General features: G+C 49.7%; 3 protein-coding genes and 1 pseudogene across 3 annotated transcripts; 3 read left to right on the top strand and 1 right to left on the bottom strand.

Moving 5' to 3' along the window:
- Window positions 1–661: 661 nt before the first annotated feature.
- LOC131096400 (zinc finger protein 239-like) lies at window positions 662–194366 on the top strand (annotated as a pseudogene).
- On the bottom strand, window positions 80228–81160 carry LOC131096472 (olfactory receptor 14J1-like). The gene has a single exon (XM_058044810.1). It carries the CDS (start codon window positions 81158–81160, stop codon window positions 80228–80230), a length of 933 nt encoding a protein of 310 aa, XP_057900793.1.
- LOC131096315 (TOG array regulator of axonemal microtubules protein 2-like) lies at window positions 81367–110027 on the top strand. Its single transcript, XM_058044656.1, has 9 exons — window positions 81367–81393; window positions 98577–98812; window positions 100332–100484; window positions 101652–101769; window positions 102725–102828; window positions 102892–102904; window positions 106248–106464; window positions 107547–107633; window positions 109792–110027. Exons 1-9 carry the CDS (start codon window positions 81367–81369, stop codon window positions 110025–110027), a joined length of 1191 nt encoding a protein of 396 aa, XP_057900639.1.
- On the top strand, window positions 110172–116949 carry LOC131096316 (serine/threonine-protein kinase pim-1-like). The gene is made up of 7 exons (XM_058044658.1): window positions 110172–110241; window positions 110713–110840; window positions 114442–115041; window positions 115162–115212; window positions 115410–115776; window positions 116418–116594; window positions 116843–116949. Exons 1-7 carry the CDS (start codon window positions 110172–110174, stop codon window positions 116947–116949), a joined length of 1500 nt encoding a protein of 499 aa, XP_057900641.1.
- Window positions 194367–275013: the final 80647 nt, after the last annotated feature.

Raw genomic sequence — 275013 nt, forward strand, 5'->3', positions numbered from 1 at the left:
CCAGGCATTCCCTGGGGTGAGAATGATGGAGACCCTCTGGGGAATGGCCTGGGGTGAAAAGGACAAACGCCTGGGGAATGGCCTGGGGTGACAGGGACAGGGACCCTCCCCAGCCCCTTCCAAGCATCCCCCAGGGTGAGAAGCACAGAGCGTCCCCTGGGCACCGGACAAAATAAACTTTGCAGAAATCAAACTTAACTCTGCATAAAATACTTCAATGAATATTTGCTTTTCCCACAAGTCACGTAATGAAAACGCAAACAAATCCCAAAATTTTATAAACTGACAATAGAAGCTGTTTTGTGGCAAATCTAAATTCTATTGGTCCTGCACAGCTCCAGCTCAGCTGCTGGCAGGTTCCAATAAAAGAAAAGTGGAAATTAGGCCCAATACAGAATATGAAAAGGAAGGGGAAGCTCTGTGTAGCTGTCGCAAAGGTGACAGGGACAAAGAGAAAAATTATTCTAACATTTGGCAAAGTCGCCCAGCCTGTGAAAAAGCGTGACAGGGACCGAGACCTCCCCTGGAGGGGGCAAAGTGTGGCATTGTCCCCTGTGTGTGTGGCCTTCCCAGGGTGGGGGTTTTACAGCTGAGCCAGTTTGGGTAAGGGGGGTGGTGTTCACCCACCCAAGCAGGGATTACCCCACTGCTTCAGGTTGCAATGCAAGATGTAACCAAATGCATGTTTTCAATCACCATCTTCATCAACTGCTATAAACAGGTGGGGTAGTGTTCTTTATGGCTTCCATGACTCATCCCTGATCACGCTCTCCAGGTGAGATACGTTCTGCTAATGGGCCATTGAGTGCCACTGCAGGACTGATAAAATTCCATCATACCATTGTGGGATGCTCCGCCCAGGGGGAGGATCCAAGCATTCCTACATGGATGTAGGCTGAGGCTTTCAACATCAGGAGCAGCTTGCCTACTGGATTCCCAGAGGACAAGAGCTCTATAGCCACCATTGGACCTTCAGAGGAGGACCAGACCCTTCTACAGGATCACTCCTTCGACAGAATCACGTTGATCACTCCAACAGGACTGCAGCCACCATTTAATAAGACTGCTTCCACCACCCTGCCCAGCAGGGTGTCAGGTTATATCCTGACTCTGTCAGTTTAAGGCAGTGTTTCTGTATCATTGCCTTGATCCTTATTTTGTTATTGAATTGGAATTCGTGCCCGACCCAAGCGCTGCACTTGTGGCTCCAGCATTGCTTTCCAACAAAAACAGGGGAAGGCAAACCTCGTGCAGCTCATGGTATTTTAGAGTGTCTAAAACTCGCTAAGTCATTGATCTTAGAGGTGAGATGCATTTAGAACTCATGGCATGGAGAAGTAGTGCAAGATGGAAAAGGGGAAAACAGAAATAAACTGAGGAAAACATTTCAGATGATTTCTTTCTATTTTCATTTCACTTCTGGAAAGCTGGTTCAGTTTTCCAGGAATCTTCTCCATAGTCCTGTCTGCCCTTTTCAAAAACATTTCCTGGAGAATGAGGTCGAGCTCCTGTCACAAGATGTGCCACCAACTGCGGCTTCTCTTGGCTTTCCACACTGTGCCTGCAGCAGGACTATTGCAGCAAAGCAGGACAAAGGTTTGGAGAACTTGACAACTTGTCCTTTCTTTTCCTGGTGGACTGGGGAGTTGTGCTATGGGTAAGGTTTTCATTGTTCCTGTTCCAGGCTAAGAAAACAGGAGGTGGTACAAAGAATTGTTAGGGAATACAAGCCTGGCTGAATGCAGAGAAAGAATCTGCAGAGCCTGCAGCCACAAGTGGAGAGTGTTGTGATGATCATTCCAACCTGTCACTGGACATCTTGAAAATTATCTGGAATGTGAAAATGCTCTGCCAGAGGGAGTTTGTTTCTGAATTCACTGTGGATGATTCCACATCTGGTGCCTTGGTGCATAAATCAAGAGCACAATCAGTTCATGATAAGCACCAGAACAAGATGGACCTGTCAGAACAGCCAACTGAAACAATCTGAAAAGGAGAAATGCAGAGAATGACTTGGTGAATTTTGCCTGGAAGAAAGGGGAATTTTTTCTAATAATTATTAATACATTTTGGCTTTTGGTTTTCTTAGCAAGGCCATTTGCATCCCAGATTCGCCATGAAGTGAGAAGCCTGAGCTTGTGGAAGTGGCTGAAAGATGCCCTGTTCCTCTGCAGGGACATTCAGGCTTGAACAGGAGCCGGAACCCTCTCTGGGGCAGCCTCCTCCGAGCTGGAAATTGTGCCATGCTGGGAGAGGAGGAGGAGGGGGAGAAGGCTGGCGCTGTGTGGCAGGAGCAGGAGGTTTGGCCGCAGGACATTCCGTCTGCGCCGCTGCCCCGCAATGGGCGGCCGTGCCCGGGGCTCTGCGCCTGGCCCCGTGTGCGCTGAGCTCCCTGGGCTGGGCTCAGGTTCCCGCTGGGACTGGGCAGAGCCTGGGCTCAAACTGGGGGGAGCAGCAGTGCAAAACACCTCTGGGCATCTGCGTTTCCGGCTGCTGGGAAGGAGAAATGAAGCGAGTTGAGAAGTTCTGATTTCTGTTTCTCCTGATGGATTTTTAAATTTAATTCCACATTATGGAGGCAAATTCTGTGACAGCCTCTGTCAGTTTATTCTATTTCAACAACGCCAGCAACCGGGCTGTGTTTGAGTTCTGCAAATGTGGCCTGTGTGGCTTTAATTCCCCTCATCTTAGTGTTCAGGGGCTGGTGGGCATTCCAGTATCTGATGATCTTTATGCCTGTGACAAAAATACTGACTTCACTTTCATGAAAGCACTGTGGGTAGAACCAACTGAAAGAGGCACTTGCATTTTTATGGATAAAGTTCAAGTGGCAAGCAGAAGAGCGCCAAGAGCAGCCATGATCTGCAATTCCCAAGGCAAAGGCACCAGCAGCCTCCTGCTGTCACCTCAGGGTGAGTAAAAGAGTGTTGAAAACAGCGCTGGAACCCGATCCTTACTTCCTTTGAGGGCTTACTCGGGGCAACACAGGCAGGCCCTGAGCAGTCAGGGCTGTGTGTGGGTGCTGGCTGCTCTGCTCCAGAATTGAGCTGGAAAAAGCCCTCGGGAGCCGAGGCAGGAGCAGGCGGGAAGGGGCCGGCGCTGCTGCTGCTCCTGGCCGGGAGCCCCGGCTGGGCCGGGCCGGCGCCCCCTGCGCTGCGGCTGCTGCTGCTGCCAGAGCCGGGCGGGACTCGGGGACAGGGAACGGACACGGGGGAACAGCAAAGGCCTGGCGGCTGCAGGGATGGTGGCACTGGGGCCGGGGCCAGCACAGAGCTTCAGCCCGCAGTTAACCCTGAGGGAAACGCCGGGGAAAGGCTCCCTTTCAGCCTTTCTGCACTTGTGGCTGTGAAGGGACTGAAATGAAAGCAGAACAAGTAGGGCCCAACCTGTTCTCCTGCCTTGGGTGGAGCCCCAAGCCTGAGGCTGAGAGGGTCTGTGAGGGGCTGTGAGGGGCCATCAGTCGCGAGGTGCCATGAAGGGCCTTGAGAGGCCATGAGGGGCAATGGGGAACTCGGAGATGCCTTAAGGCCCTGTGAGGGGCTGTGGGAGCCCAGGCCCTTCATGGAACCAAGGGTCCATCATGTCCCAACAGGGCCTTGTGTAACCAAATGGACCATGGTGACACTATGGAGCCTCATGGTATCACAGGTCCATTGTTACACAGCAGCCACAGCAGGAATGCAGAACCAAGGAGATCATTGTGACACTGCACAACTGTGCAAACCTGTGAGCCTACCAGGGAAAAGCCAGCAGAAATGCCCTGGAGAGACACACTGTAGGCTCTGGGCATTCCTCACAACTCAGGGTGAGGAAAGAGGCTTCCCCATGGTGCTCTGCAGCACTATGTTAATTTGTCCCAGTTCTGTACTCTCCCTTGGCCTTCTCTACCCCTTTAACTCTAATATGTTCATGTTCTGGTGAGTTCTCCCTTCCCTATTTTCCCACTGGTGTGTAACCCTACCCATCCACACTGGCATTTACTATTGGTCCCTTCCATGTGTACCGCCCCTGAACCCTCAGAGCATTGGATCCCCGGTGCTCTACTCTGCACCCTCTTTCCCTGTATTTGTACCCTGGACTCTCCTTTGTTTTTGTCTTTGGCCCCTGGACACTTTCAGCATTTCTCTGTGTGTGTGTGTCTGTGTGTATGTGTGTCTGTGTGTGTGTCTGTCTGTGTCTATGTGCTGGTGCTCTCGTGGTTCCTACCCATTGGCACAAGAAACTCTGGGGGAAGGTTGTGTGCAGACCACCTCAGACTGTAACAAAAACTCCCTTTTTTCATTTACTTTGTGGTGGGAATGAACCATTCTGTCTAATAATGATCAGAAAAAATCAGAGCTGTATTTATATAAATTTATCTGGTATTCAATCTTTAACCCTGGGGGGAAAATTGCATTAAAGTTCAATTCCACGTGTCTAATCTTTAACACCTTTGACAAAGTCTGGAGATGGGATTGGATGCAACTGCTCCCAGTCTCCTCTCTTAGAAGGAATTTTAGAAGTCTAGGGGCCCTGCAGGGGTTTGAGGATCCATGGTGCCTGCAGGATGTAATTTCTCCATCTCATGTCTCAGCAGGAGTTTCTCCAAAAAAGAAATAAAGGTTTTGCCTGAAGCTCCCACTGTGCCCATGACAGGAACCCCTGTGAGTGTCTGGGACATCCTGGCTCTTTGGCAGCCTGGGGACTCCTGGGATGTCACCATGGAGCCCCCGTGAGTGCCTGTGACAGATCGATGCCTTTGCATCACAAGGTCCCCTGGGATGTCACCATGGAATGGCTGTGACTGCCTCTGACCACAAGGCTCTTTACCATCCCAAGAAAGCCCAGGGAGGTCTCCATGGAGCCCCTGTCTGTGCCTGTGACATTCCAGCTCTGGAAGAGCCTGGAGACTCTTGGAAAGTCCCCACGGAACCCCTCTGAGTGCCTGTGACAAATGTGATCCTTAGCAGGCAACCATCACCAGGACCCTGTTGTTATGGTCAGTTTCCATGGCAACCATCCCCACCCCCTGTTGCTATGATCAGTTTCCATGGCAACCATCACCAGCCCCCTGTTGCTGTGATCAGTTTCCGTGGCAACCATCCCCAGCCCCCTGTTGCTATGGTCAGTCCCTTGGCAGCTCCATGGAGACCCCATGCCGGGGTGGTTGCCATGGACACCAGCTCAGGCCTGCAGCCACAGCCCGTTGCCATGGCAACCATTGGCAGCCCCATCCCCAGGCTCATGGGATCCCAGAACCACAGAATTGGCTGAGCTGGGAGGGACCCATCAGGATCCTCCAGTCCAACTGCTGGCCCTGCACAGGACACCCCAACAATGCCAGCCTGGGCCTGGCAGTGCTGTCCAAACGCTGCTGGAGCTCAGAGAGCCCTGGAGCTGGGACCCTTCCCTGGGGAGCCTGGGCAGGGCCCCAGCAGCCTCTGGGCAAAAACCTTTTCCTGACATCCAACCTGAGCCTGCCCCGACTCAGCTGCAGCCGTTCCCTCCACTGCTGTCCCTGGGCACCAGAGGGAAGAGGTTCCCACAGCCCCAGCCAGGGACCCGCTCCCAAGGCTGTTGCCACGGCCACCAGGGCTGGGACCAGCTGGGATGCTCGGTTTCCAGGGGCTGGGGTTCAGGAATGGGATTCCCCAATTTTCTGCTCTTGCTAAAACCGCGCTGTCCTCACTGCCCTCCCACCTCCCATGGAAACCACAAAGGCAAAGATCCCGGTCTGGGATAAGAACAATTTTTTGGGAACAACAATGATATAAGGAACGAATGGAACAGAAACAATATTGATAACAGAGTGTATAAATAAAACTGTTTACAGGGAAAACTAAACCACAACTTGCTGGGTCTGCCTTGCCACGTATTTCCTCCTGCCTGGAAAGCACACTCTTCTCCTCAGGGACAGAGAGAGAGACAGAGAGAGTGTCCCTTTCCTGTGCCTGGCAATGTCCTGAGGTGGGAGTGAATGTAATGACACTGTCATTGCCAGACCCTCATGTTCTTCCATCCCACATCATGTCATTGGCAGAGGCAGGAAAAGGGACAGGTGTCTTCCTAGCATGGATCCGAAGGAAAAATGGATCACCAGGGCTCTTCCCAACATGGATCCTCCAACTATGGATGAAGTTGGGGCAGTGCACAAAAGTCCTCCTGCATTGGGGCATTGGCAGAGCTTCCCTTCCAGGTGCCTCCGTTGGTGTCTGGTTAAGACAGAGATCTGGGTGAAGCTTTTCCCACTCGGGGGACACTCGTAGGGCCTCTCCCTCTCCCCAGTGTGGATGTGCCGGTGCCTGATGAGGTTGGAGTTGTGCTTGAAGCCCTTCCCGCACTCAGGGCAGCGCAAGGGCCTCTCATCCGTGTGAATCCGCTTGTGCCGGAGAAGACTGGAGCTGCTCTGAAACCTCTTCTGACACTGGGGACACTCGTAGGGCCCCTTCCCAGTGTGGATGCATTGATGTATGACAAGGGCAGAGCTGGAGCTGAAGCCCTTCCCACATTCCCCACACTCATAGGGCCATTCCCCAGCGTGGATCCTCTGGCTGATCAGGGTGCTGCTCTGCCTGAAGCTCTTCCCACACTCCAAGCACTTGTGGGGCTTCTGCCCATCATGAAGCTGCCCATGGACTACCAGCTCCAAGTTCTGGCTGAAGCTCTGCCCACCTTCCTGGCTCAGGGTGGGTCTTTCCTCCTCAGAGAACCCTGGGTTGGGTTTGGAGCCCCTCCTCCTCATGGGGGATCTCCAGGGCTTTTCCTCCCCATTGGATTCTTTTCCCATGGAGCCACTCAAACCGGTCTCTTCCATGTGGTTCTGCTGTGGGAATTTGTCGTCCCTGATCTTGATCCTCAGCTCCTTCTCTGGTAGAGTAAGGACAAGCACAGGATGGGATTTCCCTCCGTGAAGAGGGATGGGGAAGGAGATCCCCACAGTGCATTCCCAGCAGGATGGCATTGGCAGCGGGGTTGTCCTACATAGAGGGGATTTTCTGGGCTGGGAGATGGAGCAGGAGAGAGGGGGAAAGGGGCACTGACTTCCTCCTCACCTGCCTGGGTGTCCTGGGGCATCCTCATCTTCCTTGAGGTGTCTTCCCCCATCTGGCCAAGTTTTAGGAATGGGATATTCCTAAAACAAGGGAGGAAAACAAGGGATGAGCACAATGAGCTTTGTACTGGTTTAAAGGCAAACCTGAGGAAGAGTCTAAGCCAGAATTCAAATTCAGTAACAAAATAAGGATCAAGGCAATGATACAGAAACACTGCCTTAAACTGACAGAGTCAGGATATAACCTGACACCCTGTTGTTCAGGGTGGTGGCAGCAGTCCCAGTAAATGGTTGTGCAGTCCTGTTGGAGAGATGAACACGATTCTGTCGAAGCAGTGATCCTGTAGAAGGGTCTGGTCTTCCTATGGAGGTCCAGTGGTGGTTAGGGAGTTCTTGTCCTCTGGGAATCCAGTAGGCAAGCTGCTCCTGGTGTAGCAAAGCGTCAGCTTATATCCAGGTAGGAATGCTTGGATCCTCCCCCTGGGTGGAGCATCCCACAATGGGAGGATGGAATTTTATCAGTCCTGCAGTGACACTCAATGGCCCATTCACAGGAGATATCTCCCCTGGAGGGCGTTATCAGGGCTGAGTCATGGAAGAGATAAAGAACACTGCCCCACCTGTTTATAACAGTTGCTGAAGGTGGGGATTGAAAACATGCATTTGGTTACATCTTGCATGGCAACCTGAAACAGTGGGGTAATCCCTGCTCAGGGGGTGAACACCACCCCCCTTACCCAAACTGGCTCAGCTGTAAAACCCCCACCCTGGGAATGCCTCGCATACAGGGGGCAATGTCACACTTGGCCCCCTCCAGGGGAAGTCTGTTTCACAGGCTGGGGAACTTTTCCAAATGTTAGAATAATTTTTCTCTTTGTCCCTGTCACCTTTGCGACAGCTACGCATAGCTTCCCCTTCCTTTTCATAATCCGTATTGGGCCTATTTTCCACTTTTCTTTTTTTAGAATGTGCCAGCAACTGAGCTGGAGCTGTACAAGACCAAAGGAATTTGGATTTGCCACAAAATAGCTTCAGTTATAAGCTTATAAAATTTTGGGATTTATTTGCCTTTCCATCACAAGTGACTTGTGGGAAAAATAAATTCAAGGCATTTTATCTACGGTCAATTTTGATTTCTGACAAGAAAAAACATTACTTTGTCTGGTGCCCAGGGGATGCTAGTGAAGCCTCTGTTCCTCTTGCCCTGGGAGATGCTTGGGGGGGTTTTTCCCTGTCCCTGTCACCCCAGGCCATTCCCCAGGGGGTCTCCATCATTCTCACCCCAGAGAATGCCTGGGGGTTCTCCCTCCCTCTCACCCCTGTGCCAGGGGGTGCTCGGGGCAGTCTCTGTCCCTCTCAGCCCAGGGGATGCTCAGGGGTCTCTGTCCCCTCACCCTGGGGGATGCTCGGGGGGTCTCCATCCCTCTGGCCTCAGGCAATGCCTGTGCAGGGCTGGGGACCAGGGGCTCTGTGTCCCTCTCACCGCTGAGGGTGCTCGGGGCTGGGGGGGCTCTCCGACCTTCTCACACCTGGGGAGGCCGGGGGGGTCTCTGTCCCTCTCAGCCCTGCTGTGACCCCACCCAAACATCATCGGGCTCAGAGGGACAGAGACACCCCCAAACCCCCAGAAGGGCTGAACCTGGGATTTGGTTTGGGGCTGAGGATTTAGGAAGGGGCTGGAATTGGGGCTGGGATTGGAGTTGGGGTTGAGATTTGGATTAGTGCTGGGATTGGGGTTAAGGCTAGACATGGGATTGGCTTTAGGGCTGGGGTTGGGGTTGGGTCTTGGGATAGATGAGTCTGAAACTGGGATGAGAATAAATACAGAACTGTGAGTGTGTCTAAATGTGGAGTGAGACTGAGACCAGGATCAGGGTTTGGGATTGAGCTCACCCAGAGCCCAATGATGTTTGGGTGGGTTCACAGCAGGGCTGAGAGGGAGAGAGACCCCCTCAGCCTCCCCAGGTGTGAGAAGGTGGGAGAGCCCCCCCAGCCCCGAGCACTCTCAGCGGTGAGAGGGACACAGAGCCCCTGGTCCCCAGCCCTGCACAGGCATTGCCTGAGGCCAGAGGGATGGAGACCCCCTGAGCATCCCCCAGGGTGAGGGGACAGAGACCCCCGAGCATCCCCTGGGCTGAGAGGGACAGAGACTGCCCCGAGTACCCCCTGGCACAGGGGTGAGAGGGAGGGAGACCCTCCAGGCATTCTCTGGGGTGAGAATGATGGAGACCCCCTGGGGAATGGCCTGGGGTGACAGGGACAGGGACAACCCCCCCAAACCCCTGCCAAATATCCCCCATGGCGAGAGGCACAGGGACCCCTCGAGCATACCCTGGGCACTGGACAAAATAATTTGGCAGAAATCAAACTTGACTCTGCATAAATCACTTTGATGAATATTTGATTTTCCCACAAGTCAGATGTGATGAAAATGCAAACAAATCCCAAACATTAATAAACTGACAGTACAAACCATTTTGTGGGAATTCCAAGTTCCACTGGTTCCTGCACAGCTCCAGCTCAGCTGCTAGCATGTTCTGATAAAAGTGTAAATTCAGCCCAATACAGATATCATTAAAAGGAAAGTAAACTCTGTAACTGTCACAAAGGCGAACAGGGATGAAGAGAAAAATGATTCTCACATTTCGCAAAGCACTCAAGCCTGGGAATTCAGGAGTTATTTGGGAATTTAGCTACTTGAGCTGAGCTTCTTGTAGGACTTTTAGCAGCCTTGTGTTCCTCACCATGGGGTGAATGAACCTTGTCAGTCTCGCTGGTATCATTTGCTCCCTTTCCTCCTGTGATTTTAAAAAAACATTTCAAGGAAGGATGTCACAGACATTTTTTCATAAAATCCTCTCTTTTAGGATTTGTCCTTTCTGTGAAGCTGGGGCCCCAGAAGAAAAATGCAAACAATAATTATCTGCTGATTTGGAATGTAACAGGAGCATCTGTGATTGGTCTTCTGTGAGTGTTTGGATTTGCTGACCACTCACGGGAGAGTTGGTCCTTGCTTTCTGCTGGACACAGAACTTTGTTATTCATTCTCTTCTTTCTATTCTTAGCTTAGCAAGCCTCTGCAACTTTTCTCCTTATTCCTTTTAGTATAGTTATAATGTATTATATATCATATATCAATAAATCCAGCCTTCTGATCATGAACCAAGATTCTCATCCACTTCTCTCACCCTGAAGACCTTCATCAGGTCGCTGTAATAGAAGGACAACAAAATATTTTCTTTACTCTCCAGGCCCACAAAGGCGATTTACCTCATTGGTTCTCCCATAAGTCACTCAGAGAAATCTGCAGCCCAGTTTCAAAGAGTTCCTCCAGAGAGAACCACAACTTCCTCAGAGGAGGGAACCATGCTGTTGTCAAAGGCACTTGGGGTTAGAGAACAGTGCCTAAACTCACTGTGCAAAAATAATTTCACAGTCTGGTGAGTCTGGTTAAGAAAAGTGTTAGAGAGATTCCTCTGCCCCAATTAAGGTGATAATGAGACCAAACCCAAAATGAATTTTATTGAAAAGTAAATGGGATAGAAAAGGGGGGACAGGAAGGGAATGACATGAAAAAGAGCCCTCCCCTCCCAAGTGTGACATTGTCCCCTGTATGCGTGGCATTCCCAGGGTGAGGGTTTTACAGCTGAGCCAGTTTGGGTAAGGGGGGTGGTGTTCACCCCCTGAGCAGGGATTACCCCACTGTTTCAGGTTGCCATGCAAGATGTAACCAAATGCATGTTTTCAATCCCCACCTTCAGCAACTGTTATAAACAGGTGGGGCAGTGTTCTTTATCTCTTCCATGACTCAGCCCTGATAACGCCCTCCAGGGGAGATATCTCCTGTGAATGGGCCATTGAGTGTCACTGCAGGACTGATAAAATTCCATCCTCCCATTGTGGGATGCTCCACCCAGGGGGAGGATCCAAGCATTCCTACCTGGATATAAGCTGACACTTTGCTACACCAGGAGCAGCTTGCCTACTGGATTGCCAGAGGACAAGAACTCCCTAACCACCACTGGGCCTCCAGAGGAAGACCAGACCCTTCTACAGGATCACTGCTTCAACAGAATCGTGTTCATCTCTCCAACAGGACTGCACAACCATTTACTGGGACTGCTGCCACCACCCTGAACAACAGGCTGTCAGGTTATGTCCTGACTCTGTCAGTTTAAGGCAGTGTTTCTGTATCATTGCCTTGATCTTCATTTTCTTTTAAATTGTAATTCTGGTTTAGACCCTCCCCAGGTTTGCCTTCAAACCAGTACAAAAGACAATGTGTGCACCCTTTGTTTTCTTCCCAGAACAGGATTTCCCACTCCCAAACTTTGATTGGATGGAGAAGGAGGCTGTGAGGAAGAGGAAGGATCCCCAGGACACCCAGATAGGTGAGGAGGAAGTCAGTTCCTATATCCTTCTCTCTCCTGCTCTATCTCCCAGCCCAGCACAGCCCCTGGCTGCAGGACAACCCTGCTGCCAACGCCATCCTGCCGAGGATGCACTGTGGGAATCTCCTTCCCCTTCCCTCTGGCATGGAGGCGAATCCCATCCTGTCCTTGTCCTTCCTTCCCCAGGGAAGGAACTGAGGATGGAGACCAGGGAGGAAAAATCTGCAAGGCAGAACCTCGTGAAAGAGGCCGTTTTGAGTGATTCTAGCGCACAGGAATCCAACAGGGAAGAAAAACCTCAGACATCCCCCATGAGGAGGGGCTCCAAACCCAGCCCAGGGTGCTCTGAAGAAGAAAGAGCCACCCTGAGCCAGGAAGGTGGGCAGAGCTACAGCCAGAGTTCAGAGCTGGTGGTCCATGAGCAGCTTCATGATGGGGAGAAGCCCCACAAGTGCTTGGAGTGTGGAAAGAGCTTTAGGCGGAGCTCCCACCTGATCAGGCACCAGAGGATCCACACCGGGGAATGGCCCCACAAGTGTGGGGAGTGTGGGAAGGGCTTCAGGCAGAGCAACCACCTGATCAGGCACCAGAGGATCCACACCGGGGAATGGCCCCACAAGTGTGGGGAGTGTGGGAAGGGCTTCAGGCAGAGCAACCACCTGATCAGCCACCAGAGGATCCACACCGGGGAATGGCCCCACAAGTGTGGGGAGTGTGGGAAGGGCTTCAGCTACAGATCCAACCTTGTGACCCACCAACGCATCCACACTGGGGAGAAGCCCTACGAGTGTCCCCAGTGTCAGAAGAGGTTTCCGAGCAGCTCCAATCTTTTCCAGCACCAGCGGATTCACACAGAGGAGAGGCCCTTCCTCTGCCCTGAGTGCGGGAAGGGCTTCAAGCACAACTTTGACCTCATCAAGCACCGGCGCATCCACACTGGGGAGAGGCCCTACGAGTGTCCCCAGTGTGGGAAGAGCTTCACCACCAGCTCTCACTTGACCAGACACCAATGGAGCCACCAGTAAGGGATCCCTGCAAATGCCACAAATGCAGGAACAGCTTAATCCACCACTCCAGCTTCATCCCCCATGGGAGAACCCACATTGGGAAGAACTCTGGTGATCCATGTTCCCCATGATCCATGCTGGGAAGACACCTGTCCCTTTCCCTGCCCCTACCAGTGTCATGATGTGGCATTGAAAAACATGAGGGTCTTGCCATGGCTGTGTCATTACATTCAATCCCACCTCAGAGAATTTCCAGATGCAGAAAAGGGACACTCTCTCTCTCTCTCCCTGAGAAGAAGGGTGTCATTTCCAAACAGGGGAAATTGTGGCTAGGAAGACCCAGTTAGTTGTGTTTTGGTTTTCCCAGTAAACTGTTTAATTTATCCCTTCTGTTATCAATATTGTTTCAGTTCTGTTTGTCCCTTATCTTGTTTGTGTTCCTAATAAATTGTTCTTATCCTAGCCCGGACCTTTGCCTTTGTGCTTTCCATGGGAGGGCAGCGAGGGCAGCGCGGTTTTAGCAAGAGCAGAAAATTGGGGAATCCCATTCCTGAACCCCGGCCCCTGGAAACCGAGCATCCCAGCTGGTCCCAGCCCTGGTGGCCGTGGCAACAGCCTTGGGAGCGGGTCCCTGGCTGGGGCTGTGGGAACCTCTTCCCTCTGGGACCCAGGGACAGGAGTGGAGGGAACGGCTGCAGCTGAGTCAGGGCAGGCTCCGGTTGGATGTCAGGAAAAGGTTTTTGCCCAGAGGCTGCTGGGGCCCTGCCCAGGCTCCCCAGGGAAGGGTCCCAGCTCCAGGGCTCTCTGAGCTCCAGCAGTGTTTGGACAGCGCTGCCAGGCCCAGGCTGGCATTGTTGGGGTGTCCTGTGCAGGGCCAGCAGTTGGACTGGAGGATCCTGATGGGTCCCTCCCAGCTCAGCCAATTCTGGGGTTCTGGGATCCCGTGAGCCTGGGGATGGGGCTGCCAATGGTTGCCATGGCAACGGGCTGTGGCTGCAGGCCTGAGCTGGTGTCCATGGCAACCACCCCTGGCATGGGGTCTCCATGGAGCTGCCAAGGGACCGACCATAGCAACAGGGGGCTGTGAAGGTCCACCCGAAATAAACGGGTGACGAATTATTTTTGGGTGCAAAAATAACCAACAAGAGGCACAGGGGTTTTGCAGTAACAAATCAACAAGGTGCAATTTATTGATTATAACCACAGCTAAATATGCATTTGGTTAAGGGATCCGGGGAAGAGAAGGGTAAGACAAGGAAAAAAAAAGGGAGGAAAGGAGGTCAGGGAATGGGGTATAGCTACCAAGACGTGATGTCTTCGGGGTCCCGCCGCCGAAACTCGCTGGTACACGTCTTGGGGAGATCTCAAAGGACAGTCGGGCCGAACCCCAATATATATACTGTTCTTGGTTGGGGGAAGGTAACTGAAATTAGGTTTCCATGGAGGGGAGAAGTCCATTGTTTTCATGGCTGAATGCTCACATGTACGTTAAGTTTTCCCCCTCCCTGAGTTGGGAGGGAGTACAGTCCCAGTCTCTGGAAGGAGGTTGCCAGGGGGGTGCCATGGGGGTGTCAATAGGGTGCCAGAGGGGTTCTTGGTTCCTTGATGAGGAGATTCGCATCTCTGTTGGTCTGTCACGGTGGTTGAAGACAGGCAAGAGGGGTCTTCTCATGGAGCGGGGGGAGCCACCCCAGAGCTCAGTCCAGCCAGCTCAGGAGTTTGGAAGAAAGTCCAGTTCAATTGTCCAGAAAAGGGCAGCATGCCCCCTTCGAGTACAGCATGGCGTGTTCTGCAAGCATCACTTGTGAACACACTAGATAAGCAGGAGACTTTCTTTCCCAACCGGCTCAGCACTTTTAACTCTTCGGTAGTCTTTTCTCATGACAATTGTGAGGCAAAAAATGAAGGATTTTCGGATGGACTTCTACACGACCTCGTGACTCATGATTGTCTTGAGGAATCTTCATCAGCAGAGCTCTAGAGTGTCTTCAAAACTCGTTGCACGTTGGTAGCATTACCCGGAAAAGTAGGGATGACAGGAGAGAGGGGATAAAAGGGGAAGAGAAGGAAAAGAAAAAGGGAAAAGGGGAACCAACAAACATAAACATAATTATTATTGATCATCATAACAACTTCACACGTGGTTATTTTTTATAACGATTTCAAGAAATTATGATTAATTTTAACACTTTCAAAAAATATTCATCACTGAAAGCAATATCATTTGTTTAACAATTTCAAAATGATTAAAACAAATCACAAATAATCAAAACAACAAACAAATCATAATATTATCATCGTCTTTTAAAATTATTTTCTAAAAATTAAAGTAACTTTCTGCAAATCATACTTGATATTTAAGAAGTTGTTCTAAGGCACATATGCTTGATTCATAACCGTTTCGTATCAAGTGTTTTGGGGACATCTATTGTATTGAGTACATCAGCTAAGCGGTGTGCATTGACTACAGCTGACAGTCTCTTAAGCTTTTTCATCATTCTCCAATTCAAAATGAATAGGGCTGCTGACAAGATAAAGCCAAGCGTAACTAGGATCAAAAGAACAACAATTGGATGGCACACACTGTTCAGAATGCCTGTGGCAGTAGGTGACCACCCAAAGAGAGTATCCCACTACCTATGCTCAGCATCTTGCTTTACCCTCTCCATAACCCGGTGTATTTGTCTCACGTTGTGATGAACAGTCACCAGGTTCTTCTGTCCGCTCTCCTTGATTTTCTCGAGGATGTCAATCAGGTCTTGATGGAGCAATAGTTGTCTCACGAGGGTGAGGTTCATTCTAATAGGAGTGGGCATCAGCTTCTGGATCAGCGTGTAGTTGGATTGCAGTAGGTGGTGAGAAGTAACTGGAGCTTCATAAGAGAAATCGCATCCTACTATCTTAGTAAAGTTACAAGCACAAAAATTTGAATGATTCTTTGCATCTACTACAACATCTTCTACAAAGACAGAATCACATGTGGTTCTAAAGCATGCACAGCCATTGCCTATGTATATAAGAGCTGTCTGGGTATCCTCATGTGGACGAATTTTGAAATGACAGATATTTTGCTCTACGTCTAAACAAATATTTGATCTATGATTGCATTGCTTTCACACATGAACTCTTGTTGTTCTCGGACAACACAAGTTTCCAGGTTAACAGTTTGCCATTTGTCATCAACCTGACGGGCCCATCCCCTATGTTCAGTAGGATAGAGAACAGCTCCATCATGGTTTAATCCTAATGCAATAACAGGGAAGACCAAATGTACAGAGGCATTGCGTATGGTTAGGACAAAAGCAGTGGCTGTGTTTGAAATGGGATCATAGGTAAAGTTCACCAGGTTCCACCAGGATTGGAATTCTCTTTCAAATTCAGTGGCACTGTCCCAGATTATTTTCCGAATTTCTGTGGGGAAGGTGCCTTCCTCGCCCTCTCTTATAATTGCAGCAGAGACAGATTGCATCCACAATTGTGCCTGGATACAGCTGAGGGCTAAGGAAACATTGTTCTGTGTAGCACTAAGTGCATCAATTACCAATTTGTGATCATCCACATTCACTCTTTCCCAATTTGGTAATATGCTTGATAGCAGTCTCTGGTGTGTTCGCAAAAGCCAATAAGAATGACTGCAGTAGTTGCTGTAATTTGGTCAAATCTCTAATTGTGACAGCCAATTTATTCAAGTTCAATTAATTTACATGTTATGTATAATATCATCACCTGGTGTTACCATAAGGGGAAGGAAAAACATTATTTCTGTTGTTCATCACTAGTGTTATCATGGTTTGTCAGGTCTTCATGTCCCTCGGAGTTCTTCTGAAAAAGTAAACACAACAGACTCTGCCACGAAGAGGCAGAAAAGGTTAGAACAATGGAATTGCCAGAAAGGTTTTGAACAGCAGTGGTACTTCCCCTACAGCAGCAGGGGGTCCACCAAAAACAGGTTGTCCAGGGTAATGCCCTGGGTTCTTGAAATCATCATCTGGTTTCTGCAGTGAAGGAATTGTGCTTGGAGCTGTTGGGCAAAAAGCAGTGATTTTGGAACACTCATTTACCCCCCATCTATAGTAAGAGGTGTGAGAAGTCCATTTAATCTTTTCACCTTCTGCCCTATCCTGCACACTTTTGACAGTAAAGTGAGAAACATTACCAGATTGAATTTCCTGTGGGTTTAGGAAAATCCCAAACCATCCCTGCATTGCTTTAACAGTATTATCTCCTGTAGCTCTTTTAAAAGCATCAGCCTGGAGCAACCCAAATATAAACATAGCATAGGACTTGGTGTTAATACAGACAAGAAAGTAATTCTGTCCCTCACTTTGGAAAATACTCCAAACAGTTAACAGTTCCCCAATCTGGGCATTGTCCTGTTCCTCTCTGTTAGCAGAAGTGGGGGAGAGAGGAGGGGTTGCTTTAGTCACAGAGGCAGGTTTATTTTGGCTGCTACCCAAGCTCCCAGTTTCTTAGATTGCCCAGTTCTCCTTCACCTCCCTGGGAGCCAAGCCAACCACAAACACCCCTTCCCAGGTAGTGTACCTTTTCTCAGCATCTTTGAAACCATAGGAATAAAATCCAACAGGCTTTGTCAGACCCTCGGGACCCTGCTGCCAAATGTTTACTGAAAGTTGTGAGGAGGCAAATCCCCACTCCACCTGAAAGGGGTCTATAGGATTGATAGGGTCCAGTGCTTGGTGTGCTGTCACTTCAAGAATCAGCAATTGCAATTTTTCCTTCTGAGAAGAAGTCCAATCCCATTTTATTCTTTTTCTCAGCAAGTCATAAAGGGGAACAAAAGGGTCATTCTGGTTACTAAGAAGTTTATCTGGTCTTTCTATAGGAGACAGAGCTACTATGGTTTTCTGAAGGAGAATTGCTGTAGGTTTAAGTGTTCCCGGAAGCCTTTGAGTTAAAGAGGTCATAATTTCAGGCTTTACAGGTGATTGGATTGGAGATTCAAAACCAGGAATTAATTTCTTTTCATGAATCAATTGCAGGCAGCCGGATTTGTGAATGTTTTCCAGGAGTTGGTCAAGGGTACCAACCAAAAGGTCTCTCCTTTCCAAGGGGTTAAGCCCCTCAGCCCAATGAGCTGTGTGCTGATTTGGGGACCATGGGATGCATCTGTCTGCTGTTGTTAGGAACACCCCATGTCTCCAGCACCTGCCGGCTTCTTGTTCTGACAAAAGAATCTGATCTCCCCCAGTGAGAGACACTTGACAAATGTGTTCTGTTTCAGATTTTTGGGGGAGAAGCCCGTACTGCTTTGCAAGTTTTGTTAATTCAGTAGCAGTGTACGGGATTTCTTTAGTGGTTTTGTGCGGGCTAAAATCTTCATTATTGATATAGTTGTATTCTGTTTTAATTAGAGGTTTTATGTTGTTACAGCAGTGTTTCCCACAATTTTTCATCAGGGTTAATTCTGTTTGAGAACAATTTTGACTAGTGTGAGGAGTTTCTTTCTCCTCTGTTTCTTTTGAGGAATCAGAGTTCTGTGAATTTTTAACATGTTCCTCTCTCAGGGCAGTCCGTAACAAGTTATTTACATTTCTTTCTTCATCCAATTGTTTTTGCAAAACTTCAACTAAGTTTTGGAGGGAGTCTATGATAGCATTTTCCTCACTTTTTCGCTTAAAGCGAGTTTCTATGGCTGCTGTGAGACAGGCACCCAAGACTGAGCAGAGGATGGTTTTATTTTTGCCCAGTTTAAATTTTGTTTCATGTTGCAAAGAAGATATTCTATCAATAACATTTTCTAAGTTAAACCAATTGCAGTTTGCCCATCCTTCTCCCTCCGGAGAAGGTGTGGCATTGTATTTAGCAAGCAGAGCATAAAATTCAGCCTTACCTTTTGCACTGAAGTTCTTAGTCATTTTGTGAGGGGACCAAAGCTACACCAGGGAGTTAACTTAAGTTACACAAATCACACAGCCTTTCCACTGTCCCCTTGCTTCCCTGGGTAGTTGAAGAGACAGAATCAGTCTGGGAGGCCCTGTGAGGTTGCTTCAAATTTGTCTCTTCCTTCCCAGACAGTACAGATACGCACTCACATGAACACATACACACAGAAATGTTTTCTTTGTGAGGGGACCAGAACCTAGAACAGGGAAAAAGCCACTCAGCCTTCGCTGGGCCACCCCTCGCTCCCTGTGTAGGTGAAGGGACAATATCTGTCTAAAAGGCACTGCTTAATTACTTCAAGTCTGCCCCTTCCCTTTTAGACAGTCCAGGTACAAAAAATACAGCAGTAAAAAACAGTAAGAGGTTCAAATTCACCTCAAAAACAACAGTAACAGGTTCAGATTCAATTCAAATACAACAACAACAACAACAACATTATCAATATCAGTAACAGCATCAATATCAGGACCAGTAGATGTATCAGTGTCAGTGTCCGTGCCGGTAAAATCAGTAACAGAAGTGACAGTGACAATTTCCCCTGCTTTTGCACCGAAAAAATCTTTTGTGTCAATTCTGGAGCCTGTGTGCTCAATCGAGCGTGAGATTTGGCTTTGGCATGTGTAGTCTGCGAGAGGTTACAAACTACACAAAACCTGCAAAATCTCACTGGCTGCTGGAATCCTTGTCCGTGACGCCAATTATGTGAAGGTCCGCCCGAAATGAACGGGTGACGAATGATTTTTGGGTGCAAAAATAACCAACAAGAGGCACAGGGGTTTTGCAGTAACAAATCAACAATGTACAATTTATTGATTATAACCACAGCTAAATATGCGTTTGGTTAAGGGATCCGGGGAAGAGAAGGGTAAGACAAGGAAAAAGGGAGGAAAGGAGGTCAGGGAATGGGGTATAGCTACCAAAACGTGATGTCTTCGGGGTCCCGCCGCCGAAACTTGCTGGTACATGTCTTGGGGAGTACTCAAAGGACAGTCAGACCGAACCCCAATATATATACTGTTCTTGGTTGGGGGAAGGTAACTGAAATTAAGTTTCCATGGAGGGGAGAAGTCCATTGTTTTCATGGCCGAATGCTCACAGGCACGTTAGGTTTTTCCCCCTCCCTGAGTTGGGAGGGAGAACAGTCCCAGTCTCTGGAAGGAGGTTGCCATGGGGGTGCCATGGGGGTGTCAATAGGGTGACACCCAGCCAGAGGGGTTCTTGGTTCCTTGACGAGGGGATTCGCATCTCTGTTGGTCCATCACGGTGGTTGAAGACAGGCAAGAGGGGTCTTGGCTGAAGACAGGCAAGAGGGGTCTTCTCATGGAGCGGGGGGAGCCACCCCAGAGCTCAGTCCAGCCAGCTCAGGAGTTTGGAAGAAAGTCCAGTTCAATTGTCCAGAAAAGGGCAGCATGCCCCCTTCGAGTACAGCATGGCGTGTTCTGCAAGCATCACTTGTGAGCACACTAGATAAGCAGGAGACTTTCTTTCCCAACCGGCTCAGCAGCTTTAACCCTTCGGTAGTCTTTTCTCATGACAATTGTGACGCAAAAAATGAAGGATTTTCGGATGGACTTCTACAACTGGGAACTTCACACTCCATACCGCCCCCAATCAAGCGGCCAGGTGGAGAAAATGAATCATTTGATTAAGCAGCAAATCATAAGACTGGGTCAGGAAGCTAATCTACGCTGGCCCCAAGCTCTTCCACTAGCACTATTGCGAATTCAAACAAAACCTCGAGCTAAAGAAAAGTTGAGCCCTTTTGAAATACTCTATAGAAGACCATATGGAATACAAAAGAGACTGTCCACCCATATTGGAGAGGTAACACTAGCCACCTACATGGTGGCCTTAAACCAACAGCTCAAGAAAATTGAGAAACATGTGGCTGGAACTCGGAGCCGGGGGTTAGATGGGCCAGTACATAACATACAACCTGGAGATTATGTATATCTTAAGTCTCTTACAGAAAAGACCTTGGAACCACAGTGGGAGGGACCGTTCCAAGTGCTCCTCACCACCTTCACTGCAGTCAGAATCAAGGAGCAGAACGCCTGGATTCATCGCTCTCGGGAGAAGAAGGCCCAGAAACCCCTTGAGGAGTGACGCCAGGAGACAATGAACTGAGACTAAAACTTACTTGGGCAAAATGAGTATATTGCGGTCGGGAGTAGCTCATATTTTAGTTTGTAGAATTGTTTTGTGTGTAATCATAGCTGAAGTTTTAGAACTTGAGAGTACCTTTATTCAGAGCAATGCTGAATGGCCTTGGTCCCAGACGTCTAATCAGTATACTGGATCCATGGGAAAACCTTCTGAGATAAAGGATTTAAACCTATCCACTGTGGTAATTCATGGAGATCAGGTATATGAGGAGCAGGAATGGCAGGAACAGAAACTGTGGACACTTCAAGGGATAAGAGGGTAATTAATCAAGGTAGGGTGCCGGATGATAAATGGGACGGCTTATGAGAGACCAAATGAAATTAGTGTCTCAGCCTCTCCTGGTGCATATGAACACCAGGAAATCTGTGATAGCCTAAATGAATCAGACTGCTGGTGTAATTTCACCTTAATACAGCCTGTAGAAATAACTTGCCTTTGGGCACAAGATGATATCGGGCTTTCATTTAAATTCAAAGTAGACACTACACCTTTTACCACAGCAAGACCCTATACAGCCCACAGCAAGACTCAAATAGTTCAGACTCAACCCAAACTTGAACCTGAGGTGTATGGAATAGGCCCCTATGTAGTAAGGAATGTGGGTGAGCAACAACTATTATTCAATCCAGAATGGTCTCTCAAACGTGTGAAGTTGATAATGCAAATTAACATCTCAAAAATCCAACCAGCCTGCTCCTTCTTCCTAAAAACTTCCTTTGAGGGCTGGACAACATGGTTACAAAAACAGGCATATCTCAGGAGCAGAACAAGAAAGGATCTAACTGGCATATTAGGGACAGGATTAGGAGTTTTAAATGGAATTGATTCAGAAATACTGATGAATAAACTGGCTGCTGCAGCAGGTAGCCTAACAAAATTGAAGCAACCCTTGCAGTCATCTCTATTGGCATTAGGAACTAGCCAGTGGCAGATTTCAAAAGTACTGTCAAAGTGGGAAACGGCCGGGGACCAAGACCACAAGCTGATAGTAGAAGCACTTAGTACAGTTCAAGATAATGTGTCTTTAGCTTTCAGTTGTATACAAGCACAGTTATGGGTGCAGGCAACAGCAGCTTTGATCATACGGGAAGGGAGTGAAGGTAATTTTCCAGCTGAAATTCGGAAGGTTGTGTGGGATAATGCAATTGATTTTGAAAGGAAGTTTCAATCTTGGTGGACTATGGTGAATTTCACCTATGATCCTGCTTCTGATGTAGCAACTGCCTTTGTGCTTACCATACGTAATGCCACTGTTTATGTTATCCATCCCACCATTGCCCTAGGATTAAACCATGAAAAAACAATACTCTATCCTTCAGAACATAGAGTGTGGGCACGAAAGATGAATGGAAAGTGGCAGACAGTAAACTTAGAATCCTGCATTACTAGAGAACAGATGGGATTCATTTGCGAAAGCAATACTATTAATGCTCAGGATGTGTGTTTGGACACTGAACAGAGTATTTGTCACTTTGAAGTTCATCCAGTCACTGACCAGAAAACTGTGCTCGTATATACTGGAAAAGGGTGTGTGTCTGAGGACTGCCTGTGCTGCAGTAAAAATTGATAGCAATGATGTTATTCTGTCTAGTAGAAATCATTCTAACTTCTGTATTTGTAATTTTGTTAAGATTATTGGGTGTGGTTTTTCATACTTGGCCCCAGTGACATCCCACCAGCTGATTAAAGCTAATTACACGATGTATCACAGACTACCACCTACCCCTATTAGGATGAACCTTACATTAGGGAAAGAGTTAATTGAGCACCAAGACTTATTGGAAATCTTGAAGGAAATCCAAGAAAATGGAAAGAAAACCTTAATTACTGTCCAACACAATACAAAGGAGATAACCAGGGTTCTACAAAGAATGAAACAAAATACAGATCATCACTGGTGGGATGTGATCTTTGGGCAGTCACCAACTGCGAATGGAATCTTTAATAAGTTATGCCACCCCACTGTAGTTTTACTAATATTAGTTGGGATAAATTTAGGATTATCTATTACATGGTTAATTTGGAACTGTAGAATGCTACAACGAATAGCTGTACTAACCTCTTTGTCAAACGTACATGGTGAAGTGTTAAAAGACACTTATTGTCGTGGAGGTTTTCCTTAAGTAAAAGAACTTACTTATTTCCTAGGAAAGGGGGGAATGAGACAGAGTAGAGATCCATTCTGAATTAGGTGAAATGTCTGGAAAGGGTGAAAAGTCTGTGAGGCCAAAGCTGAAGGAAAAGCCACATTCCAGAGACAACAAGGAGACAGAGAAAGAAAAACAGAAAAGACCACAAGGTCAATTTGAGCCCGACCTAGAAATTCTTTGATAAAGAAGAGCTGGTGCTAAATGTCACACGGAATGAATCTGTATGAACTTATTGTGAAACTGTATGCATATGCATTTGGAAGGGGGATAAAAGAAGACCCGGGGTCTTCAGAGGCACGCATGCCTTGTTGGGGGGCTTGCGTCCGGCGCGCGTCGTAATAAAAGCACACTGAGCTTTACAACTTTTATAAAGTTGCGAAGTTTCTTCTTTTCTCCGCAAAACAGCTCCCTCTGTGGGAGACACGTCCCGAAACCTGGGAGCGGTTGCACGGGGTGCCCATGGTGGGGAAAGGACAGAGGGGGGCAGCTTCTTGGGCAGTTGCTGCTTGGAGGGACACGGGCCAAAGCCATCCCTGAGCAGCCACTGCCAGCCCTGGCCCTCCCTGCCCCGTGACAGCTCCCCCAGCCCCAGGGCACAGAGTCAGGCCCTGGCTGGACCCAGTGCAGCCCCTGCCCAGTCGGGAGCCAAGGCTGGCTCTGGCCCTGGGCTCGCGGCAGGGCTCCCGCGCGGGGCTGCTCCTGTGCCTTGGGCCTCTGGGCACTCAGGGCCAGCTCCGGAGCAGCTGCAGCGGGAGGGACGTTGGTGCATGAGTCCCCTTTCCCTGGGGCTGTGAACGAGCTCCAAAGGCACCTCCAGCTTTGGCTGCTGCTGGGCCGTGCAAGGGCAGGCCCTGGGGGAAGAGCTGCAGCCACACAGCCCTGCCAAGGGCTGAGCCCTGCTGAGCCCGGCACAGCAATTACCTTCTGAGCCTGTGCCCGTGCCTGTGTCTGTGTTTGGCTTGACCTTCCTTCCTGCAGCCGGGGCTGCCAATTGGCCTCTGCTTCGTTGGGAAAACACCTCCTTCTGTCCTGCCTTTTGGCCCATCACTTGAGAAACAAAAAGTACACCTTTAAAGACGGAACTGTTCTCCTTTACTTTGATGGCATTTTCAGGACGTCATGCTTATGCAAAAACGGTTGTAATCAACAAATCATCTGGTCTTTTTCAGCTGGGCCAGGGCCCAGCTGCCTTCAAACAGCTGCCAGTGCTGAGCAGAAGTTGTGAGTGGATCGTGCAGGGCGAGGGCACACACATGCATGGCTCTGTTCTGGCACCTGCCACGATGCCCCCCGGCCGAGCTTTGGGCTCTGAGCTGGCAGCTCTCCCAGGGGAAAGGCCTTGACCTACCCTCACCATCTCCCAGAGGCTCAATCCTGAACGTGGGCTGGGAGGCCAGATCACCTTTAGAAACAGGCTCAGCTGCAAAGAAAGGCAGGACACAACCGCTCCAATGGCACTGCTGAAGATTCTCCTTCAGGCCCGAGTGGCAGTGAGGGCACCTGGGTGATTGGTGCCCTCCAAGGCACTCCCTTGGCTCTGCCTTCCACTCAGGAGCAGGGCCTGGGGGATCTTGTGCCTGCAGTGGCCCCACACTGGGATGGAAGGAGCCCCATGCGGGGCAGTCAGGGCAGAAAGGACTCCCTGGAGCTGCCAGCAGCTCCAAACCCAGCCCCAGGCAGGGCCAGGGCTGGGCAGTGGCAGCAGGAGCAGCTCAGGCTCCCTGGGGGCAGCAAAGGAGCTGAGAAAGGCTCAGCCCCCAGGCACAGCCCTGGGCCCAGCCCCTTCCCTCTCTGCTCTTCTCTGTGGCTGCACAGAGCACACAGGAGGACACAGTCCCATTGCACACGGGAGGAGATTAGACAGCCAAATGCCCTTTTCTCCCACTGACAGCGATCCTGTGGGATCCCTCAGGGCTCCAGAAGGGAGCAGGGCAAGGTTTCCAGAACTGATCAACCTTCAGAGGAACTTAAGGGAACTGGCTCATGAGTAAGCTCTTGCCACACTGACACGGATTAGTCTGTCAGGAAAGGTACATTCAAAACATGCCTACAACATCTGGCAAGGTCTTCAAAGCACCATTCACCAGCAGTTCCAACTAATCCAAGTCATGATCCCAGTCGAGAAGGGAGCACAGATGCTACAGAACCATTGCCATGGTGTGCTGGGATCCCCTTCTGCCTTGGGGAATTGGGCACTGCAGGGGGGTAGGGTAAGGCTGTGGGAGCCTGTGCCTCCTGGTCACTCTCCACGCCCTTTACAGGTGCTGTGCAACATGCCTGGAGGGGCAGCTGGAGTAGCCCAGGGCCCTGGGGCTCTCTCCCTCCCACACAGGAAACCCTCTCTAAATGCTTGGGGAAATCTGCAGGGCCACAGCTCTCACTCCCAACCTCCGTCCCTCCCTCCTGCTTGCCCACCTGCCCATGGAACAGGTCCCACAGCCCACGGGCACATAGCCAGGCCCTCTCAGGACACACTGGAGCCTTGCTCTCCCCCTCTGCCCTTTCCTCACCATGGGCACCCCGTGCAGCTGCTCCCAGGTTTCGGGACGTGTCTCCCACAGAGGGAGCCCAGCAGGACAGCTCAGTACCCGCGTGCCCAAAGCCTGCTCAGGACAATTTCTCTGGGCTGTGCCCATCTTATCCGGGCTGTGCCCGCAGTGCCAAGCAGCGGAGAGGGCAGCTCAAGCCTCAGCAGGGCTCAGGCCCAGAGGCACAGCAATTACCTCCTGTGGCTTTGTCTGGCATCGCCTCCCTTCCTGCAGGAAATGCCACCTTCCATAGAGCCCCTCTGTGCATCCCTTTAGAAAGGAGGAGGCACAGCTGGATCAGATGGAATCATTGCACATCCAGGAAGTGGCCTCTTCAGGAGGCGATGCTTCTCCAAAACATGGATAAGGATCAGGAAAATCCTGATCCCCCCAGGCCTTTGGGGTTGGCTATGGCCCTCCCTCCTCCAAGCAGCCACACCTCAGGATGTGCCTGGGGACTGAGAAAATGCAGGGGATCCTTGGTGAGTTTGGGCTGTGTGGCAGCTGATGCCCAATGCCTTCCTGCAGAGGCTGGGGAGAAGCTGCAGCCAGGCCAGGCTGGGACACAGCCCTGCAGGGCATGGAAGCAGCAGCGGGGCAGCGAGGCTGCCATGGATCCCTTCCCACTGTTCCGGGCACGACCTGTCCAGACCTGCAGCCAGAGCCCTTGGCTGCTGAGTCCCAGGACAAGGCTGAGGGAAATGCACCCACCATTCCCTTTGAGCAGTTCTCTCACAATGTGCTTCAGGATGTTGTTTGGCCCATGGTGGGGAAAGGACAGAGGGAGAGCGAGGCTGCCATGGATCCCTTCCTGCTGTTCCGGGCTCTGCTCTGACATGGGGGACCCTGGCTCGCTCTAGGATCTCTCCCAGGTCTCCTCCCAGAGCTTCATCCCACAGCTCAGCCCCAAGGGCCAGACAGGTATAAGGAATTTCACAGCCTACCATTGGTGACCCATAGTCAGAATGCACAGGAAATCTCTAGCTGTGTTTCAAAACCCCAGATGCTGTGTGGTTTCCTTTACACTGCAGATTTCCCATTGCCCCAGCCTCAGCCCCTGGCAGCCTGCCTGGATGTTCTCCCCGTGCCGCTTCTGCAATCCCACTCGTCCAGGTCCTCCTGGTTCTGTGGGCAGCTCTTCAGGCCACTGAGGCCCTGTTCCTCCTTTGTTTGTGAGCATGTCCGAGTGAGAGATGATTCAGGGGCTCAGCATCAAGGCCTCCAGCAGCAGTGGTCAGTTCCTGAGCGCGCTCGGGGGCCACAGGCAGCTGCCCATGGCTCTGGCAGGGATGTGAAGGGGAGGCCGTGCAGGGGAGCAGCCCCCACGGCCCAGCCCTGCCCATGGGGGCCTGCAGCCCGTGGGGATGGAGCAGCAGTTTCTGGGGTCACAGAGCCAGCAGCTGGGCAGTGCAGCACACACCGCACACATCTACTGCAGGGATATGTTAGCCATATTGTGTATACATACACTCCAAATTGACAAAAATCAGGCTAAGTGTAGCTTAATTTCAGAGGCATTAGGGAAGAATTATTACCACTGCTTTCCTGGCTGAGTTTTGGAACATTGTACTTTTTTTTTAATACTTTATAAAAACAATCTCTGAGTCTGGAAAGGAAGTTTTTCAATCACAAGTGTTCTTGCTTCGCTCCAGGAAAAGTGTAATTCAGTGTACCAGGGAGATTTTCTCTTAACATATTGCTGAGTTCTCATGCTGCCACTCATTAGTAGAGATGAAATAATTTCTCACTGTTTATGTTTGATTTTTGTTTGGAAACAGTAGGGAAAAAATGTACCCACTTTCAAGATTTCATTCATGTGGATCAGTTATTATTTCAGCTGCCTAAGTTGAGGGAGGAATTCACAGAGGTTATCCCAGGCAGAATCTGGTGCTGATGCTTGTGCCATTGGAGTCTGGAGTGGGCTCTTTCCTAGCACAACTCACCACACTGAGCTGCTGGGCATATCTCATTTGTTTTCTGGTTTTTACTACTAAGAACAGCCAGCATCATTTAACAGTACCTAAAACAGATTTGTTGGTTCCTCTGAATCAACTGAAACTGTGAGTTTGAGTTTCTCCAGGTTTCAGCCTGGAGAAAAGGAGGCTCAGTGGGAGCCTCGTGGCTCTCCACGAGTCCCTGACAGGAGAGTGGAGCCAGGTGGGGCTCTGCTCCCATGGGAACAGGGACAGGACAAAAGGAAAAGGTCTCAACTTGCACCAGGAGAGGTTTAGATTGGAAATTAGGGAACATTTCTTCTTGGAAAAGGTTGTAAAGCATTGGAACAGGTTGCCCAGGGCACTGGTAGAATCACCATCCCTGGAAGAGCTCAAAAGACATGTTGATGCGGGACTTGGGATGTGGTTTAGTGGTGAACATAGTGATGGTGGTGCTTGATGGTTGGAATTGATTTTTGTGAAGGTCTTTCCCAACTTTAGGGATTCTCTGATTCCATGATTCTAAACAACCCAGTGATAACATAATCAAATCTCTCTTGGTGTAAATGACTTGGTTCACTCTCTGATGTTTTCTCCACATCCATGTACCAATGCATCTTCCAGCAAATGGAAGGAACAAACCAGGTGTGAAGACTGGAGAAGGAAAAGGAGCCCACATCACTTCCTTGGGAAGAGAATATCCGGCAACTTCCAGAGGGGAGGAGAAATTGAAAAAAAAGGTTTGAAAAGCTGAAGTAGTGGCAGAGATACCAGGGAGAAGAAATAAGAGGTGAGAGAAATGGTGGCTATGAACTGCAGGGCAGGCAGAGTGTCGACGGAAGGGAACCAGGACATCAGTTTGATCATCACAGGCTCAATTTTATTGATCAGTACGGCGGGTTAAATACAGTTAATAATGAGCTTCATACATATTGCAAAAGTTGAGCTCAGGATTGGTCAGTTACATATCAGCACCTACGCCTACTTCTACATTCCTATGGTTCTACTTTTGATACTTTCTACATATTTTTAGGATGTATTCAGGACTAATCTCTACTCCCTATCCTCATGTCACTGCTGACTCTTCCTTTCAGCTTGCTGACTGCTGACTTTTCTCCTTCAGCTTAAACAGCGGCATTATATCAGTGTGGCCTTTCTCAGCTAACCAATTATTAATAATGCTCTCCACATTTCCCCCGTTTTCTTCTTGTGCAAGGAGATTAGTTTGCCATGTTTTTGCTATTGTACGGCTGACCATGTTTTGAATACAGTTAAAGATACAAGGCAAAATAAGCAAAACCAGCAAAATTACACCCAGAAGTCCTACAGCATAGATCACAAGGTTCCTCAGCCACGGTCCGAGTCCCAAGCCTTTAAGCCATTCGTCAATTCCTAAACCGTCTTCTTCCTTAAGTTTGTGAAGTCCCTGTTGTAATTCTTTTATCTTAGTGTGAATGGACACCGAATGATCAGACAGATTCATGCAACACATTCCCTCGAACTCTTCACATCCATGTCCTTGTGCTAAGAGCAAAAAATCTACAGCAGCTCTATTTTGCAAATCAGCATGGTTAACACTTTGCACATCTGCAGTTAACATGTCTAGAATTTGTGATGTCTTGTTCAGCTCATCCCTTGCCCAGCATCCTAATTGTTTTGCTAAATTCATGGCTTTATTGGCAGATCCTCCTGGTAAGATAGTTGAAACCACCACCTGTTTGAATGTGCCCCAAAACCGTGGATCTCCTATCTTGCTGCAGTCTAAGTCATGTATGCTACGTATTTTCCTGTTTGAATTTGGACTCAGCTGCATTAGCAAGGACACATTAGGATGAAACAGTGACAATTTTCCCAAAAAACAGGGTCCACCCTGTGGTTTAGCTGGTATACCATTCCATGCCCTGTCTCCACAAATCAAAAATATTCCTGTGGGTAACTTCATTGGTGCTGTGATATTTGTGCCATTACATTGACTGTAATGCTGTGGAGAGAATTCACTCACATTCAGGGATGAATCTAGGGTGGCCCATGTTTCTTTAGGTTGGTTTAAATTCTGAGCACCCGAAAGTTTGAAGCTAAACCATCCACCAGCTGTAGTGTTAGATATGCTGGCATTTGTACTTCCAAAACGATCCAATTCTTCAGGAGGAGAATGCAAAGAGGTGTTAAGTGATTGGATTAGTAAGCATTGACGATAGCCATCACTGACCTGCGGTATACCCTTGTTGCACCGGCAATGTGATGTTTGACATGTTAGACATACATAAGGTTTGATTGTTTATCAAACTGCAAAATTCTCCCGGAGACCACACCGGAAGTCCCACCAGGCATGTTCGAAATGGGTTAGTGACTCCTCCAAGGCTAAGACAAAGTGATGATTGGTTAGTTTGATTAGCAAGTGTCACCCATAAATTTTCCCTTGGTTGACTAAAGTGTGTTACTCCTACTGCTTCACTTGCTACAGCATTGAGCAGTATAACAAAAACAAACCTCATTTTTCTTTCTGCTTGCTTTGCTTCTCCTTTTCTTCCTTCTGCTTATGTTGTTTTTCCTTTCTTCGCTGTCTTTTCCCTGGTTTGCTAGATTGTCTATTGTAAGGCTGAGTCAATTCTTGAATATACTGATCTAATTCTAAATCAGCATCCTTGCTCGCAAGTATAGCACGAGGTAAGTTTGAAGGCAAATCAGCTTTGCAGCGAGCTGCTATGATGCGTGAGGCTTTAGTAATTTCAAATATTCTAAGGTTTTCCTGTAACTTCCACCTAAGATATGCTATAACCACTTGTTCTGCACTCTCAAAGAGTTGTAATCCTGTCCGTCCCGGCAGGCCAGTACTTTGTTCAAGAGCTCTAACCCAGAAATAATTTCGAATCTACCTTCTAGAACAAGATGTACACCATAAATATCCCAATGACCTCTGTGAATACCAATAAACCTGATTACAATCTGCACAATGCAAAGCTACCCATGCATAGCATTTATCTTTATCCTTTTTGCAAACATAACAAAGAAGGGAATGTAAGTAAGGACCAGTATAAAATTCTGGTTCTTCAATCCAAAGCAACCAATTCAATGGTGGTGATCGCTATGCCTCTTCAGCCTTTTTACTATATGAGGCTAATAATTCAAGGTCTTTCTTTAACACAAGGTGTATCTTATTTCGTAATCGTAGTTCTTGTTCGTTATCCTCCTCAACAACTATATCCTCCTGAGGGTTCCACAACTGTAAAAGTGTTCTAATCATAGAAAATTAATTAGCAATCACTGATATCCTTATTCAAATGAGACCGTTCCCTTTTTGCCTTCTTTTTCTTTTCTGTCTTCAATCTTGCTGCTCCTGATTTTACTGGTCCTGCCACTTGCACACTCAATTTTTGCAACTTGTCAATGCAGCAATCTAATGCTCTATCAGGATCCCCTTTGAAGGGTCCTACAACTGAATGCTGTGTTAAAGGCACTAATTTCCTACACCTTATAGAAACTATACGTGATTTACTTTGAACCTTAATTCTATTTACAATACATTGTATTTCCCATCGATAATAAGCAAGAACTTTCTGTTCAGGAGACTCATAAAGATTTAAAGCTATATATGCCTTTTGCCCCGTTTGTCTCCATTATTCATCTTGCCAGCTTTTACCCCACGTATGCTCGTGTTCACAAGTATGACACCACAAATCCCGTAATAATGATTGTTCTATCCAAAAAGTTCTTTTACAACCCCCACAACGTAGAGCTATCCAGGCAGCACAATGTGGATTGTGACAGTCAAGGCAATGTAGTTTCGCTGGATTTGTTAAGCGAAAAGTTGATAATGAGTCAATGAAACGAATCAACTCCTGGGCCGTCCGATAGTGGCGTGTCAGTGCTCTGTCCACCGCTTCCGAGTATCCCTTCAATTGTAACAGTAGTGGTTGTAGGACTAGAAGCAGTTTCTTCCCCAGTTGCTCCCTGTCCTCCTCCATAAGGCGATCCACAAGAGGCTGCATCAAAAACAGGTTTAGTCCACTTAGCAGGCACCCACAAAGGCCCTGTAGGTGAGGAAACACAAAGATACCCCCTGTGGGATCTCAGCACCTCAGGACTGAGGTGCAGAGAGACCGAGTACACCCTTGGGGGGCTCGGGAGTCCTGGAATGTTGCCAGAAGTGTCTGGTGGCAGGACTTTGATCCTACACAGGAGATGACACCTGTATGAGGACTGGGAGGATTTCACTGGGGTGAATGGTGAAGGGATAAGTTAATTAAGGTGTAGAACACAGGGTTTAGGATTTCTGTACAGGGGGGTCTAGAGAAGTAAGATGGAGGAATTGGGGCGTGTCCTGTCCTTCTTCTTCTTCTTCTTGGCCTCCATCTTCTGTGGTGATGGTGGCACTTTGGGATTGGTCTTTACTAGAAGTGCACCGGTTAATAAGAGTAGAAGGTATTGGAGAAAAATCATAAATATTGTACCCTTAACTTTGGGTATAAAGATAAGTGACCGCCCCAGGGGCTGGGGAGTGTGCCCATGGCCGACATGCTGTGCAGACCTCTGTTGGGCTGAAAGAAAATCTTTTAGATAAACAATTAATAAACACTGAGACCGAAACAAGATCAGAAATCTCTCCTCGTCCTTTGAAGCGCGGGCTGTCCAAGGCCACTCTGGGCCTTTCCAGGTCTTTGAAACAGCTGAGAAACCGAGCAAGTGGCATCCCTGAGCTATCCCCGGACATAAATCAGCCAGCAGGAGAAACAGAAAACCGACAAGCATAAATCAACCTAAGTCAGCTAAGAAAAACACCAGAAAATTCGACACCCCTGACCCCAATTTAATACTTTTGCAGGTTTTTCCCATAATCCTGTACTTGGGTTCTTATACTTAACCCAGACCTCTGCTTCCTTAGTATTTTCCTGACCTGACCTCGGATGATGTTTCATTGCAGGAGGGGTATCATCTTCCCCAAAAATGCATTGATGATTAATCACATACAAAACCTTAGCCAAACATGCTTGTGGATCTGCCAAATCTTGATGTTTTTCAATATACTGCTTAAGGGTACCGTTTGCTCTTACCCGTAAAGCTTTCCTTAACTGTATCGGTAACTCATACAATCGTTTATTATTCACTTCCTTAATTGCTGCTTCCTCTATTCGTTTGACTACTCCTTCAACATACATAGAGTCTGTGACCACATTTAAAGGCTCCTGTAAGTTGGACACCGCCCATACTACTGCTAACAATTCCAAAGTTTGTAAGCTATCTGCAGGGTCTGCTGTGAGGAGTTGATGCTTCCATTGTCCCTTTTCTTGCCAGGTAACAGCAGCACGCCTTGATTTCTTTCCTGCATCTGTAAAAGCTGTAATAGCTCCTTCTATGGGGTTTTCTTCTCTGAAAGGTCGAGTGATCCAGTTCCATTCTGTCATCCATTGCAAAACTCTAGGCACTAATTTACTAGTCTCTACTTTAGCAGGTGACATCAAAAATGCTTCTTGTAAATTCTTTGAATTTATCAAGTACCAGTCCAAGGTTTCTTTTTCCATAGGCAATCTAATAGTAGCAGGTTCTCTACCATCCACTTCAAGAATTCTGAGACGCCCCTTTTTGATTAATGAAGCCAATTGTTCAATTTTTGAAGATATTGTTTTCTTATGCTGTAGTGGTGGTGACAACCATTCCAACACCTGTATCTCCCCCGTTTTCTTTTGCAACTGAGAGAGAGCACCAAGCAAGTGGCAAGGGCTATTCCAAATAGTAAGGTCAATGGGGTGGTCGAGTTGTCGATGAGACACATACCCTTGCTGTACACAGTTACTAATTTGCTGCAAGGCAAGATGATGCTCCTTTGTCAGGTGTACAGGAGTAGTAGGGTCCACACCTTTTAACAAAGGCCGTAGGGCTTCTAATAAGTGATTTGGTATTCCCACAATAGGCTTCAGCCACTGTAAGTCTCCCAGCAACTTCTGTGCATCATGTAGAGTTTTAATGTCCAATTGTAATTCCAATTTTTGTGGTATCACTATTTGATCCGTCAAAGTCCATCCCAAATATTTCCAGGGCTTTGTAGTCTGAATTTTCTCTGCAGCAATAACAAGTGAATATGCAGCAAGAGTATTTATAATGGTGTTAATCTGTAAAGAGGAGAATGGCTGTTGCTGTGCAAACAAAATATCATCCATGTAATGATATATTATAGTTGCTGGCCATTTACGACGTAGTGGCTGTAGTGCTGCATCAACATAAAGCTGACATAAAGTGGGAGAGTTGCGCATGCCCTGTGGAAGAGATGTCCATTCAAATCTTTTATCTGGTTCCCCACGATTTATTGCTGGTAAAGTAAAAGCAAATCTCTTCATGTCATCAGGATGCAGGCCAATAGTGAAAAAACAATCCTTTAAGTCAATAATTAAAAGTGGCCAGTGTTCTGGAATCATAGCTGGATTTGGAAGACCAGGCTGTAAGGCCCCCATTGGTTCCATTTGGTCATTTACAGCCCTCAAATCATGTATCAAACGATATTTCCCTGATTTCTTTTTGATTACAAAAATAGGTGTATTCCAAGCGCTTGTGGACAGTCACAGGTGTCCCTTTGTATATTGTTCCTGTACCAATTCATGGGCATGCATAAGACTCTCCCCTTTTAATGGCCATTGCTTAACCATCACCGGTGTATCCGTTTTCCAGGTGAGTGGAATGGGGAAAGTCCAAGCAATGGCAATTACCCCAAAGGGTGCTGATTAGTTAACACCACTCCCAATTGTGTTAAAATGTCCCTTCCAATTAAACAGGAAACTGTAGGAGGCAGTTGAACAATTGAAAACACAGCAGATATTTGTTGATTCTCAATGCACACAGACAAAGACGGCGATCTGCTTGCCAATGTAAATCCTCCCACTCCTGTGAGCATGTTTGATGAGGGAAATAGAGGCCAATGTTGTGGCCAGGCTTCTAGAGAAATGATGCTAGTATCTGCTCCTGTATCCAATAATCCATAAAGGGTTATGCTTTGATGCCCATAGGTAATTTCAACTTTTTGTTTTGGTCTATTTTGTAAATCCACAGTTAAAAGTGTAACACCAGTAGAGCCAAAACCTTTTTCATCCCGTGCTTGCCCAGTAAATGATTGTATTCCTGATGTCATTTGTGACAGTGGTACCAATTGTGCAATGAGTTGTCCTTTTGTAATTTTAATCGGAGGATAAAGGGTGTAAGCCATAATTTGTATTTCCCCTGTAAAGTCCGCATCAATAACACCAGGCAAAACAAATAATCCCAACATAGTTATAGAGGAACGTCCCAGCAATAATGCTCCACATGTTTGTCCATTTAGTATAAGAGGACCCTTTATTCCAGTGGGTATCCTCTCAGGCCGGTTTGTCATTAGTGTGACGTCTACTGCTGCTGATAAGTCCAGGCCGAGGCTCCCGGTTGTTGCGGGTTGCAGACAGGTGGTGGCAGCGATGTCACGGCAGCTGCTGGTGTCTCCGATGTCACGGCGGCAACTTGTGTCTGGGCGCGGCCCCCATGATTCGCGCTCTGCAAATGGTTTCCCGACCGGCGCCTACAAGCCGTAGTGTTGTGGGAGCTGGATCGGCAGTGTTGGCACCATACGCCAGTTGCTCGGCACGTTCGGCGTGTATGTCCTTCATTGCCGCATCAGTAACACTTGAGGAATGGCTTCGAACCCCCTTGAGTGAATGCCAGAGAGCCATTTCGGAGAGGAGCAAGAGCAGCTAGCACCTGATTTTGAGTGGACTCTGCTTGCTTTTGCAACCCCAATCCTAATTCCTTTAAGGCTTCTGCTATAAATGCCTGTGAAGCTGTTGGCATTAATGCCATTCGCTCTAATGCTTCCTCAATAGTCCAATTTGCCCCTAAAGTAGCTAACACTCTCTGGGTTGCTGGATTGCTATTTTGCAAGGTTCACTGCTTCAATAGCGCCCCCTTCATGTAATCTGCCACACCAGCCCGATCTATAGCAGTAGCTGCTCTATCAATAAAATTTCCAAATGATTCCTCCCTTCCTTGCTTAATACCCATATAAGCCGGTAACCCTCCTGGCTCTTTAACCATGTCTATTGCAGCACGCACCAACCTCATAGACTCTCTAAGTTTATCAGCTCCCGATATCATCTGTGCCTCTGTACGCAAATATGCCCCTAAGCCCATCAGCTCCTCTACTGTCACCCCATGTAATGGGTCTCCCTGGGCTCGTTGTACAGCAACCGATTCATTTACCAACGCGTGCCAATGGGCATTAAATAATAACTGCTGATGCTGAGTGAATATCAACCGAACTATTCCTCTTAAATCATTAGGACATAAAACCTGAGTATTAAAAAGATAATCTAACATTTGCTTAACAGGTTCACTTTTTACTCCAAACTGACTAACCGTAGAACGTAGCTGAGTTAACAGCTTCCAATCTAAGGGAGTATATTCTGCTATATTATGCGTAAGGTTCCCCTGTGCATCATACTGTGGTGTGTATGTAACTGGACATGCAAGACTAGAAGCTATTTCCACCGCTTCACCATCCCCCATTTGCATTACTTCTTTCGCCAAAGCAGCCCAAGCTTCCCTCCTCTGTTTAGCCATCTCCCCCCATGGATCACGGTGTGCCCCTGGGATGGGATCTGGCCCTTTAAGGGTGCTATGCTGCTGGCGCTTCGGTGCAGACACCGAGGTTTCGCGCGGGGGGGGCAGTGAAGCAGAGGCTGGCTCGCGCGGGGGAAGCGGGAGCCCCCCCTCCCCCGCCGGAGCTGACAGTGAAACCGGAGCCGGCTCACGCGGAGCCAGCCTGCGGGGGGCAATCCGCCCCCCCGCTGGAGCCGGCTCGGGCGGAGGAGGTGACCCCCCCACCGAAGCTGTAACCTGAGCCGGCTCATTGAGGGGTAGCGGCGGAGGCAAGGCTGGCGGCGGAGGCGAAGCCGGCTTGCCCCCTACCCCCACCATCCGACCTGCCTGAAGCTGGTGGCGGAGGCAAAGCTGGCCTGCTCCTACCCCCACCATCCGACTCGCCCTCCCCCTCTGACAGGAAAGGTGCAGACGGTTCCACTGCACCTATAGAGAAATCCTCCACACCACTTTGCTGGGGACTCTTAGGCATAAGTACCTTAGTTACAGAAGGTGCCAGGGGATCATCTTCACGACCATACCCTATATTCCTCTTATGAGCTTCTGTTGCCCTTTCTGCTGCCTTTCTCTCAGAGACCTGCTGAAGTAACGTGTTATACACCACCCGCCATAACTTCCCGAATTTCTTTGCTGACTTATCATCGTCTAGTACTGTATCCCACAATATTTCCCCAAACTTTCTCCACTCTGATAACTCATGAACTGTATGAGGATTAGAAAAGATACCCTTAGCATGGCCATAAGCTAATAACCCTGGTAACTCCTTTTTTAAATCTCTCCCTTTTATCCCACGCTGCTCTAAATAGGCGGTAAATAAATCATATGCCGCTTGCCTATCCATACCTATTAATCAGCGCGCGCTATTGCAGCTCTCCAGGCTCCGGCGGACACGTATTGGCTTGATTCACAGTTGTGAACCTTAAGGGTGCTTCAAATTCTGGCACCGTCCCGGCTGCTGGGACCCAAACCCAACTTCCGGACCGTGGCTTAATCCCTTTTTCTTTTAATCCGAGAAAAAGGGCAGAGATTCGGTTATGCCCGCATTCTCCACCATTTGTCGACGGAAGGGAACCAGGACATCAGTTTGATCATCACAGGCTCGATTTTATTGATCAGTACGGCGGGTTAAATACAGTTAATAATGAGCTTCATACATATTGCAAAAGTTGAGCTCAGGATTGGTCAGCTTACATATCAGCACCTACGCCTACTTCTACATTCCTATGGTTCTACTTTTGATACTTTCTACATATTCTTAGGATGTATTCAGGACTAATCTCAACTCCCTATCCTCATGTTGCAGCAAGGTCGCTGCTGACTCTTCCTTTCAGCTTGCTGACTGCTGACTTTTCTCCTTCAGTTTAACCAGTGGCATTATATCAGTGTGGCCTTTCTCAGCTAACCAATTATTAATAATGCTCTCCACATTTTTCTTTTCCATGTAAGGAAAGCAGAAATTTTCAGACTGCTGAGAGACAGAGTGGCTCCTTTGTGTCCAAGCAGGCATTTTCATGCCAGTACATTTGTGCATGGATCTTAATGTGTCTGTGTTGAAGATGAGATTCCCAATGTTTGTTTCCTTACCTGAGGAATACCTGGTGCATTTCCTTTCTTTCCTTCCAATTCCCATTGTTTTCAAGAACAAAGCAAAAAGCTTGATTCATTTTGTTTTATGGCAGCTGTGCTTAAGGGACCAAGAAGCACTGCAGAAATACTTTTCATATACTAACCCTTGGATAGAGTAGAGTTAGTATAGCAAAGTCCTTCTTCCAAAAAGCCTCTCAAGTTGGTATGAATCCTCAGGGAAGGAAATGTGATTGTGCTGATGTAGTTCCCACTAACTGGGTCAGTCAACGAAATCAGCTGCCAAGGCAAGATCTGTGGGATGTTGGAGAGTCTGTGGTTGCATCGGGGTTTGTGGTTTTGGTTGGTAAAGAAAAGTCATCTCTGGGTCTCTGCCAGGGCAGAAACTGCCACTGAGGAGTGGAGCTTAATCAGTGGGATCTGGGAGAGCAGTGACAGATGGGAAAGAAGCAGGTGGAGCCTGGTGTCTCCTTTTTCCCCAGCCCCAACTCCTGATAGCCACAGGAGGAAGACAAAAGCTGAAGCAGCCCAACCTATTTTCATCCTGCCTGCGTGACTTCCTGAGCTGCTGCCTGCAGAGAGACGAGGCGCGGCGCTGGTCTGCCAAGGAGCTCCTGCAGGTAAAATGTGAAGGGGCTGCAGGTGAAACAGGCTCTGAGGGATGGGCTCCTCCTCCACTCAAGCCCAAGGCAGCAGATGAGCCTCCTTCCTCCTCACCTCCACTCTTGCTGCTCTTCAAATGAAAATGGTGAGGAATCCTAGACTGGGCTGGGCTGGCAGGGTCCTGTAAAGGTCCTCTGGTGCAAGTGTCCTTCAATGAGCAGGGACATCTTTAAAGAGATCAGGTTGCTCAGAGCCCTTTGCCACCGGAGCTGGAATGGTTGCAGGGATGGGGCTCCTACAAGCTCTTGGGGCAAGCTGTGCCAGGGTCACACCATGCTCGGAGTAAACAAGTTCTGATTAGATCCTATTTGTGTTAAAAAATATTCACTCCCATCCTTTTGTAACTGGCCCTGTTAAAAAAGATGTCGCCCACTTTCTTCAAAGCCACTCTGAAGTCTTGGAAAGTGGCAATAAAGTCTCCCTGGGGCCTGTTCTTCACAAAACAGAATAACCCCACATCTCTCTGCATTTCCTGAGTCAGAGAGGTCCTCTGGCTGTTTCTGTCACCTTCTTTTGTAATTTGATGGGGTGTTCAGTTTTATCTAATGGCAAAAGAATTGAAGTAGAGCAATGCAGGGTACAGAGACATGAAATGGTGGTGGAGGAAACCAAGGAAGCCAGTCCCAGCCTAGGGGTCAGAGATTTGGCTGTGGGCAGGAGGGGCTGTGGGGGGCTCACTGTGAGCCTCTGAGGGGCCCTGGTTTGTGCCCCCCAGCCCACCCTCAGAGGTTTCTGCCATGCAAACAGGGACAGCTGGGAGGGACTTGTCCCAGCCCCATCTGCTGCCTGGCACGCTCAAGCAGACGGGAACTGTACCAGTGTTACTGCCAGGCTGTGTGGCAGAGAGGGAACTGCAGGGCCCAGTGCCACTGGGCTGGCCCTGCTGGGAAGGAAGGTGCCATCCAGCACAGGAGGGGCAGGGCATGGAACGGTAGACACTGCTCTGTCTCCCTGTGGGAATCAGCACAGTGCCTGTCTTTCAAAGACAGGGACCAGTCTGAGGCTTTGGAGTTTCCTGAAAAGTTGAAACTCCATGGACAGAAAGCACCATTTCTAGAGCACTGGCAGAGCTAAAATCTCAGCAAGTTGATGACACCTGGATAAATGGATGAGTGGGATTCTGGGCCAGGTTTTCCTGTGATGGCAAAGTCCTGCACATAAAGTTGGAGGTGTAGATGGTCCCATTGGTCCTCTTCCTGCATCCTTCTAGGAGCCAGAGGAATCCTTTGAAGCACTGAGCTTGGAAAGTCATGGTCCATTGTTTTTTGTTGATTTGTTTTTTTTCCCTTTGGGCAGCATCCATTTGTAACATTTGCTGAGCCTGCGTCCAGCCTGGTGCCGCTGATTGTTTCAGTGAAGAAGAGGAGGGAGACAAGAACGTGACAATCACATCAGGACCATTTATTCCTCAACCAGTTTAGACTAGGATTGTAGGTTAGGATTAGGATTAGGATTAGGATTAGGGTTCAGGTTAGGGTATGGGTTAGGGTTAGGGTTAGAGTTAGAGTAGGATTGTCTAATAGGACTGCAGAGTAGGATTGGAAATGAATAAAGTTTCTAAAACCACACCTCACCTTGAAGATTCCCTTCCTTCTCACTCTGCGAATAAGCTCAAAAATTCCTTCTGAATTGTCTGTTGTTTCTTAAAGGTGGAAAGTGACACGGTGTCTTTGGCATGGTGTGAAAGTGGGGAAGGATGTTCTTCATTCATCGTCTCCAGACCACACTGCCTTTGGAATATGGCCCACTGGTCTGTTTTTGGCCAGCTTTGGTACTTGTAATTTGAGGCAGAAAGGGCAATGGCATTTGAAGGCAAAACCAAAAGAAGAATGAGGCAGCCCAAACACCCTGTGCAGATTCAGGCCTTCAGCTGTGACTGGAGATCATTGAGGTTCCTGCCACTTGGATTTGGATCCCTAAATGCAATAATCTCTTCAGCTGGAGGAGAGCCTTGCTCAAGTGAGAAAGCAGAAAGATCAGAGAGGGTGCTTGGGAAGGTCTCCTGTGGTGCAGAGCTGTCAGCGCCTGTGAGGTGAGAGCGGGCCCGGCCTTGCCCAGGCTGCAGCCCCAGCAGAGCCCCGGCAGAGGCCAGAGCAGCCTGAGCCCCAGCAGAGGCAGGCTGGAAGGAGGCTCTTGGAGCTGCAAGAGGCAGCAGCCGGGCCCTGGGTGCCTCTTCCTGGGAGCGGGCGAATCCTCCGCCCTCAGAGCCCAGGTGGCAGCTGGCTGCTGCTGAGGAGAAGCGCAGCCGTGCTGGGCACAGTCCGGCCTGGAGGCATTGGCCGTCTGGAGTGTGCCCAGGAGCAGAGAAAGGCCAAGGGCAGCCACGGGCCGCTGGGCTGGCTGAGGATTCCTCCTCTTCTGCCGGCTGCCCTGCAACTCCTGGCAAAGGCCAGCAGTGTGTGCAGCACTCTGGGCACCGGGGCAGGGAGCCGGGCTGCTCGGCAGGCTGGAGCACAGGGCAGCTCCTTCAGGCCCGGCACCTGTGCCAGGGAAGCGAGGCCAGCGTGAGGCAGGGACAGCTTGGCAGGGCCCATCTGCAGGAGCCAGCGCCTCACGCAGCTCTGGGAGGAAGCGCCTGCAACCCTGCAGTTCTGCACTGAGCCAGAGCAAAGGTGTGAGATGCAGAGTGTTTGGCAGAAATATTCAGGCCCACCAGGCCAGCCTGCTTTGTGCTCTCTAGTGCACAGCAAGCGCTGTGCAATGCAGCTCAGCTGCTGGGAGAGAGGCAGTTGGGGATGTGCCTGAGGTGAGTCAAGGGGTTAGCTGAAAATAGAATTAGAATAATTGAAAAGTGCAGATGAGTTGAGGGGGCAGCTGGGAATAGAATTGGGATAGTAGAAGATTGCATATTTTAGTTAAGATTTTCAAATGAGGTAAGAAGCTAAGTTAGTAAAACAGCTAGCAGAAATCACATACCTTAGTTAAAGACTACCAAATGTATTAGGAACATAAAACTAGGAGTGACAGGGATAGAAGAAGCAATTGTGAAAAAGCAGAGACCACAGAAATACCTTGCCTTAAGAATAATTGAACAGTTAGGAGAGGCTTGGACCATGAGCAGCAGGTCAAAAGCTCTTGCCAAGTGGCCATGTGAGAAGAGTTCACCATGAGGAAGACAGCTTTCTTCCTCCCATACAACCACTCCCTCATTTCAAAATCCAACCAACCCAGTTACGGGAGTACAATTGCACAACTGTAATAGATATTCAGCTGATAAAAATGCAAAGCAGGCAGGAAATAATTATGTATTATGGGTCCTTAGAAACCTAATGTAAAACCTTTTTCTGTAGAAATAGAGAGCAGGAGTCTGCAACTCCTTGCACGTGTCTTTGGAAACTAGTTCACATGTGTCCAGTGCTGCAATAAATACCCTTCTTTTCTACAGTAATTAGTTGAAGAGTCATCTGTCCATGCTTCAAGGGTTATGCTGGAGTAGTAAACTGATTTGGAAGGGAGCAGAAGAGTTTCAGCGGGCAATTTTTGGAAGAGATGGAAGCCTCTTGTGACTGAAGGGAAAGCCATTTGGAATGGAGTAATGATCCCAAAGTCCATACAATTGTATCTTTGTGTCTGAATTTAAATCAGAATGATTATAGATAGCTTCATGCAATTTTTCTAAGAATTTATCAGAGTCTTCATTCTTCTTTTGTGAATTTGTGTAGAAGACATGGGGTGTAACTTATCTGGAAGTGCAAGGACAGCATTATATGCTAGTTGTCGGCTCATCTATAAGACTTGATCAATGCTCCTAGCCTGGGCAGTGGCAGTAGCCCCGGGCCCTTTGCCAATAACTGTTGTGCTGTTAAACCATACAGAGGATCACCCTGCACTCTAGGTCTTGCTGGTTCTTGAGCACACTTTTCCTCCCAGCTTTAATGAAACATCACCTGCTGATGGGGTGGCATTATAAGTCTTATTAGGGTATGCATATGTCCTGGTTTAGGGCAAATTTGTTAAAGAATCTGCCAAGGAGGGCCCCTCCAGAAAGCAAAACCCACACGGCCCCTCCCCCCAACCGGTTCGGGAAAAAATTCCTTGGAGAGAGGTGGAAAGAACCTGTTTATTTCAGGCACAGCACCCCCCAGCACAGAAAATGAACAATACCAGCTGACACCGCTCTGAGAAAGATGACAAAATCAGAAAGTCTCTTTTGGGGGTGGTTGCTCTGTTCTCAGTCCCTCCGGCGCTGGGGCAGCTGCTGCAGCCAAACGGTGCAAACTCTCGGTGTTCCCAGGTCTCAGTCCAGAGCAGGTTCGAGATGGTCACAGAAACAGGAGAGGAGAAACAGTCCGGGAAGGAATTTGGACCGTTTAGCTAAACTAGTTAATAAGCAGAAGCAAAAGCAAGAGCAGAAGCAAGAGCAGAGAAGAGAGCAAGCAAAGCAGCAAGCTGAAAGCAAGAAGCCAAAACAGCCCTATGTACTGATAGTCTCTGTGTCCCTGATAAGAGAAATCCAAACAAACTTCCACTCTTCAGAGCCAGTCTTAAAGGCACAGAACATATGAATGGGGATACAAGCATCATAACGTCACCGCAGGACAGGATATCATCTGGAATTAATGTGTTAGATGTAAAAATATACTGCAGAAGTGACTGTGCACATTGGGATTTTCAACCAAATTGTGAAATTGCTGCTCTCAATTTTTCTAAAATCTTCCAATTGAAAGGTTCTCAAACTCTACTTGCAACATTAGTTACTACAGGAAAAGCCTCTACGTCATTGGAGAGAAAAGTCCCTTCTACAATAGCTTCTGTAATAACTCCCTTCCACTTTTGTTTCTGAGCTGCATCAATTTCAGGGTCACATTCCAACTCCATTTCCACATTTTTTAGAGCATGACAAGGAGGATTTCGTTTAACCGGCAAGAATGCTGGCTCAGAGACAAACTGAGAGGGTGGTAACCGCTTTCCTGGTTGTCTGTCTGAACCTACTATCATTGACAAATCCATTTTCTCAAAATAATAGTCTCTTTTGGAGACAACTGGATTCTTTTGTTGAATTACCAGTTTTTGCAAATTGTCCACTAAAGATTTTAAATCCTCTTCAATAGAAGCACTATTCATAATAACATCTCCTTCCAGGAAGGGCCTGGGCACAGCAAGGGCTGCAAGTGCCCAAGGCCTGGGGCTTCTCCATGCAGCTTCCAGTGGGCTCAGCTGCTGAAGGGGCGCTGGGTGTGGCCCTTTGTGACACAGGGCCCTTGATGATGTAGGGCATGGTGGTGCCCAGAGACCATTGTGACATCAGAGAGCCCCACCATGACTGAGGGTGTATAGAAGGGGCGCAGAGCCCTGGGGTGCCCAGTCCCGTGAGAGCTACTCTCGTAGAAGGAAGCAGCTCCCAGGATCTGTCTGTGCTACAGGAGCTCAGAGATGGAAGAGAGCAAAACAAAGCTCAACTCCTTCCAGTCACCCAGCCCCCTGCCCAGCTGGGGGCAAGACCAGGCCCTCAGCGGGCACTTGGTGGAGGCAGTGGGTGCCTCAGCCTGGCCACAGTCAGACACTGAGGAGGAGGAGGAGAGACCCTTTATCATCATGGAAGAAGAGAAGAAACCTGACAGAGATGACAAGTGGGGAGATGCTGGGGCCCGAGAGCTTGGCCTGAGGGAAGAGGGGACAAGCTGTGAATTCTCCCAGTCAGTGCCAGCAATGGCAGCCAAGGAAGTGCCCCCACGTAGAGCAAGGAGTGCCCACGAGCTGCAGCAGTGGAAGGCGGCTGTGAGGGTGCTGTGGGGAGAGGAGGCACAGCAACAGCCCCGCCAGTGGCATCAAAGGGCAACAGTCCAGGAGCTGCCCCCAATGGAAAAGGAGGTGACTGAGCCAAAGCTGAGCCAGCGAGGAGAAGGAAGTGTGAACAGCCGGGAAAAGCAAGCACATTCTCCTGCCCCCAGGGAGGAGGTGCCATCTGCTGCTGTATTCATATTGTTGTTATCTTATTTCTAGAGTCCCATACCTTCTGGGTGGTTTTCTCACAAGCAGCTCTTCACAGCAGTGTTGTTCCTGCTTCTTCATCAGAGCTCCTCCAAGGCCCTCCCTGACTGGCTAATCCATCCACTTTTATCCCAGTTATCTTCATTAGTCACAGCTGCCACCCAATTAAGGACATCACAGCTGCAGCCCATTTAGAACAACTAGGATTTGGGCAAGGCCACTTATACAATACATGTATTTTACTAGGACTCCTACTATAATCAGCAGGGACACATAGCCCAGTGCCTGCTTCAGACAGCCCCTGCTGCCCCCCCAGCCCCTCACCCAGCCCACTGGGAGCCCAAACCCCCAGGGAGCAGCTGGAAGAGGCAGAGCAGGGCTCAGTGCTGGCAGAGAAGGAGAGTGAAGAGGGCACCTCACCTGGCAATGATGAAGACTGGGAATCCTACAGCCAGACTGAGCTTTGCCAAGACTGCCAAGGTGAGGCAGAGCCAGAGCTGTCCCAAGGAGAGTTCAGCAGCTCCCAAGACCTCTCCAGCTGGGAAGACTGCAGTGAACCAGAGCTCAGAGAACTCCGAGAGGATTCCACGGAGGAAGACAGCAGCAGCACAGACCTGCCACAGGACTGCTGTAAAGGTAACAGCATCTTCAGCTTCGGGCCCACTCCCTTGCTGTGGGAGGAGGAGGACAGTGACTCGGATGAAGTCAGCATCCACGAGCTGTCCGAAGGAGAAGGCAGGGCCCAAAGGCTGGCAGATCTTGCGGCAGATGGGCTGCCACTGCCTGTCCCTCAGGAGGTCTGGGTTGAGGGGCAGGCAGAGGAGTCCCTGTGTGCCTCACTTCCCTCCCTGAGCAGCGAAGGCTCCAGCAGGGGCCCGAGGCAGGGCCACAGAGCCCAGGGCCTGCCCCGCAGAGCCCTGGTGGCGCCTCAGCTGGCCAGCCGGGAGAGCAGGCCTGCAGGCAGCAGCGGCTGCCCCGAGCAAACGGCCCGGCCGCCTCAGGCGGGCGCTGCGGGCACTGCGGGCGCTGCTCTGTGGGCACTGCGGGCACTGCTCTGCTGGCTCTGCCTGGTGCGGCAGCTGCAGGAGCAGCGCCCATGGCCCTGCCCAGCCCGGGCCGGCCAATGGCAGCTGCTCCCTGCGCGGGGCCCCAGGGAGCCACACAGGGAGCCTCGGCCTGGACACGGCCCCGTAGCCTCAGCTGCCCTGGCCAGCCTGGAGCATCGCCCCAGCACCTACAGTCACTGCTGGGCCAGCCTCAAACAGCACGTGTGGGACATGATTGGAGCCAAAGCGCTCAGCAGGGAATCCCAGAGTCATCGAGGTGGGAAGAGACCCTGACGCTCACCCAGTGCCAACGGCACCCTGGCAGAACCACCATCACCATAAAACCACGTCCCCAAGGGCCACCTGGAAACAAGGGACCGTTGGGACACTGTGGGGCCCCATGGAACCCAGGGAACATGGAACAACTCTGGCTGGCTTGGCCTCCCAGGGACCACCTGACAGCTCTGGCTGATCTTGGGAAGTCAAGGGCTGCCTCTCATCAGCTCCTGGAGCACTGGGGCTCCGTGCTTTCTTTGCTATGGAAAAGAACTGTCTGACTTTTCAGATGCCCACTGCCAAAACTGGTTCTCTCCCTAAAAAATTTCCTCTATGCAAGAGCATCTTGCAAAACAAAACCTGCCAGCTCTGCCTGGCCTTGGCCTCTGGTGGTCACCTCTCATCTGCCCCTGAAACAGAGGGCCTCTGTTCCTTCATTCCTATGGAAAAGAAACAGCCTTCTTATCCAGGGACTATAACTGTGGTGGTTTGACCAGGAAGAAGTGGGAATTCTGGGATGTTGTGGTCAAACCAATGGGTGCTTGGATTTTGATATTGGCACCTGGTGTAGCCAGTGGGATTTTGGACGCACCTCCGAGAACACACAGGGGTTAAAAGCAGAGCTTCGGCCCTGGGAGACTCTCTTGGGACTTCGAGGGACGGAGGTCCGGAGCTCTCCCCCGTCCAGCCGCTGCTGCTGGGCGGGGGAGGGGCAGCCATGCGGTAGGCCTGGGCCTGGACAGAGATGGATGGGGGGTGAGGAGGCCTTGGAAGGGACGGTGAAAGGGTGGAGGAGCCCCAAGAGACATCGGGCAGCCATCCCCCCCCCCCCCCCTTGGAGACAGACAGAGAGAGAGAGTGCAGCCTGTGTCGTTATCTTGAAACTCAGTAAACATGTGCTTGCAGCAGGCAGCCCGGCTGAGGAGATGGGGGGGTGCAGCCAGGAGTCCAGCCGCCTGGAGGAGTTTTTAACCCTTTTTTGGACAATGAAAACCTTACAGAACATTAACCCTTCCTAGACGAATGATAAGAGTGGAGGAGGACGAAGGAAATGAACGAGTGATGGAGGTCTGGACCAGAGAGAGAGAGTGAGAGATGTTGAAAGAATGGAGAAGATGGAGTGGCATTTTATGCTGGACTCTTTTGTGTAGCCATGGACAGAGCCATGTTTCCGTGTGATACAGAGACTGAGTCCAGGGGGAGAAATGTCCCAGAGCCAAAGAAGATTCAGTGTGGGGACCCCTCGGCCCCAGGGGGTATATAAAATATGGGGGGGACAGATGTCCCAAAGGTGGGAAGGTGAGATACTGTGCTTTTCTGGAACTGGACAAAGCATCCTTAAAAAGACAACCCTGGAAGCAGCCCTGATCCCTGTTCGGTGGTGAGAGCACCGGAACAAGGTCGGAAAAGGCTACCATGACACATGGAAGGACTCCCTCTCCTCTTGAGAAACTGAAAGTTTGAGCATTCTAAAGGGTTGTGTTGGACCCAGAACTGGTGATTTTGGAGGATGTATTGTATTGGGAATTTAGGGGGGAGGAGGGGGAGAGTGTTTTTTGTGAGGTTTTCATTTTCCTCGTGTTTTCTTTTTTTTCTTTTGTGTGTAGTTTAGTAATTGTTTGTGTGTAGTTTAGTTAATAAACTTTTCTTTATGTTTAAGCTGGAGCCTGCTTTGCTTATTCCTGGTCACATCTCACAGCAGACACCAGGGAGAAGGTGTATTTTCATGGGGGCTCTGGCTTTGCCAGGCCAAAACCATAACAATAACCAAAATTAGAATTTGGCCTCCCAAATTCCATATATCTAAGGATTGCTCCCACACAAAAGTAACCAGGACAGTCAGGTCAGGCTGGCCCTGTCTTTTGGTGATTTTCTTAGACAATTAGCTGAATGTCTTCATTTGGAATCACCTTGGAGAGGGCCCAAATTTGTCCCAAGGAGGGGTTTGGAGGCCTTGGGCACATGAGCACTGTATAGGGAAAAAAGAGCTCTGTGCTCAGTGAGGTGGAGACTGAAGACAGTGGAGCAGAGCCATGAGAGTGTTTAAAGAGCAACTTCAGGGATGGTGAATCCTTTTGACATAGTGGAAAAAAGCCTGAAAAAGAAAGAATTAATGCCAAGGCCCAGACTGGCACCAGGAGAAAGGAATTTCCCTGACAGGGCAGGGCTGTGGTGCAGCACGTCCCCAGCAGGAGCCTGGAGCAGCCCAAGGCTCTGTGTGGGCATGCAGAGGCAGGCAGGAGGCAGAGCTGTCAGCAAAGGAAGGGCCCAGCCAGGTGGGGCAGCCGTGGGATGCCGACAGCCTGCAGGGACAGAGGCGCAGGGCAGGGACACCGTGGGACAGCCTGGGCTGCACAGGGCACAGGGATGGGCAGCAGCTGCAAGACAGCCCTGACAGAGCCAACTTGGGCAGCACTTTGGCCATGGCTGCTGGCCCTCGGCCTGAGGCCACAAGGAGACTAGTGACCCTTGCAGGCCTGGGGCCTCATTGCCTCCTTGTCCCTGCTCAGCAGCCTGGCAGGGGCCGCCCCATGCTCCTGCCCTTGGCATTGCACATCCCCACATGCCAGTGCCCATCCCGGGAAGAGCCCTGAGCAAGGAAGGAGGGACAGGATCAGCCTGGCCAGGGGCTGGGGCTCAGGTCTGGGCCCTTTGCATTCCTGAAACACATCCCCATAATTTCCCTCATCCAGCCACTGGCACTCAGAGCAGCTGACGAATGGAGTCACATCCAGGGGTGTCCCCAGGGCTCAGAATTGAGGCCAGGTCAGTGAAATCTCTTTATTGCTCATCTGGATGAGGCCATCGAGGACACCCTCAGTCAGTTCCCAGGTGAGCCCAAGCTGGGTGGGAGTGTGGCTGTGCTGGAGGGCAGGAAGTTTTGCAGACGGATTGGGCCAGGCTGGAGCCATCCATGGGCCCAGGACAGCTGGATGAGGTTCACCAAGGCCAAGGGCCAGGTCCTGCCCTGGGCTCACAGCCATCCCAAATCCCTGGCTGTGCCCTGCCCCTGATCCCCACAGCCTGTCTTGGTTCCTTCATCCCTGCATTGCCAGGGACTTACTGGGACAAGGGAGCTCTGCTCTGGGCATGGAGGGAGGTGCAAATGCCACCACTGGAGTGGGAACCAGAACTCATCAGGTTTGTGTCCTTTGGGGGTCAGGAACTGGTGGGACTCAGAGGCATAGAAAGTTTCTCTTCATGGCCAACAGACCACAGTTGAACAAGACACAATTTAATAAAAATCACGCTCTTCCCTGAGCTATGTGCAATGTCCCAGCAGTGTCTGATGAGTCCACCATCCATAGGTGATTTCCATACTAAAGTTAATTTTAGACAAACATGGTTCTGTGATAGATATAAACACAATTAAAGTATTGCATCAAGATTCTCCTCCTGGAGTGGGGACAAAACAGCTCAAACAATTCCTGATTTGCAAAGCTGTCAGTGGTGGGTGGAGAAGGGAGGTCAGGCTACTCTTGGTGTTGAGGAAATGCTGAAGGCAGCCTGACTCATTTCATCTCCTCCTGTCCTGGCTGATCTCCCCTCTTTCCCCTTCCACTCATTGGCTTTTGTCTCCCACCAGCCTCCTGTGAAGAGCCTGGCTCTGTGTTCTCCATTCCCTCCTCACTGGCACTGCCAGGCTGGGATGAGGAGCCCCTCAGCCTTCCCTGCTCCGGGCTGGACAAGCTCAGCTCCCTCAGCCTCTGCTCACAGCCCAAGGGCTCCAGCCCCACCTTGGAGGCCCTTCCCAGACCCTGCTCCAGCTGCCAGACATCTTTCCTGCCTTGGGGAACCCAACCCAGGCCATGGGGAACCCAACCCAGGCAACAGTGACCTGGATAATCCACGTCCTTGCTGTCCTGGTCACACAGCCCAGCCCCCTGTCCCTGTGTCAGGTTTTGGGGTTGATCTTGTAGAACAACCTTGGGGGAGGCTGTGGCTCCAGGTGGACCAGGGGAATACCAGGGGATAGGGGACCCTGCTGGGCATGAACAGCATTGGACTTCTGGGGGGAAACTGTGAGGGGGAGCTGGGGCACAGTGACCAACCCAGTGACCTCCCACAGCCTTGCTGGGATGTCACAGTTTGCTCAGTAATGTCATAGCCTGCTCTGGGAGTCACAGCTGACGTCAGCCTGCTTTGTGATGCCACACAGCTGCACTGTGATGTCACATCCCACTCCCTGATGTCATGGCCCACTCTGTGATTTCACTCTGCCACCCTCTATGATGTCAGAATCTCCCCTGTGATGTCACATACTGCTCTGTAATGTCACAACTTATGCTGTAATGTCACAGCCCACCCTGTGATGTCACACAGCTGTTCTGTGATGTCAAAGCATGAGCTCTGATGTCACAGCTGGCTCTGTGATGTCACACAGTCCCATCTATTATTTCTTACCTGATCAATGACCCCAAAGAACCTACTCTGTAATGTCACTGCCCACTCCGTGACCTCACTTAACCCATTCTGCGATGTCACACAGCCCCTTGCTGGCATCACAGATGCTCTGTGCCTCTCTCATCACAGCCACAGTGGTGCCTTGATCACACAGCACCTCTGTGACACCACAGCCGTTCCCTGAGGTCACTGTGCCCTCTCTGGGACATCCCCCGGTGTCACTTTGGGTCAGGGGGGACAGGTGGCCTCCAGGCACATTTGGGCCCCCGTGCCTGCAGCCCCCAGGGCCGGAGGTGCCCAGCAGCTCCCACAGGCTTCAGAACATCCACACCACCCCCGACAGCCACAAGTGTCCATCCTGGTCCCAGTGGAGCTGGCACCGCTTGGAATCCCGGCCGGAGCGTGGCTGTGGAGTGGCCACCAGGCTCAGCGGGGGGGGGACCCCCGGGAGCCCCCAGACCCGCCTGCCCGCAGGTGCCCACGGCAGCCCCAGGGCTGTGTCCGTGCCCGTGTCACTGTCCCCCGGGTGCCCACGGCAGCCCCAGGGCTGTGCCTGTGGCTGTGTCACCGTCCCCCAGATGCCCGTGGCAGGCCCAGGGCTGTGCCCGTGCCTGTGTCACCGTCCCCCGGGTGCCAGGGCTGCACTTCCCTCTTGGGGACGGAGCCCTGCGCGGTCCTGGCCCCCCAAACCTTCGGGGGTGCTGTGGCGATCTCACCTGGATGCAGACGCTCAGCAGGATCCCCCTGTGCCCACCCCTGTTCCCACTCCTGTGCCCATCCCTCACCACAGCGTCCCCAAGCCCTGCAGGTCCTGCGGTGCCCAGAGGGCGGGATGGGGACCTCCCCCTCCTGGGGGGATTCTGTCCCCTCCCTTCCCCTGTCACCTTCGGTCAGGGCTGCTCAGGGGGTCCCGGCTCTGGTTTGCCACGGCCCCAGGAGCCAGGCAGGGGCCACCTCCCTGCAGAAGGAGCGCTGAGCATCTGCCCTCAGCTGGGGGTGGCCATGGAGGAGAGCCACGGAGGAACGAGCCTCCCGCAGCCGGGGAACTCCCCCTCTTGCGCCGGGCCGGGGGGCAGCCCCACATTCCCCGGAGCCATGCTCAGGCCAGGCTGCTCTGGGCACTGCCCCATGGCCTCAGCCCCTGGCAAGGGCACAGCAGCAGCGGCAGCTGCCACAGGACTCAGCCCCACCATGGGGCCATTGTGGTACTCTGAGCAGTTCCACAAGTCTTGGAGCGTTGGGGAGTAGGACGGTCAGGACAGCAGGACAGATGGAGATGAAAGATTTCTGAAGCCAGGTTGTGGAACTTGTAGTTTATTGCAGAGGGCCTGGGTGCTGGGGCCCTACTTGGAGCTGCCAGGCACAGCTCGGAGCAGGCCCGGGGGAAGAGAGGGGTAGAGAGAATGAGAGGGTAAGAGAGTAAAAGGGTAAGAGAATAAAAGGGTAAGAAAGCAAAAGCATAAGAGAGTGAGGTTTCCGTTACAATACAATAAATCTTCTTCTGTGTTGAATATTCTATTTCTCACTAACCAATCTAGTACAATATACAAATCCTATAGCACTTACATACAGCCTATAAGAATCATTACATTACCACACTGTGTTACATTTTAAACCCTAAGAACTGCTCTTTGGGCCCCTTCTGCCAAGTTGGCAGGGTCTGCTCTTACCCTTGACCTGTCTGCAAGCAGAGGGTATTGTTTCATCAAAAGGCGATTATCTTCAGGCCGGCCACACTATTGTTTCCAGTTTTTTAGTAACTAAGGTATCTCAAAGCCTGCTTTCATTTCGATCTCTCTTATAGTTTCTATATTCGCAAAGTCTTTTGCCAGACAATCATATTTATAAGCCATTCCTGTTTCATCTTCCCCAACACCATGGAACCAAGGAAACCATTTTGACACTGCAAGGCCTCATGGAAGCAAGGGGCCATTGTGCCAATGGGGACCCAGAGAGACCACTGCGATATCACTGGACTTGGAGAAGAAAAGATCTGTTGTGATACTATGGGGTCTCATGGAACCAAGGGGTAATTCTGATGCTGCAGGGCCTCAAGGATCCAAGAACATGGAAAAGTTCTGGTTGGCTTGGCCAAGCTGACCTTGGCATGTTGAGGGTTGCTTCTCATCTGCTTCTGAAACTCAGGAGTTCTGTGCTTTCCGTCCTGTGGGAAAGAACTCTCCTCTTCCTCCAGAGGTTCATGGGTGGAATTGGGATTCTACGTTCAAATTCAATTATATCGAAGGATGACTCCTGTATGAAACCTGCCAGAACAGACAGCTCTGGATGGCCTTGGCATCTTGGGGGCCACATCTTATCAGCCTTCGAAACACTGGGGAGGCAAGCTTTTCTTTCCATGGAAAAATCATTTTTCAAGTTCAGGTGTCGATAGCCAAAATTGGGAATCCGCCTCCAAAATTCTTTATATCCAAGGACAGCTCCCAGACAAAAGCTGCCAGGACTGTCTAGGTTCCCTTGGCTTCCTGAGGGCCAGCTCTCATCTGCCTGTGAAACACTGGGGCTCTGTACTTTCCTTCCTATGGAAAAGAACTGTCCTTCTTTTCCAGGTGCCCATGGAAATAACTGGGATTTAGCCTCCCAAATTCCATTTAAAAAAGGATTGCTCCCAGACAAAAGCTGCCAAGACAAACAGGTCTGGCTGGCCTTGGCCTCCTTGGGGCTGCCTCTAATCAGCCTTTGAAACACTGGGGCTCTGCCATTTCCTTCCTGTGGAGAAGAACTGTCATTGTGGTGCAGGTACACATGGCTGAAATGGAATTCTACCTCCAAAACTCCCCAAATATCCAAGGATTGCTTTCAGACAAAAGCTGCAAGGACAGACAGGTCTGGTTGGCCTTGGCCTCTGGTGAGTGCCTCTGATCTGCCTTCAAAACCCTGGGGCTCTGTGGTTTCCTTCCAGTAGAAAAGAACCGTCCTGCTTCTCCAGGCGCCCATGGCCTCAAACACATGAGCATTGTACAGGGACAGAGGAGTTCTGTGCTCAGTGGGGTGGAGACTGAGGACAGCAGAGGAGAGCCCTGAGAGGGACTGAAGGGCGGTTTCAGTGATAGTAGATCCTTTTGACATAAAAGAAAAAGGTAGAAAAAGAAATTAATAAAAATGGCAGCTGGGGAGGTCCAGACTGGACAGCAGGAGAAAGAAATTTCCCTCCAGGGCAGGGCTCTGGTCCAGCACCAGAAGGAGTCTGAGTCAGCCCAAGGCTTTGTGTGGGCAGACAGAGGCAGGCAGGAGGCAGAGCTGTCAGCAAAGGAAGGGGCCAGCCAGGTGAGGCAGCCAGGGGATGAGTTTTACAACATGGCTTATGAGGTCCAAGACCTGTTCCACATTGCCAAAATATGGCTGCAGCCTTGGGGATATTTAGTTGGCCAACACACCTGTCAATCACTGTTACAAAAGGTGACCAGGAGAGATTTACGTCAGACTCTGTCAGTGGTTTGGTTCCACTGAAGGACAGAAGTTTATTCATTATTGTTTTCATTTTGAAAGAATGAGCAGTGATACTGGAGTCTTCTGTAGCAGGGGACATGGCATACCATATGGAACATATGGCAGGGACACTGTAGCACAGCCTGGGCAGCACTTTGGCCATGGCTGCTGGCCCTTGGCCTGAGGCAGGAGCAGGAGACAAGTGACCCTTGCAGGCCTGGGGCCTCATTGCCTCCTTGTCCCTGCTCAGCAGCCTGGCAGGGGCCGCCCCATGCTCCTGCTCTTGCCATTGCCCATCCCCACATGCCAGTGCCCATCCCGGGAAGAGCCCTGAGCAAGGAGGGAGGGACAGGTTCTGCCTAGCCAGGGGCTGGGGCTCAGGCCTGGGCCCTTTGCATTCCTCAAACACATCCAGGTGTGCTCAGCACCAGAGACACCTTTGCCTTTTTTGTCCCCCAGCTGTCATCACTGCCTCCAGTGTTCTGCTCTAACTGGAACCTGGGGACACTTTCCCAGTCTTGTCCCTCAGTGAGACCCATTAAAACTTAAAGAAACTATGGAGTTTAAATTTAAGTTCTTCAGAAGTTTCTGAACACTCTCTCACTGACAGTCTGATGTAAACAACACCAAATCCCTGAGAGGCTCATTAAAGTCCTTGTGCTGTGTCTGTGCTGCTGAGCTTTAAAGGAACAGTTCTTCCCAGGACCAGCTCCTCTCCCAGCCCAGCAGGGCTGAGGGCTCTGCCTGCAGGCACTGAGGGGACAGGAGCCAGGCAGAGACAGGCTGAAGGCAATCAGGATTGGGAAGATATTGAGCTGAGACTTCACCTGGGGAAACATCTTCACAGCCCTGTGCAGGGTGAGTGTGTGGGTGCAATGCAATGTCCCCTGTGCTCCTGGAGGGATCTCCTGAAGCCAGCACAAGTCACAGCCTGGGGGATGTGTCAGGAGGACTCTTCGAGTTTCTATGTGGCACAGGAGGAGGAGGAGAAGGAGGATGTCCTGCAGAGCAGGGCTGCCCTGGGTACCATCAGAGGGACAGGGCAGGATGGCTTCTGGTGCCAGGGATGGCTGCAGGGGGTGAAGCAGGAGCTGCAGCCAGGGCTGCCCAGAGCTCCAGCTCATGCCCTGCTCATTTCTGAGAGGACTTGTCATGAACTCATTCAGGGCAGGAGTTTCCTACTTGGGTCTCTGCTTTCCTGAATCTGTGCTTCCACTTTTCCCTGGCTCAGCTTGGGGGCAATGGAAATCAGCTGTTCACGGCAGAGCAGGGGCTGGGACTCTTAAATCATCACCCTGAGGATTCCTGGGCACCTCATGAAGTGCCTGCACCAGCCCAGCCTCCAGACCCATCCAGCATCACCTTTCCATGGTGCCCAGGCTGGGGGAGCTGTTCTTAAATCCCTGCAGGGCCCAGCAGCTGCAGGGCAGGGCTGGCCCAGGGGCTTGGCTGGGCTCTGGCAGCTCTGGCAGGGAAGGAGCCCGGGGCCACAGGAGCAGCTGGGGCTGGGACAGCTCCAGCAGCAGAGCCGTGGGCAGGCAGGGAGGGAGGCAGTGCTGAGGGAAGCCCTGCTGCAGGGCAGATGTGGCACCTGCCGGGCCTGCCCTGCAGGGCACACACTGCCCTGAGCAGCACAGCTCTTGTGTCCCCTCGCAGCAAGCACCGCCCTCAGCCCGGGGGCTCGGGGCCCTCAGTCCCTCCTGGGTTGGCAGAGCAGCCCCAGAGATGAAGGGCATCTCTGCGGCCCTGTGCTCATTCCCTGCTGACCAGGGCCTGAGGGCCACTGTCCTGCCCTGCTGCTGCCTGGCAGGGGCTGGGCAAGGCTGGCCAGGGAAAGGCTTTTCCTCAGGCCTGGCTCTCTCTCTCTCCTTGCCTTGCCCAGGTGCTGCTGGCATTGCTGAGGGGCTCTCTGCAATGGCAGTTCCAGCTGCAGGGCCAGGCCCAGCCCTTGGGCTCCTCCTGTGCAGGCTGAGCACAGCAATGGGGTGTCCCAGCTCCCTGTGCTCGGGGAGCTCTAGGCAGGGCAAACTGGGAGGCTGGCAATGAGCCCACTGTCCTGACTCTGGGAAAGGCAGGAGCCACTTTGTGTGCCAGGGATCCCTCTGCTCTCAGCAGTGTCTCCTGGCTGCCCAGGCTAACGCAGGAGTGGATTTCAGAAAGGTGCAAGTGCAGGGCAGCTGGAACAGGAGAGAGGGATAGAGCAGCTCCCCTCAGTCTGCACTAAGCCTCAGACAATCCTCCTGACTCCCTGAACTCTCTGTTCTCCCCCGGTGCAGCAGAATCTCTTGTTCTGCGTTCTGTTATCCCCATCCCTTCACTCATGCAGCTCCTCTGCCTTGACTCAACATTCTTTATACAAATCCCAAAACCAGGACTGGCCCCTGCCCTTAATGTGCCCCTGCACTGACTTGGGATCAGGGCAGACTCCCAGGTCTCCTGCAGGTCAAGGTCCAGCTCCTCACACAACATTGGCCAGCAGCAATCAGGGCTCCAAGCAACAAAGGTGAAGGAAGGTCTCCTAGACACAGACAAGGGGGAGGTGTTTAGAGGCAAAAAAGGGTCTATGAAAAAGGGCTTTGACTCTTCTGGAGAAATCTCCCCCCAGTTTTCACTGTCATTCCTTCTTCAAAAGGTTTCAATGTCCTGAGGCAGCAAATGTCCAACAGCAGCTCCATCAGGCACTTCCTCCTGCTGGCATTGGCAGACACGCGGCAGCTGCAGCTCCTGCACTTCTGCCTCTTGCTGGGCATCTCCCTGGCTGCCCTCCTGGGCAACGGCCTCATCATCAGCGCCGTAGCCTGCGGCCACCACCTGCACACGCCCATGTTCTTCTTCCTGCTCAACCTGGCCCTCAGCGACCTGGGCTCCATCTGCACCACTGTCCCCAAAGCCATGCACAATTCCCTCTGGGACACCAGGAACATCTACTCAGGATGTGCTGCACAGGTATTTTTCCTTCTGTTCTTTATTTCAGCAGAGCTTTCCCTCCTGACCATCATGTGCTACGACCGTTACGTGTCCATCTGCAAACCCCTGCACTACGGGACCCTCCTGGGCAGCAGAGCTTGTGCCCACATGGCAGCAGCTGCCTGGGCTAGTGCCTTCCTCTATTCACTGCTGCACACAGTCAATACATTTTCCCTGCCCATGTGCCATGGCAATACCCTGGGTCAGTTCTTCTGTGAAATCCCGCAGATCCTCAAGCTCTCCTACTACAAATCCTATCTTAGGAAATTTGGGCTCATTGCAGTTAGTGTCTGTTTATGTTTTGGCTGTTTTGTGTTCATTGTTTTCTCCTATGTGCAGATCTTCAGGGCTGTGCTGAGGATCCCCTCTGAGCAGGGACGGCACAAAGCCTTTTCCACCTGCCTCCCTCACCTGGCCGTGGTATCCCTGTTCCTCAGCACTGGCTTTTTGCCTACCTGAAGCCCCCCTCCATCTCCTCCCCATCCCTGGATGTGGCCCTGTCAGCTCTGTACTCGGTGGTGCCTCCAGTCCTGAACCCCCTCATCTACAGCCTCAGGAACCAGGAGCTCAAGGCTGCAGTGTGGAGACTGATCACTGGATGCTTTCAGAAACATTAAACTGCTGGCCAGTTTCTGCCAATCACTTCTACTAAAAGACATCTTTCATACTTCTTGTTGCTTTGGTTTTGGTTTGTTGTTTTTTTCCTTTGTGTTAGTTTTTCATATTGTCCACAAAGGAATGTCATTGTTTTTGCCTTTTCTCATTTTGTTTCTCTCCAACTTCCCTGTGGCCAGAGACTGTGTCAATGAGGGGCCACACTCTTTTGGCTTTAAAGGAACTAAAGGATCTCCCAGCCAAGTTTTTTCCAGAGATGCCCTTGTGTTCCCTTCTCTGGAGCTGCAGCAGCAATGTCTGTGTGCAGAGCTGGGGGCAGATCAGTGCTGGCACAGCAGCTCTGCTCCTGCTAGCCACACCATTCCTGATCTAGCCAGGAGCCATTGGCCTTCTTGGCCACCTGGGCACACTGCTGCCTCATGGCCAGCCTGCTGTCCATCAGTCCCTGCAGGTCCCTTTCTGCCTGGCTGCTGTCCAGCCACTTTGTCCCCAGCCTGTAGTGCTGCAGGGGTTGTTGTGGGCAAAGTGCAGGACCCGGCACTCGGTCTTGTTAAACCTCACCTTGTTGTATTCACCCCCTAGATCCACCTGTCCAGGTCCCTGTGCAGAGCCCTCCTATGCTCCCTAGAATAGGAGCAAGAATCAACACTCACACCCACCTTGGTGTCATCTGCAAAGATGTCCTTGGTTCCATGAGGCCTCTCATTGTCACAATGGCCTCCTTGGTACACCAGGCCCTGCACTGTCACACTGGTCTCCTGGGTCCCATAGGGCCCCAATATTTGATAATGGACTCCTTGGTTCCATGGGGCTTCACAGTGTCACAATGTTCTCGTTGGTGCTGCAGTTCCACAGTGGGCCCTTGGTTCCATGAGGCCCCAGAGTGTCACAATGCCCCTATGGTTACATGAGGTCCCACACTGTCGCCAAGGTCTCTGTGGCTCCACAATTCCCCTCAGTATCACACTGGAGTCTTTGTTTCCATGAGGCCACACAATGTCACAACGTTCTTCCAGATTCCTGGAGGCCCCATCATGTCACCATGGCCCCTTGGTTACACAGCATCCTGCAGTGTCACACTGTCCCCTTCGTTCCATGAGGCCCCACAGTTTCACAATGTCCCCTTCGTTCCATGATGCCCCACAGTGTCAGAATGGCCCCTTGGTTCCACTGGGCCCTGGAGTCTCCCAATGGTATCCTTGGTTTTGCATTGCCAAAATGGTGAAACCCCTTGGTTAGACAAGGCCCTGCAATGTCACAATGGCCTCTGTGGTTCCACGAGGACGCAGAGTGTCACAGTGCACTCCCTGGTTCTATTTGGCTCCAGAGCACCACAATGGACCCCTCGTTCTATGGGGCTGCAGTGTCACCATGGTCCTCTCAGTTCCACGAGGCCCTGCAGTGTCACAATGGCCCCAGAGTGCACAGAATGCCAGAATCAAATAGGCTGGAAAAGACCTATGGGATCATCAAGTCCAACCATTGCCCTAATACTGCCTTATCACCCAGACCATGCCACTAAGTGCCACTGGAGAGGGACGGTGACTCTGCCACCTCCCACCTGGCCAGCCCATTCCAATGCCCACTCACCCTTTCTGTGAAGAACTTCTTCCTATTGTCCAGCCTGAACCTCACCTGGTGCAGCTTAAGGCTGTGTCTTCTTGTCCTGCCCTCCAGCAGATCCACACTCACACCCAGCTTGGTGCCATCTGCAATTTGTGCACGGTGGACTTGATCCCCTGACCCAGATCATCAGTGAAGATATTAAACAGGACTATGCCCAACACAGATCTCTGGGGGACAGCACCAGTGCCTGGACACCAGCTGTGTGCAGCACCATCCCCACCACTCTCTGGGCCCAGCCTCCAGCCAGCTCTTAAATCTCCCAGCAAGGAGGGAACCTGCCCAAGGCGTGGGCTGCAGCTTTTCCAGGGAATGCTGTCACAGAGTGTCAAAGGCTTTGCTGAAATCCAGGCACACAACATCCACAGCCTTTCCTGCATCCACAGGTGGGTCACCTGGTCATAAAAGGAGACCAGGTTGGTCAGGCAGGACCTGCCACCCCTAAATCCATGCTGGCTGGCTCTGACCCCTTGGCCATCCTGTGGGTACCCTGTGATGGCACTCAGGGTGATCTGTTCCATAACCTTGCCTGCCACCCAGGTCAGGCTGACAGGCTGGAGTTCCCCAGCTCCTCCTTCCAGCCCTTCTTGGGGATGGGCTCACACTGGCACCTCCAGCCCTCTGGGACCTCACTGCAGAGCCAGTAGTGATGGGAAATGATGGAGAGCAGCTTGGGGAGCTCATCCACAGCTCCCTCATCCCCCTGGGATGGATCCCATCTGTTCCCAGAGACACCTGTGAGCATCTGAGTGGCTCAGCAGGTCCCCAGCTGCTTCCTCCTGGATTACAGGGGGGGCTGTTCTGGTCCCTGTGCCCATTTACCAGCTCAGGAGAACACTTGTCCTGAGAACAGCCTGTCCTAATATTGAAAATTGAGAGAAACAAGGTGTTAAGTAGCTCAGCTTTTATTTCTCTTTAGTTTCTATATTCTCCACTACATCCAATAAGGAATAGACATTCCCTTATCCCTCCTTTTGCTATACACTTTTTTATACAAAGTTTTTTTTTTTTAATGTGTTTACAGAAGTGGCCAGGTTAAGTTCTGATTGAGCTTCACGTATCTAATTTTCTTTTGGATAACATAATGACATCCTTAAACACTTCCTGAGTTGCTGGTCCTTTTTTACATTGGAGTTACCACAAAATCTGAATGGGCAGGCAAGCCAGTCATTTTCCTCACTAGATCATCTTTTGCCACACTGGCAGAGGCTGCTCCTTCCTCTTAGGGTTACTTTCTTGAAATGTGTCTATCCTTCCTGGACCCCTTTGTTTTTAAGGGCTGTTTCCCTTTAAAGAATCAGGACCTGATTTGGTACTCCCCAAATCAGCATCCTAAACAGGCCAAAGTCTGCCCTTCCTAATTCCAGTGCAGAAGTTTTGTTGCTGCCCCTCCTTCTTTCACAGAAGATCACAGAGTGGGCTATGACATCACAGAATGGGGTATATGAGGTCATAGAGCAGCTATGACATCACAAACTGCCTCTGTGATATCACAGAGCAGGCTGTGACAACACAGGTTAGAGGTATGACATCACAGAGCAGGCTGTGACATCCCAGAGGGGCTGTGTGACATCCCAGCAGGGCGGTGTCAGGTCACTGGGTTGGTCACTCTGCCCCAGCTCCCCCTCACAGTTTCTCCCAACAAGTCCAATCCTGTTCATGCCCAGCAGGGTCCCTGTCCTCCGGGATCCCCCCAGCCCACTTGGGGCCACAGCCTCCACCAAAGGATGTTCTACAGGATCCACCCCAGAGCCTGACAGGGGACAAGGGGCCAGGGCTGTGTGACCAGGACATCAAGGACGTGGGTTCTCCAGTCACTGTGGCCTGGTTTGGGTTGGCCAGGGCAGGAAAGATGTCTGGCAGCTGGAGCAGGGTCTGGGAAGGGCCTCCAAGGTGGGGCTGCAGCCCTTGGGCTGTGAGCAGAGGTTGAGGGAGCTGGGCTGGTCCAGCCTGGAGCAGGAAAGGCTGAGGGGCTCCTCATCCCAGCCTGGCAGTGCCAGCAAGGAGGGGATGGAGAACACAGAGCCAGGCTCTTCACAGGGGGCTGGTGGGAGACAAGAACCAATGGGTGGAAGGCGAAAGAGGGGAGATCAGCCAGGATAGGAGGAGATGAAATGAGTCAGGCTGGTTTCAGCATTTCCTCACCATCAAAAGCAGCCTGAACTCCCTTTCTGCATCCCCCACTGATAGCTTTGCAAATCAGGAATCATTCGAGCTGTTTTACACCCACTCCAGGATGAGCATCCTGATACAAGAACTTAATTGTGTTTACATCGAACATAGAACCGTGTTTGTCTAAATAATTTTAGTATGGAAATCACTCGTGAATGGTGCACTCATCAGACACTGCTGGGACATTGCACATAGCTCAGGGAAGAGCTGTGATTGTTATTAAATTGTGTCCTGTTCAACTATGGTCTGTTGGGCATGAAAAGAAACTTTCTGTGCCTCTGAGTCCCACCAGTTCCTGACCCATAAAGGACACAAACCTGTGTTTGGCCACCACTGGAGTTCTGGTTCCCACTCCAGTGGTGGCACCTGCACCTCCCTCCATGCCCAGAGCAGAGCTCCCTTGTCCCAGAGAGTCCCTGGCAATGCAGGGATGAAGGAAACAGGACAGGCTGTGGGGATCAGGGGCAGGGCACAGCCAGGGATTTGGGGTGGTTGTAAGCCCAGGGCAGGACCCAGCCATTGGCCTTGGTGAACCTCATCCAATTGTCCCGGGCCCATGGATGGCTCCAGCCTGTCCAGATCCCTCTGCTAAGCTTCCTGCCCTCCAGCACAGCCACACTCCCACCCAGCTTGGGCTCACCTGGGAACTGACTGAGGGTGCCCTCAATGGCCTCGTCCAGATCAGCAATAAAGAGATTTCACTGATCTGGCCCCAATCCTGAGCCATGGGGACACTCCTGGATGTGACTCCTTTCCTCAGCTGCTCTGAGTGCCAGGGATTGGATGAGGGAAATGGTGGGGAGGGGGTAGGGACAAAGTGATTGATGGTCGTCCATGAAGGGTCTTGATTTTCATATCTGTTCAGACTGCCTGAGGAGGTGCTGGGGATCAATTATCAGTTGGAGATTGCTGATATCAATCTGTAAACAGGAAAACTAAACAGAACAAAACAATTATCTCTTCATTGTTTTCGATATAGTAGATTCACTTTGAAAACACTTCTGAAATCTGTCTAATTAACCACAGAAGAACTGAAGATTTGAATTATTCCCATTGGCTTGTCTTGTATGGATGTTTTGAACAAATGTGAATGAGCCTTTGTCACTGAATTCCTGAACTGAAGAGCTCAACAAAGAAGAGGCCTCTGAAAACTAAAGTTCATCAGCAACCTCTAAGGTGCTGAGGATCCATCCCCATCAGAGCAGCAATGAACAGAAATGGGCACAGCTTTGTGGCTGCCCCAGCTCTGGCATGGACCCTGGGCCTGGAGCAGGAGCAGCTCCTGAGGGCCGCAAGGCCACTGCTCTTGTGCTGCCCTGGGCAGATGGGATGGCAGCAGGGGCTGCAGAGCCCTCAGCACCTCAGCCCGAGGGGAGCAGGGCAGCCAGGGAGCCTCCTTTGGCCTTGGCCAAGCACCTTCCCCCATGGCTGGGGCTGAGTCCTGTGGCAGCTGCAGCTGCTGCTGTGCCCTTGCCAGGGCGGAGGCCGTGGGGCAGTGCCCAGAGCAGCCTGGCCTGAGCAGAGCTGTGGGGCCAGAGCCGGCTGGGCTGGGCTGGGGAGAGGCCCTTGGTGCTGCCCAGAGCTCAGGGCAGCTGGCAGAGCTTGCAGGGAGCTGGGCTGGGCTCAGAGAGCCCGGCCCAGAAACCATCAGTGTCCATCCCAGCCTGGCTGAGTGTGCAGGGGCCAAGAAGAGCAACCCAGGGTCTGCAAGTTCTCTGGGTGGGAGCTGAGCTTGTGAGCCCTTGAGCTCTGCCAAGTGCTGGGGCTGCACCTCCAGCTCCAGAGGAGATGGGACAGATGGGAGCAGAGACAAATCATTCCTGCTGGATTCCTTCTTGTGTCTGCTTAAACAGGTTACCTGGATCCATATGTAGAGGAGGTGTTTTGTGTCAGATAACACTGGTAGAACTAGAAGATTAATGTTATTTGCCTGAAAATAATATTTCATGCATAATACCAATAAGTAATAAAAGACACATATGATCAGAAGAGCATCTGAGTTTTACAGAGGAGGAGAGACTCATTGATATTTCAGAGGTCAAACCTGTTCCAATACTTTTCTCAGGGCTTCCTTGAGATGAGAGGCGACCAGCAGAGGACAAGGCCAGCCAGAGCTCTCTGTCCTGGCAGCTTTTGTCTAGGAGAACTCTTGCATATAGGGAATTTTTCAGGGGAAGTATCAGTTTTGTCCATGGACACCTGGAAATACGGATGGTTCTTTTCCATAGGAAGAAAAGCACAGAGCCCCAGTGCTCCAGGGGCTGATGAGAGGCAGCCCTCAACATTCCAAGATTGGCTGGACTTGTCAGGTGGCCCCTGGGAGGCCAAACCAGCCAGATCAGTTTCATCTACCCTTGGTTCCAGGAGGCCCTGCAGTATCACAATGTTCTCCTTGCTTCTGCAGTGTCACAATGGCCCAGTGCTTCCATGAGGCCCTGCAGGGTCACAGTGGCCTTTTGATTCTATGGGGCCCCACAGTATCACAATGGTCTCCATGATTCCATGGGGCCTTGCAATTCCACAATGCTCTCCATGGATCCACAGTGCCCTGCAGGATCACAACGGCCCTTTGGTTCCACGAGGCCCTGAAATGCAGCAATGGCCTCTTGGTTCCACAAAGCCCTGCTGCTTCACACTGGGCCTTTGGGACCACGCGGCCCAGCAGAGCCACACTGATGGCCTTGGTGCCATGAGGCCCCTCAGTGTCACAATGGTCTCTTGGATCCATGGTACCTTGCAGTGTCACAACGGATACTTCATTTCTGAAGGCCCAGAAGTGTCACAATGGTCTACATTGTTCCATTAGGCACGTGAGGAAGCTCTCAGGAAGTCAAGGGCAGGCAGGCTTGTTGGGAAAGGCAGCTTTTGTCTGGGAGCAACCCTGGATATTGGAAATTTTGGAGGGGGAAGCCCATTCTGGCCATGGATGCTTGAATGAGAAGGGCAGTTCTTTTCCATTTGAAGGAAAGCCCAGAGCTCCAGGGTTTCAGGGGTATGTGAGAAGAGACCCTCGACATGCCAAGGGCAGTTGGACCAGTCAGGCCAAGCCAACCAGACCTGTTCCCTGTTCCCTAGGATCCATGGGGCCCTGCAGTGTCACAGTGGTGGTGTCATATTGGATCCTTGGTTCCATCAGGCCCAGATGTGTCACACTGGCCTCTTGTGTCCATGGGGCTCCAGAGTGTCACAATGGTCCCTTGCTTCAATGAGGCTTTGCAGTGTCATAGGGGTCTCCTTGGTGCTGCAGTGTCACAATGGATCCTTGGTTCTATAGGGACTCACAATGTCAGAAGGGTCTCCTTCGTTCCATGAGGCCCTGCAGAGCCCCTTGATCCAACGAGGCCTCCAAGTGTCATCATGGCCTCCAGGATTCCATGAGGCCTCACAATGTCACAATGGACCTTTGGTTCCATGGGGTCCTGCATTGTTCCATGAATCCTTAGTTCCATGGGGCCCTGGAGCGTTACAATGGACTCCTTGGTTCCATGGTGCCACACAGTGTGACAACTGCCCCTTGGCTTGCCAAGACTCCGCAGTGTCACAATGGTTCCATGCTTCCATGAGGCTTTGTAGTGTCAGAATGGTCTCCATGATCCCATAAGGCCTTGCAGTGTCACAACGGACCATTGGTTTCATGGAGCCCCACAGTGTCACTGTGGTCCCCTTGGCTCCACAAGACTCTGAAGTGTCACAATGGCCCTTTGGTTCCACAAGGCCTCCAAGTGTAAAAATGGCCTCCATGATTCCATGAGGCCCTGCTGTGTCACAATGGATCTTTGGTTCCATGATGCCCCAGAGTGTCACAATGGCATTGCTGCTTCCACGGTTTTAGAATGGACTCTTCATCCCATGGCCACCAACAGTGTTCACTGTTGTCCCCTTGATTCCACCAGGCCCTGCCATGCTTTAATGGCCCCTTGGTTCCAGTGGGTCCCAAAGTGTCAGAACAGTCTCCATTGTTCCATGAGGCCCCACAATGTCACTGCGCTCCCCTTGGTTCCACAGGTCCCCACAGTGGAACAATGGACTCTTAGTTCCATCAGGTTCCTCAGTCCCAATGGTCTCCTTGGGTCCGCAGTGTCACAGGGGCCCCTTGGTTTCATGTGGCCATGCTGTGTCACAATGGCTCATGGTTCCATGAGGCCACACAGTTTAACAAGGGACCCTTGGTTCCACGAGGCCTAGCTGTCTCACAATGGACTTGTGGTTCCATGAGCTTTCACACTGCCAGTAGCAGTCTCCTTGGTTCTGCAGTGTCACCATGGACCCTTTGTTCCATGAGGTTCTGCAGTAGAACATGGTCACCTTGGTTCCGTGAGGTTCTGCAGTGTCACAATGGACCCATGGTTCCACCAGGCCTTGCTGTGTCACAATGGCCCCTTGGTTCCAAGAGGTTTCTCAGAGTCACAATGGTCTCCTTGGATCCACAGTATAACAACAGGCCATTGGTTCAATGTGGCCCCAATGTGCCAAAATGGATTTTGGTTCCATGGGGTTCTGCTGTGTCACCATGGACCCTTTGTTCCATGAGTTTGCACAGTGTCACAGCTGACTCCTTGGTTCTATGAGGCCCTGCTGTCAGCAAATCTCTTAAATATCAGAATAAGGCTCCTTAACACTCATTTGCTATTTCAGAGGGTATCATTTATTCAGGCCTGAAGTCTAGGAGGCATAACCATCAATCTCACATGGACATGTAGTTCTACCAGTTGGCCCTGCCAGAGCCAACTTGGGCAACACTTTGGCCATGGCTGCTGGCCCTGGGCCTGAGGCAGGAGCAGGAGACAAGTGACCCTTGCAGGCCTGGGGCCTCATTGCCTCCTTGTCCCTGCTCAGCAGCCTGGCAGGGGCCGCCCCATGCTCCTGCCCTTGCCATTGCACATCCCCACATGCCAGTGCCCATCCCGGGAAGAGCCCTGAGCAAGGAGGGAGGGACAGGATCTGCCTGGCCAGGGGCTGGGGCTCAGGCCTTGGCCCTTTGCATTCCTCAAACACATCCAGCTTTGCTCAGCACCAGAGACACCTTTGCCTTGTTTGTCCCCAGCTGTCATCACTGCCTCCAGTGTTCTTCTCTAACTGGAACCTGGGGACCCTTTCTCAGTCGTGTTCCTCAGTGGGAACCATTAAAACTTCAGGAAACTTCAAACTTTCAATTTAAGTTTGAGTTCTTGAGAAGTTTTTTGAAGACACTCTCAGGGACTGAGTCTGATGTAAACAACAGCAAAGCCCTGAGAGGGTCATTAAAATTTTCCAAGTCCTGTTATGGAGAAAGATTTCAAACACCTTGTAAAAAAATACACATTCCTATTTTAAAGGAAGTATTTTATTTTATTTCTCTTTTGAGCAGATCTGGTTGCAGGATTCTGTGATTAATATTGACCCAGAGTCTCCCCTCAGCAGCTCTGGTCTGCTCACAGAAGCCATGCCTGGAGCTCTGACCCAGTGTGGACAACCTTGCTCCACATTGCCCAGCCCCATCCTGTCTGTCCTCACTGCCCTGGGCCCTGCTGTGCTTGCAGAGCTGGATGCACTCAGCCTAAGAGCGGATTTCTCTTTTTGTACTTTTTGCAGCAATCTGAAACTGTTGAGTTTCTCACTGCAAACAGACACACTGCTCAGGTGTGTGCCAGCCCCAGGTGCCACCAAAGGCACTGCAGAGCTGCCCTGGGCCAGCTGTGAGGGTGGATCATCAGCCCAAGCTGCACTGGGCCCCTGCAAGGGGCTGTAGCCATGAGCACTGCACTGACCCCACTGCTGGGTTTGACTGCCACGGCCACCGTGAGAAATGAAACTGTCCTTGGAAACACTGGGGAGGACTGGGACATACTGGGGACACTGGGAACGCTGTGGGAGAGACTGGGACATACTGGGAGTGACACTGGGGAGGACTGGGGCAAACTGGGGACCCAAGGAATGCTGAGGGGGAATCTGGGTGGATTGGGATGGACACTGAGGGTACACTGGGACATACTGGAAGGTACCAGGATATACTGGGAGTGATACTTAGTGATACTGGGGACACTGGGGACATTGCGGGAAAGGCTGGGGACACTGGTGCATCCTGTGCATGACATTGGGGGGAAACTGAAAGGGACAGGGAAGAAACTCAGGTGTATTGGGAGGGACTGGGCTGTACTGGGAGGGACTGGAGGGGTACTGGGTTTGTACTGGGTTCTACTTGGGTTGAAATGGGCTGTACTGGGATGGAGTGGAGGCTGGTGCATGGCCTGTTCCCGCCTCCTCCCCAAACCATTTGCCGAGGCTCCCGCCCATCACTTCCAGCAGCCTATCAGCGCCAGAAATCCGGGCCTGGGGGCGGTACCTCGATGGACGCCATCTTTTATTTTTGACTACAACTCCCATCATGCACCATAGCAGTCGGGACTACAAGCCCGTCAGGTCCAGCGCTCCACAGAACCCCGGGATCCTCCCCCATCTGTTCCCTAAGTGTCCACCAGACCCTCCAGTATCCTTCAGTGCCCCCTCAGCGCCCATTCTGGACGAAAACGTCCCCGGATCCCCTGAGTGCTCCCAACCCCACAGATGTCCGGTACAGCCACTTCTGGGAATTCATCTCCTCTCCTCTCCCGCGGCCCCAGAGCCCCTCAGAACAGTCCCGCGCCAAAAAATCCTGCCGTGTCCCGCACTCTAAGGAGCCTGGTTGGAACACCCAGAGATCCTTGCAAGTGCTCCCAAACCATTTAAGTTCCCCCGAGGTCGTCAAGTCGCGGCTTGGACACAAAAGTGTGCCCCGAGAGCCTTCCCGGACCCCCAAATATCGTGCTTGAACCACTTCCGTAACTACAGCTCCCATCATGCTCCGCGCCTCACCGAGAGCCATTGCAGCTGCGCCTATAACTCCCGTGATGCTCCGCGACCCCGTTTAACCCTTCGATACCCGCGCTTACAATTCCCATCACCCCCTGCTCCCCTGAGCGCCCCGTTGGAGTCCCCCAAGGGCCCGCCCGGATCCCGAGGGGCCCCAAATTCCCCTCCCTGACCTCCAAGGGCCCTCCTCGACCCCCAAGTGCTGCCCCGCGCCCCGAACTGTCCCTCAGAATCCCTGAGTGCCCCTCCAAGTGCCCACCCGGCTCCCCCAAGTGTCCTCCAGACCCTCAAGTTCTCTCTGAATTCCCTCTCCAGACCCAAAACTCCCCTAAATGGGCCCCAGAAATGTCTCCGTGGACCCCAAAGTGCCGCCCCTTGACCCTATTGGAGAAAAAGTTTATAAAAATGGTGCCAAAAGGACTACAAATATTATTAGTTACCGTAAAGAGGAAGAAATAAATAGTCAATAAAGCTTAATTAATTAATGAACGGTGATGTGTTTACTTTGAACTAATGAGAAATAATTTTTTTGGTTGCTAAAATTGTATTGATTTTTAAATATAAATATAAAAATTAGGTAGTAAAATATTGAATAATACTATCATAATTAGAATAATATAAATATAATTTTGTTACTTAAATAAATTTTATTTTGAAGGAAAAATGCTTAAATTTTTTTCATGTTTTGTGATGTGAGATATGGTGAGGTTTGAGGTGCGAAACAGCTTGTCCAAACAGGCTCAGCCTGCAAGGGGCTCATTCTTCTCCCTGCCCAGACCTCCTAAGGAGACATTCAGCATCACGATCACCTGAGGAATGCTTCTGTCCCCTCTTCTCTGAAATAAAAATAAAAAAATATTTCCTTGACTAAAACCAAAAATCCTTATGTGCACTTTGGAATCTCCCTCCTGAAGAGAACTCCAAACTGACTCCAATCCCTGCACAAGCCCTGGAGACTGGAAGACAATGGAAGGGAGACAAAGAGCTCCTGAGGGCTTTCTGTATTTTAATCAGCCCCACGCTGGATTTGGGGCTGGCTCCAGGAGCCTCAGGCACGCAGAGAAGGATGGAGAGGCTGCTCAAGGAGTCAGCAGCAAAACTCCAAGTGCCTTGGAGCATGGCTGGGCCCCAGGGAGGGCAGGGAGTGCCAAAGGCTGCCCAGGGCCTGGTGAGAGCAGATCCTTGAGGGCAGGATTGCAGGGAGCCCAAGGCTCTGAGCAGGGAACTGCAATGCTGAGCAAGGCCTGGCTTGGCTGGGTTTTCTCTCCTTTCAAGAGTCTCTGGGTAGGCACTGTTGGTTTCAGGTCCATGGTCCCTGTGCTGCTCTTGGCCTGTTCTGGTTAGTGTGACGAAGGCAAAAGCTCTGATTATAGTCCTGATGATGTGTTATATTTTCTCTGGTTAGAAGTGTTATTTTAATTCTTCATTTGCATGGTGGCTTGGTGTTCTAGGGGTTTTCGTTAGGTCATTCTTTTCTGTTATGTCTTATGGGATTTTCATATTTGGTTATTATGTGACACAGGCCTCTTCTTTATGGTGTTGGGTGGTTCAAAATCTTAGATGGGAGTGGGAATGATAGTAAAAGATTCTAAAATCATAAAATTTCGGGATTTAGAAAGAAGCTAGACATAGTGGGGCCGTAGAAAAATGTTAAAAATAGACTCTGGAAATGTTAGGCTTTGTGTTTGCCAGATCATGTGAAATTGCACCTGTGTAAGCAGTATATGATAAATGATGTAATTGTTAGATGTGATGATTGTTTAGTAATTAAATACAATTATTGTATAATCATAAGAAGAATCCTGAGAAACTATGTTAGATGTTTGAGGGGGGGTCACGATGAGACCATGCTTGGCTGAAATCTATGTATACAATAGAACAATATAAGTTTAATAAATAAGTTTAATCATAAACATGAAAGTTATATAAGGATTGACTATAAAAACATGTTTGTCCCGAATGCATGTCGGAGACAGATTTGGGTTTGTACCCCTGACACCCTGAGCTTATCAATAAAAGCACCTGCATAGAATCATTCTCATGATTATGTGCTTCTGAACACTAACAGGAGCAGTGGGGGGAACACCTGACAGTGAGGGGATTTACATAATTATAAATCTTTTAACTAGCATTGGAACTTGACATAACTATTAAACATTCAACAAACAATCTATAAATAACATTGGAACTTTATATTAACTCCTTTAACAATGAACTTTATATCAACTCCTTTACAATTGATTCTCTACAATTTCCCCCTCTAATCGTTCGACTGGGCTCAAGCATGCATCATTTAGCAATTACTTCTTCCTGAAAGTACAATTTTTAATATTGGTTGTAAATTTGCTTGGCATCTTCACGTTCTTGATCATTCATTATCATGATTACTTTTACTTCTTTTTTATTAAGCTCTTTTGGTATCATTACACTTGCTTGTACAGCAGATGCTACAACTCAGATTATACAGGGGAGCATGCAAGGTAGGAGGATCAAACCAGCAATTTCACATAAGATGAAAAAAGTCTGGTTTTTCCCACCAGTTTCCTTTTACTGACCAGAAATTGTCCCACCAGCTGGTATCAAATGTAGGGGTCCACTCTTGTGTTCCAACATAAGCTAACTTCCAGATTTCCTTTGAGATATTTCTAATGACTTCACTGCAGTCATCTATTTCTAAGCAGCACTCAGAGGAGTTAAATTTTCCACATATGCTTCCATCATCAGCTAATAAATAATCTACTGCTAGTCTGATTTGATACACTACAGTTCTAGTCTGGGATAGTTGCTCATTTATGTGGTCTAAAGCTAGAGAGGTTCGGTTCGATACCATCTCGAATACTGCCTGTAATCTCAGAATCCGATTTAACCCCGTATAAATTGGGGTCCGGTGTCCCCAGGACCCATCTTGAGCCTTGGTCGCCGATCCATGAGTGCAAATTATTTCCTGGGGGGTCCATACTGTGTTTTTCCGTGTCTGTGTTCCTCCAATTTCAATTAAGTTTCTTTTTGGTCAGCTAGATTTGTTGAAATAATCACATACTGGGACCCCTAGGTTCGATCCAGACTCTTTTGGGAGTAAGAAAAATGACGGTTTAATAATTCCGATAGTGCAAGTGCTGCTTCACTCCCCGGGTAATTCAGTGTAAGCCACATTCCCACATATCCAAACCAGGTTTTCTGGAGCTTTCCAGGAAGCATCGATGATAGTCATGGGAAATTCCCAGTACTTGGATATTTCTCTCACTTCCCAGAGTGGGTCTATTCCTTTTATTCCTTTCTTTATTTCGTTATTTATTACTTTATTTATTTCTTTATTTAATCCTTTATTTATTCCTTTTCCAGTACACTCATGGAGTTTAGATCCTTCTCAGCAGATACACCCTGTTTCTTTCTTCCCAATTAATTTTTAGTGTTAAATTTATTACTTTAAATTATTATTATTACTATTATTATTATTATTATTATTATTATTATTATTATTATTATGCATTATATTATATTATATTATATTATATTATATTATATTATATTATATTATATTATATTATATTATATTATATATAATGATTACATATTTATGATTAAATAATATTATTATATATAACTTATATAAAACTAATATATAATTAATGTTAATAATATTAATTAATATATATTATATATATTATATAATATACATAATTATAGATATAATATATAATTAATATTATTTTATATAATATATATATTATAATACATAATACATATTATATAATTATAATATATATATTAGTATATATATTATATATTATTAAATATATAATATAATATATATTATATACATATTATAATAATATATATTATATATTATATATTAATCAATATTATATATATAATAACATAATATAGTATATATTATATAGAATATTAATATTATATATAACATTAATGTATATTAATATTATTTTATGATTATTATATTAACATTTAAAGTATTTTAAAAATTAATATTACTTCTTATTATTTAATAAATAATATTTTAAAAATTAATAATATTCATTATTTAATGAAAATTTAAATTGATAAATTAAAATGATATTGTTTATTATTTAATAAATAATATTTATTTATCCAATATATAAATAATAAATAATACTTCCAGTATTTATTGCGTTTTCTAGGGACCTACCCAGCTACTGGATGTTTTATTTTTAAATATCTCTTACAGGATATTTCTCCTACTGGGGTTTTATAAATTTATACATTTTATACATTTTCCCTTTCGTAGATATACACTACTCTTCTCCAATTATTTTAGACTTCAAATCCCACCATTCTTTTCCTCTTTGTCCAATAGCTGGTACCTTTTGTCTTGTTTGTGTCCATTTTAAGATTTCTATTGGTCTTAAGCTGATCCCTTCCCAAGACCAGACTTTGGCCATTTGTGTATTTCCACAGATCCAGCAATTAGTTAAATGTAACTCTTTCCTAATCTTTTCCACTAAATCTATGAACAAGTTTTTCCCATGAGATGTTTCTAGGTCTTCTTTCTCATTTACTGATGTTGTTACTTCTTTCTCTTTTATTAAGTTTGCTGTGCCTTTTTGATTGGACTTACGTTCAAAGCAAAGCCAAGCATCTCCTATAGGACGCTTCCCAAGCAGTCATTGCAGTCATTCTATATTTTGTGAAATCCAGTAAGTCTTCCCTTCCCCTAGACAGGTTGCTAACAGAGAGAGGTTGGCACCGTTTAGGTTTAAATTTGTATGTGCTCGTATTAAAGATCCGGTTTCTTCCCCTCTGTAAAGGGGGTGGTAACATTTAGCACGTGGGCTCTTCTGACTTCCCAGTGTGATGTTAAACAAGTTAGATCAGTAAGAGCATTCCCAGGAGTCTGGTATGAGGCATTCCCCTAAACTCTACAACTACTGAGCTGCACCCAGTGATTGGAGTGGCTGTTTTTAGGCAGACGGTAGACTCACCCAGCCTTGCCTGCTGGTTATGCTTTTCTCCTACAGAAGAGCTTGTTGGTTTTAGTACAGAGTTTTTTATTCTCTCAGTGTCAACACATTTGATTTTTCTTTACTAATTTATTTTTACCCTGAGGGATGTTCTATAGGAGATTACTTTATACACAAAGATTAGAGTTCACTGGGGTATTTTAAATTTTTAACACAAAAACATTCATCTAAAAACCTTGAATTCAATGGTCAGATGACTTTAAGAATTTTCGGTATCCAAAATGATAGATAAAATACTCACACCAAACAAATAGCAAGGTATTTACTCTTATGCCTAACCCTACAAAATAATAGTATGATTTTATGCTAATCCTACAAAATCATAATACACCTTATGCCTAATCCTACAAAATCATAATATACGCCGAAACAAACAAAGGCTCCAACGCAAACTAAAAATTCTTCATTATTTAATAAACACTAACTAATAATACATGCAACAGGAAAGTATCTACTTTTCAAACTCAAAAGTAAAATATAAATAACATTAACTAAAATTTTTAACAGTTCTTAACAAGTTTTGATTATTTAAACAGTTCTTAACAAGTTTTTGACTATAGACAGTCTCCAATAGTCTTTAGGTCTCCTCTGGAGGGTTAGCTTTAGATTGTCTGAGTGATTAGTCACAGTCCATTCATTAGAAGACTTAGTAGGAGATATGGTTGGTTTTGACTCTTCAGTGGGAGGTGTTACAGGTCCTTTAGTCTGGGTTATATTTGTCCACCCCTTCTCTTGGGTCATATGGCTGTATTGGTGGTGAGTAGGACCTGAAAATGGCCTTCAAACTTAGAGGTTAAAGGTGAGGAGTTCCATGATTTAACTAACACCCAGTCCCCTGGATTGATGTTATGTCCCTTAGTGTCTAAGGGAGAGGTTTGAGGGAGATAACCCTTTTTCCTCAGATCTTTGAATCTCCTTCCGATGGCCTTTGCCTATTTTTGGGTGGCTGTCTCTCCTTCTGGATAAATTCCCGTGCTATACGGGCTTGTCAAGAAGGGGAGTCCAAACATCATTTCATACAGTGAGACTCTTATACCTGTTCGAGGCCTTGTTCTAATTTGTAACAGTGCTAAGGGTAGACATTTAAGCCAATTCATCTGGGTTTCTGTAACTAATTTAGTTAACGTGTTTTTGATGGTTTTATTCATTCTTTCTACTCTTCTGGGGCTCTGGGGTTGCCAATGGGCTGTGCAACCTCCATTTCATTCCCAGGGCTTCAACAACTTGTTGTAAGACTTTGGCAGCAAAATGTGGACCTCGGTCAGAATCGACATTATTTATCAAACCCATATTGGGGAATGATGTTTTCTAGGATTGCTTTTGTGGCTGCTTGGACTGTCTCTGTTTTGGTCAGGAACGCCTCTACCCAATGGGTGAGGTGATCCACGGTCACTAATAAGTGTCTGTATCCCTGAACAGGGGACATTTCTGTGATGTCTACCTGCACGCTTTGGAACGGCCGCAAGGCCAACTCTCTTCCCCCAGATCAGACGGTACTCTTCTCATTAATTTCTGATTAATTTGTTGGCAAGTTAAACATCCCTTGGTAACTGCCTTTGCTATGTTAGGTACTCCCATGCACATTTGATCCCTTGGAAAGTGGTCACATAATCCTTATATTCCCCAATGGGTCAACTCGTGTAACTCCATCATCACCTTTTGGGCTAGAGCTTTATTTAAAATTTGCCATCCATCAGAGGTCCACCATTCTTCATTTTCTTTTTGCTATCCTCTCATCTTTTCTAACTCTCTTAATTCTTTCTCATCAAAGGTGGGTCTTTCCTCTGTTCTTTCCCCACTAGGTGTTCCTTCTATCTTAAGAATTTTAATTGGACTACCTTGTTCTAAGGCTACTTCTTTCACTACTTGATCAGCTAATCAATTTCCTTTCATTTTAATCGTGTCCCCTTTTTGATGTCCTTTTATGTGAACTTTGGCTATCTCTGTTGGTTTCCTCAGGGACTCTATTACTAATTTTCTTAGCTCTTCATGTATTAAATTTTCGCCTTTAGAATTAAGGTACCCCTGTTCTTCCCATATTTTTCCAAATGTATGGGCAATCCCAAATGCGTACTGGGAGTCAGTATAGATTGTTCTTTTGTCTTTTTCTAGTAAAGGGCACAGATTTCACAGCACCGGGCACACCAATTTGAGGGTAGCTTTCCCATTTCCTCAACTTACGTATTCTGCCCATCTATGATTGCATACCCTGAGACCTGTTTACTGGCTTCCATTTGTGATGATCCATCTGTAAATAAAATTCTCCCATATGGGAGCAGCCCTTTTTCTAAATATTCTCTCACTTTAGTCTGCATTTCAATAATTTCTAAACAATCATGCTCCAGGTCTGTCAACAGCTCTCCTGTGAGGAACTGGGCTGGATTTAAACATTTTGAAGTGACACATTCAAGGCCCTTGGTACTTATTAGGATGACTTCATACTTTAGTATTTGGGCGTCGGTTAGCCACTGAGGGGCCTTGTGACTTAAAACATCTTTTACATTGTGTGGGGTATGAACCCGGATCTTCCCCTTTCAGGTTAATTTCTGTGTGTCTTCTTTTAGCGTGGCTGTTGCCTCTATCACTTGCACACAGGCTGGCCACCCTCTGGCTACTGGATCTGGTAACTTGGAGAGAGATGCGACCGGCTTCCTGCATCCTCCCCAGTCCCGTGTAAGGACTCCGCAAGCTGTCCCCTCTTCCATGTTTACCAATAGGTCAAAGATCTTTTTAAGGTCTGATAGGCTCAGTACAGGGGCAGGGGACAATTTAATTTTCAGATTCCGAAGCTGTTCCTTGTCATTTGAGGTCCAGGTTACAGGCTCTGATTCATTCAATTTGCCATATGGAAATTTAACACTCTTATTATACTGATCAAGCCATAATCTGCAATACCCAAACAAACCTAGTAATTTTCTAACGTCTCTTTTGGTCTTTGGGGCAGGGATGGACAGAATTCCCAACATTCTCTTGGGGCTTCACCTTTTATACCCTTGGGTGATTATATGTCCTAGATCTGTTACTTCTTGTTTCACAAATTGCAGTTTCTTTTGTGATACTTTTAGGCTTTTTTCCCCTAAGAAATTTAGGAACTCTATGCTAGAACTTCTAACTTTGTCTTGTTCTCCCTCTGATGCAAGTAAATCATCAACATATTGTAAAATATTTACCCCATTCTCAGGTTTAAACTGTTCTAGGAGTTCTTCTAGAGCTTGCCAAAGAGATTCGAGGATTCTCTAAACCCCTGGGGAAGACCTGTCCACCTTAGTTGCTGTTTTCTTTTCTTTTCAATGTCCTCCCATTCAAAGGCAAACCAGTTCCGGCACTCTTCAGCCAGGGGACATGCCCAGAAGTCATCCTTTAAATCCACGACTGATAACCGTGCATGCTCCTCAGGTACTTGGCTTAAAAGGGTGTACGGGTTTTGTACTACCGGGTGCCTCACAAGCATTCTTTTATTAACTTCTCTTGAATCTTGTGCTAATCGTTAACTTCCATCAGCTTTTCTCAATGCTAGTATGGGAGTATTATGTGGAGACATGCATGGTGCTAAAATCCTTCCTTTAATAGCTGGTCAGTTACTGGGGCTGGTCCTTTCTTTCCCTCTGGGGAAATTGGATACTGCCTTACCTGAATGGGGGAGATGTCTTTCTGTATCTCTGCTTTTATTCGTGGCATATTCAAACAACCAATTTTTCCCTCCCCCATCCATGTGTTTGGATTGATTTCATCTATGTCTCCCTTTGTTAAGACCATTACTTGTACTACCATTTTTCTTTCTTTTGGGATTACTCCAGTTCTCAATTTGATTTGTAAATCATGTCCTAATAAATAACAACCTAACTTGTGGATGTAAATGAAATTAGCTCAACACTTTCTTGAATTTCCTCTAATTTCTACATCTTCTATAATCTGGGCCTCCAATGGTTCTCCTTTGGCCCCTCGTACTTTGCAGACCTTTTTACCGACTGTGATTCCTGTTGTTATTTTAGTCACACATGACTTGTCTGCTCCGGTATCAACTAAAACTTCAAATTCATCATTCTGGGGACAATCTCGAAATTTACAAAGGGCTCTTCCAGATGATTCATTAAATTCCCCAGGGCATACAACCCTTGACACCCCTATTCTGCATACTTCTCGTTTCTTCTTAAGATGTTCTCTAGAGCTTCTTGCTCCCAGGCTATGGCTTCATCTAATTGGAGTTTCTTACAATTTCTCTTTAGATGTCCTTTCTCTCCACAGTAATAACAGTATTTGTCACTGGGTAGAGCCCTAGTCCCTTTTGGTCCAATGAAACCTTTGTCTCTTCTAAGTGGTTCTACTGGCCTGTATTTGTTGGCTCCTCCACTTTCTCTGACTATGGCTACCATAATTTTAGCTTTTCTTTTTGTCTTTTTTTCTTCTCTTCTCAGATATACTCTTATGGCTTCTCTCAGCAGTTCATTATACTTTTTTCCTGCCAGTCCTCTATTCTTTCTAACTTTCATCTGATAGCACGCCAGGATTTACTTATAAATTGTACCTTGAGAAGGACTTGGCCTTCTGGGCTATCTGGGTCAACATCAGAGTAAATCTGGAAGTTTTACTTTACCCTATTAAGCCATGGTGCTGAGGTCTCGTCTTTTTCCTGGGTGCTGTTAAATGCTAACCTGGTATTACTCCCTCTAGGGACTGATTCTTTTATCCCTCTGGTCATCAGGGACCTGTAATCTCTCATGTTCCTTCTCTCCTCTTCTTGATTAGAGTCCCAGCTAGGCTCCACTAAAGGCTTTTTTTTTTTGTCACCTGGGGGCCTGGGTTGGTTTTCTTGCTCCCAAATTTTCATTCCTGCAGTTCTTATTAATCGAGTCTTTTCTGGGGAAAATAGGATGTTAAAGGTGGAGTTCAATTCTCCCCATGTATAAATATTGGGGGCTAAAAATGGATTAATTTGATTTGCTATTCCTACTGGGTCTTCCACTAAATTTTGCAATTCTTTCTTAAAATTCCTTAATTTGGATGCAGTCAAGGGAGCATTTACAAATCCAATCTCTCTGGCCACCCTGCCCATGGGAACTTCTCTGAGGGGGAACAATTTTTCCACTTTACCCACTTTGGACCGGGTGTTACAACATCAGCTATGGAGGCTGACTGGGTAACTTCACTCTTGGGCATGAGATTCTGAGATGTTTTTTGGCTTCTCATTTGTGCTGTGGGAGGCAGAGCAGGAACTTGCTGGTGAATAAGGGGTGCATGAGATGGTAGAGGTAAGGGAACAGTAGTGAAGGGTAAAGAGAGTAAGGAGAGGGTAGAGGGGAAGGTGTTGGAGGTATAACTGGGTTAGGAGGTGGTAAAGGAATGACAGCTGGGAGAGGAGGAGGAATTGGGTCCACAGCAAGAAGAATTGGAGGAAGGATTTGAGGTACTGCAAGGGTAGGGTGAAGTAAGTGGTCAAGGAGGTCCCAATTTTTGTTAGCCTTCCCAGCCTCTTCTTCTTTTACTTTACTAGCTTGCTTTCCCTCTTTTAATTTATAGACTCTTGTATTTTCCTCCTCTGAGGCGTGCTTTACCCAACAGGTGACATTCTGTATGTGATGGGCCTTTTGCAGGAACTTGGGGCAAAACAGAACGTGCATCACCTTCGGACAGAGAGGTAGGTATCTCAGGATATGTTTAAGGATGTTGTTAGCTCATGCAAAATGAAAATTAGACAGGTGAAAGCTTAAGACTTAACCAGGCCACATCTGTGAAGAATAATAAAAATGTTTCTATAAGTACATTAATGGAAAAACAAGGTACAAGGACAATCTCCATTCATTATTAGGGGAGATGTGGTTACCAAATATGAGAGAAAGGCTGAGGTACTTAACCCCTTCTTTGCCTCAGTTTTCAAGAATAAGTCAAGTTATCCTCAAGAAAAGTGTTCTCCTGAGCTGGTGGATGGGCACAGGGAGCAGAACAGCCCCTGTAATCCAGAAGGAAGCAGCTGGGGACCTGCTGAGCCACTCAGATGCTCACAGGTGTCTCTGGGAGGAGATGAGATCCATCCCAGGGGGATGTGGGAGCTGGTGGATGAGCTCCCCAAGCTGCTCTCCATCATTTACCATCAGTGCTGGCTCAGCAGGGAGGGCCCAGAGGGCTGGAGGTGCCAGTGTGAGCCCATCCCCAAGAAGGGCTGGAAGGAGGATCTGGGGAACTCCAGGCCTGTCAGCCTGACCTGGGTGCCCGGCAAGGTTATGGAACAGATCACCCTGAGTGCCATCACAGGGCACCCACAGGATGGCCGAGGGGTCAGAGCCAGCCAGCGTGGATTCCAATGTCTGCATGGAAAGGTCTGGATGAGGGGAATGTGTCCAACATCAGCAAATCTGCAGATGACACCAAACTGGGTGTGAGTGTGGATCTGATGGAGGATGGAGGTAGGAGGGCTCTGCACAGGGCCCTGGACAGGCTGGATCCAGGGCCGAAATCCAACAAGGTGAGGTTTAATAAGTCCAAGTGCTGGGTCCTGCACTTTGGGCACAACAACACCTGCAGTGCTAGAGGCTGGGGACAGAGTGGCTGGACAGCAGCCAGGCAGAAAGGGACCTGCAGGGACTGATGGACAGCAGGCTGGACATGAGCCAGCAATGTGGCCAGGTGGCCAAGAATGCCAATGGCTCCTGGCCTGGATCAGGAATGGTGTGGCCAGCAGGAGCAGGGCAGGAATTCTTCCCCTGTGCTCAGCACTGGTTGGGCAGCACCTCGAGTGCTATGTCGAGTTCTGGGTCCCCTGGGGTGGGGAATTAGAAGAAATTTGTATCAGGAAGAGTAAAGAAAGCAAATGTGAAGCAGAGGAAATGCTCAGGGCAGTTTGGGGGTGGCTGTCAGGCAGCACTGGCTCTGAGCAACAGCGTCTGCAGTGGGACAGGAAACTCCCAGCTGATGGGAACAAACTTTCTGGCTGACTGCAGAGGCCCGGACAAAGCTGAGTGGTTTCCCTGGTGTCCCCCAGCCCTTGCTGGCCCCAGGGGCTGATGGCATTTGTGCTCCCTCAGTTTCATGTCCCCACACCAACAGCATGGGGGTGCTCCCCTTCTGTGTGGAATGCAAACAGGGGCTGCTGAGCCAGTGCTGCCGTGTCTGTGCCTGCAAGGATGGGGCACCTGTGTGAGCTGGGGGAGAGGCCAGGGCTGCAGAGGGGGGATGTTGTTGGCAGCTCCATGAGGATGCTCTGGGCCACTGCCCTGAGCTGTCCAGCACACTGGGGATGGATCAGCCCCTGCTCCGTTGCTCCTTCCCATCTACCCCAGGGCCCTTGCAGAGCCCCAGCCATGCTGTTTGCCCCCAGCCTGCCCACGGCCAGCCGGGGGCTGCTCACGGGGCTTTTCTGTGCTGAGCATTGGCCTGGCTGTGTTCTTGGGAGAGCCTGGGCAAGGAGCCTGGAGCCCCCAGGGCCTGGGCTGAGGCGTCAGCGCTGCCCCAGCAGTGCCCATGGCCTGTCCCTGCTGCAGCCCCGCACTGCCACCCCCAGGGCTGTGCCCGGCCCCGAGAGCACTCAGGCCCTGCAGCAACACCAGGGCCACCAGGGCAGTGGGGCAGGGCCACGGCAGCAGCACTGGCAACACCAAATGCTGCTGCTGCTGGGCACAGCTGCTGGGCCAGCACTGATCTGCCCCCAGCTCTGCACACAGACATTGCTGCTGCAGCTCCAGAGAAGGCAACAAAAGGGCATCTCTGCAGAAAACTTGGCTGGGAGTTCCTTTATTTACTTTAAAGTCACCCAGAGTGCAGCCCCTCATTGACACAGTCTGTGGCCACAGGCAAGTTGGAGAGAAAAAAAAAAAAAGTAAATGGCAGAAACAATGACATTTTTTCTGGACTATATTTAAACATAAAACAAAGAAAAGAACCTCCACACTTAAGCAAAAAAGAAGTAGCAAAGATGACTTTGATTACAAGTTATATGTAGATATTGCCCAGCAGTTTAATGTTTCTGAAAGCATGCAGTCATCAGTGTCCACACTGCAGCCTTGAGCTCCTGGTTCCTCAGGCTGTAGATGAGGGGGTTCAGGGCTGGAGGCACCACTGAGTACAGAACTGACAGGGCCAGATCCAGGGATGGGGAGGAGATGTTGGGAGGTTTCAAATAGGCAAATGTGGCTGTGCTGATAAACACGGATAGCACGGCCAGGTGAGGGAAGCAGGTGGAAAAGGCTTTGTGCCGTCCCTGCTCAGAGGGGATCCTCAGCACAGCTCTGAAGATCTGCACATAGGAGAAAACAATGAACACAAAACAACTGAATACCAGACAGGCACTGACAGCAAGAAGTCCCACTTCCTTTAGTTGGGATTTGGAGCAGGAGAGCTTGAGGATCTGTGGGATTTCACAGAAGAACTGGCCCAGGGCATTGCCATGGCACAGGGGCAAGGAAAATGTATTGGCTGTGTGCAGCAGCGAATAGAGAAAGCCACTGGCCCAGGCAGCTGCTGCCATGTGGGCACAAGCTCTGCTGCCCAGGAGGGTCCCGTAGTGCAGGGGTTTGCAGATGGACACATAGCGGTCGTAGCACATGATGGTCAGCAGATAAAACTCTGCTCCAATGAAGAACAGAAAGAAAAAGGTCTGAGCAGCACATCCAGTGTAGGAGATGTCCCTGGTGTCCCAGAGGGAATTGTGCATGGCTTTGGGGACAGTGGTGCAGATGGAGCCCAGGTCACTGAGGGCCAGGTTGAGCAGGAAGAAGAACATGGGCGTGTGCAGGTGGTGGCCGCAGGCTACGGCGCTGATGATGAGGCTGTTGGCCAGGAGGGCAGCCAGGGAGATGCCCAGCAAGAGGCAGAAGTGCAGGAGCTGCAGCTGCCGCGTGTCTGCCAATGCCAGCAGGAGGAAGTGGCTGATGGAGCTGCTGTTGGACATTTGCTGGGGCTGCACATGGGGACCTGTTCATGGAGAAAGGACAGTAAAGACTTAGGGGAGGTACCTGTAAACAAAATCAAGGCCATTTCCCATACATCCTCCTCGGTAACACACAGACATTGTCTTTAATTTTTAAGAGTTCTGAGGTTTTCTTCATAAGCTCCCCCCATGTCTCTGCTGGTAGTTTTGGATATCAAACCATAAGCATGTCTGAGGCCCTCAGGGAGAACAGAGTGAGTTCCCTGGGTCAAGATGATGAATGCAGACTGAGGAGAGATGGTCTGTCATTCTGACCTGTTCAGTTTCTTTGGGCTTTGAACTTTCTCAGGTGGAAGGTGAGCACATTCTTATGCTTCCCTTAAAATGCCACCACCTACCGCTGAGAGCAGATGCATCCACCACAGCCCAGCTCCACATTTGTAGCCAAGGACTCACTTTGCTCATTTCACCAACCCAGCAGCATTTTCTGTGTCACAACACCTCTGCCTTTCCCCATCAATCTCATAACTCAGAAATGCTCCAGGACAGGTTTGCACCCTGGATGGAAGCTCCCAGCTTGGACTGAAATCTCAGGGAGATTCCAGGTGTCCCTATGATGGCATTGGATGAAGGGAGATGCAGCTCCTTCCCTGGCTGCACTGACAGCATTGCCCAGAGCCGGGCTCTGGGGACAGCGTCACCCTGAGCCAGCTGTGCCCCCTGCCAGAGCCCCCAGTGCCGGGCAGCTGCTCCCAGCCCTGTGCTCTGCAGAGGGAACTGGGCCCGGGGCTGCAGAGCTGCCCCACAGCTCTGCTGCAGCTCTGCCTGCACAGGAGGGGCTGCACGCCTTGAAGCCCCAGCCCTGAGGGCAGAGGCTTGGCTGGGGCACAGGAGGGAGGGGGCTTGTTCAGAGGGAGGGGCTGCACTGGAGAGGATCCTGTGGGCATCTCTAAACTCTCCCTGCCACAGCATCTCTGGGTATTGTTTTCTCTCCTTGCCTGATCTTCCCTCTGCTTCCTGGAGATTTCCCTCCTGCAGGTGTTTCCCTGTGCCTGATCACTCCTTGCCAGCACTCACAGACCCCAAATCTCTGTGAACTTATTGATCACTTAAAGTAACAATTCAGATGTCTCAGGAATTTGTCAAAATTCATAATCAACCTTTAATATTTATCTCTCCTCCCTGCCATTCTCCACTAGTAGGAAACTGAGTACAAAGTATTAGGAAATGTCCTTTTTTTGCCAAAATATTTATCTTAGAAATATTGTATGACTGATCAGAACCCCTCAGCATTTTAGACCTTCACGAGCATTTCACCTCCCCTGCACCAGAAATACCCAGAGTAGTACTCACAGAGTCTGTAGGCAGTGGGATGTTCCAGCTTTAGGAGTTCACTGCAGGTGCTGCAGCTGCATTGTCCTGCAGCCAGAGTTCCTGTGCCAAGGGCTGGCAGTGATTCTGTCCCAGGCACTTCTCAGCACCTTCCCAGCCCTGACTGATTGAAGCTCTCTGTGCCTCTGTGCTGTGCCCAGGATGGCTGCAGGCAGTGTCCCAGCCCTGCTGGTCTGGCAGAAGAGCTGCTCATCAAGAGAAATGTGCTTTTGAAGCTCCTCTTGGTTACCAGGAATTGCCTCTGTGCCAGGAGCCCAGCCCAGCTCAGCAGCACAGACAAAGCACCAGGACTTGAATGAGCCTCTGGGGCTTTGTGCTCAGGCCCTGAACATCAGTCCCTGAGAGGGAGCTGAAGAAACTTCTCCAGAACTCCAAGTCAGAATCCAACTGCAAAGTTTCTTGGACTTTTAATGGGTCCCACTGGAGGACACAACTGAGAAAGTGTCCCCAGGCCCCAAGCAGAGCAGAGAACTGCAGGCAGTGACAACAGGTGGGCACAAAGAGAAGCCAAGTCTTGGTGCCCTGGGGCACAGCAGGGTCTGTGCCACCAAGGGCTGTTAGGAGACACCTTGTCCTGAGGCCCTGGGGCCTCCTGGCACAGCCTCAGCCAGGCTGGGCACTGTCAGCCCCTTGTCCTGCCCTCAGCATCTCCCCCTAGCCCACATCCCTGTGGCCTCAAGGATCTGCTGGAAGGAGTCCCTGGGGAGCCTTGCTCAACAATGGCCCTGGGGGCTCCTGAATGCTCCCAGGGACTGCAGGATTTTGAAAGAACTTTGGGTTTGGCTTTTGCCTTGAGTCTCTGAGATGTCTCTGCCATCCTGGCCTCCAATTATCTGCTGTACTTAGTCCCTGGAGAGGCTTTGTCAGTAACAACACTCAGTTGGGCTCATTAATACTACAGGGTACTTCAGTTATTTTAAGGTACTTGGTGTTTCCCTTTTAATACACATTGTGTGAGAGGTTTTACAATCATGGCCCCAATTATCTGCTTTAACAAGTCCCTTGAGAGCTTTGCACTGACACTCAGTAGGGCTCATTAGCACTTTGAGATACTCAAGGTTTTTAAGGTACTTTATGGATTTAAGGATACTTTTAGGTACTTTTATGGATTTTTCTTCTGACACTGAGTCTCTGAGACCTTTTTGTGCCATCCTGGCCTCCAATTCTCTCGTCCAAGGAGTCCATGAGGATCCTGTGTTGGGTATCTTCCCCCTTTTCTCTTGTACAACAAAGATGGAACTGAAAGAATTTTGTAAGACTTTCTAAAAGCATCCCAACAAAAATGGGAAAATTAACAACACAACAACAACCACTAAGAGAATGAATAGTCCTGTTTTAGATAGACATCATCCAACCCTTTAGTCCTCAGGATTGGAAGAGTTTATTGAACCAATCTTTGTTTTCCACTTGAAGCTTCTTCATCCCTTCCTTCAGTACCTGAATGCTCTTGTGGATTGACTCGCTGTGGATGGAGAGGTTCATGCAACACATACCCTCAGAGTCTACACAGCCATGCTTATGTGCACAGAGTAAAAACTCTATCGCTGTTCTGCAAGGTGGCATGTTTGATGGTCTCTATGTCTGAGAGCAGGCCACTCAATGTGAGGGAGTAGCATTGCTTTGCTTACTTAACAGGCACCCAAGATGGTCTGATTGTCCTAAAGCTTTAGCTGCAGCCACTCAAGGCAGTCCACATTGGGGATGCTACCATCCGATACCTGGATTAAAGCTTTCAAAGCCATCTCTTTGATATCATCCAATACTTCTCTCAAGACACCTGCTGCATGATCATCTGGTAGGCTGTGTTGTCCTTCTCCAGCTGGATGATTGTTTGTCAATTCTGCCCTTGCCTCATTATTAGCATAGTCTGCTATTAATTGATTTAGTAAACACTTCCATCCCCCTTCCCAAAGGGTGTATTCTGTAGGTGACAACAACATGGTCATAATATATTTTAAATCATATGAGGTTGAGACATGTGCTGTAAACATGGCCCTCATTAGTCCATTAAAACAAGGCAAGTCCTTCCTATGGTCTTTAGCTGCCCTACACAGATCTTTGAGTTCCCCGTAAACCAATGGCTGATACCTGGGATTCTGCCCCCTTCTTTCATAACATACCGGGGCAACAAGGAGTTTCGAGACTATTGGCCAGTCTCCTTCCTTTACTGCTTCTTTCTGGATCCTTTCCTGGGGATCTTCTGGGTTTGAGGGGCAAGGCGGCTCTGGGGAATCCAAACTGTTTTTTAAGGAGGAAGAATAACTTGGAGGAGAAACATTTGGATTAGAAATAGTATGACAGTTGGGCTTAGTATCTGTGACCATGGGGTTATATTTTTGCCGGAGGGTGAGGCAAAGGGCACTGCCATTTTGTCAGGTGCTGGGGAGGAAGGGCCTTGATTTAGGATGGCAAACAACTGGGCTGGCATTCTGGAGGCATGGCCCAGGCTGAAGGTGGAATGATTGAAAGTGGGGGCATGACCTGCAGTTCTGGGGATGGTGTCTGGAGGTTTGTTCAGGGCGGAAGAGAAGGTTGTGGTAGCAGGAAGTGGAGGAGCCAAGATGGAGGGAGGACAGTCAGGCTCAGGGGCATCTGGAAAATTTTTAATGATCTACTTCACAATTGATTTTTATTTGTTCTTTGAAGATATTTGGTCATGATCAGTGAGAATTAACTTAGAGCATCCATATATGCACTTTTCTACTTTGGAGATTTGGCTGCCCATTTTTCTCTTTCTCCACCTTAGGTGGAACAGCCACTGGAACACCCCAAATCAATAATGGGACTTGGGTGCATATTGTAAATACACAGTGGTAAAATGGGCAATAATTGCCCTGCGTTTCCCTAAACCCACCTGCAATCCTACACAGGTGAAACTGTCGTTGTCCCTGGGGATCCTGGCCGAGATCCCTCAAAACAATGATCAATCTGCCAACCTGACACAATCCAAAATCCTGGGGAGCACTGGTCTATCCATCAGCTAACCACTCTGATGAGACTAAATGTCACGGTCTCTGTTTGGGTGGCAAAGGTCGCAATGAGGGTGGCTGTGACAAACCTTTCTGGTTCCCCAGCTTCAGGGCAAGGGTGGTGAAAATGAAAAGAAGCAGATGCTGGGGAAGATGAGACAGGAAAGCCTTATAAATATGATTGCCTGGCAAAAGATTTTGAGAATATGGAAACTATAAGTGAGATTAAAATGAAATCAAGCTTTGAGACACCAAGCCTTAGTTACTGAACAACTGGAAAACAATGGTATGGCCAGCTGAAAGTAATCTTCCTTTGATGAAACAATACCCTCTGCTTGCAGACAGATCCAAGGGTCAGAGCAGACCCTACTAGCTTGGCAGAAGGAGTCCAAAGAGTAGTTTTAAGGGTTTAAAATGTAGCACAGTATGGTAATGTAACCATTCTTATAGACTGTATATAAATGCTATAAGATTTGTATCTTGTACTAGATTGGTTAGTGAAAATTAGAATATGCAGCACAGAAGAAGATTTATTGTATTGTAATGGGAACTCCCCTCCTCTTTTGGGCATCCATTTTGGGTGTCTCTTTCGATCTCCTCTTTCGGGCCTGCTCCGAGCTGTGGCTGGCAGCTTCAAACAAGGCCCCTGCACCCACACCCTTTGCAATAAACCACAAGTTCCAATACCTGGCTTCAGATATCTCTTGTCTCTGTCCTTCCCAACTGTCTTAGCCCCCAATGATCCTACAAGCAGGATCAATGGAGTTGCCCAAAAAGAACTTTAGTAACAGGGTGAAAAACAATTAACATGGAGAAGTCAAGCACAGTACAAGAGTTGGGATTCAAAGACCTGAGATAAAGGCGAAGCAACAATATAGTGACCAGTATCTTAATGGTCTATTGGTTCCATGAAGGCTCGCTGTGTCCAATGGCCCCTTGGTTCCATTGGGGCCCAGTAGTGCAACAATGATTCCCTTGGTTCCACAAGTACCCAAAGTGTCACAATGGCCCCTTCCTTCCATGAGGCCCTGCAGGGTCACAATGGTTTCCATGATTCATGGGGCCTTGGAATGCCACAATGGTCTCCATGGGTCCATGGTGCCCTGCGGGATCACAATGGCCCTTTGACTCCATGAGGCCCTAAAATGCTACAATTGTCTTTTGGTTCCAGAAAGCCTCACGGCTTCACACTGGCCCCTTGGGACCATGCAGCTCAACAGAGCCACAATTATGCCCTTGGTTCCACAAGGCCCCACAGTGTCACAGTGGCCCCCTGGATCCATGGTACCCTGCAGGATCAAAATGTTCCCCTTGGTTCCAAAAGTTCCTACAGTGTAACAGGTTCCACAAGGGCCTGCAGTGTCACCATGGCCCATTGGTTCCACAATCCTCCACAGTGTCACAACAATCAACAATCTCCATAGGAAGGAAACAAGTGAGTCCCAGTGGTGCAGGGGTAGATGAGAGGCAATCACCAGAGGCCAAGTCTAGCCAGGTTTGACTGTATGGGCAGATTTTGTCCGGGAGTAACCCTTGGATATAGAGAATTTTAGACATGGAATCCCAATTTTGGTGAAGGCGCCTAGACAAGAAAGGCAGTTCTTTCCCACAGGAAGGAAAGCACAGAGCCCCAGTGCTTCGCAGTCAGATGGGAAGTGGCCCTTGACATGTCAAATTCAGTGGGACCTGCCAGACAGCCTCCAGGAGGCCAAACCAGGCAGACTTGTTCCATGTTCCTTTGATTTCATGGAGCCCCATACTGTCACAATGGTCTCATTATTCCATGAGGTCTCGCAATGTCACAATGGCTTCTTTGTTTCATGAGCCCCAACAGAGTCACAAGGGTCCATTGTCTCCATGTAGCCCCGCTGTGTCACAATGGTTCCTTTTATATATTGGTCCCACAGTTTCATTATTGACCCTTCCTTCCACAGGGCCCCTTGAGTTGCACAACAGTACCCTTGATTCTTTGAGGTTCTGTAGTGTCACCGTGGTGTCCTTCGACCTGCATTGTCACAACTGACCCATGAGGTTCCGTAGTGCCACAGTGGTCGCTGTCAGAGGCTGAATGAGATCAATGTTCCGAGACACCTTCGGATGCTCGGAACACCCATGTGGGGCCAGGGCCGGGTCAGGCCTTGGTTTGTGGTGGGACAGAACCCACCCACAGCCCTGACCTGGCAGAGCTGTCAATCACATAGCAGATGCTGTGCCAACGCCACTTTGATTGGCTGAGCTGTCAATCAATCACACACTACCAGCTGGTGCCTACCCTTAATCTGATTGGACAAGCAACTGGCAGTCCCACCCCAGGGGCGGGCCCATGAAGGTCCACGGGGTTAAAAGCCAGAGCACGAGGCCAGCCCCTGGCCTGCATCCCAGTTTCTCCTGGGGTTCCTCTGTTGGTGTAGCTGGAATCTGAGTAGTTGGTACCTATGTGTGTGTCTTTCTATGGATCTTCTGTCTTTCTGATGTTCTCTATTTGTTCTCCTTCTAATCCTACTTACCTGGAACATTTTGGGTAACTAAACATCTTAAGGGTTGAAGGTCTTTAGGTTAAATGGGCTAAGTTAATGAAGTTAATGCTTTGGTAAGAGTTTTATGTTGAAGTGGATGTTGTAATAAACCCTTTGCCCAAGTTCCTTGACTGTCGATATTTTGCCAGTAAAATTTTGTGTCATTTGGACATTTTAGCTCAGCTGGTTTTTGCATGGTGCTTGTATCACTGAGGCGGTGGGTTCAATCCCTGTGTGGGCCATTCACTAAAGAGGTGGACTTGATGATTCTTGTGGGTCCCTTCCTACCAAGAATATTCTTTGCATCTGCCCATGTTGACAATATCTGGTTGGTGTTTCTCCTGTGCACCTAACACAAGTCAAGGAACCTTTGGTTACCCCCAGCATTTCAGTGTTCTGGGGTGTTCCAGCCTTGTAGGCTCACAATGGTCTCTTGTTCCCAATAGGCCCCACAGTGTCACACTGGCCCCTTGGTTCCACGGGCCCCAACAGTGCCACAATGATCCCCTTGGTTCCACAACTTCCCACAGTGTCCCACTGGTCCCTTGGTTCCATAAGGATCTGCAGTGTCACACAGTTTTATGACATTCGTCCTTGCTGCCCCTCACATCCCCCTGCCCCACAAACAGCCCCAAGCCACTCGTGAGGGACAGGCCCTGGTGTCCCAGGCTGGGCTCAGGGCTTGGCCTTTCTGCTTTCCCCAGGATGGTGCTAAAGTGGCTGGAATCAGAAATGCAGCCCAGCCCCTCCCAGCTCCTCTAATCTCTGAGCACCAGCTGGAATGCAAGGGCATTGATTTCCTGCTCAATTCCCAAACACAACACACACTGATTCCCTGGGGGCTGTTAACCTGAAACTGCCAGTGCTGGAAAAGGGTAGAAAAGACTGAGAAAAAGCTCCCTGGAGAAGGAGAAATTACACAAGGCTTCTCCTTCTAGCAAACAAACAAACAAATAAACAAACAAAATATGAAAGTGTTACCCACTCCAGTGTCTAAAGCACTTGGATGCAGGGAAGGGATGTTTGGCAGGCAAACAGCCCTCGTGCTGAGCATTGGCTCTATGGATCCAAGGCAGGGATCAATGGCAGTCTGCCTGAAGGTCCCTCATGAGCCCCCATTGTCCAGGCTAAAGCTCCCTCAGCCCCTCCTCCCTGGCCTTGTGCTGCACCCCCTGCCCAGCTCCCCTGTCCCTCTGTGCCCACGCTGCAGCCCCTCCATGACTTTCTGCTTCCCAGGGCCCACAGCTGCACACAGCACTCCAGCTGTGGCCGCAGCGCTGCCCAGCACAGGCCACGCTCCCTGCCCTGCTCCTGCTGCCCCCCTGCTGCTGGCACAGCCACCGTGCCCTTGGCCTTCTGGGCCCCCTGGCCCCACGCTGCCTCATCTTCAGCTGCTCACGGCCGCCAGCCCTGCGTCCTTTGGGCCCACACAGCTCCCCAGCCACAAAGGTGCCCATTGCGCTTCAGATACAGCAGGCACCATTGCAAGATGGCCTTCCTGTTCTACCACCTCATGTTCCAAGTAGATATCATAAAGTTTGATAGGAATAGGATTCTAAGTCCCTCTGTTTAAATTAAAATGATCTAATTCAACTGTACAGGAAATTGCTCTTAATTAAATTTTCCCTATCTGCTGTCAGCAAGCATCGTTCTCTTTTCAAAACTAGGTTTTTAGTTCTTCAAACTCTGAGAAGGAAATTTAAAAATATCTATCTCTGCCGTTACTATTTTTGTTCCAGGCATGAATATGGATTTTCTTTTGGCCTTCCTAGCTCGCCCTGTACAGTCTATTGCTACTGGCCAAGCTCACATCTTCCTCTACTATTCTTAAACACCAGGAACATGAAATGTTCCTTTCTCACTCACCTCAGGATCTTCAGCACTGCTGAATACACGCTTCAGGTGACCTGTAGTGGGAAGAGAAAATGAACCAGATGCTGTCAGAAAACTGCCTGGGCTGCTGAATCCCACAGAACAAGTCAACCCAAACAGAGATGATTTCCCGTTTTATAACATCCCTCCAGGAGACACATTTCATTCACACAGCTAGCAAGAGATCAGGACAATCTTCTTGCTTGTGCCTACACTTCGGCCTGTTTAGCCAGTAATTGAATACAAATATGATCAAGAAAATGCAAAGTGTTTTTCTTTAACACTCAATGCTCCTGTTCTACCAAACACATAAAACAGCTTCTGAAATTTTCTCCTTCAGGTACTCTTATATTTATCACTCAGTGTCATGCACTAATTCTGATTAACTTGCAGCAAACAGTTGCCCAGAAAAGCTTCCCCATAATCCCCCTGCAGGTCATGCAGTTCTATTGTGGAAGAGCACAGCAGCACTTCCTTTCAAAGGGAACAACTATTTTAGCACTCAGTAAAAGGTCAAGTTAGTCAAATCCTTTCATGACAAAATTTAAAAAGAAAGAAGCTTTCTCTGAATTCTGGGAACAACTGCAGAGTTTTTGGAAGGCCTTAAAGAAGGTCTGCCAGTCTACAATTTCAAAGGTGTCTTGCTTGTCCCAGCAACCTGAGGAAATGACAGACTCTGCTGCCACAGACTCTCCCGTGCAGGGAACGGAAGCCCTGCAGGTTCCCCTGCAAATGCTGCCCCTGTGGCTACAGACATCCCCTTTTAGCTGAACCTCTTGACAGGAGCTTTACCAAACCACTGGCATCCTAAAGCTCTTTCTGTTTCAAAATCAGAAACTCAGCCACCAAGAAAGAGCAGGAAGACATACAAAAGCCAGGTTAGGATACACCCTAACCTAAGCAGAAGGGAAGCCTCTACTTATGTGCGAAATCCGTAAAATAATAAATGGAATAAGTAATGCCATATGCAGCAAAAGCTGCAGTGGCCAGATGGTTAAATATTGGCATTTCTGCAATTTTTCTAAAAGCTAAAAAAACAAGCCTCTTGTCAGTGGGCAGCGGCCTACTGACAGATGCTTTGACCAGGAAGGTTCTCCTGATCTGAGCAAGGCCTGGGGCTGCTCTGACACTCAGGCCTTCTGTGCACCAAGGCAACCTTTTGATGTCACTATGACGAGGTGGCAACCATGCCCTGACATCACAAAGGAACAGCTCTGTGTTGGTCTGTGAGTTGATGCAAAGCAATAACCAACCTTCCCTACAGCAAACACAAAAGAGCCAGGGAAGTTCTTCTCTGTCACAAAGCAGTAAAAATCCCCCCCATGGGCCAAACCTCAGGGATCCAAGAGGAACTCCAGGAGTGCCCCAAGCACCTACAGCCTGTACCCCAGCTGAGCACTCAGATGGGAAACAAGCAAAGGAAACCAGACCAAGAAAATGGCCCACATCATTGCACATGTGAGAAATGACTCTCACTTTTAACATTTTAAAGCTTTAGTAAACCTTAACAAAGGACTGAATAAGGAAAAATTGCAGCATTGGGAGTCTCTGTGACTAGCAGCCACGTTCTCATCTACAAAAAGGATGCTCTGCCTTTTATACCCTTAGCCCCTCCAAAAGTTTTGTCAGTCAACTCTTTCTCTGCTTTCCACTGGAGGAGATTATTTTCTTGCATCCTGACTGGAGGTCAGGTGTTGTTACACCCTGCCGGCTGGTCACAAGCCAGCCCTCCCCAAATGCCCTGACTACCCAGGCTGTTACAAGGGGGACGGGAAAGAGGACTATGGGAGGATATATTACAATACCATCACTACACATTTGAACATCCACATAACATCTGCTTCTTAATTGTCAGAGCCAACCATTGCATTACTTGTCTAGAACACACAGAACCAGGAGAGAGGCCACTGTTGGCATCACAGCTGAAATCCTTCCTAACAAATCTCCCCACATATTTGCTCCTTTATTGGACATGCCCAGGGCTCCGGTGCGTGTACATCTCTGCCTTTCTTCCCCTTTGGCAGCAGTCGAACTGGCAGCATCTGCCCGCCAGCAGCAGCTGCTCCAAGCTGGGAACGCCACTGGCGGTGCTGATTTCCAGAGGCTTCTGTGTGCCAGGGGAAGCCAAGGAGGGAGCGGGTTGAACGGTGCTGGCGCTGCTGCTGCTCTGTGCCAGAGAGCCCCGGCTGGGCAGGGCACGGTGCCCACTGCGCTGCGGGCTCCTTCTCCTGCCACAGCTGGGCACACCTGGCAACAAGGCATGACAACCTGTGGGCAAGCCAAGGGGTGTCTGGGGCTGCACTGTTCTGCACACACCCAGCACACCTGCAGCACAGAATTTTAACCCTCAAACAGGTAAACCAAAGGGAAACAGCTGGAAAAGATTTCATTTGAACCATTCCTTATGCTTCAGTAGAAATGACCAAAATGAACGTCACCGAGCAGGGCCCAATCCACACTGCCAGCTCAGTGTGAGAAAAGAGGCATTACTTTATTTCAGTGCTGGGTTCATGAGGAATCACTTCCCTGAAACATGCACACCCACGGGTTAGTATCCACGGAACTAAGACATTACTTTCATTACTTTTATTCATTACTTTGCTCAAACTCACAGGCTAAACATTCTCACAAAGTGTTTGACATGTTTAAATCACTTCCCCAAAATTACTGACATTTAGAGTAGGGGTTTCTTGAGGGTCTCTGGTGGTCATGGGGTGAACATCCCGTTCCTCAAATTCTCCTTCCATGGTTAAGAGCCTTCTTCTCCTTGAATGCATTGCAGCTACCTCCTCAGCAGGCCCACTGTCTTTATTCTCAAGGCTAAGACATCCACTTGCACACATTAACCACTGCTGTGAGGGAAGGTATGACTAAGCACTGCCTGTTAAAGATTAACACATTCACAATTTGTTGCAGGTCAACACTTCCCCAACATCTCTCGTTCCTTCTCTGGGAATCAAACACAAGCATTTTGTGATCCCCGAGCCCAAGGCTGCCTCCAGCCCTCCTGTCACCCAGCAGCCCTTCTCTCCTCACAAACAGCAGGCCCAGCAGTGCCTTCCCTCACTGGCTCAGTCCCCAGCTGTGTCAGGAGTTCTCTGTCACACACTCCAGGACCATCCTGGACTGTTTGCTCTCCGCTGCACTCTGTTGCCAGCAGACATCCCCACCCTGTTCCATGCCCCTTGCAGAACCCTGCACCTGCTGTCCATGGGCACCTGGCAAGGGGAGGCACTCACGGCAGAGATGCACCAGCTGCCCTGGGCAGGAACCAAAACCCTCTGGGGCACAGCTGCTGGCCTGGGTCTGGCACAGCTCTGCATGCCCCACTCCTCACGGGCTCTGGGCTGGAAATGCAATTGCACTTTCTGCCCCATGGAGAAACACCGGGGCTGCACAAACAACGGCCAGCAGGCCACATCCCAAAGGCACTGCAGCATGGAGCTGAGAAGGAAGAAGACCCCTCCCCAGTTCCTAACCATACCAAAACCACCATCATTGGGACTTTTAATCTTCTGAATGTAGAGCTGATTCACAGGGTGACAAGGGAATCTTCCAATGGAGTTGAAGCTTGGTAGAGTTAATATTCTGAGTCTTACTCAGACTGTTGATTTGAAAATTTATTTTAAAATATTTTTTAAAAGTCTGTGCAGTCATATGGTTTTGTTCTAATACCAAAATGGCTAGATGAAATGTACTGGCATTTTAATTACATCCAAACTGATTAGTCTGTAAAAGCTTTCCTGCAGAATATAGCCACTAAAGAAGAAATTCAAATCTGTGGACTGTTGACTTTGCAAATTTCTACTAAACTTATCAGATAATGAGGCATTTTTAGGTAGATCATAGAGCAAATTAATTCCTATGGATAACTTGATTTGGAGAAAGCTGTTGATTTCAAATTAAAACTGCCAGCATGTACTAAGTGGAAGTCTGAATACTCACTTCTATGAGCTCTGAATTATTAGACAGTCATTGTTCGCCATAATAACAAAAATTAACATTCTGGCTATTTTTTTTTACTTACAGTCAGATCTTCAACACTCTTTGTAACACCAGAAAGAGAGTTTGTAGCAGTGTGAACTATAGGTTGGTGGAACATTGCAGAAGGCTCCTATGCCAGCACTAAACGTTCACATTTACCGTGGCACCCCTTCTTGCCTTTAATTCCAAGCTACAGCTCAGTTCCTGCAGTACAGGTTCACACTTGTAGTCTGTATTTGCAGCTGGTTCTTACTTCCCTGTCCAGAAAAAAATCATGCTGAGATCTCAAATCAAAATAAAATGAGGAGAGAGTCAGGTTCTGGATAGGTATAGCAAGAACTAAGAGATTTTTTTGCAAATATGTTGAAAAGCAGTTTGTAGATGCTGCAAAAACGGCAGATTAAAGACTTGCACTCTAACTTGCAAGCTGAGGTTTGTCTGTTCTTTCTGGACTGATTTCTTGAGGCCGGACACTGAACCTAATCAGTAAGAAAATCAAAACCACAGGAGTCGTTTGGAGAATATTGTAAATTATTCTGTCATGGTGCTTTTTGCCTACAAGTTCTGGCCATCATCCCATTGGAGTAATTAGAGGAGATCGAAGCCATCATACTGTGCCTGTGCACACAATTCCTTCCCAGGAGTAATCCATGAAGCAACGCAGACAAACCCACACCAGCAGCTGCTGCCACACAGCCATGAAGCAGAGAATTTGTATTTCTGCTACACTTGGACAGCTGAAGATGCCTCTGCTGAGCTAATTTTAGTGACTGCTCACCACAGATGAGACCTTGTGGTCAGTCTCCAGCAAGTCAGGGCAGCTAATATTCTGCCTAAATGAAGTGAGTCTAGCAATACATAGACCATGGAGCCTGAAGAAAGCCAGCAGCTGTGGGAGATTTAATTTGTTTCCATATAATTCTTTTTACTAATTAATTGCAGTCAATTATTTAAAGCACGGAAACTTTTGGCATACCATTTGCTGGAAGGTTGGTCAATCTTCCATTCATGACTCCTCTGAAAGCATCACCCCAGTGTTTTTATCAGTAGCTCTTCCATCATCATGGCTCACACAGCATTTCCTGCAGCTCTTGCTGGAGTCAGGGAAAGGCACCAGGAGAAGGGGGAGGAAGCTGTGTGCAGAGACTGTGTCAGCTACAGAGACATTTGTTTCCACTGATTTGGCTGAATGGCTGCAGGAACCTTGCTGGCACTGCTGGCGGGGTGGCCTTTGGCAGGGCTGGGCAGAGTTTAGGGCCCAGGATCCCTCCTCTCGGTGGGACACCAGGGTGAGCAGCCCCTGTCCCAGCCAGGAGCAGAGGTTCTGTGGCTCTGCCCGGGCACAGGGACCTGCCACTGCCATGAGCTCCTGCCGCGGCTCCTCTGGGGCAGCTCCTGCTCTGCAGCGATGATGGGTGCAGCTGGGGGTGGCTGCAATGCAGGGTGGCTTCCAGTGGGCTCTGCTGGTCTGCCACACTGGAGCCAGCCGAGCTTCTGGAAGGAGTCTCCTCTTGTGAGCTGCTGGAGCTGGAGCTGGCACTGGCCACAGAGCCGCTGTGTTCATCCCTGACAGGCCCAGAGCACAGCAGCCTCTGGGCCTCCCTGCTGCACGATGGCAGTGAGGAGGCCATGGACCAGAGGTTCAGTGTGTGTGACTCAGTTTCCTGATAAACTGTGCTGAGAAAACCCTGCATCCCTCCTGCCAGATCTAAGACACTCCAAGAAATCTGCTGGCACATTGGGAACTCAGAATTGTTTGCATTTTGAACAATTGTCTTATGAGTGCTTTTGATGGTTTTTGTCATTTTGTGTTGATTCAGTTGATCCTTCAGAGAAGCTTTCCTAATAATATAAAACAGGAGGAATTGTGGAGACCCTGGGGGGGCATTCCCTGGTCTAGGGAGACACCAGAAGCTTCCCTCAAAACCTGTTAGACCCCATTGGCTCCTTCCCCTGTTCCTGTGTCTGTTCCTGTGTTCCTGAGCCACACCTTCCCTATTCCCTGATTGGCCCCCTTATCTTTGTACTGCCCCGAGATCAGGGTCAGCCCCCAGGCCCCTGTGGAGACAAAGTGAGACCCTCTGTGTGTTGGTGCTGGGACCTGAACATCTCCCTGCACAGCTGAATGAAACATCTGTGGAGATTATGCAAAGGTCCTTTTTGCTTCTCTACCCTGGACTGTGCTAGCAGCAATTCAGACTGCTCCAGAGGAGAAGCTGCAGTACTGGCACCAAGATTTGGGCAACTTGACCATAGGCACAGAGGGCGTGCAGGATGCTGCTCTATGAATTCCTTAACCAGCCATCTCTGGTGCTGACATATTCCCTCCAGCTTCTGGTGCAGCCAGGGCCACCTTTGGTCCAGTAGATGACATTGTTATTTGAAAAATTGGGCCCACTCCTTGGGCAGGAGGCCACCCACAGGCTGTGGTCCTGCAGCCCCCTGCTCAGCTGGGGACAGTGTTCCCTGTGGGGAAGATGGAGCAGCCATCACAGGGTCTTGGGGGCTGCTTTCAGCAAGGTGGCCAGGCTCTCTCCCTGCTGGACTCCAGCAATTGTTTGGGGGAGCTGATGGCAAATTTTATGTAGTCCTGTTCATCCTACTCAGAAAACCTGACAGCTTCTATCATTCTTCTGCAGAGTGGGCACGCTGGATTTCTCTTTGCCCACTGCAGGATGCAACCCAGGCAGAACTGGTGGTGACAGGGCAGAGAAAAATTCACATCCTTCTTAGTGACCTGGCAGATGGGGCAGCTCCATTCTGTCCCCATGTCCATGTCTGTCTGTCCCAGCAGGAGGGAAGAGCTGAGGACCATGAGCTGCTCTCATTCGCAGTCTTGCTTGGCCAGAGCTTGGTCCAGGCTCTGTCAGTGCCCAAACATAAGCAGGAAGGGATGTTTTATCACAATCCATTCCTTGGTGAAGGAGGTCCATAGCAGCACCAAGAGGCAACTCAGACACTCAACAGTCAAGGCAGTAACATATGGACAGGACACAGATGGCAGTTCCTGGCTGGGAGAGCATTCATAGGCATATCCAAGGACAGATTTCCCAGGAACTCTCCACAGCTCTGGGATCTGCCCATCAGCTCTGTCAGAAGCTTCAGCAGAACAACCAAAGTCCTAAAAAGCAGCTTCCAGACACTTTCCTACCACCCTGCCTGAGTAGCCGGGTTGCTTGCTGCAAAGCACTCTTTTTCTCCTCTTCCCCAATGCCCTGTGGACACTTGCGGCCAAAATAAAAAGCTCCTGGCCCTCTGTGTGATGTGATAATACAGTTTTTATATTTCCATGCTGGGATGAAAGAAAGCTGTGCTGTGGGTCAGGAGAGGCCAGGACCCACTTGGCCTTCCTGCAGGCTGAGGTGGTCCCAGCAGACATCCTGGTGCTTTTTGGGGAATGTGTGAGGGGGAGTGGAGGGGGTGACAGAGAGGCCGAGATCACAGAGTGGAAACTCAGCTCCAGAGAGCCAGTGCAGACTCTCCCTGCTGAATGCCTGCTGGGGCTGACAAAGAAGGAAAATGCCCCAATAACAGCCCGGTGGCACTGTGTCTCAGCGACAGGTACAGGGAGGTGACAACAAACAGCAGCATGGCCCGGTCTCACAGCTTCTAGGAAGCAGTGACAGAGGGGCCTCATGTGCCAGAGATTTCAGAAAGGCTGTCTTCTTAAATGGCCACTCTGAAACCCCTCTCTTTGCCTCTTGGGTTTGTGTGTGCTTTTGACAGCCACCGCATCCTGGAGCAATGCGTTCCACAATTTCATTAAGCACTCCTTGAAAAGCTCCTCCCATTGTTCAACTGAGCTGCCAGCCTGGTCATTCCAGAGGGTGCTGCCTTGGTGGAGAGAAAAATCAATCTTCTGCCTTTCAGGGAGCTTAAGGAGAAGGGACTCTTCACCATCAAACACCTGGCTGGGTCCCATTCACAGGTCCTGCTTTGTAGACTTGGTGAGGTTTGCTTGGCAGTTACCAGCGAGGTGAGAACATTGTTCTGAATTGTCCCCCATACTTCATACACAGTGTGTAGAGTAGGTATGTGCTTGTTCATCTCCATGTGTGCTCAGGGTCTGCCTTCATTTCTGCCTGAGATTTCCAATGTCTGTCAGCTGTCTGTAGGATCTGTGGGTACATGCAGCTGTATTTACTGGCAGGTCGGGTATCTGACACTCATCTTTGACTGTGGAGCCTTTATAATGCAATGTGCAAATGCAGAAACTGAGACACTGATCATGTTATTTGCCAGAGTCCCATTTTCTGCCCAAGCTGTAATTCAACACTGCAAATTATTCTGTAGACCTGAGCCTGTGTTTTCTGTTTCCTGGCTGAGTGCTTCAACTGCTCGTGTTGCTTTTTTGAACAGGAGCACCTGACTCTTTTATCTTTATCACTTGTGCATTTATGATTTGAAAGCAGCCCTTGCTTTAATTTTCTAGTAAAAGGGCCTAAAATCAAAGCTGTGGACATTTTAATAGGGTTAAGTAGAACACTTAATGAAATTTTTATTTAGGCCTGCAGTGAGAAGGTCTGAGGCCAGAAATTGGTGCCAGAGTAAGTGCCTTTCTGTGCTTGTGCTCTTCTGCTCTTCTTGTAATTTTATGTTCCTGTGGACACAGTGGGAAGTGTTGTCATTTCCTGAGACTTCTGTTGAAGGCAACTGGTTTTCTTTTCAAGGTGATTCTTATGTTTCCCCTCTTGACTTCCCCAGGTGACCAACCTCCGTTCCAAGGTGTCCTGCTCTGCCATTGTCGCTCTGGGAGAGCTCTCTGTGACCTTGAAGAAGGACATGGACTCTGAGGTGGATGAGGTTGCTCGGGTCCTTCTCCAGATGGTGTCCAGCTGCCCAGAATTTGTTCAGAAAGCAGGCAGTCAGACCCTGGGGATCATGGTGGAGAATGTGACTCCTGCACGAGCAATGACTGCTCTCATGGACATGGGAGCCAAGTAGGTTCTTCTTCTTTTAGTGATATTCTTCACCTTCGTGTGTGTGGGAGGGAGAAGGGATGAGAGAGAGAATGGGAATGCTGGGAGGGAAGGGTCCTGTATCCTGCATCTTCTGTGAACTCAGTGACTTGATTCTCCAACCAACCTCACTTCTTTCCTCTTGTCACCTTTTTCTGCCCTCCTGCAGCCCATTAGTTCTCAGAATCACAGAACTGTAGAATATGGGGAGTTGGATGGGCCCATCAGGACCATCGAGTCCAGCTCCTGGCCTTGCCCAGAACAGCCCAAGGGTCACACCAAGTGCCTGAGATTGCTGTCCAAATGCTCCTTCAGCCCTGTCAGGCTTGGTGCTGTGACCACTGCCCTGGGGAGCCTGTTCCAGTGCCCAATCACCCCCTGGGTGAAAAACCCTTTTTCCTGATATCCAAACTAAAGCTCCTCTGACTCAGCTTCCTGCTGCTTCCTGGAGTTCTCCCAGTCTGTCAGATTTTCCTAGATGTGGTGACTGATGGGGAAGGGAAAGTGCCTGCAAAGGCCAAGGATAGAGCCTTGTGCTTTTGTGGGAAGAGGGACAATTGCAATTGCAGCTGTGAGAAGTGTTTGGTATTTCACAGCTCTAACCATAGAGGCCCTGGGAAAACCATGTCTCCTCATGATGCCATTAACTTGAGAAATGAGGAGGGTCCTTGCTGGGGCGTGGAGCACAAGGGGGACAATCTGCTGGGTGTGGCACAGCCTGCACAGCAGGTGCAGCTCCTGCCAAAGGAGTCTGGTATGACTGTCCTGGCCTTAGAGCTCTACTTTCTATTCAAACTGATGTTTCATGTTAGCCTTGAGATGATGAATCACTTTACAGGCACCTTCACAGGCTGACTGCCATGGGACAGTTGGAGCAAATGCTGCCTTAAATGTTGGTGCTGAGCCTGATAGTTCCCAAGAGACACTCTCTAGAACAGGACAGCCTGGCTAAACTGCCTGCCACCCTTTCCTCAGCTTTGGAATGGGGTAAAACATTCAGATGGATCCATTGCCAAGCCTCATAGAAGAAACAGGCTGCATTGCTGGATATTCTGCAACTTCACGGCCCACCACGTGTTTTCCCTGCATTTGTTATTTTCCAAAGTTCTGCAGATTTCGGGATAAATGGGTGGAACGAGCCTCAATCCTGCTGCAGCTCTGTGTAGTGGGTGCCCTCTGATGGGTCAGCATCAATTGTTCCTAATTTCTAAATTATTCAGATGTAATCTATTTCTTTAATCTTTCTCAGAGTAAATTCTGTGAAAGAAATTGAGTATCAGACAGTGCAGGGAGATTGAATTCCTCCCTCTTCCATGCAGGCAGGCCTTGTGTGCAATGCTACCTTTGTGTTTAGCTGAGGACAGAGCCTTGTGCAGGTGTCTGAAGGTGCAGGGAGAGCCCAGGCTCCTTCCCCCACCAAGGGCAGGGAGCAGCTCTGGCCAAGGCTGGCGCTGCCGCTGCTCCTTGTCCCTGTGCCCAGGGTTTGCTCTCTCCTCCCCAGCAGCCGCCCCGCCCCGGGGCGCGAGTGTGCGGCCCAACTCCTCCTGTCCCTGGTGGAGAGAATTGGAGTCACCCAGCTCGCAGGCACCCCCAGGGCTGAGAGGCTACCACAAGTGGCAGGGAAGCTTGCTCAGGACTGTCACAAGGACACAAGGTAATGATCTTCATTTCACCTCCCAAAACAGGAAAACCGCTTTGTGTCTGGCTCTAAAGGTGAAAACATACAAGAGTGGAAACTAAAGGGAATATGAAGTTACCTCATCGTGTGAATAAGGGTCATAGAATCATGGAATATGCTGAGTTAGAAGGGGCCCATCAGGGTCATTGAGTCCATCTCCTGGCCATGTGCAGTGACCCCAAGAATCACTCCATGTGCTCGAGAGCATTGTCCAAACTCTTCTTGAGCTCTGTCAGCCTTGGCACTGTGATCACTGCTCTGGGCTGCCTGGGCAAATGGCTGTACTGGGAAACCTTGGGTTGGCCAGCAAAAAGGACCATTGCCACCTTTTTCCTGTGGCTTGAAGGATTCTTTACTGAGATCAAAAGATCTCAGATCAGCCAGTCCAACACTTTTGTTTGGCCTTAGATGCACAAGAAAAAGACAAAGTGTTGGCTGATGTTCATCACTGAAGGATCCCAAACATCCATTTCTCATTCACTTCAGACTTGCCTAAAAATATTTCAGGGATCTTTAGCCAACATATTCAGTCTTTCTAAACCTGTTCTGCAGATTTCTAAAATGCTCTTATCTGTGGCTCAGTGAGTTCCACATTTCTTCTTGAAGAAAACTGTGGTTTCCTAGTAGCAGAAGCAACCCAAACCACAAAAATCCCCTTCCTTTGGTGATGAAATTCCAATTAATAGCTTCCAAGAGCAACTAGCAGAGCAAATAGCTGTCTCTGTGCATACACATAATATAGAATAATCAATAGGATGCATGAGGTGTTTTGTCCTGGCTTCCCTGCCTGTTAAAGAAAGGCAAATTACTGTGCAATGGCAGCAAGACACTGCTAATAAGCTTTGACAACAAAGCAGATGTGTTTTGCTTGTTCCCTGGGATCCTTTGAAGCCACAGAAGCACACCCCAGTTTCAGAGTGAAATGGTATTTTTCTGTTGCCCCATATTCTCCTCTTGCCTCTTGTGTTCAGCTGACAGCACTGTGCAGTGTCAAGTGAGGTAAATCTCCCTCTTTGCTGAGTAGGTAATGCCGTCTCGTGTAAGGATTGCACCTGATGAGTTTAAGGGATCAGCCCCTTCTGTTAACACTCTTCCTGTGTTTGTTCACTTTTGGTTTGTTTCCTTCCTCCCTTCCTTCCTTAGGCATTATGGACAGGAGATGGTGAAGATGTTGCTCAATCATCAACAATTTAAAATGCTTTTGGAACAATCTCTTTCCCCCCATGACCTGGAAGATATTCTGACAAGAATTAAGAAGAAAGTAAGTGCTTGGCAGGAGAAATGTCTCCTTTGTGCAAGTATTGTCACTGCTACTAGGAGATCAAACGTGCCCAATGTCTTTAGCTCATTCCTCTTCTGCTGAATCATTTTGCTCCTGGGAATGAGCTGTTAATCCTCAGCCTGTTCATCTGCAGACCTAACTGATATTATTAGGGAAAAAGTAGGGTTTTGAATATTTTCAATATCGGTCACAAAAAGGAAAGGGAAAGAGGAGAAAATGGATTTACATTTAAGCGTAAGCCCCCACCATGCTCTCCCTACCCTGCCCCCTGTAAAGCAGTTAAGTGAGAACTGTGCTTCTGAAGGTAACAGAGTCTTTGCAAAGGACACTGGAAGTAGTAGTGCCAAGAAAATTCCCATATTTACAAAAGATATCCAAGTCAATCCTAGTTACTACAATGACTGTCTGTCTTTTGGGAATACTGCCCTGCTGTCCAGCCCTGTGGAGCTGGAAGAAGCTTGCTGGAAGAAGCAGCATCGAGTGAAAAATCCTTTGTTTGTTTGGGGGAGGATTTTATATTTTGTTATTGACATTTCAGAAGTGAGCCTGCCTTTGTGCAGGCACAAGGAGAGTGAGTGTTGAACCAAATTGACTTCCAACACAACGGGCCAACCCCCAAGAGAGTCCATTTTTTTCTGTTGATTCCTTTACAAACACTTGTTGCCTACCAGTTTGCATTATTCCCATTTCTGGTCAAGACTAAGGAATTTGAGATTTTAGATTGCTGCTCAGTCTGGTAGCACCCATAACCTGCCTTGGGCTTTTGAAAACAAAGAGTTGGCATCACTGAATCTCTGGTCTGTTTCCATCTGTAAGTTAGGAAATGTTTCCCTAAGCCTTGGTAGCAGTGATCCTGGTTCTAACTTGTGTTTTAAACAGGGAATTTCCTGTTTTATATTCTAAAGATTGATGAGGTTTCTCTATGTCTTTGTAGGGGATGGAAAACCAGAAGGCTCAATGCCCATCTGTCAAGGAGCCGGTGAAGGAGAGGAACGATGGTTCAAAGAAGCCCCAGGCCACATTGTCTGCTAGCAAACGGTACTGAGAATTTTTCTTAGATGAGGCAAAGCACATGACAATCTTTACGTGTCTCTTCCTCAGGAAAAACTTTCTGGTAGAGATGACCATTGCCACAGATTATTTCCTTTCCCTACTCTAGGATAGGCTCTAGGATAAAAAATGTCTACTTCTGCATTGTGCTGAACACAACTTCTCTGGAGGGGTTTCCACAAAAATGGAGAGACAAAAAGACACCCATTGGTTGCAGCTCAGACGATCCAGTGCAGCGGCAAGGGCAGTGTTGTGGAGGCTGGGAGAGGGCCAAGTTTCTGCTGCCTGACTTGGGACAAGTAAATTCAAACAGTGTTGTAATCATATTGTTGTATATCATATTTCCAGAGTCTCATATCTTCTGGGTGGTTTTCCCAGAGCAGCTCTTCACAGCAGTGTTGTTGTTGCTTCCCAGCCAGGGCTCCTCTGCAGCCCTCCCTGAATGCCTCACCCCCTTTTATCCCAGCTACCTCCACGGGCCAAAGCTGCTGCCCAATCAAGGACATTGCAACTGCAGCCCATTTACAATAACTAGAATCAGGGCAGGGTCACTTATACAATACAGAGATCTTTTACTGCCATACATATATTTACTCAGGCCCCTATAAAACAGGGCTTTTTTTTCATCTGAGTGAAGTCATTTTCAGATGGGTGTTTTGATGAGAAATCTCAGTCTGGAAGCAAGATGCCATTCCACAAAGATGCAGTTCTCATCTGTGAGGTTTGGCCTGGCTGAATCATGGTTCTTTCCCTCAAACAGTACCAATTTTGAGTAGTAAGGAGCAAGGCAATTCCTGAGCAACTTCAGTTAACGGGTGTCTGAATGTGGATTTTTGCCTTGATATTCCTGTCCTTCGTGTAATTTGCTTGATGGACAGCATGTTTGGTTTATTTCCCCCTGTGCTGCAATCAGCATTTAAGACAGGAATTTGCTCCTTGCTGTCTCTTCATGGCAGTTGCAGAGCTACTTGTACCTGTTCTCCTCTGATAGCAGAGGGGATTTATTTAGCTCTGTCCTGCTCAGCAGTGGCAGGAAAGTGACCACATGCCTCAGTAGCATAGCTACCATCTTCCTGTGCTCATGGAAGAGACAGGTTGATCAGGAGAATTGTTCCCAGTGGGGTTGTTAAGCTGTGCATCTGGTCTCCAGGGAAGCAATTGAAATGTGAGCGTAGTTCTGGGATGTGTGGCTTTTGTTTTTATCTCTGTTACTGATTTTCTGAATCCTTCAAATATGGCCCTGTTTATCTGTTCAGATGCATCTGAGCTGCTTTTCCAGATTGCCATGTCTGGTTGCAGAGACACTTCTCCAGAGTGATGAGTTCCCTTATTCTAAGACACACATGTCCCATATGAGGAGGCATTTAAACTTGGCAGTAGTGTCTCTCTTTCTCCACAAAGCAATGTGACCTGTGTGCCCTGGCAGCCATCTGAAGATAGATCAGATGCATCTCATCCTTGGTTTTCCTGAGTGAGCACTGGTGAGAATGTCACTTGCAGATTGTCTGCCATAATGATTATCATGAGGTCCATGTTGTTCTTCAGAGCCTCATGATTTTCCAGCTTGAAATGACATGATTAGGAAAGCTGCTCAAGATGTTTTGCTCACAATTAACTGAAGGTATTGTCTGTGGCTGCAGCTCTGTCCATAGAGAGCAGCAGGCACAACTTTGCCAGGCATTGTCCTGGGGAAGGATGTTAGAAGATCAGAGAAAAGAGTGAGAAACAATTCTTATCTTCACTTGCTGCACCCGTTGTTGTGAACATGTGGAATGTGATATGGAGATTTGTTTATCAAATGGTAATTTCTTAATTGGCCACTGGTGATGGTGTTTTGGATTCAATTGACCAACCTGGTCTGTCTGTATCAGACTGTCTCTAAGGGCAATGAATTTTAGCATAGCATAGCATAGCATAGCATAGCGATTGATCAGCCTTCTGGAATCATGGAGTCAATGCTAATTATTTCCTCAACGGGGATGCCGTGCTACGATAATTATAACCAACAGGTCCTCATTTGGTTTTATTTTCCAGGGTGAAATCTCCCTCTGATGGACACCTCCTCCACTGTGCAAAAGCTCAGGTCACATCACCTCCAGCTGTGGAAGAAACGGAGCTGCTCCAGAAGCTTTACCATCTCCTGGAAGCCAAGGGGTTTCAGACAAGGATGGAAGGAGTGGAACTCCTCCTAGACCTGTGCAAAAACAGCCCCCAGCTCATCTCCACTAACATTGCCCAAATATGTAGGGTATCTTCACTGCTCCTTTCCTTTAGCTCCTTTCCTAAGCCTGTAGCAGCAAAGTTAATTCAGTGTGTCTTGGCACTCTGTCCTGGCTGTTTGGGACACTCTGGTCCCTCTTACCCAGACAAATGTAATTCAGGTCCAGGCTTCAGGACAAGTTGTTTCAGTCCAGCTGTATTTGTCTGGCAGGTGCCTATTGATGCTGTTCATCAGATGATGTCAGAATTTTCTGCTGGTGTAACTGCTGCTCTCTCCTACTCCCAGCTGGGTGAAGTGAAGGGAATCCAGCCCCTGAAAGCATGGCAATTGTTCTCTAGACCAAAAATGGGTTTGCATAGGGAAGAGAAGTATCAGGCTGGGTTGGTTTAAACCCAGCTGCTTTTTTTAAGAACACTTCTATATACTCCATCTTGTCTTACACAGGCACAGCTCTGGCGACTCATTTCCCTCCTTGTTCCTATTCCTCTTGGTAAAGACAGTGCTCTCCCTTCTTGGGGGGTCTGTTTTTCTCTTTGGAAAAGGAGGAAAACAGCTAAGGACTCATCTCTGCTATCTCCTCCCAGTAGCTGCTTTTTCCCTTTTTCCAGGAAAAGGTGCCTGATAATGAGGCTGTCAAGGGACTGAACCTGCTCTAATGAGAGCTGTACAGCACATGACATTTCAGAAGTCTACTTGTTACTTAGAGAAATGCTCCGTATCCTGGAAGAGTTGATCATAGCCCTGCACTTCTCCAGACCCTGGCTCAGAAACAAAAAAAACTTAGATCTCCTCCAGCCATAGTTTTGGCAAAATCATAATTGCCCTCAGTACTTGAGGCAACTGTATAGAAAACCGGGCATTGTAAACATCTGCTTCCATTCAAAGCAAAGGTACTCTTTAGCATTAATAAATGGAATTAATTTAATGATTTATAGATGGAGAGAAATACCATAGGAACTATTCTGTCCCCAGCCAAACCTCTTAAAAACAGAAGAAAATCTTTCAACCAGCATGAGGTTGTGCCACCATTCCAGTGAGTTGCCCCCAGGAAAACAGTGAAATTGTGCAAGCGAGTGCTGACCTGACAGAAAGAATCACTTTCATCTTTGACATTGCTGACTGCTACATCCACTCTTCAAACAAGGACATTTGAATCCAGCCTTCACGTTGCTTGTTCTCTTCACAGATTTTTGAATATTTTGTCCTGAGAATATCTGACAGCCACAAGAAAGTGAAGCAGAGGGTGCTGGACATGCTGGCTGAAATCACACGAGCCCTGAAAGATGCCTTGAACCCGGTGATCATTGGTTTGGTGGAGGGAATAACAAAGAACCTGAACTCAAAGGATCCCAGGGTTCGTGGGGCAGCTGTGAAAGCACTGGGAGAATCCATTGCTCATTTGGGTACGGCTGAGCCCGGGCAGGGACTCTCCTCAGCTTCGTCTCTGTCTCTCCTGCACAAGAGAGCGCTGAGTGCCTTGACAGCTGCTCTTGTCTGTGGAACACTGCAGCTGACACCCACCAGAGGCTGTGCAGGTGCAGTCCTTATGCACCATCCCCAACAGGCTGGAATGGGATCAGCATTTCCCAACAGTCCCAGGAGCCCTTGGCTCTGTGCTGCTTGTCTGCAGAACAAGTCCTGGGCTGCAGCTCTGCTACAGTTCAGAGGCAAAGGGGGTTTGGAGTTTGCTTGGGCCCCGTCTGACTTCCCAAATGAACAGCTTTGCTGTTGGCATGAAGGGACACTGACCCATCGGAGCTTCTGCAGGGCAGCCACCTGGGAGGCTCTACATCAGAGGCATTAGCTGCCTATTTCCCACTTTTCTTCTTTGTCTTCTGTTTGCAAAGGGGAACTTATGATTCACCAAGTTCATTTTTTTAGAACAAACAGGTATAAACCCAGCTGTCAATGATGCCTTGTTCCACCTGTTGTTTTGCATGGGACAAGATGGCTACAGCAATTAACTACATAGGCAAGGGCTGCTCTAAATTCCTTTGCCACACAGATTTATGTCATCTCTGAGAATGCTGTACTGGGGGAATATGCCTGAAAAATGGAGTGTTGAAGAGGCAGGTCTTCAAGGGGAGTTTCCACTTTCTCCTCCCCAGCTGCTCTGTGATCTCAGGAACTGCCTGACTCAGTGCCTTTCTGTGTCCCAAGTATGGGGCTCTTCCTTTGTGCTCTGGGATTCAAAACCTTTCCACTGCTTCCATGTGACTGAACTCTTGAGGTCCCTGATGTGAAATGTTTTAACACAGCTCCTGCTACAGCAGAAAAGTTTCGACTTACAACTGAGGGAGGACAGCTTTTCTTTCGGAATTAAAAACCCTGCCAAGTAGGCTAGAAGGAAAGAAGAAAAGAATTCAAAAATCCACAGAAATGTACTTTATTTTATAAAATGGGGTTGGCCCTTCCCTTTCCCTCCCCACTGTCCTTTCTCCTATGACCTGAGCAAAGTGAGCAGAAACATGTGTTTCCCTTGTAGATAAAGTGTCACTGCTGAAAGAGTTCAGCTACCAATGGAATCACCTGAGTGGCCAAGCCCTGCTGGATGTCACCGAGCGTGTCACAGGTTTGGCCTCCCCTTCTGAGCCCAGAGCTCTTCCCAGGGAGCATTTACAGGGAATGCCTGTGAGCAGACAGCAGAGCAGCTCCTCCAAACCAGGAGGTGCTGAGCGTGTCCCTGCTGCCCCATAGCCAAGGCAGGTGGGTTTGGCAGGTTTTCCCTGGCTGCTGCAGAGCTGGGCAGCACCTGAGATGGGGGCAGCGCTCGGCCTGGGGCTGAGCTCTCACTGGGGCATCTCAGAACCACCTCCAGCAAAGGGAGGGCTAAAAATGCCCCAGCTGGCTCCTCTCTGGGGAGCTCAGGGACATCTGTGATCTTTGAGGGGAAATGGTGGCAAATGCTGTTTCAGGGCATCAGTTTGTTTTGTCCTCACAGAATTCTTGTTTTCCTCTTGGAAAGTTTTGAGGCTGAACCGTGCAGAGCCTGGGGGTCACAGCATAGGTCAGAACTCAACAGAGGTATCAGAGGCACGGGTTCAGTGCAAGGCAGCCTCTGGGGCACAGGGACAGAAGCAGAGTGCTGAGGCTCCCTGCCTGTGCTGTCAGAGGGGCCTTGGACTGAGCCTTTCAGGGTGTGCAAACAGTGTCTGCCTGTGTCAGCGCTGCCCAAAATGCTACAAATGCAGCTGATAATTGATTCCTCAGAGGAGCTTGCTGTGTCAGCAATAGCCAAGGAATGGAAAAAGGATAATCTCAATATATAGCAGAGATGATTGATAGCCTTGCTTTAACTGGGGCTAAATCCACTGCTAATTATGCCAACATCTTGAAATGCAAGGTTTAATACACTTTGTGTCTTCATTAGGAATCTCAAAAGGGCATGTTCAGCGATTGGGAATGTCAAAGGCCCTTTAAAGAGCATTTGAATAAAGTAGATCTCCAGCAATAGGGCATTTAGTTTAGCACTTCTTTTGATCTCTTTTTCAAATAAAGGAATTAACCATAAATTAGAACTACTTTAGAAAAAGCAGATGTTCTCTCTGAGATTTAGCAGGACCGGACAGCTGTTCCTCACATTCAGTAGTCACTGATGTCTTTAATTGCATTTAAATTCAAATGAATTCCCATTTTAAAATGGGTACCATAACCCTTTCCTGCTTAGCAGAATTGGTTTTGGGTACTTGCAGGAGCTCTTTCAATGTTGATGTCTGCTGGTGGATTAACAGCATAGAGAAAATCAAGTCTCTTCCGCCACAGAATACTAAATTGCTGCTAAATAACATTTTGTCCGATCAGAAAATAAGAATGGTCTCCAGAGCATTTCAGGTTTTCATCTCTTAGCCAAATCTGCCTGTTGCAAGGAGCCTGTTGCTAGTAAACATTTGTCCATGTTTGATACAGTTCAGTTCAGAAAATGGGCAGAGAGATTTCAGAGACAATATGAGAAAACACTCGTGTTTTGCTTACATTTCAGTCCCCTGTGTAGCATTTTTCTTTCTCCATGCCCCTATTTCAGTGGACATATAAGAAAAAGTGCCATTAACATTGGGAGGGGAAGTGGCATTAAAATGTGGAGATGCCCAAATGCCAAGGCAATGGGGTCTGGGTAATTCTCTAGAGATGCCCTGAGGTTTGAAACAGCTCTTTGTTGGAAGCCCCAAAAGCATTCTGCCAAAGACCCCAGCTGGTCACTGATGTTTCTCATCCAGCTGTCAGGCAGCAGCCATCTCTGGTGGGCTGGAGTTTTGAGGTGTGTTCTAATCCTGCCCTTTGCTGTGTCCCATTGAGCAAAGGGAAGAGCCAGATTAGGCGTCTGACACTTGACATCAAAGTTACAAAAATGGAATCATCCCTTTTATTAGAAATCTCTCCATTTCCTCTCTATGGTACATTTCCAAATCTTCAGTGCGGGTTTAGACAACTTCTTAATGGAAATCAAAGGCAATTGGACATTTCATTCATTGTTCATGCAGAGATTGTGAAGTAATTTAGTAAAGGTAGGAAGTCTGCCACAGAGACAAGGGCTCTGGTTGGAGCAATTAGTGCTGAGGGGTTGGTGGTTCTGTTTCCAGGATGATCAGCTGCTTTGCCCGTTTCTGGACCAAGGGGCTCTGGGTGCTGTTTTGCTGCTCTTGGCCAGAGAGGCTGGCAAGAAGCAGAAGCAGAGGCAGATCCTTGTTTGCAGTGAGGCTGGTGGGTAAGGAGCTGTGTCTCTGTCCCGACAGTGCTTGTGCAGGGGGTTCATGCCAGGAGGCCTGAAGTCGTCCAGCGCGACGCCCTGCCCGTGCTCTGGCCCTGCCTGGGGAACAAGGCGCTGCCTGTGCGGAGCGCCAACGTCCGCACCGTGGCCACCAAGCTGGCCTCTGCCCTCTGCAAGGTGATGGGCACCCAGCTGAAGAAATGTGCTGCCAGCAAGCCTCCACATGTGCGGGAAAACCTCTCCAAAATGCTGGGCTGGTGAAGGCGAGATGTTCTCCAGAAAGCTGAGGAAGCGCTGAGTTGGACACCTCTGGATTTGCCTTTTGTGCTGTGCCAAAAATGACAAAATCCTAAGGAAGGTTGTGCATCTGTCCCCACTCTCTCCATCACATTTCCTAGTCATGTAATGGGGGGCCTGAAGCAACTCCAGGTGGAGGACAAGATGAAGGGCAGTCATGGCTCAGCCTCACACAGAGGTGAGGGGGGAGCTGGGCCAATCTCTGCTGGCAGGAAGGGTCTGGTGGCAGCCCAGAGAGGCTGCGCACATTGCCAGGGAACAGCTGTGCCCTGCATGTGCCCCTGCAATGAGCTGTGCTGCTGCCAGTGCCCCTGGAGCTGTGGGGCTGCTGAGCTGTGGGGCAGGCAGAGGAGCAGGAGGGTGCATGTGCAGCTGAGCCATTCCTGGGGAGCACAGGGCTCTGGGCTCCCTGCTGTCCCAGGGCAGCCCAGAGGCCAGGCAGTGCCTGTGCCAGCTCTGGGCAAGTGGCTCAGGGTTTGCCCTGGCCTGCCTCAGTGTCTGCCAGCAGGAGCATGTTTCCCTGTGCAGCTGTTTACACATCTCCAGGAAATGTGTCCCAGGAATTATGGAGCTTCAGATGCTTTAGGTTTGCATGGTGGCCTCTGTTAAACTTTGCCTCTCTGTTAAACTTTGTGTCTCCATTTTGCAGATCTGGCTGGTTACAGTCTTACTGGGAAGTTTTCTCCGGACACTTCCGATGTTCCCTCACCCACAAAGTCCTCGCCTCCCGTCCAGAAGAGCTCTCTTTCCTCCAAGCTCAGGAAGAAGCTGCCGCCTGTGTGAAGAGTGTTTGAAGAATAGGACTGATGTGTTAGGCTTGATAGTTACAGCTGTACATATGTTCTGATCTTTAGATGTAGTTTTGAATTAATGTCTTTTGATTCTGTCTTTAAGTTTTGATGACATATTTTTAATGGTATATATTTTATTTTGATGATGAAAAACAAAAATAAATAAATAACATTTAAATAAATCAGGAGGAGAATGTGAGACCATGACCTGCTAGCCTAGAGATTATGGGAGTGCAGCTCACTCCGTGTGCCAGTGTCTCACCACATCCTTTCCTCATTGGGCCTCTCCTCTTCCTCTTTGGCCATGGTTTCTTTGTGTCATTTGTGCTGCTGTTTTCAACTTGTCATTGTAACAGGGCCACACATTGACATGTTTGGGGGACAATAGATCCAAAAGATCCTGTCTAGTCAAAGGTTTTTTACCTAGGTGTGTTCTGTGCTCACCAACGGCCTGAGCAAAGAAACCAAGAGAAGTGTGCCCAAATCCCAAAGCTTTGCTCCTTTGCAATCTCCCACAGATCTGGCTCCCAGGTGTCTTCAATCACAATTCCATAGGTAAGAAGAGGTCATGGATTTCACTGGGAAATGATGCACTGCTTTGGCAAAGTCACCTGTACATATATTTACCCAGGACAGCAGTGCAGCTGTGTTGTTTGCACCTTGTTTGCAGAAGGATGAGTGCACTGGGAGGCCAATAACAAGTGACAAGGGTTCCTCCAATCTGCACTGCAGCCTGGCTGCCATTCAGCCCAGAGCTAGGGGATCATTTGTTCCCATGGACCAGTGCTTGCCAGTGGAATGAATTCCTGCACAGCTGGAAGAAGCAATTCTGGATTCAGCTCCAGCTCTTGGTGGGCTGCATGATCATTGACAATGATGCCCTTCCAGAAATTATTCTGCAGTTTCCTTTCATAGTCATTTGAAGCTTTTGAACTTCATATTTCAATTTGCTTTGCCTTAGGGAAAAACACTTCTGGGCCCAGTACAAACTGTAACCTTTTGGCAGCAAAGTCCTCATGGTTGCCAGCTTCTGATGTCGCACAATGTCACCTGGCTGAATGAGTTTGCTTAGCTCTAGGTCTAGTCCTGGCCTAGTAAAGCAGTTGGTAGCTTTATACCTTCCTTTCCCTTCCTCCCTCTTTTTCCTTATTTTTCCTTTTTCCCCCAGTTCCTCCTCAATGCATTTTGCTGTGGTTATTCAATAAAGGTACATTTGTTTTGGTTATAGCAGCAACTCTCTCTACCGTGTCGGTGTTTTTTGCACTCTGAGATCAACCCACAAACTACCACAAAAACCGTTTGTAAGGACGGATTGTGACACTTGTATACATACTATAGAAACCTTCTATCAAACCTTAAAAATTCTCTACAAATTCATTTCCAACATTACTGGGCCTGGCACCGCCCAGATCTGGTGTTTGCTGCCACCACCAGTGCCCAGACCTGGAAATTCCCTTGTTCTGGCAGAGCCAAGTCTAGCAATTTTCTGGTAAAGAAAGCCAAAATCTGGCAATTTCTGCTGCCGGCACCGGCAATGCCAAGATCTGGTGTTTGCTGCCACTGCCCGTGCCCCAGTCTGGACATTTCTTATTCCAACACAGCCCAAGTGCAGCAATTTTTTGGAAAAAGAAGACAAAAGGCAGCAATTTCCTGGTGCCAAGACTGTCACCACCCAGACCTGGTATTTGATGGCACCGCCCACGCCCAGATCTTGATATTTCCCTGTGCTGCCACAGCCCAAGTGCAGCAATTTGCTGGCAAAGAAAGCAAAACCAGGCAAATACCTGGTGCCTACACTACTCCGATGTTGTGTTTGCTGGCACCGTCAGTGCCCAGATCTGGAATTTTTCAAATGCCTGCACAGCATAATTCCAGCAATTTCCTGGCACAGTAAGTTAATATTTGGCAATTTCCCAGTGCCAGCACAACCCAAATGCAGCAATTTTCTGGCAAAGAAAGCCAGAACCCAGCAGCTTCCCAGTGCTGCCACCAGCACCACCCAGATCTGGTGTTTGCTGCGCAAGTGCCCAGATCTGGGAATTTCCCAGTGCTGGGAAATTGCCCAAGTGCAGCAATTTGCTGGCACAGAAAGCCAAAACCCAGCAACTTTCTGCTACTGGCTCTGGCACCGACCACATCTTGTGTTTGCTGCCCCAGTACCCAGATTTGGAAAATACCTGGTGCCAGCACAGCCCAAGTCCAGTGATTTGCTGGCACAGAAAGCCATAATTTTGAAATTTGCACGTTCTGGCTCCAGCACCATCCAGCTCTGGTATTTGCTGGGACTGCCAGTGCCCAGATTTGGAAATTTCCCAATGCCTTCCCAGCCCAGGTCTAGCAATTTGGTTTTAGCTAGCTTAGGCAGAGAAGTTCCTCGGACTGTGACTTTCCTTTTTCTTGAAATTGTTTAAACTTTCTCTGGACTGAAAACCCAGAAAACCAACGGCAGCAGCTCACACCTGTGGCCCCCCGAGATCTGGGACACTGCATTCCAGCACCAGAGGGACTCAGGAGAGACCGAGTGAGCCAACTAAAACCCGCAAAAAGGACTTTCTGAATTGGCCATCTCTTCAGCACTGTCCGAGGTTTTATTTAATATTATTCATTTTTCATGCTTGTGAATAGTTTACTTGTGAAATAAACTGGGGTTTTTTCACTTTTCTCAAGGGAAGTCTTTTCCTGAACTACTAGGGGGAGAGGCCGCTTGAACTTGCTTTCTAGGCGGACTCCTTTTGGAGGTTTCCTCCCAAAATTTGCCCTAAGCCAGCACAAACAGTCACAATGAAAATTTCACCAGTGGCATAATTTCCTGATGGAAAATCTTGTGACTGAAGCTCGACCTTGCTCTCCATGAGAGATTCTTGGGAAGAGCAGACAGGAGAAGATTCCTGGAAAACTGAAACAGCTTTCCAGAAGGGAAATGAAAATGAAACAAACAATCCAAGATGTTTTCCTCTATTAATTTCTATGCTCCCCTTTTCCATGTTGCACTACTTCTCCATCCCAGTAATTCCAGATGCATAGCACCTGTAAGATCTGTGACTTAGTGATTTTTAGGCACTCTAAAATACCATGAGCCACACACAGTTTTCCTTCCCCTGTTTTTACTGGAAAGCAACACTGGAGGTGTAAGTGCAGTGCTGGGCTCAGGTAGGAATCCTACCCCAAGGGAAGGCGGCCCGACAGTGTTTGACGCTCAGCAAGGACAATGCACAGCAACAAGCAAGGGGATTGCTGTGCCAGAGTGCAGGAGTCAGGGCTCTGCATCTGGGCTCAGCGCTGCAAAGTTCCCGTGTTTGGGCAGACGGAGGGGCTGTCCCCGGGGCGCGCGGGGCTCGAACGTGGGGCTCGTGGGGCGAGCGGGGAACGGACACGGGGACGAACGGCCCCGGTGCTTCAGTTGCAGCGGCGGCAGCGGCGGCAGCAGCAGCGGCGGCAGCAAAGAGCAAAGAGATATTTTGAATACTCTCTTTCTTTCTCTTCTCTCTTTCTTTCTCTCTCTCTCCCTTTCCCGCTGTCGGGCACCCTTCTCTCGGGGTCCCTTGCCCGGCGTCCCTCTCCTCTCCCCGCCTCCCTCTCCCCTGCAGGGCCGGGCCATGCCCCCGGCCCGCCCCCGGCCCCGGGCGGGGCTGCCCCGTGCCCGGCCCCGGCCGTCCCGCCGCGGTCTCGCCTCCGCCCGGCTCTGGCTGTACTGGCGGTGGCGCTGCTGGGCGGGCATCAGTGCCTGGGGCGGGGGCGACATCGCCGCCTTTTGCCTCCGCCTGGCCCGAGCCCGGCCCCGGACCCGACGCAGGGTCCAGTCCCGACCCCGGCCCCGGCCCCGGCCCCGGCCCCGGCCCCGGCCCCTGCTCCTCCCGGGGCCAGCGGAGCACACAGGCGGCGCGGCCGCTCCCGCCGCCTCCGCTGCGGCTTCCCCGGCCCGAGCTCTGCCGCTCGGCAGCGCGGCCGCCGGCCCCGAGCCTCCCGTGCCGCGTTCCCGGGAGCGAACGCCTGGGCATGGCCGGCCCGGGGCGGGTGAGGGGCGCTCGGGGGTCGTTGCTGGCCCCGGGCCAAGCGCTGACAGCCGCGTCCCGCCCGCAGGGACGGCGCAGGAGGCCCTGCTGGAGCGGTACCGGCTGGGATCGCTGCTGGGGCGCGGCGGCTTCGGCAGAGTCTTCGCGGCCACGAGGCTCTCGGACGGCGCCCCGGTGAGCGGCAGGGCCGGCGGCGGGCGCAGGAGGAGGGGATGGAGGAGGAGGGCGGAGGGCGGAGGATGCGGCTCGCAGTGCGGGCGGTGAGCTCACCCCGCTGCTGCCCTTGGCTTGCAGGTGGCCATCAAAAGGGTGCCACGGAACCGCGTCCGGCACTGGGGTGAGCTGGTGAGTGAGCGGGGCCAGCAGCCGGGGCTGCCGGCCAGGGATGAGCCCGGGCCCGGCACGGTGGGAGCTGCCAGGACGCCCCGAGGGAGAGCGGGCGTGGGGCCAGCGCAGGGCGCAAAGCATCCCGGGCTGGCTGAGGGCTTCCCCAGGCCTGGCACGGCATCGGCCCCACTGACGGCATCGTGCTCCTCCCGCAGCCCGACGGCACCAGCGCACCCCTGGAGGTCGTGCTGCTGGCCAAGGTGTCCACTGGCTTCCCCGGTGTGGTCCAGCTGCTGGAGTGGCTCGAGCTCCCCAGCTGCATCGTGATGGTGCTGGAGCGGCCAGAGCAGTGTCAGGACTTGCAGCACTTCATTGGGGCACGGCAGTTCCTGCCTGAGGAGGAGGCGCGGGAGCTGTTCCGCCAGGTGCTGGAGGCCGTGCGGCACTGCACCAGCTGCGGGGTTCTGCACAGGGACATCAAGCCAGAGAACATCCTGGTTGACCTGGACACCGGGCAGGCCAAACTGATTGACTTCGGCTGTGGCACCTACCTGCAGGACACAGTCTACACTCACTTTGCAGGTGAGCCTACACAGGGCTGTGCTCCTGCTGCTGACATCTCATGGCCCAACATCTCCCAGCCCAAGCAGGCTGTGGCAGCGGGGATTCTCCCTTTTGCTGCCAGTCAGGGCACTGAGTCTTCAGCTGAGTTGCTTTAGAGCGGGGCTGGGTGGGCAGCGATCTTCCAGCCCTGCTGGCAGCCTTTGCCAGCCACTCTGCCCAGGACTGGGGCTGTGCTGGGGCAGCCAGCCCGACCAAAACCCCCGTGGGTGGGGTAGCAGAGAGGGAGGGTGGAACCTGTGCCCCAGCCACTTTGGTGTGCAGACGAGAGGAAGGGCTTGGGCTGCTCCACTCGCCCTGTTTGCCCTGGCTTCATAATATTTTTGGGGCAATGCAGGCAGGGAGGATAAGGGCATGTTTTTTCCCCAGCATGGAGTGGGTTTTTCCTTTGCATGTCATGGTCGGGCCTAGCCAGGGCTGCCCTCTTCCAGCACCAGAGGCTTCTTTTCCAACCCTAACTTTGTGCACAAGTCCCAGGTGCTGGCGAGAGGGCAGTGGTCACCCTGTGTGCCCCTGATGCAGCCCCCGCACACCCAGGGATGCTGGGTCCAGGCTCTGGGAGCAGCAGCATCCCCCTGATGAACTCCATCTGTATTCCATAGGAACACTGTCCTACAGCCCCCCGGAATGGAACGACTTTGGCTGGTACCATGGCGAGCCAGCTACCATCTGGTCCCTGGGCATCCTGCTGCACCAGATGGTCTGCGGGGAGCACCCTTTCAGGAGGGGCCAGAACCTCAGCTGGGGCCAGCTCCCGCTGCCACAACGGCTCTCTCAAGGTGGATCCTCTTCTCTGGGCACGGGGGGAATGCCAGTGCTGGGAGCCAGCAGCAGGGTCGTGGGCATCCCTCTCTGGCAGCTGCTGAGGAGGTGGCACATGTCCTGCTCTCCTCCAAAACAGGGAATTGATGGCAAAGTTTAGGCCCAGCTCTGAGCACATCCAGCATGGCCTGGGCACGGGAATAGTGGGGTAAAGCAGACAGGAGCCTTCTCTGGCTGACGGTCACTTTCTGCTTTCTCTCCCCAGAGTGCAAAGATCTGATCAGGTGGTGTTTATCCGTGAACTCCTTGGACAGACCCGCACTGGAAGACCTGTTCTGTCATCCTTGGATGTGGGATATTCCTCTGCCATAGAAGAAAGGAGAGAGCCACAGGCACACTTTGATCCAGAGCCCTGGTAAGTTCCAGCTCCACATATGCCTTGGCAATGAAAAGCAAAGGAACCCAGAGCTTTTTGTGCTGCCAGTGTCACTGCACCGGGGTCATGGGATGGGAACACACAGCCCTTGTGCTGGAGCTGAACTGCTCTGCCCAGCACTGGTGGCCGCCATCCAAGCTGGTTTTGCTTGTCCTGGTTCCCTGACAGCTGGGGCCCTGGGCAGAGCCCTGAGAGCCTGGTCTGCCCCCAGGGAAGGAGAAGGAGCCCCTGGAGAAGCTGTACCCGGTGGGGATGCTGCTGCTGCTGCTGCTGCTGCTGGAGACAGCGAGGATGACATCAAGGATGACAAGCTCTTCCTCAGCCTGGCCACGGGAGGCTGAAGGTGATGCACTTTGATTCTGGCACCTTCTTCAAAGCTAAACTCCACAGGGAATTTGCAGATGAGTCCCCATCTGGGGAAATTCTGCCAGATGTGGGCATGACCCAGCGTGGCGGGGAACCAAAGGCTTCCCCTTTGCTGGGGCAGATGCATCTCATTCTTCAGTGGCTGCCCAGCTGCTTTTGGCAGGGCTGGGAGGATGGGCTGGTGTGGGTACGAAATGGGAGTGGGCTCCTGGCCCTGCCAACAGCCCCCAGCACCCACCGTGCCCCGGGCTGGGGCTGGGATTGGGGCAGCCAGCCTGACACAAACAAAGCCTCATGGTGGGAGCAGAGGTGGAGCTCCAGAACCTGAGCACAGCTGCTTTGCTTTGCAGGCAAGGAAGGGCTGGGCTGCTCCACTGCCCTTGTTTGCTTCAGGGTCACCGTGATTTTGGGGGGCAGTGCAGGGGGGAAGAGAGAAAGTGTGGGTTTCTCACAGCCATGGCTGGGTTTTTCCCTACCATGTAGGGGTTGGGCCTTCCTCAAGGCCCTGACAGAGATAAGAGTTTTTACTGTTTTTCTTGTTTTCCCTTTTTGTCTCTAAACTCTTTTCAATAATGTGTTGTTTGTTTTTCCAGAGGAAGCATTCCAGGTGGTCCAGTGTGGATAGGGAAGTGCTTGGGAGCAGCTGTGGCATGGATGGGCCATGCCCTTGGAGAAGGCTGAGGCCATGGTTTGGGAGCAGCTTTTCTTCCAGCCGTGGGTGGTGTGAGGTGGGTCCCTGTGTGCTTGGCAGGGTGGGATCAGAGCTTTTGGGAGCTGGCAGCGAGCACAGGAGCATCCTGCTCTGGGCAGCTGCTGAGGGCTGGGTGTGCCGTGGCTGGCTGCAGGCTGGGCACATGTGCTGCCCTCCTGCTCTGTGCCAAAGGCAGCAGGGATGGGCAGCTCTGGGCACAGCTCTGGGCACAGCCAGCATGGCCCGGGCACCGCAGGCCTTGGCACAAGGGCACAGGAGCCCTCAGCTGACGGGCGGTTTCTGCTTTCTCTCCTTGCAGCCGGGCTCTGCGGGTGCTGAGGCTGCTCTGGGCTCTGCCAGGGCTCTGATGGGCTCAGCCCTGGGCCCAGCTGGGCTGGCTCTGCCCTCACATTGCTCTGACAGCTCTGCATCAGACGAGCCCGTTGCGAGCACAGCGCCTGAGCTTTCTGCTTTGGCAGGTGAGTGAGACTGTGCTGCAGGCCCAGAGATTGAAGCTGGAGACACACATCCAACTGGCAAGGACCCAAACTCTCCACAGTCCCGGCTGAACGCCTGGATCTGTACAGGGTGTTTTGTCTGTCCCATTCTTCCTTCTTGATTGGCTGGAATTGTGCAATTGCACTTTGTTCCTCCTCTAGCAGTGCCACGAGTGGGCCAAAGCTGGCGAGTGGGCCGTGTTCCTGAGGCAGTGCAGTCTGGAGCTGGTGGATGGAGAATTGCCCTTCTGCACTGGCAAACCAGAGCAAAAAGCCGTAAGTGGGACTTTGTGACTCTAAGAAACTCCTGGCAGTTTCAAAGGGAATGTGCAGCTCATTCGCAGGGTGAGAAGGAAGGTCATCTTCTAAAGGATTTGGGCTTTGACAGAGTTTCCATTCCCAGTCCTGCTTGGAGCTGGAAGGGCACAAAGCAATTTCCTCTTGCTTCGAGCACAATTTCAAATACCAGTGTTGGGAACAAAGCCCAAAATCTTTTAAGAGGCTGCTGAGGTCAGTAAGATGGATCCATGCCATCAGCACATTTGCAATGGAAATAACTGAGTTCTCTTTTTCAAAAGATCATTTACCTCTTAATGCAAAGAATGTATCTTTGCATTTATGTTTTGGTTTTTTCACTAATATTGTGTTATGCTTTTTCACTAACACTTGGATTTTATTCTTATCTTTTACAATTTACCTATTTTTTTCCTTTTTCCTTTTTTTTCCCTCTAAATAGAAAACATGTCCTGCAAAAGGAATGTCCTTTGCTCCTGGTTTCCATGTGGAGCAGCTCCCTTCCTGCTGGCTGAGCTGCTCAGGCAGAGCCCGGCAGCTCCTGGCCCTGCAGGGCTGAGGCTTTTCCCCGTTGCTGGGCACAGACTGATGGAGCAGCACTGCTGAACTCGGGCACACAGAGGGACCAGCAGCAGCTGCCTTTGGCCACCTGAGGCTCCAAGGCCAAAACTCTGAGCAGCCAGGGCTGGAAGAGACTGGCAGGATCTGATCCCTGACTCTGGGCCAGGGCTGCACAAATGACCCCACAGCAGCAGCAGCAGCACATGGAGCTGACTTTGAGCACAGCCCCTGCCTCTCTTGCCTCCCGTGTGCAGCGGTGTCACAGCAGCCTGAGGCACCTGGGAGCCCCCAGTGCCAGCAGGGACTGGAGATGGCAGCCCTGGGCTCCTGAAGGCTGTGCAAGGAACGGAGCTGGGCACTCCCTGTCCATGGGGAGCCTCCAGATGGAAAAGGCTGCTGTGCCCAGGCAGCCCCAAGGGCACAGAATGGAGGCTCTGGAGCACTGGATCTGTGCCAGTGCCACAGTCCTGGGCAGCAGCCAGCGAGCCCTGGGGCAACAGAGGGCACAGCAAGAGGGACAGAACCAGGCAAGGGCAGAGACTGGAGAGAGCCAGGCCCGGGAGCAGGAACAGCTGCTCCCTTGCGCTCTTGGAGAGAGCTCTTGGCTGGTTCAAAGTGCTGAAAGGCGTGAAGGGCAGAGAGGAGGCCGCAGAAAACAACGCTCCTGCTTGCACAGCCTCCCCTCTCCATGTCCCAGAAGGGATTGCATGGACTGTGTTCTTCTCTCCGAGCCGTCTCGTTCAGCATGAGCAGCTCAGCACCAGGAGCTGAAGGAGCTGAAGCCTCAGGCCACAGGAGCTGGGCAAGAGGGAACTTTTGGAGCAAAGGAATGCTGCTAAAATAGCCCCAGCTGAATGCAGTGGATAGAATCATGGAATCAGAGAATCCTTTCTGTTGGAAAAGCCCTCTGAGCTCACCCAGTGCAGCCGCTCACCCAGCAGTGCCAAGCCCAGCAGTAAACCACGTCCCTGAAGTGCCAAGGCCTGGACACCAGCCCTGAGTGAGGCCTGGACAGCAGGCCCTGAGCCAAAGGTGGCCTCTGGATGAACCTTCCAAGCAAAGGTTATCTTTGTATCTGCTCCCTGATGAAAGATGCATGGTCATTAGCAGTGTGATAGATGTAGCCACTCATTAGTGAAACATGTATTGACCTTTGTGTATTTAGAAGCCAGACAAGGCCATGAAATCTGACATCTGGCCTTGTTTGGGGCTGTATGGTCAAAGTCAGCTCCCTTGGTTTCTCCTTGAGCCCTGGCCAGGCTTTGGGAGGGACCCAAGAGGAGGATGAAAGCAGATGCTGCCACACTAGCAGTGCTGTCAGTTTGTTCATTCAGCACTGTCAGAGCTGGGCCCTCTCCCAGCGAGGTTGGAGCCTCACCTGGGGCTGGAGGCACCTGCAGGAATTCCCAGTGCCCAGGAGTGGCTCTGCAGCCCTTGGCTGGGACAGCTTCCCCAGCTGCTGTGTGGGTCAGGGGGATGGTAAAGGCTGAGGGTAAATGCTGCTGGATCTTTCTTAATCACTGCTGCCATCTTTGGTAGGGATGGTTGGGTGCATTGCTGAGCTGCTCCTTTTGTGATTCTTTGCTTCCCTGAACTGCAGGAAATGACACTGATTCCTTCAGTTGGAGTCTGTGTCTTTGGTGCTGACCCTGCCCACTGGCAAAACAAAACTGGCACAGTCTGGCCAGATGCCAACAAAATGTCACTTGTTCAGTGTCAGTGTGAGGAATCAGTGCCATCAGAAATTCCCAGCTGGGAAGCCCTTCCCTGGAGTTCCCTGGCTCTGGAGTGGGCTGAGGTCGGAACCCCATGGGAGCAGTGGGGCAGTCGGGTAAAAGAAGCTGCACCCCTGGATGGCTTCAAATGCATCCAAAAATTGCATATGGAATAGGAAAAGACCTTGTGGGTTTGGGCAGACAAAGCTGAATTTGCTGAGAGCACATAGGAAACAGCACCTTCAGGAGTAGCAATTATTGTTGGAATGCTCCCACATGGAGCAACAGAAGAAGGTTTTCATCTTGAGCTCAGATGCTCTTGTGCAAGTGAAATATCAATATAATAAATAAGTATATATGTATTTATAGGATAATATGACCTTCATGTTTATATTAATAGATTTATATAGATATATTTCTATATCTGCGTATCTGTATCTATATTTCTATATCAATATGTACATGTAAAATAAGAATAATGTAAAATATTGACAATAATAATGTGAAATGCTGACAATACTAATTTGGTATCTTTGGCTGCTCAGGGATGTAACACTAAATACCCTACAGAACAGGATTGGCCAGGACCCTAATATCAGTGGTCAACTTTGTGAGATTGTATACAAAGGCAAAAGGAGAAAGAGATGAAATTGGCTATTTTTACAGGGTTCCCTGATACTGTGATGCAGAGTGCTTTGTCTCTTCCTGTGAAAAATACAGTGATTAGGCCTGCAGGGTTTTTCATGTACCAGACTATGCACAAGCTGCAGGATTGGTTGAAAGGGTGAAGGGGTTGTTAAAAGAGCAGTTGGAAAAATGAGGAGATGGGAACCTTTGCCCATGGAGAACCCATCTCCCAGATGTGCTCCATGCCCTTACAATGGCCCACTGGGGAAATGAAACCCCCTGGCTATGCACGGCTGCCCCCAATTTGCAAATCCAGCCATGGGCAGTGAGACTTGGGCTGCCTGGGAAATTGTTCTGGCTGTGATGGCCCCTGGCAGGGCCAGCCCAGAGGCTGCAGGGCTGGGCCTTCATGCATTGGAATTCATTAGGAGAAATTCAAAGCAAATGAGAGCTGTCAATTCTGAAACAGGAATTCAGATTCCTCCAGGACACTTTGCTTTGGTAACTGCTCTCTTGGAGCTTGGCCTTGCAAAGTGTTCCTGTCATGGCAGGAGGAATTGATGCAGAATATCCAGGAGAAATTACAGTAATTCTGTAAACAATAATGAACAAGATTGGATTATTCAACCCCATGACAGCGTAGCACAATTATTGATCTTGCAATTTTAAGAACGATTCTGAAAACAGGAGATCCAGCTCCCATCACCACTCTTTGGGGAGATAAAGGGTTTGGATGCAGCAGCCCTAATAATGGAGCCAGAGTGTGGGTCCGGAGGCCAAAAGGCCCTCCCGAGGCAGCTGAAGGAGCAGCTCCTAGGAAAGACAACTCTGAGTCCTAAAACCTGGGCAGGAACAATGGGAATGTGTCCCTGCAGCCAGGGATTCTGTGTGAGAACAAGTAGATCTGACAGGATATTGTTTTACACATCCTGCCAGACCAAATCTCCCTGTTTGCCCCAAGGGCCCCTGTGGAAAATGCTGTGATCCAAGGGGCTCCATGTGAAGGCTGCTGTGACACTGAGGGACTTGCACAGGAATTCCATCCAGGAGCCTGGGTGCCCCTCAGGGACTGGGACCCGGCCCCTTCCAGCCAGAGGGGAAAGGGCCCCCCAAGCCTTGTCAGCCACAGACAGCATGGGAAAGCTGAACAGCAAAGGGCCTTGGGGCATTATTCTGGAATTAAAAAGGTGCCAGCTCCATGGACAACGGGATTCTTTTTCCTAACTCGAATGAGATTGAGAAAAAAGAATGAAGAACGGTGTCACTAAAGTACTGCTGATGTCTGTAAGGTGTACCTTGATAGTCAGCCAGAATCTTTGTCTGCCACAAACACCTCTGGTGTTTCACCAAGGGATTGGTCATCAAAATGTAATGATGGGTTATGATGGATTGCTGAGCTTCTTTTGTAATTCTTTGCTAATGATGATGTGCTTTGCTGACCTTATCCTTTTGTAAATCTTTGCAGCTGTGCATGATATAAATGACACAATTCCTTAAGCTGGTGTCTGTGTTTTTGGTAGTGACCCCAGGCCCTGGTGAAACAGGGCCCCCTCTTGCCCAAGTGTTCCCTGGGAAGGCAAAAGCCCTCACTCCAAAATTTCCCCCTTCCTCCCTGTTCCCCCCTTCACACTCTGAGCATGATGTGCTCTGGTCTGGGCTATGCCCGGGGTCAGTTGGGGTCCCATGTCCTCGCTGTGTCCCCTGCCCAGCTCCCCTGCAGCCCCAGCCCCTCCCCAGCGTGGCTGACGAGGGGCAGGACAGGCCTTGGCTGTGCTGCAGCTCAGCAAGAACAAAACCATCTCTGCGTGCCCAGCGCTGGGCTCAGCACCCGGCCCAGCAGTGTCTCAGTGCCAGGGGCTGTGCCCTCAGTCCCTGCCAGGGGTTTCCATGGCAACTGCCAGGCCAGGTGACCCAGGTGTCCCCCCAGTGCCGGTTGCCATGGAAACAGTGCCCAGCCCTGCCCCTTTCTGTCTGGCTGACCTGGCCTTTGGCCCTGGCAGTGCCTGTGGCTGCTGGTTCCTGGTGCCTGAGCGGCCAGCGCGGCACAGGGCAGGTGGCCATGGCACAGCCCCCAGCAAGGGATCCCCTCTGGCTCTGGGCACTGACACCAGCCCTGAGCAAGGGCCCAGGGCAGCTTTCCATGGCCACCAACCATCACAACGGGGCCGGGCATTGGTTGCCATGGTGCCAAACCAAGGACCGGGTCCCCATGGCCATTGCCATGGCACCTGGTGGCACCAATGAGTGTCACTGCAATTGTACCTGGAACAGCCCTGACACCGCTTTGCCAGGGTTGCCATGGCAGCCAAGGACAGCAACAGCTCTTCAGGCAATTGGCCATGGAACCTGGCTTCAGAAATGGCTCCTTGGGCTGGTTTCCAAGGAAACCTGAACTGATGGGGGTTGCCATGGCACCCAAACCCAGCAGTGGGGTCCTTGCAGTGTCCAAGGCAACAGTCCCTTGCAATGGCACCACTGCATGTTGGGATGATGATCCACCCTCACAGCTGGCCCGGGACAGGTCTGGAGTGCTGCTGGTGGCAGCTTGGGCTTGGCACACACTTGAGGAGGATGTCTGTTTGCAATGGGGAAACTCAGGAGTTTTAGATTGCTTCAAAAATCAAAGAAGGAAAATCCCTCTTTGGCTGTGTGCAGCTACTTCTCCAAGCAAAGCAGGTTCCAGGTGAGTGAGGAGAGACACGATGGGCTTTGGGAATGTGGAGCAAGGTTGTCTACACTGGCTCAGAGCTCAAGGCACCACTTCTCTGAGCAGGCCAGGGCTCCTTAGGAGAGTCCCTGGATCAGTATCAGTCACTGAATGCTGCAATCACCTCTTGTGTAATAGGAACAGCAATAAAAGACACCCTTTAAAATAGGACTACATATTTCCTGGAAGCTCTTTGAACTATTTCTCCATAACTGTCAAAGGAAAACCTCCTAATGAACTACACTGGAGCAGAGGGAAATCAAGGCAGAGCCAGGGTTTGTCAGGACTTGCTTGATCCTCATGAGCATAACTGTGCATGTGGAGCTGAGCCCTTGAACCTCAGGGCCTGGGAGGAGATTGCACAAACCTTGCCAGGAGTCAAAGGCAGAGGAAACACCCCAAGTGTCTCCAGGCATTCATGGCTCCCTTGAGGTCCCTCTCCAAAACAGGCTCCTCATGGACTCCTTGGAGGAGAGAATTGGTGGCCAGGATGGCACAAAAACCTCTCAGACAGTGTGGAAAGGAAAATCCAAAGCACCTTCAACACCTTGAGTCTCAAAGCATTAATGAGCCCCATTTCGTGTCAGTACAAAGCTCTCCAGGGACTAATTAACGCAGATAATTGGGGCCATGATTGCACAAACCTGTCACAGAGTCTGTATCCAAAGGGAAACACCAAGTACCTTAAAAGAACTGAAGTAACTTGAAGCATTAATGAGCCCCACTGAGTGGTATTACTGAGAAGGCCTCTGCAGGGACTAATTACAACACATAATTGGAGGCCATGACTGCACAAAGCTCTCAGAGACTCCAAGGCAAAAGCAAAACCAAAAGTCCTTTGAAAAACCGGCAGGCCCTGGGAGCATTGAGGAGCCCCCAGGGCCATTCCTGAGCAAGGCTCCCCAGGGACTCCTTCCAGCAGATCCTTGAGGCCACTGGGATGTGGGCTAGGGGGGGATGCTGAGGGCAGGACAAGGGGCTGACAGTGCCCAGCCTGGCTGGGGCTGTGCCAGGAGGCCCCAGGGCCTCAGGAAAAGGTGTCTCCTCACAGCCCTTGGTGGCACAGACCCTGCTGCTGTGCTCCAGGGCACCAAGAACTGGCTTCTCATTGTCCCCAGCTGCCATCAGGGCCTGCAGCTCTCTGCTCTTTCTGGGGCCTGGGGAAACTTTCTCTGTCATGTCCCTAACAGGGATCTCTTCAAAGTACAAGAAACTTCAGTGTTTCAATAGAACTGAGTTCTTGAGGGTTGTGTGACATCACAGAGCTGGCTGTGACATCACAGAGCTCGCTGTGACATCACAGAGCAGGGTGTAAGGTCATAGAGCAGTGTCTGCCATCATAGCGGGTGGCTCTGAGGCATCAGAGAGAGGGTTGTGACACCACCTGGTGGCTGTGTAACATCATAGAGGAAGCTGTGACATCACAGAACAGATTGTGACATCACAGGGTGACTTTGTGACATCAGTCTTCTGTGATGTCCCAGCCCTGCTGTATGAAATCACAGGGTGACATAGAGTTGGCTCTGTGACATCACAGGGTCAGTGTGATATCACAGGGTCAGTGTGACATCACAGAGGCTGTGTGACATCACATGGGCAGAGTGACATCACAGGTGGCAGTGTGACATCACAGGGGCTGTGTGAGGTCACTGGGGAGGTCACTCTGCCCCGGCCCCCCTCACAGCTCCCCCCAGAGCAGTCCAACCCTGCTCGTGCACAGCGGGGTCCCCTGTCCCCCCGGGTCCCCCCGCCCCCGGCCCTGCAGCCTCCCCCAGAGGATGTTCCACGAGATTGACCCCAGAGCCTGACACAGGGACGGGGGGCCGGGGCCCTGGGGGTGGCACAGTGGGACAGGGACCCCCCGGCAGCATCCCCGTGTCCCCCAGGGCCAGAGCCTGGGTCAGGGCTCCTTCACCCTGTTACAAACGAGGGCTTGAGAGTGCTGAAAAAATCCCCAGCAAGGGATCAGCCAAAGCCAGATTTAATATTAAGGGACAGCAGCACAAAGTTCCTTGGCAAGAGTCACTCTGCTCCTGACTGGGCACTTCAGGCACTCCAAGGAAACAAAGCATCAAGAAAACCAAACAGAATCCAGGCAATAAAACCAGAAATTAACCTAGAACTGTCCCTCTGTGTGTGTGTGTATGTGTGTGTGTGTGTGACACAAGGACAGCAAGGGCAAGGATAAAAAGAACATGGCCTGAAAGCTTAACAGAGCTCAAACTTAACAGGACTATACTTATACATTAACCTTAACTGATACTTTCAACGTCACAATTTAGCAAAAGAGCAGATTATAACAGCATGTAACCTAACTTAAACCTATGACTTCGCAATTTAACAGAGGAATAACACTTAACAATATTGAACTTAACATATAACTTATACTAAAGGTAACCGCTTAGCAAAAGAAAACCTCTCAGCAGCATTTAACTTCACTTAGGCCTTGTGATTTAACCTTCCCTACAGGCCTGACTGACTCAGCTATCCAAGGCACTCAAACCCCTCAGAGAGCAGCATTTCTGCCACATTTCCCCAGCACAGGCACTCCTGTGTGCACACAGACACCAAGAGTCAGTGCAAGGCACCTGTGAGCAATTCCCCTGAGGGCAGGGAATGCTCAGTGCTGATTCTTTGGCATCTCCCCAGCGGGTGAAGGGTTGAGCCTGGAGGAGTGGGGGGATCGGCCTAGGTTCCGTCGTTGTTCAGGATCCCCGAGTGCAGCAAACGGGAGAGTTCCCGGCTGGGACAGGCCCCACTCAGAGGGAGTTGCTGGCCCAGGAGAGCTCCAAGGGCTCCTTTTGGAGCGCTGTTTGCAGGGCCCCAAGAGAGGGGCTTCAGTCCCAGTAATGGTTCATCCTGGCCGCACTTGGCATCAGCAGCTTTCTTTGGCAGTGTGAGAACAGGGATGTTGTGCCACTGAGGGAACAGAAACAGTTCCCAGGACTGTTGCTAAAGGAACCAGGAGCTGGTTGGGCAGCAGCAGTGCCTGGAGCAGACAGTGTTTGTGATGAGCTGCAGAGGAGCTGAGCCCAGGGGCTGTTGGCCAAGGCCGAGGCCCAAGGAGCATTTCTCAGCTGGCAGGGCGGCCTGAGAAGGGGAGGGGGGAATGCAACAGCACAGAGCCCATGGAACCAAAAGGGACTATTGTGACACTGTGGGGCCCTGTGAGACCAAGGGAACATTGTGACACTGTGGGGCCTCATGGAATCATGGAGAGCACTGTGACATTGCTGGGCCTCATGGAACCAAGGGGACTGTACTGACACTGTGTGGCTCCATGGAATGTAGGGATCATTGTGACACTGTGAGGCCCCATCGAACCAAGGGTCCATTATGACACCACAGGGCCTCATGGAACCATGGAGACCATTATGACACTTTGGGGTGTGATGGAACCAAGCGACCATTGTGACACTGTGGGACTCCATGGAACCAAAGGTTCCTTGTGACATTGTAAGGCCTCGTGGAACCATGGAAAGACAATTGAGACACTTTACAGCCTCATAGAACCAAAGGGCTATTGTGACACTGAGGGGCCCATGGAATCACAGAGACCATTGTGGCACTCAGGGGACTCATGGAGACCATTGTGACACTATGAGGTCCCATGGAATAAGGAAAGCATTGTGAGACTGTGAAGCCTCATGGAACCAGTGAGACCATTGTGACCCTGGGAGGACCATTGTGATATTGTGGGGCCTCATGAAACCAAGAGGCCTTTTTGACACTCCAGGGCTGCATGGAACCAAAGCTCCAGGGTGACACAGAGTGGCCTCCTGTAATCAATTGTGACAATGTGGAGTCAAAGGAGAGCATTGTGACACTGCAAACCCCCAGGGTCCAAAGGTCCATTGAGACATTGCAGTGCTCATGGAACAGAGGAGTCACGTGACATTTTGGGGCCTGGGGAACCACGGAGACCATTGTGACACTGCAAGGGCTCATGGAATCCTTGGGACCATTGTGACACTGCAGGGCCCTATGACACCTGGGGGCCACTGTGACATTGTGGGACTCCATTGAACCTGGGGGCCAGCGACACTGCAGGTCTTCTTGTAATCAAGTGGCCATTGTGACATTGCTGGAACCCATGGAATCAAATCACCATGATGACACTGCGGGGCTCCATGGATCCAAGGCACCATTGTGACACTATGGAGCCCCATAAAACCAGGGGAAAACAGAACAGGTCTGGCTGGTTTGGCTTCCCATAGACTGCCTGACTGGTCCAATTGACCTTTGCATGTTCAGGGTCACTTCTCATCTGCTGCTGAAACACTGGGGCTCTGTGCTTTCCTTCCCAATGGAAAAGAACTGTCCTTCTGCTCCAGACACCCATGGCCACAATTGGGATTTCACCTCCAAAGTTCCTTATATCCAGGGATTGTTCCCATAGAAATATTGCCAGGACAAGTCTGGCTGGCAGTAGTTTCACAAGGGTCACCTCTCATCTGTCCCCAAAACACTGGGGGAGGCTCCATGCTCTCCTTCCCATGGGAAAGAACGGTCCTGCTTCTCCAGGTGCCCATGGCCGAGATTGGGTTTCCACCTCCAAAATTCCCTAAATCCAAAATCTGCTATTACTGACATGTGATTTAACCTTCCCTACAGGCCTGACTGACTCAGCTATCCAAGGCTGGCCTTGGCCTACTGAGGCTCTCACCTGCCTTCCAAACCTTGAGGCTCTGTGCTTTCCTTCCTATGGAAAAGAACCGTCCTTCTCAGCCAGGTGCCCCTGGCCAGAATTGGGATTTAACCTCCAGCATTGCCTGTTGTGACAGACCAGAGGAGATTGTTGGCTCTAAACATTTTGTGTGTGGGGGAGGAAGGGGCAGGTCCAGCCTTGCCCTGCCCTGTGACCCCAGTCCCCCCAGGGGCCTCCAGTGGGTTTATGGTTTCTACCTGAACCGCGGCACACTGAACCCCCAGCACCGCTGTTCCACCCAGGGCACTGGGGCCCTCTTGGCTCTACTCAGTGCTGCTGCTGTACTCGGGGCACCCTAAACCCCGCTAGGGACCCGTGTCCCCCCACTGCAGGGATTGTGCGCGACTCACACTGCCCCGATCCTCCACGCACCCGGAGCTCCGTTTGGGGTTTGCGTGCCAACTCACCAATTCATCTGCCACCTTTACTCGAGTTTGGTGCACAGGAAAAACACCAGCCAGATATCTGCAAGAGGTCAGGAATTACACAAAATTTTACAGGCAAAGTACAAAAAACCAAGAAACTTTGGAAGAAGATTTCATGCAACATCCAATTACAAAGAAAATACTTATCATAGCAGTAACTTCATTAACTAGTTCATTTGACGTAGAAATCATTGAACATGTAAGCTGTTGAGGTACCCAAAAATGTTCCATATAAAGAGCATTAGAAGGAGAAGAAAGAGAGAGAGACAGAAAAACAGAAGCTCTATAGAAAGACACACATATGACTAACAGCTCCTAGGGTTCCAGTGTGGGTGAGACACAAACCCCAGGAGAGGGCAGAGTCCATACCAGGGGCTGACCCTGCGCTCCGTGTTTTCAAGCCTCCGGGCCTTTGTGGGCCTCCCCCCAGGTGGGATTTCTGATTGCTCAGGCAATCAGGGCTGGGTTAGCACTGTCCCCACTGTGTGACTGATTGACAGCTCATCCCAGGCTGTCTCAGGACACTGATCTCATCCATCCTCTGATAGCGACTATGGTGACACTGGGGAACTTCATGGAACCATGGGTCAGTTGTGACCAGGTGGGTCCAAGGACACCACGGTGACATAAGGGAACCTCGTGGGAACAAGTGGCCCTTATGATGCTGTGGATCCCCATGGAACCAAAGGAACATGGAACAGGCTGATGCCTTCAGTTTTAGCTGTCATATTTCCAGATTCTCTACTGCATTAGTCTGTAACTCTGGACTTCATACACAGTGTTAGCAAGTTCTCTTCACAGTGTAGTCAGACAAAAAAATCCTTTTCCAGCCCCAGAACCGGACACTGTTGCAGCTTCAGGCACATAAAGTGCAAACAACAGCGAATTGAGGAGAGCAAACCGGGAGGATGGGACTGCATAACCTGAGGCTGTAATTGGACAACTAACCCCAATATTTAAACCGACCAAACCTTATGAAAGTGTGAAAACTCCTGACCAGCCATCCATTTTGAGTGTAGCCTCGGCTGGGCTCTTGACCTGCTCAAGGTGAATCCTTTGAAGGCCTTTTAATAAATCCCAGCAAGAGGCAGAAGCCATGAGAAAGCTGACAACTCTTTGTGAGAACAGAGTTGTGGAGCAGTGAAAAACAACTTGTTTTTACTGAGACAGAGCTCTAGGACTGTGGAAAACAACCTACTTTCCCTGAAAAAGAGCTGTAAGACTGTGATAAACACCAGCCACCTGTATAAACTGTATTTTCCCTCTTAGATAGAAAAATGACGACTATCTCACAAACAACTTTTGCTGCACATACACACCAGGGGTTTGAGTAACCAAACAATACAGGGTAACAACTTGTTGCTGACCAACTGGGGATAGACAGGGGATGTTCTTAAAAAACCCGACAAAAAGGCCTATAAAAAGACCGTATAAAAATAGCACAGGATTGGTCCTTTCTTTTTGCACCATAAAATATGTCCTGCATCCCTCTTTATCGGGTGCTGTTGCAGTGCCCTTTTACTTCATAGCTTTTTGGAGGGTCTGTTCCAGTTCACCCCCGGTATGTTGTCTTTCCCCAAGCTGGATTATTCCCAGGTTATATCCCTCCCCTTTTACCCTTCAATCATTATAATCCCCACCCTGTATTCCAGTGCCTTCCCTATCCATCCCTGTAAACTCTGCCCCTGTTCTGGACCCTTCCCTGTCAGTCTCCTGTAAACCCCTCCCCTGCAGGTTCCGCCCCTCAGGAATTCTCCTCATGGATGATGCCCCATTGGCCCATGTGACCTTCCCTCTCCACCCCCCTTATCCCATTGGTCCCTGAGATGTATTCCCCTCCTTTTGCTCCTCCCTCCCTGGTTCCCTATTGGCTCAGCGATCGTGCCCACCTGCAGTTCTAGTGCTGTATAAAATCCTGAGCACACTGGTGCTCGGGAATCTTTGGTGCCTGTTTCCTTTGAAGAGTAAGTCTTTCTCAGAATCTCACACCGAAGGCCTCCTTCTCCTCTTTAGTCTGCTCCCTGATGCTGACACCATTCCAGCTGTGGAGCAGGTGGCTCCAAGGTTCAGCTATCCCTGTTTCAGGGGAAGCTGTTCCCCGCTCATGGCACCGCGGTGCCCCTGAGCCAGCTGTGGACTCCAGTGCGGTGTCAGCCCGGGGCTCCTGCTGGGCTGAGTCTGCCCTCAGGCAGGGCTTAACTCCCCCACAGCATCTCGGTGTCACCTGTGAGCCCCGTGGAGAAGACACCTCTGTGCCCTCTGCTCAGAATTTCACTGCCAGGACAGCAGGAATGCAATCCAAACCTGCCTTCAACCTGCTGGGGTGGGCAACTCCTGCACCAGCGGCTTTCTCGCCATTCTGCTGCTCATGGCCAAGACAATTTCCCTGCCCTTCTGCCAGGGCAATGCCCTGTGCCAGCTCTGCTGTGAGGCTTCCCTGGGGCAGTGCCAGCACCAGTGGTTCCTTCAGTATTGGAACTGGAGTCAGCCAACATGACTGAGCCCTGGTGAGCTCTCAGGATGGCCGGGGACAACTGATCCACCTGGCCCACCCCAAAATTCACCCAAGTCCTGCTGGAGCCGATGGACCCAGCGGCCAAGAACAACCCCAGAGCCAGGTAGAACCACTCACCCTTTCCCAGGACACCGTGGTGGCTCTACTCCACTGTGGCCAGGCATTACAGGCGACCGTGTAGGGCCCCTCACCCAGGAAACCCCACAGCCCCACAAGGCCCTGTAGACAGGTAGACCCAGCAGTCCCATCCTGCCAGGGTACCAAATTTCCAGACCAATAAATAATTTCAACATACTTTTGACATATGAAGATTTTTTCTGGCATTTAAATTTTTTTGATTAAATCAATAATTTTGGGGGTGTTATATTGTATTTGCAGGGATGCCCAACGAAGGCAGCAATATTGCATTTGACTCCATGTTCTCAGAAGGCTAAATTATTACTTTACAATATTATATTTTATTAAAGAACACTATACTATATTATACTATACTAAAGAATGCAGAAAGGATACTTAGTGAATGTTCAAAAGATAATAATGAAAACTCCTGACTCTTTCCAGAGTCTCGACACAGCTTGGCCATAATTGGCCAATGAGTCAAAATAACTCACACCAGAATCCAATCAAACAAATCACCTGTGGGTAAACAATCTCCAAACACATTCTGAACATGAGCACAACACAGGAGAAGCAAATGAGATAAGATTTGTTTTCCTTTTTCTCTGAGGTGTCTCAGCTTCCCAGGAGAAAAATCCTGGGCAAAGGGATTTTTTCAGAGAATGTGAATGCCACAGTGTTAGAGATGAGTAATGAGATGTTTGGCTCTCCCAACTAAAGGGTGAACATGATAAGTATGTTAAGAAAAGTTGTACAGATGTATAGTTCTGTTACTGCAATGTGTCCCCCCCGCCCAGCATTGTTATCCCAGGATGATCTTGGTAGTCCAGCATTTGGGGAGGGGCAAATTGTTCCTAAGGGGCAAGGCTTAGCACCAGCTGTCCTCCAATCCAGTTCCAAGAAAGCAGTCTACACCAATGGACAGTGACCGAGAGTCAACAGACAGCCTTTGGGAGGAGCTAGGGCTGCCTGTTGAAACAGCAAGGATATAAAAGGGAGAGCAGCCATTGTGTGGATGAGCCAGCCACGTGGTTACCAGCCACAAAGTGGGGGAGGCTCCCAGCGCCATAATTTTTTCCTTATTTAGTCCTTTTGTTGTAAGTTTTATTAAGTTTTTAATAGACCTTTCAAAATATTGAGAAGTAAACGGTGATTTCTCACAGGCAGAAAAAGTTGTAAAAGAAAGTTTCTTTGAAATTATTCCTTTTTCTTTTAAACCCAGGCCATTCCTACCACGCTGACAGTGAACCACCACCTTTCTCACCACTTGGACACCCACCCTCCAGTCAACCCACTCCCCCTGGAATCTGCTCCAACAACTCCCAACACACCATTTGTCTGGGGGAAGGCACAGACTGTGTAAAGGCAGCAAAGCCCAGACCTGGCCTGACTTCCCTGGACCACTGGAAAGGAGGAAATCCAGATCCATGGACACACATGGACACAGAGTAAAGCTTTGTTCAAAGGGTTTATTGATTTGTATGACTGATTCTTCAGGGGAAATGGCCCAGGGCTCAAAGGGTTCAGGGGTTTCTTCCAGTGATGATCATCTCCTCATGCCACTGGAGAGGAAAAAGTACACTGGTCCTTCCAACCCTAAAAGACCAACCCCAGAAGGTGACCTCTGGAGCCCACTGGGCCGTGGCTGGGCTTTGTCTCCAGCCCTGTCCCTGCAGGCACGGCTCACCTAGGCATCCAGAGAGGCAGCCAGGCGCTTCTGCTGCAGGAGAGCCCGCAGCTCTTCAGCCACAGGGGGCTGGGGACAAAGGCAGCGTTAGAGACACACTGGGGGCACCGGGCTGCACTGGGAGGCAGGGGAGAGCAGGGGGGCCTTGGGGAAGGGGCTGTGGCAGCAATGGGGTGCAGGAGCTGCTGTGCTGCTGCCCAGAAGCACTGGGCTCCTGGCCATGAGCCACAGCTGGGGCAGGGGCTGCGTCCTGGCTCATCCAGGGGGCCCTGGGGTGACAGGGCTGGAATGCAGCAGGGCCCTGGGCAAAGGATTCCCTGGGGAGGAGCCCTGGGGCAGGCCATTGTCTGGGCTGTCAGGAGGGGTGCACTGGGCTGTGCTGGGACACACTGGGATGGCCTGGGCTGTGGTAGCCATGCAAGGGGAGGGTCTGACACCAGCAGAACTCGTGGTACCTACCAGAGGCATCTCCAGGACCGCGACATTGTCTAAATCCAATTCTAAATCCAACTGCAGAGAGACCAGGAGACCTCACTGGTCACTGGGATGTCCCCAGTGCCAGCAAAGGATGGAGGAACACCACTGCCCCCCCAATTCCCTGAGGGGATGCCCTGCAATGCCAGCAGCCCACTCACCTCTTGGAGATCATCTTGGGTTCCTTCCAGGAGTGCCTGGAAAGGAGAACAAAGGCTGGGTCTGGACTGGACCTTGTGGGGCTGTGAGGGGACACGGGTGCAGGGAGCAGGGAACAGGCAGAGGGATGGGCATTCAGGGCCTCCAAGGAGATCTGTTTGAGGTGGGGGGAGACCCAAAGACACTGATCTGGGGTCAATGGAGAGTCCAGGGGACAGGGCTGGGGGTATGGAAGGAGCAGGGTGTGAGGTATGGGGGAGGAGAAAGGAATTGAGGTGTAGGGACATGGGTGGGCAAGGGATGGGCTTCGTGGGGACAGAAGAGCAAGGACGAGGACGGGTGGAGACAAAACCAACAGTACTGGGAGATGCTCTGGGAGTGGGGGGTGAGTCAGGGAATTGTACAGGGAGACCCCTCTGCATGGCCAGGAAAAAAGGCAAAGGATTGAGAGGGGACATGGAAAGAAAGGCCTCAGGAATGGTCAGTGGGAAGGCACCTGGGCACCCTGAATGGGACACAGGGGAGGGACCAAAAGGGTAGGATGGGAGGCCAGAAAGGGCAGGATGTGGGGACAGTGTTTGGCTGGTGCCTCACCTTGGCCTGTGCGGGGGGGCACAGCAGGATGGAGAAGAGCAGGGCCACGCTGAGCACAGCCACCTTCATCTTCCTCTGGCTCTGGGCAGCACTGCCTGAGGCTGCAGCAGGCGAGGAGCACCTTTATCCCTGCCGGGACTCCTCCCTGCACCCTCCCTGCCAGCCCCCAGGCCAAAGCCCGGCTTGGCACAGCCCCAGCCCTGGCCACAAGCCCAGCCCTGGCACAGAGTCCATCCCACCCCATCTGAGGCACGGATCCAGCCCCCTTGCCCGGCATCCCTCCAGCTTCCTGCACGGGGCAGCTGCCCCTGGAAGGGCCCAGGCACCTGGGGGGCCAAGGGGGGCAGCCAGGGAGACAACAGCACCTGGGGACCCTGTGGGGACAATCCAACACAATCCATCCTCCAACAGCCCCAGTGCCAGATCCCCCATCTCCTGCTGCCCCTCCCCTCCCAGAGCTTTCCCTGGGGGATACCCCAGAGCTGAGCCTGGCCCCAAACCCAACATGTGGGAGAACAAGGGGAACAAGGGACATGTGATCAGGTGGCTGATGGGCATCTCAGGCACTGCAGACCCTGGGGAGTACTGGGCAATGCTGATCACCTGCAGACAAGGCTGAGGGCTGGGGAATGGCTCAGCAGTGACAATTCCCACATCCACACAACCCGATATCCCTTTCCCTGCAGATGCCAAACCTGACCAAGCTCCATGCCCAGAGCATTGTCCAGAGGGGAATATGCCCTGCCCTGCCCCTCATCCAGTCACACCTGCAGCCACAGAGCCCTCCCAGAGCACCTGGGTCATGGCCCTGGCTCTGGGCCCAGGCCAGCACTGGCCCTGAGCAGGATGTGCCCATCCCAGGGACATGGGGAAGTGGGCACCTGTCCCCAGGCAGCCACTCAGAGCTAACTGGGGTAACAGAGGTGCCCTGTGAGGAGGAGGGGTGTTGGTGCCCTGCCAGCATCTCTGACATCTCTGGGCCTATTTACCCAGGCCCTGAGGCACCAGGAGGACATTTAGACATCCTGGGCCTCCAGGAAGGAAAATCCACAGTGAGGTGGTTCCTGAAAGCTGTCCAAGGCTGTGATTCCTGTTTGACATTCCAGGGCATTAGTGAAGGGTTCTGCACATCTCTTTCCCCAGGCACAAAGTGGATCCATCAGAGAAGTGTTATGACCCAGCCGGGAAAGCATTTCAGGCCACTGCCTTGACTGTTTGCTCTGGAACTCACCCAAGGAGGCACAGGGCCCAAGGGAGAAGATTTTTCTCAGGGGTTTGGTGCTTTGTGCCATTGGAGGAGAGACCAGAGTGTCCTCATGGGAGATTCTTGACCAGATGGACAAGAGCTGTGACATCATTGGTGGGCTGAGGTCACCTTGGAGAGAAATTTAAGGAAGTGTCTGCAGGGTCCTAAATGGTGAATGAATGGATGAAGGAGATTCTCACTGTCCTGACCCACTATCCAGCAAAACCACAGCCCAGGGAAGAGGCCTGGTGGAATCAGGGGGGAAGCAGACCTTGTTGAGCCTGGTGCACACTGGGCAGTGTGGGGTGATCCCCTGCTGGTGTCCCAGCTGTCAGTGCAATACCACTGCTCTGATGGACTGGGTCCTTAAGAAACAAAAGAAGTGATCAAGCTCAGGGGAGGAGGGGATCTGATCACACTTCTCTTCTCTGGGAGTTTCTTTCCGAGGGGGGACATTCCATGAGAATGGGGATGCGGTAAAGGACAGGGCTGAGAGCAGCTGCTCCCTCCATCTCTGGGCTTCGGAGGAGGACGCTGGGAGCTGCTGCTTGGGAAAAGGAATTGGTTGAGCAGGTGGCCAGAGCAGCTTCCCCAGGCAGGTGCTGTCAGGTGCCTGCAGCACTGAAAGCATCTCCACTTGGGGCTGCCTTGACAACTCCCCCAGCCCAGCAGACCCTGAGCCCAGATGGTGCAATCAAAGCCTCAGCAGAGGGACGAGAGGACTCCTCGCAGAGCAGATCCAGCCAGGTTTATTAAGGGAAAATCCAAGGGTCCAGGTGAAGTGAGGGTGAAGAGGGAAACAGGAGCAAGCAGGAACGCAACCTCTACTGAAGGGAACCAGAGACGAACAGCCAGGAGCAGGGCTGGGGCCAGGGTATATAATTGGAAGAAGGCAGGAGGGGTTCAGGGCACAAATTTTCCAATGGGGGAGGCAGTCAGGGCTGGAGCTAAGGTGGGGTGACACGGGACTCACCAATGGGGGAGCAGAGTGGGAAGGGTCTCTCAGAGAAAGCCAATGGAGGAACGGGGAGTACAGAACTTTCTGGAACTGGGGGCCGAACAGCAGTCGATTGACAGCAGCACATTAACATTAACAGGCAAAGAACCATGGGGAATTGCACCAGTCCCTCACCTTAACTGAAACAGTGGTGTCCTCCCATGGCATTCCAGGTTCCTCTTCTCCGTGGCTGTCTTCCACATCTCCCCCTTTTTTATTTATTAAATAAACATTTCCCAGTGTTTTGTCAATTGTTTTCTTAAAACACATCAGTGCTGCTGGAAGGATAATAACTATGAGAAGGACCCACAACAAACTGTTAAGAATGGGGCCACCCACACAGGAATGCCCCACTGCATGAGCGTTTTGTCCATCATGTCCACAACTTTGTTTTCAGTAAGAAGAGTTTTTATTTGCTCTTGCATTTGTTTGATGTTGGCCTGGATCGATGTGCTTTTCTATGGCAGGTTAAAATAACAAAGTCCTTTGAAATCTTCACAACCATGGCCATGGGAGAGCAGCAGGAAGGCGATGGCCGCTCTGTTCTGAAGGGTGGCATGTCTGGTGGTTTCCTCGTTCGCTAGAAGGTCTGATAAGGCAGCGGATGTAGCATTGGTTGGCTTACTAAGCCAGCACCCAAGGTGAGAAAGCTCACTGAGGGCCTTCGCAGCTGCAACCCATGGTAGAAAGATGGAAACAATGACAGTGGCAGCAGCTGTTAAGGTATTTCGGGGTGTCCTGGGAGTGGCCATCTGGTCCTCAAGTGAATCAGTTATCAACTGTTCGAGCACTGATAAAAACATGAATGGTAAAGTCAGTTGTCACTGTAATTTTCTTTGTTTTGTCCCTATGGAAGGGAGGGCGAGGGATTGGCAATTGGGGCAGGTGGAGACAATTGCCATGGCTTGGTCTCTGGAAATCTTAAATTGACATACCAAAGCGTGAGCATTCTGATGGAAGATTGCATGGCTTAGACGAGCCTGTTGAAAGACGCGGTGCAGCAGAGGAAATGTGGGTGGCACTTGCTGCCATTGCTAACAAGTCTGCTCTCCGGTTGCCCTCAGTGATGTATCTTGGCAGCTCTGTGTGCGACCGGATGTGCAGGATGTGATAAGGTTGCTCTCTGTGGGAAATGAACCAAATTAATTCAGAGAGCAAGCTGTATAATTTTTTATTTTGGACTTTCTTGAGCAGGGCACACTCTGCCTACTCTGCTATCCCAGTGACAAATGCAGAATCTGTGATTAAATTGAAGGGCTGTTGGAATGTTCAAAATGCCCTCACTGCTGCAGCAAGTTCTGCAGTCTGGGAGGAACCTTCAACAACCTGGATATCAGACTCCTCCTTCTGAGTGTCAGGGTCCCTCAAGGTGAACACTGACTTGTGAGATTTGCCTGAGCCGTCAGTGAACTCTGTGATAGCGTTTTTGAGTGGAGTTTTACTTTTATATGATTTTGAGGACAAAATCAGTGAATCTTTAAAAAGTCTGTGTTTAGGATAATGAATTGAAATTTTTCTGGGATATCTGTCTAATGAAATTTGCGGATGTTCATTTGTTTGTAATAGAGAATCCAATTGTTCCAAAGTATAAAAGAGGGAAATGCATGCCAGATCGCAAGCCGCGAGGGTCCAGAGGCATTGTTGGCCTTTAATAATATGTTTGGCTACAAGTTCTGGTGGGGTGGTAACTGTTTGTTGTGGTTGGTGCTGCAGAAAAAGCCACTCGATGATGATGAGTGGCTTTTTTGCAGTATCATCCCACTGAAAGAGCAATGCATGGGAGTTTGGGCACTTACCAAAAATACCGAGGCTGAGGGGAAGGGGCCAGTCTGTCTGATGTGCCTGGCGGTGTTTGATGGCGTTGGCGACTCTCTCCAAAGTCTCACAGGCTTCTGGTGTTAACGAGCGTGGGGAAGTCAGGTCGCTGTTTCCTCGTAGAAGGTTGAAGAGCGGTACCAGTTCTTCTGTGGTGAGGCCCAGGAGAGGTCAGATCCATGTGATGACGCCGCACAGCTGTTGCATGTCTCTTAATGTCTGGGAGTGCTCATTGATGGATAGAGTTTGAGGCACAATGGTCCTTCCTGTGAATAAAAAGCCGAGGTACTTCTGTGGGTTCAATAGCTGGATTTTTTCCTGAGCTATCTGAAACCCAGCGCTTTCAACAGCTGCGACACTCTTGGAAAGTGCTGTGTCTAAGTGAGACTTGGTGGAAGCACAGATTCGTACATCGTCCATACAATGTAGGTTTGAGACTTTGTCCGAAGTTTCTCTCATCTGCCTCATGATCGTCATTGGGGACCACTGAAGAAAAGACCCTTGTCTGAAGTTTCTGGCCCTGTTGGAGAAAGTTACATGCCAAGGGCCCCGAGACCTGAGCACAGCTCCTGGCATTGCTAAGCTATTGTTCACAGGTATGTTTGCTGTATGCTACACCAAACCCAATGAAAGGAAGAAGGGGGCACCTTGCCTTTTTGCAACAATAACCTTGGAAGTTGTCCCACCTCTCAGCCTGGCTGGACTTCTGAGTTTTGGGTGGTCCCCACAGAAAACCCCTCACTTGTCTTACAACTGCCGTGACAGACAGACTGAGATGTAAGAAGCCTCTCCATCAAAGACCGAGACATGAAATCCCTACATGAAAAGGCCCCCCCCCCGACTCTTTCCAAGGACTGGGACTGAGGCCCCTAACCTGGGGGAGGTGTGTGGGGGAGGCAAGCTGACCAAAGCAAGATGGATGTTGCAGGTGTGAGCAGTGGACCAAGAAGACAATGGCTCTCGCCCACTGCTGAGAACATGGATTGTGTGTACCTTTCTCTAAATACCATTTTTTCCCCCCAAAATACAATAGACTACCTTTGATTTGGTTTCAAGTTTTACCCCTTCCCCCATCAAAAAAAAAGAGTATAATAGAGTTCGGATGAACTGCAACCCTGAGATCTTCCCGGACGTGACCTGGTGAACTCCATTGGCTGGACATTGAAGAACTTCACAGTTTCTATGTTTGGTAGCTCTATACCTTCCTTTCCCTTCCTCCCTCTTTTTCCCTTTTCGCCAGTTCCTCCCCAACGCATTTTGTTGTGGTTATTCAATAATGGTACATTTGTTTTGATTATCACTGCAACCCCCCATACCGTGTCAGTGTTTTTTGCACTCTGAGATCAACCCACAAACCATCACGAAACCCATTCGTAAGGACAGATCACGACACTTGCATACATACTATAGAACCCTTCTGTCAAGCCTTAAAAATTCTCTACAAATTCATTTCCAACATTACTGGGTCTGGCACTGCCCAGATCTGGTGTTTGCTGCCACCACTAGTGCCCAGATCTGGAAATTCCCTTGTTCCAGCAGAGCCAAGTCCAGCAATTTTCTGGTAAAGAAGGACAAAATCTGGCAATTTCCGCTTCCGGCATTGGCAATGCCAAGATCTGGTGTTTGCTGCCACTGCCCGTACCCCAATCTGGACATTTCTCAGTTCCAACACAGCCAAGTGCAGCAATTTTTTGGAAAAAGAGGACAAAATGCAGCAATTTCCTGGTGCCAAGACTGTCACCACTCAGACCTGGTGTTTGATGGTACCGCCCATGCCCAGATCTGGACATTTCCCTGTGCCACCACAGCCCAAGTGCAGTAATTTGCTGGCAAAGAAAGCCTAAACCTGGCAGCTTCCTGGTGCTGCCACCAGCAGCACTGTCTGTGTCTCTCTGGGAGCCCCTCAGGATCCCCGGCCAGTCTCGAGTCGGCAGACACCGGGGGCAACCCCGGCACGGCCGACAGCGGGGAGACGCTCTCTGTGCCCCGAGGGTACTGAGGGCACCTGGGCTGGGTGGCTTTGCAGCACAAGAGACACCAGAGACATTGGTAGGAGATAAATGACCAACTCTTAGCAGGGGTTAATCCAAGGTTTTATTCTAGGAGTCCCAAAGAAGCCCCTACACCTCAGGGGGCTCCTGCTAAGAGCCCCGGGAGATGTGCCAAGGTTACATTTAAAGGGAGGTGGAAACCCAAAGTAGATAACATTTTATTGACCAATAAGTGACCCTAAGGGATGGGTACTGAGGGATGGACATTTAGGACAGCATATGGGGCAAGGCTTGGGGGCTGACCCCTGGCCTCTGGCTGATCACTCGACATCCTGGACTAAAGCTTCTAGATGGAGGGGATGGGATGCTGAGTGATTGACAGAGAGCCAGGGTGGGGATTTGGGGATGATCTCAGCAAGGGGAAGGGATTACACAGGTAAAGGGAGGGGGGTACAGTCTGGAATAAACCATTTGGGAAAAATATGGGGATACAAAACAAAACTACTTCCAAGTATTACAAAGTATAAAATGCATTACAACATTTGTTATAAAGATACAGTTTTTATTTCTGTTGTTAATTATAAGCTTAGACATAATCGTGAAATAGCTGATATAATTATGCTTGTCTTTAGTTGCCTGCTCGAATGGGATAACATCCAATGAACATGAGATGAAGACACCTGGTGCAGATGTGCCAGCCATCAGCACTCACTGTCTGAAGGCAGTGTGGGCATTGGCCAAAACTGAAGATGATGACAAAAAAGGACCAAAACCACAACCAAGGCATGTGCATGCTCTAAAAAGGTGGAACCGAGGAGGAGCCATGCTAAACAGTTCTTGGAATATGGAAACTAGTTTGGGAAAAAAGTTTACTATGCATGAGGGTCCATGAATATGCAACAGGCTGATGGAAGGAAAAGGTATTTAAGGGATATCCCGAAGATAACAGGGTGGTCTTGGTTCAGTGCCAAGATGCACCCGGCCGTAATAACCTTTGCTCCATGCTCCTTGTCTCCCCGTGTCCTTTATTAAACTCTGAATTTTCCCAGTAGAGTTACCGTGTTTCTCCCAGCCCCGAGCAGAGAGCTCTGCCTGGGGGCTCCGGGCAAAGGCAGCGGCGCTCGGCAGCGGCCCCAGCCTGCCCAGGCCCGGGCATTGCCCCGCACCGGGACAAAAACCCGCCCGAAGGAGACCTTGGAAAGCCCGCCCGTGGCTCCTCCGCGCCCCAAAGCTGCCGGTGCTGCCCCCGGTGCTGCCGCAGCTGCGGCTCTGGAGCAGGGAGGCTCTGCGGGACCCCCGGGCCGGGCCCCCTCCCAGCCGTGCCCGCCCCGGGGCTGATGCTCGGCCTGGGCTCTCTCACTGCTCCAGCTCCCCCACGGCCCCACTGGGAGCAGGCCCCGAGCGCCCGGTGCCACAGGGCCCCGAGCCCCTGCCCGGCCCAGGGTCAGTGTCCATGGCTGGGCCCTGCCCAGGGCTGCGGCCCCTGCCCGCCCCCGGCACAACCTGCGGCTCCAGCGCAGCTCCCTCCAGTCGGGCACTGCGGGCTCCAGCCAGGCACAACATTCTGGTCATGGCATCTCTGTTATCTCTGCTCACATGGGCACAACATCCCAGTCACGGCATCTCTGGTGTGTCTGCTCACATGGGCACAACATCCCGGGCATGGCATCTCTGGTGTCCCTGCTCACATGGTGTGAAAAATAGATGTATTTTATGATTGGCTTTTTGCAAATATTAAAATCAATATTATATGTGTTGTGTTAGAAAGCAATGCTGAATTAATTTTCTTAAGTACTGCGTTACATATAGTTTTAGGTTATAAAAATTGTTAAAATAGAAACTATGCTATGTGAGATACTTTTTTTAAAGAAAGGACTTGCAGTGAGATAGCAGCCACAGGACACTGAAGTCTTTCAGAGAAGAAGAATTTATTGCCTTCTTATCAGAAGAAACAAACTTCTTCCCACCTCGAAGGCATGGTTAGGATTAGAGGGAAGAAGTTGACACTGACCAGACAGAATCCTGTGTTTGAATGGAATTTATGCATCATGTATGAATATGCAACGGGCTATTGTTTTTAAGGGTTAGTCCTTTGTTAACAGGTGTCCTTTTTCGGGCTCGTGCTGCCCAGAAAAAGGTACCCGAACACCCGTAACTCTTTGCTTTTATTATCTCATATTGTCCTAATTTAATTTGTCCAAATTTTTATTACTCTAATTGTGTCACTATTCTTTTTAACCATTTTATTACTATTAAACTTTTAAAAATTTTAAAAACAAGTGATTGGCGTTTTTCACAATTTGGTAGCAGAGGATGTTTTGCCGGCTAGGAGCAGGCTGGCTCTGTGGCAGAACTGCCGGGGGGGCTCCCAGACTGTCGGGGTCCCGAGTCCAGGATGGCAGCATTTGCCCAGGAAGTGGGCTGAGAGAGAGAAGAGCAAAGGAGAGAAGAGAGAGAGAGGGTAAAAGAGATCCAAGGCATGCCCCCAGGGTCCCCATGCCCGGGGCTGCTCTCCCCTGCTCCTGCTCTGCAGCGAAATGGCAGCAGCAGGGGAAGGGCCAAGAACAGCACTGATAGCAAGGCCGTGAAGAGAAAGAGAGGGGGAGGGGGACTAGCACTAAAAGATAAAATCAAAGCAGAGATTGATGACTCTCCAAACCTCACAAAGCGGTTTGTTTTTCTTAAGTAAGAACGTTTTTTGGTTTCTTTTTTTTTTTGTGGTTGTTTTGTTTGTTGTTAAGGAGAAGGATTTTTTCTTGAAGAAGAGGCTGCTGTAGAGAAAGCTTTTAGCTAAACCCAGAAAGTTTAGAAGGAAAGCGAATAGTAAAAGTTAATGCAGTATTATCTTTCTTTTATTACTATGCTATTAAGAAGTCCTTTCCACGTACTACTGAAGCAACAATCAAAATCATGGAAAGAGAGTGAATTCATGCCAGCAGAATCAAAGGACTTGTGAAGAAACCTGAGGAACAGACTATCACATTTAAACTGTGTGATACCGAACTGACTTTCCAATGGGAACTGAGTGGCAAGAGTTTGAGAAAACCCAAATGATCCAAGAAATGTTCAAAGAATAACACTGAATTAAGAAATAAGATAACGCTTATATCACTAGTTTTGAGCACTACCTGAATAAAACATCTCCTTGGGGGAGGAAAACTTTAGATAGAAGGATCAAGAATGTTTTTGTATTCTGACCTTAGCCTGAGAATTGTACAGAGGAGAAGGGGAATTACCATTTCCATTAGTAAACTTTATTTGATTCATTCCAATACTAGACATGCTAGCTGGGTTATAAGTAAAAATTGTGAGAGTAATTAGTGTTGTAGTTCACAAAATTTATGCTCTTATTGCAAAAAGTGTTAAAGAACTGACTTGGTTTTGTGGATGGGAATTATTAGTGCCTGTTGAATGAGAGATACCTGAAGAACAGTAAGAGACCATGTTATGAACAAAAATTCAGTTGATTTTTTTCTGTGAGAAAAAAAGTTACCACTACTGCTGGGCTGCTGCCTGTGTTATGGTAATTACAGGTCGTTGTTGTTAGTGGTTGTTTTTGTATTAGTAAAAGCCCTGGCTGGGGCAAGGTAATGGCCCTTCTCCGAGACAGTAACGGGTGGGGACCTTCCCAAACAGTGAGGAGAAGAGACCTGGGGGGGTGGTTTATGCAAAGTGACTACAGGATCAGCATGCTGTGGGGGACTACGGCTCCAAACGCATAGAGAAAACCCCAAAAACAACGAGCCAAATAAGAGTTGAGAGACTGGAGTGATGTCTGGACGTGAGGAGCCGAGTGCTGAGCCTGCAGAGATGCTGAACACCTTCGGAGCCCCTCTCTCCCTGAGCATGGGAGTCGTCCCGAAACCGGGAGCAGGCAGGAAGGAACAGAGAAAACTGACATTGGACGGGATCACCACGCCCTAAAGGCTCCCACGAGGACGTGATTCCCCAGCTCTGCCCCTAGAGGACAGAGGTGTGCTTATCTTCCTCCTCTGAGTTGCCCTGGGAGAGAGGACGGGAGACTGCAGCCCCACCGAGCTGCCCAATCCTGAGCTGATCACTTTTAACAAAGGCATTAAAAAGGAGAAGAAGTCTCCTGGCCCTGTTTATTTCAGACAACAGTTAAAGAGTGTCAAAAAAATTTGCTTAGAAATTAGTTAAGACAAAGTGATAAGGAAAGAGAGGGCAAGACCAGATTGGCCTCTGTATATTGCCACTGAGAAGATCAAATACACCTGCTGTGGGTTGCAACCTCACAGGCATGGGAGGTGGGAGTATAAGCCATACTGGACCTCTGTTATTCTGGCACTCATTTGTTGTCTTTTCCCTTTTGGGATACGAGCAAGATTGTGTCAAAAATGCTACAGAAAGCATCACATGGAAAGTAATCAAAGTTCCTCTTTTATTACACACACCTATGTCAACAGCGACTGTTCTAACCCATCCAAATTAGAAACCTGTAGGCAAAACAGAGTAAATTATTGGATTACAAGAAATTTAAGAAAAATTGGTAATAGATTTAGAACTGAATGTCCAAAAGGAGAGAGATGGATTTGTTTTAAATTTAATCTTGAAGATACGGTTCAAGATTTGGTAAAAAAACAAATAATAAACAAAAAGGTAAAATCAGCACAACAATCTAACTCTGTATTGACTCCAAATTATCTGTTGAGTCGTATTACAAGACTCCAAGCAGTTACAGAAATGGTAGCAAATAAGGCTGCCCAAGCATTAGAGTTAATATTAAGTCAGCTAAGCCAAACAAAAATTGTAGGGTATCAAAATAGGTTGGCTTTGGACTATTTATTGGCCAAAGAAGGGGGTGTTTGTGGAAAGTTCAATATATCAGATTGTTGAAAATTGATGACCACAGAAAAGTCATTCTAGAAAAAGCAAAAAAATCAAAGAAGAAAAATATATATGCATATATTAATCCAGGTACCAGTCCAAAAATTAGAAAACAATGTTAAAATGTAGCTGGTGGGGTAATGTATTAGAAGAAATTAAGATCTTTCATTTCGTGTTACAACTGTTTTTGTATTTCTTCCTTGTGTAATCCCCTGTTTTATTTTGCCATAGTCCAGAAGATACAAATAGATAAGAAATATTGCTCAAGCCAAATGATTTACAAAGAATAAGAGTGGGAATTGTGAAAAATGCATGTATTTTATGACTGGCTTTTTGCAAATATTAAAATGAATGTTATATGTGTTGTGTTAGAAAGCAATGCTGAATTAATTTTCTTAAGTACTGCGTTAAATATAGTTTTAGGTTATAAAAATTGTTAAAATAGAAACTATGCTATGTAAGATGCTTTGTTTAACAGAAAGGGCTTGCAGCGAGATAGCAGCCACAGGACATCTAAATCTTTCAGAGAAAGAGAATTTATTGCCTTCTTATCAGAAAAAATAAACTTCTTCTCACCTTGGAGGCACTGTTAGGATTAGAAGGAAAGAAGTTGACCAGACAGAATCCTGTATTTGAATGGAATTTATGCATCATGTATGAAGTATATGAATATGCAACAGGCTATTGTTCTTAAGGGTTAATCCTTTGTTAATGGGTGTCCTTTTTCAGGCTCCTGATGCCCAGAAAAAGGTACCCGGACATCCGTAACTCTTTGTTTTTATTGTCTCATATTGTCTTAATTCAATTTATCCAAATTGTTATTATTCTAATTGTGTTACTATTTTTATAACTATTTTATTACTATGAAACTTTTTAAAATTTTAAAAACAAGTGATTGGCGTTTTTCACACTGACTGTTCACTGCTGCCAATGCTCACAGTATTCTCCTAACACACTTGAGCTTCCTGTCTTTCAGTGAGAGAAAGATTCAGCTAAAGTCAAGGAAAGAGGGCAGGGGAGATGGAAACCTTCCCTTGAGATGCTTTTAGGAAGGCCTGAAGGGACCCTGCCTTCCCTTGGAACAGAGGTGGTCACCATGCATGGTGTTGCCTGACCTGCCCTAGGTGCTCCTCTATTCCAGAAGGACTTTTGCTCACTTCATCACTTGTCTGTCCCTCCAATTCCAGGGCCTCAAACCTGCTCTGTGAGATACTAAACCTGTAAGTCAGCTGTAAGTTTTCAGAATATGGCACTGACCATGGCTCTAAGTAAGTTTTTTTAATCAGGCTTACAATATATTTTGAGAAGAAGAAGGAACAGAAGGGGTAGATACCACACAAGAATCCAGCAGAGTCTTCCCAGCTTTTTTGTCTGGGTTCTATGAAGCACAATGCCCAGTGCTTGCATTATGCTGTCTTTTCATGTGTTCTGGTGACCAGAACCATCCCATGGCCAGGCCCAGGATAATTTGGGTGCCAAAGTCCCATTGCCTGCAAACATCACACTCTTTTACCCAGCTGGTGCTCAGCTCAGCATATTTGCTGAGACGACTTTAGGACTGTTTTCCTTAACTTGGCAGTTCTAGCAGATGTCCTTATGGCCCCTAAATTCTGCATCCTTTGTGTCCACTATCAATGGGCATCCTTCTTCCCAAGCTTTGTCAACCTCCCTCTGGGTCTGAGATCAGTGAAACGGGCCCAGCCCTGAGTCTTAAAGACAATTCTAGCAACAACTACTTTGCTTTTCTAATACCTGGCCATCACTTCGAGCTTGTAGGCTGCTATGTGTGTCACAGGTTAAATGTCTCTTCCTGTTGATCAGGCTTGGAAGCGTGGACAGCCCAGGCATGACAGGATATGTTTTCTTCAGGAAATGGGACGTAGGGCCCAGCTTGCAACAGGTCCAGGCCCGCGCCTTCCAGAGCGCCAGAAGGTTCGCGGCGCCATTGCAGGGCTCAGGGCGCCGCCTTGTGGGCAAGAGTCGCCTCGACAGCGCGGGCGCCGCGCGGCGGGGCCAGAGGGCGGGAAAGGGCGGGCGGGTGTGAGGGGCGGGGCGGTTCGTGCCTAGAGCCGAGCCCGCGCTGTACCTCGGCGCCTTCCCGGCTTGGTGTTGGGAGCGAGCCGCCGCTGCTCGGGCTCTGGGAGAAGCGTGCGGCCGCTGCGGAGTCCCAGCCCGCAGATCTGGCTGCTGGCCGAGGCTGCAGTGCAGAGCTGCTATGCCAGAGCTGCCGTGTGCCGTGGCACTGCCAGAGGCCCTGGCAGAGCCGGGCTGGAAGTGCCGACAGCTGAGGGAAGCCCTGCCATGGCAGCGCCCCAAGCTCTTGTTTATCCCACAGAAAGAGAGGATCAGCACCTGGAGGTGACTGCGTCATTCCTGGAAAGGGACTATCTGCTTACAGTTGCGTTGTCTGGCAGCAAGCAGGACGGCGCTGGTGCCAGGGAGCCAGGTGAGGGCAAAGCAGCCCTGTGACAGCCTGGCCCAGGGGCTCTTGTGGCAGCAGGCAGCGTGGGGATCAGAACACAGGCAGGAGGAGGCAGGAGCTGCTCGGCCATGCCAGGGCTGGGAGCCTCCTTCCTGCCCAAGTGGGGCCCAGCTGGGCCAGGGGACAGCTCCTGGGACAGCCGTGCCCGCAATGGCCCCTGCTCTGCAAGGCCTCCAGCGCTGCCCATCAGCCAGGCAGGGACAGAGCAGCCTTGGGGCCGATGCTGCTGCAGGCTCAGAGCCCCGCACAGCTGCTCATGCCCGGTGCAATTGGCTCTGTCCCCTGCAGCCTGCATGCTGTGTCACCGTGCAGAGGCTGAGCCCTGTGCCTCCCCTGGCCCTGGGAACTGTTCCTGTGCTGCTCTTGCACTGCCCAGGGCACCCACGGGCCCTGCTTGGGCCGCACGCAGACCAGAACCAGCTGGGGCTGTGACAGCTCTGCTGCTCTGGGCCCAGCCCTTGGGCAAAGCACCCGCCTGTCCCTGGGCTGGGGGCAGTGCCCAGGCTGGGCTTGGCAGAGCCCATCCGCTCCTGGAGGGCTGGGGGCACTGCTCTGGCCTGGCCTGGCCCGGCCCTGGGGTCCCTTGGCATTCCTGCTTGCCCTTGCATCCACCAGGGATGGGCTGCAGCTCAATGGCCCCAGCCTGGCCGCACACTCAGGCCTGGAGCCTTCCTGTGGCTCCCCAGGGCACGAGAGCCTCAGCCCCAGCTCCCAAACATGGCCTAACAGGGTTTGCTGATATTGATCCCTGTTAGACCTTTGAAAGCATTTTGAAAGTAACCTTGTTTGGCAACTCCTTCAAGGAACAAACGTGATTCGCTTCTAATCAGTAAAAACTTTATTGGTTTGCTTGCACTTCCTATAGGGTATCCTAATGCTTCCTTTGGCGTTCCAGAAAATAATGAAAATCTAACAAATTCTAAAGAGAAGTTCTTGAATCCACTATGAGGAGAAGTCTCTACATTCACTATCCTTACATACACTTAAGTAGCTGCTCCTGTAACACACAAAGATGTAGTGGTTTACCTGACTGGACCACACAACAGGATGTTATACACACCGCTACACTAAAAAACTTCTCTTCCCTGTTCATCACAAATTTAAAGCTCTTCTCGAGGTCCTGACTTAATTTTGCATGCACATTCATACCTGCAATCCCTCCCCATGCTCAGTTTTCACCTAGACTTACCAGGGAACAGATGTTCCATACTCACCTCAAGCAATAATCTACGTCTGTCTTCCTAACCCTCTTTTTCTTCACTGACTTCTACTAATCTACAAAATAACTGTGGACCCTCTGCACAAAAGAAACATCCAATTAATAGCCTTAAACACTTGTGATTGTGCTGCTACTTCTAACAATCTTGACCACCACAGCACTAAAATCAGAAATCAATTCTTCACATCCTTCCTGTTCTCCTGCCCCCACCACGCCTTGGCTCCAGCAGAAATGTTCCCTACTGCAGCCTGGTGTGCTAAGAACAATCAAAGGCAGCAGCACTTTTCCTCAACATGCTGCAATCTGAATTGCAGTGAAATTGCAGCTGTTGCATTAGAAGCTCAGCACCAGCACCCCACATCTTCCCCCAGAACTGAGGCCTGCTGAGGCCTGAGCTCTCCATTTCAACACACCCTGTAAATCAGGCTGCCTGGAAGATTGCAGGCCGGTAACTGTGTGAACACAGCAGTGCATTTCAGCAGAGTTATGGAATCAGTCTCATGGAAGGCACATCCTTTAAGCTTAAGACTCTATTCTACAAAATCTAGCCAGCAATTGTTTTGGTGGCCTGTGCAGGTTCTGGGGACTCTGCATGTTTCCTTTGGATGTTGTTTTCTTTGTTTCTAAATACAAAATTCACTGGATTCAGAAGCGAAACCCCAGATTCATTAGAACAAAGAACCACAGGGACATATGTGGCTGACAAGAACACTCCTCATTTCTAACGGTAACACCAGAAAGAGAGGAAAAAGATAAAGATGATTTAAATACCTGAAAGGATCCGAAATGTCTACATAAGCTGTCAAGTGACTAAGTTTTTGGTAAACTCTAAAAGTCCAGATTCCTTTTTGGTAATTGTCTGAAAGAAAAGAAAGCCAGAAAATCTGGTTAACCTTTATTTTGCCAGGACTTTCTCACGGGATTCTACCACAACTTGGATCACAAGTGAGGGTGGCAAATTTTGACTAGAAAACTTTGATAACTAGGCAGCATTTTTTCCTCCTCACTGAATTACAGGAAGGGTTTAAAAGGAAAAAAAAAATAAAAGAGCGTAAAGAAATTCTATCATACCTCTTAGGCATTAATCATCTTTGGAGAACAAAAAAAAAAAAAAAACTCTAGCACTTCCTGTGCATGGTAAAGAAAGAAACCTAGAAAAGGACAAAGGGATTTGAGCATCCTAAATTGTACTATCAAATTTCATGAACACAAGTTAATCCTGTAGTGCTTCAGAGAAATGCCATACATTGAAAAGCTTTATTCCCTAGAAACCAAATAAATCTTTTTATTTTCCAAATCCTCTTTTAAAGAGAAAACTGACTGTGTCTTTGGCTTTTGGCCAAACTCAGTTTGGAGTTGGTCAAACCAAAATGACCTAGTTAATTTCCTGTGCTCTGCTCTTTCGTTCCATATTCACATTCACATCCAATGAGCTGCTGGGAGTTTTGACTCTGTGCAGCACAAACGGTTTTCTAAGATGACTTTCATTGCTCAGAGGTGTGCAATGTCAGTTTCCCATTCCCTGAGTGCTGCTATTAATATTCCCACAGCATCCAACTACTACAGCCAAGTAGACAACAAAGAGAAATGCAACTTGCATTTCTTGGTCCTGTTCCATTTCTGTCATCTCAGGCTCATCGTCACCCTCAGAACTGCTGTCCTGGAAACGTGGATCCTCTTGCCATGTGGCTTTTACTGGCTTTATTGTCCCAAGCGCATGAGGCTCTGCAATGACAGCACCAATAGAGAAAAAAAGCCAAAACCAGATTATTCCTCTAATCATCAGGAAAAATTCCTCCTTTCAAGTGAAATACTTACAGTGGAGAAGAGATATTTAGGAAGGACAGAGTCTGCCCCTGCCAGATTTTCTAAGCTACATTTCTGCTCCAGTATTTTCCACTTTGTTCCAGGGATCCCTTATGTATTCTTAAACATTTCTCATTGCATTCAGAAGACACTGAATACCTTTTCAGTTCAGCACAAGTCTGGGGGGCTCATTGCTTTGTGCTGTTGCATTGGGTTTTTTAATATTTGGGATAACTTCATGGGGTTTCTTTTCTCTCCTACATGACTGGGACTTGAGTTAATGTTGTTTCATCTTCATTTCAGATGGCCTCATTTTATCTAAGGTTAGGACACCCCAATGATCATGTGTCATTCCATTTCCTTTTTCTAAAGGTCCAAGAGTAGAATTCAGTAACAAACAGAATGTTCATGGATCTTGGGGCCAGCTCTCGGACTTTGCTCCTCCCTCTACATTAATGCACATTTCCTTAAAAGCATTGTGAGTTCCTATGAAACTTGATATGACTGGTGTGTCACCTTTTTCCCTGTTTGAGGAATTCAGGGCATGAGAACAAGCTTTTCCACCACTCAGCAAAAACCCCCAATGCCTTCTCAAAGCATGCCTTTCAGAATTCCTGAGATGCAAGCATGAGGCACCTCTCAATAATCTACCACAACCCTAGCAAGCAGAAATGAAGATCAAAATGCTTCTGCCTAATTACTGACTTCTGTTGCTGAAAATCCCCTGCATCCTGACCTTTTTTACACCATATTGCCCTACAGTGCCTGCCAGAAGCTCTTCCTTAGCAATGGCACTGTTAGAAGGGTTCTGCTGTTACCTTCTTTGATGCCCAACTCCTCTGTGCCTCCAAAGAAAGAAAACTTGAAGTAACTCGTCTCCTGAGCTGCATCATCCTCAGGCAAAGGTCCCAAATGGTCATCTGGGGCAGAGTCCTGTGCATCCTCTTTGTCCCAGGGTATTTCCTCAGTCTATTCTGGTTTGCTCTTTGAAGGTCTTTCAAAGAATAAACCAGAATAGACAGAGGAAATACCGTCTATTCTGGTTTGTTCTTTGAAAGGCCTCTTTCAAATCCGCAGCAATGGTGTAGGAGTTGTCTTCAGACAGTGAGGCAGTGTCTCACTCTCCTTCTTCCTTTTTTGGCTTTACTGAAATGAGATTGTTCAAGGATAGCAACACAGCACACGTCCTTTTCGGACACAGCTTCCCTAAGAGCCACCTTGCTCTGAATGTCTCCCTAAGCATATCCAAGCCCATTAAGGAGTGGTTCATTATCAAGGGTAAGCAGTGGGGAAACATCTGAGGTTGAAGTCTAAAGGCAGGAACAAGAATCCTTTTTAATTAGCCACATCCTTAAGTGACTTTTCACTGAATACACAGTTACACAGAAATCAAGGTATTTAGCCCAGACTTCTTCCTGCCAGTAGAAACATCAAGAGCTAATAGGGTTTGCCCACAGAGCTGCACATCTCAGGGTCCCTGCACTGACCGTTCTCACCTTCACTTCCGGCAAGGAACACATGGCCTAGAAAGAAAAGATGACGGCGCTACGTGCTGCTGTTGGAGGTCCCAGTTGAGGTCCGACGTCGCTGGTGGGAGCGGCTGCTCCTGCGGGATGTCCCCGACCATGTCCCCCTACGCCTGGGCCTCTCAGCACTCGCTGCTGTCCTCCTGCTCCTGTCCTGGCAACTCCTGGACCGCACAGTTTGAGTCGAGGCCCGGCACTGCTGGCGGGAGTGGCTGCGTCTGGGGAATGGCCCTGACCATGTCTCCCTTCGCCTGGGCCTCTCAGCCCTTGGCCTTGTCCCACTGCTGCTGCCACGGCGACTCCTGGAGCGGACAGGTGGACTCTGGGCCCAGCCTTGCTGGCGGGAGCGCCTGCGTCTGGGGGATGGCCCTGACCATGTCTCCCTTCGCCTGGGCCTCTCAGCCCTTGTCCCTGTCCCACTGCTCATGTCATAGCAGCTCCTGGAGCGGACAGGTGGACTCCGGGCCCAGCCTTGCTGGCGGGAGCGCCTGCGTCTGGGGGATGGCCCTGACCATGTCTCCCTTCGCTTGGGCCTCTCAGTCCTTGGCCCTGTCCCACTGCTCCTGTCACAGCAGCTCCTGGAGCGGACAGGTGGACTCTGGGCCCAGCCTTGCTGGCGGGAGCACCTGCGTCTGGGGGATGGCCCTGACCATGTCTCCCTTCGCCTGGGCCTCTCAGTCCTTGTCCCTGTCCCACTGTTCCTGTCACGGCGACTCCTGGAGCGGACAGGTGGACTCTGGGCGCGACCTTGCTGGCGGGAGCACCTGCGTCTGGGGGATGTCCGTGATGGTGTCTCCCTTTGCTTGGGCCTCTCAGCCCTTGGCCCTGTCCTACTGTTCCTGTCACGGCGACTCCTGGACCGGACAGGTGGACTCTGGGCATGACTTTGCCGGCGAGAGTAGCTTCGCCTGCGGCTGGGCCCAGCACGTCTGGAATGGACCCTGTCCTCAGGGTCAGGGGACGTGCTGCGTGTTGCCCTTGATCTGCTGATGCTGCTGGTGTCCAGTGAGGAAGATGGCAGCGCCTGCTGCCATGCTGCGTGTTGGGGCCTGCTGTGGCTGCCCGTCTCCGGAGATGGAGGTGGGAAAACCAGCACCAATGGCACAGGGCTGTGGGAGCTGGGGCTGATGGCCTCAGATTCTGACCAGCCACGAGCAGATTGTAGTCCTGACTGTCTGGCCGGCCTGGGGCCATTGAGCTCTGTCTCATCCCTGGAGGCTGTAAGGGCAAGCAGGAATGTCAAAGATCACCCAGGCCCCGGCCAGGCCAGGCCAGAGCAGTGCCTCCAGCCCTCCAGCAGTGGATGCTGCGCTCTGCCAAGCCCGGCCTGGGCACTGCCCCCAGCCCAGGGACACCGGGGACTTTGACTCATACATGTTCCGAGCCCAGCACAGCTGTCACACTCCCATCTCTGTGTGCTGTTCCTCAGGCCAGAGCAGCGCCTGTGGGTGCCCTCAGCAGCACAGGAGGAGCACAGGAGCAATTGCCAGGGCCTGGGGAGGCAAACAAGCTCATAGCACTGAGAACAAAAAGTGTACCAGCACGTGGTTGTCTAGCCAAGCGTTTCTGCTTCTTCCTGCTTTGAGCCCTTGTCGAGACACAGGTTCCCTGCAGAGCCCCAGGTGCAGCTTCCCAACTTACCCCTGTTCCTCTGCCTCCTCCCTGCCCCCAGGGTAAAGGCAATCCCTGGCATTGCATTGGCCGTGCCTCACTCCTAGATCTGCGAAGGCATCGTTGTCCTCCCACGTTGGCTGTCTGATGGAGAAAGGAAGAGATGATGAATTTCTGCTGCTCTCCCTCACGGAGGTCCAGGGTGTCCCAGCTCTTTCTCCAGCGCTTTTCCAAGTTGGGGGTGAAGCTGAAGCCCAGACTCACAGGACAGGACAGGGCCAGGGCTCCTGGGGCAGGGCCTGGCACAGCACAGCACTTGCACCCTCCTGGCTGGTGGGCCAGGCAGAAGGACACCAACCTGAAGGGGACTCGGATCCCCAAGATGAACATTTCAACAGGGAATTCCCCACTGTCTCTGCACAGGGGGCACTGGAAATAGAAAGCACCAGTGCGCAAGGCCTGTCCCTGCAGGGCAAACACAGGCAGGGTGAGCGAGGCCCTGCTGCTGCTGCTGCTGCTGCTGCTGAGCACCTGCTGTGCCCCAGGGCTCAGGGGAGGGCTCCTACCTGGATGCAGTCCCTGTGGAACCAGGCCTTTTTGCACGTTGGGCACACCAATGTTGTGAAGGTCTTTCTGTCCTCCACAGGTTCCATGCAGATGGGGCAAATGGTGTCCGGCTCAGGAGTCGCCTCCACCTCCTGCTCTGGACGGTGCTCAGGGCAGAAAGAGCTGGGGGCAAAGGGATGAGGAAAGTGAGAAATGCTGGATCATTCCCCAGGGGTGGCTATAAAGAGAGATGAGGTACCTGAACGGAGTAACGTATAGATTGACACAGCCGCCCTCCTTGGAACAGGGCAAGTGGAACCATCTGTCACAGTTCTCCATGCAGCACATGATGGTTGCCCCGCTCTGGCCGCAGACGCAGCAGCGCTGGAAAGAGCCAAGCAGCCCCATCAGCAGCAGCAGCATCAGCAGCAGCAGCCTCGAGGCCTCCCCAGGCAGCCCCAGGGCTCCAGGCAGGGCGCAGGACGTGGCCACTGCCGGCTCCCAGCCCACAGAGCTGCCAGCTGGAGGAGGGAGGCTGCTGTGCCAGGGCCTCTGTGCCAGAGCTGCGGGGAGCCAGACTTTGTCCCGACTGTTGGGCCGGCCTTTCTTTCCTGCAGTCTGGGCTAAGCTCTGGCAAACCTCGCCTGGCACAAATCTCCCTGCTCTTGTCAGGCTCTCACCTTCTGTGCCGCCCGCCGCACTGCAATTAGGAGATCTCGAGGGACAAAGTCCATGAGTCCCCTGCGGTCCGTCTCTTGCTGAAATAGTAGACTGGCGAAGAACTGCAGCCAAGGGGAGAAGCTGATGAGGAGAGGGCAGGAGGAGCTGCCCATTGCAAAGGTGGAGGGAGCGCCCGGAGCCACTCACCATGCAGAACACGTGGGCACAGAGCCCACCCTTCTGCAGTTTGTCACCGCACATGTCCGGGTCAGCCTCGGCACGGCGACACAGCATGCAGGCTGCAGGGGACAGAGCCAATGGCACCGGGCATGAGCAGCTCTGCGGGGCTCTGAGCCTGCAGCAGCAGCATCGGCCCCAAGGCTGCTCTGTCCCTGCCTGGCTGATGTGCAGTGCTGGAGGCCTTGCAGAGCAGGGGCCATTGTGGGCACGGCTGTCCCAGGAGCTGCCCCCTGGCCCAGCTGGGCCCCACTTGGGCAGGAAGGAGGCTCCCAGCCCTGGCATGGCCGAGAAGCTCCTCCTTCCCCCTGCTTCTGCTCTGATCCCCACGCTGCCTGCTACCACAAGAGCCCCTGGGCCAAGCTATCAGAGAGCTGCTTTGCCCTCACCTGGCTCCCTGCCACCAGGACCCTCCTGCTTTCTGTCAGACATGGCGGCTGTCTACGCTGAGTCTATCTCCTCGAGGGATGTGGTCACTTCGAGGTGCTGTTCCTCTCTGTCTATGGGAGAAAGAAGGGGGGGGGGGAGTTTGCAGAACAGGCCCAGAGCCACGAGGCTCTACTCCCTGCTCAGCCCTGCGTGAGCCCTGCTCCTGTCTGTTTCTCCTCCCGTCGTCGCCTTGAGTAACACTGCAGTGTCCTCCGGCTGTTCCTCTGCTGATTCTGTGATTTTGGGAAGGGAGAGGCAGGTGAGCCTGCAGCACAGGCCCAGAGCCCCGAGGTGTGGGGCCCCTCTGGTCCCTGGGCAGCCACATCCCCGCCCTACCTTCTCCTCCCGTTGTCAGGTCGCACTGACACTCGGCTTGAGCCCCGCGTTCCCTTTTGTGGCCTTGGTGGCACAGGTCACAATGGCCACTCTGACATCAGCACCGTGTACCCAGAATCGGGGCAGCCATGGCCCCAGGTCCCTGGCAACCACTTGTGGCGGCCCGGGCTTCTAAAATGGTCCGAGCGTTTGCTCAGGGTGGAAGCAGGGCCAGGACTCCTGCAGCAAGTGCAGGGTCAAATGCCAGGCCCTGGGGCAGCCATCCAGGGTGGCACTGTAGGCAGGGAGGTGCTGTTCAGGCACTGCCACACTAGGGCTCCGGCCCCGGCCAAGGGAAATTTCTGCTCCTGCCCCTGGCAGGTGGTGGCCCATAGAGCCCGTGCGGAGTCAACTGCACTACAGGGATTCAAACCCTGCTCTAGGTGAACTGATGTTTTCATCAAGACCTGTCTGCAGAAAACTAAGATGAACCTGATTTGATGCTGCTGCTGATCACCATTGGGTACAGGAGATAAACCTGGACACCACCACAGCTGCCTCCGTTATCCTGCCATCATATGAACTAACAACTTTGACTTTCCATATAAATGGAAAAATTAGTATTAAGCTTCTGAGAAACGTCATCTTTTATACTGACTCAGCAGAAAGACAGAAAATTCACTGAGAATTTTCTGTGTACATTTGACAGGAGAGCTTGCAACTGTCCTCAACTCAAGTCAAATAGAGGAGGATGCTTTTCCTACATTATAGGAACTTTGCCAGTTTGGTCCATGCTTTCCTACTAGAAAATACATAGGAAAAAATTAGGAAGAGAAGCACAAACAATTCTTGTCAATTTTTCTCTTTCGTGTCTTTGCAAACATGCTCCTGGAAATGCAGATCCATGACTTCTGGAACAATCAGTGGCATCTCTGGGAAGCAGGGCAGGGACTGACAGGCAAGGACACACTGCACCTGCCTGATGCTGGGGCAGCAGGAGTTTGCCCATTTTCCTGTCTCCATGGGAGAGCCACCTTGGCTGGGAAACGATCCCTTCACTGGTCTAGGAGGGAGGCACAGCCAGTGCAATGCCAGGGAGTGCCTTTACCCTGGAGGCAGGGAGGAGGCAGAGGAAGAGGGGGGAAGTTAGGAAGCTGAACCTGGGGCTCTGCAGGGCTCCCGGCTAGGTCTCGAAGCACAAGGAGCCAGAAGAGCTTGGCCGGACAATCCCGAGCTCTGGACACCTTGTCCTCAGCACCGGGAACCCGTTTGCTTCTCCAGGCCCTGGGCACTGCTCCCGTGCTGCTCATGCAAGTTACACACAGACACAGAGCTACCTGCTCTGTCTCAACCCTCTTCAGCACTGAACAGCACAACACAGTAACATGTTCTCTTCAGTACATGGTCTAATTATTAATAGTCCTGCAAAGACTCACATTCAAAGCACACACAAAAACCCCAAACCCTGGTACAAACCTTGCATCAACACAAAATGCATGTTGCTGTTCAGAAACACAGGGCAGCACTTTTGGCCAATGCTTTTTCCTATAAGATCTTTCAAAGGATTGCAAAAGTGACATTGTTTGGCAACTTCTTCAAGGAACAGACAGGAGAGGCTTCTGAGTTTTTAAAGATTTATTGGTTTGCTTTCACTTTCCTTTTGGCATCCTTACACTTCATCCAGCATTCCAGAAAATCGTGAAAATCCAAAATAATATCAGGGGAAGTTTCTGAATTCATTCATGTTTCTCCCAAAGACTTTCTTGACATACATACAAGTGACTGGTCCTATGACATACAGAGACGCAGTGGTTTCCCTGACTGGACATTACAAGACAACGTTATAGATTCCACTATACTAAAACACTTCTGTTGCCTGGTAATTACAAAGCCTGAAGCTCTTCTAGAGGCTTTTCCCAGTGCAACTTCATTAGGTTCCTCTCTGCCCAACTCTCGAGCCTCTCCAGGTCTCACTGAAGGGCAGCAGAGCCTTGTGGTGCTTCAGGCCCTGCTCCCAGTTCTGTCCCATCAGCAAACACTGAGGGAACACTCTGTCCCTTCTGCCAGGTCACTGGGGAATAAGGCAAACAGGGCTGGGCCCAGCACGGCGCCCTGAGCTCACAGCTACCTGAGTTTGGAGCTCCCCTGTCCACTTCTCTGCCCCACTGTCCCTGAGCTGCCTCAGGGGCCTGTTATGGGAGGCAGGGACAAAGCCTTGCTGAAGTCCCAGCTGGCAACAACCACTGCTCTCCCCTCACAAGCCCAGCCAGTCACTGCAGCACAGGTGGCTATGGGATTGGTCAAGCATGGTTTCCATTCCTGTTATTCCACAGGCTTAGAGATGGCATCCAAGAGGAGCTGTTCTGTCACCTTTCTGGGGATGGAGCTGAGGCTGATGGCCCTGCCGTTTCCTGGCTCTTTCTTGGTGCCCTTTTGCAAGACTGCAGTGATGTTGGCTTTCCTCCACTGCTCATGCCTCTCTCCAGGGCTGTCTCCTTCCCTGACCTGCTGGCAGAGCACCCTGTGCCAGAGGCAGGAGCAGAGATTTCCCTTGACCCCAAAAGGGAACACTGGGCTCAGGCCGAGTGTCAGTGTGACCTGACAACGGGAGGAGAAGGCATGAAGGAGCAGAGCTCACACAGGGCTGAGCAGGCAGTAGAGCCCTCGTGGCTCTGGGCTTGCTCTGCAAGCTCCTTGGCCTCTACTTTCTCCACAGAGAGAGAGGAACAGCACCTCAAAGCGACCAGGAAACCCGGCCATGGAGCAAGGCTGGGGCTGTGACACCTCAGGGAAACCGGACACGGAGCGGGACTGGGGCTGTCAGCCCTCAGGGAAACTGGCAATGGAACGGGGCTGAGGCTGAGACACCTCAGGGAAAGAGGCCATGGAGTGGGGCTGGGGCTGTGACACCTCAGGAAACCGGCCATGGAGCAGGACTGGGGCTGTGACACCTCAGGGAAACTGGCAATGGAGTGGGACTGGGGCTGTGACACCTCAGGGAAACCGGCCATGGAGCGGGACTGGGGCTGTCAGCCCTCAGGGAAACCGGCCATGGAGTGGGACTGGGGCTGTGACACCTCAGGAAACCAGCAATGGGGCTGGGGCTGCGGCTGTGACACCTCAGGGAAAGCAGCCATGGGTGTGGCTTGGCCTTTGACACCTCAGGGAACTCACCATGGCAGCCACCTCCAGGGGTTTTGAAGTACTTGTTTCTTGGTTTAATGCCCTTCCAAGATCAATTTTCCTGATCCTTATCCATGTTTTGGACAAGTATTTCCTCCTGAAGAGGCCACCTCCTGGATGTGCAATGATTCCATCTGATCCAGCTGTGCCTCTTCCTTTCTCAAGGGATGGATAGAGGGGCTCTATTGAAGGTGGCATTTCCTGCAGGAAGGGAGGCGATGCCAGGCACAGCCACAGGAGGTTATTGCTCTGCCTCTGGGCCTGAGCCCTGCTGAGGCTTGAGCTGCCCTCTCCGCTGCTTGGCACTGCGGGCACAGCCCACACAAGATCAGCACGGCCCAGAGGAATTGTCCCGAGCAGGCTCAGGGCACGCGGGTACTGAGCTGTCCTGCTGGGCTCCCTCTGTGGGAGACACGTCCCGAAACCTGGGAGTGGCTGCACGGGGTGCCCATGGTGGGGAAAGGGCAGAGGGGGAGAGCAAGGCTCCAGTGTGTCCTGAGAGGGCCTGGCTATGTGCCCGTGGGCTGTGGAAGCTGTTCCATGGGCAGGTGGGCAAGCAGGAGGGAGGGACAAAGGTTGGGAGCGACTGCTGTGGCACTGCAGATTTCCCCAAGCATTTAGAGAGGGTTTCCTGTGTGGGAGGGAGAGAGCCCCAGGGCCCTGGGCTGCTCCAGCTGCCCCTCCAGGCATGTTGCACAGCACCTGCAAAGGGCGTGGAGAGTGACCAGGAAGCACAGCACAGGCTCCCACAGCCTTACCCTACCCCCCTGCAGTGCCCAATTCCCCAAGGCAGAAGGGGATCCCAGCACACCATGGCAATGGTTCTGTAGCATCTGTGCTCCCTTTTCGACTGGCATGTGACTTGGAGTAGTTGGAAATGCTGGTGAATGGTACTTTGAAGACCTTGCCAGATGTTGAATGCACGTTTGCAATGTACCTTTCCTGCCAGAATAATCCGTGTCAGTGTGGCAAGATCTCACTTGTGCCATTTCCCTTAAATTTCACTGAAGGTTGATCAGTTCTGGAAACCTTGCCCAGCTCCCTTCTGGAGCCCTGAGGGATCCCACAGGATCGCTGTCAGTGGGAGGAAGGGGCATTTGGCTGTCTAATCTCCTCCCGTGTGCAATGGGACTGTGTCCTTCTGTGTGCTCTGTGCAGCCACAGAGAAGAGCAGAGAGGGAAGGGGCTGGGCCCAGGGCTGTGCCCCGGGGCTGAGCCTTTCTCAGCTCCTTTGCTGCCCCCAGGGAGCCTGAGCTGCTTCTGTGGCCACTGCCAAGCCCTGGCCCTGCCTGGGGCTGGGTTTGGATCTGCTGGCAGCTCCAGGGAGTCCTTTCTGCCCTGACTGCCCCGCATGGGGCTCCTTCCATCCCAGTGTGGGGCCACTGCAGGCAGGAGGTCCCCCTGGCCCTGCTCCTGAGTGGAAGGCAGAGCCCAGGGAATGCCTTGGAGGGCACCAATCACCCAGGTGCCCTCACTGCCACTCGGGCCTGAAGGAGAATCTTCAGCAGTGCCATTGGAGCTGTTGTGTCCTGCCTTTCTTTGCAGCTGAGCCTGTTTCTAAAGATGATCTGGCTTCCCAGCCCACGTTCAGGATTGAGCCTCTGGGAGATGGTGAGGGTAGGTCAAGGCCTTTCCCCTGGGAGAGCTGCCAGCTCAGAGCCCAAAGCTCGGCCGGGGGGCATCGTGGCAGGTGCCAGAACAGAGCCATGGCCGTGTGTGCCCTCGCCCTGCACAATCCACTCACAACTTCTGCTCAGCACTGGCAGCTGTTTGGAGGAGGGTGGGCCCTGGCCCAGCTGAAAAAGTCCAGATGATTTTTTGATTTCACCCGATTTTGCAGAAGCATGACATCCTGAATATGCCATTAAAGAAATTGAGAATTTTTCATTCTGTTAAGTTGTACTTTTTGTTTCTCAAGTGATGGGCCAAAAGGCAGGACAGAAGGAGGTGTTTCCCCAAAGAAGCAGAGGCTGATTGGCAGCTCCTGCTGCAGGATGGAAGGCCAAGCCAAACACAGGCATGGGCATGGGCACAGGCTCAGAAGGTAATTGCTGTGCAGGGCTCAGCAGGGCTCAGCCCTTGGCAGGGCTGCGTGGCTGCAGCTCTTCCCCCAGGGCCTGCCCTTGCACGGCCCAGCAGCAGCCAAAGCTGGAGGTGCCTTTGGAGCTTGTTCACAGCCCCGGGGAAGGGGGACTCATGCACCAACGTCCTTCCCACTGCAGCTGCTCCGGAGCTGGCCCTGAGTGCCCAGAGGCCCAAGGCACAGGAGCAGCCCCGCGCGGGAGCCCTGCCGCGAGCCCAGGGCCAGAGCCAGCCTTGGCTCCCAACTGGGCAGGGGCTGCACTGGGTCCTGACAGGGCCTGACTCTGTGCCCTGGGGCTGGGGGAGCTGTCACGGGGCAGGGAGGGCCAGGGCTGGCAGTGGCTGCTCAGGGATGGCTTTGGCCCGTGTCCCTCCAAGCAGCAACTGCCCAAGAAGCTGCCCCCCTCTGCCCTTTCCCCACCATGGGCACCCCGTGCAACCGCTCCCAGGTTTCGGGACGTGTCTCCCACAGAGGGAGCTGTTTTGCGGAGAAAAGAAGAAACTTCGCAACTTTATAAAAGTTGTAAAGCTCAGTGTGCTTTTATTACGACACGTGCCGGACGCAAGCCCCCCAAAAAGGCATGCGTGCCTCTGAAGACCCCGGGTCTTCTTTTATCCCCCTTCCAAATGCATATGCATACAGTTTCACAATAAGTTCATACAGATTCATTCCGTGTGACATTTAGCACCAGCTCTTCTTTATCAAAGAATTTCTAGGTCGGGGGCAAATTGACCTTGTGGTCTTTTCTGTTTTTCTTTCTCTGTCTCCTTGTTGTCTCTGGAATGTGGCTTTTCCTTCAGCTTTGGCCTCACAGACTTTTCACCCTTTCCAGACATTTCACCTAATTCAGAATGGATCTCTACTCTGTCTCATTCCCCCCTTTCCTAGGAAATAAGTAAATTCTTTTACTTAAGGAAAACCTCCACGACAATAAGTGTCTTTTAACGCTTCACGATGTACGTTTGACAAAGAGGTTAGTACAGCTATTCGTTGTAGCAATCTACAGTTCCAAATTAACCATGTAATAGATAATCCTAAATTTATCCCAACTAATATTAGTAAAACTACAGTGGGGTGGCATAACTTATTAAAGATTCCATTCGCAGTTGGTGGCTGCCCAAAGATCACATCCCACCAGTGATGATCTGTATTTTGTTTCATTCTTTGTAGAACCCTGGTTATCTCCTTTGTATTGTGTTGGACAGTAATTAAGGTTTTCTTTCTATTTTCTTGGATTTCCTTCAGGATTTCCAGTAGGTCTTGGTGCTTAATTAATTGTTTCACTAATGTAAGGTTCATCCCAATAGGGGTAGGTGGTAGTCTGTGATACATCGTGTAATTAGCTTTAATCAGCTGGTGGGATGTCACTGGGGCCAAGTATGAAAAACCACACCCAATAATCTTAACAAAATTACAAATACAGAAGTTAGAATGATTTCTACTAGACAGAATAACATCATTGCTATCAATTTTTACTGCAGCACAGGCAGTCCTCAGACACACACCCTTTTCCAGTATATACGAGCACAGTTTTCTGGTCAGTGACTGGATGAACTTCAAAGTGACAAATACTCTGTTCAGTGTCCAAACACACATCCTGAGCATTAATAGTATTGCTTTCGCAAATGAATCCCATCTGTTCTCTAGTAATGCAGGATTCTAAGTTTACTGTCTGCCACTTTCCATTCATCTTTCGTGCCCACACTCTATGTTCTGAAGGATAGAGTATTGTTTTTTCATGGTTTAATCCTAGGGCAATGGTGGGATGGATAACATAAACAGTGGCATTACGTATGGTAAGCACAAAGGCAGTTGCTACATTAGAAACAGAATCATAGGTGAAATTCACCATAGTCCACCAAGATTGAAACTTCCTTTCAAAATCAATTGCATTATCCCACACAACCTTCCGAATTTCAGCTGGAAAATTACCTTCACTCCCTTCCCGTATGATCAAAGCTGCTGTTGCCTGCACCCATAACTGTGCTTGTATACAACTGAAAGCTAAAGACACATTATCTTGAACTGTACTAAGTGCTTCTACTATCAGCTTGTGGTCTTGGTCCCCGGCCGTTTCCCACTTTGACAGTACTTTTGAAATCTGCCACTGGCTAGTTCCTAATGCCAATAGAGATGACTGCAAGGGTTGCTTCAATTTTGTTAGGCTACCTGCTGCAGCAGCCAGTTTATTCATCAGTATTTCTGAATCAATTCCATTTAAAACTCCTAATCCTGTCCCTAATATGCCAGTTAGATCCTTTCTTGTTCTGCTCCTGAGATATGCCTGTTTTTGTAACCATGTTGTCCAGCCCTCAAAGGAAGTTTTTAGGAAGAAGGAGCAGGCTGGTTGGATTTTTGAGATGTTAATTTGCATTATCAACACCACACGTTTGAGAGACCATTCTGGATTGAATAATAGTTGTTGCTCACCCACATTCCTTACTACATAGGGGCCTATTCCATACACCTCAGGTTCAAGTTTGGGTTGAGTCTGAACTATTTGAGTCTTGCTGTGGGCTGTATAGGGTCTTGCTGTGGTAAAAGGTGTAGTGTCTACTTTGAATTTAAATGAAAGCCCGATATCATCTTGTGCCCAAAGGCAAGTTATTTCTACAGGCTGTATTAAGGTGAAATTACACCAGTAGTCTGATTCATTTAGGCTATCACAGATTTCCTGGTGTTCATATGCACCAGGAGAGGCTGAGACACTAATTTCATTTGGTCTCTCATAAGCCGTCCCATTTATCATCCGGCACCCTACCTTGATTAATTACCCTCTTATCCCTTGAAGTGTCCACAGTTTCTGTTCCTGCCATTCCTGCTCCTCATATACCTGATCTCCATGAATTACCACAGTGGATAGGTTTAAATCCTTTATCTCAGAAGGTTTTCCCATGGATCCAGTATACTGATTAGACGTCTGGGACCAAGGCCATTCAGCATTGCTCTGAATAAAGGTACTCTCAAGTTCTAAAACTTCAGCTATGATTACACACAAAACAATTCTACAAACTAAAATATGAGCTACTCCCGACCGCAATATACTCATTTTGCCCAAGTAAGTTTTAGTCTCAGTTCATTGTCTCCTGGCGTCACTCCTCAAGGGGTTTCTGGGCCTTCTTCTCCCGAGAGCGATGAATCCAGGCGTTCTGCTCCTTGATTCTGATTGCAGTGAAGGTGGTGAGGAGCACTTGGAACGGTCCCTCCCACTGTGGTTCCAAGGTCTTTTCTGTAAGAGACTTAAGATATACATAATCTCCAGGTTGTATGTTATGTACTGGCCCATCTAACCCCCGGCTCCGAGTTCCAGCCACATGTTTCTCAATTTTCTTGAGCTGTTGGTTTAAGGCCACCATGTAGGTGGCTAGTGTTACCTCTCCAATATGGGTGGACAGTCCCTTTTGTATTCCATATGGTCTTCTATAGAGTATTTCAAAAGGGCTCAACTTTTCTTTAGCTCGAGGTTTTGTTTGAATTCGCAATAGTGCTAGTGGAAGAGCTTAGGGCCAGCGTAGATTAGCTTCCTGCCCCAGTCTTATGATTTGCTGCTTAATCAAATGATTCATTTTCTCCACCTGGCCGCTTGATTGGGGGCGGTATGGAGTGTGAAGTTCCCAGTTGTAGAAGTCCATCCGAAAATCCTTCATTTTTTGCCTCACAATTGTCATGAGAAAAGACTACCGAAGGGTTAAAGCTGCTAAGCCGGTTGGGAAAGAAAGTCTCCTGCTTATCTAGTGTGCTCACAAGTGATGCTTGCAGAACACGCCATGCTGTACTCGAAGGGGGCATGCTGCCCTTTTCTGGACAATTGAACTGGACTTTCTTCCAAACTCCTGACCTGGCTGGACTGAGCTCTGGGGTGGCTCCCCCCCGCTCCATGAGAAGACCCCTCTTGCCTGTCTTCAACCACCGTGACGGACCAACAGAGATGCGAATCCCCTCATCAAGGAACCAAGAACCCCTCTGGCACCCTATTGACACCCCCATGGCACCCCCATGGCAACCTCCTTCCAGAGACTGGGACTGTACTCCCTCCCAACTCAGGGAGGGGGAAAAACCTAACGTGCCTGTGAGCATTCGGCCATGAAAACAATGGACTTCTCCCCTCCATGGAAACCTAATTTCAGTTACCTTCCCCCAACCAAGAACAGTATATATATTGGGGTTCGGTCTGACTGTCCTTTGAGTACTCCCCAAGACATGTACCAGCGAGTTTCGGCGGCGGGACCCCGAAGACATCACGTTTTGGTAGCTATACCCCATTCCCTGACCTCCTTTCCTCCCTTTTTCCTTGTCTTACCCTTCTCTTCCCCGGATCCCTTAACCAAACGCATATTTAGCTGTGGTTATAATCAATAAATTGTACATTGTTGATTTGTTACTGCAAAACCCCTGTGCCTCTTGTTGGTTATTTTTGCACCCAAAAATCATTCGTCACCCGTTCATTTCGGGCGGACCTTCACATAATTGGCGTCACGGACAAGGATTCCAGCAGCCAGTGAGATTTTGCAGGTTTTGTGTAGTTTGTAACCTCTCGCAGACTACACATGCCAAAGCCAAATCTCACGCTCGATTGAGCACACAGGCTCCAGAATTGACACAAAAGATTTTTTCGGTGCAAAAGCAGGGGAAATTGTCACTGTCACTTCTGTTACTGATTTTACCGGCACGGACACTGACACTGATACATCTACTGGTCCTGATATTGATGCTGTTACTGATATTGATAATGTTGTTGTTGTTGTTGTTGTATTTGAATTGAATCTGAACCTGTTACTGTTGTTTTTGAGGTGAATTTGAACCTGTTACTGTTTTTTACTGCTGTATTTTTTGTACCTGGACTGTCTAAAAGGGAAGGGGCAGACTTGAAGTAATTAAGCAGTGCCTTTTAGACAGATATTGTCCCTTCACCTACACAGGGAGCGAGGGGCGGCCCGGCAAAGGCTGAGTGGCTTTTTCCCTGTTCTAGGTTCTGGTCTCCTCACAAAGAAAACATTTCTGTGTGTATGTGTTCATGTGAGTGCATATCTGTACTGTCTGGGAAGGAAGAGACAAATTTGAAGCAACCTCACAGGGCCTCCCAGACTGATTCTGTCTCTTCAACTACCCAGGGAAGCAAGGGGACAGTGGAAAGGCTGTGTGATTTGTGTAACTTAAGTTAACTCCCTGGTGTAGCTTTGGTCCCCTCACAAAATGACTAAAAACTTCAGTGCAAAAGGTAAAGCTGAATTTTATGCTCTGCTTGCTAAATACAATGCCACACCTTCTCCGGAGGGAGAAGGATGGGCAAACTGCAATTGGTTTAACTTAGAAAATGTTATTGATAGAATATCTTCTTTGCAACATGAAACAAAATTTAAACTGGGCAAAAATAAAACCATCCTCTGCTCAGTCTTGGGTGCCTGTCTCACAGCAGCCATAGAAACTCGCTTTAAGCGAAAAAGTGAGGAAAATGCTATCATAGACTCCCTCCAAAACTTAGTTGAAGTTTTGCAAAAACAATTGGATGAAGAAAGAAATGTAAATAACTTGTTACGGACTGCCCTGAGAGAGGAACATGTTAAAAATTCACAGAACTCTGATTCCTCAAAAGAAACAGAGGAGAAAGAAACTCCTCACACTAGTCAAAATTGTTCTCAAACAGAATTAACCCTGATGAAAAATTGTGGGAAACACTGCTGTAACAACATAAAACCTCTAATTAAAACAGAATACAACTATATCAATAATGAAGGTTTTAGCCCGCACAAAACCACTAAAGAAATCCCGTACACTGCTACTGAATTAACAAAACTTGCAAAGCAGTACGGGCTTCTCCCCTCAAAATCTGAAACAGAACACATTTGTCAAGTGTCTCTCACTGGGGGAGATCAGATTCTTTTGTCAGAACAAGAAGCCGGCAGGTGCTGGAGACATGGGGTGTTCCTAACAACAGCAGACAGATGCATCCCATGGTCCCCAAATCAGCACACAGCTCATTGGGCTGAGGGGCTTAACCCCTTGGAAAGGAGAGACCCTTTGGTTGGTACCCTTGACCAACTCCTGGAAAACATTCACAAATCCGGCTGCCTGCAATTGATTCATGAAAAGAAATTAATTCCTGGTTTTGAATCTCCAATCCAATCACCTGTAAAGCCTGAAATTATGACCTCTTTAACTCAAAGGCTTCCGGGAACACTTAAACCTACAGCAATTCTCCTTCAGAAAACCATAGTAGCTCTGTCTCCTATAGAAAGACCAGATAAACTTCTTAGTAACCAGAATGACCCTTTTGTTCCCCTTTATGACTTGCTGAGAAAAAGAATAAAATGGGATTGGACTTCTTCTCAGAAGGAAAAATTGCAATTGCTGATTCTTGAAGTGACAGCTCACCAAGCACTGGACCCTATCTATCCTACAGACCCCTTTCAGGTGGAGTGGGGATTTGCCTCCTCACAACTTTCAGTACACATTTGGCAGCAGGGTCCCGAGGGTCTGACAAAGCCTGTTGGATTTTATTCCTATGGTTTCAAAGATGCTGAGAAAAGGTACACTACCTGGGAAAGTGTGTTTGTGGTTGGCTTGGCTCCCAGGGAGATAGAGGAGAACTGGGCAATCCAAGAAACTGGGAGCTTGGGTAGCAACCAAAATAAACCTGCCTCTGTGACTAAAGCAACCCCTCCTCTCTCCCCCACTTCTGCTAACAGAGAGGAACAGGACAATGCCCAGATTGGGGAACTGTTAACTGTTTGGAGTATTTTCCAAAGTGAGGGACAGAATTACTTTCTTGTCTGTATTAACACCAAGTCCTATGCTATGTTTATATCTGGGTTGCTCCAGGCTGATGCTTTTAAAAGAGGTACAGGAGATAATACTGTTAAAGCAATGCAGGGATGGTTTGGGATTTTCCTAAACCCACAGGAAATTCAATCTGGTAATGTTTCTCACTTTACTGTCAAAAGTGTGCAGGATAGGGCAGAAGGTGAAAAGATTAAATGGACTTCTCACACCTCTTACTATAGATGGGGGGTAAATGAGTGTTCCAAAATCACTGCTTTTTGCCCAACAGCTCCAAGCACAATTCCTTCACTACAGGGAGCAGATGATTTCAAGAACCCAGGGCATTACCCTGGACAACCTGTTTTTGGTGGACCCCCTGCTGCTGTAGGGGAAGTACCACTGCTGTTCAAAACCTCTCTGGCAATTCCATTGTTCTAACCTTTTCTGCCTCTTCGTGGCAGAGTCTGTTGTGTTTACTTTTTCAGAAGAACTCCGAGGGACATGAAGACCTGACAAACCATGATAACACTAGTGATGAACAACAGAAATAATGTTTTTCCTTCCCCTTATGGTAACACCAGGTGATGATATTATACATAACATGTAAATTAATTGAACTTGAATAAATTGGCTGCCACAATTAGAGATTTGACCAAATTACAGCAACTACTGCAGTCATTCTTATTGGCTTTTGCGAACACACCAGAGACTGCTATCAAGCATATTACCAAATTGGGAAAGAGTGAATGTGGATGATCACAAATTGGTAATTGATGCACTTAGTGCTACACAGAACAATGTTTCCTTAGCCCTCAGCTGTATCCAGGCACAATTGTGGATGCAATCTGTCTCTGCTGCAATCATAAGAGAGGGCGAGGAAGGCACCTTCCCCACAGAAATTCGGAAAATAATCTGGGACAGTGCCACTGAATTTGAAAGAGAATTCCAATCCTGGTGGAACCTGGTGAACTTTACCTATGATCCCATTTCAAACACAGCCACTGCTTTTGTCCTAACCATACGCAATGCCTCTGTACATTTGGTCTTCCCTGTTATTGCATTAGGATTAAACTATGATGGAGCTGTTCTCTATCCTACTGAACATAGGGGATGGGCCCGTCAGGTTGATGACAAATGGCAAACTGTTAACCTGGAAACTTGTGTTGTCCGAGAACAACAAGAGTTCATCTGTGAAAGCAATGCAATCATAGATCAAATATTTGTTTAGACGTAGAGCAAAATATCTGTCATTTCAAAATTCGTCCACATGAGGATACCCAGACAGCTCTTATATACATAGGCAATGGCTGTGCATGCTTTAGAACCACATGTGATTCTGTCTTTGTAGAAGATGTTGTAGTAGATGCAAAGAATCATTCAAATTTTTGTGCTTGTAACTTTACTAAGATAGTAGGATGCGATTTCTCTTATGAAGCTCCAGTTACTTCTCACCACCTACTGCAATCCAACTACACACTGATCCAGAAGCTGATGCCCACTCCTATCGGAACAAACCTCGCCCTCGTGAGACAACTATTGCTCCATCAAGACCTGATTGACATCCTCGAGAAAATCAAGGAGAGCGGACAGAAGAACCTGGTGACTGTTCATCACAACGTGAGACAAATACACCGGGTTATGGAGAGGGTAAAGCAAGATGCTGAGCATAGGTGGTGGGATACTCTCTTTGGGTGGTCACCTACTGCCACAGGTGTTCTGAACAGTGTGTGCCATCCAATTGTTGTTCTTTTGATCCTAGTTACGCTTGGCTTTATCTTGTCAGCAGCCCTATTCATTTTGAATTGGAGAATGATGAAAAAGCTTAAGAGACTGTCAGCTGTAGTCAATGCACACCGCTTAGCTGATGTACTCAATACAATAGATGTCCCCAAAACACTTGATACGAAACGGTTATGAATCAAGCATATGTGCCTTAGAACAACTTCTTAAATATCAAGTATGATTTGCAGAAAGTTACTTTAATTTTTAGAAAATAATTTTAAAAGACGATGATAATATTATGATTTGTTTGTTGTTTTGATTATTTGTGATTTGTTTTAATCATTTTGAAATTGTTAAACAAATGATATTGCTTTCAGTGATGAATATTTTTTGAAATTGTTAAAATTAATCATAATTTTTTGAAATCGTTATAAAAAATAACCACGTGTGAAGTTGTTATGATGATCAATAATAATTATGTTTATGTTTGTTGGTTCCCCTTTTCCCTTTTTCTTTTCCTTCTCTTCCCCTTTTATCCCCTCTCTCCTGTCATCCCTACTTTTCCGGGGTTATGCTACCAACGTGCAACGAGTTTCGAAGACACTCTAGAGCTCTGCTGATGAAGATTCCTCAAGACAATCGTGAGTCACGGGGTCGTGTAGAAGTCCATCCGAAAATCCTTCATTTTTTGCCTCACAATTGTCATGAGAAAAGACTACCGAAGAGTTAAAAGTGCTAAGCCGGTTGGGAAAGAAAGTCTCCTGCTTATCTAGTGTGCTCACAAGTGATGCTTGCAGAACACGCCATGCTGTACTCGAAGGGGGCATGCTGCCCTTTTCTGGACAATTGAACTGGACTTTCTTCCAAACTCCTGAGCTGGCTGGACTGAGCTCTGGGGTGGCTCCCCCCGCTCCATGAGAAGACCCCTCTTGCCTGTCTTCAACCACCGTGACAGACCAACAGAGATGCGAATCTCCTCATCAAGGAACCAAGAACCCCTCTGGCACCCTATTGACACCCCCATGGCACCCCCCTGGCAACCTCCTTCCAGAGACTGGGACTGTACTCCCTCCCAACTCAGGGAGGGGGAAAACTTAACGTACATGTGAGCATTCAGCCATGAAAACAATGGACTTCTCCCCTCCATGGAAACCTAATTTCAGTTACCTTCCCCCAACCAAGAACAGTATATATATTGGGGTTCGGCCCGACTGTCCTTTGAGATCTCCCCAAGACGTGTACCAGCGAGTTTCGGCGGCGGGACCCCGAAGACATCACGTCTTGGTAGCTATACCCCATTCCCTGACCTTCTTTCCTCCCTTTTTTTTTCCTTGTCTTACCCTTCTCTTCCCCGGATCCCTTAACCAAATGCATATTTAGCTGTGGTTATAATCAATAAATTGCACCTTGTTGATTTGTTACTGCAAAACCCCTGTGCCTCTTGTTGGTTATTTTTGCACCCAAAAATCATTCGTCACCCGTTTATTTCGGGCGGACCTTCACAGACCCCTGTTGCTATGGTCGGTCCCTTGGCAGCTCCATGGAGACCCCATGCCGGGGTGGTTGCCATGGACACCAGCTCAGGCCTGCAGCCACAGCCCGTTGCCATGGCAACCATTGGCAGCCCCATCCCCAGGCTCATGGGATCCCAGAACCACAGAATTGGCTGAGCTGGGAGGGACCCATCAGGATCCTCCAGTCCAACTGCTGGCCCTGCACAGGACACCCCAACAATGCCAGCCTGGGCCTGGCAGCGCTGGCCAAACACTGCTGGAGCTCAGAGAGCCCTGGAGCTGGGACCCTTCCCTGGGGAGCCTGGGCAGGGCCCCAGCAGCCTCTGGGCAAAAACCTTTTCCTGACATCCAACCGGAGCCTGCCCCGACTCAACTGCAGCCGTTCCCTCCACTCCTGTCCCTGGGCACCAGAGGGAAGAGGTTCCCACAGCCCCAGCCAGGGACCCGCTCCCAAGGCTGTTGTCATGGCCACCAGGGCTGGGACCAGCTGGGATGCTCGGTTTCCAGGGCCTGGGGTCCAGAATGGGATTCCGCAATTTCCTGCTCTTGCTAAAACCGCGCTGCCCTCGCTGCCCTCCCATGGAAAGCACAAAGGCAAAGGTCCGGGCTAGGATAAGAACAATTTATTAGGAACACAAACAAGATAAGGGACAAACAGAACTGAAACAATATTGATAACAGAAGGGATAAATTAAACAGTTTACTGGGAAAACCAAAACACAACTAACTGGGTCTTCCTGGCCACAATTTCCCCTGTTTGGAAATGACACCCTTCTTCTCAGGGAGAGAGAGAGAGAGAGTGTCCCTTTTCTGCATCTGGAAATTCTCTGAGGTGGGAGTGAATGTAATGACACAGCCATGGCAAGACCCTCATGTTTTTCAATGCCACATCATGACACTGGTAGGGGCAGGGAAAGGGACAGGTGTCTTCCCAGCATGGATCATGGGGAACATGGATCACCAGGGTTCTTCCCAATGTGGGTTCTCCCATGGGGGATGAAGCTGGAGTGGTGGATGAAGCTGTTCCTGCATTTGTGGCATTTGCAGGGATCCCTTACTGGTGGCTCCGTTGGTGTCTGGTCAAGTGAGAGCTGGTGGTGAAGCTCTTCCCACACTGGGGACACTCGTAGGGCCTCTCCCCTGTGTGGATGCGCCAGTGCTTGATGAGGTTGGAGTTGTGCTTGAAGCCCTTCCCGCACTCAGGGCAGTGGAAGGGCCTCTCATCTGTGTGAATCCGCTGGTGCTGGAGGAGACTGGAGCTGGTCTGAAACCTCTTCTGACACTGGGGACACTCGTAGGGCTTCTCCCCAGTGTGGATGCGTTGGTGGGTCACAAGGTTGGATCTGTAGCTGAAGCCCTTCCCACACTCCCCACACTTGTGGGGCCATTCCCTGGTGTGGATCCTCTGGTGCCTGATCAGGTGGGAGCTCCGCCTAAAGCTCTTCCCACACTGCAAGCACTTGTGGGGCTTCTCCCCATCATGAAGCTGCTCATGGACCACCAGCTCTGAACTCTGGCTGAAGCTCTGCCCACCTTCCTGGCTCAGGGTGGCTCTTTCTTCTTCAGAGCACCCTGGGCTGGGTTTGGAGCCCCTCCTCATGGGGGATGTCTGAGGTTTTTCTTCCCTGTTGGATTCCTGTGCGCTAGAATCACTCAAAACGGCCTCTTTCACGAGGTTCTGCCATGCAGATTTTTCCTCCCTGGTCTCCATCCTCAGTTCCTTCCCTGGGGAAGGAAGGACAAGGACAGGATGGGATTTGCCTCCATGCCAGAGGGAAGGGGAAGGAGATTCCCCCAGTGCATCCCTGGCAGGATGGTGTTGGCAGCAGGGTTGTCCTGCAGCCAGGGGCTGTGCTGGGCTGGGAGATGGAGCAGGAGAGAGAGTGATATAGGATTTGACTTCCTCCTCATCTATCTGGGTGTCCTGGGGATCCTTCCTCTTCCTCACAGCCTCCTTCTCCATCCAATCAAAGTTTGGGAATGGGAAATCCTGTTCTGGAAAGAAAACAAAGGGTGCGCACATTGTCTTTTGTACTGGTTTGAAGGCAAACCTGGGGAGGGTCTAAACCAGAATTACAATTTAAAAGAAAATGAAGATCAAGGCAATGATACAGAAACACTGCCTTAAACTGACAGAGTCAGGATATAACCTGACACCCTGTTATTCAGGGTGGTGGCAGCAGTCACAGTAAATGGTGGTGCAGTCCTGTTGGAGAAATGAACACGATTCTGTCAAAGCAGTGATACTGTAGAAGGGTCTGGTCTTCCTCTGGATGTCCAGTGGTGGTTAGGGAGTTCTTGTCCTCTGGCAATCCAGTAAGCAAGCTGCTCCTGGTGTAGCAAAGTGTCAGCTTATATCCAGGTAGGAATGCTTGGATCCTCCCCCTGGGCGGAGCATCCCACAATGGGAGGATGGAATTTTATCAGTCCTGCAGTGACACTCAATGGCCCATTCACAGAAGATATCTCCCCTGGAGGGCGTTATCAGGGCTGAGTCATGGAAGAGATAAAGAACACTGCCCCACCTGTTTATAACAGTTGCTGAAGGTGGGGATTGAAAACATGCATTTGGTTACATCTTGCATGGCAACCTGAAGCAGTGGGGTAATCCCTGCTCAGGGGGTGAACACCACCCCCCTTACCCAAACTGGCTCAGCTGTAAAACCCCCACCCTGGAAATGCCACACACACAGGGGACAATGTCACACTTAACCCTGCCCCAGGGGTTGGGCTCTTTTTCCTGACATTCCCTTCCTGTCCCCCCTGATGCCGAATTTTGCCCCAAAAGGCAAGAATAACTGCTTAAGAGACTCAGCTTAAGTCAAATAAGCAGGAGGTATTTTATTGCGACGCGTCAGAGAAATCACAAAATGGATTTCTGAGTTTCCCGTAACAAAGGCAAGCCTTTTATACAGTTTTTAGATATAGGATTACATCAGATCATATACATAATCATATCTTTGCATGAATATTCATATGGGGCGTGGTGTAGGCGGAGCGTGGGCGGGGACCCCTCTTTCGAGGATCATCTTGGTGGTCGTTCCGGTTGCCTTCATCATGGGCTGGGGTCTCCTGATGAGTCTTCCTCCTTAAACTTTTGAACTCCTTTCCTAATTTGGCCATTTCCCGGTGTACTTGGCTTGGTCCCCATGGCTTGGCAAGGCTCCTAGGGTCAGTTTGACATTGTTGGCTCTGAACATGCTTAGCCCATCAGTTCCCCTATCCCTATCTCTCTTTCTTGTCATTGTGTTCCATGCTTTAGCCGATTTATTGCTCTATGTGTTTCCTAAATGCTATGCTTTCTTCAAATGCCTCACATTCTATGTTTTAACTCATTATTTCTTGAACGCTATCTGTTTTGGGGCTTCACCCCTTTTCTATCCCATTTGCTTTTCAAGAAAATTCATTTTGGGTTTGGTCTCATTATCACCTTAATTGGGGCAGAGGAATCTCTCTAACACTTTTCTTAACCAGACTCACCAGACTGTGAAATTATTTTGGCACAGTGAGTTTAGGCGCTGTTCTCTGACCCCAAGTTCCTTTGACAACAGCATGGTTCCCTCCTCTGAGGAAGTTGTGGTTCTCTCTGGAGGAACTCTTTGAAACTGGGCTGCAGCTTCCTCTGAGTGACTTATGGGAGAACCAATGAGGTAAATCGCCTTTGTGGGCCCAGAGTGTAAAGAAAATATTTTGTTGTCCTTCTATTACAGCGACCTGATGAAGGTCTTCAGGGTGAGAGAAGTGGACGAGAATCTTGGTTCATGATCAGAAGGCTGGATTTATTGATATATGATATATAATACATTATAACTATACTAAAAGGAATAAAGAGAAAAGTTGCAGAGGCTTGCTAAGCTAAGAATAGAAAGAAGAGAATGAATAACAAAGTTCTGTGTCCAGCAGAAAGCAAGGACCAACTCTCCCGTGAGTGGTCAGCAAATCCAAACACTCACAGAAGGCCAATCACAGATGCTCCTGTTACATTTCACATCAGCAGATAATTATTGTTTGCATTTTTCTTCTGGGGCCCCAGCTTCCCAGAAAGGACAAATCCTAAAAGAGAGGATTTTATGAAAAAAATGTCTGTGACATCCTTCCTTGAAATGTTTTTTAAAATCACAGGAGGAAAGGGAGCAAATGATACCAGCGAGACTGACAAGGTTCATTCACCCCATGGTGAGGAACACAAGGCTGCTAAAAGTCCTACAAGAAGCTCAGCTCAAGTAGCTAAATTCCCAAATAACTCCTGAATTCCCAGGCTTGAGTGCTTTGCGAAATGTGAGAATCATTTTTCTCTTCATCCCTGTCACCTTTGTGACAGCTACAAAGAGTTTCCTTTCCTTTTTATGATATCTGTATTGGGCTGAATTTACACTTTTATCAGAATGTGCTAGAAGCTGAGCTGGAGCTGTGCAGGAACCAGTGGAACTTGGAATTGCCACAAAATGGCTTGTACTGTCAGTTTATTAATGTTTGGGATTTGTTTGCGTTTTCATCACATCTGACTTGTGGGAAAATCAAATATTCATCAAAGTGATTTATGCAGAGTCAAGTTTGATTTCTGCCAAATTATTTTGTCCAGTGCCCAAGGGATGTTTGAGGGGTCTCTGTGCCTCTCGCCATGGGGGATATTTGGCAGGGGTTTGGGGGGGTTGTCCCTGTCCCTGTCACCCCAGGCCATTCCCCAGGGGGTCTCCATAATTCTCACCCCAGAGAATGCCTGGAGGGTCTCCCTCCCTCTCACCCCTGTGCCAGGGGGTACTCAGGGCAGTCTCAGTCCCTCTCAGCCCAGGGGATGCTCGGGGGTCTCTGTCCCCTCACCCTGGGGGATGCTCAGGGGGTCTCCATCCCTCTGGCCTCAGGCAATGCCTGTGCAGGGCTGGGGACCAGGGGCTCTGTGTCCCTCTCACCGCTGAGGGTGCTCGGGCCTGGGGGGGCTCTCCCACCTTCTCACACCTGGGGAGGCCGGGGGGGTCTCTGTCCCTCTCAGCCCTGCTGTGACCCCACCCAAACATCATCGGGCTCAGAGGGACAGAGACACCCCCAAACCCCCAGAAGGGCTGAACCTGGGATTTGGTTTGGGGCTGAGGATTTAGGAAGGGGCTGGAATTGGGGCTGGGATTGGAGTTGGGGCTGAGGTTTGGATTAGAGCTGGGCTTGGGGTTAAGGCTGGACATGGGATTGGCTTTAGGGCTGGGGTTGGGATTGGGTCTGGGGCTAGACAAGTCTGGCACTGGGATGTGATTAAATACAGAACTGTGAGTGTGTCTAAACATGGAGTGAGATTGAGACCAGGATCAGGGCCAGGTTTGGGACTGAGCTCACCCAGGGCAGGACAGGGGGGATGTCACTGCAGGATGTCCCTGGCGTTGTCCCAGCCCTCCTCAGGCACCTCCAAACATGGGGAGCAGCTGGGTGCTCCAAGATCCAGGTGCTCCCACACTGCCCATCAATATCAGGCAAGCATTCCCTGAGGGCAGCCCTGACTGTGACCACTGGGGCTCTGGGATCAGCCCTCACATCCCTGTGGGAGCAGCAGCAGACAGGATGAGAGATTCCCCCACCCCGTTTTTCCTGTGGAAGGGTGAAGCCCAGCTGCCCTTTTCTTCTGGTGCCTCCTCCTCTCCTCAGCTGAGGATGTCAAACTCCCCAGGAGCAGGAAAATCCCCATTCCCTGTTTGCTTGTGGCTGCAGCCTGGAACATCCACCCAGAATGAAGGACTTTCTGACAGCCCTGCTGAATGACACTGGCAAGAGGTTTGTGAGAAGGGGAAGAAATTGTATTTTGATAGTAAATAAAAGGTGCAAAATTATTGCTTTCTGTTATATTCCTTTTCAGTCAGTTCTGGTCTGTTTTCAGAGTGCCACCTTCTCAGCTGACTGTGTTCGTGCCCTCTTTTCTCTCCTGCCTCTCTTTGCCTGCTCTGTTTCTCTCTCAGTGTCTCCCTTGACCCAGGGCAGCTCACACCAAAGACCGTGCCCAGATTTAATTCCCAATTCAAAAGCTACAACAACCATGGGGGAAGTTATGAAGGCTCGCAGTGAAATGCCACTGTAAGATCTTGTTCCACTTGGCTTTTGGCTCCTTCTTGGCAGCTTTGCCCTCAAGGGCAGGAACATCTTTTCATAACTGAGAACTGGAATTCCAGACCCTGGCAGTGTGTGCCGTGGATCCCAGAGGGGCATTCCCGAGGCTCCCAGGGTGCTGCTCCTGCCGTGCCTCCCAAGGGGAGTAGATTCAGCAGCTCTGTGGGCTCCCAGAGCACACTGCAAAGGTGGCTTTGAAGGACATTTTTCAGGGACTGGGGTGGGAAGGGACCCTGTCCATGGATTACGACCCCGCGAGGGAGAGACGCCTCTGCCGCACTGAAGGAGGGAATGAGAGCGTGGGAAAGCAACCGACGATTACTGAGCGTGGACTGAACGGAACAAGAAATGGGGAGGAGAAAGGGAGAGAAAGAAATCAGGAAGAGGTCTCAAAGAGAGAAAGAAAAAGGAAAGAGGTCTCAGAGAACAGAAAGAAACAGGAAAAGGCTCCCGCCCGGACTCCGCAGCTCCCAGGAACACCCGCAGGGCGTAGCGCCTTTTACAATTCCAGCCAATCAGAGGACGCGGTAAACAATTTCCAGCCAACCAGAGCATTTCTCGCCGATGACTCACCGGTTGCCAGGCGGGCCCGCAGAGCCCGGCGGCCCCGGAGCGGAATTTGGGGCTCGGGCCGGGGAACGGATCCGCCCCGGGGGGGTCCCCGAGCCCCTGCCCAGCCCTGGGGCCGATCGGGGGCTCCCCCAGCCAGCAGCCGGTGCTGCGGGGCCGCGGGGCAGAGCGGTGGGAAAGGGGGGTCCGGGCTGGCAGCGGAGGAAATGCGGGAGGAAGAGGAGGGAGAGGAGGAGCAGGAGCGGGAGAATCGCGGCGCTCGCAGCGCCCGCACGCCGAGCCTGCAGCACCCCCTGCCCCGGGAGCATCGCCCCCAGCCCCGAGCCGCAGGGGAGGGCGGAGGCCGAGCTCGCCCCGGCTCCAGCCAGGGGTCTCAGGGAGGATTTTTTGGAGAGTGTTCGGAGCCGGCAGATCCCGGACTCGAGCCCCGGATACCTCCGGGCTCCCCAAGGGGAGCTTTTTCGGGGGCAGAGGAGCCGCGATCGCCCCTCGGAGGGTCCCGGGGGTCCACGTGGGGATGGCCCGGTACCGACGGGGCGGGACATTGGTTTTGGGGATCCCCATGAGAGCCGGGGCTGTGGAACGGGGGACCCCCGGGGTGGGGAGAGGGGAAGGGGCGATACCGGAGCTGGGGGACCCCCGGCAGCCCGGAGATGAGGCGGGGACGGGACCCCCTGACCCTGAGAGGGGTGTCCTGGGGTGACTTCATGATGCTCGTACCCCCATCGGTCTGTTTAGCCCAGAAATGAGTTCTGCACCTTTAAGGCTGGTTCTGAGAGCGAAGGGGAGGAGGAAGAAGCTGCAGTTTGTTTTCATACACTGCACTCACTCCTCCACATTCCAGCTGCTGGATGGACAGACAGCAGGACAGAGCTCTCCTTTGCTTTTAGTTAGTTTTTAGCTCGCTGAGGCAGAGAAGTTCCCTGGACTGTGGTTTTTCTTTTTCATGGAGCTGTTTAAACCTTCTCTGGACTGAAAAGCCACAATACCACTGGCAGCTCGCACCTGTGGCCCACTGGGATGGGCAAGGGCCGAGGAGGCATTTCCAGCGCTGGACGGACTGATAAGAGACGGATAATAGACTGATAAGAGACTGATAAGGCACTGGTAAGACACTGAGTGCGCTGAGCTACAACCCAAGGAGGGACTTTCAGAGTTTGTCATATATTTTGGAGCAGCAAGAGGTTTTTTTGCTTAATATTGTTCAATTTTTGTGCTGGTAAATGCTTTGCCTGTAAAGTAACTTTTTTTTCCACTTTCCTCTAAGGAAATATTTTCCCAAACTGGCTGAGGGTGGGGCTGCTGAATCGGCATTCTAGAGGAAACTCCTTTTGGAGGGTTTCAACCGATTTTGCCCTAAAGCAGGACAAGGTGGTAGAAAGAAGGGGGAACCCCAAGTGGCTGGACTGAGGGGAGGCTGGAGAGGGGAACCTTGGGACCCCAGAACCTCCCAGAATCCAAAAGCAGGACCCTGGAGAGGAGGGATCCCCAGGCCCCATGGGATCCCCACAAGCCCTGAGATGGGGGACCAACCATAACCCAAGAGGGATGAGACTGGAAATGGGAAACTCCTGGTGGCTTTTTTTTATTTACTCTTTATTTTGGGACATCAGGTGACTTATAGAAATGGACATGGGTGGGAGGAATCCCCAACCAAAGGCATTCACACCTTGTTTTTCCCCAAACCAGGATTTTCCCCAAACCTTCCCACCATAACATCCCCTCTGTCCCACTCTGGGTGAGCTCAAACCCAAACCCTGATCCTGGTCTCAATCTCACTCCACGTTTAGACACACTCACAGTTCTGTATTTATTCTCATCCCAGTGCCGGACTTGTCTAGCCCAATACCCAATCCCAACCCCAGCCCTAATGCCAATCCCATGTCCAGCCTTAACCCCAATCCCAGCTCTAATCCAAATCTCAGCCCCAACTCCAATCCCAGCCCCAATTCCAGCCCCTTCCTAAATCCTCAGCCCCAAACCAAATCCCAGGTTCAGCCCTTCTGGGGGTTTGGGGGTGTCTCTGTCCCTCTGAGCCCGATGATGTTTGGGTGGGGTCACAGCAGGGCTGAGAGGGACAGAGACCCCCCCGGCCTCCCCAGGTGTGAGAAGGTCGGAGAGCCCCCCCAGGCCCGAGCACCCTCAGCGGTGAGAGGGACACAGAGCCCCTGGTCCCCAGCCCTGCACAGGCATTGCCTGAGGCCAGAGGGATGGAGACCCCCGAGCATTCCCCAGGGTGAGGGGACAGAGACCCCTGAGCATCCCCTGGGCTGAGAGGGACAGAGACTGCCCCGAGCACCCCCTGGCACAGGAGTGAGAGGGAGGGAGACCCTCCAGGCATTCCCTGGGGTGAGAATGATGGAGACCCCCTGGGGAATGGCCTGGGGTGACAGGGACAGGGAAAAACCCCCCCAAGCATCTCCCAGGGCAAGAGGAACAGAGGCTTCACAAGCATCCCCTGGGCATCAGACAAAGTAATGTTGTTTCTTGTCAGAAATCAAAATTGACCGTAGATAAAATGCCTTGAATTTATTCTTCCCACAAGTCACTTGTGATGGAAAGGCAAATAAATCCCAAAATTTTATAAACTTACAATAGAAGCTATTTTGTGGCAAATCCAAATTCCTTTGGTCCTGCACAGCTCCAGCTCAGCTGCTGGCACATTCTAAAAAAAGAAAAGTGGAAAATAGGCCCAATATGGATTATGAAAAGGAAGGGGAAGCTATGCGTAGCTGTCACAAAGGTGACAGGGACAAAGAGAAAAATTATTCTAACATTTGGCAAAGCCCCCAGCCTGTGAAACAGACCTCCCCTGGAGGGGGCCAAGTGTGTCATTGTCCCCTGTGTGTGTGGCCTTTTTGGGGTGGGGGTTTTACAGCTGAGCCAGTTTGGGTAAGGGGGGTGGTGTTCACCCCCTGAGCAGAGATTACCCCACTGTTTCAGGTTGCCATGGAAGATGTAACCAAATGCATGTTTTCAATCCCCACCTTCAGCAACTGTTATAAACAGGTGGGGCAGTGTTCTTTATCTCTTCCATGACTCAGCCCTGATAACGCCCTCCAGGGGAGATATCTCCTGTGAATGGGCCATTGAGTGTCACTGCAGGACTGATAAAATTCCATCCTTCCATTGTGGAATGCTCTGCCCCGGGGGAGGATCCAAGCATTCCTACCTGGATATAAGCTGACACTTTGCCACACCAGGAGCAGCTTACCTACTGGATTGCCAAAGGACAAGAACTCCAGAACCACCACTGGACCTCCAGAGGAAGACCAGACCCTTCTACAGCATCACCGCTTGGACAGAATCACCTTCATCACTCCAACAGGACTGCAGCCACCATTTACTGGGACTGCTGCCACCACCCTGAACAACAGGGTGTCAGGTTATATCCTGACTCTGTCAGTTTAAGGCAGTGTTTCTGTATCATTTCCTGGATCCTTATTTTGTTACTGAATTGGAATTTTGGCTTAGACTCTTCCTCAGGTTTGCCTTAAAACCAGTACAAAGCTCATTGTGCTCAACCCTTGTTTTCCTCCCTTGTTTTAGGAATAGCCCATTCCTAAAACTTGGTCAGATGGCGGAAGACACCTCAAGGAAGATGAGGATGCCCCAGGACACCCAGGCAGGTGAGGAGGAAGTCAGTGCCCCTTTCCCCCTCTCTCCTGCTCCATCTCCCAGCCCAGAAAATCCCCTCGCTGCAGGACATCCCTGCTGCCAACGCCATCCTGCTGGGGATGCACTGGGGGATCTCCTTCCCCTTCCCTCTGGCATGGAGGGAAATCCCATCCTGTGCTTGTCCTTCCTCTACCAGAGAAGGAGCTGAGGATCAAGATCAGGGACGAAAAATCCCCACAGCAGAACTACATGGAAGAGGCCGGTTTGAGTGGCTCCATGGGAAAAGGATCCAATGGGGAGGAAAAGCCCGGAGATCCCGCAGGAGGAGGAGGGGCTCCAAAACCAAACCCAGGGTTCTCTGCGGAGGAAAGACCCACCCTGAGCCAGGAAGGTGGACAGAGCTTCAGCCAGAACTTGGAGCTGGTAGTCCATGGGCAGCTTCATGATGGGCAGAAGCCCCACAAGTGCTTGGAGTGTGGGAAGAGCTTCAGGCAGAGCAGCACCCTGATCAGCCACCAGAGGATCCACGCTGGGGAATGGCCCTAAGAGTGTGGGGAATGTGGGAAGGGCTTCAGCTCCAGCTCTGCCCTTGTCATACACTAACGCATCCACATGGGAGAGAGGCCCTACGAGTGTCCCCAGAGTGGGAAAAGCTTCACCCAGATCCCAGATCTCTGTCTTAACCAGACACCAATGGAGGCACCTGTAAGGGAAGCTCTGCCAATGCCCCAATGTAGGTGGACTTTTGTGCACTGCCCCAACTTCATCCATAGTTGGAGGATCCATGTTGGGAAGAGCCCTGGTGATCCATTTTTCCTTCTGATCCATGCTAGAAAGACACCTGTCCCTTTTCCTGCCTCTGCCAATGACATGATGTGCGATGGAAGAACATGAGGGTCTGGCAATGACTGTGTCATTACATTCACTCCCACCTCAGGTCATTGCCAGGGACAGGAAAGGGACTCTCTCTCTCTCTCTCTCTCTGTCCCTGAGGAGAAGGGTGTCCTTTCCAGGCAGGAGGAAATACGCGGCCAGGCAGACCCAGTAAGTTGTGTTTTAGTTTTCCCTGTAAACAGTTTTATTTATACACTCTGTTATCAATATTGTTTCTGTTCCATTCCTTCCTTATCTCATTGTTGTTCCCAATAAATTGTTCTTATCCCAGCCCAGGATCTTTGCCTTTCGTGCTTTCCATGGGAGGCAGGAGGGCAGCGAGGGCAGTGCGGATTTAGCAGGAGCAGGAAATTGAGGAATCCCATTCCTGAACCTCAGCCCGTGGAAACCGAGCATCCCAGCTGGTCCCAGCCCTGGTGGCCATGGCTGTAGGGGCCTGAGTTAACTTATGTATTGTAAATATATGTATGGCAGTGAAAGATCTTTGTATTGTATTAGTGACCCTGCCCTGATTCTAGTTATTGTAAATGGGCTGCAGCTGTGATGTCCTTGATTGGGCAGCAGCTGTAGCCCATGGAGGTAGCTGAGATAAAAGGGGGCGGGGTGGTCAGGGAGAGCCTGGGAGAGGAGTCCTGACCGAGAAGCAACAACACCACTGCTGTGAAGATCTGCCATGAGAAAACCACCAAGAAGCTATGAGACTCAGGAAATATAATTATGCAACAATATGAATACAACATCTGGTGACCCCGACGTGATAAAGATCTGCAGCCACAACGAACATCTAAAGAAGGTATGGAATCCCCCGGACAGCCGAGAGCTGTGGCAGCCAGAGAGCTGGGACAGAAGATAGGACAGCTGAGAGCTGTGGCAGCCTGAGAGCTGGGACTCTAGAAGAAAGGACAGCTGAGAGCTGTGGCAGCCTGAGAGCTGGGACTAGACAGCTGAGAGCTGTGGCAGCTGAGAGCTGGGACTCTGGAATATAGTAAGGCCTTTAAATCAAGGAGCTGTAACAGCAGAAAGCTATAGGATTATGGCTTTTCAGAGAGCTGTAAGATTATGGCCTTTGAGGAGAAGAGCCTGGGAACATCTAGGGATTTGTGTGTGTGTTTAAAGACAGCCGAGAGCTGTGGCAGCCTGAGAGCTGGGACTATAGAAGAAAAGACAGCTGAGAGCTGTGGCAGCCTGAGAGCTGGGACAGATATGTATATTGTAATTGTAAAGTTGCTAAAAGAAAAGGGGGAAATGTAGGGGCCTGAGTTAACTTATGTATTGTAAATATATGTATGGCAGTGAAAGATCTTTGTATTGTATTAGTGACCCTGCCCTGATTCTAGTTATTGTAAATGGGCTGCAGCTGTGATGTCCTTGATTGGGCAGCAGCTGTAGCCCATGGAGGTAGCTGAGATAAAAGGGGGCGGGGTGGTCAGGGAGAGCCTGGGAGAGGAGTCCTGACCGAGAAGCAACAACACCACTGCTGTGAAGATCTGCCATGAGAAAACCACCAAGAAACTATGAGACTCAGGAAATATAATTATGCAACAATATGAATACAACACATGGCAACAGCATTGGGAGCAGGTCCCTGGCTGGGGCTGTGGGAACCTCTTCCCTCTGGTGCCCAGGGACAGGAGTGAAGGGAACGGCTGCAGCTGAGTTGGGGCAGGCTCAGGTTGGATGTCAGGAAAAGGTTTTTGCCCAGAGGCTGCTGGGGCCCTGCCCAGGCTCCCCAGGGAAGGGTCCCAGCTCCAGGGCTCTCTGAGCTGCAGCAGTGTTTGGACAGCACTGCCAGGCCCAGGCTGGCATTGTTGGGGTGTCCTGTGCAGGGCCAGCAGCTGGACTGGAGGATCCTGATGGGTCCCTCCCAGCTCAGCCAATTCTGTGGTTCTGGGATCCCATGAGCCTGGGGATGGGGCTGCCAATGGTTGCCATGGCAACGGGCTGTGGCTGCAGGCCTGAGCTGGTGTCCATGGCAACCACCCCTGGCATGGGGTCTCCATGGAGCTGCCAAGGGACTGAGCATAGCAACAGGGGGGCTGGTGATGGTTACCATGGAAACTGACCATAGCAGCAGGGAGCTGGTGATGGTTGCCATGGAAACTGCCCATAGCAACAGGGAGCTGGTGATGGTTGCCACGGAAACTGCCCATAGCAACAGGGGGCTTCTGATGGTTTCCTGCTAAGGATCAGGTTTTTCACAGGCCCTCAGAGGGGTTCCATGGGGACTTTCCAGCAGTCTCCAGGCTGTTCCAGAGCTGGAATGTCACAGGCACAGACAGGGGCCCCATGGAGACCTCCCACGGCTTTCTGGGAATGGTAAAGAGCCCTGTGGTCAGAGGCAGTCTCAGCCATTCCATGGTGACATCCCAGGGGACCTTGTGCTGCAAAGGCACCAATCTGTCACAGGCACTCACAGGGGCTCCATGGGGACATCCCAGGAGTCCCCAGGCTGCCAAAGGGCCAGGATGTCCCAGACACTCACAGGGGTTCCTGTCATGGGCACATGGGGAGCTTCAGGCAAAAGCTTTATTTCTTTATTGGAGAAACTCCTGCCACGACGTGAGGTGGAAAAATTACATTCAATAGCCACCATGGTTCCTCAAACTTGTGCAGGGCCCCTAGACTTCTAAAATTCCTTCTAAGAGAGGAGACTGGGAGTGGCTGGATCCAGACCCAGCCCCAGAAAATTCCCAAAGGTGTAAAAGATTGGACATTGGAATTGGACTTTAATGCTATTTGTCCCACAGGATTAATCATAGAATAGCAGATAAATTTATATAAATACAGTTCTGATTTTTTTTCTGATCATGATTAGACAGAATGGTTTATTTACACCACAGATTAAATGAAAAAAATGAGTTATTGCTGTAGTCTTAGGTGGTCAGGACAAAATCTTCCCCGAGAGTGTCTTGTGGAAATGGGTAGGAACCACGAGAGCACCAGCACACAGACACACACACAGACACACAGATACACACACACACACATACACACACACATACAGAGAGAGAAAGAAAGAGAAACGCTGTAAGTGTCCAGAGGCCAAAGACAAAGGATTTTCCAGGGCATAAATGGAGGGAAAGAGGGTGCAATGGAGGGCACCAGGTATCCACCCCTGAGTCTGAGGGCTCAGGGGTGGTACACTGGGAAGGGACCAGTAGGGAATGCCAGGGTAGATGGACAGGGTTACACACCAATGGGAAGGGAGAACTCGTCAGAACATGAACATGTAAGTGTAAAAGGGGTAGAGAAGGCCAATGGAGAGGACAGAACTGGGACAAATTAACATAATGCTGCAGAGCACCATGGGGAAGCCTTTTTTCTCACCTTGAGCTGTGAGGAGTGCCCGGAGCCTCTGGTGTGTCTTTCCAGGGCATTGCTACTGCCTTTTCCCTGGTAGGCTCACAGGTTTGCACAGTTGTGCAGTGTCACAATGATCTCCTTGGTTCTGCAGGCCCTGCTGTGGCTGCTGTGTAACAATGTGCCTGTGATACCATGAGGCTCCATAGTGTCACCATGGTCCCTTTGGTTGCACAAGGCCCTGTTGGGACATGATGGACCCTTGGTTGCATGAGGTGCCTGGGCTCCCACAGCCCCTCACAGACCCCTATGGCCTCTCAGAGTTCCCCATGGCCCCTCATGGCCTCTCAAGGCCCTTAATGGTGCTTCATGACTGATGGCCCCTCAGAGCCCCTCATGGCCCTTCACAGCCCCAGGCGCAGGGCTCCTCCAAAAGGAGAAGGGGTCGGGCCCTGCTTGTTCTCCTTTCATTTCAGTCCCTTCACAGCCGCGAGTGCAGAAGGGCTGAAATGGAGCCTTTCCCCAGCGTTTCCCTCAGGGTTAACTGCAGGCTGAAGCTCTGTGCTGGCCCCGGCCCCAGCGCCACCATCCCTGCAGCCGCCAGGCTTTTGCTGTTCCCCCGTGTCCGTTCCCTGTCCCCGAGTCCCGCCCGGCTCTGGCAGCAGCAGCAGCCGCAGCGCAGGGGGCGCCGGCCCGGCCCAGCCGGGGCTCCCGGCCAGGAGCAGCAGCAGCGCCGGCCCCTTCCCGCCTGCTCCTGCCTCGGCTCCCAAGGGCTTTTCCCAGCTGAACTCTGGAGCAGAGCAACCAGCACCCACACACAGCCCTGACTGCTCAGGGCCCACCTGTGCTGCCCTGAGCCAGCCCTCAGAGGAAGAAAGGATTGGGTTCCAGCGCTGTTTTCAGCTCTGTTTGACTCACCCTGAGGTGACAGCAGGAGGCTGCTGGCGCCTTTGCCTTGGGAATTGGGGATCATGACTGCTCTTGGCCCTCTTCTGCTTGCCACCTGAATTTTATCCATAAAACTGCAAGTGCCTCTTTCAGTTGGTGCTACCCATGGTGCTTTCATGACAGTGAAGTCAGTATTTTTGTCACAGGCATAAAGATCAGCAGATACTGGAATGTCCACCAGCCCCTGAGCACTAAAGTGAGGGGAATTAAAGCCACACAGGCCACATTTGCAGTGCTCAAACAGAGTCCTGTTGCTGGCACTGCTGAAACAGAATAAACTGACAGAGGCCATCACAGAAATTGCCTCCGCAGTGTGGAATTAAATTGAAAAATCCACCAGGAGAAACAGAAACCAGAATTTCTTGACTCACTTCATTGCTCCTTCCCAGCAGCAGGAAATGCAGATGCCCAGAGGTGTTTTGCACTGCTGCTGCCCCCAGTTTGAGCCCAGGCTCTGCCCAGTCCCAGCGGGAACCTGAGCCCAGCCCAGGGAGCTCAGCGCACACGGGGCCAGGCCCAGAGCCCCGGGCACGGCCGCCCATTGTGGGGCAGCGGCGCAGACGGAATGTCCTGCGGCCAAACCTCCTGCTCCTGCCACACAGCACCAGCCTTCTTCCCCTCCTCCTCCTCTCCCAGCACGGCACAAATTCCAGCTTGGAGGAGGCTGCCCCAGAGAGGGCTTCAGCTCCTGTTCCAGCCTGAATGTCCCTGCAGAGGAACAGGGCATCTTTCAGGCACTTGCACAAGCTCAGGCTTCTCACTTCATTGGGAATCTGGGATGCAGATGGCCTTGCTAAGAAAGCCAAAAGCCAAGGGAATGGATTATAGATTACTGAAAAAAAAGTCACCCATCTTTCAGGCAAGGTTTACCAAGTCATTTCCTGCATTTCTTCTTTTCAGATTCTTTCAGTTGGCTACTCTGGGAAGTCCAGCTTGTACTGGTGCTTATCATGGACTGATTGTGCTCTTGATTTACGCAGCAAGACACCAAATGTGGAATCATCTATATGGAAGTGTTATGAATGATCAGTCGAAAGCCAAATTATAAAACACGCGAAAAGATTTCTTTATCTTTTTCCGCGACTAAAATATGGTCTTCAAAACCACCACAGCCAAAGAGACAGTATCGAGCCCAGGTTCGGTGCTGGGTGAACCTGGATCCCACCTCTATTGCATCGGAGCCTCCACCATTCACGAGAGCTGCTTCTTGTAGGGATGCTTTATATAGTTTATTATGCCTGAGCTAAGAAGTCCCAGTTTCTTTTGTAACTCTGCATATTCATAGTTGGATCTTTCAGTGTGCAGAGCTGGACAATCGCCATTTCCTTGTTGATAGCCAGTGCTGGTCAGATTCAGGGAAGTCAGGTATTCACAGGTATCTTTCTGGCGACTTTGGCTATCTTGATCGATGTTATCAACAGGGCAATGATCGCTCTTAGGGGTCTTCCCATGACTCGGGATAACGGTGATCATTGCGCTGGGTGTGTCTATTCTTGGGCTAAAGTTCCGATCCTTATCCGACCACCTTCAGGAATTTCGGAATTTGAATAGATGCCCGCCTCTCAGGTTGCTTGTGATCAGAGACTTGGTTGGATTTTGCAATCTTTATATGAAATACATGCTTTCATAGCATTGATTATTTCCCAACATATATTACAACACCTCTACAATCTCACAGAAGAAGGCAATCATACAGATCAGTGTATAGTCAAATTGCCCCCTAATTCTCATAAAGTCCATCTACTCTGCATATGCTTACTTTGTATTTTTGTTTCTCAGTCATCACAGAACTGAGAGCTGCAAGAAAAAGAGAAAGAAATATGAACAGTCCTTGGGTAAGGGAAATACTGGACTGTCAGGAGCTAAAAATAGTTGATAGCATCTGTATCAGGCAATTTTTTTTACTCTCTACCAGTGTCCATTTCAGGCATCCTGTTAGCATGACTTAGGATTTTGCAGCTAAATGCAATGGGCTGCAATTTGAGGGGCCTACAAGAAAAAAAACTTACCAGACTTTTTTCCCCTCCGAGTGACAGGTGCAGATTACAAAATGAAAGGGCCTACGGACATTTAAAATTTTCTAATTTTAGAAAAATATAGTATTAGCATCAGATTCCAAGGGCATAGAGATATAGGAGCAGCAAGGAAATGCTCCCAGAAATGTTTTCTAGCCTGAAGAGACAAGCTAGCCACAGGAACAAGAGAGAGCCACTTCCTTTAAAATGTGTGAATTACTGAATGCAAGAGCCATTGGCCCTTTCAGCTTCTGTTTTTAACAAAAGTAAGCTATTAACTTGTGTTTATGAAGACTTTAGTTGAACTTCAATGTTTTTGGGACAGCTTCTGAACAAATACAAAGAAACTACATTACATATTAGTAAATGCAGCATTTAGAATAACAACTAAATAGTCCTATCTCATAGTTAAATGTTCAGTTCTTCATGTGATCAAGTCCATGAAATGCAGTACCTAATCCAGTTAAATCCCACCTACACCTCAGATTTGCTTGTGTAACTGATATTTTCCACTCCACTCCCTATCTCTCCTCTCAGCACAGTCCTCAAGCCCTCAGCCAGGCACAAGCCAACTTCTCACCTCACATGCTGTTAGCAATTACCAAGCACCTGTTGGTAATTACCTGAGCACCTGCCCCACCCACAGCAGCTGTAGGTCCCTGGCTGCTGGGAGAACAGGTCTGAAGTGCAGACCCCAACACCACCACTCCCCCACCAAATAAAGAAATTAAAACTTTTCTAAATAATTTGAGACTAGTAAAAGATCAGGACATGGAGGGACTTGTTTATCCCCTTTAGACCAATCAAGAAAAAGTTTATAGCCTTCTCTGGAAAGGGAAGACTGGGGGTTTTTTCTTGAAGCAGAAGCATGTTTTATCAGCCCAGTTTCCTTCCTCATTTGTTCCTGCTCCCCAGGAGGCCATTCACTAGGCATATATATGTAAATATCTATGTCTGAAAGCACATCTACAGGAGTACATGACTTACACTGGTGCAATTTAAAGCATAGCTTTTATTGTGCAAAAATGCAAAAATCTGTTCTAGAAGAGGCACATCTTGCGGAGCTGTAAGGACCCTGCCAGCACATCTGCTACCAAAGCAACAACTCCTGCTCTGCAGTGGCTTGAGCGGGCTGAGATGGAAGTGTTTCTTCATCAATGCATAAACCACAACAAAATAGTGGTGACAAGCCTTTTTTCCAAGTCTGACTGAAGGTTTGGGAAGCAGGTCTGCCGGCAGAGGGCACACAGAAGCATGACACATCTGCCTACTGTGCACCTACAATTTCTACACCATCATATCACTACTCAGGTCACTGAGCAAGCTGACACTGTATGACAGGTTATCTGTCCTGCATAGAAAGTCACAGAGAGAAGAAGAGAGGAAGAAAACAGAGAAGATGACAATGCAAAAGAAGTTGAAGAAATGTGGCAAGGATTGAGCATTAAGGGACAGAAATAAGAAGAGACCATACCCTTGAACTGTAAAGTCCTGTCAGGAAACTGCAAGTACTTGCATATTTGAGTTCACCACCCGGACTTGCATGCTTCTCTACATTTTCATTATTTCAAAAATTTTGCTTCCTGGACAAGCTGCCAGATCTCCAGTACCAGTCCTAGCTCCCTTCCAGCAGTGTGCATCTGAGCAGGGAGTTGAAAATAGATCAGGCCTTACCTTTTACGCTGTAAGCATTCAAGACAGCTAAAGAACTTTGAGGAAAAAGGCCATACTGAGTGCCCAGGACAAAGAGATCTTAAGAAATTGGAAGAAGGAAGTATTGATTGTAGGTCACAGTTATGTTGAGGTTTAGCCTTTCAAAGGTTTGTTGCTTTTCTACTGAAAATTGCAGGTGAGAAAGCCTAGGCAGAAAAGGGAAGGAGAAGCTATGTAAACAAACCCATAGGTGTACACAAGGACAGAAGCAGATTTCTTCTTCACCAGGCTGAAGAGAGTGGTTTTATTATTTGAAAAACAAAAGCCAAAGTACCCCAAGTCAAATATATATTGTCCCACTACATTTAGACATTACAACAATAAAAATGCTCTATAAAACTACTGCAGTAAATTAGTCAGTTAGGAACAATAAACAGGGCACATGTTAATAGTATCCATATCTATCTTTGGAAAGATGAGCAATTACAATCTGCATCCCAGCTCATGCTCAGTATTTACTACAATCTCAAATAACAATAAAGTCAAACACAACAGATGACTGATGTTCCTACCTTCTGCTTTCCAAACAGAGTTTTAAAAGATAGTTTATTACAAAATCAGTCTCAAGTATGTTCAAGGCCTTGGGAGCTCTCTAAGCTTAATTAACAACAGAAATAAAAACTATATCTTTATAACAAAGTTATAAAGATCACAACTTTAACATCACACATATAGAATCCATTTTAATATTTCTGTAAAGCCAGTATTCTAATATTATAATTTTTATATAAGAATCTATTTGTAATATTGCCGAAAGACGGCACACTTTTCTAAATACCTTCTTGCTTTGGTAACTGCTAAAGGTAATGTAGATTAAGCTGTACTACTGCTTACTCATCTTTCTGTTGCACAGAAATCTTGGAAACTTTAATGCGTACATCTGTAATTCTGACATTTTCTGAAATTAAAGTAAGAGGAGAAATGGGCTAAATTCAGGTACCTAAAGTTACGTATCAACATTTGCAGACATAAATCAAATACACAAGGAAAGCTTTTCTATGGGAAGAATGCCTGCACCATAGGAGAGAGTGTATAAAATCACACTCTGCATCAAGAGAACATAATTCGTACTTTTTCACAGCCTTCTCCCTTTGCATGCCCCTCTGCCAAGTGCAAGGGGCGTCAAGGACTGAAGGAAACACAGGGAGTCAAATGGAGACACTTGCACCTGTCTCACTGGGGGCTCCTGGGGAAGCAGTTCCCTTGGCAATCCAGCCCCTCTCTGCCAGGGGCACTTCCCCAGGTGTGTACATTTCATGGGCAACACCAACCCACCCTTAAGTGCGTGGTGCGGAGGTTCAGGGACATCACAACATAACCAATATGATCCAGTGAAGCTAAATTTATTATTCCTAAAAAGACTCTATTTATAATAAATCTTTACTGTCCACGTGTCTCTAGCTAATACATGATTGGTTAATCCTAGCTGTTCACACGTCTAAAATAGGATGCTGATTGGATCATCTAATTTTTCACACGTCTGGCTGGGGTTGTCTGGCCCACCGATGGCTCACTTTCCCAAACTTGGTGACAAACTTGCTGAGTCCTGATGACTCTTCTTCTTGTATCTTTCTCAAGGATATACCGAGCCCATTTCTGAATATGTCCATAATTCATTCTTTGTGAACGTGTTCATTGTCCATTATTGCAAGCAGGCTGGATTGTGCATTGGCTGAATATGACCACTCTCTTGCAAAAACTCCTCCATTCTGTCTCTGAGCCAGCATTCGAGCCAGTTAAACAAAATCGTCCCTCTCATGCTGTAAAGAATATGGAATTAGAGTTGGAATGTGGCCCTGAAATGGAAGCAGCTCAGAAACTAAAGTAGAAAAAAGTTATTGCAGAAGCTATTGTGGAAGGGACTTTTCTCTCAAATGATGTAGAAGCTTTTCCTGTAGTAACTAATGCTGCAAGAAGAGTTTGAGAACCTTTCAATTGGAAGATTTTAGAAAAATTGAGAGCTGCATTTTCACAATTTGGTTGAAAATCCCAACTTGCACAGTCACTTCTGCAGTATATTTTTCCATCTAACACATTAATTCCAGCTGATGTGCATACCATGATATGACTTACAATGCCACCCTATCAGCAGGTGATGTGTCATAAAAGCTGGGAGGAAAAGTGTGCTCAAGAAGCAGCAAGACCTAGAGTGCAGGGTGATCCTCTGTATGGTTTAACAGCACAACAGTTACTTGGCAAAGGGCCCTGGGCTACTGCCACTGCCCAGGCTAAGAGCATTGATCAAGTCTTGCAGATGAGCCAACAACTGGCATATAATGCTATTCTTGCATTTCCAGATGGGTTACACACTATTGTTGAAAGCGAAGGGAGACGACCCATCTTTGTTGATCAGCATCAACTCTGATTTATTGATCAAATCAGCCACCTTTTATAACAGTGTTAATTGACTTCATGCATATTGCAAAATTTGAGCTCACGATAGGCTACAGAGGAAACTCCAACCCCTCCTTTTGTTTGCAATACCTGTGGCTTGTTTATTGAAAACAGGCTTAGTGTTCTCACCGTGATATGAAAAGTTCTCAAAACCTTCATATCTGTTCCCAGAGCAGGTATCTGTTCCCAGTACCAGCTATCTGTTCCCAGTAGCAGCCAAGGACAGAATGTTTGCCTGTTATGAGAAGACTGTCTGAGAATCGTATTGTTTATAAAATTACCTGAGAACCTAATTATTTAGGGAATCAAGCCTGGGAAATGCTGCTTTACAGCTACCCTCTACTTTCCCATCAGCTGTATACCCTCATGGCCTCTTTCTTTAAGCCATGCTTGAACCAGGCTCTCCACACACTATGTCTTTTACACAAATTCACAAAAGAAGAATGAAGACTTTGATAAATTTGTAGACAATTGCATGAAGATATCTATAAGCATTCTGATTTCAATTCAGACACAAAGATACAATTGTATGGACTTTGGGATCATTACTCCATTCCAAATAGCTTTCCCTTCAGTCACAAGAGCCTTCCATGTCTTCCAAAAATTGCCTGCTGAAACTCTTCTGTTCCCTTCCAAATCAGTTCACTACTCCAGCATAACCCTCGAAGCACAGACAGATGACTCTTGAACTAATTATAGTAGAAAAGAAGGGTATTTATTGCAGCCCTGGACACATGTGAACTAGTTTCCAAAGACACATGCAAGGAGTTGCAGACTCCTGCTCTCTATTTCTACAGAAAAAGTTTTACATTAGGTTTCTAAGGACCTATAATACATAATTCTTACCTGCCTGCTTCGCATTTTTATCAGCTGAATATCTATCACAGCTCTGCAATTGTACTCCCTTAACTGGGTTGGTGGGATTTTGAAATGAGGGAGTGGTTGTATGGGAGGAAGAAAGCCGTCTCGCTCATGGTGAACTCTTCTCCCATGGCCAGCTGGCGAGACCTTTGGACCTGCTGCTCATGGTCCAAGCCTCTCCTAACTGTTCAATTATTCTTAAGGCAAGGTATTTCTATGGTCTCTGCTTCTTCACAATTGCTTCCTCTATCCCTGTCACTCCTAGCTTTACCTTCCTAATATATTTGGTACTCTTTAACTAAGGGACAAGATTGCTGCTAGCTGTATTACTAACTTAGCTTCTTACCTCATTTTAAAATCTTAACTAAAATATGCAATCTTCTACTATCCCAATTCTATTCCCATCTAGCCCCTCGACCCATCTGCAGTTTTCAATTATCCTAATTCCATTTTCAGCTAACCCCTTGGCTCACCTCAGGCACATCCCCGACTGCCTCTCTCCCAGCAGCTCAGAGCTGCATTGCACAGCGCTTGCTGTGCGACAGAGAGCACAAAACAGGCTGGCCTGGTGGGCCTGAATATTTCTGCCAAACACTCTGCATCTCACACCTTTGCTCTGGCTCAGTGCAGAACTGCAGGATTGCAGCCGCTTCCTCCTAGACCTGCATGAGTCGCTGGCTCCTGCAGATGTGCCCTGCCAAGCTGTCCCTGCCTCACGCTGGCCTCGCTTCCCCTGGCACAAGTGCCGGGCCTGAAGGAGCTGCCCTGTGCTCCAGCCTGCCGAGCAGCCTGGCTCCCTGCCCCGGTGCCCAGAGTGCTGCACACACTGCTGGCCTTTGCCAGGAGTTGCAGAGCAGCCGGCAGAAGAGGAGGAATCCTCAGGCAGCCCAGCGGCCCACGGCTGCCCTTGGCCTTTCTCTGCTCCTGGGCACACTCCAGACGGCCAATGCCTCCAGGCCGGGCTGTGCCCAGCATGGCTGCGCTTCCCCTCGGCAGCAGCCAGCTGCCACCTGGGCTCTGAGAGCAGAGGATTCACCCGCTCCCAGCAAGAGGCACCCAGGGCCCGGCTGCTGCCTCTTGCTGCTCCAAGGGCCTCCTTCCAGCCTGCCTCTGCCGGGGCTCAGGCTGCTCCGGCCTCTGCCAGGGCTCTGCTGGGGCTCCAGCCCGGGCAAGGCCGGGCCCGCTCTCACCTCACAGGCACTGACAGCTCTGCACCACAGGAGACCTTCCCGAGCACCCTCTCTGATCTTTCTGCTTTCTCACTTGAGCAAGGCTCTCCTCCAGCCAAAGACATTGCACCTAGGGATACAAATCCAAGTGGCAGGAACCCCAATGCTCTCCAGTCACAGCTGAAGGCCTGCATCTGCGCAAGATGTTTGGGCTGCTCCATTCTTCCTTTGGTTTTATCTTCAAATGCCATTGCCCTTTCTGCCTCAACTAGAAGTGTCACAGATGTACCAAAACAGGCCAGTGTGCTGGCCAAAGGCAGTGTGCTCTGGAGATGATGAATGAAGAGTCTTCCCAGCTTTCAAAGCACATTGTGAAAAACAACAATCCCTTCTTTTCAAATTTGAACCGTTTAGTAGCAATAAAATGGTTATTAAGATAGTAATAGAAGTTAGAATAATAAGAATTTAGACAATCAGAGTTAGAACAGTAAAGGACAATAAAAACAAAGACATATGGACAGTCCTGGTGCCTCCTGGGCAATTATGCCCCGAAAGCACACACACTAACAAAGGATTAGCCCTTAAAAGAATAGCCTGTTGCATATTCATATATCTCATACATGATGCATAAATTTTTTCCAAACAAAGGGTGTTCTCTGCTTATTGTCAAGTTCTCTCCCTTAATCCTGTTGGCTCCTCAAAGTCGGGAAGGAGGTGGAAGAAAGTTGATCTTTTCCAATAAGGACGCAAGAATTCTTCCCTTGGGGCTCTTGGTGTCCTGTTGCTGTCATCTCTGGGCAAAGAATTTCTTGATTACCCCATCCCTTTCTTGAGCTAGTTAAAAAAGTATCTTACATCACATAGCTCCTGTTTTACATAATGTTATAACCTAAAACTATATTTACCACTGAAATAATTACCAATATAGCTGGACGGGACATACATGAGCTTGTCTGGCCTTTGCTGCCTGACCAAATAGTGGCAACTGTGGAATTTTACCCCAGAGACACTTTTGGCTAGCTGGGTGCTGCAGCTGGGCACTTGGAGGCAAGTCCAGGCATGCAGGAGTTCAGGTTTACCTTTGGTGGAGAAGCTTTAAGGCGAGGTGAAGGAAAGGAGTCGGTTCTGATGGAGGGTTTCTATCCAGAGCTTTATTCCTGGCCCACAGGCCTCTGGATCCAGCAAGGGCTCCAGGAGAACTCCCAACCGCATGGTTTGCTCACCCTTTTACCCGGGGAAGAGGGGCAGGGAAGGAACACGGGGAGCACCAACCAGGTACGGGGCGGGGAAGTGTCAAGGGACAGAGGACACCTGGATGGCCCAATGTCCTTCCAGGAGGGGAGGGCATTTTTTGAATTCTGCCAATCACTCGACACCCTTCTGGAATGCCAGGATTGACAGACAGCGCTCAGCAGGGGTCAGGGTGGAAAGGAGGGATGACTGACACACCTGGCAGGGAATTATCAGGGAGGAACCTGGGGTATCTGAGGCAAACCATGACATCACACCGCAACATACCACACTACTTAATAAAATACAGTACTACTAACTAAGACACCATAACACATATAGTATATTTATTTATTTTTATTTATATATATATATATATATATATATATATATATATATATATATATATAATATTTAATATCTGTGAAGAGCCTGTCCTGTAGTATGTACTTTTTACAACACCAAAGAAGCCATTGCACCTTTAAGAGACAGCTGACAACTCAGAAGGAAATGTTCAGCTTGTTCACAGGGTGAGAAAGAAAGAATTCTTCCAGATGAGTTAAAGTTTCAGAAACTTTATTTATTTACAATCCTACTCTATAATCCTGTAGGGTGGTATTTACAGAAAAATGGACAGGCACTAAATGAACCAGCCTAACCTTCTGGAGCTAACTAAAATAACTAACCTTCTAGGACTAAGTCAGGTTGTTAATAAAGCTGCATTCAACTTTGTGGATAAAAAGGTGATGTTGCGAGCAGAAAGAAGAAGCAGAAAAGTTGCTGACAGACAAAGGGGTAGCAACCCAAATAAAATGTCCCTTACAGCATCTACCAATTCGATTAAGAAAAAGATGCAACCAAACAATGCATGACTACAGAAAGCTATAGGATAGGAACTAATTATAAACTATGTTTAGAAGCATAATAAATGGCTTCTCCTTGATTCACATTAAATTGTGCAGAGTCTTTTTTCTTTTCTCCACATAGTCCTACTCTAAATCCTACTCTAAATCCTACTGTACCGTACTACTCTACAATCCTACTCTAAGATGGCTATGGAGAAAATGGTCCTGATACGATTATAGCACCGTTTGCTTCTCCATCCTCCTCTTCACTGAGATGATGAGTGGTGCCAGGGTGGATGCAGCCTCGGCTGATGTTACAAATGGATGCTGTTCACAAAAAAAAACAAAAAACAAAAAAAGGAATACAAAAACAAAAACAAAAAAGAAAACAAAACACAAACAAAAAACCCAAACCCAAAACAAAACAAATAAACCCAAAACAAACAACAAACCAAACAACAAAAAGACAAAGAACAGTGAACAGTGAACCATTACTTTCCAAGCTCAATGCTTTACAGGCTCAGTTGGGATTGCTCTGGGTCCTAAAAAGACCCAGAAAGAGGAGCAGTGGGACCATCTGCTACCCAGCAGTCATGTGCAGGACCCTGCCATCACAGGCAAACCTGGCCAAGAATCCCACTCATCCATTAATTCAGGTTTCTTTATCTTGTTGGGATTTTTGCCCTGCCAGTGCTCTAGAAATGGTGCTTTCTGTCCCTGGGTTTTCTTCCTTTCAGGAAACTCCAATGGCTCACATGGGTCCCTGCCTTTGAAAGACAGGCACTGTGCTGATTCCCACAGGGACAGAAAGCAGTGTCTACCTTTCCATGCCCTACCCCTCGTGTGCTGGATGGCACCTTCCTTCCCAGCAGGGCCAGCCCAATGGCACTGGGCCCTGCAGTTCCCTCTCTGCCACACAACCTGGCAGTAACCCTGGCGCAGTTCCTGTCTGCTTGAGCGTGCCAGGCAGCAGATGGGGCTGGGACAAGTCCCTCCCAGCTGTCCCTGTCTGCATGGCAGAAACCTCTGAGGGTGGGCTGGGGGGCACAAACCAGGGCCCCTCAGAGTGAGCCCCCCACAGCCCCTCCTGCCCACAGCCAAATCTCTGACTGCTCAGCTGGGACTGGCTTCCTTGGGTTCCTCCACCACCATTTCATGTCTCTGTACCCTGTATTGCTCTACTTCAATTCTTTTGCCATTACATAAAACTGAGCACTCCACCAAATCCCAAAAGAGGGCAACAGACACAGTCAGAGGACAGAGCGCCTCTCCTCTCAGGAAATGCAGAGTGAGCTGGAGTTATTCAGTTTTGTGAAGGACAGGCCCCAGGGAGACTTTATTGCCACTTTCCAAGATTTCAGAGTGGCTTTGAAGAAAGTGGGGGACATCTTTTTTAACAGGGTCAGTTACAATAGGATATGGACAAATATTTTTAAACACAAAGGGAATCTAATCAGAGTAGGTCTAAGGAAGAACTTGTTTTCTCGGAGCATGGTGCCACACTGGCACAGCTTGCCCCAAGAGCTTGTAGGTGCCCCATCCCTCCAACCATTCCGGCTCCAGTGGCAAAGGGCTCTGAGCAACCTGATCTCTTTAAAGATGTCCCTGCTCATTGCAGGACACTGGCACCAGAGGACCTTTACAGGACCCTGCCACCCAGCCCAGTCTAGGATTCCTCACTGTTTTCATTTGAAGAGCACCAAGAATGGAGATGAGGAGGAAGGGGGCTCATCTGCTGCCTTGGGCTTGAGTGGAGGAGGAGCCCATCCCTCAGAGCCTGTTTCACCTGCAGCCCCTTCACATTTTACCTGCAGGAGCTCCTTGGCAGACCAGCGCCGCGCCTCGTCTCTCTGCAGGCAGCAGCTCAGGAAGTCACGCAGGCAGGATGAAAATAGGTTGGGCTGCTTCAGCTTTTGTCTTCCTCCTGTGGCTATCAGGAGTTGAGGCTGGGGAAAAAGGAGACACCAGGCTCCACCTGCTTCTTTCCCATCTGTCACCGCTCTCCCAGATCACATTGATTAAGCTCCACTCTGCAGTGGCAGTTTCTGCCCTGGCAGAGACCCAGAGATGACTTTCCTTTACCAACCAAAAACCCAAACTCCGATGCAGCCACAGCTTTCCCACTGTCCTGCAGATCTTGCCTTGGCAACTGATTTCATTGCCTGACCTAGTTAGTGGGAACTACATCAGCACAAGCACATTGCCTTCCCTGAGGATTCATATCAGCCTCGAAGAAGGCGTTTTGGAAGAAGGACTTTGCTATACTAACTCTACTGTATCCAAGGGTTAGGATATGAAAAGTATCTCTGCAGTGCTTCTTGTCTCTTAAGCACAGCTGCCATAAAACAAAACCAATCAAGCTTTTTGCTTTGTTCTTGAAAACAATGGGAATTGGAAGGAAAGAAAGGAAATCCACCAGGTATTCCTCAGGTAAGGAGACAAACATTTGGAATCTCATCTTCAACACAGACACATTATGATCCATGCACAAATGTACTGGGATGAAAACGCCTGCTGGGACACACAGGAGCCACCTGCAGCTCTGTCTCTCAGCAGCCTGAAAAATTCTGCTTTCCTTACATGGAAAAGAAAAACCTTTCATGGTCAAATCAGAAGGAGAGGTTCCATCCCTACGGTCACCCTCGACTCATTTGGCTACACAAATTAATGCATGAATGGTAGGCCCATCCCAGAAAGTGCCAGGAAACAAATGGGAGGTTCTGGCAGGCTCTCCACATCACCAGGCTCTGGCTTGGTGATGTGGAGAATGTTGCTTTGGGCTAGGAGAGAAACACGGTCACTGAGTGTTTCAGCAGCACTGCGCAAGAAGCAGAAGAGACTCTGTGGCCTTTACACCCTCATTCCCAGGTTTCAGGCATGTTTTCCAGTGAGAAGAAACTGCACAGGGGGTTAAGTTCCTCTCTAAAATACAGTGCCTTAGCAACTTTCTTGTGTTTGGGCTTCCTTTCTTCATTTCTGGAAATGTAACACCACTTCTGAGAGGCTTGCATTGTGGTTTGAGGGGCATCTTCACAGACAGACAAGTGGGAACAACTTGAAACCCAAAGCAAATGTTGCCTGAGAAGAGCTGGGTAATGTTTGCCTGTGGTGAGGCTTGACCTGTCTGGCAATCCCTTTCCATGATGTGCAGAAACATCCAGCTGCTCCCCAGAACTCAGTCCCTCTGGGCATGCAGGCCTCTGGAAACCCCTGAGGATTCCAGCCTTTCTCCTGCTCAAGAGCATCTAACCTAAGCTGAGCTCCAGTTTCTTCAGCAAGGCCAAGGATGCTCACTTCCATGCAGCTGACAGTGTCCATGGAGCTCAGCAGGTCTTTCTGATACTCTTCAGGCCAAGGAATTACAGTGTAGATTGGCAAGACATCAGCTGATCATTATCCAGTGTGGTACATGTGGAACCAAGCTCTAACAAGCTGACAAGTCAGAGGGAGAGAGCTCATTCTGCTTTTGCAAGATGGTATTTAGAAACATAAGACACCAACTTGGAACTATTCAAACCTCAACTTGCAGACTCCATCTCAAATAGACAAAAAGAACAATGGCAAGAGGCCTTGGAGTCTCCATAAAAATGCCCACCACTGTCATGATAACTCTGTGCTCTTGGCACTGAAATAGATGGTGACCAAAGAGACTTTGCTATTATCCTCTTTAAGCCAAAGGAGAATTTCAAAGCCGGAAATGGCAATGCACTCCCCTTGTGTACAAATAATTTATGTGGCTTTCTGTCCTTTTCCCACATCACCAGAGGTGACAAAGAGGGTTTTACCCTGACTCTCAGCTGAGCTCAGCCACTGGCCATGGTGGGGAGCTGGAGCCCTCCCTGTCATTAGAACTGTGCAGGCCAGGGATGGCCCTGCTCCTGTGGTAAAGAAACACAGCACCGGGGTCAACTGCCCACGCTGGATCCCTGCCCAGGCACCTGCCTGCGAGCTCATCAACTTGTTAAAGTACCAAGAAACAGCCAAGGGTTTGGCAAACAATTCTAACTGCAGTCGGAGATAAACACATCCTACACTTATCCAGGCCACCCCCACACGTGACTGAACAATGTACAGATGACTTGAAAGCCTGAAAGTTTCAATGACCACAGGATTTGGAAAAGATGCTACAGAATGGAAGAGAAGAGATGCATTTAAAAAATGAAAAAGCAAGCAGAACAGCTTGGGCATTGCTTTGGTAGTAAGTTTTTTTCTCTTTTCCTTTTTTGTTTACTTTTCTTTTTCCTTTTTTCCTATGTTTTCTATGAAATTTAAACTGGAAAGGTCTAACCTCTATTTCTCTAGATATTTATCACATGTCTACCCTGTCCACTGAAAAATTCTTGTCCTTCAGAAACAGAGTTCCAACATTGTTCAAAAAACAAGTGGGAAATGTCAGGCATGGCTGGAGGCCAAAATGGCAGGTTTCTGAACTGGTTAGGTTTCTGAACTGCCACTTCCCTTTCTGATACAACCAAAGCTACAGCAGATGCTGCTGTGCTGCAGGGGCATTTTTAGAAGGGGACCTTGGTGGAAGTGGTGCCAGCAGATGGCAATGGGATTTTGTCCAATGGCACACAGAACATGGGACAGGTGAGAAAGACAGTGGGATCAGTGAGTATTTGCACCTTACCAAGACAGGAGTTGCATTCCAGGAAGGAACTTCTCGTTCCACCATTTCAATGCCCACGATTCCCAAAGACCATATGTCCACTTTGGGGCCACATGGTTGACCTGTCACCACTTCAGGTGCCAGCCACCCAGCAGCGCCGGCCACGGAGCTCCGTCTGCCCTGCTCAGGGCTGAGCTGAGCAAAGAGGCCAAAGTCAGCTGTGGAGAAAACAGCAAACCATGAAAGCCAGCTCCAATTAGGAAACCAAGCAAAAGAATTCCCCACTCTCAGGCTAAGAATGTGCTGTTGGATCTCCTGGAGAACTGTCCATGCTCGATTTCCTTGGGGCTTTAGCCAAGGGAGTATGGAATTGGCCACTTCCAAAAAATCCCAGGTTTCTTAACGCTGCTCACAGCAGTGGACTTCATTCCCCTGAAGCTTTAGATTGTAGATCCCTCTGTCTGGAAGGGACACACACAGAGCAAGGCCACTCTTGACTGCTTGTGATTCCTTATACCTCTGTGCACATTCCAACTGTGCCCTCAGCTCGCAGCAGGGGTCCCTGCACTGCCACCAGCACCATTTTTGGGGAGCTGGCAGTCACTCCAAGCTGCCCCACACCCACATCTCTGGAACGCTGCACCTGACCAAGAATATACTGACCCAGCTTGACAGAACCGTCAGTTCTGAGAAGGATGTTGCTACTCTTCACATCTTGGTGGATGACGTGGTTTGAATGAAGAAAATCCAGTCCTTGCAGGCACTGAGAGAGAAAACAGAAAGAGGAGGGCAAAAATGAGTGATGTGATTTACTCACACAAGTAAGGAAACAAGGAATCTAAAAGATTCCCTCTCCAGGGGAATGGGGAGTATTGGCAGAACAGTAATGGCCACTGAGAGGAAGAGCTTGCTGCTCCAACACTTGCAGGGCAGGACCTTTCTGAGGAAAGGCACGTCAGCTTTTGAAAGAGCAACAGCACCTGTTGTTGTAGGCTGTCCCCTGCAAACCAGCCAGGGTGACTCCTGCTGCAGTGGACGTGCTTTTTCCATGCAGAGGACAAAGGAGGGGTTTTGAAAGGAAAAGTCCCTCCCTTTGGTGTTTAGTGGATCACTTTTGGGTGGGAGGCTGCATGGAAAAGATTTTCTTGCTGGCCTCAGAACAGGCTTGGAAGTATCACACCAGTCACTTTGTGGAAGCAAAGAGCATTTTTGGCTGCACTTCTATTCTTTTCAGCTGAGGACTATGAGAAATGAGTCTTTTTTCTTTGCTGGTCATTTCAAATCCTGCCACCAGCACCTTTGCTTTTACTGGCAAGGAATGCAGTGAAGACAGACTCCAGGCAAACATTTAGAGAGGCAAGGTGGAGAACAGCAAATACAAATACAAATACAAATACAAGAGACAGAGTGAGAATACTACAGCAGGAGATAAGAGTACTGGCACTGAGTACAGGGAGTGCAGGGGCACTGGCAGGCCTTTCACTTGAGATGCTTTTACTTGCCCATAGAATAGCAGCAACACAGAAACAAAGCTTGGCACAGGAAATCACTCCAGCTCTGAGTCCCTGTTTCCCAGACAATCCTGCCCAAGCCCTTGGAAACACAGATGGGATTGCTGACCTCCCGACTGATGGCTGCCATCTCATCTTCCGACAGGTAGACCTGGCTGATGACATCGCTCAGAGTGCCTCCATCCATGTACTCCATAACCAGGGACAGTTCCTCACTCACAAGGTAGCTGAAAGAGGGAAACAAGGGCATGGAGATGAATGTACATGGCTAGGTTGCTGTTTGGAAAACAAGGGTTGATTCTTCTTTTATGGTCCCTTTGAGACAAAGACAAAATAAAGGAAGAGACATTCCCTCTTCGCTGTGCATTGTTTGCCATCTGTGCAGTCTCAAGGAGAAAGGCACAGCTGCAAAAAGGAGATGTCTTAGATGAGCAGTAAGCAAAATGTGCAGTTTAGAAACAGCCCAGATAAAAAACGTGTCAGGCATGGTGTTTCTGGAAAAAAGCACCTAATCTTCCTGGCATGCATGGCAATGAAAACCAGTGGCAACAATCCAAGGGAAATCCTTGTTAGTTTACCTGGACAGAAGAAGACACTTGAAAAAAATCAAGCTCTAAAACAAAGTGGTGGCTGTGAATATAGAGATCATTGATTTAGTAAGACACGACTCATCCGGGTTTTTGAACAATTTTCAAATACCATGTGCCAGCGAAGACTCATGCAGACAAAATGCAATCTCTTCCCACCCACTGGAGATGAAAAGAGCAATAATAATTAGGCAATAATTACAGCTCTATTTTCTGCCAGTGACCAAAGTGGGATTTTAACTTGCATGTTTGCAATATGTGAACAAACATTCATGGGACAAAAGCACAACTCACCTGTCTAAACAGTTAACCAGGTTGGGATTTCTATTCACCTTCATGACCATGAGTTCGTTGACTTTTAATTCCTTCTTCCTCAGTCCTTGAAGCTGTATTTTCTTGATGGCCACCTAAAATGACATTGAAAATCAGTAACTTGAGAGGTTGGTGGCACGAGACCACAAGGCACATGGAGCGAGTGATTTTGCAATGACACAGCTCAGCTGTGCCAAACTGCCTTGTGATTAGGCACTGCAGTAATTAGGAACTGACATTCCAACAGCCCATTTCTCTGCTCCCTTGGGAGCCAGTTACAGGACACGTGGGGCCACTGACATTTTGCCTTGACCACTTGGTAACAGCAGTGTCTCAGTTATCACCCACAAACCTCTGACCACACTCTCTGCTGCTTGGTTTGGGATTCAGAAGAAGTAATCCATGCCTTAATACTCTGTGGATACATCTTGGGCTATGGGCAGGGCTTAGGGCTTTCAGGGACGCCTTGCAGATCTCTCCCTATGTGCAGTTCCCAAGTGCAGCACTGCAGGTGGCTAAGGAACTACAGTAACTTTGAGATGGATTTGCTGGCAGCCAGAAATGAGAATTCAGGACTCTGAAGCTGTAGCCCCAAAGAGCAGTGAGGTGCTCGAAGGCACCACCTTTGTTTTAGCAATGGAGAGCGAGTGAGCGCGTCCTTCTCTGAAAGGAACCGCTGCCCTCCGTGCCTTCCTTCCGGCAGCTGAGGAGGACAAAGTCCCAAATGTGTTCTGTGGGCTGGCACCAGTCTGTGCTTCTTGTGCCTTTTCAGCACAGCTCTGCCCAAAGCTCCAGCCACAGCTCACACCAGAGGGGAAAGCCCTCAAGTGCAGCAGAGTCTGCAGGGGCTGTTCACATTTACCTCTCCTCCTGTGGCACTGTCAAGTGCTCTATAAACATCTCCAAAACTCCTAGAAAAAAAACAGAAGCAGAGAAAGGAGAAGCCATTTAGACCTTGCAGTGAAAGCCAGCCCACACAGGAGATCTCTGCTGTAAATGCCTGCAGGACACTGGAAGCATGAAGATGTCTTTGACAATGCCTTCTGAGCACACCTAGAAATTCTGATCAGCACTGACAATCTAAGCCCAGTGCCTGAACAGATTTGCAGTTTGTCTGACTTCACACTTGATACCTATTCCACCAGCAAAACACCTGATGCATAGTTTTGTACCATTAACATTGCTTGGACTCACCCACTGCCAATATTTTCCAGTTCAATGTATTTTAGAATAGGACTTTCCATCTTCACCATTCTCCCTGAAGGAAACAAAATGCAAGATGTTCACTTTAAAGCAGAGATCCCACCTTCTAGGAGATACAAAAGGCAGCCCCACTGTCTGGAGCTCTGAGCCTCCCTTAGTGGACAGCTGGCTAACAACAACAGGAACAGCAACTGGAACACCAAGAAAAGAACAGCAGGCCCACAGCACAAGTGGCTGTCACAGAGACTGATTTCCAGCATCCTTTGAAGGGAGAAACCTCTTGACAGCAGGCACACAGGGAAGCACAGGGAGATACATTCAGAGGAGACTGAGACCAGAAGAGAATACCTACCTAGGCAAGTAAGTTTGTCATCTAGAAACATTAAGGAGAGCTGGAACTAACAGTGCCTTTGTTTTCTTAGGAATAAACACTGTGAGATTTAGAAAAGGTTTCCTACTTGCTAAGATTAAATGCACCTGGACATTTAGAATCAATTCCTCTGAACAGATGTCAAGTCCAGAACAGGAGGAATATTGCCCTGGGATGGGAAAGTGTTCCCATCTTTTCCACCTTGCAGCAGTTTGCCAGAAGAATGACTCTGCGTTTGTAAACCAGAGCAGCTCATGCTAGAACCAATCCCCACGGGGCTTTCAGCATCAGGACCCTCACCCTTTATGAGCAGGCTGAACCCAAAGATGCCCTTGCCCGTGCCCTGCGTGAAGAACCGCGCTGCTTCTCTTCACCCTGACAGCGCGGCTCAGTCGCTCCCACTGCACTCGCCCTCTCGGCACCGCACACGTCCCCATCTTCCCAACCCGGCACGGCGGGCACGGGCACAGAGGACAGCAGTGCTCCCCAGGTGTCCCTGTGACACAGAGAGCTGCCCAGAGGAGATGCTGACCCTCTTGTGAGCCCAGGCCATGCGAGGCAGAAGCCGGCCCAGAGCAGGGGCTGCTGCCTCAGGCAGCTCCGCGCTGCAGCAGCCGGGCAGCAGCGGGACCCTCCCAGCTAAGGAAGGCTCCAGCCTCTGCATTCCCACAGCCCTCAGGGGCAGGGCAGCGACCACAACAAGGCTGGCAAAGCCCCAGCATGAGCACTGACAGGCACTGATGGGAAGAAGCCAGAGTGAGCCTGAGCCCCAGACAAGCTGTTGCCCCCATTCAGGACACAACAGGATGGACTTTGAGATCAGCCATGCCGAGGCGCAGATCAGTGCCCTTTTTGTCCCAACAGGTAATGGCAGACACAGAATCCACTGGGCTCTCTTCTCAACCCTACCAGATCTTATCTGAGAGCACAGCACTGGCAGCTGTTAAGGGCAAGAAGCAGATTCATTGGGTTGTGCTGCAGAATCACAAAGGGCTTGATGTGTTTTCCTAGAGACTGATCTCAGCAGGGCTTCTGCCAGTGGCTGGGACTCAAGCAGTCACAGCCTTCTGCTGATCCAGGAACAATCCCTGCTTCTGCCTTTGGGAGAGAGAAGGGAAGCCCAGGCAAACTCCAGCCAGTCTAAGCTGCCCTCAGAGGTAGCAGGAACACCCAGAACTCTCTCTTGCTGCCTCGGAGCACTGCCAGCACTTCTATGACACTAAACTGAGCAGAACCCTTGGCTACAGCTGTGCTGACACGTGCACACAACTCACTGTCCCTCAGATAAGAAAGATAGCAGACGTACTCTGTTGCTCCAGGGAGTCACCCGCCATCTCCTGTTGCTGAGCAGCAGCTGGGTCAGCACGGGAGGTGAACCAAGGGCCTCAGGCTCCACTTCTTCAGCTGGGGAGCAAAGGCTCCTTGGGACGGCACTGCGGCTTCTGCAGCAGCTTCAGTGTCAGAGTCGGTGTAGATCTGAGACAAGAAATGAGTTGATGTCAGGAAGGTGTGGCAGAGATTGCCCTGAAATGCAAGAGAGATTGCCATTTGAAATGCAAGCCCTTAGGAAGCTGCTGTCAGCCACATGCAGAGCTCCTCAACTGGATTGCTTTGGATGTCCACTTGTGAAACCAAATGGTCAAAACCAAAGACTGGTTTTACTCGAGTTCATAGCCGGTTTCGTGTTCTGAAGGATGACTGCAGCAACGACAGCTCCACTTCTCCCAAAGACTCCTTTCCCCCTCCTAGCTCTGCAGATACATTTGCAGCTCCTCATTCTAATATTCTACCTCCTGCCATGAAATTCTCTTTTCCTGCACCTTCCTCGGGACGTGCTTATCCTGCAGCATCTCTGGGTGGGTCAGTTCCTGGGCCTCATGCCAGCCTCGGGGCTCTTGGTTGCCCGTCATTTGCTGGAACTCTCTGCAGGCTGCCAGGTAGGATGGTGACACTTCCACCTCAAGTCAAACAGAACAAAGCAGTCAGAGACTACAGCTTGTCCCCGTCAGCCAGGAGCCATCGACTGGGAAGAAAGTAAAGGACAGGAGCAGATCCGCAAGGGATACAGACAGCTTGTGGCTCGTATTCCAAATCTATGTGAGTGACCATGTTCACCTGCAAAAACATCTCAAGAAACAAGGCCACCTGGAAGAAGCCAGAAGGAGTTCATTCAGATGACTGCTGGCTAAATGGCCAGAGGAGTAATGCCACTGCCTAGAGCATCAGCTGAGATCCAGCAGAGCAGGAAGTGTCCCTGAGAGCAGCTCTGACAGAGGCCTCATCAGGATGGCACTCAGAGGCATCACCCACCCCTGCTGCTCTGCACTGGAAAGGCAAGGAGGGCAGAAACCACCCTTGGGTGACTGCAGTGCTGATTGCTATTTCCCTCACTTGCTTTTCTAGAGCCTTTGGCTCCTGAAGGAGGTGATTCATTTTCTCTTTGATGTTTTTAATTTTTTCGTCTAGCCTCGTCTTCCTTACCTTGATCCTAGCCTCAGTTTCCTGCAGCTGGGCCTCCAGCTGTTCAGCAATTTTCTGTAAACAACAATGGAAAGGACTCTCTTTCATGAGTGGAGTGGCTGCCATTCCTTCATTCACCTGTTTTTGTTGATTGCCCCTCTGCATAGGGAGATTCTTCTCCTCTTGGATGTCTTCATTCCTCCTCTTCGCTGCCATGATGGCACTCTGAGCTTCAGGCAGCTCTGCTTGTGGCTCTGCCTTGATGTTCTGTGCACACAAAAGCAGAGCAAGTGACTGAGAGCTGCCATCAGGCTCAGCTTTTCCCTCTTTTAGCCTCAAAACCACATTTATTCAGCCCCTTCTTTCTGCTTCCCTACCCAGCTCTGTTTCCACTGTAACCCTCCTGTCCCAGGGCTGATCTCTGCAGATTCCAAGGCTCTGTGCTTCCAGTGCCTGTGGGACTCCTGGCCTCCTCAGTCCCAAGAGCTCTGGTTTATGCCCCTCTTCCTGCCCTTCCCTCTGTGCCCTGGCCAGTCAGGCTCACCTGGCCATTCTCCTGTGGCTCTTCCACCTGCTGCCTGAGCTGCTCTTCCTGCTCTCGGGCAGGGAACAGCTCTCCCTGAGTCTGGCATGGCAGCTCAGATGAGGCAGTGTGCTCCTGCTCTTTCTCTAGAAGCACCTGCACAGAAAGCAAGAGAAGATGGGTTTCAGCTTCCCATACGCCCTTTGTGGGCCAAGACTCAAAGGCTGCTGGGCTCACACGTTCCCAGAGCACTGTGCTGCTGCTCTCCTGGGTCGTTCTCTGCCCGAGGGGAGGCACAGATTCCAAAGTGACCCTGGCCCTACAATCAGGTACCATCTGGGACTGAAGCTCCAGCAGCCTCTCAGGCAGCTGACAGGGAAGGGGTGGCATTTCTCAAGGGTCTGGTGAGGGCCTCCCTCTGCTTCCTCCGTGTCCTGTTTGTCTCTCAGTAGTGACTGACTCCCCGCCCTGTCCCACAGCTCCATCCTGGCTCTGCAGGGGCTTCCTGGGTGAGCTCACTCCTTGTGAGAGACACTTCTGGAGTTCACCTTCTCTTCGGGCCTGCACCAGCATTCCTCCCTCCTGACATCCACACTCTCGTTAGAAAACCGGGTCTTTCAGGAGATAAGGATGCACGCAAAGATCTCTGATGGAAGTCAGAGAACCTCTATGGCCACCGCAGTATATGGAGGAGGACCAAGGTGTTTCTTCTCCCTCTTTTGTCAACTGAGAATCCTGACCAGCAGTAACAGAGTTTCTCATAAGGCCCCATTAATGAATGCACTCACACAGCCCTGGGGATGCCAGTGAAGGAAACCATGTGTCATGTAATGCAAACCATGTGTCATGTATGAGCAAAGTCACCAGACCCCAGCTACAGCAGGGGATAGTTCCCTTAGGACATGCAAAAATTTAAAGGACAAATGAAGGCTTCAGGTCAGAAAAGGCTGGAGCAGGAAAGCTTTAGGGGAAAAAACAACCATCTCTGGAGGGGGAAACATCTCTGCCTGCTCAGGATCTGTCAGTGGAACATGTCACTACTCCTCTCCTGAAGGGATGGCTTTAGGTGAGCTTTGCATCTTCCACTGCTTTGGAGCAGAGCCAGAAAGATTCAAATAGATAGACAGACAGATCTCACTTTTATAATCTCTCTTTACTGTGCTGTGGTATTTACATTCTTTGAACACAGAGAGATATAATTCCCTCTCCTAGGTTTTTTTTAAGGGAAGGTAGTGAGAAACTTAGAGAAGAAGAGAAAACAATTATTATCTCTACTGGCTGTTCTTTTTGTTTAGTACATGTAGAATGTGTCACAGTGATTGTTTACTGAAAGTGATTTGTTAATTGGATTTTAGTGATAGTTGTTTAGCTTGATTAGCTAATTAGATAAAAGCTGTGTCATGACTTTCTGGAGACAGGCACGAGTTTTTCTTTAGTAGCTTTTTAGTATAGTATCTCTATAGTATAGTTTTAATACAGTACTAGTGTAATATAACATAGCTTAAGAAAGCATTTGTTTAACCTTCTAAATCATAGAGTCAATGCACATTATTCCCCACATGGGGGTCACCCTGAATCAATTCTGTCCTTTCTGTCGCTACACACATCAGCACTCGGCAGCAGTGCCCCAACCAGCAGCCATCCTGAACTTGCTCTCCTGTTGCTTCAGTAACCCACACTCTTGGGGAATCTGGAGCATGTAGGTCCTTATGGAATGCAACCAGACCCAGAGCATTGCACTGGGAACTGCACTCTTTGTGCATCTGTGCTCGGGCAAGTTCTTCTCTTGGACTCGCCCACACTGATGGTGCTGAAGTGGCTGGAGTCAGAAATGCAGCCCAGCCCCTCCCAGCTCCTCTAATCTCTGAGCACCAGCTGGAATGCCAGGGCATTGATTTCCTGCTCAATTCCCAAACACAACACACACTGATTCCCTGGGCTGCCAAAAGACACAGGAGTCATTAACCTGAAAGTGATGTGTTTCTGTCAGTGCTGGAAAAGGGGCAGGAAAGACTGAGAAAAAGCTCCCTGGAGAAGGAGAAATTATACAACGCTTCTCCTTCTAGCAAACAAACAAATAAACAAAATATGAAAGTGTTACCTACTCCAGTGTCTAAAGCACTTGGATGCAGTGAAGGGATGTTTGGCAGGGAAACAGCCCTCGTGCTGAGCATTGGCTCTATGGATCCAAGGCAGGGATCAATGGAAGTCTGCCTGAAGGTCCCTCATGAGCCCCCATTGTCCAGGCTAAAGCTCCCTCAGCCCCTCCTCCCTGGCCTTGTGCTGCACCCCTTGCCCAGCTCCCCTGTCCCTCTGTGCCCACGCTGCAGCCCCTCCATGACTTTCTGCTTCCCAGGGCCCACAGCTGCACACAGCACTCCAGCTGTGGCCGCAGCGCTGCCCAGCACAGGCCACGCTCCCTGCCCTGCTCCTGCTGCCCCACTGCTGCTGGCACAGCCACCGTGCCCTTGGCCTTCTGGGCCCCCTGGCCCCACGCTGCCTCATCTTCAGCTGCTCACGGCCGCCAGCCCTGCGTCCTTTGGGCCCACGCAGCTCCCCAGCCACAAAGGCGCCCATTGCACTTCAGATACAGCAGGCACCATTGCAAGATGGCCTTCCTGTTCTACAACGACATCTTCTAAGTAGATATCATAAAGTTTGATAAGAATAGAATTGTAAGGCGCTCTGACTAAATCAAAATGGTCTAACTCAACTGTACAGGAAATTGCTCTTAAGTAAATATTCCACTCTATCTGCCGTCAGCAAGCAAGGTTCTCTCTGCAAAACTGGATTTGTAGTTCTTCAAAGCTCTGAGATGGAAATTTTAAAATATCCACTTATGCCTTTGTTATTTTTGTTGCAGGCATGAAAATTGATTTTCTTTCAGCCTTCCTAGCTGGCCCTCTACACGCTATTGCTACTGGCCAAGCTCTCAACTTCCTCTACAATTCTTAAACACCAGGAACATGAAATGTTCCTTTCTCACTCACCTCAGGGTCAGCACTGCTGATTACACGCTTCAGGTGACCTGTAGTGGGCAGGGAAAATGAACCAGATGGTGTGTGAAAACTGCTTGGGCTGCTGAATCCAACAGAAAAGTCAACCCAAACAGAGAAGATTTCCCATTTTGTAACATCCCTCCAGGAGGTATATTTCATTCACACAGCCAGCAAGGAATCAGGACAGTATTCTTGCTTTTGCCTATACTTCAACCTGTTTAGCCAGTAAATGAATACAAACATGACCAAGAAAATCCAAATTGTTCTTTAACACTCAATGCTCCTGTTCTAGAAAACACATAAAACAGCTTTTTAAATCCACTCCTTGAGGTCGTTTTTTTGGTGTTTTTGTGTTTTTGGTTTTTTTTAATCAACTGCATGCACTAATTCTCTTTTATTTGCTGGAAATGCTTGCCCAGAAATGCTTCCCCAAAATCCCCCTGAGCTGTGGCAGACACTCACTGCTTTAGAGTTTGCATTTCCTTGCAAAGAGAATCACTAGTTAAGCACTTGGTAAAGGGTCAAGTTAGACAGTTAAATCCTTTCATGACAAAATTTAAACAGAAATAAGCTTTCCCTGAATTCTGGGAACAACTGCAGAGATTTTAAAAGGCATTCCAAGAAGGTCTGCCAGTCTGCATTTTCAAAGGTGTCTTGCTTGTCCCAGCAAACTGAGGAAATGGCAGACTCTGCTGCCACAGACTCTCCTGTGCAGGGAACGGAAGCCCTGCAGGTTCCCCTGCAAATGCTGCCCCTGTGGCTACAGACACCCCCTTCTTAGCTGAACCTCTTGACAGGAGCTTTACCAAAGCAGTGGCATCCTAATGCTCTTTCTGTTTCAAAATCAGAAACTCAGCCCCCAGGAAAGAGCAGGAAGACATACAAAAGCCAGGTTAGTTTACACCCTAACCAAGCAGAAGGGAAACCTCTACTTACGTGCAAAGTGCGTTATATAATAAATAGAAAAGGAAACGCCATAAGCAGCAAAAGCTGCTTTGGCAAGGTGGTGAATCATGCTATTAGTGTTGTGCAAGTTTGCCCCAACACTAAAAGAACAAGCCTCTTGTCAGTGGGCAGCTTCTCACTGACAAACACCCAGACCAGGAGTGGACTCCTGCTCTCAGCAGGCCTTGGGCTGCTCTGACACTCAGGCCTTCCGTGCACCAAGGCAACCTTCTGATGCCACTATGACAATGTGGCAACCATGGCCTGACATCACAAAGGGACAGCTCTGTGTTGGTCTGTGAGTTTATGAACAGCAATAACCAACCTTCCCTACAGCAAACACAAAAGAGCCTGGGAAGTTCTTCTCTGTCACAAAGCAGCACAAATTGCCTTCATGGGCCAAACCCTGTTGTTGAGGGGATCCAAGAGGAACTCCAAGAGTGTCTCAAGCACCTACAGCCTGTACCCCAGCTGAGCACTCAGATGGGACACAAGCAAAGGAAACCAGACCAAGACAATGGGCCACAGCATTGCACATGTGAGAAATGACTCTCACTTTTAACATTTTAAAGGTTTAGTAAACCTTAACAGAGGACTGAATAAGAAAAATTATGGCAATGGGAGTCTCTGTGACTAGCAGCCACCTGGTCATTTACAAAAAGGACGCTCTGCCTTTCATACTCTCAGCTCCTCCAAAAGTTTTGTCAGTCAACTCTTTCTCTGCTGTCCATTGGTGGAGATTACTTTCCTGCATCCTGACTGGAGGTCAGGTGTTGTTACACCCTGCCTGCTGGTCACAAGCCAGCCCTCCCCAAATGCCCTGACTACCAAGGCTATTACAAGGGGGACGGGAAAGAGGACTATGGGAGGATATATTACAATACCATCACTACACATTTGAACATCCACATAACATCTGCTTCATAATTGTCAGAGCCAACCATTGCATTACTCGTCTAGAACACACAGAGCCAGGAGAGAAGCCGCTGTTGGCATCACAGCTGAAATGCTTCCTAACAAATCTCCCCACATATTTGCACCTTTATTGGACATGCCCAGGGCTTCAGTGCTTGTACATCTCTGCCTTTCTTCCCCTTTGGCAGCAGTCGAACTGGCACCATCTGCCCGCCAGCAGCAGCTGCTCCCAGCTGGGAACGCCGCTGGCTGTGCTGATTTCCAGAGGCTTCTGTGTGCCAGGGGAAGCCAAGGCGGGAGCGGGTTGAACGGTGCTGGCGCTGCTGCTGCTCTGTGCCAGAGAGCCCCGGCTGCGCAGGGCACGGTGCCCACTGCACTGCGGGCTCCTTCTCCTGCCACAGCCGGGCACACCTGGCAACAAGGCATGACAACCTGTGGGCAAGCCAAGGGGTTTCTGGGGCTGCACTGCTCTGCACACACCCAGCACACCTGCAGCACAGAATTTTAACCCTCAAACAGGTAAACCAAAGGGAAACAGCTGGAAAAGATTTCATTTTAACCATTCTTTATGCTTTAATAGGAATGACTAAAATGAAAGTTTCCAAGCAGGGACAATCCACACTGCCAGCTCAGTGTGAGAAAAGAGGCATTACTTTATTTCAGTGCTGGGTGCGTGGGCAATCACTCCCCTGATGCACACCCACGTGTTAGTATCCATGGAACTAAGACATTACTTTCATTACTTTTATTCATTACTTTGCTCAAACTCACAGGCTAAACATTCTCACAAAGTATTTGACATGTTTAAATCCCTTCCCCAAAATTACTGACATTTAGAGTAGGGTTCTCTTGAGGGTCTCTGCTGGCCATGTGGTGAACATCCCATTCCTCCAATTGTCCTCCCACGGTTAGGAGCCTTCTTCTCCTTGAATGCATTGCAGCTACCTCCTCAGCAGGCCCACTGTCTTTATTCTCAAGGCTAAGACATCCACTTGCACACATTAAGCTCTGGTGTGAGGGAAGGTAGGACTAAGCACTGCCTGGTAGAGCTTAACAAATTCACAATTTGTTGCAGGTCAACACTTCCCCAACGTCTCTCGTTCCTTCTCTGGGAATCAAACACAAGCATTTTGTGATCCCTGAGCCCAAGGCCGCCTCCAACCCTCCTGTCACCCAGCAGCCCTTCTCTCCTCACAAACAGCAGGCCCAGCAGTGCCTTCCCTCACTGGCTCAGTCCCCAGCTGTGTCAGGAGTTCTCTGTCACACACTCCAGGACCATCCTGGACTGTTTGCTCTCCGCTGCACTCTGTTGCCAGCAGACATCCCCACCCTGTTCCATGCCCCTTGCAGAGCCCTGCACCTGCTGTCCATGGGCACCAGGAAGGGGAGGCACTCACGGCAGAGATGCACCAGCTGCCCTGGGCAGGAACCAAAACCCTCTGGCGGCACAGCTGCTGGCCTGGGTCTGGCACAGCCCTGCACGCCCCACTCCTCATGGGCTTTGGGCTGGAAATGCAATTGCACTTTCTGCCCCATGGAGAAACACCGGGGCTGCACAAACAACGGCCAGCAGGCCACATCCCAAAGGCACTGCACCATGGAGCTGAGAAGGAAGAAGACCCTTCCCCAATTCCTAACCACACCAAAACCACCATAATGGGGACTTTTAATCTTCTGAATGTAGAGTTGATTCACAGGTGACAAGGGAATCTTCCAATGGAGTTGAAGTTTGGTAGAGTTTTTATTCTGAGTCCTACTCAGACTGTTAGTCTGAAAATTTATTTGAAAATATTTTTAAAAGGCTGCACAGTCATATGGTTTTGTTCTAATACCAAGATGGCTAAATGAAATGTACTGGCATTTTAATTACAGCCAAACTGATTAGTCTGTAAAAGCTTTCCTGCAGAATAGCCACTAAACAAGAAATGAAAATCTGTGGACTGTTGACTTTGCAAATTTCTACTAAATTTATCAGACAATGAGGCATTTTTAGGTAGATCATAGAGCAAATTAATTCCTATGGATAACTTGATTTGGATAAACCTGTTGATTACAAATTAAAACTGCCAGCACGTACTAAGTGGAAATCTGAATACTCACTCCTATGAGCTCTGATGTATTAGATAGTCATTGTTAACAAAAATTAACATTCTGGCTGTTTTTTTTTTTACTTACAACCAGCTCTTCAACACTCTTTGTAACATCAGAAAGAGAATTTGTAGCAATGTGAACCATGGGTTGGTGGGGCATTGCAGAAGGCTCCTATGCCAGCACTAAATGTTCACATTTACCATGGCATCACTTCTTGCCTTTAATTCCAAGCTACAGCTCAGTTCCTGCAGTATAGATGCACACTTGTAGTCTGTATTTGCAGCTGGTTCTTACCTTCCTGTCCATAAAAATATCATGCTTGGATCTCAAATCAAAATAAAATGAGGAGAGAGTCAGGTTCTGGATAGGTATAGCAAAAACTAAGAGTTTTTTTGCAAATATGCTGGAAAGTTGTTTGTACATGCTGCAAAAACGGCCGATTAAAGACTTGCACTCTTACTTGCAAGCTGAGGTTTGCCTCTTCTTTCTGGACTGATTTCTTGAGGGCAGACACTGAATCTAATCAGTAAGAAAATCCAAACCACAGGAGCAGTTTGAAGAATATTGTAAATTATTCTGTCATGATGCTTTTTGCCTAAAAGTTTTGGCCATCATCTGATTGGAGTAATTAGAGGAGATGGAAGCCATCATACTGTGGCTGTGCACACAATTCCTTCCCAGGAGTAATCCATGAAGCAACGCTGACAAATCCACACCAGCAGCTGCTGTCACACAGCCATGAAGCAGAGAATTTGTATTTCTGCTACACTTGGACAGCTGAAGATGCCTCTGTTGAGCTAATTTTAGTGACTGCCCACCACAGATGAGACCTTGTGGTCAGTCTCCAACAAGTCAGGGCAGTTAATATTCTGCCTAGATGAAGTAAGTCTAGCAATACATAGACCATGGAGCCTGAGGAAAGCCAGCAGCTGTGGGAGATTTAATTTGTTTCTGTATCTTTCTTTTTAGTCATTAATTACAATCAATTATTTAAAGAATGGAAACTTTTGGCATACCATTGGCTGGAAGGTTGGTCAGTCTTCCATTCATGACTCCTCTGAAAGCATCACCGCTGTGTTTTTATCAGTAGCTCTTCCATCATCATGGCTCACACAGCATTTCCTGCAGCTCTTGCTGGAGTCAGGGAAAGGCACCAGGAGAAGGGGGAGGAAGCTGTGTGCAGAGACTGTGTCAGCTGAAGAGACATTTGTTCCTCTGATTTGGCTGAATGGCTGCAGGAACCTTGCTGGCACTGCTGGCGGGGTGGCCTTTGGCAGGGCTGGGCAGAGTTTGGGGCCCAGGATCCCTCCTCTTGGTGGGACACCAGGGTGAGCAGCCCCTGTCCCAGCCAGGAGCAGAGGTTCTGTGGCTCTGCCCTGGGCACAGGGACCTGCCACTGCCACGAGCTCCTGCCGTGGCTCCTCTGGGGCAGCTCCTGCTCTGCAGTGATGATGGGCGCAGCTGGGGGTGGCTGCAATGGAGGGTGGCTTCCAGTGGGCTCTGCTGGTCTGCCACACTGGAGCCAGCAGAGCTTCTGGAAGGAGTCTCCTCTTGTGAGCTGCTGGAGCTGGAGCTGGCACTGGCCACAGAGCCGCTGTGCTCATCCCTGACAGGCCCAGAGCACAGCAGCCTCTGGGCCTCCTTGCTGCACGATGGCACTGAGGAGGCCATGGAGCAGAGGTTCAGTGTGTGCGACTCAGCTTCCTGATAAACTGTGCTAAGAAAACCCTGCATCCCTCCTGCCAGATCTAAGACACTCCAAGAAATCTGTTGGCACATTGAGAACTCAGAATTGTTTGAATTTTGAACAATTGTCCTATGAGCGTTTTTGATGGTTTTTGTTATTTTGTGTTGATTCAGTTGATACTTCAGAAAAGCTTTCCTAATAATATAAAACAGGAGGAATTGTGGAGACAGCCTGCATGGCTGAATAAAACATCTGTGGAGATTATGCAAAGGTCCTTTTTGCTTCTTTACCCTGGACTGTGCTAGCAGCAATTCAGACTGCTACAGAGGAGAAGCTGCAGTACTGGCACCAAGAGTTTGGCAACTTGACCAGAGGCACAGAGGGAGTGCAGGATGCTGCTCTATGGATTCCTTAACCAGCCATCTCTGCTGCTGGCATATTCCCTCCAGCTTCTGCTGCGGCCAGGGCCACCTTTGGTCCAGTAGATGACATTGTTATTTGAAAAATTGGGCCCACTTCTTGGGCAGGAGGCCATGCACAGGCTCTGGCCCTGCAGCCCCCTGCTCAGCTGGGGACAGTGTTCCCTGTGGGGAAGATGGAGCAGCCATCACAGGGTCTGGGGGGCTGTTTTCAGCAAGGGGGTGTCAGGGTCCATCCTAGTGGACAGATGACCTGATGGTTCGTAGGAATGATCTCAGAGTGCAAAAACCAACACGGTACAAGGGGGTTTGCAGTGATAATCAAATAAAATATAGTTTTATTGAAATAACTACAGCAAAAATGCGATAGAGGGATTAAGGGAGAGAAAAAGATAGAGAAAGAGAGAGAGAGAGAGAGAGAGAGAGGGGATATAGCTACCAAGGCAGAGACGAAGTCCTTTGGTGCAGTCCAGCCGAGGGTCCGCCTGCTATGCTGGGGAGATCTCAAAGGCTCTAGCTAACTCTGAGGTTTTTATTACTGAAAATTGTGAGGGGGGGGAAACAGATACAGTAGGGAGCAGATGTAACAGGTAGTCCATGTTCTCAGCAGTAAATGAGCTTGATAGATGTAACAGGTAGTCTATGTTCTTAGCAGTAAGTGAGAGCCATTGTGTTCTCGGTCCAGTGGTCACAACCTGCAGGCAAACATCTCGCTTTGGTCGGCTTGCCTCCCCACACACATCCCCCGGGCTGGGGGTTTCAGTCCCAGTCCTTGGAAGGAGCAGAGGGGCCTTTTAGGAGTTTCATGTCTCAGTCCTTGGTGGGGAAGCGTCTTACATCTCAGTCTGTCTGTCACGGTGGTTGTAAAACAGGTGAGGGTCTTCTGTGGAAGACCACCTGAAACGCAGGAGAAGTCCAGCCCGGCTGAGAGCTGGGACAGCTTCCAGAGCTGGTATTGTTGCAAATGGAGCATGGTGCCCTCTTCTTAGCACACAGCAAACACACTTGTGTAAACAGTAGCTCTACACTGAGCTTTCAGGTCTCAGGGCCTGTGGCGTGTGACTTTTCTCCTTCAGAGCCAGATATAGATGGGGGGAGGGGGTCTTCTCTTCAGTGGTCTCCCAAGGACGATCGTGAGGCAGATGAGGGAAAATTCTGACAGACTCTCACAGGGGGCCAGGCTCTCTCCCTGCTGGGCTCTAGCAATTGTTTGGGGGAGCTGATGGCAAATTGTATATAGTCCTGTTCATCCTACTCAGAAAACCTGACAGCTTCTATCATTCTTCTGCGGAGTGGGCACGCTGGATTTCTCTTTGCCCACTGCAGGATGCAGCCCAGGCAGAACTGGTGGTGACAGGGCAGAGAAAAATTCACATCCTTCTTAGTGCCCTGGCAGATGGGGCAGCTCCATTCTGTCCCCATGGCCATGTCTGTCTGTCCCAGCAGCAGGGAAGAGCTGAGGACCATGAGCTGCTCTCATTTGCAATCTTGCTTGGCCAGAGCCCAAGCTCGAGGCACAGTGGTCCAGGCTCTGTCAGTGCCCAAACATAAGCAGAAAGGGAAGTTGTACCACAATCCATTCCTTGGTGAAGGAGGTCCATAGCAGCCTCAAGAGGCACCTCAGACACTCAGCAGTCAAGGCAGTAACATATGGACAGGACACAGATGGCAGTTCATGACTGGGAGAGCATTCGTAGGCATACCCAAGGACAAATTTCCCAGGAACTCTCCACAGCTCTGGGATCTGCCCATCAGCTCTGTCAGAAGCTTCAGCAGAACAACCAAAGTCCTAAAAAGCAGCTCCCAGACACTTTTCCTACCACCCTGCCTGAGTAGCCGGGTTGCTTGCTGCAAAACACTCTTTTTCTCCTCTTCCCCAATGCCCTGTGGACACTTGCGGCCAAAATAAAAAGCTCCTGGCCCTCTGTGTGATGTGATAATACAGTTTTTATATTTCCATGCTGGGATGAAAGAAAGCTGTGCTGTGGGTCAGGAGAGGCCAGGACCCACTTGGCCTTCCTGCAGGCTGAGGGGGTCCCAGCAGACATCCTGGTGCTTTTTGGGGAATGTGTGAGGGGGAGTGGAGGGGGTGACAGAGAGGCCGAGATCATAGATTGGAAACTCAGCTCCAGAGTGGCAGTGCAGACTCTCCCTGCTGAATGCCTGCTGGGGCTGGCAAAGAAGGAAAATGCCCCAATAACAGCCAGTGGCACTGTGTCTCAGGGACAGGTACAGGGAGGTGACAACAAACAGCAGCATGGCCCGGTCTCACAGCTTCTAGGAAGCAGTGACAGAGGGGCCTCATATGCCAGAGATTTCAGAAAGGCTGTCTTCTCAAATGGCCACTCTTAAACTCCTCTCTTTGCCTCTTGGGTTTGTGAATGCTTTTGACAGCCACAGCATCCTGGGGCAACGCATTCCATGATTTCATTAAGCACTCCTTGAAAAGCACCTCCCATTGTTCAACTGAGCTGCCAGTCTGGTCATTTCAGAGGGTGCTGCCTTGGTGGAGAGGAAAATCAAACTTCTGCCTTCCAGGGAGCTGAAGGAGAAGGGACTCTTCACCATCAAACACCTGGCTGGGTCCCATTCAGAGGTCCTGCTTTGTAGACTTGGTGAGGTTTGCTTGGCAGTTACCAGTGAGCTGAGAACATTGTTCTGAATTGTTCCCCATACTTCATACACAGTGTGTAGGGTAGGTATGTGCTTGTTCATCTCCCTGTGTGCTCAGAGTCTGCCTTCATTTCTGGTTTAGACCTGATATTTCTAATGTCTGTCAGCTGTCTGTAGGATCTGTGGGTACATGCAGCTGTATTTACTGGCAGGTCGGGTATCTGACACTCATCTTTGAGTGTGGAGCCTTTATAATGCAATGTGCAAATGCAAAAACTGAGACACTAATGATGTTATTTGCCAGAGTCCCAGTCTCTGCCCAAGCTGTAATTCAACACTGCAAATTATTCTGTAGACCTGAGCCTGTGTTTTCTGTTTCCTGGCATAGTGCTTCAGCTGCTGGTGTTGTTTTTTTGAACAGGAGCACCTGACTCTTTTATCTTTATGACTTTTTCCTTCATGATTTGAAAGCAGCTCTTTATTTATTTTCTAGTAAAAGGGCGTAAAAACAAAGATGTGGACATTTAAGAAGGGTTAAGTAGAACAGTTAATGAAATTTTTATTTACGCCTGCAGTAAGCAGGTCTGAAGCCAGAAATTGGTGCCAGAGTGAGTGCCTTTCTGTGCTTGTGGTCTCCTGCTCTTCCTGTCCTTGTATGTTCCTCTGGACACAGTGGGATGTGTTGTCATTTTCTGGGACTTCTGTTGAAGGCAACTGGTTTTCTTTCCAAGGTGATTCTTATGTTTCCCCTCATGGCTTCCCCAGGTGACCAACCTCCGTTCCAAGGTGTCCTGCTCTGCCATTGTCACTCTGGGAGAGCTCTCTGTGACCTTGAAGAAAGACATGGACTCTGAGGTGGATGAGGTCGCTCGGGTCCTTCTCCAGATGGTGTCCAACTCCCCAGAATTTGTTCAGAAAGCAGCCAGTCAGAGCCTGGGGATCATGGTGGAGGATGTGACTCCTGCACAAGCAATGACTGCTCTCATGGACATGGGAGTCAAGTAGGTTCTTCTTCTTTTAGTGATGTTCTTCACCTTTGTGTGTGTGGGAGGGAGAAGGGATGAGACAGAGAATGGGATTGCTGGGAGGGAAGGGTCCTGTATCCTGCATCTTCTGTGGACTCAGTGACTTCATTCTCCAACCAACCTCACTTCTTTCCTCTTGTCACCTATTTCTGCCCTCCTGCAGCCCATCAGTTCTCAGAATCACAGAAGTGTAGAATATGGGGAGTCGTTAGGGGCCTGTCAGGACCATTGAGTCCAGCTCCTGGCCTTGCCCAGAACAGCCCAAGGGTCACACCAAGTGCCTGAGATTGCTGTCCAAATGCTCCTTCAGCCCTGTCAGGCTTGGTGCTGTGACCACTGCCCTGGGGAGCCTGTTCCAGTGCCCAACGACCCTCTGGGTGAAAAACCCTTTTTCCTGATATCCAAACTAAAGCTCCTCTCACTCAGCTTCCTGCTGCTCCCTGGAGTTCTCCCAGTCTCTCAGATTTTCCTAGATGTGGTGATCAGTGGGGAAGGGAAAGTGCCTGCAAAGGCCAAGGATAGAGCCTTGTGCTTTTGTGGGCAGAGGGACAATTGCAATTGCAGCTGTGAGCAGTGTTTGGTATTTCACAGTGCTAACCACAGAGGCCCTGGGAAAACCGTGTCTCCTCATTATGCCACTAACTTGGGAAATGAGGAGGGTCCTTGCTGGGGCATGGAGCACATGGGGGACAATTTGCTGGGTGTGGCACAGCCTGCACAGCAGGTGCAGCTCCTGCCAAAGGAGTCTTGTATGACTGTCCTGGCCTTAGAGCTCTACTTTCTATTCAAACTGATGTTTCATGTTAGCCTTGAGATGATGAATCATTTTACAGGCACCTTTACAGGCTGACTGCCATGGGACAGTTGGAGCAAATGCTGCCTTAAATGTTGGTGCTGGGCCTGATAGTTCCCAAGAGACACTCTCCAGAACAGGACAGCCTGGCTAAACTGCCTGCCACCCTTTCCTCAGATTTGCAATAGGGTAAAACATTCAGATGGATCCATTGCCAAGCCCCACAGAAGAAACAGGCTGCATTGCTGGATATTCTGCAACTGCATAGCCCACAACGTGTTTTCCCTGCATTTGTTGTTTTCCAAAGTTCTGAAGATTTGGGGATACATGGGTGAAAAGAGCCTCAGTCCTGCTGCAGGTCTCTGTGGTGTGCATCTGCCCCTGCTCTCTCCATCACATTTCCTAGTCATGGCATGGGGCCCTGAAGCAACTCCAGATTGAGGACAAGGTGAAGGCAATCACGGCTCAGCCTCACACAGAGGTGAGGGGGGAGCTGGGCCAATCTCTGCCGGCAGGAAGGGTCTTGTGGCAGCCCAGAGAGGCTGTGCACATTGCCAGGGAACAGCTGTGCCCTGCATGTGCCCCTGCAATGAGCTGTGCTGCTGCCAGTGCCCCTGGAGCTGTGGGGCTGCTGAGCTGTGGGGCAGGCAGAGGAGCAGGAGGGTGTATGTGCAGCTGAGCCATTCCTGGGGAGCACAGGGCTCTGGGCTCCCTGCTGTCCCAGGGCACCCCAGAGGCCAGGCTGGGCCTGTGCCAGCTCTGGGCAAGTGGCTCAGGGTTTGCCCTGGCCTGCCTCAGTGTCTGCCAGCAGGAGCATGTTTCCCTGTGCAGCTGTTTGGACATTTCCAGGAAATGTGTCCCAGGAAATATGGAGCTTCAGATGCTTTAGGTTTGCATGGTGGCCTCTGTTTAACTTTGTGTCTCCGCTTTGCAGATCTGGCTGGTTACCGTCTTACCGAGAAGTTTTCTCCAGACACTTCCAATGTTCCCTCACCCACAAAGTCCTCGCCTCCCATCCAGAAGAGCTCTCTGTCCTCCAAGCTCAGGAAGAAGCTGCCGCCTGTATGGAGAGTGTTTGAAGAATAGGATTGATGCGTTAGGCTTGATAGTTACAGCTGTACATATGTTCTGATCTTTAGGTGTAGTTTTGAATTAATGTGTTTTGATTCTGTCTTTAAGTTTTGATTACATATTTTTAATTCTATATATTTAATTTTAATGATGAAAAAAAGTAAATGAATAAACAAAATTGAAAAAACCAAGAGGAGAATGTGAGACCAGGACCTGCCAGCCTAGAGATTATGGGAGTGCAGCTCACTCAATGTGCCAGTGTCTCACCACATCCTTTCCTCATTGGGCCTCTCCTCTTCCTCTTTGGCCATGGTTTCTTTGTGTCATTTGTGCTGCTCTTTGTTACTTAGCATTACAACAGAGTCACCTGTTGACCTGTTTGAGGGACAATGGATCCAAAAGATCCTGTCTAGTCAAAGGTTTTCTACCTAGGTGTGTTCTGTTCTCACCAAAGGCATGAGCAAAGAAACCAAGAGAAGTGTGCCCAAATCCCAAAGCTTTGCTCCTTTGCAACCTCCCACAGATCTGGCTCACAGGTGTCTTCAATCACAATTTCATAGGTAAGAAGAGGTCATGTATTTCACCGGGAAAAGATGCACTGCTTTGGCAAAGTCACCTGTATGTATATTTACCCAGGACAGCAGTGCAGCTGTGTTGTTTGCCCCTTGTTTGCAGAAGGATGAGTGCACTGGGAGGCCAATAACAAGTGACAAGGGTTCCTCCAATCTGCACTGCAGCCTGGGTGAGATTAAGCCCAGAGCTAGGGGATCATTTGTTCCCATGGACCAGTGCTTGCCAGTGGAATGAATTCCTGCACAGCTGGAAGAAGCAATTCTGGATTCAGCTCCAGCTCTTGGTGGGCTGCATGATCATTGACAATGCTGCCCTTCCAGAAATTATTCTGCAGTTTCCTTTCATAGTCATGTGAAGCTTTTAAACTTCACATTTCAATTTGCTTTGCCTTAGGGAAAAACACTTCTGGGCCCAGTACAAACTGAAACCTTTTGGCAGCAAAGTCCTCATGGTTGCCAGCTTCTGATGTTACACAATGTCACCTGGCCGCATGTGTTTGCTTAGCTCTGGGTCTAGTCCCAGCCTAGTAAAGCCCAGGCAGGGTGGAACGTTGCAGGGAAAATTGGTCCATGAGCTTATGGAGTTGCCATCAGCAGCAGAGTGAATGTGCCCTGTGGGGATTCCTCTGGAGACAAAATTAGGGACCTACCCCATGCCACAATATTCTCTTAGATCTTTCTAAAATATCCTAGAAAAGGCTGTGAAACTTCACATCTCCTTGCACACCCACTGTTTGGAGAGGGGCATTTTTGTCCCTCCTCAAAGTCATTGCTCTTGCACATGAGAAACATGAACATCCACCAACAGGAATGATGCACGGTCCCGCTGCTGCTGCTGCAGAGCACTGGGCAGTGCAGACATGGGTGTTACCAATATGAGCACTTAGTTAGCATTTCATGCTCCTTCAAGCTGTTCAGATCCCAGGGCTTTTTGTTTCAAAGCAGCCACTGCACCATCTCTAGGGAAGAACAGGAACTGGGAAACAGCAACTGCCAGCCTTGCAGGGGTGTGGGGGAAAACCTGAAGTGTCTGCATCAAAAGATGAATGGGAAGAGTGTAATTGCCAAAGCAAACGCTTTGTTAGGATAGCAGCACCAGTTCTTTACTGCATGCTTGCATGAAGATCATTTGGGATCTCCGTTTTGTGTCTCACGCAGAAAAGGAGCCCTTAATAATACCACACTACTTAAACCAGATTGGGATGCAGCTCTGTAGTGGTTCACAATGAAGCAGACTGCCTGCTGTGTCACTGCCAGCCCTGCTGAGCCTGCGAGGGACTGTAGTGTATCCCATGCCTGTTTTCCCTCCAAGCAGAGCTTGGTTTTCCTTATTAGTGTGGAGTAAATACAAGAGTAATAAAATGGACAATTAGACTGGCCACTTTGGAGGATATGCTCATGCTTTCGCATGTCAGTCCTGCACCTCATGCTCCCAATGCTTGTTACTCATCATTAATTATTTTAACAAAAAACTTTAGCTCTCATGTTATATCTGAATAAAACTGCATCAGATAATCAAGAATTCTGCTGTCAGGAACAAGACAAGAGCCTTCCGACACTCACTTGCAGCTGTCCTGGATTGCTGCAGGCCTTTGTGCAAAGCTGCAGCTGACAGAGTGTTTGGAGTTGGTTTGGGCCTGTATGAAAGATCTGTGGAGCAGTGTGCAGGGCTCTCCTGGCAGGAAACTGTTTGTCCAAGCCCAGGGACACGGTGCCGGCAGGAGCGGAGCGGCCCCGCTCCCAGCCCGAGAGTCTGTGAGCTGAGCCACGCCGGGGAGAAAAGGCAGCGAGGGGCTCCAGCCCAGCTGCTTCACTGCCCTGCCTGCCCCATGGAGCTCTGCTGTGGGAGAAAGCCGACGCCGGATGAGTCCCCGAGCTTCCATCAGCTGCTGGAACTGCTCCGTGACAGCTCCTGTTCTTCCGAGAGAGACCCCAGCGCCTTCTTGTAACGCGTGTCATGGGGGGATTCTGTTTGTTAATAAACTGTTGGGGGTTTTCCACTTTCATCTATTAGTAATAATTTCCTATTGCTGGAAAGGGGTTGTTGGAACCCTTTAGAGGAGACAACTTATTGCACGATATCCTGTTTGAAGTTGTTTGAGACTGTGTGAGACAGATGGCTTCACACAGGAGCATCCCCAAGGCTGCTGAGGGGAAGGCACAGAGGAAGACAAACCCAGTATTTCTGAGGGAAACTCCTTGACACCAAACCAACCTGAGCTGTCAAACAGCAGACCTGATGTTTCGAGACAGGGGCCACAGGGGAAACCTTTCAGTGTGTTTGGTCCAGGCTGGGTTATGCTCGAGGCAAAGGTGTGTCAGTGTGTTGGATAATACTCTTTTCCTGACCTAGAGATGGGGACACTGAGAGGTGTTTTAAAAACTTTTATTCCATTTTCAGTCTCATGAGAAGGGTGAGACAATACAGATGTTATAATTCACGCCATCACAATCAGAAGCCAACTACTTCCTAATTATAATACATTATAAGCGTTTCTTGGTCTATCAGCCTTTTTGCCATGCCATGTTGTAGATGCCTTAAAGCCAATTATTTGAAACTACTCCTCGTGGGTCCCACTACAATGCATCTTTCATAGCTCTGTTTTTCCAAAGTCTCATTTGCAAGGCCATCTTTAGAAACTTTTATCTAGCTCCATTTCTCTCTCAACAATATCTGTCCTATTCCATAGAAATTTTTAAGTTACCATTTCTTGTCTCAAGATTGAAATACATATTCATACTTTGTGGGCTTTCTATCAGGCTCTAGAAACTTTCTACAAATCCATTTCCCACATCAGTGCACTTGGCTCCTTCTCTCCTCATTGTGCCTGGCAAGCACAGGAGCCCAGAGCTCCTGCAGAACCCATCCCAGCACTCAGTGGGAGCAAACTTGTGTCCAGTCCTCGCCTGGAGCTGTGGTGCCCAGAATTCCACCACATTGGAATGAGGAACTGTTCCTGCTCTTTCAGAAGGAGCTAAGGAGCTTTGGCCTTCAGATCAATTGTCTGCAGGCTCCTGCAGTGCCTGGTGCTGCTCCCTTGCCAGAGGCACCCCAGGCCAGGGGGGCACATCTGGGCTGCTGTGTCTGCCTCTGGGGCTCCCTGTTCTGGGCAGTGAGGAGGAGCTGCAGAGGCTCTGCAGGACTGACAGGATGGGCTTTGGGGCTGGCAGGAGAAGCTGAGGGACCTGGGCTGCTGGAGCTTCTGAAGAGGAGGCCCAGGGCTCCTCCTGCAACTGCTCCAAGTATTCTTTCAGAGAATCCCAGAATCAGCAAGGGTGGAACAGGCCATGGAGATCATCAAGTCCAACCTGTGCCCTGACACCACCTTGGTTCCCCTGAGCCTCCTCTCCTCCAGGATAAGCAACCCCAGCTCTCTCAGCCACTCCCCACAGCTCTTGTGCTCCCGACCCCTCCTCAGCCTTGTTGCCCTTCTCTGGACACGCTCCAGCCCTTCCATGTCCTTCCTAAATTGGGGGCACCAGAACTACAAACAGCAATCGAGGTGCTGCCCAAGCAGTGCTGAGCACAGGGGAAGAATCCCTGCCCTGCCCCTGCTGGCCACACCATTCCTGATCCAGGCCAGGAGCCATTTGCCTTCTTGCCCACCTGGGCACACTGCTGGCTCATGTCCAGCCTGCTGTCCATCAGTCCCTGCAGGTCCCTTTCTGCTTGGCTGCTGTCCAGCCACTCTGGCACCTTGTTGAGGGAGGGATGCAGAGAGAGAACAGGTCCAGATCCAATCCATCCTGAAATGTGGTGTTTGCTGGCACTGCCAGTTCCCAGAATTTGATATTTCCCTATTCTGGCACAGCCCAAGTGCAGCAACTTGCTGGCAAAGAAAGTCAAAACCAAGCAAGGACCTGGTACCTACAGCAACCTGATGTCGGATTTGCTGACACCCCCAGTACCCAGATCAGGAATGTTTCAGATGCCTGCACAGTCTAATTCCAGTAATTTGTTAGCACAGAAAAAAGCATCTGGCGATTTCCCAGTGCCGGCACATTCCGCACCAAGATCTGGCATGCACTGGCACTGCCAGTGCCCACATCTGGCAATTTCCCTCTTCTGGCACAACCCATGTCCAGAATTTGCAGGCAAAGAAAGCTAAAACCTGGCAATTTCCCCTTGCCAGCACCGCCCAATCTGGAGTTTGTTGGCAGCAGGATCCCAAGAAAGATGGAAGAAGGAAAGAAAAGAGGAAGGCATCCAGACCCAGTCCTTCCTGGAGCCTGGAGCCTAAAATGGGCTGTTTGCTGGCACTGCCAGTGCCCAGATCTGGAAATGTCCCTATTCTGACACAGCCCAAGTGCAGCAATTTGCTGGCACAGAAACCCAAAATTTGGAAATTTGCAGGTTCTGGCACCAGCATCATCCAGCTCTGGTGTTTGCTGGGACCTCCAGTGCCCAGATTTGGAAATTTCCCGATGCCTTCACAGCCCAGGTCTAGCAATTTGGTTTTAGCTAGCTTAGGAAGAGAAGTTCCTCGGACTGTGGCTTTCCTTTTTCTTGGAACTATTTAAACCTGCTCTGGACTGAAAACCCAGACAAACACCGGCAGCAGCTCACACCTGTGGCCCACCAAGCTCTGGGACGCTGCATTCCAGCGCCAGAGGGACTTAGAAGAGACCGAGTGAGCCAACTACAACCCACAAAAAGAACTTTCTGAATTTGCCATCTCTTCACCACTGTCAGAGGTTTTATTTAATATTATTCATTTTTCATGTTTGTGAATACTTTACTTGTTAAATAAACTGGGGTTTTTTTCACTTTTCTCGAGGGAAGTCTTTTCCTGAACTAGTAGGGGGAGAGGCCACTTGAACTTGCTTTCTAGATGGACCCCTTTTGGAGATTTCCTCCCAAAATTTGCCCTAAGCCAGCACAAACAGTTACAATGAAAATTTCACCAGTGACATCATTTCCTGGTGGCAAATCTTGTGACAGAAAATTGACCCTATTCTCCATGAGAGATTCTTGGGAAGAGCAGACAGGAGAAGATTCCTGGAAAATTGAAACAGCTTTCCAGAAGTGAAATGAAAATGAAAGAAACAATCCAAGATGCTTTCCTCTATTTATTTCTATGCTCCCCTTTTCCATGTTGCACTACTTCTCCATCCCAGTAATTCCAGATGCACTGCACCTCTAAGATCGGTGACTTAGTGATTTTTAGCCACTAAAATACCATGAGCCACACACAGTTTTCCTTCCCCTGTTTTTACAGGAAAGCAACACTGGAGGTGTCAGTGCAGTGCTCGGGTCAGGTAGGAATCCTACCCCAAGGGAAGGCGGCCCGACAGTGTTTGACCCTCAGCAAGGACAATGCACAGCAGCGAGCGAGGGGATCGCAGTGCCAGTGCGCAGGAGTCAGGGCTCTGCATCTGGGCTCAGCGCTGCAAAGTTCCCGTGTTTGGACAGACGGAGGGGCTGTCCCCGGGGCGCGCGGGGCTCGAACGTGGGGCTCGTGGGGCGAGCAGGGAACGGACACGGGGACGAACGGCCCCGGTGCTTCAGTTGCAGCGGCGGCAGCGGCGGCGGCAGCAGCTGCGGCAGCAGAAGCGGCGGCAGCAGCAGCTGCGGCAGCAGAAGCGGCGGCAGCAGCAAAAGCAGATAGACTAGAAAAATCATTCTTTCTCTTTCTCTCGCTCTTTCTCTTTCTCTCCCTTTCCCGCTGTCGGGCACCCTTCTCTCGGGGTTCTGAGATGGAGTAAAGATCCATTCTGAATTAGGTGAAGTGCCTGGGAGAGGTGAGATGTCTGTAGGGCCAAAGCTGAAGGAAAGGCCGCATTCCAGAGACAGCAAGGAGACAGAGAAAGAAAAACAGAAAAGACCAAAAGGTCGATTTGCCCCCGACTTAGAAATTCCTTTGATAAAGAAGAACTGGTGCTAAATGTCACACGGAATGAATATGTATGAACTTATTGTGAAACTGTATGCATATGCATTTGGAAGGGGGATAAAAGAAGACTCGAGGTCTTCAGAGGTACACATGCCTTGTTGGGGGACTTGCGTCCGGCGCGCCATAAATAAACATACCGGGCTTTACAACTTTTATAAAGTTGTGAGGTTTCTTCTTTTCTCCGCAAAACATTATGTCGAGCCAAGGCGGGAGTTCTCTGTCCCCGCAGGGGCAGGGGGGATAGACGGACCTCCAAGGCGCGCCCTAGGATTTTTTCCTGGTGGGGCTCCGCTCGTCTCAACTTGCCACCTGTGAGGACAGACAAGGACCTGCTGGCCTGCGGAGGAAGATACGGTATGTACTGAGGGGCCCTGGGGGAGGGAAAGGAGAGCAAGGGAGTAAACCACCCAGAGACGTCTGGGTTCAGCTGATAGAGCAGCTGTATTAGAGACGGGGTTCATCGTTCTGATAGAGCAGAACCGCTAGAGGCTCTGGGGGTGAGCCGGGTGAACCCGTGTATGTGTGTTGGGGGTTCATAGTTCTGATAGAGCAGAACCGCTAGAGGCTCTAGGGGTGAGCCGGGTGAACCCGTGTATGCGTGTATTGGGGGTTCATAGTTCTGATAGAGCAGAACTGTTGAGCCCGTGTGTGCTTTGTTTGTGTGTGTGTGATGCTTGGACACTGTGTTACTGTATGGTTAATGTGTGCATTGTGTGGTCGGTGCACTGTGTTTCTAATCGTGCAAGTGTATAAGTGTATGATGTATAAAAGAGAATAAATCTACAGTGCGGGGGGGTCAGTACTACCTGTGTTTGAAGCAGCCGAGTGAGGCCTGAGGCGCCGGCTGCAGCAGGCTGTAGGGGCAGGGACAGAAGTGCCCCGCAGAGAAGCGAGTGGAAGAATGTCAGTGATGGTCTTTATCGTGTTTAAATGTAGTGATTTGTGTAGATCTGGTACATTTTAACCGTGAGTATGAGTATGAGCTCAGAAAGTTCCTTTGCCTTGGATGTTTGATTTTGATTGTGTCCAAGAAAATTGATGTGTGTAAATGCTGAATTATGGTATGCTGTGTTGTGTTGAGAAAAGCGAGCACTTTGAGAAATATGCCCTTTCCCAGTGATTTGTGTGGTGATTTTCTTCCGCTGTATTGTGGTAATTTGATTCTCAGATTGTATAGTAGTGTTTGTGGAGATTTTAAGATTTTGTTGCAACAAGAGTGGCATTTTACATAGGAGAACTATAGTACGGTGATTTATGCTTAATTACGATAGAGTTAAAGGAATTCCAAGAATTCCCCCCCTCACAGCAATTCAAGCCTTGGCTCTAGCGAATTTGAGATAAGGGGGGGGTGCGGGTGCGAGTGTTTGTGTCTGAGGGCATATCAGAGTTTCGGCTGTGACTAGCACAGCCTTTTTGCAAAGCAGTAAAACAAGTGTAAGTAGACACAGGGCTTAATTAGATTGTGCAAGAAGAGAACTAGAAAAGACTGATATTTTGTTTGATCAGAATATAGTGTCTATATCACGTTTTTGATTAGCATGCTGTGTGAAGTGACAGTGGCTGTCCCCTGGGCACAGGGACAGCTCTGGCTGCCCCGTCTCCCCAGGGAACACGGGAATGGCCTGTGAGCAAAAGCTGGATGTGCAGGTATTATTGCAGTGCAGTGTTTATGAGAAACACTGGTTTTGCTGTTCTAATAAGTGTCAGGGCACATGTAAATTAGAGGTTTCCGGTCAAGCGGATTCAGAACCTAAGGTCTTAGAGCTTGTGTGTGGGAACCACATCTGATACCTGCCACCTGGAGCTGTGTGTATAGGAGGAAAGTTGAGAAACTACTGTGAAGGTCTGTAAAAAGGTTTGAGTGGAAGCGAGATAGGGCAAGGAGAAATAAATAATGAGAACTGACCAGAGCAAAGAGGTTCCTAAATTAGCCCCTTTTGGAAGGGGCTCACTGGGAGAAGGCTGCCAGTAGGAGTAGCTCAGAAAATAAAAATATTTATAATACTTCATTGCTGTTAGTACTGTTTTAAAATAGGAGGATAAATGGGATAGAGTTTTGTATGCTGAAATGTCTTTGTGTTTTAAGAAATCACCCAGATTTCTTGAAAAGGGAAAACAAGGCAAAGAGAAAGCAAATCAAACATGTTGTTCAGCATGCAGCATAAGCTAGCAACGTATGAAATCAGGCAAGGATTATCATGCTGAAATGCAAAGCAATCACAGTTCGCAAAATGAGTACATATGATTTGCTAAAGGCTCCTCCCAAGGTAAGGGAGGAAGGGTAAAGATGACCTCCCCAAAAGGGAAGAATTTTTGTCGACACAAGGGTCATATATTCAGTTTTAAATAAAACTTTAGTGCCTGTGAAGAATGTTTATGTTGCAGTGTGGGGAACAACTGAACAACTGGCCAGTCTGAGAAGGCATCCTTGTGCAAACCTTTAAAGTAATATGTGTACTATGCGCACCTAAAAGCTTTTGTACAATTCGCTCAATTTGCTAAACATTCTCATATGAGTAAGGTTACTCTGGAGGCAAATGATATAAAGATGTTAGGCTTAACATTAACAGACACTGAAATTAAGAAAGACATTAGTAAGGAGATATTAGAATAAGTAAACAAGTGTTTTCAAGAGTATGGGCCTCTGCTGTACCAGGGAGAGTGAAAGATGCTCCCCCATGAGCATCAAGTTTAAGGAAAGAACACAACTAGTGAGAACTGAGTAGTACCCTCAAAAGGAAAATAAGGAAGGAATCAGCCCAATAACTGATAGTACTGGATTAAGGGCTGTCAATAAGATAACACAGAATTTATACCCTGTGGTAGCAAATCCATATACCTTACTGACTTGTTTAACACCTGAGCTAACCTGGTTCACTGTTTTAGGCCTAAGAGATGCCTTCTTTTGCCTCCCTATCCACGAAGCCAGCCAGGAAATTTTTGCATTCAAACTCAAGCTCACATAGTCCATGTGCCTGAAGGCTTCAAGATTCCCCACTCCGATTGGAGAACAGCTTGCAAAGACCCAGAGTCCCAGGAAGCTCCACAAGAGGAAAGGAGGCTGTTGCAGTACGTGGACGATCTTCTAGTAGCCACTCGGACGAGGGAAGCAAGAGAAGCCTGGACGGTAAGCCTTTTGAATTTCCTAGAACTCCAAGGATGCAGAGTCTCAAAGAAAAAGGCACGGGTAGTGAAACAGAAGGTAATCTGCCTGGGGTAAGAAGTGAGTGCTGAGCAGCAGACTTTAAGGCAGGGAAGCCGTATGCCAAACCCTGAAACCCCAGACCATGAAAGAACTCCGAACCCTCTTAGGCATGGCAGGGTGGTGCCAGCTGTGGGTTTATAATTATGGACTGTTCGCCAGACCCCTCTATGCTCTTATTGCCAATGGAAACTGAGATCTCCAGTGGACAAAAGATGCCACATGGGACTTTCGCCAGCTAGAGAGAGTGCCCTCGTGTTGGCTCCATCTTTGAAACTTCCAGATGTAAGTAAACCATTCTTTCTATTTTTCCATGCAAGGAATTGCCCAGGGAATATTGACTCAGGACTGGGGCCCATACTGAAGGGAAGTTGCTTATTTCTCTAAGCAACTAGATGCAACAGCCAAAGGATGGCTAGGTTGCCTCAGAGCTGTAGCAGCAGTCGTGCTGAATATTCAAGAGGCATGCAAGTTTACCCTGGGACAAAAATGACTGTGCTAGTGTCCCACACAGTGTCCACAGCACTGGAAGTAAAGGGTGGCCACTGGCTCTCACCACAGAGGTTTCTGAAATACCAGGCCATCATGGTAGAGCAAGACGATTTAGAGATAGTGGTGACTAATATTGTCAACTCAGCTTCTTTTCTCAGTGGACACCATAGTTGCCTAGAGACCACCGAAGCTACCTACTCCCGCCGCCCAGACTTAAGGGACACTCCTCCAGACGATGCAGAGACCTGGTTCACTGACAGGAAAGCGACATTGCAAAGTTCACGGTGACTACCTGCAGAGAGGTAATCGAGTCTGGACCCTTACCAACAGGTACCTCTGTGCAGAAGGCTGAGATAATTGCCCTGACCCGTGCCCTGGAAAGGGCAAAAGGGAGGAGAATAACCATCTACATAGACCCAAGGAATGCATTTGGAGTCATACATGCACATGGAGCCATCTGGAAAGAGAGGAGACTGCTAACCTCAGAAGGGAAGAAGAGACAATCCAGTTGCTGGAAGCAGTTCAGCTACCTGAAAAGGCATATTAAGGCACACTAGAGAGTGAGCTTAAAATTGGAGGAAAGAAATGAGCTGGCGGATGGAGAGGCAAAGAAAGCAGCAAAGGGTGAGGTACAGATTTTCCTCGAAGGTAAGCCATAATACAATAATACTAACCAAAAGAGACGTACAACTGCAAGGGGTGGGCTACCATTGAAAGAGAGCTAGTAATCCCCTCCCATTTTCGTGGTTACTAGTGAAGGAAGGGCACTAGAAAACACACTACGGCCTAACTACTTAGAAGCCTTTTATAGAGTGTGGCTCCTTTTCGAAATGACCAAGGCTGCCAGTGATACAGAGTGCATTGAAATGAAGTGTTGACTTTGAAGCAGTAATTTCCACGGGCTTTCTAGAACACACATCTGATTGAAAGAATCGTTGTATAGTTGTCAGGAATTTATATGCCACTATCACTCAGGTGAGCCGACAGTGTGATCCTTGCCTCCAGACTAACCCCAAAATACCCCCCGGCCAAAACTCGGTCAGACTGGGAGAGGCCATGGGCCTGTACGGCAGTGGCAAATTACCTTTTCAGAACTCCCAAGGAAAGGGGGGTATCAGTATTTACTGGTATTGATAGATACATTTTCAGGGTGGCCAGAAACATTCCCCACCAGAACTGTCAAAGCTCAAGAGGTGACCAGATTATTTTTATAAGGAATAATACCACACTTCAGAGTTCCAGCCACGATATCCTCAGATAAAGAATCACATTTCATTTCCAAAATAGTGCAACAGATTAGTAGCCATCTGGGCATAGATCAGGAACTTCACACCCCATACCACCCCTAATCAAGCGGCCAGGTGGAGAGAATGAATCATTTGATTAAGCAGCAAATCATAAGACTGGGGCAAGAAGTTAATCTACCCTAGCCCAAGCTCTTCCACTAGCACTATTGCAAATTCAAACTAAACTTTGAGCTAAAGGAATGCTGAGTCCTTTTGGAATGCCTTATAGAAGACCATATAGAACACAAAAGGAATGTCCAGAATGTCCACCTACATGGTGGCATTAAGCAAACAGCTCAGAGTAATTGAGAAACATGTGGCTGGAACTCGGAGCAGGGAGTTAGATAGCCTGGGGATGATGTATATGTTAAGTCTCTTACAGAGAAGACTTCGGAACCACAGTGGGACAGACCACTGCAAGTACTTCTCACCACCTTCACTGCAATCAAAATCAAGGAGCAGGATGCCTGGATTCATCACTCTCGGGTGAAGAACGCCCAGAAACCCCTTAAGGAGTGACGCCAGGAAACAATGAACTGAGATTAAAACTTACTCGGGCAAAATGAGTACATTGCGGTCGGGAGTAGCTCATATTTTAGTTTGTAGAATTGTTTTGTGTGTAATCATAACTGAAGTTTTAGAACTTGAGAATACCTCTGTTCAAAGTAATGCTAAATGGTCTTGGTCCCTGGCATTTAATCAGTATACTGGATCCATAGGAAAACCTTCTGAGATAAAAGATTTAAACATATCTACTGTAGTAATCCACGAGAATCAGGTATGAGGAGCAAGAATGGCAGGAACAGGAACTGTGGACACTTCAAGGAATCAGAAGAGAAGAAATCAAAGTAGGGTGCCAAGTCATCAATAGGGTAGCTTATGAGAGACCAGATGTAATTAGTGTCTGAACCTCCCCTGGTGTATATGAACACCAGAAGTCTGTGATAACCTAAGTGAATCAGACTGTTGGTGTAATTTCACCTTGATACAGCCTGTAGAAGTGACCAGCCTTTGAGCTCGAATTACTATCGACTTTCATTTGAATTCAAAGTGGACACTGCACTTTTTACCACGGCAGGGCCTTATACACCCCATACTAGTTCAGACTCTCAATGGCTGGTAAAGGGTGCTGAACTGCAGGTGGTGAATTAACCGAGGCAAGGAGGGTGATTTTCTTTATTTATAGCTATCCCTTTTCCTACTGAGATCTGGATCAGTGACTGTCCCAGTCTGAGGCGGTTGGATTCTGCTTAAAAGAGGTAGAGAGAGACCCCCCTCAGAGCTCAGCAGCAGGCTGTAGGATTTTGAGCATCACTTTTGTGCTGAGTGTTTCAAGTAGCAGAAACCTGATCTCAGTTTCTTCTGAGGCACTGCAATGAATTTAGGCTCTTCTCTCAGACTTCCCATTCATTATTTACTTGAGGCTTGGACCTGAAGCTAGGGGCAAGGTGGGTGAGGTTTTGTAGACCAGGAGAGACATTCCTGCTTGCCACACATCTGGGAAATAAGGTGCTTTGGAGGGGGAAGGAGATTCCCTGAGGTCTCTACATTTCAGAACAAACATCTGCCTCAGATATGACCTAAACCTCTGTCAGATACACTTGTGAAGTGTGTCTGAATTTGCAGTGTGAGCCCAGCACATCCCTCTGGCAGAGAGGGATGATCATAAACAGAAAGCAGTTCCTGTTCCCCATAACAAACATCTAACTGGCATATTAGGGACAAGATTAGGAGTTTTCAATGGAATTGATTCAGAAATACTGGTGAATAAACTGGCCACTGCAGCAGGTGGCCTAACAAAATTGAAGCAGCCTTTATAGTCATCTCTATTGGCATTAGGAACTAGCCAGTGACAGATTTCAAAAGTACTGCCAAAGTAAGGAAGTATGAAAAGGCCGGGGACCAAGACCACAAGCTGATAGTAGAAGCACTTAGTATAGTTCAAGATAATGTGTCTTTAGCTTTCAGTTGTATACAAGCACAGTTATGGATACAAGCAACAGCAGCTCTGATCATATGGGAAAGGGGTGAACGTAATTTTCCAGCTGAAATTCAAGAAATTGTGTTGGATAATGCAATTGATTTTGAAAGGAACTTTCAATCCTGGCAGACTATGGTGAATTTCTGGCTGCCCCGTCTCCCCAGGGCCCCTCAGTACACACCGTATCTTCCTCCGCAGGCCAGCAGGTCCTTGTCTGTCCCCGCATGTGGCAAGTTGAGACAAGCGGAGCCCCACCAGGAAAAAGTCCTAGGGCGCGCCTTGGAGGTCCGTCTATCCCCCCTGCCCCTGCGGGGACAGAGAACTCCCTACCTGGCTTGCCATAATGTTTTGCGGAGAAAAGAAGAAACCTCACAACTTTATAAAAGTTGTAAAGCCCGGCATGCTTTTATTATGACGCGCGCCGGACGCAAGTCCCCCAACAAGGCCTGCGTACCTCTGAAGACCTCGAGTCTTCTTTTATCCCCCTTCCAAATGCATATGCATACAGTTTCACAATAAGTTCATACATATTCATTCTGCGTGACATTTAGCACCAGTTCTTCTTTATCAAAGGAATTTCTAAGTCGGGGGCAAATCGACCTTGTGGTCTTTTCTGTTTTTCTTTCTCTGTCTCCTTGCTGTCTCGGCATGCGAGTTCTTCCTTCAGCTTTGGCCTCACAGACTTTTCATCTTTCTTAGACACTTCACCTAATTCAGAATGGATCTTTACTTTGTCTCACTGGGGGATACTGGGAGGGGACTGGGAGATACTGGGAGGGAACTAGGAGGGAACTGGGATAAACTGGGAGGGGATTGGGATGGACTGGGAGGGAACGGGGACAGACTGGAGAGATACTGGGAGGGACTGGGGGGAACTAGGAATGGATGAAGGGGGAACTGGAGGGACAAACTGGGAGGGACTGGGAGGGGATTGAGGGATACTGGGAGGAGATTATGACAAACTGGGAGGGACTGGGAGGGGACTGGCAGATACTGGTTTATACTGGGAGGGACTGGGAGGGACTGGGGATGCACTGGGAGGGAATTGAGGGATACTGGGAGGAGGGAATGGGACAGACTGGGACAAACTGGGGGATACTGGGAGGGAACTGGGAAAAACCGGGAGGGACTGGGGGGAACTGGGAAGGGATTGGGACAAACTGGGGGGGACAGGAGGGGAACTGGGATGAACTGGGAGGGACTGGGAGGGAACTGGGTTATACTGGGAGTGACTGGGTTATACTGGGTGGGGACTGGGGCCGGGGGAGTCACTGGGATTCCTGAGCAGGGCGGGACTGGAACAAACTGGGACAAACTGGTACAAACTGGGGGGGACGGGGATAGACTGGGAGTTACTGGGATGGACTGGACAGCACTGGGGGGGTTACTGGGAATTACTGGGATGAACTGGAGAGTTACTGGGAGATACTGGGATGGACTGGGAGTTACTGGGATGAACTGGGAGTTACTGGGAGTTACTGGGGGGTTACTGGGATGAACTGGGATGAACTGGGGCCCCACGCACCTTCCCAGAGCAGCCGCTGGAACTGGAAATGGACGGGGAAACTGGGAGGGGGCGGGGCCAATGGAGGGGGCAGGGCCAAGAAAAGAAGGGGCGTGGTCATAGAAGGGGCGGAGGCAGAGCTGAGGAGGGGCCGGGGAGGGACTGGGACAAACTGGGGCATACTGGGATGGACTGGGAGGGACTGGGACATACTGGGAGGGGACTGGGGCAAACTCGGACATACTGGAAGTGATACTGGGATGAACTGGGAGGGACTGGGAGCGACTGGGAGTGATACTGGGATGGACTGGTCTGTACTGGGATGTACTGGGAGTGATCAAAGAATGGACTGGGAGGGCCTGGAAGGGCATGGGGGCTGTACTGGGACAGATTGGGATGAACTGGGACAGACTGGGATCGACTGGGAGATACTGGGAGGCACTGGGGCAAACTGGGATGTACTGGGAGCGATACTGGGATGGACTGAGATGAACTGGGAGGGACTGGGAGGCACTGGAGGGTTAAAGGGCCTGTTCCCGCCTCCGCCTCCGCCGCCTGCCATTGGCTGACTCTCCCGCCCGTCACTTGCTGAGACTAATCAGTGCCTGGGAACACGACACTGGGGCGGGGCCTGGATGCGGTGCCATTTTAGAAACTTTTAGCCTTCAACTCCCATCATGCACCGCGGCCCTATAGACGCCTAATGGAGCCTGGCCTACAGCTCCCGTCATGCACCGCGGCCCAATAGACCCTAATGGAGCCGAGCCTACAGCTCCCGTCATGCCCCGCGGCCTAATAGACCCTAATGCAGCCGGGCCTACATCTCCCGTCATGCCCCGCGCTCCATAGAGCCCCCTTATACACAGGCCTCCAACTCCCATCATGCCCCGTCTCCATAGAGCTCATTATATCCGCGCCTCCAACTCCCATCATCCCTCACGCCCTATAGATCCCTATAATACCCGCGCCTACATCTCCCTCATGCCCCACGCCCCATTGAGCCCTATTATACCCGTGCCTACATCTCCATTATATCCGCGCCTCCAACTCCCATCATCCCCGTGCCCCACAGATCCCCATTATATCCGCGCCTCCAACTCCCATCACCCCCCGCGCCCCACAGATCGCCGTTAATTCCCTCCCACACCCCAAAAACCCCCAAAACAATGAAAAAAACCCAAATTTCTTTGACCAGCAACACTCAGACACCTCTGAGCTCCCAAATCCTTTAATATTCGCAATTTCCCCCTGTTTAACCCCTCCCTCCCGTTGAGTTCAGCTCAGCGCGTTTGACTGAACTCCATCTCCTCCACCGGGGGTTTTCGGGGGGATTTGGGGGTTTTTGGGGGTTTTTGGGGTCCCTCAGAGCAGGGCCCAGCCCCGCTGGGTGGGCAGGACCCCGAATCTCCGTTTCAGGGCCAGGCGGTGCCGCGAGAATTTGTCATCGGGGGAGAAGCGGGCGGGGTGGGCCGAGCGTGTGGAGAGCCCGGCCGGGGACACTTTCTGAGGGGAAAATTACACAGAATCCTATAAAATCCCACAAAATCCCACAAATTATCCCAAATCCCCCCTCAGGACAAGCAAACTCCCCCAAAATCCCCCCAAAATCCTTAAAATTCCGCCCCCCCCAAATTCCTCTCTTTAGGACACCCGAAATTTCCCGCCAAATTCCCCCCTCAAGACACCCCAAAATTCCTCCAAAATCCCAAAACTGCCACCTCAGGACACTCAAAATCCCACAAATTCCCCCCAAAATTCCCCAACTTCCCCCTCAGGATCCCCAAAATCCCCCAAATCCCCCAAATCCCGCCAAAAATCCTCCAAATTCCCCCAAAGTCGCCCAGATTCCCCCATCAGAGTCCCCCCCGAAATCCTCCCCTCAAATTCCCCCCAGAATCCCCAAATTTCCCCTCAGGACGCCCAAAACCTCCCAAAATGCCCCAAATTTCCCCCAAATTCCCCAATTTCCTCAAAATCTTCCAAATTTCCCCCTCATGATCCCCCAAATTGCCCCAAAATCCACAAATTCCCCCTCAGGACACCCAAAATGCCCCAAATTCCCCCCAAATCCTCCAAATTTTCCCCCAAATGCTCCAAATTTCCCCAATTATCCCCTCAGGACTCCCAAATTCCCCCAAAATTCTCCAAAATAACCCAAATTCCCCCTCAGGACAACAAAAATCTCCCAAATTCCCCCAAAATCCACAAATTCCTCCCTCAGGAAACCAAAACTCCCCCAAAATGCCCCCAAATTCCCCCTCAGGATGCCCCAAATTTTCCAAATTCCCCCAAATCCCTCAAAATCCCCCAAATCCTCTAAATTCCTTCAAATTCCCCCTCAGGACATCAAAAACCCTCCAAAATCCCCCAGATTCTCCCCCAAATTCCTCCAAAAATTCCCCAAATTCCCCCTCAGTGCACCCAAAATCGACAAAAATCTCCCCAAAATTCCTCCAAATTCCCCTCTAAGGACACCTAAAATCCCCCAAATTCCCCCCTCAGGATCCCCCCAATTGCCCCAAAATCCACAAACTGCCCCTCAGGACACCCAAAATCCCACAAATTCCCCCAAAATGCCCCAAATTCCTCAGGAAACCAAAAATTCCCCAGATTTCCCCCAAATTGCCTTGAAAATCCGTGCTCAGGACACCCAAAATGTCTCAATTTCCCCCAAAATCCCCAAATTCCCCCCTCTGGACATCCAAAACCCCCAAAATGCCTCAAAAATCCCCCAAATTCCCTCCAAAATCCTTTGAATTCCCCCAAAATTCCCCAAATTTCCCCTTCAGGGCACTCAACTTCCGCCAAGTTCCTTCCCCCAAATTCCCTCAAAATCCCCCCTCAGGACACCCAAAATCCTCCACATTTCCCCAAAATCCCCCAATTTCCACAAATTCCCCCCTCAGGACACCCAAATCCTCCAGAATCCCCCAAAATTCTCTCTCAGAACACCCAAATTCTGCCAAATTCCTCCAAAGTCCCCCTCAGAACACCCCAAATCCCCCAAAATGCCCCAAATTTCCCCCTCAGGGCACCCAAAATCCTCCAAATTCCCCCAAATTCCCCTCAGGACATTGAAAATCCTCAAAATTCCTCCAAAGTCCCCCAAATTTTGCCTTAGGACACCCAAAATTTCCCCAAAATGCCCACACAAACTCACCAAAAATCCCCTAAATTTTCCCCTCAGAAAACCCAAAATCCCCTAAATCCTCCAAATTGCCTCTCAGGACACCCAAATTCCCCAAAAATTCCCCAAATTCCCCCCTTGGGGCACCCAAAATTCCCCAAATTCCCCAAATTTTTGACCCCAAACTTTCCCTTCCTTGACACAAATTCTCCTTTTTTAGTCCCCAATTTCCCTTTTTGGCCCCAAATTCCCCCTTTTTAGTCCAATTTTTCCCTTTTTTAGACTAAAATTCCCCTTTTTTAGATCCAGACTTCCTACCTGAGCACCCAAATTCCCCTTTTAGACCCAAATTCTCCTTTTTTGGTACAAATTTCCCTCTTTTGGACCCAAATTCTCCCATTTTCAGCCCAAATTCTCCATTCTTGGCCCCAAATCCTCCATTTTTTGAACCCAAATTTCTCTTTTTAGTCCCAAATTTCAATTTTTTAGACCCAAATCCCCCCCCCTTTTTTTTTTTTGTTACAAATTTGTCATTTTTGGACCCAAAACAATTTATTCCAGTTGGTGGGAGAACCTGGAGATTTTAAAAAAGGATTTATGGGAAAGAGTAGTTTTCCTCACTGTGTGTATACTTGGAGGATTGCTCTTTTTGCTGTGCTTGTTTATCTGTTTCACTAAAACAGCATTTGCTGTGCAGACCAACCTAAAGAAACCAAGGAAAGTGACCAAGTTAAGTAACCATGATTACCAAAGTACACAAGAAATTTACAGTCGATTCAAGAAATTAAATATGAAACCCATGAATCAAAAATTATAAGTTGATGCGACCTTAAAATTTAGGCTCGATCAAAGAGAAAGAGGAGGGACTGTTATGAACAAAAATTCTGTTGATTTTTTCTGTGAGAAAAAGGTTACCACTGTTGCTGCTGGGGTTCTGCCTGTGTTATGGTAGTTACGGGTCGCTGTTGTTAATGGTTGTTTTTGTATCAGTGAAAGCCCTGGCTGGGGTGAGGTAATGGCCCTGTTCTGAGACAGTGAAGGGTGGGGACCTCCCGAACAGCGAGGAGAAGAGACTTTGCGGGGGAGGGATGTGCAAAATACTCCAAGGACCAGCATGCTGTGTGGGACTCCTGCTCCGAATGCACTGAGAAAACCCCAAAACAACGAGCCAGCTAAGAGTTGAGAGACTGGAGTGATGTCTGGACGAGAGGAGCAGAGTGCTGGGCCTGCAGAGATGCTGAAAACCTTCGTTGTTCCTCACCCTGCGTTCGAGAGCCCCCGGGCCGGGTCTGGGAGGAAGTGAGACTGAGACCAATCCAACATCGGAGGGTGTTGATGCCCTAAAGGCTCCCACGAGGACCGGACCCCCAGCTCTGCCCCTGGTGGACAAAGCTGCGCATGTCGTCTTCCTCCTCTGAGTCGCCCTGGGAGAGACGACGGGGACTGCAGCCCCGCCGAGCCGCCCAATCCTGAGCTGATCACTTTTAATAAAGGCATTAAAAAGGAGAAGAAGTCTCCTGGCCCTGTTTATTTCAAGCTGCACAAAGTTCCTTGGCAAGAGTCACTCTGCTCCTGAGGGGACATTTTAGGCACACCAAGGCAACAAAGCAACAACAAAACCAAACCAAATCCAGGCAACAAAACCAGAAATGAACCGAGAACAGTCCCTGTGTGTGTGAGAGACACAGGGACAGTGAGGGCAAGGATAAAAGGAATATGGCCTGAAAGCTTAACAGAGCTCAAACTTAACAGGACTTATCTCATACCTTAATTTTAACTGATACAGTCAACTGCACAATTTAGCAAAAGAACAGCACTTAACAGTATTTAACCTAACTTAAAACCTATGTTAGAAATTTAACAGAGGAATAAAACTTAACAATATTCAACTTAGCTTATAAGCTATATTTAACATATGTAGCAAAGGAACAACTCTTAGAAGCATTTGACTTAGCTTAGACCTCATGACTTAACCTCACTTACAGGCCTGACTGACTCAGCTATCCAAGGCACTCAAGCCCCTCAGAGAGCAGCATTTCTGCCACATTTCCCCAGCACAGGCACTCCTGTGTGCACACAGACACAAAGAGTCAGTGCAAGGCACCTGTGAGCAATTCCCCTGAGGGCAGGCAATGCTCCTTGTGGATCCTTTGGCATCTCCCCAGCGGAAGAAGGGTCGAGCTGGAGGAGTGGGGGGATCGGCCCAGGCTCCATCATTGTTCGGGATCCCCGAGTGCAGCAAACGGGAGAGTTCCCAGCTGGGAGAGGCCCCACTCAGAGGGAGTCGCTGGCCCAGGAGAGCTCCAAGGGCTCCTTTTGGAGCGCTGTGTGCAGGGCCCCAAGAGAGGGGCTTCAGTCCCAGCAATGGCTCGTCCTGGCCGCACTTGGCATCAACAGCTTTCTTTGGCAGTGTGAGAACAGGGATGTTGTACCTCTGAGGGAACAAACACAGTTCCCAGGGCTGCTGCTAAGGAACCAGGAGCTGGTTGGGCAGCAGCAGTGCCTGGAGCAGACAGTGTTTGTGATGAGCTGCAGAGGAGCCCAGGGGCTGCTGGCCAAGGCCTAGGCCCAGGGAACATTTCTCATTTGGCAGGGTGGTCTTAGAAGGGGAGGGGCGAATGCAGCAGCACAGGGCCCATGGAACCAAGGGATCATTGTGACTCCGTGGGGCCCTGTGAGACCAAGGGACCATTATGACACTGTGGGACCTCATGGAATCATGGAGACCACTCCATGACATTGCTGAGCCTCATGGAACCAAGGGGACTGTCCTGACACTGTGTGGCTCCATGAAATGTGGGGTTCATTGTGACACTGAGAGGCTCCATCAAACCAAGGGTCCATTGTGACACTGCAAGACTCTACAGAGCCAAGGTCCAAACTGTGACATTGCAGGGCCTCATGGAACCGTGGAGAGGCCATTAGGACACTTCACAGCCTCATGGAATGAAGGAGACCATTGTGTCACTGTGAGGCCTTATGGAACCAGTGAGACCACTGGGACCCTGGAGGTCGCCACAGAACCAAGAGGACCATTGTGATACTGTGGGGCCTCATGAAACCAAGAGGCCTTTGTGACACTGCAGGGCTGCATGGAACCAAAGGTCCAGTGTGACATTGCAGGCCCTCATGTCATCAATGGTCCATTGTGACACTGTGGAGCCAAAGGAGACCATTGTGACACTGCAAACGCCCAGGGTACAAAGGTCCATTCTGACATTGCAGGCCTCGTGGAACAGAGAAGTCACGTGACATTGTGGGGCCTGGGGACCCATGGAGACCATTGTGACACTGCAAGGCCTCATGGAATCAGTGGGACCATTGTGACACTGCAAGGCCTCATGGAATCAGCGGGGCCATTGTGAGACTTCAGGGCCTTGTGGAGCCGAGGGGACATTGTGACACTGCTGGACCCCATGGAAACAAGACAGCAGTATGTCACTGACATTTTTTCATAAAAATCGTTTCTTTGGGATTTTTCCTCTTCTGGGAAGCTGAGGACCCAGAAGAAGAATGTAAACAATTGTTATCTGCTGCTGTGGAATGTAGCAGGTGCACCTATGATTGGCCCATGGTCCATGTTTACAATTAAGGGCCAATCAGGACCAAGCTCTCTGGGAAAGATTCACAGAGAGCTCTCTTGTTTATTCCTATTCCTATTCTTTTCTTAGCTTAGCAGCTTCTGAACTTTTCTCTCTATTCTTTTTAGTATAGTCATAATATATTATATATCATGAATTAATAAATCCAGCCTTCTGATCATGAAGCCAAGATTCTCGTCTATCTCTTCACCCCTGAGGAACCCTTGCAAAGCCATGTAACAACATCGTCGCACTGCGGGGCCTCATGGATCCAAGGCACCATTGTGACCCTATGGGGACCCACAAAACCAAGGGAAGATGGAACAGGTCTTGCTGGTTTGGCCTCCCAGGGGCCACCTGACTGGTCCAGCTGACCTTGGAACATTAAGACTCTCTTGTCATCTGCTTCTGAAACACTGGTACTCCGTGCTTTCCTTCCCAATGGAAAAGAACTGTTCTTTTCCGCCAGGCACCCATGGCCTGAATTGGGATTTCACCTCCAAATTTCCCTATATCCAGAGATTGTTCCAGTAGGAATATTGCCAGGACAAGTCTAGCTGCCAGTGGTTTCATGAGGGTCACTTCCCATCTGTCCCCAAAATACTGGGGAAGGCTCCATGCTTTCCTTCCTGTGGAAAGAACTGTCCTGCTTCTCCAGGTGCCCATGGCCAAGACTGGCCTTCCACCTCCAAAATTCCTTCAATTCAAAGAGTGCTCCCAGACAAAATCTGCCCTTATTGACAAGTCTGCCAGGCCTTGGCCTTGTGAGGCTCTCAGCTGCCTTCCAAACACTGGAGCCCTGTGTTTTCCTTCCTGTGGAATAGAACTGTCCTTCTCCTCCAGGCACCCAAGGACAGAATTGGGATTTCACCTCCAACATTCCCTGTTGTGAGAGACTGGAGGAGATTGTTGGCTCAAAACATTTTTGCACAGGGGAGGAAGGGGCAGGTCCAGCCTTGCCCTGACCTGGAACTCCAATGCTGCTGTGCCCTGGAACCCCAATCCCCCCAGAGCCTCCATCCCAGCCCAGCAGTGTCTGCCAGTCCCTGGCACAGCACAGGCAATGCTCCACAGCCACCTCTGCAGCCCCCAGCCCAGCTCCTGAGGGACCAAATGAGCCCAAGGCCCACCTGGGGGAAGGGCCCAGGGAAACCAAGGGGTATTGAAGGCTGACCACAAGGCAAGCACACATCTTGACCCTACCTCCTCTTGGAATTTCCATCTGAACACTGCCGCAATCCAGGACTTGGTAGCAGTGTGGGTGCTCCTGTATATGTTTTTTGTTTTTCTCTTTCTGTGTATATTTCTTCTATTTCCCTTCTCTTGCAAAACTTGAGTAACTTAAAACTGCACAGGCTTAGAGTTTGTGAAGGTGAATGGTCCAATTTAAAGCTTTGATAAGTGTTGTTTTTTTTTTTTCATTGAATGTCATATTAAACCATTTGCCAAGTTTCCATAATTTTCTAATATAACTAGTAAAAGCTGTCTTGTTCTTTTGAGCTACTGAGGATTTCTTGTCAGTATTTCTGCACTGCGTCCAACTCAGAGGAAACAAACAATTGCAATTCCTTTTAAATCTCTCATTGCGAAAGTTTTTTAGTGGATGGGAGTCAGGGCTTGTGTGTCCTGGTTGGCCCAGCCCAGGCAGGGCTTTCCCAGCCACATTCCACACTCCATTTCCCAGCTGGAGCCCCTGGTGCCTCTGAGTTGTGCTGCCCCAGCCCCAGGGACGCTCTCCTTGTCTGCCCATTCCCCCACGGTCTCTGGGCAGGGATGGCCTCAGTGGGGGCTGCTGACATCCTCAGCAACTTGGAGGCTGCTGCTGAATTTTCCTGCTCCAGAGGCTTGTTCAGCCTTCAGCTCTTGAGTGCTGGAATTCAGTGTCCCAGGGCTCATTAACATTCAGAACACCTTAACAAGCCAAGCCTCTGGGCCTAATTTGATTTTAATTTTCAAATTCTTTGTGGTTAATTAGATGAATTCCAGGAGTCTTTTCAAGGTGAATAGATTCTATCTAAAAAGACAGTGAGAAAAGATTACTTAGGCCAAATTTAGGAGTTTTTTCCCTGTCAATTTATTGATATGTGCTATCTCCACCTGACACTGAATCCAAGGAACTCCTCATGCAGTTTGAATAGATATGAAAGTCAAGACACTTCATGGCTGACAATCAATCAGACTCTGTCCCTACACCCACCCCACCATTTCCCCATCCAAGCCCTGGCACTCAGAGCAGCCTTGTGCAAATCTGAGCTCCCTCCAGCCCAGGCTGCACCTGCAGCTTTCAGCTCCTTGGCTCCAACTCCCACCTGCTTTCCTTGGAGAAGGAGCTGCCCGAGACACAGAGGGATGTTCATTTATTGTCAGCCAACAAAGCCAGGGGAAGGCACAGCTCCATCAAATGTAAAAGTCAGTCTTGTCCCTGGATCTACCCCACACCTGATCCCCACAGCCTGTCCGTTTTCCTTCATTCCTCCTTTGCTAGGGACTTTCTGGTACAAGGCAGCTCTGCTCTGGCTATGGAGGAAGGTGGAAGTGCCACTACTGGAGTGGGAAGCACAGCTCATCAGGTTTCTGTCCTTTGGGGGTCAGGAACTGATGAGACTCAGAGGCACAGAAAGTTTCTCTTCTTGGCCAACAGACCATAGTGGAACAGGACACAATTTAATAACAATCACGATCTTCCCTGAGGTATTTGCAATGTCCCAGCAGCATCTGGTGAGTCCACCATCCACAAGTGATTTCCATCCTAAAATAATTTCAGACAAACATGTTTTGTGTTAGATATAAACACAATTAAATTCTTGTATCAGGATGCTTGTCCTGGAGTGGGGGAAAAACAACTCCAACAATTCCTGATTTGCAAAGCTGTCAGTGGTGGATGGAGATAGGAGGTCAGGCTATGTTTGGTGTTGAGGAAATGCTGAAACCAGCCTGACTCATTTCATCTCCTCCTGTCCTGGCTGATCTCCCCTCTTTCCCCTTCCACCCATTGGCTTTTGTCTCCCCCCAGCCCCCTGGTGAAGAGCCTGGCTCTGTGTTCTCCACCCCCTCCTCGCTGGCACTGCCAGGCTGGGATGAGGAGCCCCTCAGCCTTCCCTGCTCCAGGCTGGACCAGCCCAGCTCCCTCAGCCTCTGCTCACAGCCCAAGGGCTCCAGCCCCACCTTGGAGGCCCTTCCCAGGCCCTGCTCCAGCTGCCAGACATCTTTCCTGCCCTGGGCAACCCAAACCAGGCCACAGTGACCTGGATAATCCCTGTCCTTGATGTGCAGGTCACACAGCCCTGGCCCCTTGTCCCCTGTCAGGCTCTGGGGTGGATCCTGTGGAACATCCTTTGGTGGAGGCTGTGGCTCCAGGTGGGCCGGGGGGATCCCAGGGGACAGGGACCCTGCTGGGCATGGACAGCATTGGACTTGTTGGGAGAAACTGTGAGGGGGAGCTGGGGCAGAGTGACCAAACCAGTGACCTGACACAGCCCCTCGGTGATGTCACAGCCTGCTCTGTGATGTCAGACCTCTGCCCTGTGATGTCACAGCCCATTTTCTAATGTCACACAGCTGGTCTCTGATGTCAGGGCCAACTCTGTGATGTCATATTCTGCTCTGTGATGTCAGATCTCTGCCCTGTGATGTCACAGTTGGCTCTGTGATATCACAGAGGCAGTCTATGATGCCATAGCTTTTCCATGACCAAACATAACCCACTCTGTGATGTCATAGCCCAGTCTGTGACCTCATGTAACCAGATGATAAATTGTCTACACCAGATGAACTGACACCTGGAGCTTGTTCTCCAAAACCCCAGGCCTGTGGAAACCACACAATGCCCATTGTGTGAGAAGGGAACTGGAAGCTCAGCAGCCTCAGTGTCCTGCCAGCTCAGCCAGGCCCACTGGAACATTGGGGTCCACAACCACCAGGGACCACCAGTGAGACCCCAGAACAGAAGAACACTTGGGTAATGGGGAGAGGAAATGTGTTAATGATTTTGGGGAAATGATATTCATATGTATGTTTAGTCCAGGACAATCAATGAATATGTGTGCAAAATACAGAGTATAAACAGAAACTTTCCTGTACTCAGCATGCACGGCTTTGGGAGGAGCTCTCCCCCATGCATCCAGCTGAATAAAGAATGCTGCTTCTTAATGCTACATTGGGGTTAAGGAATTTTCTGTTTTACCAAATTTTTGGTAACACTCCCACTGCCAAGGAAAGCTCTGTCTACTGCTGTTCACAAACAGAGAAGGGCTGGATGCAGATGTGGGGCTTGGAGGCTGCCTGGGGCACAGTGAGCATGAAATAATCAAGTGTTCAATGTTCTGTGAAAGAAGGAGGGGCAGCAAGAAAACTTCCACACTGGAAATAGGAAGGACAGACTTTGGCCTGTTTAGGATGCCGATTTTGGGAGTACCAAATCAGGTACTGATTTTTTTAAAGAGAAACAGCCCTTAAAAACAAAGGGGTCCAGGAAAGATGGACACATTTCAAGACAGTAATTTTAAGGGAGAAGGAGCAGCCTGTCCTAGTGTGGCAAAAGATGAGCGATTGAGGAAAATGACTGGCCTGGCTGGCCATGGAGCTTTTGTGGGAACTCAGGGGAAAAAAGAGAGAGCGTCAACTTTGGACAGAAGGTCAGGCAACTTCAGAAATGTTTAAGGATCTTGCTAGGTTAAGCAGAAAGAAAAGCTGAGACATGAAAGCTCAATGAGAACTTAACCTGGCAGCTTCTGTAAATAAATGCAAAATATTTTTATAAAAAAAATTAAACCAAAGAGAGGGATAAGGAGAACCTCTACTCTTTATTGGATGCAGTGGAGAATATAGTAACTAAAGATAAGGAAAAGGTTGACCTACTTAACACAATCTTTGTCTCAATTTTCAATAATAGGACAGGTTTACCTCAAGAAAAGTGTTCTCCTGAGCTGGTAGATGAGCACAGGGACCAGAACAGCCACTCTGTAATCCAGGAGGAAGCAGCTGGGGACCTGCTGAGCCACTCAGATTCTCACAGGTGTGTGGGATCAGATGGGATCCATCCCAGGGGGATGAGGGAGCTGGTGGATGAGCTCCCCAAGCTACTCTCCATCATTTACCATCAGTGCTGGCTCAGCAGGGAGCTCCCAGAGGACTGGAGGTGCCAGTGTGAGCCCATTGCCAGGAAGGGCTGGAAGGAGGATCTGGGGAACTCCAGGCCTGTCAGCCTGACCTGGGTGCCCAGCAAGGTTATGGAACAGATCACCCTGAGTGCCGTCACAGGGCACCCATGTGATGGTCAAAGGATCAGAGCCAGCCAGCGTGGATTTCAATGTCTGCACTGATGATCTGCATGAGCGGACTGAGTCCAGCATCAGCAAATTTGCAGATGGCATCAAGCAAATGTGTGAGTGTGGATCTGCTGGAGGGAAGGAGGGCTCTGCACAGGGCCCTGGACAGGCTGGATCCAGGGCCCAAATCCAACAAGGTGAGGTTTAACAAGTCCAAGTGCCGGATCTTGAACTTTGGCCACAACAACACCTGCAGCACTACAGGCTGGGGACAGAGTGGCTGGAGAGCAGCCAGACAGAAAGGGACCTGGGGCACTGATGGAGAGCAGGCTGGGCATGAGCCAGCAGAGTGCCCAGGTGGGAAAGAATGCCAATGGCTCCTGGCCTGCATCAGGAATGGTGTGGCCAGCAGGAGCAGGGCAGGGATTCTTCCCCTCTGGTCAGCACTGCTTGGGCAGCACCTTGAGTGCTGTGTCCAGTTGTCGCCCCCCAATTTAGGAAGGATGTGGAGACACTGGATTGTGTCCAGAGAAGGGCAACAAGGCTGGTGAGGGGCCTGCAGCAGAAGAGCTGTGAGGAGTGGCTGAGGGAGCTGGGGTTGTTTGTCCTGGAGAAGAGGAAGCTCAGGGGAGACAAGGCGGTGCCAGGGCACAGGTTGGACTGTATGATCTCAAAGGCCTTATCCGGCCTTGCTGACTCGAGGGTTCTCTGAAACCACCCTTGGAGCAGCTGCTTGATGAGTCCTGGGCCTGCTCTTCAGAAGCTCCAGCAGCACAGGTCCCTCAGCTTCTCCTGCCAGCCCCAAAGCCCATCCTGTCAGTCCTGCAGAGCCTCTGCAGCTCCTCCTCACTGCCCAGAACAGGGAGCCCCAGAGCCAGACACAGCAGCCCAGATGTGCCCCCCTGGCCTGAGGTGCCTCTGGCAAGGGAGCAGCACCAGGCACTGCAGGAGCCTGCAGACAATTCCTGCAGCACTTGTAGGATGATCCTGCTCCTCCAGGGACGTTCCCATGGTGCCAAGTCAGGAACTGCAATGGAGAATGGGGCCAGAGAGGAAAGGGCAAACAGGGATGGGGTCTTTTCAGGGCAGGGAACAGGGATGGGCAAGAGGAAGAAATTTGTACAAGCAAAGAGTACAGAAAGCAAAGGTGAAGCAAGGGAAATGGTCAGGGCATTTTGGGGGAGGATGCCAGGCAGCCCTGGCTCTGAGCAACAGCGTCTGCAGTGGGACAGGAAACTCCCAGCTGATGGGAACAAACTTTCTGGCTGACTGCAGAGACCAGGACAAAGCTGAGTGGTTTCCCTGGTGTCCCCCAGCCCTTGCTGGCCCCAGGGGCTGATGGCATTTGTGCTCCCTCAGGTTCATGTCCCCACAGCAACAGCATGGGGGTGCTCCCCCTGCTGTGTGCAATGCAAACAGGGGCTGCTGAGCCAGTGCTGCCGTGTCTGTGCCTGCAAGAATGGGGCACCTGTGTGAGCTGGGGGAGAGGCCAGGGCTGCAGAGGGGGGATGTTGTTGGCAGCTCCATCAGGACGCTCTGGGACACTGCCCTGGGCTGTGCAGCGCACTGGGGATGGATCAGCCCCTGCTCTGCTGCTCCTTCCCGTCTCCCCCAGGGCCCTTGCAGAGCCCCAGCCATGCTGTTTGCCCCCAGCCTGCCCACGGCCAGCCTGGGGCTGCTCACGGGGGTTTTCTGTGCTGAGCATTGGCCTGGGTGTGTTCTTGAGAGAGCCTGGGCAAGGAGCCTGGAGCCCCCAGGCCCTGGGCTGAGGCGTCAGCGCTGCCCCAGCAGTGCCCATGGCCTGTCCCTGCTGCAGCCCCGGCACTGCCACCCCCAGGGCTGTGCCCGGCCCCGAGAGCACTCAGGCCCTGCAGCAACACCAGGGCCACCAGGGCAGCGGGGCAGGGCCACGGCAGCAGCACTGGCAACACCAAGTGCTGCTGCTGCTGCTGCTGGGCAAAGCTGCTGGGGAAGCCCTGATCAGCCCACAGATCTGCACAGAGACATTGCTGCTGCAGCTCCAGAGAAGGAAACAAAAGGCCATCTCTGCAGAAAACTTTGCTGGGAGATCCTTTAGTTCGTTTAAAGGAAGCAAGGGTATAGCCCCTCATTGACACAGTCTGTGACCATAGGGATGGTAGAGAGAAACAAAATGGGAAAAGGCATAAAAAGATACCTTTCTTTGTGGACAAGATTAAAAAAGTAAATAAAAGAAAAAACCCACAACCAAATGAACAAAAAGTATAAAAAATTACTTTTATTACAAATGATTGGCAGAAATAGGCCACCTCTTTAATATTTCCAAAACCATCCAGTCAGCAGTCTCCTCACAGCAGCCTTGAGCTCCTGATTGGTCAAGCTGTAGATGAGGGGGTTCAGGACTGGAGGCACCACCCAGTACAGAACTGACAGGGCTAGATCCAGGGATGGGGAGGACATGGAGGGGGGCTTCAGATAGGCAAAAAACCCAGTGCTGAGAAACAGGGAGACCACGGCCAGGTGAGGGAGGCAGGTGGAAAAGGCTTTGTGCCGTCCCTGCTCAGAGGGGATCCTCAGCACAGCCCTGAAGATCTGCACATAGGTAGCAATAATGAACACAAAACAACCAAATAGTAAAGAAATGGAAAACACAATGAGCCAAAATTCCCTGAGGTAGGATTTGGAGCAGGAGAACTTAAGGATCTGCGGGATTTCCCAGAAGAACTGGCTCAGGGCATTGCCATGGCACAGGGGCAGGGAAAATGTATTGGCTGTGTGTATCAGTGAATAGAGAAAGGCACTGGCGCAGGCAGCTGCTGCCATGTGGGCACAAGCTCTGCTGCCCAGGAGGGTCCCGTAGTGCAGGGGTTTGCAGATGGACACATAGCGGTCATAGCACATGATGGTCAGGAGGGAATGCTCTGATCCAATGAAGAACACAAAGAAAAAGAGCTGAGCAGCACATCCAGTGTAGGAGATGTTCCTGGTGTCCCAGAGGGAATAGTGCATGGCTTTGGGGACAGTGGTGCAGATGGAGCCCATGGCAGAGAGGGCCAGGTTGAGCAGGAAGAAGAACATGGGCGTGTGCAGGTGGTGGCCGCAGGCTACGGCACTGATGATAAGGCCGTTGCCCAGGAGGGCAGCCAGGGAGATGCCCAGCAAGAGGCAGAAGTGCAGGAGTTGCAGCTGCCGCGTGTCTGCCAATGCCAGCAGGAGGAAGTGCCTGATGGAGCTGCTGTTGGACATTTTCTGTGTCTTGGCATGGGGATCTGTAAGAAAAGTAATCACGGAATAGTTGGGTTTTGAGAGGACTTGAAATATCCCAGCACAGCCTGGGGGAACTTTCCCCCCTCTCCCTGCTCAGAGTGCTGCTGCCCGGAGCTGTCCCTGCCAGCAGCTGCTTCCCTGTGCCCAGGTCTGGGCCCTGCCAGTGCTGCCAGAGCCCAGCCCAGCCCTGGGGGCTCAGCTCTGCCCTGCAGACCCCTCCCAGCTCTGGCACTGCCCAGGGGCAGCTCTGGCTCTGCAGGCTCTGATGGCGACATCACAGGAACCCTGAGGAGACTGAGAAAGCAACACTAATGCTGCCTCTAAGGGGCCCTGCAAGGATTTCTGTCACTGCCTGGTTTATTAACATCTGAGAGAATTTTGGGGGTTATTTTGGGTTTTTTTTCTCAACCTGAACTGAGAGATGAATATCTATGTGCACTTTCCTATCCAGGCAACCCAGAACAGTATATTCAAAAAGCAGGGAATTCCCTTTCATGCAGCCCCTGCCTTGCTGTGCTCCCTGTATAATCTATTTGTTCTGACATTAAATGCCATCCTGGAAGCAGTCCTGAACAATGCAGCATCCTCCCCACAAAAGGAGAACACTTCCAAGCCTTACCAGCTGTCTCCTCCCACCCTGATCTTGTCCCCCAGCGCTGGGAGCAGCTGCCAGGGCTGGCTGAGATCTGTCCCTGGCTGGCAGCAGAGTCCCTGCCCCAGCACAGTGCCCTGGGCTGCAGGACCCTGCTCTGCAGGACAGCCCTGGGCACCCCTGGCTGCTCTGCACAAGAGAAAATTAGAGAATGTACTCACAGAGTCTGTAGGCATTGGGATGTTCCAGCTTTAGGAGATGGCTCCAGGAGCTGCAGCTGCATTGTCCTGCAGCCAGAGGTTCCTGTGCCAAGGGTTGGCAGTGATTCTGCCCCAGGCACTTCTCAGCACCTTCCCAGCCCAGACTGATTGAAGCTCTCTGTGCCTCTGTGCTGTGCCCGGAGTGGCTTCAGGCAGTGTCCCAGTCCTGCTGGGCTGGCAGGAGAGCTGCTCATCAAGAGAAATGTGCTTTTGAAGCTCTTCTTGGTTACCAAGAGCTGCCTCTGTGCCACGAGCCCAGCCCAGCTCATCAGCACAGTCACAGCACCAGGACATTAATGAGCCTCTGGGGCTTTGTGCTCAGGCCCTGAACATCAGTCCCTGAGAGGGAGCTGAAGAAACCTCTCCAGAACTCCAAGTCAGAATCCAACTCCAAAATTTCTTGGACATTTAATGGGTCCCACTGAGGGACAGGACAGAGAAAGTGTCCCCAGATCCCAGGCAGAGCAGAGATCTGCAGGCAGTGATGGCAGGTGGGGACAAAGAGAAGCAAAGTCTAGGTGCCTTGGGGCACAGCAGGCTCTGTGCCACCAAGGGCTATGAGGAGACACCTTGTCCTGAGGCCCTGGGGCCTCCTGGCACAGCCCCAGCCAGGCTGGGCACTGTCTCCCCCTTGTCTTGCCATCAGCATCCCCCCTAGACCACATCCCATTGGCCTCAAGGATCTGCTGGAAGGAGTCCCTGAGGAGCCTTGCTCAGAAATGCCCCTGGGGGCTCCTTCATGCTCACAGAGTTTTTCAAAGGACTTTGGGTTTGGCTTTTGCCTTGGAATCTCTGAGAGGTTTGTGCAATCATGGCCTCCAATTTTCTGCGGTAATTACTCCCTGGAGAGGCTTTGTCAGTAACAACACTCAGTGGGGCTCATTAATACTGCAGGGTACTTCAGTTATTTTAAGGTACTTGGTGTTTCCCTTTTGATACACACTGTGTGAAAGGTTTGTGCCATCGTGGCCCCAATTATCTGCTTTAATGAGTCCCTGGAGAGCTTCGTACTGAAACTTAGAAGGCTTATTAACACTTTGAGATACTCAAGGTTTTTAAGGTACTTTATGGATTTAAGTATACTTTTAGGTACTTTTAAGGAATTTCCTTCCAAAATTGAGTCTCTGAGAGGTTTTTGTGCCATCCTGGCCTCCAATTCTCTTGTCCAAGGTGCCCATGAGGAGCCTGTGTTGGGTATCTTCCCTCTTTCTGTTTTATAACAAAGATGGAACTGAAAGAATTTTGTAAGACTTTCTAAAAGCATCCAAACAAACATGGGACAAATAACAATTCAGCAACAACCACTAAGAGAATTAATAGTCCTGTTTTAGATAAACATCATCCAACCCTTTAGTCCCTTGAACTGGAAGAGTTTATTGAACCAGTCTTTTTTTTCCACTTGAAACTTCTTGAACCCTTCCTTCAGTACCTGAATGCTCTTGTGGATTGACTCGCTGTGGATGGAGAGGTTCATGCAACGCATGCCTTCAGAGTCTACACAGCCATGCCCATGTGCCCAGAGTAAAAAGTCTATCACTGTTCTGCAAGGTGGCATGTTTGATGGTCTCTATGTCTGAGAGCAGGCCACTCATTGTGAGGGAGGTAGCATTGGTTTGCTTACTTAACAGGCACCCAAGATGGTCTGATTGTCCTAGAGCTTTAGCTGCAGCCACCCAAAGTATTCCAAATTGGGGGTGCTACCATCTAATACCTGGATTAAAGCTTTCAAAGCCATCTCTTTGATATCATTCAATACTTCTCTGGCGATACCTACTGCTTGATCATCTGGTAGGCTGTGTTGTCCTTCTCCAGCTAGATGGTTGATTTTCAATTCCGCCCTTGCTTCATTATTAGCATAGTCATTGCTATTTGCATAATAAACACTTCCACCCCTCTTCCCACCGGGTGTATTCTGTAGGTGACAACAACATAATATATTTTAAATCATATGAGGTTTAAACATGTGCTGTAAACATGGCCCTCATTAGGTCATTAAAGCAAGGTAAGTCCTTCCTATGGTCTTTAGATACAAAGATCCTTGATTTCCCTGCAAACCAGTGGCTGATACCTGGGATTCTGCCCCCTTTTTTCATAACATAACAGGGCAATGAGGAATTTCGAGGCTATGTGCCAGTCTCTTTCCTTAACTGGAGGCATGGTCCAGTGTGGAGAGGGAATGATTGACAGTGAGGGCAGGACCTGTAGTTGTGTGGTTGGAGTCTGGAGCTTTTTTCAGGGCAGAGGCGAAAGTTGTGGTAGCGGGAAGTGGAGGAGCCAAGATGGAGGGTGGGTGGTCAGGCTCCTGAGCCATATTTTGGCTCGTTCTGTCTTGAGTTTTCAGGGCATGATGCTCCAAGACAGCATGGCCATTGCCTTCTTGGACCATCATTAAAGGTTTGAGAAAGGCAGGTTTGAGGGGAGTTCCCGAGTTAGGAGTTACCAACGGATTGAGTTTTCAACATGCTGCTTGCTGGTCAAGTGTTGTGTGGATGATGGGGAGCACGCAGGGTGCAATGGGGTCCCTTTTGATCAAAAATTATACAGATCAACTCCCACTGAGTCGCAAAATTCAGTGGTATGGATTTCATCAGCAGAGGCATCTGGAAAATTGTTAATGATCATCCTCATTATTGATTTTAATTTGTTCTTTGAATGACACCTAGGACTTGAAACTCACGCCCAGTTCTTCCGGGGTAAAATCTGGCTGACTCTGAGTTACAGCTGGGCTAATTCTCACATTGCTGATTTGCAATGGTCCCTTGGGACCATGCAGCCCAACAGAGCCACAATGATGTCCTTGGTTCCACGAGGCTCCACAGTGTCACAATGTCCCTTGGATCCATGGCACTCTGCAGTGTCACAATGGCCCCTTCATTTCATAAGGCTCCCAAATGTCACATTGGTATCCATAAGAAGAAAGCCACGGAGCCCCCATGTTTCAGCAGCTGATGCATGGCAACCACCAGAGGCCAAGGCAAGCCTGACCTGTCTGTCCTGGCGGGTTTGCTTGGGCCAACCCTTGGATATTTGAAATTATGGATGTGGAATCCTAATTTCAGACATTTGTGCCTGGAGAAGACGGATGTTTTTCTTCCATAAAAAGAAAAGCACAGAGCCCTTTCCAGTGTTTGCAAAACAGGTAAGTGCTGGCACTTGGGAGTCAAAGACCAGCCAGACCTGTCTGTCCTGGCAACTTTTGTGTGGCAGTATTCCTTGGATACACAGAAATTTGGAGGTGGAATCCAAGTTTTGGCCATGGATACCTGGAAAAGATGGACAATTCTTTTCTATACAAAGGAAATCCCAGAGCCCCAGTGTTTCAGGGGCAGATGGGAGTGGCCTTCCACATTCCAAGGTCGGCCAGACCCGTCAGGTAAACCCTGGGAGTCCAAGGCAGCCACACCTATTTCATGTTTCCTTGGTTCCACAGGGCCCTGCAGTGTCACAATGGTTCTCTTGCTTCCATGATGCCCTCTGGTGTCATAATGGCCCCTTGGTTACACAAGTCTTTAAGGATCTAAATGGTCTCCATGGTTCCAAAAGCCCAGGCTATCATAATTATCTATTGGTTCCATGAAGCTCCTCTTTGTCACCGTGGCCCCTTGGTTCCATGGGCTCCAGTGGTACCACAATGATCCCCTTGGTTCCACAAGTTCCCATAGTGTCACAATAGCCCCTTCCCTCCATGAGGCCCTGCAGTGTCACAATGGTCTCCATGATTCCATGGGGCCTTGCAATGCCACAATTTTCTCCACGGATCCATGGTGCCCTGCAGGATCAAAATGACCCTTTGGCTCCATGAGGGCCTGAAATGCTACAATTGTCTCTTGGTTCCACAAAGCCCCATGGCTTCACATTGGCCCCTTGGGACCATGCAGCCCAACAGAACCACAGTGATGTCCTTGGTTCCATGAGGCTCCACAGTGTTACAATGGTCCCTTGGATCCGTAGTACTCTGCAGTGTCACAATGTTCCCTGCATTTCGGAAGACCCCAAAGTGTCACAATGGCCCCCATAGTTCCTCAAGACTCCACAGTGTCATAATGGCCCCTTGGATCCATGGTACTCACAGTGCCACAATGATTCCCTTGGTTCCACAGGTTCCTACAGTGTAACAATGCCCTTTGGCTCCACAACCCTCCACATTATCACAATGGTCTCCATAGAAAGGAAACAACTGAGCACCAGGGCAGATGAGAGGCAATCACCAGAGGCCGAGTCTTGCCACACTTGACTATATTGGCAGATTTTGTTTGGGAGAAACCCTTGGATATAGGGAATTTTAGAGGTGGAATCCTAATTTCAGGCATAGAACCTTAGACAAGAAAGAGAGCTCTTTTCCATAGGAAGGAAAGCACAGAGCCCCAGTGATTCACAGTCAGATGAGAAGTGGCCCTTGACATGTCAAATTCAGTGGGACTTGTCAAACAGCCCCCAGGAGGTCAAAGCAGGCAGACCTGTTCCATGGTTCCTTGATTTCATGGGTCCCCACACTGTCACAGTATTCTCCATGATTCCATGAAGCCTTGCAGGGTCACAGTGGCTTCTTGGTTTCATGAGCCTCAACAGAGTCACAAGGGTCCATTGGCTCCATGCGGCCCCGCTGTGTCACAATGGTTCCTTGCTTCTATGGGCCCCAGTGTCTGATTTTTGACCCTGGCATCCATACTGCCCCTGAGTTGCACAGTGGTCTCCTTGATTCCATGAGGTACCATGAGGTCACAACTGACCCTTGATTCCATGAGATTCTGTACTGTCATTGTGGTTGCTGTCAGAGGCTGGATGAGATTGATGTCCCGAGACACCTTGGGATGCTCAGAATGCCCATGTGGGGCCAGGGCCGGGTCAGGCCTTGGTTTGTGATGGGACAGAACCCCACCCCCAGCCCTGGCCTGGCAGAGCTGTAAATCACACAGTACGGGCAGTGCTAACATAGTTCTGATTGGCTGAGCTGTCAATCAATCACACACCAGCCGCTGGTGCCTACCATGGCTCTGATTGGACATGCAACTGGCAGTCTCACCCCAGGGGCGGGCCCATGAAGGAGCAGGGGGTTAAAAGCTGGGGCTTGAGGGCAGTCCAGGGTCTGGATCCTGCCTTCTCCTGTGGTTCCTCTCTTTGCGGAGAGGAACCCCAGCAGTTGGTACCTATGTGCGTGTTGTTCTATGGATCTTCTGTCTTTCTGTTGTTCTCTCTTTCTCCTCCTTCTAATCCTACTTACCTGGAACATTTTTGGGCAACTTCACATATTAAGGGTTAAAGGATTTTAGGTCAAATGTGTGGGAATCCAAGGCACAGGGAATATTTCTCTGTCTGCTCTGAGGGGTCCTGACCCCCAGAGAAACACTGCCTTTCAACTTCCCCGATGGAGAGGATTTCCAAGACTTTGAGATAGATTAGAATTTACCAAAGTGTGAAATAGGTAATAGAGAGTACTATAGTATGTTCCTTGGGTGAGAAATTTAGGTTTTTGGGGTTGTTAGTATGATGTAGATAGGAAGCAAGATGGAGGAATTGGGGTGTAGTCCCTGTCTTCTTCATCTGCTCTATTTTCTGCACTGTTGGTAGCACAGGGTGATTGGTCATGGAAAGCACAGTGCAGAGGTTATGTGGACAGTCAAGGGATAAGTAATTGGTAGGTAAGTAGAAATAATGCACCTTTCAAGTGTTTATTGGATGAGACAATGTTAAAAGAGCTTGAAACTGTACATTTTGTGGCATTTTACAGTGCTTTTCCAGTGCACTGAGCCTGGTGGGACAGCAATGCAAAACTTTAGATGAGATAACAATAAACAAGAAGCTGAAGACTGAAAAAGTCCCATGCATCTCTTTTTACCTGGCATAGAACTGCTACAGGAGGGATTCCCCCATCCAGGGATCCCCAAGAAAGGCCCAACATAAAACACATCATCAATAAATGGTGTTATCTGAGTGGATTTTTGCGGAAACACTTGGCTGACAATGTTTGGAATAAGTTGGCTTTTTTCCATAAAATTGTTTACTGAAGGGTGTTGTCTTAATTGGCCAATCATGTGAAATGTGTTGATTAAAGGACCAGTGAGGTCCACCTGTAGCAAACCAAGGTATAAAAGAAGAGGATTGAATAAACAGGTGGCTTTTAGCCCTTAGCCTTCTGATCTGAGTCTGTGTCATCTCTGATTCAATGTTGACATTTGGGCATCTATGGGGGCTATTGGGAATCCTTTCTGCATGTTGTGACCCAACAGGAGTTTCCTTAATAAATTTTGCCTGAAGGTCTCACTGTGCCCATGACATGAACCCCTGTGAGTGTCTGGGACATCCTGGCTCTTTGGCAGCCTGGGGACTCCTGGGATGTCACCGTGGAGCCCCAGTGAGTGCCTGTGACAGATCGGTGCCTTTGCAGCCCAAGGTCCCCTGGAATGTCACCATGGAATGGCTGTTACTGCCTCTGACCACACGGCCCTTTACAGTCCCCAGAAATGCCTGGCAGGTGTCCATGGAGCCCCTGTCTGTGCCTGTGACATTCCAGCTCTGGAACAGCCTGGAGACTCTTGGAAAGCCCCCAGGGAACCCCTCTGAAGGCCTCTGACAAATCTGACCCTTAGCGGGCAACCATCACCAGGACCCTGTTGCTATGGTCAATTTCCATGGCAACCTTCACCAGTCCCCTGTTGCTATGGTCAGTCCCTTGGCAGCTCCATGGAGACCCCTTGCCAGGGGTGGTTGCCATGGACACCAGCTCAGGCCTGCAGCCAGAGCCCATTCCCATGGCAACCATTGGCAGCCTCATCCCCGGGCTCATGGGATCCCAGAACCACAGAATTGTCTGAGCTGGGAGGGACCCATCAGGATCCTCCAGTCCAACTGCTGGCCCTATACAGGACACCCCAACAATGCCCGCCTGGGCCTGGCAGCGCTGTCCAAACGCTGCTGGAGCTCAGAGAGCCCTGGAGCTGGGACCCTTCCCTGGGGAGCCTGGGCAGGGCCCCAGCAGCCTCTGGGCAAAAACCTTTTCCTGACATCCAACCTGAGCCTGCCCTGACTCAGCTGCAGCCGTTCCCTCCACTCCTGTCCCTGGATATCCATGCCGAAGGAGAGGAGGATGCACCAGAAGAAAAGGGCAGCTGGGCGTCATCCTTCCACAGGGAAGAGGGGGGGCAGAAATCTCTCGCCCTGCCTCTAGATGCTCCCACAGGGACGTGAGGGGTGATCCCACAGCCCCAAGGGTCACAGTCAGGGCTGCCCTAGGGAATGCTCACCTGGTATTGAAGGGCAGCGTGGGAGCACCTGGATCTTGGAGCACCCAGCTGCCCCCCATGTTTGGAGGTGCCTGAGGAGGGCTGGGACGATGCCAGGGACATCCTGCAGTGACATCCCCCCTTTCCAGCTCTGGGTGATCTCAGTCCCAAACCTGACCCTGATCCTGGTCTCAATCTCACTCCATGTTGAGACACACTCACAGTTCTGTATTTAACCTCATCCCAGTCCCAGACTCGACTAGACCCAGACCAAATCCCAACCCCAGCCCTAAAGTTAATCCCATGTCTCGCCTTAACCTCAATCCCAGCTCGAATCCAAATCTCAGCCCCAACTCCAACCCCAGCCCTAATACCAGTCCCTTCCTAAATCCTCAGTCCCAAACCAAATCCCAGGTTCAGCCCTTCTGGGGGTTTGGGGGTGTCTCTGTCCCTCTGACCCCGATGATGTTTGGGTGGGGTCACAGCAGGGCTGAGAGGGACAGAGACCCCCCCCCAGCCTCCCCAGGTGTGAGAAGGTTGGAGAGCACCCCCAGCCCCGAGCACCCTCAGCGGTGAGAGGGACACAGAGCCCCTGGTCCCCAGCCCTGCACAGGCATTGCCTGAGGCCAGAGGGATGAAGACCCCTCGAGCATCCCCCAGGGCAAGGGGACAGAGAGCCCTGAGCATCCCCTGAGAGGGACAGAAATTGCCCCGAGCACCCCCTGACAGGAGGGTGAGAGGGAGGGAGACCCCCCAGGCATTCCCTGGGGTGAGAATGATGGGGGACCCCTGGGGAATGGTCTGGGGTGACAGGGACAGGGACAGGCCCTGGGGAATGGTCTGGGGTGACAGGGACAGGGACACCCCTGGGGAATGGCCTGGGGTCACAGGGACAGGGACAACCCCCCCAAACTCTTCCCAAGAATTCCCCAGTGCGAGAGGCACAGGGACCCTTGAGAATCCCCTGGGCACTGGGCAAAATAAACTTGGCAGCAATCAAATTTTACTCTGCATAAATCACTTGATGAATATTTGATTTTCCCATAAGTCACATATGATGTAAATGCAAACAAATCCCAAACATGATTACACTGAAAATAGAAGCAATTCTGTGTCAATTACAAGTCAGATCAATTCTTGCACAGCTCCAGCTCAGCTGCTTGCAGGTTCCAATTAAAGAAAAGTGCAAATTTGGCCCAATACAGATTATTAAAAGGAAGAAGTTCTATGTAGCTGTCACAAAGATGAAGAGAATAATGACTCTCACATTTGGCAAAGCCCCCAAGGGCATGAACTCGGGAGTTATTTGGGAATTTAGCTATTGAGCTGGGCTTCTTGTGGGACTTCCAGCAGCCCCTTGTGTTCCTCACCTTGGGGTGAATGAACCTTGTCAGTCTCGCTCGTATCACATGATCCCTTTCCTGCAGTGATTTTAGTAAAGTTTTCAAGGAAAGACAACAAAATATTTTCTTTTTCACTGGCCACCTACAACAGCCATTTTCCTCATCAGTTCTCCCATAAGTCTCTCTGAGGAAGCTGTGTCAAAGTTTCCAAAAGTTCCTCCAGAGAGAACCACAACCTCCTCAGAGGAGGGAGCCATGTTGTTGTCAAAGGCACTTGGGGTCAGACAACAGTGCCCCGAACTCACTGTACCAAAATAATGTCGCGATTTGGTTAAGAAAATTCTTAGAAAGATGCCTCTGCCCCAATTAAGGTGCTAACAAGACCAAACCGAAAGTGGATTTTATTGAACAGTAAATGTGAGGTAGACAGAGAGATGGAAAGAGAAAAGGGGGGAAGAGCAAGGGAGTGACAGGGACAGAGACCTCCCCTGAAGCAGGCAAAGTGTGACATTGTCCCCTGTGGGCGTGGCCTTCCCAGGGTGGGGGTTTACACCTGAGCCAGTTTGGGTAAAGGGGGTGGTGTTCACCCCCTGAGCAGGGATTACCCCACTGTTTCAGGTTGAAATGTAAGATGTAACCAAATGCATGTTTTCAATCCCCATCTTCATCAACTGCTATAAACAGGTGGGGCATTGTTCTTTATCTCTTCCATGACTCACCCCTGATAACGCCCTCCAGGGGAGATATCTTCTGTGGATGGGCCATTGAGTTTTACTGCAGGACTGATAAAATTCCATCATCCCATTGTGGGATGCTCCGCCCAGGGGGAGGATACAAGCATTCCTACCTGGATATAAGCTGAGTCTTTCAACACCAGGAGCAGCTTGCCTACTGGATTCCCAGAGGACAAGAGCTCCATAACCATCACGGGACCTTCAGAGGAAGATCAGATGCTTCTACAGGATCCCTGCTTTGACAGAATTGTGTTCATCACTCCAACAGGACTGCAGCCACCATTTATTGGTACTGCTGCCACCACCCTGACTAACAGTTTGTCAGATTATATCCTGACTCTGTCAGTTTAAGGCACTGTTTCTTGTTGTATTATGTTTGTTAAGTTTATTTGTTTGCTCCCCTATTTTCTGTATTGCCCCCCCCCATTTGATAATGGTTCTGCCCTCCCTGTTTTTCTCGCCTGTCTATTATGTTGTTCCCAAGGCAACTCCTGCCACTGGGGTTGTCAGTCCTTTTAGTTATATAATTCCTCCTCCTCCTAATACCCTTATATGTACATTTGTTTCTCCTCCCTGGGCCCAGTCAATCACCCCCACTCCTCCTATTTTGCCAGAATCTTCTTCCCTAGGGGGGTTATGATTGGCTGTGGTCCCGGGGCCCCTCCCTTACTTTGTATTGATTGGGTTTTCCCTCATGCCCGTTATGTTCAGTTCATCCCTTCACCCTTCCCTATTGGTTCTGTGTAAACCCCTCCCTGAAACACCCACTCCCTTTATAACCTTGTTCCACCCTCCATTCCTGGTCTCTCCCTGGTTGTCGTCTTGGGCTTCATATTAAACCTGACTTGACCCCATCGAGAGTCCAGCTCCTTATTTGCCATCGTGTGTGCAGCGAGACCAGTCCGCAGGTGAGCACAGCCCGAGGCCCTCACATGCCGAGGGGTGCTCGCTTTGGATTGCAGCTGGGTGTCGGCCTACCCTCTGCTAGGCAGACACTGACCTCCCAGGCCAGATACACCTCGCCACAGTTTCTGTATCATTGCAATTCTGGTTTAGACTCTCCCCCAGGTCTGCCTTCAAACCAGTACAAAATTCAATGTGCTTATCCCTTATTTTCCTCCCACAACAGAATTTCCCATCCCCAAACATTCACCAGATGGAACACAAGGCTGCAAGGAAAATGAGAATCCCCCAGGACCCCCAGGCAGGTGAGGAGAAAGTCAGTGCCCCTTTGCCTTTCTCTCCCGCTCCATCTCCCAGCCCAGCATGGCCCCCAGCTGCAGGACAACCCCAGTGCCAGTGACGTCCTGCTGGGGATGCATTGAGGGGATCTCCTTCTCCTTCCCTCTGGCACAGAGGGAAATCACATCCTCTCCTTGTCCTTCTTCCCCCAGGCAAGGAGCTGAGGAGGGAGGACAAATCCCTATGGCAGGACATGGTAGAAAAGGCCATTTTGAGCAGCTCCACGGTCTGGAATCCAGCAGGGAGGAAAAGCCTCTGAGGTAGAACAGGAGGAAGGGGTGCAAACCCAGCCCAGGGTGCTCTGAGGATGAAAGACCCACCCTGTGCCAGGAAGGTGGACAGAGCTTAAGCCAAAGCTCAGAGACAATGGAGGAAAAATCTCCATGGCAGAACCTCATTGAAGATGTCATTTTGAGTGACTCCACAGTGCAGAATTCCAATGGGGAGGAAAATCCCCAGAGATCCTGCAGGAGGATGGGCTTCAAAGCCAGCCCAGGGTGGCTGAGGAGGAAAGACCCACTGTGAGCCAGGAAGGTGGACAGAGCTTCAGACAGAGTTTGGAGCTGGTGGTCCATGAGCAGATTCATGATGGGGAGAAGCCCTACAAGTTCTTGGAGTGTGGGAAAAACTTCAGGCAGAGCAGCACCCTGATCAGCCACCAGATGATCCACACCAGGGAATGGCCCTATGAGTATGGGGAATGTGGGAAGAGCTTCAGCTACAGATCCACCCATGACTCACCAATGCATCCACACAAGGGAGAGGCCGTATGAGTGTCCTCAGTGTCAGAAGAGTTTTCACATCAGATCCCATCTCCTCAGCCACCAGCATATTCCCACAGAGGAGAGGCCCTTCCGCTGCCCTGACTGCGGGAAGAGTATCTAGCAAAACCACCACCTCATCAGGCACCAGCGTATCCACACTGGGGAGAGGCCCTGTGAGTGTGGGGAATGTGAGATGAGCTTCAGCTGGAGCTTCAGCCTTAGCTGCCACCAGAGGATCCACACCAGGGAATGCCCTCCCTACAAGTATGGGGAATGTGAGAAGAGCTTCAGTCGTAGGTCCCAGCTGATCATCAACCAAATAATCCAAACTGGGGAGAGGCCCTACGAGTGTCCCGAGTGTCAGAAGAGGTTTCAGACCAGCTCCAATCTCCTCGGCCACCAGTGTATTCACACTGAGGAGAGGCCCTTCTGCTGCCCTGACTGTGGGAAGGGCTTCAAGGACAACTCATCCCCGTCACCCACCGGTGCATCCATGAGGTGGGGAGAGGCCCTACGAGTGTCCCCAGTGTGGGAAGAGTTTCTTTGGCAGCTCTGACTTGACCAGACACCAATGGAGGCACCGGTAAGGGAAGTCCTGCAAGTGCTCCAACTGCCGAAGAGCTTTGTGCATCACTCTGGCTTCATCCCCCATGGGAGGATCCACATTGGTCAGAGCCCTGGTGACCCACATTTCCTGTGATCCATGTTGGGAGGACACCTGGCTGGTTATCCTTTTGGTTTGGCCCTAATTTTCTTCTGATTTTTCTTTATCACTTAAAAACACCTGAAATATGACAAAAAAGAAAGTAATTGATCAAGGATATCTAAAATCCTACTATTTAACAGGTGTTTGAGGTGGAATTTATGGTTTGGTAACATATTCTGGAAGATTTGTATGTTCTTGGGGGATTTCAGGAAGTGTTCTCCATATCCTTGCACTCCAGAATTCAAGATAAATTGTTCAATTATTAAAAATTATTCAACCCCACTGAAAACACCTCAATTTTACCCCAAAATGGCTCAATTCATGTCAAATTGCCTTGTTACCACCTCATGCCATATCTAGTTGATTCCACGATCTCCAGGGTGAGATGGTGTTGGAAGGAGATTGGGAGAAGTGAGATCGAAATTTGAGGGTGTGGGATTGGGATTGTGTAGGTCTGGGTGTGTGTGATCTATTTTGATAGTAAATAAAACTTTCAGAACTATCGATTTCTGTCCCATTCATTTTCCATCAGTTCCAGTTCTGTTTTCAGAGTGCCATCTTCTCAGCTGATTGTATTGGTGTCCTCCTTTCTCTCCTGTCTCACTTTGCCTGCTCTGTTTCTCTCTGTGTCTCCCTTAACCCAGGGCAGCTCCCACCAAAGATCCTGCCCTGATTTACTTCCCAATCCATGAGTTACGACAACCATGGGTGAAGTTATGAAGGCTGGCAGTGAAATGTCATTGTAGGATCTTGCTGCACTTGGCTTTTGGCTCCTTCTTAAGAGCTTTGCCTCCCAGGGGAGGAACATCTTTTCCTGTCTGGGAACTGGAATTCCAGCCCCTGGGAGTGTGTGCCATGGATCCCAGAGGGGCATTCCCGAGGCTCCTAGGGTGCTGCTCCTGCCGTGCCTCCCAAGGAGCTGTGCAGGGCCAGGGGACAAGGTCCAGCAGCTCTGTTGCTTATGCAGTGCCACAAGGGCCCCTGGTTCCATGAGTTTCTGTACTGTCAACAGCAGTTCCTTGGTTCCCATGATGCCCTGCTGTGTCACCATGGATATTTGGTGTCATGAAGTTCTTCAGTGTCACAATGGCCTCCTTTGCTCCATGAGCTTCCGCAGTGTCACAATGGACTCCTTGGATGGGCAGTGTCACCATGGACCATTGGCTCCATGCAGCCCCGCTGGGTCACCATGGACTCCTTGGTTCCATGAAGTTCTTGGCGTGTCTCCGTGGTCTCCTTGGATCCACAGTGTCACAATGGACCACTGGATCCACGTGGCCCTGCTGTGTCACCATGGCTCCTTGGTTCCATGGGACCCCAGGGTCACAATTGGCTCCTTGCTTCCATGTCACCCCCTCAGTGCCAAAATGGCCCCTTCATTCCATGAGGAACAACAAAAGTTTTGTGGGAACATTGAGCAAATCCTGCTTAACACAGCTGGGAACATCTGTTTGCATTCAAGAGAGAGGTTAAAGGTGAGGATGGCACCAGCAGCTTCCATCTGCAACAGAGATCCAGGGAAAGGACAGGGACAGAGAATTCAGCTGTAAGACTCAGAGAATTCTGCTTCCAGAGATAACTTCTACTCACACTGTCCCTTGGAGAAAGGTGACACCATTCCAGGCAGCCTGGACTGAGCAGGTGGTTCCTGAGTGGAGTTTGTTGTTTAGGAAACCTGCTCAGGCTTTTCCATTCTTTCCTTTCCAACAGGAAAACTTCTCCTGGGCCTGTGTGCAGGCAGAGCCCTGAGGAGAGCAGGGGGGACATGGTGCAATGGGCTGGACATGGAGCTGCAGAGCTCAGGGGACAAGGTTCTGCTGCAGGGCGCAGGGATGCCAGTGCCAGGTGGGCCATGTCAGACATGGTGAGGCTGGGGGTGAGGAGCAGCTTGTCCAAACCGGGTCAGCCCTCCAGGGGCTTGTTCTTCTCTGGGCCCAGACCTCCTAAGGAGACATTCAGCATTAGGATCACCTGGGGAATGCTTCTATCAGCTCTTCCCTGATCTGGAAAATAAAAAATACTCACTTGATTAAAGAAAAAAAGTATGAGGTGCATTTTGAAATCTTTCTCCTTAACAGAAGTCCAAACTGACTCCAATCAGGTGCAAAAGCCCTGGATAGAAAGAAGGGAGGAAGGGAGGGAGGGAGGAAGGGAGGGAGGAAGGAAGGCAGACAGGAAGAAAGGAAAAGAACTCCTGAGGGCTTCCTGTATTTTGATGATCCCCACAGTGGATTTGGGGCTGAGTCCAGGACCCTTAGGCACTGAGAGAAGGATGAAGAAGCTGCTCAAGGAGTCAGAAGCAAAACTCCAAGTGCCTTGGAGCATGGCTGGGCCCCAGTGAGGGCAGGGAGTGCCAAAGGCTCCCCAGGGACTGCTGAGAGCAGATCCTTGAGGCCAGGACTGCAGGGAGCCAAAGGCTCTGAGCAGGGAACTGCAATGCTGAGCAAGGCCTGGGCTGGCTGGGGAAAGCAGAAAGGCCAAGCCCTGAGCCCAGCCTGGGACAGCAGGGCCTGTCCCTCACGAGTGGCTCAGGGCTGTTTGTGGGCCAGGGGGATGTGAGAGACAGCAAGGACAAATGTCATAAACCTGTGTGACACTGCAGATCCCCATGGAACCAAGGGGCCAGTGGGACACTGTGAGGCCTCATGGAAACAAGAGGCCATTGTCAGCCTGCAGGGCTGGAACACCCCAGAACACTGAAATGCTGGGGATAACCAAAGCTTCCTTTCCTTGAGTTTGGTGCACAGGAGAAACACCAATCAGATATTCTCAGCATGGGCAGATGCAAAGAACATTCTTGGTAGGAAGGGACCCACGAGGACCATCAAGTCCAGCTGTTAAGTGATTGGCCCACACAGGGATTGAACCCACAGCCTCGGTGATACCAGCACCATGCTCTAATCAACTGAGCTAAGAGGTCAAAATGACACCAAATTTTACTGGCAAAATATGGACAGTCAAGGAAATTTGGCAAAGGGTTTAACCTAAAAATCTTTAACCCTTAAGATGCTTAGTTACCCAAAAATGTTCCAGGTAAGTAGGATTAGAAGGAGAAGAAATAGAGAACATCAGAAAGACAGAATATCTATAGAAAGACACTCACATAGGTACCAACTGCTTGGGCTCCAGCGTCACCAATGGAAAAACCCCTGGAGAAGGCAGGATCCAGACCATGGGCTGGTCTTGTGCTCTGGCTTTTAACACCCTGGGCCTTCATGGGCCCGCCCCTGGGGTGGGACTGCCAGTTGCTTGTCCAATCAGAGTCAGGCTAGGCACCAGCTGTTACTGTGTGATTGATTGACAGCTCAGCCAATCAGAGTGGGGTTGGCACAGCATCTGCTGTGTGATTGACAGCTCTGCCAGGCCAGGACAAGGGGCGGGGCTCTGTCCCACCACGAACCAAAGCCTGACCCGGCCCTGGCCACACACAGGTATTCCAAACATCCCAAGGTATCTCGGGACATCGATCTCATCCAGCCTATGACAGCGACCCGAGTGACAATATGGAACCTCATGGAGCCATGAGTCACTTGTGACAATGCGGGTCCAAAGACACTATGGAACCTTATGGAATCAAGGAGATCATTGTGCAACTCAGGGGCCCTATGGGTGCAAGGGTCAGTAATCAAACACTGGGGTCCATAGAAACAAGGAGCTATTGTGACACAGCGGGGCCGCATGGAGCCAAGGGAACCCTGTGACTCTGTTGGGGCTCGTGAAACCAAGAAGCCATTGTGACACTGCAAGACTTCGTGGAATCAAGGAAACCGTTGTGACAGTGTGGGGAAGCATTTAAAAAAAGGGAACATGGAACAGGTTTGCCTGGTTTGGCCTCCTGGGGACTGTGTGACAGGTCCCACTGAATTTGACATGCCAAGGGCCACTTTCCATTTGACCGTGAAGCACTGGGGCTCTGTGTTTTCCTTCCTGTGGAGAAGAACTCTCTTTCTTGTCTACGCTCACATGGCCAAAATTAGGATTCTACCTCTAAAATTCCCTATATTCAAGGGTTACTCTCCAAAAAAATCTACCAATACAGTCAAGTCTTGCCAGCCTTGGCCTCTGGTGACTGCCTCTCATCTGACCCTGCACCACTGGGGCTCACTTGTTTCCTTCCTTTGGAGACCATTGTGACACTGCAGCGTGTTGTGGAGCCAAAGGGCATTGTTACACTGTAGGAACCTGTGGAACCAAGGGGATCATTGTGACACTGTGAGTGCCATGGATCCAAGGGGACACTGTGACACTGTGGGGTCTTGAGGAGCCATGGAGACCATTGTGACACTCGGGAGCCTTGTGAAATGCAGGGCATCATAGTGACACTGCAGAGTACCATGGATGCAATGAACCATTGCGACTCTGTGGGGCCTCATGGAACCAAGGACATCATTGTGGGTCTGGTGGGCTTCATGGTCCCAAGGGGCCAGTGTGAAGCAGCGGGGCTTTGTGGAACCAAAGGGCCGTTGTGATCCTGCAGGGCACCGTGGATCTGTGGAGAGCATTGCAAGGCCCCGTGGAATCACAGAGACCATTGTGACACTGTGGGGCCCCATGGAACCAAAGAGCCATTGCGATCCTGCAGGGGCTCATGGAAGGAAGGGGCCATTGTGATACTAAAGGAACTTGTGGAAATAAGAGGATCATTGTTGCACTACTAGGCCCCAATAGAACCAAGGGGCCATGGTGATAAAGAGGGGCTTCATGGCACCCAAAGACCATTAGGACACTGTGGGGCCTTGTGGAACCATAGGTACCATTAAGATCCTTAAGGACTTGTGTAACCAAGGGGCCATTATGACATTGAGGGCATCATGGAAGCAAGGAGCCATTGTGATACTGCAGGGCCCTCTGGAAGCAAGGGAACATGAAATAGGTATGACTGCCTTGGTCTCCCAGGGGTCATCTGACAGGTCTGGCTGACCTTGGAATGTGGAAGGTCACTCCCATCTGCCCCTGAAACACTGGGGGCCTGGGCTTTTCTTTTTGTGGAAAAGAACTGTCCATTTTTTCCAGGCGTCCATGGCCAAAATTTGGATTCCACCTCCAAATTTCTGTGTATGGAAGGATTGCTGCCAGACTAAAGCTGCCAGGACAGACAGGTCTGGCTGGTCTTTAACTCCATAGTGCCAGCATTCACCTATTTTCCGAATACTGGAAAGGGCTCTGTGCTTTTCTTTGTATGGAAAAAATCATCCTTCTCCAGGCACAAATGTTCTAAATTAGGATTCCACATTCATAATTTTGAATATCCAAGGGTTGCTCCAAGCAAACCTGCCAGGACAGACAGGTCAGGCTTGCCTTGGCCTCTGGTGGTTGCCGTTCGTCAGCTGCTGAAACATGGGGGCTCCATGGCTTTCTTCCTATGGAGACCAATGTGACATTTGGGAGCCTTGTGAAATGAAGGAGCCTTTGGAACACTGCAAAGCACCATGGATCCAAGGGACCATTGTGACACTGTGGAGCTTCATGGAACCAAGGACATCATTGTGGCTCTGTTGGGCTGCATGGTCCCAGGGGGCCAGTGCAAAGCAGCAGTGTGGGAGTTAGCCCGGCTGTAATTCAGAGTCAGACAGATTTTACCCCGGAAGAACTGGACGTGAGTTTCAAGTCCTAGGAATCATTCTTTTAACTTAGGGTGAGCTTGAGAAATCCTCCATAAGCCTTTAGTGTTGTTATGCTAAGTTGTCCAAGTTCTACTCCCTTATTGGTTTATTGGTTACTTATTTCTTCTATATGATTATTGTTCTAGTTTTCTAGCCCCAAGTATCTATGTTGTTGCTTCCCCTTTGTCTCAGGTTTTAGGATCCTGCCCCTTGTACTGTGCTGGATTTCTCCATGTTTATTATTTTTCACCCTGTTATTAAAGTTCCTTTTAAACAACTCTGTTGATCCTGCTCCTTTTCATTTTCACCACACTCACCCTGAACTCTGGGAGCCAGAGATGTTTGTCACAGCCACCCTCATTGGGACATTTGGTGCCTGAACAGGGACTATGACATTCAGGGATCCCTGTGTCAGTCACGTCAGCTGGGGTTAGCTGATGGATAAGCCAGTGCTCCCTGGGATTTTAGATTGTGCCGGGCCTGGCGGATTCATCGTTGCTTCAAGGGACCTTGCCCAGGATCGGCAGGGACAATGATGGTTTCACCTGCATAGGATTGCAGGTGGGTTTGGGGAAATGCAAGATATTTATTGCCCATTTTGCCATTGTGTTTTTACAGTATGCACCCATGTCCCATAATTAATTTGAGGTGTTGTGGTGGCTCTTCTCCATAAGGCAAAGAAAGAAAAATGGCCAGCCATATGTCCACAGTAGAAAGGAGTGTATATGGATGCTTTAATTCTCACTGTTCATGATGAAATATTTTCAAAGAATGAATAAAAATCAATCACGAGGTGGATCATTAAAAAATTTCCTGACACCTCTGGTGTCGAAATCCATACCACTGAATTTTGAGACTAAGTGGAAGTTAAATTGTACACCCTTTTGATCAAAAGGGACTCCATAGCATCCCACATACTCCCCATCATCCACACCACCCTTGAGACCCTTCACCAGCCAGCAGTGTGTTGAAAACTCAATCCATTGGTCACTCCGAACTCGGGACCTCACCCCAAACCTGCCTTTATCAGACCTTCCACGATGGTCTAAGATGGCGATGGCCATGCTCTCTTGGAGTATCATGCCCTGGAGAGTTAAGATGGAAGGAGCCTGAACGTGGCTCGAGAGCCCGACCATCCTCCCTCCATCTTGGCTCCTCCATTTCCTGCTACCACAACCTTCTCTTCTGCCCTGAACGAACCTCCAGACTCCACCCCCACAACTGTGGGTCACACCCCCACGGTCAATCATTCCACCTCCACCCTGGGCCATGCCGCCAGAAAGCCAGACCAGTTGTTTGCCATCCTAAATCAAGGCCCTTCCTCCCCAACACCTGACAAAATGGCAGTGCCCTTTGCCTCAACCCTCCGGCAACAATATAACCCCATGGTCACAGATACTAAGGCCAACTGCCACACTATTTCTAATCCAAATATTTCTCCTCCAAGTTATTCTTCCACCTTAGAAAACAGTTTGGATTCCCCAGAGCCACCTCACCCCTTTAACCCCAGAAGATCCCTGGGAAATGATCTGGAAATAAGCAGTTAAGGAAGGAGACTGGCAAACAGTCTCAAAACCCCTCATTGCCCCCCGTATGTTATGAAAGATGGGATCAGAATCCCAGGTATCAGCCATTGGTTTGAGGGGAAATCAAGGATCTGTGTAGGGCAGCTACAGACCATAGGAAGGACTTCCCTTGTTTTAATGGCCTAATGAGGCCCATGTTTACAGCACATCATAACTCCCTATGATTTAAAATATATTATGACCATGTTGTTGTCACCTACAGAATGCACCCTGTGAAAAGGGGGATGGAAGTGTGTACTAAATCGATTAATAGCGACTATGCTAATAATGAGGCAAAAGCGGAATCAACCATCTAGCTGGAGAAGGACAACACAAGCCTACCAGATGACCAAGCAGCAGGTATCCCTAGAGAAGTATTGGATGATATCAAAGAGATGGCTTTGCAAGATTTAATCCAGGTATTGGATGGTAGCATCCCAAATGTGGACTACCTTGGGTGGCTGCAGCTAAATCTTTAGGACAATCAGACCATCCTGGGTGCCTGTTAAGTAAGCAAACCAATGCTACCTCCCTCAAATTGAGTGGCCTGCTCTCAGACATAGAGACCATCAGACATGCCACTTTGCAGAACAGCGATAGAGTTTTTACTCTGGGCACATGGGCATGGCTGTGTAGACTCTGAGGGCATGTGTTGCATGAACCTCTCCATCCACAGCTAGTCAATCTACAAGGGCATTCAGGTACTGAAGGATGGGTTCAAGAAGCTTCAAGTGGAAAAAAAAGACTGGTTCAATAAACTCTTCCAGTCCAAGGGACTAAAGGGTTGGATGATGTCTAGCTAAAACAGGACTATTCATTCTCTTAGTGGTTGTTGTTGTATTGTTAATTTTCCCATGTTTGTTTGAATGCTTTTAGAAAGTCTTACAAAATTCTTTCAGTTCCATCTTTGTTGTAA

Source organism: Melospiza georgiana, unplaced genomic scaffold, assembly GCF_028018845.1.
Source record: "Melospiza georgiana isolate bMelGeo1 unplaced genomic scaffold, bMelGeo1.pri scaffold_29, whole genome shotgun sequence".
Lineage (NCBI taxonomy): Eukaryota > Metazoa > Chordata > Aves > Passeriformes > Passerellidae > Melospiza > Melospiza georgiana.

What these genes read in the sequence shown, in the direction of transcription:
- LOC131096315 (XM_058044656.1), top strand. Translation starts at nt 81,367, where the DNA reads ATGTCTGAGGCCCTCAGGGAGAACAGA. An exon ending in AGGCCCTCAGGGAGAACAGA is followed by an intron (nt 81,394 to 98,576) that starts GTGAGTTCCCTG and finishes TGACTTCCCCAG; the next exon opens with GTGACCAACCTCCGTTCCAA. An exon ending in AGAATCCATTGCTCATTTGG is followed by an intron (nt 106,465 to 107,546) that starts GTACGGCTGAGC and finishes TTTCCCTTGTAG; the next exon opens with ATAAAGTGTCACTGCTGAAA.
- LOC131096316 (XM_058044658.1), top strand. Translation starts at nt 110,172, where the DNA reads ATGGGGGGCCTGAAGCAACTCCAGGTGGAGGACAAGATGAAGGGCAGT. An exon ending in TGGCTCAGCCTCACACAGAG is followed by an intron (nt 110,242 to 110,712) that starts GTGAGGGGGGAG and finishes TCCATTTTGCAG; the next exon opens with ATCTGGCTGGTTACAGTCTT. An exon ending in TCCGGCACTGGGGTGAGCTG is followed by an intron (nt 115,213 to 115,409) that starts GTGAGTGAGCGG and finishes CTCCTCCCGCAG; the next exon opens with CCCGACGGCACCAGCGCACC.
- LOC131096472 (XM_058044810.1), bottom strand. Translation starts at nt 81,160, where the DNA reads ATGTCCAACAGCAGCTCCATCAGCCACTTCCTCCTGCTGGCATTGGCA.